This window comes from Colius striatus, chromosome 4 (genome assembly GCF_028858725.1).
Source record: "Colius striatus isolate bColStr4 chromosome 4, bColStr4.1.hap1, whole genome shotgun sequence".
Classification (NCBI taxonomy): domain Eukaryota; kingdom Metazoa; phylum Chordata; class Aves; order Coliiformes; family Coliidae; genus Colius; species Colius striatus.
In genome coordinates, this window is record NC_084762.1 from 34693669 (window position 1) to 34982026 (window position 288358).

Here is a 288358-nt window from a genome sequence, read left to right on the forward strand (position 1 = left end):
TCTGATGCATATTTTCAATGAGGTCATATGCTTTAATACCCAAGGGTAATAATAAAATATGAATTCTGACAAGATTTCTGAAGAGGCTCTATCTCCTTGTGGCTGCAGAATACCTTCTCAGTTCTGAAGGTTCATGTAGAAAATAAAAATGCAATTTTTTTTAAGACTCAAGGACTTCAGAAACAGCAGCTTTTTCACTGCGTCTTCCACAAGTATTTGCTGAAGAAGGGCATATTTGGAATCCATTTTTTTCTAACTATTTGGCAGAGATCTTCTAAAGTTTAGCTACCATGACCATATAGAGAATTTGCAGCAATTGAAGTCTAATGTTGAGATTGATTACACGTAGCTCTCAGTTTGTGATATATCTCAGCACCTGCAAATAACTGTGTCCTGTTTGCCTGTGTACACACTCTGAGATTACTCAAAACAAGAGATGATGCTCTTGGACCTGAGTCTTTGGGAAATAAAAAAAGTGTCAAGAACTTCTCCTAAAGATCTCAACCAGTTTGAGAGTTGGGCAGAGAGGAACCTTATGAGGTTCAACAAGGACAAGAGCAGAGACCTACACCTGGAGAGGAGCAACCTCATGCACCATTACATGCTGGAGACTGAGCTGCTGGGGAGCAGCTCTGCAGAGAGAGAGCTGGGAGTCCTGGTTGATAATAAACTAACCATGAGCCAGCAATGTGCCCTTGTGGCCAAGAAGGCCAATGGCATCCTGGGATGCATCAAGAAGAATGTGACCAGCAGGTCAAAGGAGGTTCTGCTCCCCCTCTCCTCTGCCCTGGTGAGGCCTCATCTGGAGTCCTGTGTCCAGCTCTGGGCTCCCCAGCTCAAGAGGGACATAGAACTTTTGGAGAGAGTCCAGTGCAGGGCCATCAAGATGATCAGGGGATTGGAACATCTCTTATGAAGAAAAGTTGTGGGATCTGGGGCTGTTCAACTTGGAGAAGACTCAGGGGGTGCTTTATCAATGCTTATAAATGCCTAAAGGGTGGGTGTCAAGAGGCCAGGTTTTTTTTTCTGTAATGCCCAGACCAGGTGTAAGGGACACTGGAACTTCCACGTGAACATGAGAAACTTCTTTCCTGTGAGGATGAGGGAGCCCTGGCACAGGCTGCCCATAGAGATTGTGGAATCTGCTTCTCCGGAGTTTTTCAAAACCCACCTGGACACGTTCCTGTGCCACCTGATCAAAGGGAACCTGCTTTAGCAGGGCTTTGGATTAGATGATCTCTAAAGGTCCCTTCCAACCCTTACCATTCTATGGTTATGTGTTTCTGCAACACATAGCAACCTCAAAAGTCTTTATAACTGATTCTAAGACTTAAATAAAAGTGTTATCATCTGGAGTTCACTGAAGGTCCACTCATAAAAAATTTCAAATGAGTTCATAATTGAGTCTAGATTATGTTTCCTCTGTGTGTAGGGTTTGATATCATTAATCTTGCATTGGCAGTCACCACTGTTTCAATGATGGTTCCTCATTACAGCATTTTGCCATTTGCCATCTTCAGTTCTTGAAAGCAAATAGCTGTTCTTTCATCTTAATTCAATACCATAATGTGGATTTTAATTAAATTGTTCTTCGAGTTTATATGACATTGCTCTGGTCACCTATCATGAGGCTTTCATATCCAAACTATAGTTTCCTTAATAATTCTAACCTATTGGCCAACCAGGTCAATTGTTTCTCATTTGAAATACTAAACAGCCAATTCCAGTACAAAAGTACATATGAAATATTGTATTTCTGTATTTCTTCCATTCCCTTTCTCTGATTTGCATAAAGGAACACCTTATGCTTGACTCAAGCAATCTTTATTGAACAGTCCATTAAGAAAAAAAAGATCAAGATTCATTTCCCATGTCACTTGTTTCTTTACTGTCATTTACTCAGGTAGAGCTCTTTACAGCAGCCCAAAGAGCAGGCATGAAATAGTGTGTGTGTGTGTAATATTTTTAAAAGTAGTTGAAATTTTTCTATTCTCCACAAAACAGGAAGCAGACAGAAGAAGAAATTATAACAGTTTTGTAAAGCTGGAAGCATAAGCATTGCTGATGAACATACAGACTTTGCTTCTTCACAAACAGTTTCTAGGAGCTGCCTTTCATTAGTAGCAGAATTATAAGGGACAAATCAGAGTGGCCACATTTCCAGCTACCAATGGCATCTAGTCATTCTAGTGTTTTTACAGGTTTCATTTTTTTAATGAGTATATTTAAATGGGTGTACTGACATCTGCCTACATACAAAAATCCTGGACCAACAAGGGAAGCTACAAACTGAAAAGCAGAGAGATGTTCAACACATCAAGAGAGAGGTGATGCAGCTGTGCCACATAACACAGCTGTACAAGGGCAATAAGTTTTTGTATTTTTGTTTCCACTTATGGTATGACAATTCACATTCAGCAGTTGTGATTCTCCTCACACCTCTACACACCTTTAGGCCCCAACAGGGTAATCATGCAGAATTGTACGTAGACTCACACATAGAGGTATTTTTTATACCTATATTAAAAAGTGTAATTTGTGTATGCACATCTGTATGCAAAGATACATTCACATGTGTAAACACATGACCCACTGCCTGCAGGATAATTATTATAGCTCAAAGCCATATGTAAGATGGAAGTATGCAAGTCTGGGATTCTAGCCTCTCCACTATGATTTATTCATCTGCACTTCTGAGAGTACAGATGAGATTTTAGATCTGTCTTTCCTCTAAGATTTTATGCTAAAAAGGCAGAGATGACCACCTGAAGACTGAAATTGATTGTCATCTTTTAAAGTTGATAAACATTGGTTTTCTTTTGACACTTTTTTTAACAAAGTTACCATTTAAAAATAAAAATAACATGAAGCTTAACTATCGAACTCATTTAAATGTGCTCCTGAAATTTTCAAGAAAAAAATATAGTATCTTTTTTCCCATGAAGGAGTGTGAGGGAAGACAGTGATTCAAAGCAGCATTTTCTTTATTTTCTTAATATAATCTCCCCAGACTTTGAATTTGTCATAACAGTGACATTCTTTTCCTCTGGAATCCTTCCTTCTTTCTGTGATCTCTCTTAAACTCACACTCCAGCATTTTGTTTTCAGATTTTAGCATGCTGTACAGTAGTTTTCATTCTTAGAATAAAGACTAGCATTGCAAACTTCTTGCTTTACACTGTAAGGAATTACTGGTAAGATGTTCCTTTCATACAGTGGAAAAAAATGGAAATGGCCAAGTAACTATTTATCCATATGAACACACAGTTTATAATCTGACTCAAAATATTTTCTAAAACCTCCTCCACCTTCAATGACTAGCAAGCTAAAAAAGTGTTGTGGAATTAGTGGGTAGCTGACTTAATAACTCTCCATCTGTTGAGGTTTAAACACAATTCACTTGACAGGTGCAACAGATAAATACAGTAATTACCACTGATCATTCCAAATAATGTGAAATATTTTTTAAAAATCTATACATTTATATATATATAAAGCTATCTATACATTTACTTCCTATTTTTGCATTTTTATACAGGGTGGAAACATATACTATTTGCCCAAAGTGGGCAAAAAAGCCAGATGGAATTCAAAAGGTAGTTTCTCTTCCCTCTAAAACCTAAATAGTCCCATCTTCACGGCTCATGCTGTGAAACATTTTCCCATGAAGGTGGCTGAAATTTGCACGTGCCTCACGCTGAGGTGACACTGAGTCACGGGGCTGCTGGAAGTGGATCTGATTGTGTGAGGTTCCCATTGAAACAGTGAGTTATGCCATGGGACTCAGGCCAAGAACTGAGCTACCCAGGTATCTGTTGCGGGTGCAGAACGTCGACACTGAATTTGCAGGTGGGTTTTGTTTGCTGGTTTGTTTTTTTCTTTTCCCCAGGAATCAAGTTTTTTAAAATCCCGCTAGTTCCACTAAGTTATGGTGAAGAGCTACCGGCTCACAGCTGTCAGGCCCGAGAGGGCAGCGGGAAGGCTGGCGGCCCCGGCAGACAGGTTGTCACCGCTTGACTCGCCGAAGCCGGTGCCAAATCCAGCCCTTAGTGCCCGCCTCGCGCAGAGCAACGGGCTCCCGTTCCTCCTTCGCTCCCCGAGGTCCCTATCCCGCCCGCGCCGCCGGCCTGGTGCACGGCACAGTGACTGCCCTCGCCCGCTGCTCCTTCCTGGTTACAGGCGGCGCGGCGGCCGAGGGGCGGGCGGCGGGGAGCGGCTGCCGGGCCGCACCTTCCGCCCAGGTACCGGGGCCAGCGCCGCGACGGCACCCGCCGGGCTTCTAGGGGAGGCTCGGGGATAGGAAAAAGAAAAGCAACACATCGAAAGCGCCGGCACCGAGCGGGTGGAAGCTCCTTCCTCGCCGGCGGGCGGAAGAAGCGCGTTTTTGCTTCCCCCCCACCAATCCATCCGTGCCTCGCCGCCGCCGCCTCTCCCGGTGGGTGCTGCCCTCTCGCACCTCAGCTGCCCCCGCTGCATGCAGCCGCCGGAGCGCCGCAGCCCAGGAGGACACGCCGGGTGCGCTGTGATTTACTCCTTTTTAAAAATTATCTGGGGCTGGGTTTGTGCTTTTTTTTCTTCTCTCCGAGCGGCTTCGCAGAGGCGAACCATGTGGGAAATGGAGCGGGGCAAGCTTGGGGGCCTGGCGGGGCCCCCTCCCCGCCACCGGCTCCAGGGCCACGTTCACCCCGCACGCCAAGCTCCGCCGTGTTTGTTGTTGTTGTTGTTGTGCTCCGGGGAAGGAGGCGGTAGAGTGAGCCGTGCACCCGGGGGGCGGGGGGGGTAGCCATTCGGCTTGCTTCTCTTCCTCTTCGCCGCCTGTGCCCGCGTCCTTCCTCCTCGGCGGGGCGGCCGCAGGGGGCTCGGCGTAGGGCGGGCGGCGCTGTGGGACACCTGGAGCAGGTGGCGCCGGCAGGGACGGGCAGCGGTAGGTGGCCCCGGGGCTCCCTCCTCCCTTTGATTCCGCCTCTAGGACAGGTACGTCCGGACTGTGTGAGCACTGCTCGGGGCGGCCCGCCACTGATCGGCGGGAGGGCAGGGCAGGGCAGGGCAGAGCCGCCCGCCGCGGGGGCAGCTGCCTAGCGGGGCGCCGCGGAGCTGTTTCCTCGCCGCCGCCGCGGGCGGGTGAGGGACGCGGTGCCCGCCCTTAGGCGGGCGGCTGGGGGAGACGGCGGCCGCGGCGGAGCCTCTGCTGGCGCGTTACATAACCGGGCGGGGAGCGGGAGCGGGGGAGCACAGCCTGTCGTGCCCCGGCCGCCAGCGAGAAGCCCGAACTCGGTGCTGTGGGCTTCCGGTTTCACATCGTGGCCAATGCCCGGAGTTTTAAACAGAAGCAGCCAACTTCTCTTTTTGTTGATTCTTTTTTTTTTTTTTTTTTTTTTTTTTTTTGGTTGGTTGGTTGATTTTTATTTCTTTCTTATTTTATTTCTCTCATGGGGCAAAGCCACGCGACAGGCGCTGTCACAGAGGCGAGGAGCGGGGCAGGTGCTGCCCCCGCCGCATGCCACCGGCCGCCCCCGCCCCGCCACGCACTGGCACTTGCTAGGGCTTTCCGTGAAGTTCTGTGAGGAAAGCTTTGTGAGGCGGGCCGGGTAGTAGGGACCAGGCTGCGGGGTAGCTCCGTGCCGCTTCCAGCCGCGGCTCCTGCCCATGCCCGCGCCTCTCTGCCGTGGGGCCCGCCGCCGCCTCCGCCCTCACCGCCTCGGCTCAAGCAGCCGTACCTTTGGTGCGTGACAGGGGCTGTCCTCGGACTGCGCGGTTCCTGCGGAGGGTTTGGCAGCCTTCAAGATAACACTGTGTGTGCGTGGCTGCGGCGGTAGCGAAGGCTGCAACCTTACTTTCTTCTTGTGCTCGTGGGTACTTCTGTCTTGGGAAGAACATAGACATGTATTTTTGTAGTTTTAAGTAGGTCAATCATGGTAGTATTTCCCATGAGCATTACATTTTTTTCCCTTCAACACATCAGGTGCTACATTTGAAGTAATGTTGTGAGAATAAAGGTTTTTTGTTTTGGTTTGTTTTTTTGTGGAGAAAGCATTTTCCACCTTTACAATAAGACTGGAATTCAGTCTCAGGTGGTCAGGAGTGACAACATGTATATCACTGTTTTATTTCTGTAATATCTACTGATCATTTTTAAAATGTGGAGATGAATCAGTATAAATTTGTGACCATGACTACTCATAGTTCACAGATACAGATGAGTTAACCTTTAGATTGTGGGGTGATTGCGTATAAAGGCATGAATACTGGGCTGAAAGGATGACATAATGTTCCCTGTCAGTTAAGGTAAATAATAACAGAGTAAGAGAACAGTCTTGGTTTAGGGTAATGATTGAATATTGTTGCCAGTTGAGTAGGAAACACTTCTCTCAAGTCTTTAAATGGTCTATAGAACAGTTAGTGATAACTGATATGAGTCTGTCAAAGCTCTTGTCAGCTGTCATCTGCTTTGCCTGCATGCATTGAGTTATTCTGAAGAGCACCCATGCAAACATAAAAAATGCCATACTGGGATATGCCAAAGTTTCTACTGGTGGTGGCCAGGAGTAGGTGCCTAGCGAGGACTATGATAAGGAAAGCTTGCAGTGATGCTTCCCCAGAATACTCTCCAGGCAGCTTTGGTTCAAGGATTCCCTTGGGTAGAAGCATTTGCTTTGTGCTTGATAGACACAAGTTTGTTGTGTGATTGAGTTTGGTTTTTTTCTTTAGTCTTATACAGTAGTTTTTAAAGCCATATAGACTTTTAGTAAAATAATAAAAAGGTATCTGAGGAACTAGGTAACCAGATGGAGTGGTTTACAGACTGTATTGATCAATAACAAGACAATCAAAGGGCAATTTCTAGCTTGTAAAGGTCTGTGCATAGAAGTTATGTTAATAGATGTATACTTTCCAAGTTAATGCATTAGGCTCTGAGATAATCCATGTAAAATAAAGCTTCATATATGACAAAAAAGAAGGCAGTGTGTTATGCTCTTATAATGTGTAATAATTAAATGGGTCCACATTCATTGACACTGAATTGGGAGAAAGCCATGATTAAAATGCAATGTTTTGTCAGTTTCACTGGATTTATGAGTAGCAAATTAAGAACAGAAAATGAGAATTTATGCCATGGTGAACAACTAAAGAACATACACAGACTTTCAAAACCCCTGTCCTATGGTGATAATTACTATGAATAAGTGGGTGTTGTGGTCATTATTGTAGCCATAAATATTAGCCCACCACAGACCCTTTATGGTAGAAATTGCAGCATACTGCTTAAAAACAGTTTAATATTTTTAGTTGCTTAATTTTGTATGTTCATGAAAATGTTCAGGACAAAATTGTTCTTGCATTTGGCTTTATTTCTTGTAAAGTCAGCTCCCATGTGATACTTAAATTTGTAGTCAGCTGAGGCCTTCCATCCTTTTTAAAGAAAGCTTGTCAGAATTACAAAAATCACTGACTCAAAATATCGTGTGCACATGCAGAGAAGGATTATATCTGTTTTCAAGGCATGGTAACAATCAAAACTTGACACCGATCACCTCCTGAATCGATAGCATATGGGACATGCTTCCAGTTCTTTCCGGTTCTCAGACTTTGAGAGGATGAGTGTTAGTGGTATGTTGGATTACAAATGATGTTAAGTGGAATGATAATGATAGGATCAAGCAAGAGAGCAGCCCATCTTGTTCTTTCAGTGTTGCCTGGAGAAACATGGAATTTTGAAAACTGAGTCTCAGTTCTGCTGAGTATGCACAAATTTCCGGTTTATTCTTTTTGTGATTTCTTTTTTTTTTTACACTCAGATATAAACTCCCCATGTGTTTGAAATAGCCACTTCAGCTATTTATTCCATCAAATAAAACATATCATTATAGTTTGAGCTCTAACTGCTCTTCTACGTGGTTGTTACGACTAAAGAAATACTTTGATTAAAAGCTGTTGGGATAAGGCAGATTAAACTGAAATCCACATCTTACTTGCAGCACAAGTAGCAAAAGTGCTCAAAATTATATGCTACCTGATTTCCATTAACTGAAGTGTTGTGAAAATAGATGAGTGCTCATGTATTAGAAACTGGGCAGTTTGGTTCAATTTTTTTGTAACCAGAACTAAATTGATTTAATTCACATGAGACCATAATTTTTGATAGTCAATACAAAATATGGGCTAATGTGGATAATTTTTTTGGGTAAAGCACCACAAGCATAACCAGTGTTTAATGGAGGAGAAGGCTGGAAAGTCTTCAGTCTAAGACTCTGGTCTTGCATACATAAACTCTGTCATGACTTAAAGGAGGGCACAGTCTTCTGGATCATTGGTGAGGTGCCCAGTCCTGTGGTGTTTAATTACCAGGATAATTTTTCTCTCAGGCAAGATGTCTTATTGAAGCTGTGATCTATGTTTTCTCTGGTGAGACTCGCTCTTAAACAAAGGACACCAGTGATGAACAGCTGTAGTCAGGAACTTTTAGATGCAGTTTTGAATACAGTTAGTTGATAATCTTTTGTAAAACAGGTTTCTTTAAAAGGCTCTGTTGAAGATGGAAAAGGAAAAAGCCATTACACTTTGGGTTTTTTTTTTTTCAGTTTTCCAGAATTGTTGGGTTCTTCCAAGGAAGAAAATCAGGATACAGTCATTTCTGTGGAAGCCTGAATTGTTACTTTTTTTTTTTTTTAAAAAGCTAGCAACCAATGGAAGAAGAGTCAGAAAAAGGATATATGTTTTAAAGTTCAGCTGCTCGAATAACTTACACAACTGGAGTTTCAGGAAGATAACACTGGGCTCCCATACTTCATTTGCATATCACTTGTGTTAATATCCATTTTCTGGGGCACCTGGTCTTCTGAATGAACTGCTTAATTTGGACCTAATTAGGTAATTGGTATAAAATGAACAAATTGTTCTCTGAGAGACCGATCCAGCTGCCAAAAGCAGTGGCTGACTTCAGTGACAATTACATTATAGCTACATTACTGTAGCCTTTAGTTGTAGTTCTGGGTCTTGCTGTGGTAATCATTCTGCGGGCACACCGTTCTCTCCCCAATGACACAACATGTGAGAACTGCATTCAACCTAAAGGAGCAGTCCGGTGACACTGATTAGGTCATAAATTAAAATGACACAATAGAAAGCTACTTCTCTGGGGGTTTTGCCCACCTGACAATTTAAACAAAGTGTTCTTAGTTATGCTAAGCACTGTAGAATTAGCTGTGGTTGGAAAGGGTTGCATGAAAGAAATTCCATTGGCACCTCTTCCTCAGTGAGACAATGATAATGTCTAATCTTAGATATTCGGTGACTTTATTTAAAGGCTATGTCACATTCGGTTTTAGATTTTCTGTGCTTAATCATCAAATTCAAATCACTGTTCTGTATTTCTCTGGTTATTTTCACGTGTTAGCACAGGAAGAACTTTCTTCTACTGTCTAATCACTATACAAATATTGAATGTAGTCCTGGTTGGATCCTTGTGTCACATGGTCTTTCCAGTAGTAAATAATTTTGATGTTAGTTATGTAAATGATTAGCACTTGATTCACTTTTCTGAAGAACAAGTTGTACTCATGTTTTCCTGCTGGCCAGCTGTTTTCCCAGTTTAGCTTTTGTTTGTTTATTTAATTGGGATTTTTTTAAATAAATGTTCTTGGTATCTGGGAGGTATCAATTACTCTCATCTCAGTTTTCTACACCTCATCTTCTTAGTTGAGAGATTGACAGAAACTGACCCTTCTGTAACAGGTTGGTCATCCTGGGTTTAACATTTCTGTACAGATTGACGTCCAACTTTCTACAATCTTCTTTAAAGGATTCAGAGTTTATTATGAAAACTTTTTCAAGTTTTTCATAGAATTCAACTTTTTCAAGAATTTCTAAAGTGTAGATGCTTAAACTGTTACTGACAACTATATCTGAATCTTAATATTCTGCATTTATCATATTTGGAAAAAAGCTTTATGCTTCTTAAAATGCTTAGTTAAAAATAATTAGAGAACTTTGGTTAATATGAAGTGAGATTGTTCCTATGTGGCTTCCTGCAACAGTTGCAGTAACTGTGAAATCCCAGCTCTGTTGCTTGGAATAGCTGTAAATCTTGGACATATCCCAGGAAAGCCCACGCAAAGGGCAAGTGAGAGAAAAACAAGAAATAACATGGAAATTTCCAGCCAGTTTTTATTCATCTCTCCTGAAGTGACTTTGACATATCTCAGGAGGCAAGTTAATTTTCTAAATCTTTACATCAGTATTGCCTTTTTTTTTTTTTTTTTTTTGCCCCCCACCCTGAAGCTTTTGCAGGGCCCTTCAAAGGAGAGAGAATCTGGAAAGATTCTTCAAATATACTGCAACTAAAGGCACAATAGTAATTTTTATATTATTATTTTTAAAAATATCAGCATTTTTTTGTCAATGTATCAGCTGTACTAGCTGTACTAGAAAACTACTGTTTTGCACATTGGAAGGAAGGATAGTTCTAAAATTTTTTTTGTATTTTGTTCTAACACTTACAAAATTCCTTAGTGTATAATTGCAGTTCTTAATATTTAGTTTCTTAAACTTTTGAGAAAGCTTAAACATTTGGGAGTATTTAAATTCTAGCCGTTTCAGATCGGTGAAATGGAGAGCTAAGAATCTAGTGTTTAACTATTAGGATTTGACAATGAGAGAGACAGGAAACTGGAAGCAAATACACAGTACCATATAGTGTTAAAATTAATTCAGGTGTGTAGCATATTTTTATATGTTTAACTGGTACACTGTATTTGAGTTCTGTTAAAGCTGAAATATCTGGATCTCAAGTGAAAATGTTCTTAGCTTACTTATTTACAGGTCACAAAAGTCAGGTAAAACAATGCAGTTGGACAAGCTGTAGCTATCTTTGGAATTCAGACACTTGAAAAAAGAGACTTGTCAGTGTGAGACATCAGTAACTACAGACACATGTGAGGCTGTTCTGCATAAGTTTATGTATGTTTACAACCCTTGTACCTGGCCTTAATGTTTGCTTTAATCCTTGACTTTCTGAAAGAGGTTTTTTCAAGAATACAGGGTAGGGAACATTATTGTCAAAGATACTGGTACGTTGATTGTGCCTGTCTGCATTTCTGAGTCAATTCTGTTGATTGTAGTCTTGTGAATACATGCAGGACCACAAAAAGTAAAGGTTATATATGATGGGTGAGGGTTGATCATGGACTTGTATAGTGCAACATCAACTTGTCTTTCTGGGGATATATTTGTTCTCTAAAGATTCAGAAAGCCCTGAGATACAGCTGTTCCCTAGTTGTCAGTGCCTTGATAATTTTGTTGTTGTTGTTATGAATTGGTCCATGATCATTTCCATGTTAGAAAGCGATTGTGTATTCTGGAAATCCAAGTGTCTTTCAGAGGACAGTGTATTGTTGTTGCTTCTGTTTTGTCTAGGAATCCACTGAGCCCTTTCTGGGCATGGTATTGCCAAAGTGTGGTATGGTAATAAGAAGCCAGCAGGAGGTGGGTTCATCTTTGGACATAAGGTATTTTACTGGTAAAACTGTCACAGTAAAATGATAATTTGCAATGTAACAATAACCTCAGAGCCCTAAGGACAGTTGACTCGTACCTTCAACTTAATATTAACATTCCTAGTTTTCCTTGATACACTTCAGATAGGCGAACTGATACAAGGTACAGGTGCTACAGACTGGTAATGCTGATTGGTTCCATTAAGTAGTAGAGATGATCTTTGCTGTCTCCTCAAATAGTCTTCCTCACCAAGTGAATAATATCACTTTCACCTTGTCCCCTGCAGCTGACCAAATCTCATTTATTGCTTTGGCTTTATATAGACTGGGTTAGAGATGAAAGTACAGACTAGACTTTTGTGGGTTTAGTGCAGCAATTCTGCAGATCCCAGTGACAGCTGTTACTCTCCTCTGGCTTTAAAATATCTGCATAAACCTGAGTGTCATCAACATATCCCTTGCTCACAGCCATTTTCTTCTGACTAGTATATTTAATAATATATATATTTAGAACTCTTATTGGCTTCCTATAGTACTCATTCCTAGCAAGTGTTCCTGGTGTTTGTGACAAATTCCTTGAGTAACCTCTTCTCAGAAGAGACTTGCCAGCTTCTGTGATTTCAGTTAAGGCCACATCATCTCATGAATAATAACAAAACCTTACTTTATGATGTCATGTAATGTATTATAATGCTTTTCACTCATCTTTCTCCATTATTGTTCCTAAGAATCAGTCCCTAGTTAAACTCTTTTGTCAGATCTTGATAATTCTGTGGATGAAAAGTAATGCAGGAATATTATCTGGAAAGATAGTATAAGCAGAGCTTGCAGTCATTAAAATAAAATCATATACTTGTTACTATATTGAGGCACCTCTTACTAAAAAAGTGTGTAGCTTCTACAAACAGAAGCTCCCTGGCTTGTTTTTTGTGATCTGATATCTGTACTATTACTTTGCCCTGACTTGTTTGTGAGGTGAGTCTAAGCATCTACGTAGTTTTTGTAAGCATAGTCTGACTCAGCACTGCTCACCTGGAGGGTAGACAATAATTTGACTTTGTTTTTCAGAAAGATATCGAATTGAAAGAACCCATAATAGTCTCACAGTGAATGTTGTTTTTGTTTTAATGGGAATTTTAGTAAGTGCTTTTCAACTCAATGCAGGACTGCTGGTGTTGAAAAGTTCATCTTAAGTTTTGGATGATTTGTAAAGTGGGTTACAAAATAGTCTGTTATTATTCTCCTGTGGTAAAAACCATTTGTATGTGGTGTAGTTATTTGGTTCGTGTTTTCGTTGTTGAGTTCTCCTCCCTTAATTCTAACCCCTAATTGCTGCAACCTTAATTAATGAAAGAAATATGGTCCAACTAAAGGCAAGAATTGTAGCCACAAGTAATAATTCTTTGTGCCCCTGGAAAGCATGAGAGAGGTTTCAAAACACTTCTTATTACTACTAACTGGCCTTTTATTATAAAAGGTTTGTACATTTCATCTCTATGAGTAATATTTTGTCCAACTGCTAGGCCTTAGTGAAGCCACGAATAGCATATAGCAACAACAAAAGTATACCTTGTGACTTAATGGAGTTATCTGGGAGAACTCTGAGTAGCATCAAATTCAGAATTCTTAACTGCAGTTTATATTCTACCATTAGGAACTGTTGTATCAGCTATCTGATAAGAATATAAGAAGTCTCTTCTTGAATGCAATTAGCTTTTGGTTTTTCTGACTTCTACCCAATAGCTGCAGAGCTACTAGATAAATTAGAATGCATTTTTGTTAAGGTTGTTCAGCCTTCCTAGCTGGATGAGTCAAGTAACTTTCTAGATGCTTTTGAAGAGCGTGTTCTGTGGTGCCTTTGTCAGTCACATGACTAAATAAATACATGCATATACTGTTCTTTTGATCTGCATAAATGCATACAAATCAGATAATGGTGAAGGAACTCAGTTTACCACATATAGGTAGATCATTTATACAGTGTGTTTCAAGTGTACTTGAAGTTTCTCTTGTTTTCCTGGATGCATTGTGCCTAAGTGCACACATTCTGCATTAGTACACAATTCCAACATGGATTCATAGGCTCATTCAGGTTAGAGCAGATTTGAGAGATCTCCAGTGTGCCCTTCTGCCTGAAGTGATGTCACATAAGATCAGACCACACATAATAAATATTTGTAACTTCCCTGGTTTCAGTTGCTGTTGTTCTCTCCTCAGGCACCTTGGTAAAAAGCGAGACTCCACCCTTTTAGTAATTTACTTTTAGATATTGGAAGTTTGCTATTAGATGCTCCAAAGCTTTCTCTAGGCCGAACAGTGCCTACATCTCCAGCCTCTCCTCACACACAGGTCATGTGCTTCAGCTGTCTTTGTGGCCTTTCACTGAACTTGATCTAGTTGACTGATACTTCACAGTGGGGATTGAAAAGTAGACTCATTAGTCCAGGTACCAGAAGAATGGATCTTGCATGAAGCAGAAAAGTTGCTTCCCTCAGTCCGTTGACTGACTCTCTGACCAGAGCCCAGGATGCAGTTCGCTCTCCTGGTAGCAGTGAGAGCTGCTGATTTGTGTCTCACATATTGTTACAGTTCAGGACCCTCCGATCATTTTCAGTGGAGCTGCTCACCAATTAGTCTTCAGACTATGCTCTTATGATGTTTCTGTCAGCCCTAATTCATTCTGAATTGTAACTCTACCCTACAGCATATCAGATGAATCCCTAAGTCTGGTGTTACTTGCAGACTTATTGAGCGTTCTGTACACTCTTCCAGGTTACCGTTAAAGATGCCCCTAATCTATGTGCTTGTAACCAGATTATGGGCAGATTGTGAACCATTAACAGCTACTGTTTGAGCCTGATGACAGAGAGTTTTTTATCATCTAATAGACTCCCCATCTAGACTAGACTGTAACTTAGATGAGGTTAGGTGCAAAGTTGCCGTGGGAGGCGTTGTTGACTCTCACTAAAATCACAGTAGATGAGACCATTTGATCTCCTGTCATCTGTGAATATAGTCACTTAGTGGCAGAGGGCAATCATACTGGTCAGACATGATCTAACCTTGGTCAATCCATGGTGGTGATTCCAAATCACCACCTTTGCCCTCATGTGCCCAGAAATGCCATCCAGTATGTCGGAACATACTGTGTCAGCAGACTAACAAACAACACAAATAGTTTGGACAGTGATGCTTTCTTTCTTAGTGATTCCTCAGACTTTAACCTGTGCATAATCCCTCTTGTACTTTCCTGTTCTGGATGCCCAGTTGTCCATTTGTAGGTGACTGAGTGCATGCTGGTCACAGGACAGAGCATCTGCATCCTGGGAATGTGGTGATGAATGAGTCTAGACTTCATGTGACCTGAGGGAACAAGCTTGGTAGAAACAGGATATTGCTGCTAGAGTGATTCTTGCTCCTTCTGTGTCTTTGAGGAATTTGCAAGAAAGGAACGTGGCAGCAAAAGTGACAGTAAGTTTAATAATTTGGTCATTGTATTGGTGATCTGCTTATAGCCAGTGGGCTTTTTCTTGGATTCTCTTTTGTATTGGTTTAGTTTGATAATCTTGCCACTAGCTTGATAATAACAAGAAAGGCATATACAGGTATCAGTGAGAGAGCATGTGAAATATCTTTATTTGCATCCTAATGTTTATTTAAAGCTTTTGTTTTTGTGTTTGGTTGTTGTTACTGTTGTTAATATGCATTTAAAACTTTTCCAGTCTTGTGATGGATTTTGTTCTTCTGATCACCTTTTTAATACTGCCTTACTACTGACGATTTTTTAGGTGGTCTTTGGAAAGCACTGTCAGCCGTCAAATGCAGTAAGACCCACAGGGAAAGTGAGACTTGCTCGATTTGCACATAGTAAAAAGCAAATAAATTTAACTTGACTGTATGGTGCTGAGCACTAAGTTCAGAATGACCTACTGGGGAATTTAGCATTTCTCAGATCTTGTCATTGACACCACACGCCCACTAGTTCAGATGTTTTATTTTCCCAGTTTCTGTTACTGGTGAACAATGATTACTCTGTAATTCATCATGTATCACAATAGTTTTGTCATGTGGTGACAGTTGTCCTTAGTTTCATGCTGTTTAGAGCTATACATTATATTTTAGGTATTCACTTTTATTCGTTGCATTGTTATTTAGTATCTGAAAAACCTCTTGGGAGTGAGGTTATAAATGTGTTTAATAAAACATTTTTCCAAGACGAGTAGCTGAACTAAGAGTAACCTTTTACAGTTTAGAAATGTTCTAGTAACAAGCCTGTCAGCAGTGAATTAATCAGAAGTACAGCTTTCATAATATGTTTTGAATGGCATGTGTAATTAACTCATTATTTTAATGCTTCAACAGTGTTTAATTACAGTAAGAGACTTTAGTACTGTAGGAAAAAAAAATCGTAATAGTTGGCAAATCTTTGTCAGAATTTTAACTCAAGCTTACTCCAAAATCATATTGGTGAGTTCTAAACAGACTGAAAAATGCATGTAGGGGAAGAAGTCAGATGCCGAAAGGTAAATAGTACCTCCATAGTTTTAAATACTTGTCTCTTATAGTTTATGAATCGGGGTTTGTACTTTATTGTGAAGTGTAAAATCTCACTTTCCTTTAGTCCAGTTTAGTAAATTAATCACTGCAAATAAAAGATTAACGTGTAAATATGACATTAGCAGACTATTGCATTTGAAGATGGCCACTTGATTAAAGGTATTTCACAATCAGCCGGCTCTGTACTTTAACCTGAGAGAAGTAACCAGTGCTTTGGAAAGACAGCAATTAAATAATTTTGTAATCAGTCATGCATTACCACAATACTAGTGGCACATGCAAGCATGAGCATTGATTTTGCAATGTCTTCCTGATGCAAAGTGATACAGTTGTCTACAGTGGACTTGTTTATGTAAGAAATGACCAGCCAAATAAGTAGGATCAAATGAACACAACAAGATTTTGTGTTTGTTGTCATCCTAAGTTTGAACAGATAATCAGTAGAGAAAAAGATTTTTCTGCATATGTATTTTTATGGTATTGAATCATCTTGTGATGATTTTTTAAAAAATTGATTTAGAGAGACATTGACTTAAAGTATGTTGACTCTAAGCTTATAATTACATTCTGTTTGTATAGAAGTTCCTCCTGTATTTTCAGTTAAATAAGTTGCCTATCAGTGGCTGTTTTAAGCATTTTAAGTATTCTCTATTTAAAGGTTGCTGTTATTCTGAAATGCTTGAAATAACTCTTATTTGTATTTATTTTAGACTTAATGAACAGATTTTAATGTTTGTAACTAAAATTCATAAAAGAATATAAATCATTATTATAGAAACATGAACTTATGGTCTGACTTTAAGTAGAATGCCCATTCTGGTGTCACTCAAGATCCTGGGAATTAAGCTATCTTTAGATGAAACTAAAAGATACACTTAAATTATTTCAATCCCTGTCATAAAGAACGAGACTATCTCGTCATAAGAGAGATTCTTGTGATTGCTATCCTAACAGATTTGTAACAAAGAGCCTGAATTAAGTAAGTCACAAAAGCAGAACCAGTTCACAGGAAACAGAAAGTAAATATTATGTTCAGGGGAAGCTGAGGTGAGCTCAGACTGAACAGAATGCTGAGGAGCATTGCTATGGGACATACACAGCATGTTTCTGGCCAAGAGAGAAGCTTTCCTCCTGCTTGCAATACCTTGTTTATACTAGAATGTCAGGCAGGTTGGGGGAGAGGAGTATAAAAAACTACCTCCCTTGTGAAAAACTGCGTGTTCTGGATTGTGTTTGGATACAGACAGGATGCAGTGCAAAGGGTAAACACATGATGAGCAAGATACTGGTACTGCAGGAATGTTATGCTTTGAAATGAGCAAACTAGTAATATGTACCAAAATTATGAGATGTTCTTGTTTCTGCCATGTTGTGATATCATTCTTTTATCAACCTGTGCGTGTCCCAGCCTCACTGGGCCTGGCATCACCGTGTGCCTGATTCTGTTATTATCAGGCTATATCTTTTCGCCTTGTGGCATTTCAGAGAGCATTTGTGGTATGATCTGTAAACCTTCTCCATTATAACAGACAGCCAATGTGTAGTGTAATTTTAAGTGCTTTATGACTGGCAATTCGTATGATATAGTTGGCAAGACAAGAGAAATTTATGTGCATTACTAATTGAATTTAAGAATGAATATAAGTGATCTTTGATGTATCCAAACTGATGAAATATTTACATGCAGCTATGTTAAAAAAACCCAAAAAACAAGTAGTTATGGTGGTAATTGCTTTCTACTTTGCTTAACTTCAAACATGCAAATTCTGCAGTGCTTTAACTTACATTTTTAAACATCCTTACCAGATACTATGAAAGCTGTGGTTTGGAGGTGGAGCTGTGTTTTTGACTGGGTGTTTTTTTTCTGAGTAAATATTGTGTGCTTCAAGACAATGAATGTGGAAAACGTTGGTTTTTGTTGGTTTTTTTTGCTAGTGTTGCTGTATTTTTGGTTTGAACATTTGCATTAACTTTAGCAAATGTTCAAATATCAAAGCAGAAGTGGATTTACTAGCAGATACTTATAAGTGATAATACATTAGACTTACTGGATGCACCAAAATAAGATAGTGATTAGAACTGTAGCATTAGTTTAGTAAGGGCAAGTTTGGTGATTAAGATTTTAAAATGCTGCAGACTAAACATTAGGGACCACAACTGGGCAGTGTTGGCATAAAAAGGGACAGATGTTCTTGTCACCAATGTGTTTGGCAGTTAAGGGCTCCAGCTGCAACATCTCAAACTATTCATAACCACTAACTTAGAATAGTTGGATTTCCACTAAGAAAAAGGAGCTATGAAAAGGTTAAAAGCTGTCAATATAATCTAATTCCTTGTAATCTTGATAAAAGCTGGTTTAAGCAAGATGCTACATTACATGAAAGACCCATTATTTTCCCTCATTGATAACTCATCTAAGTGTTAAGTGATAATTTTTGATTCAGGTTCTGTGTAATTTGTACTTCAAAAAAGAACTTGTCATAATGACTGGACTTGTAGTGTTGCTTGAGAATAAGTGAATTAAGAGTTGACAGTAATAGATTAAGTAGAGGTATTGTTTAAGGTGAGAAAGTAAGGAATTCAGCCAAGCTAGCAGCTCAGTAACTGTTCTTAGAAAGGTTTTAACTCTGTTAAGGAGTGGAATGAGAGGCACCTTTATTGATTGAGTTTATCATATAATGCACACCCAAGTTTGAAATGTCTGTCGTTACATATATGTGAGATAAAGTTTCAGTCATAGACTGCAGAAATACTGTTATTGCTTTCTCAAGTTGGAGCATTTACAGTAGAGTGCTCAAGGAATGGTGGAGGATTTTAAGGACTAGAGTCTGGGAGAAATTACAGAATCTTAAGGATTAGAAAGGACCTTGAAAGATCATCTAGTCCAACCCCCCTACCAGAGCAGGACCACCAAGAGTAGGTCATACAGGAACTCATCCAGGTGGGTTTTCAGTGTTTCCAGAGAAGGAGGCTCAACAACCCATTGAAATGATACAAAAAGACCCATCAGGTTGTAAATTATTTGAGAAACGGAGATTAAATTGACTTGAAGAGCCTTGTATGAAGCACCTACTCTGTCTGCTGTTGAGAATTGGATGTCTCAGATTGTTGTCCGATGTAGTCACCAAGCTGATCAGAAGGCTTCTTAAAGTCAGTATCAGTCCAAACAAAGTGTGTTATGCTGCCAATCTCAATCCCAGAGCTGTGGGGATCAGAAGTGGACTTTGTGTGTGACTTTTCTTGAGGAGAGATGCCCACGAACTTGCAGAAGAGCTTGTTAAGCAACACTCTACCATGCATTGTTTCGGATGAAGGTGAGCTCCATCTCTTCCTCACAGCGTTCAGGCCTGCATTTTGCATTCCAAGGAACAGGCTGCAAAGGTAGATGCTGTCTGGCAGGAATTATATATATATATATATATATATATCTTTGTGCAGAGGTGCAGTTTTCCTGTACTTCATACTGATTGCTTACAGGATAAAATGGATGAACAGGGGTTCATTAATGAACTCAGAGTAGGGAATAAAGTCTGTCTGTCAAGTATTCTATACTCCAGTGAAATCCAGCTGGCTAAAAGCTAGCACATTTCAGTTTTCTGTCCCTTTCCGGGCTATCACTGTTCTTGTGATTTCATTTTGTTTGGGGTTTTGATTATTTTATTTTCTTTTGAAGTCATTTATCAGTATATGAACAGATTCTCCTCTGCCCCTACCCTGCAACGCTTCAGGTACACTATCTGGAAATGTGGATTGGAATATCCTTCAGCAAAAGGAGTCATCTGTGTCACTTGAGGCTGTTCTGTCATGGCAAGAAACATGACATTTATGTAGTCTCTGATATATGATAGTCAGACTCTTGCTTTCTATCTTGAACTTAGCTGCGTTTTTTGTTCCACTCTGGTTTTTCCAGGGCCTTATTTTTCTAATGTTTTAGAAACACTTTGACTTTCAGCTTAGATTTAGACGTGGACAGCATGCATTTTCTTCTAACACTTACTTAGCTTTGCTTTACTTAGGCTTGACCTGTCATGAGCTTTTAGTCTTATCCCTGTATAATAGGCTCCTATCTTCACATCTGTTGTAGTAAAAAATTCATGTGGTTAAGTATGGCTGACCAGAACTGTACCTTGTATTCAGCTGAGGTGATGTTAGTGGCTTCTGTGATGACATTTATTCTTCCTTATCTTGGCTGGAAATATCCCCTCATGATACAACGTAGGTCTATTCGTCTCTTTTTTTTTTTTTTTTTTTTAAATTTTCCCCTGCCGGATCATGTTGGTGACTCACAGTTATCCTGTGATCGAGTCAGACTGATCTTTCCCCTCAGTGTCTTCTGAAACAATCCCTGGTTCCCACATCCTGTGTGAGTATGCTAATCACAAGCTTATTATCTAATAGTATGGGTGGCCTCCTGCTATAGCTGTTTAAAAAGAGACGGGGAGGAGGAGTATTACTGTGGTTTCCATTCTGTCTTGTGATAAGCCTGAGCCTGACAGTTAGCATTTTCTGTCTCTGAGAGAGTCTGCTGACTTAAGACCTAGGATGGCAGCAAAATAATCTCATTGTGTATTGGTGGTGGTCTGATGTAAAATCATGTGAAGCTGCTTGGCCATATCATCATGGCAGGAGTGTTATTTTGTGTGACTGATGACAGAACCTGAAGCCCAGGAAGCACTTGTAAAGTGAGAAAGGAGGTATCTGTTATGATTACAAACCCCAGCATTATTTAGTAGCTGAGAACAGGTTTTCGGAATTAAAACTCTGGATTTGAGCTTCTAACATTTGTCTAAGTTTGTCAAGTGGGCTGTAAGTAATTTTTCACATATTACCCTTACCTCTGCCTTTGTTCTATGTCTGCAATGTGGAAGAAAGGTTTACCTCCTACTCTTGTGTCTTGTGTACTTTCATGTTGCAAGATCTTTAGGGAAACAACTTTCCTGCTGTCTTCACATATTGTCTGTAATGAGACCCCCTCTTCTTTAAAGGCTATGGACTTGTTGTAGCTTAGTGCTGGCATATGAAACATTGTTTTCTTTTAAAAACATCTCAGTAACAATAAAAGTAAAATAGTTTGTCTCCATGTTCGAGAACAAGATATTCTTATGATGGATGCTTACTTAACTTTAATTCACAGAGTGTATTTGAGGTGTATTTTGGCAATCATCACTGAAAGTGAATACACTGCTAGTCTCCTTATTGAAAAACATGTTTTCTTACTCCATTATTTTGACATGTTGCCAGATTTTTGATGTGGGTTTGTTTTTTGGGTTTTTTTTCTGTACACTGAATTTGAGAGACATGGTGAACTGCATTGAAAACTATACTGAAGAAACAAGTGTTTGGCCAGATTCTTTTGTCTTCCTTTTAACATAAAATAAATAGTCTGATTTTAATGAAAGGAAATAGTCTTAATGAAAGGAGATAATTGTCTTGTGCACATTTTGTATATTGTCATGTTCAAATAGAACATTTTCTTGAGGTCTGTCATTGTTTTCTTTAATAGTAATTTAGTAGTGACTGTTTCTGCACTGTCTTTGTACACAGCCTAGACAAAGGTTGTAAAAGCAATGTTAGCCCATAAAATTTAAGATTTAGATAAAATGAGGCAACATTTGAGTACAAGGCATAAGTACTTGAAAGCATATTTGAAGACAGGTGCAATAATTATATCAGGGGAATGTGTAAGACTTAAGTAGTTTCTCATGCAGATTTCAGTGCCAGGATTGCTGCTGTTACTCATTAATTATTAAAAAATTCCAAGTGCAACCACTCACATCTTAGTCACTCTAACCTGCTGGGCCCTGTGACTAAAAGCCCCAAATGCCTGGGCTAAAATACTATTGGAAAAGGAGATAAATATAAATGTATTTCTTTCTCAGATATACAATTATCCTTAGCAAAAAATAGTGTTGCTTCCTCTGGTTTGCCCTCCCTTTGGAACATGGTATTATATTGGCAGAGAAAATCCCAGATTGGTGTCATAGTATCTGTATTTGCAGGTAGGCATTCATGAGCACTGAAAAATTGCTTCTCTACAGCTGCAGGACTGCAGATAATGATAATCTGTTAGGAGGCTGTCATATGAACCTTGAACCTTGTTACATGTTAAGCACACTCGCAAATGAAAATATTGAGGTCTCCATGAAATTACTTAAAAAGATACTTTTGGAACATAATCTTATTTCCCTCAGGAAATCAAGCTGCTAAAAGAGAAGGCAAAAAGAAGTGAGAAAAATAATACACAAAAAGTGAGAAATATAAGCATATATTTAAGGGTGCTGCTTTTCTGTCAGAAAAGAAAGATTGGGTTTTGTGCCTTTTTGGCAGTGTACTTTTGGGAAGGGAGGAACATGATTTTACAGCCAAGAGGGAATCAACTTGGAGTATGCTGAAAGTTGGACCCTTTCGTAACATCAGTATTTATGCCAAGTGTAACAGAGGAGCATTCTCATGAAACCAATCTCTTCGTTGATATGTTTACAATATAGATAGACTATATATTAAGTCAGAATAGAGGGAGAAAAAGGTTGGGCAAAGAAGAAAGCTTTTTCCTCTTTTAGTTTAATAGGATGTAGTGGTTCATTGTTTTCTCACAGCAAAGTTAACGGTGTCTGGAGAGGGTGAATCATCTTCATGTCCCATCTGTCAGTCTGCTGAGTATGAGAAGAGCCAGCATATAGTGCCTTTGCTTCATGTGCATTTAGAACTGCAGCTGTGCATTTTGTCATTAGTCTCCACAGTGTGTTAATCAAGCACTGATCATCAAAGTGACAGTTCACTGGGAAGATTAGGTGACCTACCTCACCTTGAAAGGGAGAATATACCATTGACCATTTGGAGAGGACTTATTTTTCTAAGCAGAGAAGGAAAAAATGTGAGTTTTCAAATGTATCTTGGCTTTATTTTATTTTTTTTAAATGTTTATGCTTTTATTGTAGATTCTCATGTTTTTTTTTCATTTTCGTGTGAAAACAGATGTTAAATCTAGTCTGATTTCAGAGCACTTTAATCTCAGGAAATGGGAGTTTCCAATTAGCAAATAATGATCCTTGGTCAGTATACTTTTGTGATTGCTCTGTGCTTTTCCCCTCTGATATTGGTGAGATTATTGCTTTGACCTGAAATTCTCAGTTATTTTAGCTTAAATTTCATTCTTTTTCTTTTTCCTTGTTAATACCAAATTTATGTTATATATTTTATGTACTGGTTTATCTTTTTAAAAAGTGTTTTAGCATTTAAGACAGCTGTGTAACTTTTAGTTGTTGACTGCTTGAGGACAAGAGGTGAATTCCACAGCTGTGGAGGTGTACTCCTAAAGGAAATAGAGTACCTGGAAGTTGTGATAGAGGAAAGTGGGAGTCTACTGCATATCTGTACAATATACAGAAAGAGGTTATAATGCGTCTCTGTTCTTTGCCATTCTCTCTGTATCTTTCTCCTCTTTTCCCCTTTTCCTTTTCCTTTTTTTTATTCTACTGCATTGTCAAATTATTTTGTCACTGGAGCACACAGGTGCTGAGGAAAAAAATCTCCAACGATTATGTCTGATCCTTTTCAGAGGGCTTGTGACATTTGGTCCTTGCTCTGAGATTTTGTATCCAGACCTAAACAATTGTCCATTATGAAAAAAGACAAAAAAGGAAAAAATTCCAAAAGAGCCCATTTGGTTGTGGGGTTGTGTGTAAAAGACAGTATGTAACAAATTACATGAACCTGTTGTTATTAGTGACCGAGATAAAAATAGACAAATCAGTCTTCCCTTGTTTTTGTAAAGATTCAAGGGATGTATATCTTAGTCATGTATGTGGTCCTCTCTGTTTCCTAGACTGGGAATAGCTATGAGGCACAAGCATCTCAGCAAAAGCATGGAGGACATACAAGAAAATCTGCATTTTAAGCCCCTCAGGTATAGGCACTGTGGTAGAAGTACAGCAGGCAGAAGGAATGGTGTGCTTGGATGTGCTGAGGGCATCTGTTCCTTGACCTGGGTCTTTAGGTTGGTATCTAGTTTCCCCGCGAAATGCCCTGGCTTCTCCTGTAAAGTGGAATTGACTAAGGAAATTTTTTTATGATCCTGCTGATGGAATGAAATAGAGTTCACAGGGCTCCACTAATCTTAGTGTTTTGAAGACAAACAGTGAACATGTGGCAAATGCCATTTGATTCTAATCATTGGTGATTTGTGTTGAAGGAAGTGTAGATATCAGTGTGTCCTAAGTTAAAGGATAATTTTTCTGTTAATGAAGCAAAATAGAAGAGCCATGTTGAGACATTTGTTTAAAAATTCTCTATTTTCTTTTGTTTGATGGGTGGGATGAAGCTGATAGTGTTCCAGCATGGAGAGCAGAGCTATAGAAAATAAATCTGTGTGGTTTAGAAATTTCATTATAACTTTTTACAGACTGTTGTCTGTAATCAAGTTTGGACTATCCTTAGTTATGCTGAGGTGAGATTCCTGAAAGTCTCTTGCTTTTACAGAAAATAATATGCAATATCCTTCTTGTTGGCAATAGATAGAGGAAAATTGTAATCAAAACAGTCAGAAAAGATCTTAAGATCTTAAAGATCTCTGCTGTGCAATTTTAGGAAATGACTTGCAACAGCATTCTTTCCCAGAATATATTCTGTGTCAGCGTTATTGCCTTTCTCCTATCTCATACTGTTTGCACAAAATTGTAGTGAAAATTATTTTTGCTGCTCTTTGCAGTGATTTATGAGGTATATGGAAATTGTCAAGAAGCTATGCTAGCACAGAAGAATACTTTCTCAGATAAACAGAACCTGGCCTGTCTCTCAGATGAGTGGTTTTCTAGGATCCTTGCTAAGGTGCATGCAGTTTTCCATAAACACAGAAATTGCAGTAATGTCTCAATAGGCCAGGAAGGGCAGGACACTTGATCTACAAGGCACTGTACAAGCATGATTAAATACACTTATTTGTGCTAAGTTCGTGGTGACTTCTCTGATTTAAATATAATGGTTGCCACTGGATTTTGATTTTGATCGTTCATGATGGATATGTGCCTGGAATAATAGATTTTTCTTTCATAAAGGGTTTCTCATAGAAGTATTTCACTTTTGACTTCCACAATGATAAGGTTTGATGTAGCAAGCAATGCACACTTTCATGGGTGATGAAAAAATAAATCTGCATTAAATGACAATGACACTTGTAAGACCCTATATTTATGAAATAATTTAACACTAGAATTGAGGTCAGATTTCCTACGATGAAGTTTGCCCATGAGGCCAATTCCTTTTGTTATGTGGTTGCTCGTGCTTGTCTCTGAGGCATCTGACTCTGGCTGCTGATGGAATGAGTTGTGGGACACTTACTTGTGTCCACCAGAGGTTTGCTTTCTTGGTACAATGAAGTACTAGGTTACCACCATGAGATAATTCTGGCGAAACAGAGGAGGCATGCCCAATGTTTTGAAAGAAGGCTGAAGTGAAGAGCTTCCTTCCAACGACGTATATCACACTGAGAGCAAAAAAAACCTCCAAAGATTTCCATCTAGCCAGCACTGGGCAGTGCTACATTTCCATCTAGCCATCCAGCCAGGGCTGGGCAGTGTGTCAACTGGCTTCCTAGGAACCTACATAACCTGGACTTGACACTAGAAAAAAAAAGTCTTTTATGTGTCATTTTGCTGGGTAAGTTTGTAGTTAAGAGCCTACATTAGAGGGCTACTGAAATTAGAGAGAACTTGCACAAGTAGTTACATTATTTATATTGTCTAAGAAGATCTGGATGTAGTAGGAAAATGTATTATTTACTTGGATAAGAGAAGCCATTAATTTAGCAGGAAGTTTTAAGTAAATTCCTCAAATATTTTTAGATACTAAGGTTACCTTTCCCGTTTGTGAGTAAGGCTAGGAGCACTTGCTAAACGTATCTAGCATTGCAGCTCTGCACTATTATCTGTGGTGAATACATATTCCTATACAAGGTAATAATTACATTCTTATACTTGTAAATATGTAAGTAGTTGCATACCTTTATTATGTGTAGTTCTGTTGAGTCATGTTTAAGCGTGTGGGAAGAGGTAAGACTGAAACCTTATTTTATTTAATTAAATTACTCTTCAGGGATCGTATTTATCAATTCATTTGCAGCTTCTAGTGATTTACATTTGGTAGTTTATGTATTTTGATACAAAGTAACCATTAATGTTCAATAGAGATGCTCCAGATGCATCAGCTTATAGCCTTTTGTAACTCTGAATTGCAGTTGATGAGCTGTCACTGTAAACTAGCTCCCGGGCTGAATTCTATCATTTATATTTAGCATATAGAAAAATTATAGTGTTCAATGAGACATTACAGGGGAAGGACACTCTTTAGAAGATTACAAGAGGGAAACTTTTCTTGGGCTCCCATGAGTAAGAAAGAAAACTCTATTTTGCAGTTAAAACAGTGTAACTGGCAGAAAGTAATGTTGTTGCATCTCTTGGTAGGTTCAACAAGTTTAGAGAAGCATTGTTCTGCCTTTCAGTGAAAATTATAAATCATAATTTAAACTTATTTACAGGACACTGTGTATGTATAGGAAGATGATTAGAACCTTTATTTAAAAAAATCAAACAAATATTCATTTCATTTCAACAGGCAGACCAGAATGGGCTAAAAAAATATGATGGAATGATACATGTTTCTAAACCCGTATTTTTAGTGAACTGTTCAGATGAAGTGAAATGTCCAAGCATTCATGTATTTTTATAGGTATATGATGTATAGGACTGAATTTTTCCATCCCTTTTTGTATTTGTTCAGCTTTTATTTTTATTTTGTGTTTGGCAGACAGCGAGGAGAAGTTTCCTCCCTTGGGTAAGGCAGTGGCTTTTTTGTAGTTGTTGCTAGTTGGAGTATGGCTTCCTATTGTGAAGAAAGTGGGAAAGGAGCTTGGTCTGGGCTTCCCTCGGGTTACCTGGTAGACTGACTCTGTAAGAAAGCAAATTGATGGGAGGAAACTATTTTATTTCCCTAAGCAAAATCCCTGGACTGTTTTTGAAATCACTTGAAGCAGGTTGGGTAGCTGGAGTTATTTCTGTATCAGTCATTGATTGGGAAGTGCTTGGGTCTTGGCAGCAAAGATGGTTCAGCTCGGTACGTGGTTGTGGCATAGTGCTGAGGCAGCTGGGCAACTCTGGCAGCGGTTCAGTTCCTCCCGTAATTCCCTCACTTCACCAGAAAGAACTGTTACATTGGCTGAAATGTTTTCAACTTTTAGTCCTGTTAAATCAGTTTGCTTGCATGGCCTGTTATTTCCTGAGCCTCTCAGGTGGTTTTAATGTGCTGGGACCCACACGTTTGGTGGGGAGTTTGATAGGGGAACTGGTTCTCTGATTGCTGTAGACCTGCATAGTGTCCCCTCTCATTTGATGACTCAAGCTCACACGCAAAGTCTTCTGTCTCACAGGATTTATGAAACTTGCTGTGTTTCACTAGGAAAGTTTCAGACAAATGCTGTTGTTGCGGTCATAAGCTTGATTTTGTGCCTGCTTTGGCAGCTTATTGTTAGATGTCATTCACGTTGAATTCAGAGAAGGTTATTGTATTTCTACAGTACTTCTGGTTCTGCATTGTCTTGATGCTTCTTGACTGTTCTTGTGGCTGTTTCAGTGCTAAAACAAGGATTCCTCTGAAAAGAAAAAAGGAATTATGATCTGTTGATATTTGTTAATAAGTGCTAGAAACTGCTTCTTCATTTCATACAGAGCTACTTCATCTGGCAACCTGTATGTTATGAAACTGCCAAAAACCAAAATACAGATCTTTTACCAGCTTAAATTTTTTGAAAAGTTGGCTGCAAGTTCCTACAAAGATTGTACAATGAGTAATGCCATTGAAGTCAGTGATTCAACTTATTGCGTAAAGGTTAGTGCAGATAGAAACTGTACATTGTAGTCTGCTTGTGATAGTATGAACCAAAATCGGTATTGAAGTTGTAACACTTCAGGACGTACTTGCCTCTTGAAGTGAAAATGACCCATGTGTTCATTTTTTAATCAAGTAAGGCATATACTTGCTTGAGGCTAAAGTGAAAAATGAGGTCTGCGAATGATGGTAATGTTTACAGGCTTGTGTGTTTGTGTGTTTTTGCTTCCTAATCAAATACTTACAGAAAAGTTGGTTCTACACATTTCCTTTCCTAATGTGTGTCAGATTTATTGGAAACCTTATTTTTCCCAAAGGATTACTTGCAGTTTCCTTGCATGATTTCTGTAACTTTTAGGATAATCTTACTACCTGTCTGGTTTGTTTTGTCCCTTTGGTTAAAAAGTAACTTTATGTAAGAAATTTATAGCAGGCACCTATAGCTAACTGATCTTGAGTTTAAACGTCTGTGGTCATTTATGCATGAAAAAGGTGAAGTAAAATCTAGTTATGGAAGTTTCTGGGTTTGAAGTGAGAATAAGAAAGGATTGATCACGTGAATTTAGACTACATGCTGTTCCTTTCTGACATTCAAAACAGTGAAGGAAACAGAAGTGCAAATTGACAGGTTTAGTCAATGCTGTTAGTTTTCATCTTTTAAGCGTGTTCCTGTGGAGAAACACAATACTTTGCACAGGTGGAGGTATACTCTGAGACCACACTCCTAAACTTTGAATAGCATTATGCATTTTCATTTTTCCAAGTGTTTTTTTTTTTCTTTTTTATTCCCTTCCATGTGTAATTTTTAGTGTCTTGCCAAAGGAATTATGTGCACAGGAATCAGGAATATGTTGATCAGCCATTGCACTATTTTCTCAGTGTTCATTTTGTTTGCTTGCTCTGTGCAGACTTGTGAGTAGAAAACTGGCCTTACTATTTTCAAGTATCTGTGGTGTGGCAGCGTGGAAGTTTTATTGCTTTTCTTTTCCCTGGCCAACAAATAATTTAAAAATACATATTTGACTTAGTTTCAAAGCATAGCTCCTCTGCATCTGTTACCTTTTCCACCTTGGTACTGCAGATGTGGGACTGTGCTACGGTAGGTGTTTCTTGGGTTCAGACACTTGGGAGACTAAGGGGAGGCAGGAGGTGACTGGTCAGAGTTCTGGTTTGCAAGTGTTACATTGGCTTCATAATCCGATTGCTTAAACAAATGTGTATTACAGATCAAGTTTGATAGTTAGTCTTTTGATAAATGGCTGGAAGAGTAAACTCTGAACATTATGCCTTTGTATTCTACTCTAGACATTTCTTATAGTTCTGTATTCTGCTCTTTTTCTTATCTTGCAAAGCAGGTGATGATAAGTGAACTGCTGCTTGTAATTTGTAGATGAAAGGCCAGTTTGAGATAGTTTGGCTCTGAAACCCAGTATATATTAATTTATTTGTATTTTTCCTTGAAAATGTTCACAGTCTCACAAAAGTCTGGTTGTGCTGATTTCACAATTGGAAAGGGTAGGGGTTTATTTTTTATGCAATAGATAGTACTGTTAAAAATATACTTCAAATTTACCAAAAACTCTACCATGGGTACATGCACTGTTTGGATGTTTTCTTGATACTTTTCCTTTGCGAGACTCTAAAAGTGGGTATTTTTGAAGGATTTTTTAAATTGGATACAGTGATATGTAGCATTTTGTTTTTTAGAGTTAATGGAATTCACTGAACAGTCATGAGCACTGCAGACCCTCACTAATTTGAAAATTTATCATCATGGGAGGGATATGTAACAGTCTGTTCCAAAGTTACGGTAGAGATAGAGGACAAAATTGATTTTGATATAGTACACCTTTCTGTGATGGAAACTTCGAAGTAACCAAAGTTACCACTCCTTTGGTATGCAAATCAATGTGTGTAGCTGGGGTTATAACTATATTTTTACGTTCTACATAACTGTAACTGGTTAATAGGCTGTTATTTCACACGTTTTCTATTCTAACAAAGGTCTGGTTGTCCTTTTCTCCCAAGCCTTTGTGTAAGATTATGCTTTAGTGAAATAACTCAGTTCTCCAACAGTGAGAGTGTTGTGCCAGGATTTCTGATGCCAGGGTTTTATAGTATATACCTCTGTTTATTGCAGAGTAATGTTGTGTTACTATTAGCACCAGAAACCGAACTTTAATACTGAAAGTTCATTTCATAATTCGGAGAGGAAAAAGTCCACTTGAAACTTCTTTGGCAATGTAGCTTTAAGTTTCATGAGTTTAAATGCTACCTTGCACTGCATTCAAATTTGCCAAAGACAGCAGCTGCATGTAAGATCCTATACAAATACATTTTTCTGTGAGAAGAAATATATAGCATAAGCACAAGTGTACTGTAAAAGCTGAAATTTGAGTGTTGTGGTTTAATCTACATAAGTTCTGTTAAAGCTGAAATATTACAGGATGAGATAGAAAATAGCAAGAAAGAGTTGGCATTTCTTTCTTATGTGCTTGTCATGAAACTGTGGACTGTAAAGAACATAGCCATTCTCATCTCCACAGCAAATTGTTGACACTTTAGTATGGTGTTTTTGTTTTTTTTTTTTCTTTCAGTAATTGATGTTCATATAATGGCCAATGTGAATGTGAAAGAACTTACTTGATCTTTTATGGAAGGCTGTAGTTATAGATCATTTTATACATATTACAATGTTTTGGTGTTATAAATGTAATAGTGAAAGATGAGGCTTCCACCTGATTTCTAATATAGTCTTGTTTTATGTGCAAATTTCACAATAAACTCTTTCTTTTACTTCCTTTGTTTATTAAGAAAGGGAGTTGTTGGTTTCATTTGGCTTGTTTGGTTTTTGTTTTTAGAAGAGGAAAGCTTTCTAGTATTGATTAGATCTGCAAAATTTTTTTGTTCCTTAGGATCATTAATAGATCTTACCTCTGATTGTAAAAATGATTCCTGCATAAGAACTATCTGTTTATTCTGTGTCAGATGAAAAATTAATTTGTATTTCAATACAAATGTAGTACCTTTAAAAATGTTGGTTTGGTTTTATCTTTTCAGAATTCGAAGTTCTGGCCATCCATCATGGGGAACCATGTAGGAAAACGAGAACATAACATTGACAAGTCAACCAAGGTAAGTGTAGAAGGAAGACTGAAGAGGCAAGACCACTTCAGTAAGATGTTTATTATGGTATATGTTTTTTAAAGTACCTTAGTGTGTTTACAGGATCACCATTTTTCACCATTACTCTTTTGTAGTTGTCACTATAAAATGACCATCTTTTTTTAAAGAGAGTGTTATGGGATGTGGCCAAATCAAGGTTTTGCTGTGCTGAATTCAGTGAGATGTGGTGTTTCTGTGTCAGATCTATCATTGATAAAAGGCTTCTCAGTCATGGTGGAAATGAATTAAAGGACCCTTAGAGGCATGATATTGCAGAAATATTTAAAGAGCCAGTGAGCCCAATTAGATTTTGCATGTTGACAACTTTTGATTTGAGCAGTCATTGGCTTTATCCATAAGAAAGAAACTATATAGAAACATGTAAAATAAGAGAAATCTGAAAGAGAGGATTTTCAGTCTGATGAGATATAGCTTTAAAAATCTCCCCAGAAAAAAAAGGGATAAGAGTTGTCAAAGTGTTCATAAAAAGTTGGTATTTGCTTTCTAACCCTCTTCTGACAATGTTGTGTGTATTGCACATAATGTGGTGTTCTGTTTGCCTGGTGATAATATCTTGTTTATTTGTTTTTCTACATTGTACCGGAAGAGCATTCACACATATCTTAAAAAAAAAAAAAAGACATCTTTCTCTCTCTCTCAAAAATTGCTTTTTGTTGCCAGCTAACATCCCTACACCCATCCCCACCCAAAAATTACAGTTTACAGTCTGAACCCATCAGTGCCTTTGCATTGCACTGATGATGTAAACAGGTAGTTCTATGCTTTATCTGGACAAATGTGGGTATTTTGCATTGCTGTGGCAGATAAGCAGCTATCTAAAAGGTATACAAACTACAATTCATTCAGTTATTAGCTCTTTAACGTGTCTTTTAGGACAATACATAAACACACTGGAAGGAATAGGGGGAAAACAACAGGAAAAGTAGACAAATAGCTACATCTGATTTTGGTTTGTTTTTGTGCAGTATTTAGCAAAATGTTTTTGTGGCCCAAAGTTTCAGTTTCAGTACTAACAGCATGAGTTCAGAATTGTAGTGGTGTTGTGACAAGTAGACGTGTAGACTTCCCCTAGAGAAAAATCTGCTGTTTAAATCTAGCAAATTCAAATGCACAAAGCAGATGTGTTTAGCCAAATATTTTGATCCTTTCTGACCAAGGAAGTAAGATCCTGCAGGTCTGATACAGCAAGAGCTTGACAGGCTGTTGTGCACCACGTATCCCCTGCTTTGGTCTTCAAGGTAAAAAATTGGTTCAAAAACCACATCATATCTTTTCTTGTGATGCAGAATAACATATGTGTGATGCATCTAGGTGGCAGGTGAGTTAAGTTGTTGGACATATGGGGCCTCAAAAAGGAAAGATTCCTCAAACTGCAGCAGCCTATGCAATAGATGCAAGTTCTGCAGTTGTGAGCAAGAGTCAGCAGCCATGAGTCTTGAACTCAGAGTGTTAGACAGGTCAACAAGGAAATGAATTACTGCAATTTTTTTAATTCCTTCTTTTTCCTGATTAGTTAGTGGAGCGTAATTGATTCTGCAATCAGAATATTAAGTGTTTACCTAAAATACTTTTGAGGAGGGAACTTTTTTCTGTAATGATATCTTTTGGCCCTCACCTATCCTTCTGGAATGACAGAAAATCTAAAACACCAAACCCCTAAACTTTAAAATAGGCAATGCTTGATCAAAATCTCTCTCTGTGCATGTGAGACAGTAATTCTGTCTCAAGAAATAAGGTCACAGATTTAAAATCAGGAAATACATGGTTAAGGTGCTACTATGTATTCCACATAACTAGTCAGTGTTGTTTCAGTTCTTTCCAGGCAGCATTAAAGTTCTTAGTGGTAGTATGTCACACTTTTTTTCTTTTTTAAAGCTGAAGTAGCTTTTGGTTTTTTTATTGTTCAATATAGCTGTAAATTAGAACTGTTTTCCCATAGGCCCTCTAGTGTGATATGAAAGACAGTTGCTGAAGGCTTGCAGAAACTACAGTGAAAGTGCTTAACTGCCTCTCCTTGCTCTTAGCAATAGAAGTGCAATGAAGGAGGCTAGCATCTCATTAAGGGTCTTTCTAAAATTCATTGCTTGTAACTTCAGGCTATTTATTTCCTTTACCAAAAATGTGGTACTAAAGAATAACATCATTTTAAGGTACTTCTTTGAACATGTGATTTTGAATTTACTGCACAAACACTCTACTGTCTCCTGAACTCATAGACCAGTCCTTCAGATAGCTATTTTATGTTTAGTGACATTAGACAAAGAGTTGCCCAACTGTAGCAGTTGTAGTTCCTAATTGTCCAATAAATGTTCTGTAATACAGTGAGTACAATAAGTGGATTTTTTTGAGCTGACATACAGATTTGCGTTACTACAAGTAAATTTGGGTATCTCAATTACAAAATTAGAAATAGAGATCTGCAAAGTAATTATTTAATCAAATGCCTAACATGAGAACAAGATGCTTCCAGTTTGGGAAATTTACAAAAGACAACAAGATGGTTTCCCAGGCTGTGGTACTTCTCAAAATACTCTTCTTCTCTTTATTTATAAGTATGTCAAGCTACAGTGATTATTTAATAAATAAAAAGGAGGTACTGTGACATTAATGGAATGCTTTGAAAAATAGTTGGTCTATTTCATCTAAATAATGCAGAAAATATTTACAAAACCCTCATCTTTTACTCAAAGCAATAACATACTCCTCATTTCTTTCAGATTTTTTTTCTCCTCTATTTAATGGACTGCATTTGGTTTACAGTTTCATAAGATACATTAAAACTATTCAATGAACACAGCCATTAAACTCCTTTCCTTTTGCTTTGGATGATGCTAGACTTTTCAGTCTGCTTAATGCATTAGTAAATCTGTATTTATTTTGTTGAACTTTGTTGTTAAAAACAACAACAGTACCAAAAAGAATGGGCTTCCATGCCCTGTATTTTTTTAAATTCTCAGAGAGCTAAATGTAGAAAGTAGACTGAACAGATGGCTGAAGTTTTATTGGTCTTTGTTCATTTATAGTTGATCTGTGTTAATTTGGCATCATTAAACTACAAAGTGCTGTGCATTCTTTTTTAATGACTAAAGCTACAGTTCTCTGCTACTCTCTGTTTTGATTGTCTCCCTCAGACATTTCTGCACAGCACATATTGCTGTACCAGAATCTTTGAACCTTCTTGGTACCTGTCAAAACTGACCCTTAACTTCATTGATTCTTTGGGGAAGCGAGGTTGCAAGGAATATTTCTGGTGCTGTCCCATTTATTCCACAACAACTCCCAGTTGCACAGAGCCTGGTTTCCATGTGTCACGTAGTACTGTGAGGGGGCTGGAAAAAAACTTATGACCTATAAGAAGAGGTCAAAACCCACTGCACTGCCACTTCAAGGGATTGCTTAAGAAACTTATACAGAGCTAGAACATGTTGGATTATTGGCAATTCTGGGTCATCTAGAACTTTATGTCCTTGACATGCTTGGGAACCAAACTGAGTTGCTGCCTCCAATATCTTACTCTGAAGAGCTTTTGGAAATGTAACTGCCACAGTATGTTGCGTTCTTACAAGCTGTCATGGTTTAAGCCTAGTCAGCAACTAAGCCCCACACAGCCCCTCACTCACTCCCTTCCCCCTCCACTACCTCCCATAGAATGGAGAGGAGAATCGGAGCAGAAATCAAAACTTGTGGGTTGAGAGAAGAACTACTAAACTAAAACATAGTAACAGGAATAAATTATTAAAATAATAGTAAACCCCAAAAAACAAGTGCTGCACAATGCAATTGCTCACCTGCTGACTAATGCCCAAGCAGCGTTCTGCCCCTCCCCACCAACTCTTCCCAGTTTGTAAACTAGGCATGACATCCCATGGTATGGAATAGCGCTTTGGCTAGTTCAGATCGGTTGTCCTGGCCACACTCCCTCCCAGCTTCTTGTGGACACTCCCTGCCCCAGCCTGTTCACTGGCAAGGCAGTGTGAGAAGCAGAAAAGGCCTTGATGCTGTGCAAGCACTGCTCAGCAATAATCAAAACATCCCTCAATTATCAACATTCTCTTCAGCATAAACCCAAAACACAGCCCTGTACCAGCTGCTAGGAAGAAAATTAACGTTATCCCAGCTGAAACCAGGACACAGTCCAAAACTCAAAAGAGACGTAGTGCTCTGTTGACAGTTTAATGTTTTGTTTGAACTAAAAGCTATCTGTTAAGAATGAGCAAGTTTTATTGTGTAGCAAACTTTAGAAAAAAAAATTTGCCTTTTTAATGTCCTGAGTGTGTACCTAGATCTTATAATGCGTTTTGTGGGGTCGATTTGATATATTTAATAACCTTCTGGTTCTCAGTGTTTAAGGAGAATTCAGCATAATTGGTTCAAGCTAAGTTGCTACAGTGAGCATGTATTAATAAATGGGACAGTGCTACTTCTGTGGAGGTTCTGCTTTCTGTCCTGGTTTTTCTCCTAATTGCGTTACTCATCTTCAGAAATTTGCACGTTGCACAGCCTTGCTCCTAATAACGTTGACTGTAAGTTGTCTGTCTCTCCCTATTCAGAGGGAGTTGAAGTTATGAAGTTGGCTGGCACAAGATTATGGATATATGTTGTTCGCCTCATAGACACTCAAATACCTGCAAGCAAAAGGGTTTTCACACTGATCTCATCCCTAACTGTCATGACTGTTTACAGTGTGGTTTTTATCAGGTGCTTCCATTTGATATGCATCATAAAGTATCAAGAAAGGAAAAAACAACAGGTGAAGGATTTTATTTGCTTTATTAATTGCTCTGAAGTGTTGTTTCTGTATGACAGAGGCTTATTAGTTATTACTTAGAGCTTGATATATACATGGCTTACAAGATTATGTGAGTTTTGAAGTTTGGGATATGCTTTTCTGTGAAAAACCACCAACCTCAAACAAAAATAAAATCATATATAGCATTTGATTTTATTATATTTAGATAAATAGTGTTATTAACATACATAAATTAATCAGAGTTCAGCCTTTTCACTTTTTTCCCATAGCAAAGTTTTATAGCACTGTTTTTATTTTCTAAACAATTATGTACTTTCTTGGAGTTTTCTACTTTTTGCTGTAAAGCAATAAAGAACACACAGGCTATAGTGGTGCATTCTTTGTAATTTAAGGTATTGATTCAGACATTCCCTCTCAAGCCAGTATTTTCCTGAAAGCAAAGGCAAAAGAGAGGGGAAAAAAACTTTTAACATGTTGAGAGCACCAACGTTTTCTGTGAGAGATTTGATGAGCATTTTCACCAGCCAGTTTTCCAAGTTACACACTGTATAAATTCTTGTGACCCAACAGTGTCTGATTAAGCTGGTGCCTGGTACAAGGAAGTGCTGCTTTTGGAAGAGGCAAATCCTCTTCCAGGGTGTGAAGAGAAGTCCTGGGCATTCAAGTTAAGCAAGACCAGTTCGGTTTGATAGATGTCTGGGGTTTTTTTCACGTTCTCTCATTGGCATAGATTTAGCCTTGAGCAAACCCATTGTGCTTGCACTGTCCTCCTATTTCATTTATTAACCTTCGTACTGTCCAACTGAATTGTTTGCTGGGACAGATGCAATGCCGTTCTTTATTAATAGCAGTGCTTGGAGACCTTGAGTGGTGCCTTCAGGTACTAATGTGCTTTAGCTAGTGAGATGATACCATAGTGATACAGAGATGACTATACTGTGTGAAGCCTCTGAGAATGCCATGTGTGCAACAGCAATGACATCTGTCCTCAAAAATTAAGACTATTATTCTGTATTGCACTGGAAGTGTATGCCTAATGTTTAAGCAGGCAAGTAGCTCTACTGTAAAGTTTAAGGGGAAAATTTATGTGTCTAAATTCAAATCATGTGTTTGAATACATTCAGTTCATTAAACTCTACAGGTGCTGAATAGGATCAATTTTGGTTATAATATTTAATTTTTCTAGTGTCTAAAATATGTTAAGCTCCTCATCAACATGTGTGGAAGATAAACTGTCCCTGGGTCAGAGCTGGTACTTTCACACTTCTGTGTTTCCCTCTGTTGCATGTATGTGAAGGCCACTGAAGGTACTGTGCTTTGCTGTATAGAGCAACTGATGAAAGAGTCAAAGGTGAGAGGCAAGGGAAGCAAGTTCTGGTCACTGCCACAGCACCTGCTACTAGAGTTTAAGGAGTTGCCTGAATTGTATAACCTTGGCAGTGTGTCATTAGATCTGTATTTCAGTGAAAACATGAAATAAATTGAGAGCTGTTTTTCTGTTGTGCCCACAACTGCTAAATGCTACCATGTCTTGATTTAGGTCTTGAGCTGGTTGAGCTTGCATGGCTGTAAAAGGAAGAGGCGCGGTCATTGTGGTTTTGGCTGGGGAGGAGGTAGGGTCTTAGGCTGAGGGTGGGAGAAGAAAGCCTGCAGAACTGACTAGAAGAGGGAAGTACATTCTGTACTTTTTATGATCTTGTGCTTCAGATGCCATGCTGTTGTGGTGTACTTTCCTATAGTTCCCCTCTTGTTAGCTTTGATACAGAGCTAGATAAATATCCTGTAAAATTAATTTAATGACTATACCATGTAAATTAGAAAGGAAATGGAAGAACAGGGGTCTAATGCACTGCCCATTGTTTCTGAACTCCCTGTGAATTATTCTAGTTGCTGAGTGGCTTTGCTAATGAGAGTCAACTCATACTTCAGCCTGAGAACGTGTTGTTCAGTGCTTTAGCATCTTCACACCAGGAAAATGAAGGCAAAATTGTTTATATTTTTAATCTTGAGGAAGTGGAAAGGGACATGGAAATCCTGAAAGAGAGCAGTATCTTCCTTCCTCACATAACCTTTTTGTACTTTTCTGTTGCGGTGGCCATAGATCAGCACACAACGATATGTTTTGTCACCTGCTCTGAAACTGAGTGAGATAAGTCAAAGTAGCAAAACAGAATTTCCATTAGGTATTTTTGAGAAGAACCTCAAAATCTTTTGTGAGAATATATTACCTTAGAATGCAGTTATATCTGCAGAATCATTGGCGCTGAAGTGCATTCTCCCTGTTAGAAATTGCCAAGCTTTGCCTATAGGTACCTAAGGGCCAAACCACAGCAGAATCTCTAGTATAAGTGACTGGCAAATCTGTGCTGTAGCTTGTGATTATCGAAGTTGGGTAAAAGTATATTTTAAAGTTAATCTGCATCTGTTTTCCACTAATGCTAGTTCTGTTGTCTTTGGTGTTCCTGGGCAGCAGCTGGGAAGAGTACTGGAGACACGTTTAATTTTAATTCTCAGTTCACACTTGTATTTCTGGCAGTACAACTGACTATGCAGCTAGGTGTGTGTAACTAGTTTTAAGACATGACTTGATACGATGCATCAGTACCAAGCCAAAACCTCAGCTCTGCTCAGATATGATACTATATGTTCTGCTGTGAGAAGAGTTCTGTTTGTGTGAAGGGAAGCCAAATCCTGCTCTCATTTTTAAATTCAGCAAGTGTGAAAGGAACATCAGAAGGAAAAATATAAAGTGATTCCCCAGTAGCTTCTTTTTGCACTTCAGAAGCTGAAGGTAAATTTCTTGTGTAATTGCAGCTGTTTGTACACTGAGTACATTTAACTTCTCAACAGCTACAGTTCAAAAACTGGTTTTTTTCCCCATTTTGTTCTAAAATGTCACAAAATGTTTTTCCTTTTTACTTAACTTTTTCATGCCCTCTGCTTTAAGTTGATGGAAATACTTAGGTAGGATTTGCTGGAGGAAAAAAACAAAGTCTTTTAAGCAAAGTAACATTTTTCTTGATTGTTCAAATAAGATTCACACTGATCTTTTGGTGCAGCATCCCATGGATGTCACCATAAAAATACCAAAATTTGCATAAAGCTGAAAGCCACAGCATATATACTGCTCACCCTGGATATCTATGGGGACTTCTCAGCATCAGTTCTAATCAAGAAGAGAAATAATGGAAATCTTGCATTTTTTGTCACAATGCCACAGAATGGCATTCATGTTGGCATGTCTGGACTTAGCTAGAACTGAAAGATGGATTTAGGGAGACACAAGGGCACTTGACCTGCTTATGAACCGTATGCGGTTCAGAAGCCACAGAAAAGACCTAAGAGCCAGAGATCTTGACAAGCCTGTCACCAGTGAGGTCAATCCTTAAACAAGTCACTAGGACAGTAGTGACAGTAGTCACCATTTTTGAGTCCTCAGTTATTCCTTTTCTGTGTAAGAGTTTCGGGATTGGATTCACTGTCTGGTTATGCTGAGGTTTTCGGGTGACTTACAGAAATCCCAATATACTGTAAGCAACTCAGTGAAAAGGTGCTCTCCCAGACAGTTATGATTGGGTTTGTTTTGTGGTCATAACTGACTTATGTCTAGCACATTTTCCCAGCCTTTCTCACACCCAACTAATGGACAGTCTGATAAGGAAGGTAGGAACAGTATAGTAAAAAGAGAGAAGAATTGCATTTTTCAGAAAACACAAATCCACCTGAAAAAGGATTTTTCTCTTCCAGCCAGCTCACTCTCTTTATTTTGATATATGACTTTCAATAGCTATCCTTATCACAGCACATTGCTTTAAAAAGCAATCCAATAGTGCTATTGCCTTTATGAGAAAGCTTAAAATCAAAGCTGTCTCCTGTTGCTTTTATGACCAACTGTCATTGTCATTAACATACTGTTTAGTCGGAAAGTTGCATTGCTTTTTTTCGTTTGTACCTTGTACATATTGATGTGTTTTAAGCAGAAAACAGAAGAATTGCTGTTGAGTCATTTTTGGGAAATGTGACTGAAATTTGTCAATTTGAAGTGGAATTGTATGCAAAAAATTTACATCCTACTTCCCTGTGCACTTGTGTACATATGTATGTATGTGTCCATATATAAAAAAGTGCAACAGTTTATGCAAAAAATACATGTTTATAAATGCAAGTGTATATTCCAGTATAGATACCCTGCTTATATGCCCGTGTGGCTGCAAATGTGCTCACTGTATGAGTTTCAACAGACAGGAAGCAATAGCCTTCTGCCCTGGGGAGTCTTACTATCCATTCTGATCTTCCCTGTGAACTGCAGGCTAAATATTTTCTTAACATTGAGCCAGAGCTTTTTACAGAAGCAGCTTGCCTTATGGTGCATAGTGATAAAGCTGAATAATCACTGTCTTGTCTGTCTCTCTTATTTTTTTTTTTGAAACTCAATGTCTGACATTCCAGACAATCCTGTTTTTCTGAGACTTGGCAGATGAAAGGTTGGCAAATGTGAGACTGAGAATCTTAAGTCAGTGCCTTTAACAGTTAAGGAATGTTTACATTAAACATATTTCAATACCTACTAATATTATGTATTGGTTAAAAGTTAAATATCATTATTATATTTAACAAATACATAGTACTACTGCAGATAAATGTTATCTTAGTGTTAAATGTATCTTCAGAGCTCCCAGTAGCTGAGACCCACTGCTGATGTTAACAACTTGTTCTCTCTCTGGTATGCTGCTACACAGAAAATTCTGTATATTTGGGATGATTGGTGCTAATTTGGGAGCTCAGTCACATGACATGAAATTCTAGGTCAAAAGCTGTACATAACGAAGACTAAACTTTAGATTTTTCCACCAAAAGAAGTGACTTGCCCTGTGCTGCGGGGTACTTGGTGATAAAAACATCCTCTCATGGTGTGATGCTAATCTTCAGTTTCTTTCAGACTCAAATCTCTGTTCAGAGAAAACTTAAATTGTCTATTTTATTTGAGGGGGATCTGAGCCATTGTAATCCTTTACATTCAGATTTACGTAAATTCATCATATTTATATGTAGTTATTGACAATGTATACCTGAACATTCAACCTTAGGACTCTTGCAGATTCATTTCCTTGACAAATTAATTTTAATGGTGTTTTTTGTTTTTTGGGTTTTTTTTTACCGCAATTCAGTATCTGGAAAAAATAGAATTCTTAATAATTTTTTTTTTCTTTATATTTCCTTTAGGTAATTTCTTGCCTTATAAGTGAGACTATTGGTAAATAGAAAAAAAAATAGGTGAAATACCTGTTTTAAATTAGGCTTTGTCACTTTTTCCTCTTGTTTTGACCTTAGCGCTTTGTATGTTAGTTTTCTGCAATCCTCTCAGGAGAGGGACGTAACTTTGTTCTGGTATTTCTTCAGTGTACTACTTCTGCCTATTGCACCCTTTTCCTTTCCTCTGGCATCTTGTCTGTGATTTATTATTTTGGTGGTATTCTAATATGCTACGCTATATAGGCCCTATAAGAACTGATAAAACCATCTGAAAATGAAAGCTTTATGGAACTTGGTGGAAAAGTGGCCAAAAGATCCCTGTCAGTGGATGCATTCAGATGGGATGGGGTGCACTGGGTTCTAATAACCTCTCACCAGATTGTCCAGGTATCTTCGACGTTGATTTTTAACTCCAAGTGTCCAAATAGCCAGAGTTTATTGTGGCTAGGTGAGATGGAGCTAATTTTCCATAGCAGCTATTGTGCTGTGCTTTCTGTTGGTCGCTAGAAAGGCATGGATAACACAGCAGTGTTTTGGCTTCTGTTCACACCATGCTGAGACTATCTCTTCACCACTAGGCTGGGTAAGATCTTGGGAGGGGGCGTAACCAGGACAGCAGACCCAAACTGACCAGAGGGATATTCCATACCATATGACATCTGCTCAGCATATAAAAGTCAGGGAGAAGAGGAGGAAGAGGAGCCATTCGTAATTTATGTTTGTCTTCTGGAGCAACCGCTACACGTACTGATGCTCTGCTTCCAGGGAAGTGGCTGGACATTGCCCACTGATGGGAAGTAGAGAGTAACATCTATTGTCTCCTTTGCTTCCAAGCATGAGTGACCTTTGCTGTTGCTTTATTAAACTGCTTTTTTACTCAGGAGCTTGGGGTTTTTTTTCCATCTTATTTTCTCCCCTCCCTGTCCTGCTGAGCAGAGGAATGATAGAATAGCTTAGTGGGCCCTTGGTATCCAGCCAAGGTCAACCCATCACTCAGGGGAATGAGTACTATGTCTGTCTTTGAAAAGGGGTGATGAGATCTTCCAGGCATCAGAGTCTACTCTGGGATTTTGCAGTAAGAGTTTATAATGCAATAGCATAATGCAGTTAATACTGCAATAACACTGTTTTGCAGCTGTTGAGTCACCTGATTATAGGAGAATAAAATATTTGCAGCATTTCAGAAGCTTGCTGGGCTTGACATGATCTTTGTATCAAGTAAACTGCATGTCTTTGATCACTTCTGATTCATCCTCCTGCTGCTGTAAGGGGTGGGAGACCCTCTGAACGTGTCTTACATAGACCCCACAAGGGAGGTGGCTCCACCAGGAGCAGGAGGTCTTGGCTTCCATCCCAGCTTCTGAGCACTGGTCTCAGCAGTTGACAAGTTGTTCTGGTTTTTGCACTGATCAGCTGCTTTAACCAATTAGTCTATGAACCGTGGGCTGGCAGAGCAGGTGCAGAGCAGCTTTCTTCGTGCAGAGAGCCAGATGGCCAGTTAATTGTCCCAATCACTGAGTAAGACTTGGCCAAGTCTCCTGCTCAGTTCTCCATTCTGCTCATGCACTGCCAGTGGGGTCTTGTGACTTGAATAAAATGAGGACTTCAGGGACATCTCTGAGCATCTGGACTTCCCTTAGGCACAATTTAGTGTGGTTAGTTTCAAATCTTGAAGTGGTTCATAGATGACTTTTTTTCTTAAAACAAAAAAATTCCAGATGCCTAACAACAGTAAAGACTTACTGGTCAGAGTTGGGACATCTTGCTTGTTAACGGCACTGTTAGCAGTGAGGGTGGGGGTAATTCTAAGGGAAAGTGCCTTTTGGCTTGCTACAATTTCTAGAATCTTTTTTTAGGATAATGATTTTTAATTGTTCAGAAGAAATGTGAAATGATTATTTGAATGCTGCACTGAAGGAGATGTGCTAAACTGTAAAGGAGCTGTAAACTTGCTGATAGAATTGCAAGTGAAGTGTGTTCACCTATCTGTATGCTTCGACTTAGTCACTCAGTGTAGTAATTGCAACTATAGTTTACATGTAATCTCTTTTTATGAATATATTTGTTCATAAAATGCTATATACGTAACTCAGTTGCTTTTGTGTTAAGACAATCCAGTTTCGCTACAATAAATAATTCACGGAGATAAAACTCTAGGGTGCTAGAGGCAAAGGGTGGGATAAAGCAGAGTAATGGTAATATGTTTTTTGTAATGACAGGGAATTGAATTAAAAAGATGTCTAGGTATTTTCAGCAGGCCACCTGTTTAGTTCAATGCTAAAAAGGGAGTCTCGTGGTCTAAAGTGGTTCTGAAGTCCCATGTGGATAATTATTCATTCGTCTCAAATAGGTTGTCAGTCAATTCACAAGTAGCATGTATATGGAATCAAATATATAAGTTTTTGCATCCATCATGCTTGACCTGTCTTCTTCAGCCTTGGATCTGTTCTGAACAGACTATGACTCTGGCAGTAATGATTCTACCTGGAAGTGATATAGCCAATGGATTATACTACCTCCAGAGTTTTGCACAGTATGTTATGTGTATGTCTGAAGTTTCCACTGCACAGCATATGAATGACAGCAGAAAGTCTATCCAAGGTCTAACTTCTTTGAAGTTGTACCTGCTTGTTTTTATGATGAAATACCAGAAGGAGAATGGCAATAGAAATACTTTGTTCATGTACAGGTTTTCTCTCTCCAGGTAACATTCTCTGCCTAGAGAAGCAGCTGAGCGTAGCTGGTGCAAGTTTGATTTACAGTTTCCTGCAGAACTGCTTGAATTCCTGTTTGCCTATAGAATTGAGGCATGGATTTTAGCTTTCTCAACACATATGCAGTAACGTTAAATTCTATTTATATGCAGAGGGTTACTAAGTAACAGTTGCTGCGGGAAATGCAGTCTTTAACTGCATGACGTCTGTGCACTTAAAATTGCCAGCCAAGTAATGCATTAACATAGATTTTGCACATTAATGCAATGGGATTTGCTGTAGGCCATGTGTGAGCAAAACCTTGTGAAAAACAGCAGTGTGGTTTGAAGAGTAAGAGTCTCTCTACAGCCTGTCTTGTGGGCAGGAGATGAAACCCAGTTTTCCTCTTCTACCTCATCCTCTCCGTACTGCACCATAATTAAGGATCCTGATATATTTGTATATTTATATCTACATATAGGTTAAAAAGTTTCCATATGTTATAATCAGTGTGTTTTGCATGAGTATCTTTCTTCAAGGGGAGGAAGGCTGAGTGGCAAACAAACAGAAAGACCGTTGTGATTTGGGGATAACTTGGGCATTCATCATAAAAGCAGAAGTTTGCCTTGAGCTATGTCTCCTCTAGTCACTGTGTTTAGTTCTAATTTTGCACTGAGGATGTGCAAATCAAGGATTTGTTTCTTCTAAGGATTTTTTTTCAAGAAGTGTTACTTAGGAGAGGTCATATGTCTAGCCTTGAATCGGAGCTTATGTGTTGAAAAAGATTTTACTTAGATGATCAATGCTTCCTTTAAACCACACCTAGTATAACTTAGGCTAGGACTTGGTGCTGCAGACCTTTATATGCTGATGAAGATGAGCTGTTGAACTGTCACAAAGACCTACAGCTTTTAACTCCTTTCTCTGTTTCAAAGCTACTTTTAGTCTGCAAATACCTGGAAGATGGGAGGGTGTGCTTGTGAATAATTATGTCAGTGGGAAGGTAACATGAGCTGTACCATTTGCTTATCCTGGACTACGTAGAGCTTCATTTCAGTGATATTCTTACAGTAATTATATCGTTATGTTGATGTAAATAAAAGCTGTGCAAAAATAAATTTTGATGAATACTAACACAGACCTTTTATATAAAAGTCGCATAAATATCTATAAAAGTGGCATAAATATCTATCACACATATTTAGTCATTAGTTTATTGGATTTTTATAGCACTGTTTTAGCTGAATCCAAGGATATTATTTGTTAATCACTGAGAAATGCATTATAGCCAGGAGTTTATTTCATAATGTTTACCTGAGCTCTTCAGTAGCCGTCATCTCCATGGTCGTATGAATAGTATAGTAACCTGCCAGTCTTGAAAAATTTGCTTCATCTATTCATTCATGGCAATTGATTTTTACTTTCCTTTTCTTGCTATGGATGATTTACAAAAAAACCCAAACTGATCCTGAAGCTGCTGACTGTTACTGTAAAAGCTGTGTATGTTTGGTTTTGTTCCTAGCATTGTAAAGTCTCTTGACCTTTTTAATGGGATATAATTCTAAAGTACCATATGACTGCATTTTTTTGGCTGTACTTGAGACAGTGTAGCATCTGAGCTTATTTTAATCTCTCATACAGTTCATCCATTTTCATTTTGAGGCCAGAAATCTTTCCCTCTGGGAAGAAATCAGTCCTGAGTTCTTCACTGCTCAGTCAGGCTCCTGTTTTTCTGTAGGTCTCTCTGACCTACTGTGACTGTTCAAGTGTTTTTAAACTGGTGTATTAGCCACAGCTTTTCCCTCAGGAAGCTGTTGCCTCTGGTGACAGTATTGTCTCCAAGTAAAGTATCTTTAAAGTCTGTAGAAGAGGGAGAGAAAAAAAAGTCAGCACAACTCGTCAGTGCATATCATCCAAACCCTTTTCTTGTTGCTCTGTAGCAACTCATATGCTGCTTTTCTCAGAAATGAGAACTGTGTTAAGCCTTTTTTGTAATAGGGCTAGCCTTTGGCATGTACTTCAGGAGCTGTTCGTCATTTCCAAACGCCTGTAATACAATCATTTATACTCAACTAAAATGAATAAACAAAAATAAAATATTTTCTGCAAAACTACTTTCTGGCCTAGTGAACTGATAATTTGCTAAGATCAGTTGGCCCCGAGCTGATCTTAGCGAATGGGAATATCTTGTTTCAGATGCAGGGCTTTGCATTTACCTTTATTGAACTTGCTGAGATTCTTGTTAGTTTATGTAGCCTGTCAAGGTCCTGTTGAACAGCAGCTCTACCTTTCAGTGTAATGACCAATCCCCCAGTTTTTTGTTACCCGAGTCTTTAAAAAAGACAATGATATTTGACTTAGTGTCAATCCCTGTGGGTTGCAGCAGCTGACTGACTGCCATTGGACTTCGTGATGTTGATCACAGTCCTCTGAGCCTGGTGGTCCAACAAATATCCACTCCTTATATTCCACCTACACACCTTATCTTCTCGGTTAGACTGTAAGGGTGGAGTGGCAGACCATGGGAAGCTGTGTCACAGGTCACACTAAAGTCAGGGAATATGATGTCATACTTTTCCCATCCTCCACATAACTCATTATATCATCACAAGAGGCTATCAGGTTGGTCAAAAACACTTGCCCTTAGTAAATCCAAGTAGGCTGTTCCGACACGCCTTCTGTCCGTGAAGAACAATTACTGTTAAAACTGTTATATCATCTGCCTTCAGTAAAAAGATAAAAACAGCTAAGCATTATGTATTAAGTATGTTTCTCACGTCACCAGTGCTTCAATGCTCCTTCACTGTAGACACAGATGTTCCAGTTGGGAAGAGAATATACCCAACCTTTGACAGTCTTTTATACTCAGTAAATTATTGCACTTTGGAGTATTTGACAAAAAAATACTGGATATGAGTCCTTTTTCTTTCAAGACAAACCTGCATAAAAGAAGAGGTATGAAGTGCACTTTCTAGTTGATTGATGATCCTTGCTTACTTGAAACCTTTCTAGGAAGGTGGACACTGGTCACAACTTCACAAAGACTGGACAAATTGGTACCAGCCTGTATATGATAACTCTTAATAGTACAGAGTTAGTGTTGAATTCATAGAATCATAGAATGGTTGGAGTTGTCACAAAAAATACTGTCTGGCTAAGCTGAAATTTTGGGAGTTTAAAATAAGTAGCTAAAAAAAGAAGAAATATCTGAAACTTGGGCATTGTAGGAAAAGGTGGAAGTTGAAGAAGAGAAGAATAAATGTTCCTGCCTGAAGTTTGAGAAGGACCCAGGCAGTGAATGGCAATGCTTGCTAATAGTGCTTGATGCTCCCTCACAGTATTTGGAGCTTGCACAGATGATGACTATAAATGGTGCAAAAGTAGCACTTCTTTAAATCATTGTTTTTAACATATAGATCTTGAATTTCAATGTGATGCAGAGTTCTTCCTGCCTCCCCCTACCATGATTCTTTTCTTTTCCTTAAGGTGTGCAGGGTTTTTACTTAAACCAAGTTAATGAATCAAGCCCTGGTAAACTGAATCATCATTTTTAAATGTCAGTTTCTGTTTGCTTTTTGGGTCACTGGGTGATAAGGTGGCTGCTCACAAGTTGTATTTCTGGTATTACCGTGATTCCCGTCTGTACGTGCCCATGAGTCTTTCATCACTTCTGATACTTCTTTACGTCGATAGTAGAGAAGATGGACATTTATTTTTACAGTCAGATGGAAGTTTCTGTGGCTTGTTTTTCCTTAGGTTTAATTTTGTTTGAAAAAATGTAGCTACAGCTGTTGAAATCAATGCTGTCCCTGTAAACTGTTCCATTTGGAAAAAAACCAACAACAAATCAAAAAAGTGCTCCACAAGAACAGGAGTGTGTATAATGGGGGTGGCGTCTTTCTTATTCAATGATTAGATTATCTGTTCATGCTTTTCAAAAGGTATGAGAACAGCCTTATGAAACATTTATATTATGGATTATGTATCTTACTACATTGGACATCTGAAGACACTTTCGATAAATGCTTTCTGATCACGGTCTTTTTTAAAGGTATGTGTAAATGGCAGCAATTAGCTCTACAGGAAACCCTCCCCTATTTCTAGGTGAGTAATAGTGTGTATTTGCTGATGAATCAGGTGTCACCTGGGACTGAGGAAGCACTAAGCTTGAGGTCTGAGTCATTTCCTTGAGCTCTGAAGGTTTGTCTTACCGCTGTCTCACGGTGCTAAGCTGCAGTAGTTAAATCTGGGTGAGTTTTTCAGAAAGTTAGGAATGTGTTGCATAATTGATATATAGGAAAAAGAAAATGTAACATTTTACAAGTTCTCAGTGCACATGAAGTCACCAAGACATGTTAGAGACTAGCAAAATCACTTTACCAAAGTTGGATAAACATGAATCAGATTGCATATGTATGTATCCACATCTGCATGTTACAGTCTAGACTGCATTAGAGTGGAAGTGTGCTCCAGAGGAGGGCACTGATAGCAGAAGGTGGTAGTGAGACTGGTGTAACAAACCACTCAATGGCCTGGTAGCCAGAACTCGCTGAGGTCAGGCTCTGAGTGACCTCTAGTCACTAATGACCTCTAGCCCTTACAATGTCTAGAATCCTCAGAGGGGTCAGGTGCTCTGATTTGGTTTAAAATATGCACTCATTAAAGTACATTCATCTCACAATGGCATAAACATTCTGACATTATTGCTACTGAATGAAACAATGTATCCCCTGTTTTCTTGTACCTTGTTTTTTGCTTTAGGGTATCTTCATGTACCAGTTGTGGGGCAACTTATGAAATTGGCCTTTGCCATTCACTAAGATTGGTAGTTCTTCAGGGTTTGTTTTTTTAATTGTTTTCCCTCTCAGTGGGAAGTACAATTTAAATGACAATTTAGACATTTTAAACACAGACTGAACATTTGCCTGAAAATAAACAATTAAAATGTTGTCTCTCCAGCCATGTTTGGGTAAGCAATTGGTTTTGTGGGCTTTTTTTCCCCAAAATGTTTTGCCTCTGAGACCTTGTTATTCCCTACAAGAAAGCTGGAGAGGGTCTTTTTACAAGGGTGTGCAGTGACAGGACAAGAGGTAAAGGCTTCGAACTGAAAGAGGGGAGATTCAGATTACAAGAGCCTCTTTACAGGTTGCCCAGAGACATTGTGGATGCCTCACCTCTTTCAAGTGTTCCAGTGTTTGAGCAACCTGGAAGGTGTCCTTGCCCATACCTGGAGGATTAGACTAGATGACCTTTAAGGTCCCTTCCAACCCAAACTGTTCTATGATTCTTACCCAAAGGTAGTTGCCAAAGTTTGCTTTAAAGGTGTTGACCTTTGTGAAAAAACAAGCAGATTTTAATGATGAGTTCAGTAAAGCTCTTCCTTTGAGTCTTTGAAGTTGCAATTTTCACTGCTCACAGCATCACAAAATTATTTGCTTCTGAGGAAGCCATCAAAAAAGAAAATACCAATTTTAATGTAATGTCAGATTTCCTGTTTCCTCGGCGTTCTTGCATGCGTGATCTGTGTGGGTGCAGAAGACTTGGAGAGTCTGTATATGATGTCTGAAGAAGAATTGGCTTCCTAATGGTTTTCAAATCACCTTCTCTCTGAAAATAATAACGAAGAACCATGGTCTTATTTTGTGCATATGAACATTGTGAAAGGGAAATTATCATCTCAGTAAGGTTCTGCTCCTCCATTCCTGATAACAGACACAGAAGTCAAAGAAAGCAGTGAATGGGAGCAGTTCATGTTTGTGTGGAATATTTTTCCTTCTTGTTGGAGTTGTTATTTTTTGTTAGCTTTTTTTGACATTCTGATGACTTGTGTTGGAGTGCTTTAGTGTTAATTAGGTGTGTTGTTTCATGTTATTTATTGTGTATTTTGACAGTCTTTCAAGTTCTGCTTAGACAATTTCTTGAAAAATGTCTAACAGCTAGAATATTTCACAAATCAGTTAATCTTCTCTTTATAGTTTGCATTTTGAGATTGGTAACTAGGGAAAGTGTGAAAGGGGTCCTTGTGCTTCTCTTCAAACACCTCAGACAAGAATCATAAATTAATTATAATAAATGTTCTGAAATGGCTTTCTTAACAATTTGTGGAAAAGTATACATTTCAGTGTTTATTCTTTAGCTCTAGGATGAGGGGGTTTTTTTCTAAACATGGAGAAATACTAGATTTTTTTTATGTTCTAGTAATGAGTATTCATATGAGTATTACCCAAAAGATCTGATATTGCTACTTTTGCCATATAAAAACACAGTGAGGACACCTATTTGCCACCAGAGCTGTTATAAAAATCTGTTTATGCCTGCTGTTATTTTGGAGTACAGTCTTCCTGCATATCTCCTTTTAAGAAATAATTAATGATGAAAGGGTTTAAATCTAAGTTCTTAAATCACCACAATTTGTTGACATAGAAGTGGGAAAGCTCAGTAATTTCTTAATATTTATCTCATTTTGTTTGAGATTTGCCAAGTTGACTAATACTTCTGAGAGTCTGCTTGCAATGTCTTTGGTGAGGTATTAGAAAGGGAGGTAGTTGCTGGGTTTTTAAGCATGTTGAGAAATAAAGACTTGGAGATGCTTTGATATGATTCTGAAAACCCTAAATTGTCCCTCTTTACTGTCTTTTTAAATCAAAGGTATTTACTTTAGGTACAACTAGAGTTTGTGCATGCTTTCTTTTTTTCACATATCTTCTCATTAGGAGAGAGATTTCTATCAATGGTGGTGTGGTGAGGATGTTGGGCTTACTAAATCCTTGGACTCTTACCTGCTTCTGCTGCTTTCCCCATGGGCACCCTTGGTAGCCATAGGGGAGACCTGAAGCCTGCCAAGCATGACTATATGGTTCAGGGACTGAGGAACAACAGCATAGAGACCAAGGGTTTTCTCTTTGCTCCTCCCAGTGAGGGTGTAGGCAAAAGCTTCTTTGCCAACAGGATGGTATCCTGATGGGGAGAACTTTAAACTAGAAACAGCAAGGGAGGAAGGTGACAACCCACAGGCAAATGAGGAAGTGGTGGACGGGGTTGGCAAAGGGCACAGGATGATGTGTGCAAGGGAAACACTGGAAATAACACAATAGGGCTTGAAGACAGAAGTTGATTCTGTAGACTTTTGAGGAGGTACTTAATAATAGTAATTTTTGCCAGGTGTCTAACATTTCTGATGAGTCTCCATTAGAGTTTTGGTAAAACTTAGTATGCACTGTTTGTAGCAATTTCTTAATATAGTCTCATAGTGAGGAACTATTTGTGTCATGTTAGTATCTTGATAAAGTGATCTTTGGTAACTTGATGAATATCTTTCTTTATCTTCACATATTGATAGTAAACGTAACCTAAGCAAAAACTTGTAAAAGCAGCAAAAAAAGCATCTTTATTTTTATGCCCATGCTTTTGCACATGGAGGTTTTCATCACCTATGATGTTTGCTAGATACACTTATTTCTCTGCTATATTGGAAAAAAATGAGCCTGAATGCAGGAAAACATGTCTTTGCTCTTGGTAGTTACCCTTTCCTGATTGCTATTTTGTGCTGATGAGTTAAGCTTCAATTTCAGAGGTTTTCTGTAAGGCTATAATCATTTGAAGTTAGTAAAGGAGTTTGTTTGATGGGAGTTTTTTAATTTACTTAAGTGAGAATTAAAAGGTGTTATACCAATATTTTGCAATTACACGATCTATTTTGTGTCTTTATCAGTTTCATAGAATGGTAGGGGTTGGAAGGAACCTTTAGAGATCATCTAGTCCAGCCCCCCTGCAGAAGCAGGGTCACCTAGGAACATGTCCAGGCGGGTCTTGAAGGCCTCCAAGGAAGGAGACTCCACAACCCTCCTTGACAGCCTGTTCCACTGCTCCCTAACGCTCACAGTGAAATAGTTTTTTCTTATATTTAAGTGGAACTTTTTGTGTTCCAGCTTCATCCCATTACCCCTTGTCCTGTTGCTAGCTACTATAGAAAAAGGGGATGTCCCAACCTCCTGACACCCACCATTTAGATATTTGTGAATGTTTCTTTTAGATAATTCTATGCCGGCTGGATTTCAAAACTCTTATCTGAAATCTTTGTTTATATTTGAAAAAGGGCAGTCGTGTTGATTATATTGTAAATATTGCTCCCATAAATTTGACATTTGAAAATATTTTAAGCAATGTTTGTTTATTTACAGTATGCAGAGGACCCATGTTCATTCCGGAAGCACAGAATAATAAAGCTCAGATTCAAGAACACACATTTAATACTGGCCTATTTAAATCAAAAAGGGAAATGGAAAAGCTCCTGTCATTCTGTTAAAAAGTCCATAGTTTTGTGTCATGGGTGGACAGATGGGACATTCTGTGACAGGTAGCAAGTTGGTGACAGCTTCCCTCTTAACAAAATGTTAGGTAGCAAACTTTGTTTCTCCCATTAAAATGGGGAGGAGGGGTGGACTGTGTAGCATATTAAATTCAAGAGCCGCATCTTCCTCCTCGAGGGCCCACCAAGTGTTGGGAGCAGCCCAACTTGAGGGGATGGTGAAGACACTGAGGCCATGGAGAGGGAGTACATGCTGCAAAGGAGATGAAACATCTGGGTTAAAATACCTTGCCACTTTTGAAAATCCCTTCTAAAATTAACTACTTGGTGTTAAATTTCTCTCCTAATTCTTGGCAAATAAATGTAAACTTTGCTTTTGAAATGCTGAAAATATCTTGGCAGTTTTTAGGGAGTTTAAGGGATCTAATTTTGACTATGAAGTGCTTTTGCACAGCAATTTCTTTGCATTCTTTCCTCATGAGCTAAAAGCTTGGAAATAAAAATTAAATTCAGAAAATTGAAAGTCCATTTGATTGTGTGTAGTGGCAATTGTTTCAGTGTGTGTTTCCTACCCATTAAGCTCAGGGGACTGGGATTAGTCTAATGGATCACTGTGAGTAGAACAGCAAGCAAGTCCTTTAAAGTTGTATACCCTTTTTAGTAACCTCTTAACAGAGCAAACACTAAAGATACTTTCGGTATTCAGTAAAGCCAGTCTTCAACCACATGCGGAAGTGACCCAGATGTATATACTGACATATTTATTTGGCACACTGAAGGACTGGTTTTGCATGTAGCGAAACTAAGAATAAAATACCAGAAGTGAAATTCTGACCTCTCTCCCATCTGGTTTGCTGCTGGGGAACAGAACAGAGATAAATTGTCATGTTGGGTGCCGAAATCCTTCTCTGTGTGTTTAGTTGGCACTGTTGCACTTTTCAGCCCACACAATCATGTGAGTTCCACCTCGCTTCTGCAGGCCTTTGGAGGCAACCATTTGTATTGAAAAGGGAAGCCTCATCTGCTCTTAGCAAAGGTAATGCTGACTGCAGAGTCAGGATGTCAGCTGTGCTGGTTTTTTGTCAAGAATACCTGTCCACTGTCAATTGGAGTGCTGTGAAAGGCAGAAGGTTTTCACAACTGGGGGCCCAGAAATTAAGTTTTTTGCTGATAAGGTGTCAGACTGGTTTATTTCTAATAGTCGTGTATTGTGCTCAGGCTGGATGATTTTACAGTTAATATTTCTGAAATGCTCTGTAATAACTTTCATTTTATAATACATTTCATTCAAAATGTCATCTAGGTAATGGAGGGAAGAAAATAATATTAACGGAATGTTTGATTTTTTTTTTTTACACTCATTTAAGACACCGAGTATCTTCTTGTTCCTGGGTCACTGCAGGCATCCTTTTGTGTGATGAAGCAGATTTGGACATTGCTTCAGGCATGATGGTTTATTTAAACCTCCATAAGCAGCAGGCAAATGCAGCATTGTACAGCCAGTGGTTGGCCCTGTGAAAGGGCTGTAGCCTCTCCTCTGAGTATCATAACATCAGGTAACTACAAGTCATAGTTTGGAAAGGTGAAGTCTCCCAAAGGTGTGGTCAGCTATTTCTAGGTTGCCCACTGGGAAGTTTGAGGAGCTCTCTCAGTGCCTTTGGTTCCTTTGCTGTTCAGTGCTGCTGTGTGGAAGTGCCCATGCATGGCTGTGCAGCCCAGCACCCTGCAGATAGCCTCATGGCATTGCTTTGAGGCGTGTTTGTGGTGCTGTACCAGTGCATTGTGTTCCCCAGAGGCAGCTGCCTCTCTCTCTTACCATTCTTATGTCTTCCTGTGGTTAAAAGGGGTAAATCAACAGGTTTACTGCCACAGACAGTCCTGTATAGGCCACTGAGGAGGATTCAAGGCTGAGCGTCTCTAATAATTTAGTGGCAAGTGTTTTGCTTTTCATTCATTACAAGCTACCAAACTCAAACCTGTAATAAGAGAAGTTAAATGCACAATGTTGAAAGGCATTTTTTGCCTGAAAAAAGCTGAAAATACTTACAACACTCCCTGACTAGTGGATTGTTGGTTTTGGGTTTTTTTAAATGAATGTAGGTTTGGGGTTTTTTTCCCCTCTCTTAACTGTTGGGCATCATCTGTAGCTAGTTGCTAGTTTTTGCATCTTGGTCATGTTTTTGGCATAGCTGAGTGTTCAGATGCGTAATTGACTTTTTTTTTTGTCTTTTTCTGGAGTATGGGATATCTGTATGAATTCTTTTTGGGTTTCTATCAATATGCTATAATATGCAAGTGATTTCATTAGCAGAAGGAAGCAACATTGCTTTGCACACTTTTATTTATTAGCCTTCAAAAAGACTTCAGGTGGTGGCATTTGAAAATTACTACATATGCCAATGTTCAAAGTATTTATAAAGCCCTTAAGAAGATACCGTAGAGTTGAGGCTGCAACATCAACATTGTATTTGATTTAAACCACATCCTTCCCTTGAAAAAAATAGAATATGAAATATTTATACTTGTTCAGTATGTGGCTAAAATGAGTGCTTAAAGGAAAATAAACAAGCAAATACACAGCTGAGGTCGGTAAAGTTGATGAGTGGACTGTGAAAGCATCACTATTGATAGCTGTCTCTTCAGACTATTCTGGAAATCAGCTTATACACCTTTTGTAAAAAAGATTTGCTGTTGTGCTTGATGTCCAAAGTGCCTATTTTTTGTTTTGTTCATTAACCATTGTTATGGTTCCTCTTTGATTCATGAGGTCAAGAGCTGCGTCCATCAATGTGCATGCCAGTTGCTGATTGCAGTGGCTCTGTAGAAAAACTGCCTGGGTTCAAAGCAGGCAGCACATGTGCTTTAATAACATTAGTTTCAGGTCAAGTGTTGTGGAGGCTGAAAAAATTCTGTATGTTGCCACGCGCAGTTTTAGGTCCTTATATTGATCTTCATAGTTTTACATGTGTGTGCCACTGCACTGCTTGTACAGCCGATGTGATAGTGGTTGCTCTGCCCTGGAGGGCCAGGGTGGGATTGGTAGAGAAAATAACAAGTCATAGTTCTGTCTGTACTTGTCTGACATTTATGTGATTCAAGTTCAGTCTCCCTCTGTATGATTTGAGGATTAATGGGCACAGAGTGAAAGATATATAACAGGATTCTTGTTTCACATTGAAAATACTGACCCAGAGCATATTTTTGTGTCTTGTCTTAACTTGTTTTGTGAATTTCTTTCAGTTTCATAAGAATTGCAGATGCTGGCAGTGTCTTCGAGTACCTACAGAGTAACAGGTCACTCACGTAACTTTTCTTCTGCTCCTATGTTTAGGGTACATGAGTTTGGTTTTGTTGGTTTTATTCAGTTCGTAGTATTAATGGGAAAACCTTGATTCTTGCACAGGGTTGTCTGTTCTCTTTTTTGTTTTGTTTCCTAAACTAATCTCTCATTTTAGCACTTTGCTCCCAAATGCAGTTAGCCTCTGTCAGTGGTATAGACACAATAATGCAACTGTCTTCTCCCTGTTGCATGCTTGAACCTCCCTTCTCAGCATTGAGGAAGTATGTTACAGACTAGTAAAAGCTGACTAGTAGCATACTGTTGATCCATTAGTTACCTTTATCTGTTACATTCTGAGAGAAAGGATTTTAGTTTAATTATAAAATATGAGAATCTCAGTGTGGTGGTCAGGAACCTTAAAGCTTTAAAATAGACCGAATGCTTTCTAAGACTAAGGATAATGTGTTTGAGGCATCTCAAACCTTTTCCAAAGGGCTTTTGTCTGCTTTAGGGGTTAGTGTGGGGATCATTTTATTTGAAACTTCATTTCAAATGCTATTCTCCATCACGTAGGACTGTACTGTTGAAACTGAGAGGAACACAAAACCATTCTTGGAAAACTCTAACCCTCTCTCTTTCCATCACTGTGTCATTTTTTTCATTCTTTTACTTTTGATAAGGTTTCTATATGAGCACAGGAACATAAGAATAATTACTGTATATAGAAGTCATCAAGTAGAGAATATTTTGAGTAATGCATTTTAGAAACTGAATGTAAAGATCCATGGGTAAAAATTAAACTGAGAATACAAGGTATACCAGAAAATTGGAGATAATGATTGCAATTAGCGTGCTTTTTAAAAGAGTTATTTATCTGAGAATTACTGGGGAAATTTTAATCCTTTTCGTGACTGGTGGGGACCGAAGAAGGAACTGATGTAGGAGTTCTGGAACATTTTCAAGAGCTTGAAGGTGTAAGAATAATGTGAGCCCAGCTTCAGTCTGCTATAACCCTATTCTGAATGATGGCAGTAGTCTTGCTCCAGGAATACAAATTAGCTGACATGGCGTTGTTAAAATTCACCACTCATGTTCTATGCAAGAAGCCTGGTGTTTGCTGGTGTGAGTTTGTGTTGTTAATGGAAAAGGGGTTGGAAAATCTCTACAGTTAAGAAGAATTTAATGGACAAGTTCAGGAAGGTGGTTGAATGCACTTCCTACCTGAAGAGACCCAACAGCCATTCCATGAATTCTTACTGCTAATAAGGGTTGTCCATGGCATCTCATCTGTTTGATTGTGTTAAGCTGTGCGTATAAAATTCCTCCCAATGGGTGGGAGCTAAAAACTTTAAAAGTGATGGAGGCCTCTGAGAAGGACATAACAGGGAACTTGCTCAGCTTTCACAAAACCAACATTGTTACTAATTAATGTGAGGATGCAGAGTACAAAAGAGACAAAGAAAATGGTCACTCTTAAGAATGACGTACATCCTGTCCTGCATTGCAGCAGTATTTGGAATTTAGAGAGTTGTACATGTGACAGGCTTATTGATACGTGTCTCTCAAGTATGTTACAGTCTCATTTTTGCCGGAGCACATCACGATTTAAAAGAGTTTTTTTTTTTCCCCTGGAACTCTGTGGGAGATCAGTTATCTCTGTTAAGAAGAGGCAACATATATTTTGTCCTGAAGGTATACTGTAATCCAAATGTCATGCATAATGTTTTTGTGAATATTAAATGAAAGGTAGCCTTGCATGATATAATTTAGGTGAATGTCACTGAGGAAATGGAAGGTCAGAACTGTTTTGTAGATTTTTCCAGATGAGTCTGGAGTTGTATGATCTATTGCTGTGGACAGAGTTTAGTTTATCTAGATTGTTACTGCTTGCAACAGTTTACCCTTTTTCTGTGATTCCAAAATGGTGGTTTATTGTCAGTCAAGTCTGGGGTTATGCACTAGAAACTCTTGTCTGGCTTTTGAGGTGATGTCTGTTGTTTATCTTAATTTCGTAAACTTAGCATAGATGTAGAATCAAATGTTTTACTGTGCTCCCAGTTCTGCAAGGTGTTGGGGACTTAAGTGCAGGGAAGGGAATGTGCTATGGACAGGAATGAATGAATGAGAATGAGAGAAGGAGCTGCCAAAACAATAATTTGTGCACTCAAAGTCCATGTTCTCCTGCTGAAATTAGAACTTTTCATGTCATTGTGGCAATTTTATGAAAATAAGGAAAATATCTGTTTTGATTAGTGCCATTGGGATAGACCTAAATATATTAGCTAAGTACACAAGAAGAAAATAGAGTAGATTGTAAAAAGCAGGAATGAGAGCACAGACAATACAAATTTTTCTTCATGTGGGATTTCTTAAATTCTTTAATTGTCTTCTAGATATTCTTGAAAAATTGTTTAGTTACTGATGAGAGGGTTTTTAACTTTTCTGGGTAGTTCCATCATTTGCAAAATGAAGTAATTAGTAATGAAGTTTTATGGTTAAAGGAAAAGAAACAAGCCCTTCATAACTAGTACGTAAAACCAGCAAGATAGTTAAAAAGCTGCCTTTGAATGTTCCAGAGAACAACTTTTCATTTTCAAGTCCTGTGTTTTCTTCAGAGCATAGCTGCTTCAGGAAATATAATATGCTTCACTGCACTTTTTAACCAGACCTGGTACTGTACTGCCTGCAGAACATAGCTCAATTGTAAATCAGCAGTTCTTAATATTTCCCACTTAGGTAAAGATGATCTAAATAGGCACTGGTTGGCAGCAGCAAAATACAAATAGCCTTGCTTCTTGCACTAGTAGGTGTGTATATGTAGCCAAAACATGATTTTTTTATATTACTGTTCATTTGTTAGAAATATTTGTATCACTACCCTTTTTGTATACTATTTTATATACTATCTTTTATATACAAATAGTATATTGAATGCTATACTATTTATATACATGCCTATCAAAGTTTTAAAATGTTATGTGATATGGTGACTGTGGTGTTCATTTAGTGGATAATCACAGAATGTTGGGGGTTGGAAGGGGCCTTTAGACACCATCTATTCCAACCCCTCTGCTAAAGCAGGTCCACCTAGATTGTGTCGCACAGGAACACATCCAGATGGGTTTTTTAAACCTCCAGGGGAGACTTCACAACCTCCCTGGGCAGCCTGTGCCAGGGCTCCCTCACCTGGTCAGTGAAATAGTATTTCCTTAAGTTTAAATGGAACTTTTTGTCTTCCAACTTCTTTCCAGTACCCATTGTCCTGTCACTGGATACAACAGAAAAAAGTGACGCCCCCACCTCCTACATCCACCATTTAGGTATTTGTGAGTACTAATGAGATCCCCCTGCAGTCTCCTCTTATCGAATAACAGCCCCGTTCCCACAGCCTTTCCTCATAAGGAAGATGCTCCAGTCCCCTGATGATCTTGATGGCCCTGTACTGGATGCTCTCCAGAAGTTCCTTGTCCCTCTTGAGCTTGGATAATGGGAAACTAGACTGGGTCATAAAGTATTGGGGAGCAGCTACAATGAGAAACCTGGCCAAAAGGATCCTGTAAAGCTGGTAGATCATAATCCAATTTCTAATTTTTATCAGATCTGAGTCAAGTGCAGCTGTATATGTACATATTCACATATCATCGAATCTTAGAGTAACAGAATGGTAGGGTTGGAAGGGACCTATAGAGATCATCTAGTCCAACCCCCGTGCTGTGGCAGGTCCACCTAGATAAGGTCACATCTATACAGTTGTGGTATATATGCACATCTTTATTTTATAACTGCTCTATGAAATGATAGAAATATTTCTAGTGTGTGACCAGCTGTTACAATGCAGTAAATGCTGTCTTGCTACTTAAGTGTTTTATGGTATCTTGGAACAAGAATGGCCTAGTTCATGTAAGAAATGCAACTCCACTGTGCTTTGGTAGTGATCTTGGTGCTCTGTGGTTTCACTCAAGATGTCAGAACACCTGCAGAGTAGGGCACATCCTCACTTTTTCTGAAGTACAGGTTTGGATGCCTTAGTTCAGAGAAGATTCTAAGCACATTGAGAATGCCTATTTCATCTCAAGAAGTGACTCAAATTCCAGTTTATGCTGGTGGGGGAGATGCATTTTGCGGAGCACTTTATAACTGCAGGTGAATAATCTCTCCTGACAAAGCTCAAGCAATGTAAGGGAATCTGTTTTCACTTTTTCTATTTATTGGAAGGAATGAAGCACTTAAAAATTTTTAGGAAAAAAGAATTAAGCAACAGGCTAAATATTGCCTTTTAAAATGCTGTGTTGTAACAGAACTTGTTGTAGAGCATCTGGACAATTGATTGTTCTTTTGTAGTGATTTTTCTTGTATTAGATATTAGATTGGATATTAGACATGCCAGTAATAATGTCATGTACATTTTTTAGTGCAAATAATAAAGCAAAAGAAATCTTTCTGAAGTTTTGTTTTTTGTAAGAAACCATGCCAAGTGGATTTACGTCCAACCATGCACTGTCATGTTTTAGGCTGATACATCGCACAACTTTCCTGTCAACATCTTGGAGCTGACATCTGTCAACATCAACATTGTGGCTCATCCAGGGAGGATATAGCACAGCTGCTGTGTAGTTCTTTCCAGTGATTTAACTTGAACCAAAATATCTTAGGGCTCAGTTTTTCTATTTTGCCTCAGACTGCCAAAACCGTTTTTAAAGTACGGGATGTGAACATTCCCCTAGTAAGAACTTGGAGTGACAACTTGTTTCACAGAAACAGCTGAGTATCTGTTGGATAGTGTTTTGGTGCCACAATTCTTGATACCTTGCAGCAGGTGACAGACTTTCATCTGTTTCCTAAGCGGAAGGAGAGCACAAGGAACAGCAATCTCTCCTGTACCACCAACTTTACCGTCCAGTAAATATGATGGAATATGTTTGAAAATTGAGCTAATGAGCACTACTTTTACAAAACCTAGAGCAAATAGCTAGAGCAATTTGGGAAAGCCCTGAACTTGGTTTAATCATCTAATTGTATGAATTTTCTCTCATCCATGTTGACAGAAGTTTTAGTGGCTTTTTGCTTTGGGATTGGGTCACTCTGCTGTAGCAGGTGTCCTCTTCTTTTTTCAGCGTTGAAGGCTGTTATCTTAATACAAAGGAGATGTAGTAGAGTTGCCACTCACTGTAGAGCAGCTGAAACAGGATGGAGAACCCAACTACAGTGTGCAGCTTACTGAATCAGTGTCCTCAACACACAGATGATTCTGTAAACCAGTACAGATCCTGTGGACCTTGCCATGTGTCCCTTGAGTGTGAGGGCAGCACCTGATGCATTGCAAACTGTGTGACTTCACAACTTACAAATGGTATCTGTGAGGACAGGACCTAAGTATTTGTGCTGATCACAAAGTTGTTCACCCAAAGCAAGTTGTCTCCCAATATAGCCACTGATGGTTTCCAACTGAGTCCCTCCAAGGGATGCTTGTTAACCCAAACTGGGGTGAGCATCTATTAAGTGACTTGTCTCCTCAGCTTTTAGACATACGTAGCTGATGGGTTTTCTGCATGGGATCCTCAGGCTTGTGCCTTGAGGGAGGGCAGAATCTTTTCTCTTCTGTAAGTGTTTTTTCCTCTGAAGCCCAATTTCTCCTTTCTTTCGTGTTCTTTCTGCTTTCTGTAACTTTCATCTGCTGCTACATGACATTAATAAGCTTCCTTGGTCTTTTTCATTTTTATGGCAAATCTTGCTGTCTTGCTTCAAATTCTCTTGGATTTTTGTGCCTCAAATTTCTACTCTTGTGCTCCATAGAGGGGTTGACAGACTTAATTTACCTGTCTTCTTCTATCTTCTGCTTAGTTATTAATAAGGGGAAATACAAGACCACATAGAGTTTGGAAGTGTGCTATGTTTCCAAAGACAGAATCAGTAATTTTCATGGACAGATTGTAGGGAAGCATTTTCATAAATGTAAGTCAAAATTTATAAATTGTACAAGGGTAATTTGTCCAAAACATCACACAAAGTCTTCTAAATGAGCACGTGCTTGAATAGAGCCAGGCATAGTATATTTCTCCTTTTTTCTTCCTCGACTCTTAGTCAGCTCTATTCAGTAATATTACATCTGTCACTTCATATCCATCATTCAACAATTAACTGCACATGCAGTTTACTGTCTGCATTGCTACAAGCTTGCATATGCATTTCTCTTAAGTACCAAAGGAAAAGATTTTGAAAATGTGAGTTATTTTTTTCTTTAGTAGCAATATAAATATTTAAAACCTCAGTGTTTCACAGGTTATGTTTTTCTTCAGTCTTTTCTAGCTAGGGAGTGAAATACTTTAACTCCTGGCAATTTTTAGTGCTGAAGCTGTGGACTTCTCTCTTGGGCCCAGTCTGACACCAGGTAGCTGATTGCCAGGTGTATTTGAGAAACAGAGAATTATTTCTGCTTTGAGCAGTTAAGTATACGAGTTGGGTAAAGAAGTGAAGGTGACTGCTCCTAAGCTCACTCTAGCTCACTTAACCTTTACTCTGTAAGGAGAGATAGTTCTGCACTCTTCTGATCCCTAGTTTCACTAAGTCAACAATGAAAGGTGTCAATAGAAAGAAAATGAAATAGGCAGTGGAAAGGTGGAACCTTTCAAGTCTGTCATGGTTTTTAAGATCTATCTTATTTAGATGTCTTCCCTAGCTCTCCGTTTTATGTCCTCTAGTCAGATTATAATACTCAAAACAATCTGTGTTTTCTAAGATTTTTTTCCCCTCAATATTTTGTAAAATTACACATATATATATATCTCTCCAGTAAAGTTACCAAAACCCTCTATGTTAATGATTCTGTATTCATTAAGAATGTAATGTGTGTATAATTAAGAAGTTTGAAGAATGTTTCTTGTTGATAACTGTAAAAGAAGACCTAACTTGAAGAAATGTTTATTTTACAGAATGCTGAAGTTAAGGTGGAGGAAGCTGCTAAAGAGAGTCCAAAAGCAGCCAGACTAACACAGCAATCTTCAGAAGATAATGAAGTATTTGGTAAGTTACTCAGACAACTGGAAAATATTAATTGATCTGTTAGTTTTGAAGAGAGTTCATGCTAAGTCCTTGTGATCTACTTGATGTGTAACACCTGAGTATGGGCCGTACTGTTCTGCAGAGACCTGGAAAGGTGGAGGAAAAGACCAAGAAGAAAATAAAAAGAGATCAAGACTCTTAAAAAGAGACGACTTTTGAGGATACTTGGAGGTCTTAATGTCAGATGAGCTCCTCTTGATAGTTGCCTGTTAGTCCCACCCCACTCTCCATATACATTTTTGCTGATAGTTTAATTATTTGCTCTGAAAGCTGTATTTGGCCTTTTCTTCTGCATTAAGATTTGAGAGACAAGCAAACTATATTATTCCAACTTTGTGTTGATTTTATGCTGGTAGAACTCTGATAAAAGACAATCATCTATCATTAATGAAGGGAGGGTGAGGGCAAGGCTGAAAGTTTATCAGTTGGTATACTATTTAGCTCCATTATGTTCTGAGTGGAAACTCAGGATCTGCAGAAGTCATGTGGATTTTATTAAGGCTGACTAGCTTAAAGACTTTAGGATGAGTCAAGTGTTTTTGAATACAGTAAGGAGTTTTTTTCTTTTAAGGTTGAAAAGGAATGTAGAATGAATTAGTATTTTTTACTAGGTATGGAAACAATGCCTGTGACCACTTAAACTGGTTTTGTTTAAAATCAGCTTTCCTCAATGAGATAATGTAGTGTGATTGGCACATGAGTCAGAATTCCTGGTATTAATGTTTCCATCGCTGATCATATAATTCTAGTATCTGAAGAATCCACAAGTGGACTTATTAGGTTTCAACTTTATTAATTCAGTGGTGAGGCTATTGCCTCATTTGCTATACATCTACTCCACCAGTTATTTACACTAGATCCACTGTTGCTGATTATAGAGACCCATGGCACTATGTAATATGCAGCTCAAACTGTGTCCTTTCTCAGTTCAGATCTCTGGTTTCCGATCAGTGAGAAGGATGGAGACAGAAAAGCGCAGAGACCTTTGCTTGCCTCTTTCTACCAGCAAGATCTCAGGCTTTTAAACTTTCTATTTTTTTATCACAAGCCCCACATGCCAGTGAGCTAAACCAGTAGTTAGTCAAACATGTGATCTGTATGGGGATTGTGAACTTAAAAATAAGAATTAAAACCCATGAAATTCATTATTGGTAGGCTTAAAATCACCATCCAGAGATCCATACCCTTTATGAACAAACTCCTTTATGAATTTCAGAAGGTCGATCATGCAGTGCACCACATGTTTAAAGCTAATGATTTACTAAGAAATTGCTAAACATTTCAGTGTTCCAAATCTGTGAACATAACTGCTTATCTAAGGTAAGCCAATGATCAACTTTTAATAACTTGGCACCACAAAGAGGAAAATTTCTTGTCAGCTCTAAAACCAGTCAGACTGTACTGTCTTATATCAACCCTTTTAACTGCGTCACAAGTGAAAGTCTGATTTGTTTGTTCTTCTTAAGATTAGATCAAAATGGGGGTGGGGGGGAAGGGGAAATACGGTGCAAATTGAATCTGTCATCTTTTTCAGCCTACTCAAGTGAGGAAATCAAAGTGAACTGAAGGTGCAAATTAAAACACTTTAGTGTGAGACTCCCTGAGAGGGAGAAAATTTCGACAGACACAAGTTTCATGTCTCTAGGAATGACATTTTTCTATATACTTGCTTTTCCCTGCAGTTCTGGGAAATTTCTTAAGATGTTCATCTCATAGGGGATAAATGATAAGCCTGAAACAGTTTTCCCCAGGTGAGTTATTTGTTGTCTTAGGACTTAAATGATTAGATTACAGGCCTTGCTCAGTTATTATCCCTTAAACTTGCTCTATGTCAAGCTGTCTCATTACTTTCTTTTTCCCCAATGATGCTAATTATAACAGGCATCAAGTACACACTGGGAGGTGGTTAATGTATAACTTCAGCTTTGACTGGATTCTCTCATCTGAAGAACTTTAAGTAACCTCTAGCCTGTTTGAGTGAGGGCACCACAGCCTTCCCTTCAAGTGGATGCCCTATTGTCTGCACCTTGTTTACTTTTGGCAACGACCACTTTCCCCAGCTTTCTCTGGACAATGCTACCTCCTACAGAAGGGTTAGGACAGGCAGCAGAGCAGGCAGTTCCCACCGAGGCAGTCACTGAGCTCCCCCTTTCAGAAAAGGGAGCATCCCCGCTACTCCCACCGTGGCTTCTGCCTGCCTTTTGTGCCGGGAGGAGCCGGGTCCCCCTGACAGCGCCGGCTGTCCCTCTTCCCTGAGCCACCCGGTGGCAGCAGCTCCTAGGCCCTGGGATGCCAGAGTGCCCCGGCTGACAGGTCAAAGGCTCTCTGGCAGCAGAGACAGAAATCTCTTGCTGTACCCATGTCTCCCCCCTCTCCAAGGTTAGTATTGCCTTGCACCAGGTGACTCTGATTTTTCAGGTAAAGGGAACTCTCTGTGCTGTGGACAGTGAATGGATGCAGTTACTAGAGATTGTTCTCTAGAAGAGATCCCAGTGAGCTGTGCACAGCACTTTTGCAATTTCAATATTTCTTTTAAAAATACTTGCTCCCAGAGTGAGTGCAATTTCTACAGTCACTATCAGTTGGGTATAGTTTTGGAGGCAATAACATTGATTGAAATGTTGTGGTGCTAAAGAACCAAGTGTTGATGGGTATCTATCTCATGTCTGCTACACCCAATAGTATTCTTTGTAGATGCAGGTAAGGATTGATCCACTGCTATGAGGGACTGTTGTGTGTGAAGATGGATGTCTTAGTTTTCTTCATATGAATTGGATTTGGGAATTACCATTCCGGAAGGTTGGGGTTTTTTTTTTTCATTTTTCATTAATATTTCTTTTCACACTGGGTTGTAGCTGAAAGTATCCTTACCAACAATGAAGCCACATTGTATCAGCTGCTTTACCAAGCACCCAAAGTCAGGTATGTTTTGTGTTTCAGAGAGCTAATTCTCAAAGGTGATGAGCTTTTTCTAGAAAAGGATAGAGTGAAGAAGTGGAGCAGAAGGGTAACGATATAGGAGATAAAAGAAATCTAGTCTGTACAGTAATGGTACTTGTAACTGTGAAATTCTGAATTAACAAGAGTTAGTTTTGTTGGTCTTTTGAAAGGATTTTCTTGTAACACCCAACAGAGTTCTGTTGTCTGATATATACTGAATATGCGTCTGTGTTGTGGAACTAGAATGTCTTACTCGCTGTGAACTTCTGTTGAACTTGCACGTAGTCAACATGGTCTCTGTTGGAACCAGTATGTAGTCAGAAAGGGATCGTGAATGACCTCAGTCCAAGAGAGAGAAGAATATTGCCTGGTAGAGTGTGTTTAAAGGAATGGATCAGGAGGTGGCTGTTGGCCTTACTTCCCGAGATGATTTTCAGAGATTTATTAGGTCCGTTGCTAAACTACAACTGTAAGGCAAAAGCAAGGGGACAAATTGCCTGTCATTCTAACTACTACGAGGATTGGACCTTCCTTTGGTGCAATCTCATATTGCATTAACATAGAAAAGGACAAATGCAACTTTTTATTCAAGCTTTTTTTTCCCATCAGGTTGAACCATCATAAAATTTCTCTGTGGGGGAACTGTAATATTTTGACAGTATATTCCCCATTCTGATAGCAGTGTAAAGTCAAAGTGTTCTTACTTTACAAAATACAACAAGACTTGATCTTCTTAAACAGGAAAATTCTATTTCTACCTAGTAGATCAGGTCTAAAATTATATCTGCAGATGTGGTCGTGGATTTTTTGTGGCTTTGTGCATTTTGGTGATCCACACTGTGTGGCTGATTGTGTACTGTGAGTGTTGATTTTTTCTTGTTGTCATTTGGGTTTGGTGGTGGTGTTTTGTTTTTATAAAAAGGGGGAAACAAACTCTTCTTTTTTCCTCTAAAGGAAAAGATCAGAATTGTAGGGCCTTTTTTCCTTTCACTAGACAGGAGGTAAACTCTGTTATAAGTGTGGCAAAGCAACGCTGAACACAGCACCACCCATCATTCTGCAGTTTCTAATTGTAGTACTGAGTACATCCTGAGTTACCTTTTTGTAAGAAGAGCTCAGGCATATAGCTAGAAACTGCACATTCAACATGATTACAGGGCGACCCTGGCTGACCCTGGTTCGTTACTTCTGCTGATGCCTGCTGCTGTGTGCTACGTAGAATGTCCTGTGGATAGTTTTATAACCCCATGCAGGGGGAAGAATTTGTGTCTCCGTCGAATTTCCATCTGTAAACCCCTGACAGATGTAGTCATGCTCACTGTCGGCCTCACTCAACAAGGTAGGACGAGAGTTGCTGCAGTTCCACCATCTCCACACCTAGGAGTTTTTAGATGCTGTGTATCGGATAACTATTTTGGGGTGATGGGTTTGTTTTTGGGGATTTAATGATGGTACATAAAGCCCATTCTCCAGGAATAATAGTCAGTTTAAATTGCTTATAAATAAAGTAGTTGTACAGAATATACTTACAAGGTGGGAATGCATATGATTGTGTGTTATATCTGTATGGATTTCTCTCAGTAAGCATGAGTGATGCTTTTGGATCCTTGTTTAAAACGGGGAGGGGACAGAATGCAAAAGGAGGATCTGGAAGGCATTTAGCAGCTCCCGGCTGTAGGATGCCTTTATCAGGAAGTGATGCAGTCCTGTCAGGAGCTTGCTAAAAGCTGAGGGTTACTGTAGTTCATTGACCTTCTTACTGGAAAGCTTCTCTCTTTGTAAACATAATCAATTGTGGGACACAAGCTATGACTTTAATGCAGAATAATGACAGACTTGTATGAAAAAAATCGATGTGGCAAGATAATAACATCTATTTTAAGACAATTTACTGCCATGATGCAGTTATTACCCCTTGCGTGAGGGGTGAATGGGGGAACTTAGTCTCCTGGAGTTTTTCTAAGCTAAGTAATGATTCTGTTTTTTCCAACTGTCCATGTATTTCCACTTTTCTTTACCATTTCTTTCCTAGTTTCTTGCAAGGCTTGGCCTGTGTGCTTCCATCCAGAGACCACTGGTTTGTGAAAATCATTTACAGCAGCAATACTAGGTTAACTTTCTGATATGGAAAGAACAGATTTACATTTTAATAAAAAACCCCACGTGTGGCATTTTTTTGTGCAGTCATTTCATGTCAGAGGGAATGCTCACAGCTTTCTCTATTTGGTCAGTTTTTTATGACAACCTAAAGCTTTTTTTTGTGGTTGGGGAAAGGGATGAAACTCTGTTCTTATAAGATCTTGTGTATCCTAAACAGCTTTTTGCAAATAATGTGTAGTTTACATTTGGACAATATGGACAAGAGAAGCCAAAGATCAGAGAACTGCTGTAGTGGAAAGAGACCCACAGGATTTCCAAGGCAGCAGTTAGCCAGCTGGTGTTTTTGTTGTTATTTTAGGGTTTGAAGCTTTTTCTAAAGTACACATGTTTGCATTTTTTATGTTAGTTCTGTGGTTGGTATGGTTATGGCTCATTTTTGTGGACTTTTTTCTTTTATTACAATAACATTCAAACGTGGTTTTTTTCTGGCAGCCATCTAATGTTTTAAACAGTTACAGTAGCTCTTGGACACCTAACAAGTTAATTTACCATTATAAATAATGTACTATTCTACAGTAGCCTCTAAATACATAAGATACTTCCAGCATGGCACTGATGTTTGACACAAAATTAGGGCACAAGCACTTAGGGATGTTTTAACAGGTCTGATCTGGTATGATTTTTCTTTTTTTTTTTTCTCTTCTATACCACATGAAAGCTACATGCATAACAGAGGTTTGGATTTTTCTTCTTTCGTAGAGGCTGGAGTTACTAGATTTGTTATTGTAGACAAGGACCTGAATCAATGATGCCTGCTGCATTTTCAGCAGCGCAGGGCTGTTGGACTGTGCTTGCTGTAATTAATCAGCACCACAACTGTATAATAAATGACATATTCATTATTTTAATGTTTGCTATACAGTGTACAGGATCTGCTGATTTTTTTTCCCCTTGTTTATTCAGTGAGTCTGTATGTGAGATGGGGGAAGCACAATAGGCATTTTCCATGCTATTGTTATCCAGAGCACACATTGTAGCTGATTGTAAAAGTGAGGATGGCTATGGGTGGTCTAATGCCACGTGTTACTGGGTGTTGGTATAAGGCCTTCAAGTAATTAGCTAGCTATGAAAACAAGTTACTCCTTTCCTAGTGTATTTTGTCATCTTTGCAGGCTGCAGCCCAGGACAGTATTCTGTTTGCGTAGAAGAAACAGAGTCCTTAGTGTTCTCCGTCACTGATGCTTATGTACCATCCAGTTTGGTTAAGGCAGGATTTTATCTGTAAGTGAATTAAAAAGCGCCTCTGAAAGATCTTTATTTTGGGGAAAGTAGCTGGGATGTTGCTGTTGTCCCATTTCCAGTTTTAGTGAGGCTGAATAAATGCTCAGTTCTGGTTTGAGTGAAAGAAGCAGCAAAATAGTCCTCTGTGGGCCAACCGCTCTTCTGTCGTGTTAGCTGAAACAGATGTTCTTAAAGTTTAATTACGATGTGACTGACTTTTTAATGCAATGGCTAGGACAGAACCAGAATGAGCTTTTGTACAATATGTTAGGAGAATACGGAGAGACCAGCTGAGGTTGATAATCTTTTTGTCTTTAAAAAATATGAAAGCCGCCTACTTTGGCTTCCTGCAAATAAGAAACGTGGAATTTCATTGGATAGTTCCTATATCAAATCCATAATAGCTGATTTGAGCCAGAGTAATGTTCTTTTGCAAGAATTGCACAAAAAACAATGAATTTTCTTCAGACTTTCAGTGGTTAGTTATATTGGTTAAAAAGAAGCACACTGCTGATGGTCCAGCTCCCATCGTTACCTCTGATGGTGTGATTGGGCTTCATTAGGCTGCCTATAGCACGTGCTATGAGAGAGAGATGCTGACCTAGATTTTTTTTCTTGTCTGAATGCAAAGGCAGAAATGAGGGCAAAAAGGGGATACAGAGGTACACATCTTGCCCTCATAAACACAGTAGGTCAGTATTAATTTGGTGCTTCCCATCCTGTGTGCTACTCATCAGGTGAAATTTCGGTTCCTTGTCACGAATGTCAGATGGGCCTTGGAAAGTCTGTCTTGGATTTCCCAGTGGTACTTCCCACTCATGTCCCTATTTAAATCTCATGTTGTAATTAGTTCTATGTACTTTGGCAAAAACTGTAGTGAGATAAGCCTAAAAATAAAAAATCCATCAATCTGTTCTTCCAACATTAAAAGAGTGGGCTGGATATTAAAAAGAGCTGTTGATTTTCTTACATTGAAGTTGTTGCCTGAAGAGTGTGGAAAGGCAGCAAGAGAAGCGTTGTAGCAGCATCCTTTCATCCAGCAGCAGTTCTGCAAGAATATCAAGCTTGGCGTGTGATGGGCCTAGCTCTGGAGAGGAAAACTGAGGAAAGCAACAGTAAGCACACCATGAAAGGATTATGAAAGCAGATAACAAAGCATATTGTAAGCATCCCATGAAACCTGTTTTGGTGGTGACTAGCAATTTTTTTTTTTAATGTCTTTGCTCAGCTAATCTAAATTGTGCTTCAGCCTAATGTCTGCCATTTGCAACTGGGTCTGCAAGACTCAGAATGGATCCAATGGTGGTGGAGATTAAAAGCAAGAAGTAATACAGAGCTTTTGAATAAGTGAATGAAAATTTGCAGGACTTGGCATCTGTTGGCTTCCCCTTGGTGCTCCCGTCTCTCTGGAGCTTCATAGCTCCAGGGCTCTGGGATCATGTCGGGCAGTGAATCCAACCCATACTTGAAGCTATGGCTTTCTGTTATGCTTTTGTTCCAGAAGGCTGGCTGTGGTTTGGCTTAACTCCTTTAAAAACATAGCTGGGCAGCACTTGTGCAATAGTTCAGTTTTATGGGTGTGATATGTATCCTTTTTAGTGCTGACAAGGAGGCACAGAGCAGAAATTCACATCTGAGATCTGTTTTTTATGAGGAAAATAAAGTTGAAAAGGACTAGTATTTACTGGTGTGCACACACTGGTACTTGTACCGAAACATCCTGGTGGTGACAAGACTGAAGTTGCTTACAAGCCTTGCAAGGAGCAGAGAACACCCATGATAATACTGTTCTTTATTTTCAATGCTGCTCAGAGCAGGCTCTCTCTCTAGAGCCTTCCCTATGTTTCCCGTTCCTGTTGCCAGTTAAAAGCTTGACTTTCTCTAGGCCTTTTAATATTCCCACTTAATTAGAAGGAATCATTTTTCTATTGGATATAAAGTTTCTCCATGTAAACAGGAACCTTAAATTAGTCTGAGGGATTTCTGGTGACTCATCTATTGTGAATTTCTTTTTTTCCCTTTTTGATCCTTCTTGCTGTAGCATATTAAAATTTCTGCTGTGTGTGATATTAGCCATGGAAAACTAACAATGTCCCTGGCAGGGCTGACAAGGAGGACTGGAGGAGCGAACACTATTTTAAAGACTAAACTCAGTTGTTTAAACAAACACATATATGGATTGTGTTGCAAAAATACTTCTAAATCTTTGTTTATCCCAAGTGACTTCAATAGAAACTGGCTACAGATAAATGAAATTCAAAAGAGTTCTCATTTCTGTTCTGAAAGAGCTGTAATAGGATTTTTTTTTAACCTTAGCTTGTGGAAAAGTGGTTGAATATAGTCTTGAAACAGAAGTGATAGGTTGGAACACCTAACTAAGGCACCACACAACGTTACTATGAATAAACTTGGTTTCACTGAACTCGGTGGAGACAAGATGAAAATATTGATGCTTCTGAAATAGGTACTTAACATTTGACAAACTATTCCTTCCTTGAAATAAGTGGGCTTCCCTGAATGTTTATCAGGATGTGGTGATTCTATCTGCTTTGATTTATCTACACCAGACCTCCTGCTTTTTCAGCACAGTAAATCTACAAATTTCTACACAGACATGCTGTGGTTGTACCTGAGTTCCTACTGGGGGGTATGCATGGATCTTCAGTCTGTGGTATGAGGAGCCCTGGGCTCAACTAGGAGGCTTGAGGAAGTCTTTTTTGCATCAGAGATCCTGCATGCTGCTGAGGCAGCCTCAGGCAGAAAGACACTTCCATTTTCTTGTCTACAGATGTCTGGCAACCCAAAGACAAGTGGGTTGATAACTTTATACGTCAACTGAAGGGCAAAAATTTTAAGTACAATTTTCACACTTACTATGGTGAGTGGCCTGAATTGTTTGCAAAGCCTTTTCGTGTGGAATTACTTTTAGACATGTTATGGTTTGGCTGCCTCCTACTTCATCTATTCATGAGGTCTAAAATGTTCCAGCATGTCATTTTTGTGAGGTAAGGTTGTAGTATGAGCAGGACTTTGCCACACAAGTGGTGTTATTCTGTTACCTTTTATTTTTTTTCAGGCTGTTCTTTGTCACGTTCCATTTTGTATATCAACTGGCCATTACTTAAAATGACCACAAGATCCTGTTGTTTGGTCTCCAGATTTTATTACTGTGGAAACAAATGCATTGTGTCTGCATTTTTCAACACGGGAAATCTCTTACAAAATAGGATTAAGTGGACTCAAGATGTGTAGGTAGCAATTAGACAGCAAGCCTAATTTCAGTCTGAATACTCTATTCAGCATTAAATATAAAATCTGAAAGTTCATTCATTTCAGTTTATTTGCCAAAATTTCTTGAAAGAATTTTACTGCTCTGTTTCAAAATATATAATTGTGGCATGAAGGCCTGAAAGGAAATTTCTTTCAAAATCCGTGCTGAAATAAAATCCTCAACCAAAAACCATCGAGGCCTCCTGAGAAATGAAAGCTTCCCTCCTCTTTTTCCACCAATCACTCTGTCTTTTCTGTGAGGGACCAGTGACTGGCCAACATCGTTGCAAACTGCACAGCCTACAAAGGGACAATAATAAGTGAAACTAAACAGAAGAACTTCCATAGATTTCTGCAGAATTAGGAATATACTTTAACACTTTGAAACACGATCTAAATTTTGACATAGATATTTTGGTGGATCTGGGCTTATATTGATCAAAAATAATTGTTATCCCCTTTTTCCTCTGTAACAGATCCCTCTGGCCTCCAGCAGAAAGATATTACCTCTGTTTCCATACAATCAATATGTCTTCTGTTTCAAAATCTGTTCTCACCTGATGGCAGTAATCTGTATTTACTGCCTTGTTTTCAGGCTGTGGATAGGAGGGTGGGGTTGAACCTAATTAACAGAATTTTCTGAAAGCAAGCAGCCCAGGAGGTGACACTTTTAAATGCATGCATGCTTAGGAGTTCTTTTTCCTTTTTAACCACTCTAATTATTTCCATGGTGCATATGACTTTCTTTCCTCTATTGCTACAGTGTTTTGGACTCATTTCTAGCATTACTTCAGTTATTATTCATACTGCAGAAGCACTTTGTCGAGAACTAGGACCACACTAGAGCTATTGATCTATAAACATAATAGGAAGAATATAAACATAATGAGAGAAAGCTGCTCTGCATCCATTACAGGCAATTCTCGTTTCTCAGAGCATGTACTTCCTCTGCCTTTTGCAGGGTAAAGCCTGTTCTACTTGGGAAAACTCGGTAGCAGAATCACAACAGCACAATTATTCTATTTAGAAGTCTGCTTCATTAGCACCCTCTCTGAATGCCATTTCTGCTCTGGAGAAAGTTACAATTGAGATGTTGTACCTGTACCAATATAGCTCTGCTAGTGAATGCTTCTTGAGGGCAAATGTCTGAAGTATTTCTCTTTCCAGCCCTTCTCCTCATCAATCTTTTATATTGACTTCTAATCATTATTTCAATTCTAAAGAACTCTAAGGGGTGAAAAATGTCTTTCTGGCTCCCGAGTTACGTTTTTCCCACTCATGTTTCGGTTTGGGGTTTTTTGTTTATTTGTTTAGCATATGTGTTCATTACAAATGTCTCCCACAGTGAAAACATGAGGCCGTTTCTAGTCTATTTTCTTAGTTCTAATGTAGAAGGACCCCTTTTAGCTCTGCCTAAAGTTAAGGTACTTATGATGAGATTTATGAGTCTGAATGTTCTTGTAAGTTATTTTCAAGATTCCAGTAAAAAGAAAATGAGAAAAAGAAAGCATGCAGAGCTGCCTCTTCAAGAAAGCAGAAGTCAGTGTTTTGAAATCAGCACGGTACTTAAAATCCCACACTGCTTTGGCTAGTGCTCCTGACTCCCGACCTCCTCTTTGTAACAAATTGCTACTGACATTTACCAATATCTGACTTTTCTGGTCAGCTCCCTGTGTTCTTTAGAGAGTTGTAATCATGTTCTTTATCAGGATTGAAGTGTGAGAAAAGGCTGAATATTATAAGCTCTTTGGACATAGGAAGTTATATAAATTAGAGCATTTTCTCCACCATCTCTATTAGTCTGCTCATGTTGACATAGTTGTAATGCAGCACTGCAACACAGAGACTTCATTTTTAAGAACCGGATTCATAATTCAAATATTCTTATTTAAATAAAAATGTCACCCCTTTGATTTTACAGATTTCTTTTAATTGAGGAAGTATAGAAATATTTGATCCTCGTGATGGTTTTGTTTAGGTGTTTAATTTGCTTTTTTAGCTAGAGAATTAAAAGGGATTTGATTTGGAGATCCTCAGTAAGAATGTTGGAAAGGTGCAAATTTTTTTTGTCCTAGAATATTAAAAGAAAAACTATCTGCAAAATAGTGACATTTTTACCTGAGTGAAATATCCTAATATTTCTTGGTTGTGGAAGTTTTAACGAGGTCACACCTTTCTGAAAATGGCAGTTTATTTGCGTGAAGTGTAGGTTTTTAGAATCCTTCAGACCTCCTTAAAATATCATGGTTACAACAGTACATTTATTTTAAGGATATTATTTCTACACAAAAATTAAGGAATCATGCTAGTTAGCCCTGTTTTCAAGAGAGAGAGGAAAAAAAAAAAAAGACTATATCTCAGGTGGCGGGAGAATTTTCTAAGACATATTTATGTCCTTTCATACACTGTAGATACATCCATTTAATTCCTAGCAAGATCTAGGCTGGTTCATGTGTTAATTCAGAGAACAGTAGAGTGCACACAGTGAAGACAGATAGGCAATTTCCTTGTCTCAGATATAAGTTGGAAAGTGCTTCAGCCTTCTGTAGATTTTTAGCAGGTCATACCAATTCAAGTTCATGCCTATATGCTACCTGTGCTAAAGTGAAATGAATCAGAAGTGGTTTGTGGTCGGTTGTTTTGTTTTGGTTTTGTTTTTTAAATTTTTTTATATATATGGGTAAAAGGCCAAGCATTTCATTTTTTGAGATTACTAATAATTTAATGTTTTCAACAAAACAAGAATGATTGAAGCGAATCACGAGACTATCTTAGTGACCTGAATGGAATGTTGTAAAGCATATTTTAAGAGGTCAGAAATACAAACTCACACATATTCTTAGGAGGTGGTAGGACAAGAGAGTATGGAGTAACGTTATTCTTTGCTAATTACGTTATCTTTGTGCCCAGCTTCAGTTTTGAGTGTAGGGGTTTTCCTTTGATTTTGGAGTGGGGTTTTTTTTGTCTTTTGTCTAACGTGTTAGTGTCAACTTCTACTGAGAGCCTCAGATCAAATGCACTTGCAGATTTCTGCCCGTGGATTGAGGAAGAGACAGATGGATCTGGGATTAGAAACATATCTGTAGCTATTTTGTCATTCTTAAAACTGCTTTGGCATTTAACACGCAAGTTCTCAAACTTGAAATCCTTAAGTAAAGGTTTGCTTGTATACTTACACCTTCTAAATTAGCACAGTGATAAGCAAATTCAACTGTTGCCTGAAAATGCAGCCATGAAAATCCAGGTCTGTAAAAATCCTTCGCTTAAAATGTCCTGCCAGCAGCTCTACCTCAGCCTCTGTATGTGATAGCCGACATATCTCAGATGATCTCAACTCCCAGGGGAACGTAAGAACAGAGGCATTCTCTGTGTGCATGAGTGGTTAGAATAACACTGTGCTTAGTGATCAAATGAACAATCCCTTTGAGCTTTCGAGATAGTACCCCCTCTCACAGGGCATCGGAAAGCATTTCTTTAACAATTATGCAACAACAAAGCACAATAGGATTGCTGCTTGCCACTATTTCTTTTGGAGGAGAAAGTCAGAGTCTTTATGTTACCTTGTTGTTACAACCTCAAATTAAACCACTTCTGCAGTGAAGGGATGCAACCTAACTGTTGCCAAATCCCTGGTATTAGTGGAATAGGGTGCTACATTAAAAAGTGCTCAAGGGGTTTTTTTGTATTAACCCATAGATTTTAGCAAGGATGTCACCTGCACTTGGTTCTTCTTTCAAGTCCCTGTTCTGGCCTGCCTGCTTTGCATTGATAGGTTTAAAAATCCATATGGTGTAAAGAGAACCTGTACTGCTAGCTATGCTTTTCTTATGCTTTGGGTCATTCCTCCAACCTAGTGTTCTTTCTGTTTATTGTGGTTTATTCCCAGTGTGTGACTATGCTATTTTACTGCTGTTGTCCACTTTTGCTTGCCACAAGACTTTTCCTCCTGTTTTTCTTCTTATGTTTTCTTCTCAACTACTGATTTTTTTTTTTCCCCTACCAGACTTTCTTTAGCTGCATTTGAATCCTTCCATCTGTCTTTCACTATTCTCTTCTCTTCATGGTTTTCCTATACTGCCAGGATTCAAATCTACTTCAGCTGCTTGCTAGCAGCTGCTCTACCTTCCCATAAACACACAAGGTTCTCCTTATGGCAAGCTTCTTGATGATTAACCTACATACTGTTACAAGGATGCTACACAGTGTTATCCAGTTCATCTCTCTTTTTGCATCCTTGCACATCAGAAAAAGGATAGCCAACCAAACAAGTCCATATGTTCAGGGTCAGTTTTGAACTGATTTGGATTTATCTGGGTTTGGTTTTTTTTTTAATTTTAAAAAGACTAACAGCCTTCCTTATTTGTGATAAACTGACAGGATATGTGCTGCATGTGAGGTGCTGCACACCACATACCAGTGAGTATTCCAGCCTTGCACAGATGAACCCTGGAGAAGTGGCCTGGGTTAATAGCACTGCTTGGGCCTGTGTGGCCATTCTGTTGTAGTAACAAATTCTAGTCAAGATTTGAGACATCATCTGCAACAGGAACTCCCTGAAAAAGATGATTTCTCTGAAAAGTTTATTCTAAACAATTTATACTCTTCTCAGATAAAAGTCCTGTAGTCAGTGAGTCTTTACCCAGATTTTTGGCCTAAGATACATGAAGTCAGAATCAATAGAAGTAATACTATCTTTCCAAATAGTGAAATAAATTATAAATATGACTCTGGGTCATATTCTACCACAGGTTGATTACACTTTCCAGAAAATAAAATATTGTCATCATTGAATGGTTCATTTGTTTTACAGATAGTAGAAAGCTAAATCTCAGTTAAAATTGGAATCTGACCTACTGTCTTTAATCTGCTTATTAGACCAAAGAAGTTTTTTTGTAGTTGCTTAGATAGCAGCGATGTTTAAGTAAAGTTGTGCCGGGGGAGTTGGGGGGAAAATACTTCTTCATGAAATTTACATCCTGAAGTACATTCATAAACCTTAGGTCACCTGTATGTGGCGATGGACAAGTCTTGTGATAGAGCCACTGCAGCCAAGTTATTTTGGTTTTATGGTTTATTAACAGAAATTTGTTAAATATTTTTAGCAAACACATGGCATCTCTGAAAAGCTGAAGTGTTAAGAAAGCAATACTCTCTTGCCATTAGTCTCCCAGGCATGTAAATGGACCATTTGACCAATGTACAGTGGTTGAATATACGTATTTGAAAGGCAAAGGAATTCGATAACCCACAAAGTTTTGATACTATTTGACTGTACCTCAGGTTTGTCTGTACTTTTTAGGAAAGGGAATGAATTTCAGTTTTAGCCCTAGATTTCAACTGTGACCTATTAGTGTTTCTGGAATCTATCCTCAGTAACTCAAAGTACTGATGCTACAACTTCAAGAGAGTTTTTTGTTCTGATAGCAGTTTTAAAGAGTCTTGTTGGTCACCAGTCTTTTTTCTCTTACTAGTTCAGAAAAATCCAAGACCAGCTTTTACTTGCATGTAATCTGTGTTATGTCCTGCTTGGCTTCAGAGGCCTTCGGTGCTGTTAAATCTAGCCAAACCATGCTGACAGATGCTTGCAGCTTCCTTTGAAATTCATCTCTATGTAGACTGATATTTGTAGTCTGCACTTTAGTGAGACTGCTGATAGAATGAGAACTTCGAAGAAATGTTAAACCTTTATGCAGTTGAACATAGAAAAGTAATTGTGAATTTCCTGTATTGCTTTATTTCCCTTAAAGAGAGTCTTGCAGTGGAAGTTTAGTAGGGGTTTTTTTGTGGGTAAAGGTGAATGCTAAACATATTTTTGTATTAGAAGCACATAATGTCAAGTAGGTAGAAGAGACTTGGAGCTTAAGGTATTTTTAAACTTGTTTTTTCATTTTCCACTGCTTTGCAAACTCTGCTCTGTTTGGGCTGGATTACTCTGCCCAGCTTTAAAGTAAAACTCTGCTTTACTTTAAAGGAGACCATTAGCAAAGGCATTTCTAACAGGGACCATTCACACATGATACAATTGATGTTGTAGGACAGTACAGTAACATTCTCCTTCTTCCAGCTCATCCCAGTAGATGAGGCTCTGGTGGCTGGCTTGGAGCTGCTTATAGTCAGGAAACACGGTTCACTAGATTTTGCATTGCCAATGCCTGGAAATGGAGGCATATGAAATTGATATTTGATTTGATATTCTTTATACATTGTTCTTTTCTTTCCATCAGCTTCATTCAACTTCCAGGCCTATGTGTATGTGCCTTGGACACTGAATTTTCAGGTTTTGACTTGGAGACGTTTTAGTGACAGTAAAGTAAGTTTCACACTGCTGTTACTGAGTTTATTAATGATATGCTGAAGAGCCTACCACAGGCTTTGCTTTAGGATCCCTATTGACTAAAAGCCATGCACATTTCTCCCTTCTCATTCTTATCTTCTCCTGATGGAGCAGAACATGTGTGATGATGAGTCCAAAAGCAAGTGGTTATTTAGGTAGCAACAAAATGCTGCATAAGAATGATCTCAAGGAAGAGTGAGGAGGTGGGAAAGTTGTTCTGGTTTTATCTTGTGTAGGGATTTTAGCCCGGCCAGTTTTTTTAGTGTCCTACTTTTAAACAAGCAGTCATAATATCTGAATTTACCTCTGACCCGTTTTGCTTTCATTATTTTGAATCCTATGGGTTAATATCTTGCATCAGATTTAAAATTTTAAAAACACAGATGAAAATGCATCATACATTGACAGCATGTTATCCTGTCTGTTAGAGTATGAAGCTGGTACGAAATAAAAAGCAGATGGAAAATTGCTAAGCAGGTGATTGCCATATGGTGGGTGGATTTTCTTAAGAGACCTGAAGGGTATTTTTAAATACTTAAAAAATTATCAGAAAGGTAATTTTAACCCTTGTGTCTTGTAAATAACAAAGAACACTAAGCACAGAGGTGATCTCTGCAGAATATCCGAAAGCATTTTCACATTTACAGTTTGGTCTCAGAGGACTAAAAAAATCTGGGCCATGCGAGTGTTAGTAATGAGCACTGTGTCAATACCATGTTCTGAGAACATGGAGATGGGAAATAACTGTTGGCATTTGGGAATTTGTGCAGGGCATTTTTTCGGAAGAGTTGAAGGTCAAAATCACTGATGCCAAACTGCGTATGAGCTGTGACCTGACAGGTGGAGTACTGATATCACCAAACTTTTCCAGTTTTGCTGGTAGTCGTGCCCCTGGCTGTGTATGTTTTGTAAGAACAGTGCTGGGGTCAGCCAAGCGAGATGGTTTAAATGGACTTAAGCCCTTGAACAGCAGCTGTCTGTAACATCCAGGTTCACTTGGCTAAACACTAATTTGATTTTTTGCTACTACTATTTTCTTTAGCACATTGTAATTTCTTTGGAATGGTTGATTAAGTCTGCAATAATAGTCTAAAAGGAGAACTTGACAGCCACTGCTTTATTGACAGCTCCGGCGTACAACCCAATTGAAACAAAGCCTGTTTTCAGGATAGAGTGGTTACACATTTGACTTATTTGCTTTTACTTTCTGTGAGACTTCACTAGCAAAACAACCTGGCCGTAACAGTGACAAGGCTTAAAGTCGTCTTGCTAACAATTATCAATGTTTGCCTTAAAAAGCAATGTGATGAAGAGTCATGCAAAAGCCCTCTACAAAGACAGAGACGTTTGAAGTTGGTAACCACAAAATAAAAGTACTTCGTTATGTTTTTGCTTCATTTTAAATTGGATGCTGAATGAAAAGACGTAGCAGTTTATTTGTTATGCCTGCATGGGCAGGAAGACAAGGGAAGCAAAAGGATTGTAAGGAAATGGAGAGTGCATTGCTGCTGGTAGGAGAACAGGATGTTTGCTCCTTCTGCAGCTTAATCTTGGTCTATATTCATGTGTCTCACACTGGCCATGATTACAGATGGAAAGCTTTGAGCACTTGGCTTGTTGCTCTGCTTTGGACAAGTACAATAACAGAGTGTTCAGATACTAAGTGTCATAGACAAATTGGCTGATCAAGGACATAAATGATCTGGAATTGAAAGATTTATTTCTGTACTTTGAAACTCTCTCAGCTAATATTTTTTTTTTAATATGTTGAGGAGTAACAAAATACGAAGGATCCTTCTAATTTGCAGGACCCCAGGAACGTTTTCCATCTCTCTCTCTTGGGGCTGGTCCCTGTATGCATGTATAAACAGTTGTTGTGGTTTGGTCCAGCTAGCATAGCAGCACCACGACAGTCTCTTGCTCAGTGCCCCCCATCCATCCCCAGCCTCTTTAGGATGGCAGCGGCCCCAGTGAAATGGGAGTAAAAAGATAAGCAAGGCTGTTGTGGATTGAGACAAGGGCAGGGAGGGCTCACTGCCAATTACGGTTCTGGGCAAAACACTCCAGTACTCGACTTAGAAAGTAGGAAAGTTTATTCTACTGCCTACAAGAAACAGAATCTAATAAAAGCAAAAAGGGAGTAGGATTACAAGAAAATTACAACCAGCACTTTAAGATCTCCCTCCCCCATCCCTCCTTTCTTCCCGGGCCCAGCTCACTGCTCCCAATATCTCTACTGCCTCCCCCTCAACGTCTTGCGGGGGGGCAGGGAATGGGGCTGTGGTCAATCTCTCACATATGGGCTTTGCTGCTTCTCTCTTCTCAGATGAGGATGACTTCTGACATTCTTCCCCTGCTCTGATACAGGGTCCCTCCCCCAGGACACAGTCCTTAACAAACTTCTCTGGTGTGGGTTGTTCCCAACAGCTGGGGCTTCTGCCAATACAGGGTCCCTCACACAGGACGCAGTCCTTGGTGAATATCTCTGGCGTGGATTCTTCCCCACTGTTGCAGTTTCTGCAGGTACAGGGTCCCTCCCTCAGGACGTGGCCTCTTCTGAGCATAAGTTTAATGAGCTTCTTTGTCATTGACACTTCCCCACAGTTACAGCTCCTGTGAATATTGGGTCCCTCCGACAGGACACAGCCTCCTCCAGCCATAATCACTGCCCCTGGCTCGAGGTTAGCAAAATGAGTCTCTGCCCCTGATAAGGGATCATTATCAAAATAAGTCTCTGCCGCTGATGCAGCATCTTTAGCAAAATGCAAACTAATCTCAGCTTCACCAGTCCTCTCCATAGAATGCAGGGGAGTCTCTGCTCCAGCACACCTGCTCCTCTCTTTCCTCACTGACCTTGGAGTCCACATGGTTGTTTCTCTCACTGTTCCTACTCCTTACACCACCACCAGCCAGAGAAGAAAAAAGGGCAGAAGGGAGAAACAGGAAGCAGCCACCTCTTCCAGCTTCTTCTTAAAAAGTAAGTCATGGGGGCATCTAATCTGCTCAGCTCCAGAAGTGGGTCTGGCTCAGAGATGGGAAGAGTTTCGAGCAACTACTTACAGGAACCATCTTTACAGCCCCTTCCCCCTTAACAGAAGAGGCTGTCATGTCAAACCATGACAGCAGTCTCTTCACTGACTCCTTCCACACCACTATGTCCATGTTCCCATGTCAAAGAAACCTTGATGTGTAGGCTGAGTGACAGAGGACATCACAGCTCACTTCTTGATGCATAGCACAGGCACAGCTGTAAAACCTGGATGCATCCAGTATGAAGAAACAACTGTTTTTCTAGAGTCAGACCATTGGGAGTATGGCTGTGGCTGCCTCCTAATTCTTTAGAGATTTGCAGTGATTGTTAGTCTTCAGTTTGTTTAAAATAGATCCGGGAAAGACTAAGGAACGCTTGGACAATAGGATGGATGTTTCCCAAACGTGTATCAGCTTAGTTCTGAATCATGATACTGTAATTCCTGTAAGAGGGATGAAACGTGTTGTCCCTGATATGTATGCTTGGTCCGAGGTAAAAAAGTTTCATTTGGCTTTTTTTTTAAGATGTTTTACAGATGGTGTAGGCCAAACAGCCTTTCTGTATAGGGGGAAAAGACATTGCTCTTGCTCTTTCTCTGGTATAACTGACATCTCTCCAGTCAGCATTCAAGTGCAATGGTATTCACTAAGTGCTGTGTTTTTCAGAAGCAGAGCCTCTTGCTCTGTTTCAGTTGGTATTATAAAATATGAAAAGACAGCCTCTTTGAATAACTTTCCTTCTAACTGACCCCTTTAAATGCATTTCTTTCTCTTTTTTTTCATTTTGATTACTTGCTGGCTACCATTCAAGGTATATTTGAACTACTCAGCTAACCCTTCTGCAGACTTAATGCTGCCGGTACCCCTGAGTTTTTAATACTCATGTTTGTGTAGATACTGCTAGAGAAGCTGTGTATGCCCACCGTGAGAAGCTTCACTGACACAAGATAGCGTGGTGCACTCCTCAAGGATATGGTGCCTCTGTGTTGGAGTACACCACCCTTCTGTTTTGCTGACATTTATCCATTTGCTTAGAGTTGATGTTTGTTAAGGGAATTGCCTTTATTTAGGCTGGCTGATTATGTCAAATTTGCGTACATGTATATGCAGAGTAGTGCTGATAATTGGCTTTTGCTTAAAAAACTTAGTTTTGTGGTTTGTCTTTTTGGGTTTTTTTCAGCATGGCTTAAAGAGTTGAGATTGTATTCCAGATACATCTTCAATATACAAGGTTGTATGTCTATCCAATTGTGTTAAAAGTGTCTGTGAACTGGGCTGGATGTCATAAGTCCTGCCAGTCACATGAACACAAGTGTCTCGTAATTACTTGAATACCAGTTGAAATAATCTTAAAGAAAATTAGCAGGTCTGCAGTGCAAGCAGAAGAGAGGCTGAAGGTTAATTCATTTCTCTGCTGATTAGTGGCGATCGTGATGATAGATAGCACTTAGGTAGCCCCATACAGCCTTCAAGGACCACACAAAGTGCACTTTAGTTAGAAGTGAGCTACTCTTTAAGTTCACATCTAACTGTGTTAAGGAAGCTTGAAGCCTTTTATTACATGTGACAAACCTGACAATGAAAAAGGATGTAACCAGCATAACTTCAACTTGCAATCATCTAGTCAAACTGTAACAATAATTTAGATTTGTGTGAAAAAGACTAATTGCCCAGATAATGTCATGATACAGCTCCAGATCAAGTTAATTCTGTATGTTTTTCTAGTTTTCCATATGGTTTGCAACAGAATACTTGTACCACCATTAGAAGTGTAGGATAATTTGACAGTTACTGATTTCAAGCAAGTTATGTCAACCTGCAAATAAAATGGGCCTTAATTATATTCCTTTCAGGTACATGAAAAATATTTTTCTTGTCAGAATAGAAAATTGTGAATTCAGAATTGAGGTGGATGTTATACTATTAAAAATATTAGATGTCTCTCTAGTTTCATTGTTGCTTGATAGACGTGTCTGTCTTAATGTCGCAGAAAGAATTGTTGGGAGGAGATGTGGGTATAGAAGAGGGAATTTGTTTCAATAAATGCCTATTTATGATGCTTTCTGGGAGGCAGTGAGAGCTGGAGGCTTTTGCAAGTGCAGGTTTTTGTTGTAATTATGAACTACATTTTAATAAAATGTGTCTGTTAATCAGGATGTGATTGCTTTCTTTTAATTTTGTTTCTCGGGCAATAGTATCCTCAGTGGACTTTTTTTGCTGGTGGAAGGGATATTTTTGAGGTTCAGCCCCTGTTCTAAAAGAGTCTCATTTTATTTAGGTAGTTAGGCTAATTCAGTGTAGCCTGGATGCAGTTCTGTAGGTTGACATTACAGATAGAAATGAGATGGAAACCTCTGTTTCTCTTACCTGTCAACGGATTGAGCATGGATTAGTTTCTCTTCAGTATTTTTTGAAGGCCAAGGATAATAAATGAGGACTCAAAAATAATCACAGAAGCAGAGAATGGTAGGGGTTGGAAAGGACCTCTTGAGATCATCTAATCTAAAGCAGGTTCTCCTCAATCAGGTTACATGGGAACACATTCAGGTAGGTTTTGCAGACCTCCAAAGAAGGAGACTCTACAACCTCCCTAGGCAACCTGTGCCAGGGCTCCCTCACCCTCCCAGGAAAGAAGTTTTCCCTTGGGTTTTGGTGTTCCAGCTTATGTCTGTTACCTCTAGCACTATCACTGGATGCTACAGAAAAAAAGAGTTGCTCCGTCTTTTTGACGTCCACTCTTCAGGTACTTAGAATGTTGATGACGTCTTCCCTCAGTTATCTCTTTTCTAGGCTAGGCTGTTTGCTTGCTAGGCTAGGCTAGGCTGTTTGCTTCTTGTGTTTTGATGTCTGGGAGCAGCAGGAGTTGCCTGCCCAATGAGCTGGGACCCAGAGTGAGAGCAAGACAAGCACCTCAGGTAACCGCACAAAGGGAGCAGAGAGGGACCAGGGATGACAATCAGTTGTGGACCATCTGGTGACTGCCAGGCAAGTGTGCAGGGACCTGACAGGTCCCACCTCAGTGAGACACAAGGCTGGACACAGGCAGTGTTGCGCAGGCCAGGCCTGGCTGAGAGCTGGAGCTGATGCACAGCTCCATGCCAGCCACCTGAGAGGCTTCTTGCAAGTTTTTCTCTCAACTGAGCTGTTTCTCAGCAGTCTGAGCCCAGGTTACAGGTGCCCCATAGCAGAGATGCCCTTGAACATGGGCAGGTGAACTCCCAGGTGTGGGTGTCTGGGAAGAGGCTGCCAAGCCTGCCTGGTGCACTTTGGACTCTGACAAGCTAGGCTCAAACTGTGGTTTGTTCAAACTGTTCACAGTTACTAAAGATGGAGTTAGCTTTTTCCCTTACTATTTTTATTTTTCCAATTACCTCTTGTTGTACCATTCTTTCTTGATTCCAGTTGTTCAGGTTTTCAATGGGTTTAAAAAAATTACACCCTCAGTAAGCCACGAACACAAATCTGGAGGTACACTGGCAGTTTTTCTGCTGCCTCCTCCAACACATTGGGTTTCTACAGTCTGTGGCACCCCATTGGCAGGCTGCAGCAGTAATCCTGGCTCCTCAGGATAACCAGAGACCATTACGGTGAACTATATCCTAAACTGATAACTAGAACGCAATTGCAAGGGCTTTATAAGTAGATTGCATTATTTACATATTTTGCTAAATAAATTTCTGAGATAGCACACATGGTGAATAGGAAAGACTTCTTATTTTGCTAAACTATCACAATTTGTGGCTACAGAAATGCTCTTGAAGTGTTTACCTGGGAAATAAACGTCCTTTTCTTTTCAGAGATCAGATTAACTCAGCCATTATCTGTCTAAGGAGCATTTTTTTCCTTTTATGAGTTGTCTGCACAGCTTCCTAACATAGAAAATTGAAAACTTCCTGCTGGGAAAATCAAGGTAGAGTTGCTGTCTTTGTTTATTTCAGAAACACATGGTGGCTTGTGTACAGGGCCTCTGCACACAACGGGGGAGCGTGATTTAGAGCTGCTAATTGTTTGCCTTTTGTAGGCAGGCACAAGTCTGCTGCACCTGAGGCAGTGCCAGCTGGAGGCTGCGAATCCCAGGTTGGTGTAGTACTGGTCCTGCTCCAGGCTGCAGCCAGCTTTGATGGCTGGGGTCAGCATGGCTGCGAGGCCTGCACCATGACTTCCATGGGCCTGGGCTACAACTGGAGCAGTGTTTGCCTCCGGCAGGCTGACACACTGGCACCTGGCTTCCTGGGATTACTCCTTCAGGTAGGGTGACCAGGAATGCATAGCATGTGTGGCCTGTGGTATTCCTTCCGCTGAGACCTTCTGGATCACTCTCAGGCTTTTCATCAGCTGTTCTAGAAGTGGTGGTTTTCCTCATTCTCCTACTTGCTGGGTGGGTTGAGAAGAACATACCCAAATCACACTCGGAAAAACGTGTTTCTAGCATTTCTTGCCTGTTGAAATATTTCAGATTGTGTGTATACTATCGTTTTAGTCCTCAGAACTGATAGTTCTTTTCACTGAGTATGCTTTCTTCGTTACATAAAAAGTGACTTTATATGTACTCAAACAGCAAGATAAAGTTTGTGAATTCTTTTCAGTTTCTTTCTTTCTTATTTTAATAGCAGTAACTCCCACGAACTGGTACAAGGCTTGGTACTGTGCAAGCAGTTTTTCACTCTTAGAATGCTGCTACTGAAAAGCAGATATTGTGTAAAGTACCATCGATCACTGCCGCGGTTTTATACAGTTTGGCACCATTGTTCTTCATATAGCATTGAGTCACATTTAGAACTATAGTACAGCTCACAAGTGTTCAGCGGGGGGGGGGGAAGTGCTGGATTTTTTTACTTAAAAAAGGCTCTTATTATTTATAATCTAATAGCAATGATTTGTTATAGAAAATATGTCTAATGCAGCCTAGTTTAGATGAGAACAGGTTTATTAGTATATTTAAAAACTTATAACGTGGTTTGTAATGATGGAGAGTGGGATGCAGTACCTAAGGGCTTAGGATAGCTGAGTTTAGATACTAAAATATTAAAGCAGAAATCTGAAAGGCTGTTCTGACAGATGGTTAGCTCAGAGTCAGAAATGGACCTATGTTGTATACTTTGACTGATTTGGGACTTCCCAATAATTTCCTGGATTTTTACTCTATCTCAGGTAAAATCCAACTGAAATAATAGATGCACAAGTTTTTAATGACAGAGATGAATTGTGTACATTTTGCTATATTTTTATAGAGACTGGTATTCCCACAGTAGCAGAGAGTTTGTTGTGCTCCCTGGAATATGTTGCTAGGACCCATTACCTTGTGCTTTTGCGAACTAAGTATCCTAAGTCTACTACAGGTTTCAGCTTTTTTCCTGAGGTTTGATTTGGTTCTCCTAATACGGTATTGATTTAAACAAACTGCTTCCTTATGAATGTGCTTTAGTGATTCCACCAGGAATTTTGGTTTCATTTGGCACATTTTTCTGTTCATGTTGATGGGAACGTTTATTGATGCTACCATCAGAGAAGTACAATAAACACTAAACTTGCCTTAATCTGGAGGTTGGAGAGATTTAATTTTGCAGAGAGGAAGCAAAGCATTTGTGTGAGTTTTCTAACTATTTTTTATCATAAAAGTAATTACAGATTAACAGCAATTTTCAGTTTGCATGACGAAATCGTAGCAGTTACATTTAATTTGTTAAAGGATGTGTGCATGTTTATACCTGGGAGTTCAGACAGATTATTTTGAACATTTTATTTTACATATTTTAGGCAAAACAATAACAAGATAAGTCAAGGGATGCAAGATAAATTAAATCAACTGCTGTACTGAAGACCACCGAACGCCTAGTAGAAAGGCTGGTGTGATAGCCTCTGCCTTTTGTGTTCAATCATAGTGGTCTGGAGTTTATTGCTGTGAGGAAGAAGAAACCTGAAACTCGTCTCCATATGTAAGGTTATCAGGATAAAGGACTACTGTAAAGTGAAAAGTGGGTACCATTTCTGCAAGTGGACTTGAGAACAGAAAACTACTTTAAAAAGTATCTGCTGTTGAGGCCTTGAAATAAGCAGAAATGAACCTAGGAAGATAAGAGGAGTAGGGAATTGATTTTTTTTTTCTTCTTTTAGTGCATATGTAAAAACTACATAAAATTTGCATAAGAATAGTATATTGGAAGTGTACTGTCCTTTTTGATAGTCAATTTTACTGTGTAAAATACTGTGTGAACTTTACTGTGTAAAATTCAGTCATGCAATAGATTTACAAACGGTTTTGGCAAAGAACAATAGCTGAGCTGCGCTTAAAAGTAGTAAAAGATTTTAAAAAGATTTTTTAAAAAGATTTAAAAGTAGTAAAAATAACCACCTGTGTGCTAAGTTCATCTGATTTTCCTTTGATCTTCTAGCAGAATAATAGCTAGGAGTTAGTAATTGTCTGTGCTGTGTGCTGGAAATAAATCCATGGAAAGAACCCACAGTAAATCTGTGCACCACACTTCTGTCCAATTTAGGCATGCTGTGAAACTTGAGCTTGACTACTTTGTATTTTGCTGCTAAAGGGAGGCCATGTTTGCACCATGCTAAGCTTCAGCTGGTTGTCAGGATCTCTTCCGATTGACATGCTTACATCTTGTCCCTTAGAGAAGATGTACAACTTTCCTTTCGCCTGAGGTGCATGGCATACAAGGTGACTTCAAATTGATTTGTGGGCAGAGCACATTTGCTCTCAGTCTAGCAAACACCACGTAAATGCATCCTTTAGAAACATGAGATTTCACACTGTGCAGATGGTACCAATGGCCCAGGCTACATTAGAAATCCTGTAACTTTGCTCCCTCCTTCAGCCAATATGGAAATGTTCTGTTTTCTTTCCAAGCATACCTGTATAGATGAGCTTGTAAAATGACTTGGGGAGAAACTATTTTGTAAATGGGACATGGAAGAGGCATCTCTCTATGATCTTTGTGTTAACACATCCATTTACATTCCTCTGGGAGGGATGAGAAACAAAGTATTTCTTCTTTCAGTGCAGAAAGGATGAACATCCAAAACTGTATAAATCTGTGGTACCAACCAAGTGACACTTAAGGCCGGGTAAGAGAACTGCGGGCAGATGCCAATCCAGCAGTGCTCCATTAGCAGAGCTGTAGGGGGTTGATGGGATGCTACTGGAAAGACACTTGTGAAATGTATTGTGATATGACTTTGAAAGCTCTTAGTTAATGTATAGACAAATGTCAGCAATCCTGAGCAGCAGAGGGATTCGAGAAAGGACAAAAGCCCATGCAGTATTTATTTTCCAAGTGTGAATTCTTTCAGTTTAGATACTTTATGTTAACTCCCAGTATAATAAGATACACGTGGATTTCAAGCATTTGATGGGGTAAGTTAGGAGAGGGAGCACTTTGTGACTCTTCTAATTAATTTAGAAATTGAGCATGTGCTGTCTGCTTGTATGAGCTTCTGATAGCTCTGACTGGTACTGAATAGGTAGGCTTTTGACCAAGTGAGATTTCAGAGGTGTACTGTTATGTAGAGATAATGTGTCATTTGGTCCATCTGGCAGCAGCATGGTGAGTGATTGCAATGTCTGCAGAGCAGGGAGCTGCTGGGGATGGGATAGGAGTGGTTTGCACAGCAGCTCTGGTCCAGGAACCCAGCAAAGAGGAGGTGGGAGGAAGCACTGATCAGGAGGCAGAGAGGGAGAGAGGGGGCTTGACATGAGAGGAGCAGGATGGTGTGAGAAGTTGAAAGTGCAAATACCATCCTTTCCCTTGAGGTTGGAAGACTTACATATGTGATCTTTCCATGTGACTTCTTGTAACATGTTTCTTTATTCCCTGATAAATGCTGGCTGTTTCTTGCAGGATAGACAGACAAGGTGATTTGTATTCAGCTCTAAATGTCTGAGTTCACATTTCTTTTTAACCTCTTCCTCATGAAAAAAAACACTCACCTCTTCCTTTCTAGTAGCTAGCTCTCTTCCAAACATTTTATTCTCAGCTCTCTGCTGATATTTTATATTCTTTCTGTGGAATAATCTCTGCTGTAAGACCCTTTGCCAATTCAGGCAGTGCAGACTGCTTTACTCCTTTATATTCATTGTTGTATTTGCTGGAACTTCATGCTTCGTTTCAATTATTCTTTATTCTGGTTTTAGGACTGCACTTGAGGCTATTGTGAAGAAGATATTGCCTCTTGTAACCCCTGTGATAAGTCCTGGAGATAAGATTTTCTTCTAGTGTGTCGTCTTTTTTTTTTTTTTGCCAGGCAGACAAACATTTTAATCCAATCTCATATCAATTGTTATTAGAGTTTACTTCTGAAATATACTTCTTTGGATATCAAATTTTCTCACTGAGCAAATCACGTCACTGGGAAGGCCCTGAATAGCTGTCATTGCTATATGGACCAAACTGCCTTGAGATAATTTTTGCTAATAGTTTTACAAACTACCCACTGCTTATTGTGTGTATTGAAATATTTTTATACCCTCTGCTCGTTCTCTCACAGCAACTGCACGGCTCTGCCCTGAGCTCTGCTGACATCCTCCATTACATGGCTTCCAGACAAAGCTGTTGTGACAAGCAAGACTGTAATGCTGCATAGCCAGTTGCACTGAGAGGAATAGGATGTTTTTCAGAAAAACATAACTGATGTGGAAAAAAAATACATAAGGTGTAGTGGAAGCTGTGAGATCTGAAGTAAGCCCAGATCATTCTGTTGCAGTCTTACTTTGGAAGGGGTGGAATATGTACAGGTTTTGCTACCTAACAATTATCCAAGCTCGATGTGACTGCAGTAGAAAAGATGAATAATCAAGCAATCTTTATTTAATACTAATGAGCTGCACATTTTTTCAAGAAGACAAATACTAACGGATCAGACAGGTGATTTAAGTTTTCCCCTTTAAGTACATGGAATTTTTCTTTACAAGTAATGCCTCAGCACACTTGGCTGTGGGAGGACTTTTTGTGAGATGCTCCAGAGTAAAACAAACCTATATATTCTAGTAACACAAAGAAATGTTTTTCTTTGAAGCTGGTGGGTGGATAAAATTCTTCGGTTAAGTTTTTAAAAGACTCTCTGCAGGCTGTGTGGAGAACTGCCACATGCTTCTCATAGATTTCAAATTTCTGCCATAGCAAGTCCCACTGGTTTCAACCACAGGCTTTATTGTTTTCTGTACTCTCCTTTGTAACTCTCAGCAAATGAAGGCTGTGCCAGAAGTTCTGGAAAACAAGAGAGAGGGGCCTACACTGCTGCATTCCTCTGCAGTGGTAGGCCACCACGTGGGCCTCGATTCAGCTCTGCATTGTGAATCTGTGGCACAGATAGCCAAGGGACCAGCTCTGTGAGAACCTGCTGAGCACAAGGCAGTTCCTGCAGTCAGGTGGATTGGTTTTAATTACAGTCTTGAAGTCAAAAAAATGTTTTCCCACAGGGGATATTTTTAACTTATTTGAATTCCTCTTTTTACTCCCATGTTTCTTTACTTAAATATGCTGATGAGCATACAACAAACACCTTCACACATCTGTGAGGCAAATAACAAAGTCTAGAGCCATTTTGTTTGTATTCTTAAGTAGCTGGCTCTCTTTATATGTAGCTGGTCAACACAGTTTAGGTAAAGGCACCAGATGTCTCTGTAGGAAACTTTTCTGCAAGAGCTTGAAAGTTAAGAGTAACTGGTAATTTCTTACAAGGATGCATTACTGAGTTTGCAGAATTAAAATATATGGCCTGTACTATAAAACCCTGTTAGATCAGGTGAAGAGGACAAAATTAAGCTCATTGCAGTGACAGACAATATGTAACCTAGGTCCTCCTAGCTAATTTCTTGCATGTTGAATTTGATGTAGCTTTCAGGGTAGGTCAAAGAAAAAAAAGGTTTGTTGTACATCTAGTTTTAGGCTTCAGGTAAAAGCAGAATGCATAGAGTTAGTGTGCAATTACTGCTACAGTTCCCCTCTCGTTTTAAACACATTGCTCACTGGCTTGCTTTGATCTCTTCCCTTTGAGGTGGCCAGAAGGAGCAAGGCTATTTTGGCTGCTGCCGTTACTCATTTTGCTACTTCAGTTGAGCATTTGTGTGAAGGGCTGAGTTTCTTCAGTAACAATGAGGAGAAAAAGGGATACTTAAAGACATAAATAATACAGGATGTTGAAGTTTGGGAAAGGTGTGACATTTTCCTCCGCTAAATCAAAAAGCTGTCTCCTAGAGAGCAGCCCCTAACGTGTTGCAGCCCCCAGTAATCACACAAGCTTCCTGTTACTCTCCAGGCTTTGGACACAGATTACAGCAGTGGGTTATCACTGCACAAGCTACAACTGTTTCCACATCTCTGACATGCAGACATTGAGTTGTAAAAGCCTGACAATAAGGAAGAGAACCCCTGGTGACAGTATATCAAAAATGCCCGACTCAGATTATTACTTTCTATGCAGTGATACTGTAAAACTTCATTGCTTTTGGTGGAACAATAATGCCGAACACAAGCTGTAATGAATATAAAGAGTGGTTTTATATTTGTTTCATAGACTCAGCCCTCTCAAACCATAGAATTATCAGAAAAACTGAAAATTGTGTGCATTTTTGCTAATTTCACAAGGTAAGACTTAGGCATGTTTGTTAGGATGCCACCATTCCAGCTAGACATCATGTTTGTGTGTTTTTACCTAGCCATTGATCCATGGTTTTACCTGGTAAGTTGAAAAAGTCAGTATAGTTATCCTGCCAAAAGAGATAGCACAGTGCCAGTGCCACCTGTGGCAGGGATCCCTCCTTTGAAGGCTATTAAGTGACAAATACACCTTTGTCAGCTTCACTGCAGAGTGATGCCTAGGGGCTGGCTGCACTTACCATGAAACCGCAACAGACGATGGTTCACCATTCCTTGTTAAAACACTTTGGCTGGGACAGCAAAGTCCATCAGAATTTAGGGGAAAGGAAAAAAAAAAAAACAAGCTGTTGATTACCCTGATTAACTACTTTTATAAATGAAATAAATGTTCATCATCTAGCTTTTAAGCATTGAGTCCCTGAAATGAAAGAGGGAAACTTAGGAAAACTGGTGATATTTGCTGTTAAGCAGATCATTTACTGGTTGTGTTGCATAACATTTATAGTTTTCCTCAGTACAAATATGACCCTGAAAAGTTGTTGCTGTATTGAAAGAAGCATATTTATTTTAACCAGGTTCTGTGGAACCCATACAAAGTAGTGCTGCTTGTACAAACAAGGCATACACTAGGCCCAGTACTTAAAACACTAAAAGTCTTTTCATGTTCCCCAAGCAGTGGGTTGATGATCTTATTATTGTTACACAGATCAACAGTGACTGTATGTAGTAAGAACATTTCTGGCAGATCACCTCTCTGGCAGCCTTCAGGATAAGCTACTTCATGGGTAGATTTTTCCAGCTCTACTTCCTGGGCTCTGAGGATTATTTTTCATGTAGCTGAGGGAGGTCCTGAAAATGGTACATCTGAGGATGGTGACAAGACCTACTGTCTGGGATGCTGAGGGAACCGGCAAGAAGCTGACAAGCTTGGAAGGTTTATTTATGCCAGTGTCAAAAGAACAGCACTAGTGTTACAGACACCCTTGGTAGCCTTTGAATTTTTCAGTGACCAGCCCCTTGGAGGTCGCTCGTGAGATTTCACTGGGTCTTACCTACTAAAACAGCTACTTGTGAATTGATGCCAAGGTAGGTCAAATGTTTGAAATGTGTTTTGTTTTGTTTTGTTTTTTTCCAGCAGATCTGGAAAACGTTAGGTTTGTATCAGAAATGAAGTGAGAGGAGTTGCACTTACTTTGTCACACTGTAGTAGTAATTAGTATCTGAAAGAATTGTTATTCCCTTAATGCAATTTTCTTTTTTTTTCCTACAGCATAGTTTTATGCTAATAAGTACATATTCTTGTTCTACCTGAGGGAATGTAGTATTTATTTATTTCAAAATAAAGGCATACATAGTATAGACCTGGTGTCATTACTTTCTCCTGCAGAACCTGCAAAGACGGGCATTTCTGTAGTAGGATGTGAACTGGCACTTCCCTTCTCTCCACCAAAACCTCTTTGTGCTCTTCTCTTGTAAGCTGTGCTGCGAGGCCAAACTCTGCTTCCTCACTGGCTGTTCTTCATCTGGAGAGGACCGGGGAGGGCTTGGAGACATTAGGTCTTTCACAAGTGTGATAGCAGCTGTGCCAAGGCTTAAGTGTTAGCAAAGGACTAGAGTTAATAGATCCTATTTGCCCCGTTGATTTTTAGACCAGCAGTAGCTCTTGGGGGGCATGATGCTGCCTGCAGAGAACAGCAAAGAACTGGTATTGCACAAGGAGTCAGGGATTTTATGAAAGCAGCATTTGTTGGGCTCGTAAAAATTAAAGTGGAAGTTCCTTTCATCTGGCCTCAACAATGCAGTTTAAATATCAGCTCTAAAAATGTGTTGTGCCTTTACCAACAGCAGTGCAATCCTTTTCAGCATGCTTAGCCAGTGATCTTCATTGACCTAAGATGAGGTTTAACAAGGGCAAGTACAGAATCCTGCACCTGGGCAGGAACAATCTCGTGCACCAGTACAGGCTGGGGATTGACCTGCTGGAGAGCAGCTCTGCAGAGAGAGACCTGGGAGTCCCAGTTGACAATAAACTAACCATGAGCCAGCAATGTGCCCTCATGGCCAAGAAGGCCAATGGCATCCTGGGATGCATCAAGAAGAGTGTGGCCAGCAGGTTGAGGGAGGTTCTGCTCCCCCTCTCGTCTGCCCTGGTGAGGCCTCATCTGCAGTCCTGTGTCCAGTTCTGGGCTCCCCAGCTCAAGAGGGACAGAGAACTTTTGGAGAGAGTCCACTGCAGGGCCACCAAGATGAATGGCTGTGAAACATTGGAACAGGTTGCCCAGGGTGGTGTCACCAACCCTGGAGGGATTGAAAAGACAAGTGGAAGTGGCACTTAGGGACAAGTTTTTGTGGTGGATGTTGGCAGTGCTGGGTTAATGGTTGGACTCAATGATCTTAAAGGTCTTTTCCAAGTAAAATGATTCTATAATAAAGTACTCTGTGATGCAGCACAGAATTTAACTCAGTCATCTGTTCAGCTTAGTTCAACAGAAGTAAATAGAACTTTGTAGTAAGAGGCATATATGAGTCTGTGCTGGGCCAGGTGGAGTTTCCTACTTCTTACTATATTTTTAGTACTAAAGTTTAATGTAAGGAAAATTGTGCCATAACTGGCCAGCCCCTTATTCACTACTTCATTAGATCAGTGTAGAAGTATACTCAACTCATCAGTGGAGTGGGAACACCCACACCACTTTCATTCTTCTCTGTTAAGAGCCTTAGATGCTCTGTAATGTCTAAATGCATGCAGTGAGGGAGGAAAATCAAAGGAGTGCATATTGTGCTTAGCAGGTGGCTTCTTGGTTTTGTGGAGGTTTGTTCTACAGCTTGATTAGCCCATAGGAAAAGCCAAGTTTCTTGTGCAAAAAAAATAATCTTCCTTCAGTTACTCCGAAGCTGTAGAGAAAAATTGCCTTTGGGTGGATTTTTTTTTCCCCCTGAAAGTGATGAGCTTTGGCAGAGACAGAAAGAGAAGTGAGCTGTAAGGGAATCAATCTTTTTGCTAACTGCAGTAGAAGTGTTAAACTCATGGGAAGCTGTATTATGAGATACACTGGCATTTCTGTCTGCGTTCATTCTGCTAGCAAATGGGGAAAATGTTTGTGTAAAGGCTAAATGCACCAGCAGACCAGTTCCAGTTGTGTTCAGAGCTATAGCAGTTTGTTTCACAATTGTGCCGTGTGCCATCTATTCCAAACAGAAACATTTGTTCAAAATTGATTTCCAACCGTTTGACAAGCATCAGAGAAACCCAGTAATTAGATCTATGAAGTGAAATGTCTGATGGCATATTGCCTTCTAACTGCACTAGTGAAGTTAGGCTGAGAGCCATTTCTTGTCTGCCGTCTATTAGCATAACGAGGATAAATCAAACTTTGCAGTTCAGTTTTAACAATGCAGACATAATTCTTTCCTCCCTCACCCCAGATACTTCTGTGGTGAAGCCTAGTGCTGTAGACGAGCCATTCCACTATGTGCCATGCTGCAGTAAAGTCTAAACCAGAAGATGGGTCGTACCTCTCTCCAATGCTCAAGGGAGAGAGCGGAACTGCCTCGAGCATTTTGATCAGGTAACTGCTGTATTCTGAGTGCTAAAGACACTTGGCAAATGGCCAGGATACCCATAGCCTCTGCTGCTGCACTTTTCTCTGTGCCACTTGACTGGTTTGCAACCATACTCTCATCCCCCTTCCTGGTGTTTGTTTAAGTGAGGGCTGGTGGCAGGGCAGGCAGAGCCGCGCCGCACCGCGCCATCTCCAGCCACAGGGCTCGGGCAGGAGGCCAGGGCCGGCCACACTCTTTCTGACAGATGACCTGCACCAGGCTGCAGGCTGAGCTTTGCTACACTTGCCTTTGGTACTTAATCAAGTACAGCTGAGAACCGATTAGCTGGATCCTTTTCCCAAGCAAATGAAGTTGGCCTGGGTTTTATTTGACCCTGGCTCTTGTCACGGCATGTAATTACTGCTGCGTGTTCAGACTCTTCATTTACGTGCACGTCCAAAGCTCCATTGTCCCATCTACTTAAGAACGTGAGGGTCTGAAGAGAGGTGTGTGATGGTGCAGGAAGAATTACAGTGTGTGACTTTGTGCAGGTATCCAAAGATAGACTTGAATTAGGTAGGGCTCCTACCCATGCCTTATGCTAAACTTCCTGCAAAACTTCCTGCTAAAATTCCTGCAAAACAATTTCTTAAGATCATTTTTTCTAGAATGGAAATGCAAAATGCTGGGAAACAGTTGTCTTAATATGCAGTTGAAACCCAGACATCCTCAGCTGCAGCTTATATGTAGTGATGACGGATGTGCTTTCGTGTTCTTTCCATTCTTTCAAATGCCCCTTTCAAATGTTTTTCAAGTGTAATGTTTTACATAATAATTTATTATCAGCATTTCAATAAACATAACTGAAATATAGTTGACTAGGAGCTGAGAACCATGCTGCATTATGGATGTGGTGGATGTCAGGAGGTTGGGACATCCTTTTTTTCTATTGTATCTAGTGACAGGACAAGGAGTAATGGGATGAAGCTGGAACACAAAAAGTTCCATTTAAACATAAGAAAAAACTATTTCACTGTGAGGGTGAGGGAGCAGTGGCACAGGCTGCCCAGAGGGGTTGTGGAGTCTCCTTCCTTGGAGGTCTTCAGGACCCGCCTCGACATGTTCCTGTGTGTCCTGATCTAGGTGAACCTGCTTCTGCAGGGGGATTGGACTAGGTGATCTCTAAAGGTCCCTTCCAACCCTACCATTCTGTGATTCTATGATTATATTTAACTATCCAGTTGTTGTCTTCTAGAAGAGATAATTATGATTAAAAAAGTACAAGAGGACAAATACACATTATATTCCATGTACTGAAGAGTACTGCCTTATACATGACTGCAGCTAAAACTCAGAGTTCATTCAAAAAGTCCCTAAAGTTAAGTGAGATAATTTTCCTCTTCATGCCCTGAGAAAAGAAGGCCAAGAGAATAGAAACTAGTAGTCAGTCACAGCTACCTGTAATGACATTAAAATTTATTAAGTATTCCATGTTATAGATGTCATTAACATACTTTCTGGTGTTTGTTACAAGTTAATTGTTAATATTTTGTACAGATATTTAAGCTGCCCATGTTATTATAATCCATATTTGCAATAGGGTGTAACTGTTGAACTAAGCTTCTCATGAGAAGCCACAGTAGAGGAATATGCTTCAGCTTTTATCAGCTTTATTTTCCTCATTTATCTTACAGCCTTTGTAGAGGGAGCAGCAATAAGAATATGAAAGGAATTACAAGTATTTGCAAGAAAGCAAGACTGCAAAGGAGTAGGAGGAGATGAAAAACTTGTAATCCCCCTTTTTTTTGTGCGTGTGTGAGGGGTTTTTTTTTTAAACTTAGCACATTAGAACTCTTACCAGCCTCTTTCCAAGGTTATCCTCTGTGTGGAGGAAGACTACAGGCTCCTGCATACACAAGGAGGGACTGTCATAGAGTAGCACTACCAAGTGAGATGTGAGGAGGGTATTTCTATCCATGGACTCTCCATTGGAGATTGTACTTCATATAAAACAGGTTTCCATGGTCTTGGCAGGAGCTGTTGTTTGAACTACAGGGCTCAAGAAATAAGATGAGCTATTAATGTCAATTGGAGCATTGAGGCATGGTGGCTTTGAAATATGTGCGTGTGCTCTGACTCCTATTAAAGACAATGAGGTGCTGGATTTAATATTGTTTTGTTGAAAGCACCTGTGGAATTCCTGTTTTGTTTCACTAACAGACAGGTCAGAATTTTTGGCCCAGCTATATTCCTTAATTTTGGGAGTCACTGTGTACACAGAGAACAAATGGCTTTGTTTGCTTTGACCAACATGCCCGGGACAAATCATGCCAGCAGCAGGTTCCAGAGCTGTATGGAGCCAGGGAAATAGGAAAGGTGGTGTTACCTCTGGGAAGCCTTCCTCGGCCATGCCTGGCAGACTCAACCTCTGCCTCACTCTGTCTCCTTCCTCCTGTTCCTGGGCTAATGCTTGAGTGTGCTTTTCTCATGCTCTCACTTGCAGCTTTCAATGATTTTCTTCCCTTAAATAGATGATGCCTTAATAACCCCTACCATTCTGTGATGTGCCTTTAGCGACACATTCTGCTATACTCCCTCTTTAACCCACTTTACGATGGGTTGCCAGAAAAATCCTCAAGCCTCTTCCTCCCTGGGCAGTTTTCTGTTGTAGAAGTGCTACAGTGCAGGAAGGGGACTACAATGAGAGTCACATCTTGCAGGGAGAAACAAAGAAAAGAATATCAGTATCATATGCACAGCATATGTACTTGGGTTTAAGAGAAGTAGTCTAAATATTTGTTTTTAAATGAACAAACAAGCATATGCTTACATGCTCATTAATTCTGGATATCCTTAAGATATTAAGTGATCTGTCTCACCAAATGCACTTGAAGACTTAGATTAGTTGGCTCAAATATTAACAATATCTCTCTGCTATATATTTTTAAATATCAGGGAAAACTTAAACGTGCAGAAACTCTAGAGGAAAACTTAAATGTGCGCTTTCATTACTGAAATAATGCATAGAGAAACACATACTTTATAGCTCGCTGCCTATGCATCGGGAGAAGCTACTTTTGTGGCACAAATACCCTTCTTTGTTGCTTACCAATACTCGTATTCAGCGACACAAAGAACAACTGTTATAAAAAATATTAGTATGCAGATGCTCTGGTGTTTTGTTAATGCATTTAATTAACTACAATAGCTCTTTTGTTTGTTTGTCTTTTTCTGTCCTTGAATGGATTTGTATTATGGTATAGAATCTAGGCTTAGATTTGCTATTGAAAATGTTTTGCCATTTAGAATGTGTCATATATCCACGTTAGCTACTTTCTCTTTCGTTTGATTAAGAAAATCATTCGGGAGCCTTAATAGTTTCTAATAAGCTTGAAAGTATCTTTTCAGCAAAACCCAAATCCCGAAGTTGTCAGCAAATATTTTCCTTTTCCCCACTGCTGAGGTCTTCCGTGACAGTTAGCGTTGATCAAGTAATTGCATTCCCCAGATATCATTTCAGATGTTTTAACTAAAGGAAATTTTCTTGGGAGTTCCCCGGCATCGTCTGAGTAGTTTCCAGGGGAGAAAACAAACAAACAAAATATGTAGCACAGCAAAACTGCTTATTGTGTTTTTATATGAAAAACTGCAGCAGGCTGACCAAGGAATTGTAACTGAAGTACCAGTCTCTTTGCAGAAGCCATCCTCACTGCCTTGTGTCGTTATGCAAAGAATCACTTCAGAGTTCTTCTCACCCTGAGGAAAAGTTTTAGTGTCCCGTGGGTGGGCAAAAGCATACAAAGTGTCTGTGTCAAGTCTAAAATTGCTCCGGTGAATCAGCAAAGTACTTGAGCCCAGAGTTACATTGAAAAAATGTAGCAGCATTTGCCAGATCCTGTCCTTCCCATGGCAACAAGGACCAAATCAAATGGGGCTGTAATGAGGTAATTAGAAGAGCTCTAGGGTAACGTATGACTAACTGTAATGCCAAAAAATGTTTCTGACCCCAGAGTGAGCATATGGGAGGTGTCAGGTCTGAAGGCTGCTTCTCGAGCAATGACCTACAATTGTTCTTTTGGTCTTTAAGACATACTTCAGTGGGTGCAGTTTCCTTTTAGAGGGGAAGGAATAGTACAGACCATAAAACCCTCCATGAATCTTGAATCATTTATCCGAGATAGAAGGAGCTACTATGGATTATGGGTTCAATGTGCTGCAGTGGATTCTTTTTGAGTATTTTACATCAGAACACAATGGTGGAGAAGGAAGCAGGCATTTCAGTTACACCCCAGAGGTCTGTCTCAGCACCTTTCTGGGCTAAAAGCTCATCAGTTTCTGTTAATTGCTCTGGTCATTTCTCAGAAGCACAAATCAGAGAGTTTTGCTGCAGGCCTTCAGCATCAGCCCTACAACAGCATTTGCCGAGCACCAGGATGCCTGGGGACAGACTGTCGAAGGAGGCCGAGCAGAAATTGCAGCTTGGTGCTTTTCTCTTTTTTTTTTCTCCAGTGAGGACAATTTAAATACTGAACAAACCTCCCATCATTGCACTTGTTTCACCAGTATTGAAGTTAAAAGTGAGGGATTCCAACTGGGAACAAAACTCTCTGGTACAAAAACTCTGACGCTGCAGATTGAAAACAAACGCTGGAGAAGTCACAGTGCTGCAATGTTGCTTTTAACTCATTTCTTTCCCCTCTTTGTTTTGGAGAAAACTGACATGTTTTAGAGTTGCAGTCCTCAAGGGAAAGTAGGGGGATTCTGATTGCCAGCTGAAGCCTCCCCCTCAGTAAGCCTGGCCTGTGAATTGAGTTAGTTTCAGTTGTGCTTCAAACGACCCTATTGGCTGATTTACAAACATGTTTAAAAAAAAAACCCAAACACCTAGAAGTACTGCAAATTTTATGTGAGAACATCAGCCTGGTTTCGGTTCCAAGATAGCTCAATGTTCTTAAAGGCTGGTAGAGAACATAGTTTCATTGCAACTGCACATATTACAGGGTTTTGTATGAAACGAGCATCTCAAGGCAAGGAAAAGAAAGCAGCATTGTTCCCAGGCTGTTTTTCACAGGCCTGTATTCATATCTCATCCTTGTTGTTTGCAGGAGAGGCAGATGTGAACCAGAACAATGGGACCTCCACGAAGAGCCCAGCGGTGACAGACCCCAGAGGCACAGCAGAGCCGAAGAATGCCTGGCCCGAGGCCAACCCAGCTGACACGACCAGTCGCCCCCACTTGATCCGCCTCTTTTCCCGAGATGCCCCAGGAAGGGAAGACAACACCTTCAAAGATCGGCCCTCGGAGTCAGACGAGCTACAGACCATCCAAGAGGACAGTGCAGCAGCTTCAGAGAATTTGGATGTGATGGCTTCTCAAAAACGCTCCTCTTTCCGGCACGGATCAAAAATGGCATCTGCAAGCACCACAGACCACGCCAGACATGGATCTCCAAGGCACAGAGACTCGGGTCTACTTGACTCGCTGGGCAGATTCTTTGGAGGTGAAAGACATGTTCCCCGGCGGGGCTCAGGCAAGGTGAGCTCTGAGGAGTAGAGAACTGCACAGCTACAGCAAAATACAGTTAAAAACAGGAAATGGGGGGGTGTGGGGGGGAAATAAAAGAAAGGTGTAACTGCTCTAATGCAAGAGTTGACTTAGCCAGCAAGGTGTGTAATTTAATGCTTGGCTTTAAACTGGAAACAACAAGAAAAAAGCATAGATATGGGAAACTAGAGGAGCTCTTCTGGGTAGTAACAAGGAGTATTGGAAATCCAGATGGGTCTAGAAACATTACTGAGAGTAATTGTTATGAACACTGGATATGGTACATTGTGTGCATTTGTATGCTGTGCCCTTTAGGGAAACTTCCGTCTGCTTTTGGGTGGTGTCCATAAGTATTTGCAAAACAGAGCCAGACGTGAGCACTAAACTGCAAGACAGTCTCTAGCTATCTATGATTCTATTTGGGCACTAACTGAGGCACAGACTTGAAAATAGATGTCAGAAAAAGAAAGGAGAACTGTGCCCAGGTTCTCAGCCTGCTTGCACAAGAGCATGTTTTAAGGTCAGTTGGTAGCACTACTGAGGAGACGGCTTGACAGATCTTATCCTGAATCCCAAGTGTATGAAGCAGTCCAGCTGCTTTATTCTGGCAAGAAGTAAAGACTTATATTCTGAGCATTTCATATTAGAAATTGTGTAACAATCCATTTCTTCATTAAGAATTGAAAAACAAAGGTATTGATTAAAAGAAATTACTTGCATTCTTTCCTTTTCCAGGATTAACCTTTCCCCTCTAGTAAGTTATGCAGATAGCATGTTAGTTCACTGTGTTCAAGTGGCAGAGGCTAATACATTTTCATTCTACCCTTTGCCATATAAAGGGTTGTGTTGATGTGCTCACACACTACATGAGCATTTGAATGGAACTACTGTAGGGCTGTAAACCCCTTGTTTTGGCAGAATGTATTGTTTGATGCAGTTGCTCAAGCTGTGTGCTGCAAAAATCAACAGTCATAGCGGCTGGCTGGGCTCAAACTTTTCAAAATAACCTTTGACAACATTTGCTGTCTGTGAGATGGTTTTAAGCTGTGCTGTTTGCACATGCAGCTTTCCCAAACTGGCTCTCTCATAGTGTTGCACGGGGACACAGTACATCCCACTCTGTGGTTTATAACTGATTTCTGATCACAGGACAGCTGTGGGATGTCAGTGCATGTCACAGCTCTGCACTTGGAAGCACAATGTAGAATAGTCCTTCCCTGTAGAGTTGTTGTAATGTACATAGACCACTGGATGAAAAATACTCTACAAACTTAAAACCAGAAGCTTCTCACATGTGGCAGCCACTACTAAGGCAAGCTGTCTTTTGGTCTTTCTGTTTCCCACATTTATGACCTGGGGCCTGTAACGCTTCTGCCAAAGATTGAGCAATGGTTCACTTGTTCCTGTAGGTACGTAATGCTCACACATGCAACGGGCAGTTGCTGTGAGAATGAGGAAAAAAATACTTTTCTTACTGTTGCTGCAAAGCTCAGAGACTGTTTCCCAACACTGCTATTTTCTAGACCTGTTTGGCTAGCTCAACTCTTGCTGTTTTTACTCATGTCCTTTGTGTTACTCGATGAGAAGTCTATGAAATGCTCGTTGTACACCAAGGAAACAATACCAAAACCTTAGATCCTGCCTGCAGAATAGGGAGTAGTACATACAGTCTTGCTTGTACATATGTTCTTGTTCAGCAATAAAACAAACCAACTCACTTTTTGGTAGTGATGCCTGGAAAAAATGGCTGTAGGCGGTACCCATTCTGTATTTAATCCTTTGGTGTAGGAACACAACAGCTATCATTCTCTCCAGATCTCTCAGTGATTACATACAAGAGGACAGAATATCATCTGTCGTTTCTGTTGCTGTTCAGTAAACTGCTATTGTGAGGCACTTAAATGTCTGCAAAGCAGTACAGACAATTCTTTTTTTTTTAACCTAGCAGAAGTATTTTATTTTGTTTTTTAAAGAACGACATGTAATGTATTTGTAGAGTCCTGACTTAAGAGATCTCAACTGGAAGCACAAGTTTTATTATCTCGGCAAAAGTCAGTTACATTAGGATTTTCGGTGCCAAAGCACCTCCAGCTCTGTTTCACAGAATGACAATACTGATTCATGAAAAGGTGTCCTGGGAAGGTCTTCTGAAGGAAGGTTGCAGTGCAGAAGATACTGAGCAAGTGGCACGGACAGTTGTTACAACTATTATTATTAGGCCTTTGAAACAAAGCCTTCAGGGTTTTCATATCACGGAAGGCTTGTGGTGCCATTTGCTTATACATGTGTAATACAGAAGTCTAGGTGGCCAACAGTCATCTCATTTGTGCTTAAAACCTACAGAGTTGTCACTTGCTGAAGCTTGTCGAGCATCAGAGTACTGAGAGAGGATGATAGTGTTTATGGATGAGCTGAAACAGAACAAAGTCCCTCGGCAGTTTTCCAGACTCCGCTAAGTAAACAGGTCCTTGGTAAATGAGATAACCAGGAAAAGCACCTTAAAGGATGAATTTCAGAGGCTTGAAATTAAAAAGTTCCTAGAGCTGCACTGTTCATTTGCCTGCACTTGTTCCTGATGCATTTTTTAAGCATTTCAAAGCAATTCTGTGGCTGTCTTTCTGGCCACCTTCTTTTCTCAGCCAGCCCGTGCCCCAGTGGGAGCCCGTTATCTCCACTACCCACACCAGCAAGAGCTGGAATGCAGAGACAACACTTGCTCTTTGTACAGATGTAGGGCTGGCATTCAGGCAAAACACATTATAAATTCTTCGTGGAGGCATTTTCATCTTGCAGCCGTAGCTGAAAAGTACATTCATGGGTAATATTCACTATTGTATATGGAAAGGTGGGGCAGGAACAAAGCAAGGGCTGTTTTGTGGCCTCTTTTTCGCTCGTGGAGCAGGTTCTCCCTGACCCTGGAATTCTCAAGTAAAAGTGCATGGGAGTCCCACGGGAGTAAATAAAAATAGAAACACTGGAATGTACAGAAATACTCCTTTTTTATGGGGCAGCAAATGCATTCACCATTGTATCCCCAACCCCTGCCCCATCAACACTTTAGATAAACTCAATCAAAACCAGCTTGAATTCCACACTGTTAAGAAAATGTTTAAGGTAGAATATTCCCAATACAACTATGGTTGTGCACAGACTAAATGTAATTGTATTAAAGAAGAATTTAAAAGGGTGATAGAAACAAAGTGTAGTGCAGACATTTGAAAAAAGCATGCGAGAGGAGCATAACTATAAATTATTTCCTTTCTAATCTTTATAGACTATTTATCTAAACATCTGTTAAGCGTGTAAGCAAGTTTGTTAAATCGATCAAATCTTCCTTGTGCCTCCTAGATAGTAGCCTGTACTCAACTTTCAGTAGGTACAGAGTGCCATTTTGTTTCTTTTATGCAGTTGTTTCTGCTTTTTTAATTCCTTTGTTTATGATTTAATTTTGTTTTTTTCTTTATACTAAAGTTTTGATTGTGAAACAGGAACGTTACTGTCCTGGTTTAACATTATACATTAACGTACTAAACTTTAAACTACATTTGTGACACACATGCAACAAACCAAAATATTCTGAGTGACAGTAAATAATAGGCCAAGGCCAAACCTAGTGGAAGATTGAATCGGTTTTTCTTTTACCTTTTGTATGCAATCCTAACGCCCTCCTGTTGCCTGCATGAAGCCTTGCTCCTGTATTTCTTTCCCAATATCTCTCTGTGTTTGGGTGCAAGGAATACGGAAGGCGGACTTGGGGCTTCCCCTTCCTCCAGCCGAAGAGAGACAAGGTCTGAGGAGCACTGGGGCTGAAGTTCTTCTCAAGTTGAGCAGAACTGGGGTTTGGGGTCAGCATTTCTGAAACAAAAAGCCCTTCCCAACCCACTCCAGAGTTAAGCAGTTGCTGGAATGGGGATCTACAAAAAGAGTTGTGATAAACAGGCCCAGACAAAAAGTTTGGGATCTACAGTTTTCAGTAATGACATGGAAGGACACATTCATCAGACTGTCCAGGCACCTGTTCTTCTTTTTGCACTTGAACTATGTTTGCATTTCTTGTGCCAGCTTTAATGTGTACTGCAGCACCATGCAGACTTTGAAAGGGGTTCATTCAATGCTAGTCTGACTAGTGTATGATGTGATTTAAGTAAATACTGTGAGTTTGATTTCCAAGCCTTAGTTTTCAGGGAGTGGTATTGCTCGTGACACAGCGTCCTGTAAAACCTGCCGTGCAAGCAATACGCTTGTAAAAAGTGGTTTTTTTATATCGTTTATGGTGGTTGTAACAATAATTTTGTTTTTAATCTTTTGCTTTACATGTGCTTTATGTATCCATTAAACTGTTTACATTCCAAAACCGGTGTACTAATGATTTAATTTGTTTTAAATACCTTAATCCATTAACAGAAGCCGCAACAAACTACTTCATGGGGTTTCAGAGCATGGGCAGAGGCCATATGTCCTCCTACAGTATCCAGATAAAAGCAGCTTATGGGGCAGGGATGGTTACAGCTCACCTCCTGTAACGAAGGGACGAGGGTTTAAAGAACTGAAGCTGCTCAGTCTTGTGGTCTTGTTTGATAACAGGGGTTGAGTAGCAGGTGGTAATGATTGATGAATGACTCAAAAATGAAGTTGTGTGTCAGAGCTGCCAGTTTGATTAAAGCTCATTTTGCGAGTATGGGAGGCCTCTCAGCACTTCACACGTGTCTGGGCTAAAAACGAGTACCAACCAAGTACCAAACAGACACGTGCCAGCACGTGAGCACCGTGCAGCACGAGTCAAGCCAGCGGGACACGGGAGTGGTTTGTGACACGTGGGTTCATCTAACACCCGTATGACTGTGTACGTGCTCTATGTGCCTCAGAATTAACACGTTATGTAATGCCCTGCAACTCATTCTCTCTCGCATTTGCAAAGAAATGACTGATTGAAGCAATCACTACAAACTGTAAGAGGAATCTGGATGACAGCCTGGGTTAAATGCTCTGTCAGCGACGCTTAGAAGAGCGAGCACTAACTTTTGGTAATGTGGTAGTGGGGCTCTGTGCTCGGCCCAACAGCAGATGCATGGCAAAGGGGTATTCAGAGATGAGACAGAGCAGTTGAGGCTCAAGAGTTGGTATTGACAAATTGAAGAGGAAAGTGGGTGGCCAGGAAAAACCTATGCGTGTCACTGTCTTTACTGCCTTTTAGAACCGTTTTAGTCGGAAAAGACCTTTAAGATTGAGTACAACCACTCACCCAGTACCTGCCAAGCTCATCACTAAACCACGTCACTCGTAGCACCTCAGCTACATATGATATGGTCTTCTTTTGCCTGTTGAATTCAGAAATGTATTTAGAGTAACATCTTCGGGCTAAATTACTAATTAATTAACCAACAGAAGCATTTGAAGATCACGGTTTCTAATCAGTCTACAGCAAAAGGTTTCCCATCTTCATTAAACTTCAAACAGTAGCTTCCAGTGCAGTATTTGCTAGACTATTTCTAGATGATTCTACCCACCCACCAGCAGGATATATTCACCATTATCATCATCATCTGTTTAAGGGAGAGCTAACAGGATGCTCTGAAGTAGAGCCCCTGGGATTCTTTGAGGTGCTGGGTGAAGGCAGAGGCCTGCAGAGGGCCTTTGCCCAGGCCTGACTCAGCATGGAGGCAGCACAGAGCCAGGGCCACGGGGCAGGCAGAGAGGGCAGCGCTGGGAGGGTTTGCTGGGAAAGGGCCTGGCCTGTTCCACACCAGTTCCTCTGCTTTTCAACTGACTTGTACCATGGCCCAGTTGGGAACAGTTTAACTAAGATATACCTGGGGATGGGGGTGTTTAAACAAGTGGAGGGGCAGGCAGGAACCCCAGAACTGACACACAGGTCAAATGGATGTATTCAAAATTTAGCATGAGCATTTTCCCTACCTAACACTACATTTTTCTCATTGCATTTACAGAAGTAAAACACAGATTTATAACTAAGAAATTGCTTCATATTAAAAATCTGTTACATTATTGGTGTTTTTTCTGCCGCTTCTTGCAAATTAAGAACTGCATTTCCTTTAGACTTTGCATCTTAGGACGCCAAAATTAATGACTTTCTTCCTCAGCTATTTTGAGATCGCAAAGTGGTAAACACTGCCCAACAGAAAAATAAGGCCAAAGTTAAGGCTTTTTTTCCTGACCTTGTTTTGTAAACTCCATCATGGCCTATAGTGAGCAATAACTGCCATCTTTCATTTTGTGTACAAAATGCAAGACATCTCGCCTGGTTCCTGAAATGGTCTCCAGTTGGGCATGTTCTGTTACTCATTTCACTCTAAAGTTACTCGGTTTCATTTCTGAGCTACATACATTAAAAAAATCCTCCACTGCCACTTTCAGACACTTTTACTCAATTCTTTACAATGCAATTTTAAAAATTAATTTCTGCTTTAGCCCCATTTCACCTTTTGCTTATGATGCATCTATTTTTTGATTCTGGTACATTACACAATTAACATGCCTCAAGGTTTAGAGTGGTCTGCATCTCCCCCATTTTACTGCCTACATTATTGGAAATGTTACCTGTGAGTGATAGCATTTGTTAAAAAGCTATTAACTGTGCCATGTCTAATTATTTCCTCATAGTAAACTCTGCTTACTATTATATTGTCCTCATAAGTTATGCTGATACAGGCAATAGTACTTTTAGCATTCTGTACAAGAGTTCAGCTTGTCATCTTCTCACCTAGTGTAGGCAGAAAAGAAAGAAAATTAGGCCAGTCCCTTCAAAGATGACAGCTGATTAAATAGTTTGTAGGTGGGTGAGCATGTGCAACCTGAGAGATGAAATGCAGACTTTGAGAAATTAAGCTTCTAGTAACATTTTTTTTCCCTCTCTATTTCTGGTCAGCAGCTGTAAAGCAATCATAGTATACACCTGGTAGTTACAGGCTTGTTTTCCAAATCACAGAATGGTAGGGGTTGGAAGGGACATTTAGAGATCATCTAGTCCAACTCCCCTGCTAAAGCAGGTCCACCTAGAGTCCAGGAGGATCTTGAAGACCTCCAGAGAAGGAGACTCCATAACCTCCCTGGGAAGCCTGTGCCAGGGCTCTGTTAACATATGAAAATACTAAGCAACAGGCCTTTTGCAAGTTTTTATTAATTTCTGCTGGCTTACTAATAGCCCCTCCCACAATGTTATTTTCTTTTGCTGGAGCAGCACCAAGAAGTGCCTGTCCACCAAATACATAGTCTAGCAGTAGAAACCGATCATTCCAAATGCTAACCTGTGATGCCTCCCCTACCTGCACCATGGACAGTAAAGTCCTTACAGCTCTGAAGTTTGTTGGTAGCAGGAACTACCCTGTAAACTACTTACTAGCTAAAATCTCATTTTTTGCTGAAGTGATCATTGTCAAAAAAACCAAACCACAAACAAAATCACCAACCAAAAAAAAAACCCCATAAAAAACCCCAAAGCCTTGCACTAGGTTTCTAGAGTGGATCATTTCAGCAAGGTTTAATCAACATCATTGCAACAATCTTGATAAAACAACATAGAGGACAGTAATGAATGTGCACCAGAGTCCAAGCAAGTCCAATATACAAGATGTCCAAGCAAATAAGGAACCTCTACCATGAAGAATATTCAAATAAAAATATTAATTCTAGGCAGAAAAATGCTTCAGAAAAACAAATGTAAATTAAAGCATTGGCTTTTGCCCCTGAAACCATTATTCAACTGCCACAACACAATAAATGGAATAACACCCAGGTGCCATGATAGTCCTGATCTGTCACTTGGGACCCACCACAAAGCAGAACCACTATCCTGAACAACTGTCCCGATTCTTCTTTTTTTTTCCTGCAGTAATTCTTTCCTCTCACCTTCTAATTTGTGACCCCCTAATGATAGAAGGCACTAAGGAGTAAGAAGGTTGTCGAGAAATCTGGTTCTGGATTAGCAATTAGCTCTTAGCTCTCTTGATGGTCAGTGTTCTCCATCGTTTCTTTGTTCCTACCATCCGTCTTCTGATCTTCCCTGAGTTTCTTACTTTTCAGTCACCTTTAGTCTTTCTTCCCATCTTTTTTATTCTCATTTTCTGCAAAGAATCCTTCCTCTTCTTGTTCATCACTTAACTCTAGACAAAGATTATATTAAAGGTCTCAGCACAACACTGGAAGGTAGAATCTCCCGGACTCTCCATCTCTCTTCCTACCAATTCTCCTCCATAATGTTAAGCATGTAATTTTGTTTCTGTCTTAATCTCCACATCAGTAAAAATTAACAGTACCATTAAAAAGACATGTACTTCATCTTTTCTAAAGTGATTAGAAAAGCCTGCTGAATTAGCTAATTAATTATGTCACCATCAAACCAGCATGGGGGGAAGATGTCAGCATTCCCATTGCTTTTTGTAACTGATCCAAAGTTGCGAACTGCACAAACACCCTCATAAAGAGGGTATGTGAATGAAAGTGGAAGTGACAACACCAGTGGAACACAGCTCTGGTTCAGCAGCACAAGTTTCCAGTAGATATCTGACTGGAATGAGCATGGAGAGACACATCCTCACATTACACAGATGCTCTGATTCTGTTGCTGATTGATGCGACACCGGGTGGCAACAGGAGAAGGGTCTGATACAAGCCTCAGCTGCGCCCAGGAACAGAGAAGCCCCAGGTACAAAGCACCTCCCCCATCCTGAAAGGCAGCAGTCTCCCTGTGTGAGATCTGGGGCTGTTTAGCCTGGAGAAGAGAAGGCTGAGGGGGGACTATCCAGTGACAGAACTAGGGGTAGCTGACAAACTGGAACACAAAAAGTTTCACTTAAACACAAGGAAAAGCTTCCTTGCTGTTCAGGTGAGGGAGCCCTGGCACAGGCTGTGCAGGAGTGGTGTGGAGGTTTCTCTGGAGGTTTCTGGAGAAAACCCCCTGGACACATTCCTGTGTGACCTAATCAAGGTGAAGCTGCTTTAGCAGGGGGTTGGATTGGATGATCTCTAGAGATTCCTTCCAACTCCAACCATTCTGGGATTCAATGCCCATATATAAGCACCTGCCAGATTTCCCATCATCACTCTAGTCAAGCTGTATGTAATATATTCCCTCTTGCTTAAAAAATGGTGTACATTCTCATTGAAAGGAGCTCCTGTTTGGAATACTGTTTTGAAATGGTACTAACTACAGATATTCAAACCTGGGTAGGAATTTCCTTAGAGTTTTGAATTCAGAGTCCGCTTCAAGGACTAGCGCAAAATTAGCAGGCGAGGGGCTAACAAATTGCCTGTTATTCTTTCACCTTGCTCTCCCCACAAGCCAGCAGGACTTAAAGGCTAATTTTAGTGCTGCCAGAAGGGTTTCAGATTTCTTAGGGAGGGTCAAGCATTACATCCTGCAGGTTGTGGAACAGTTTGGGTTTCTAAGGCAATCTAAATGTACTTTTCGTATCTGTATGAATTTGAAATGTGTAGATTTAGTGCAATTTCTCATAAATTCATTAGGTGTCTTCTGTGAAGACAGCTCATTGAAAACTATGAAACTCACTGAAACCACGACAATGTCTGGGTTTTTTTGATTCATGTTAAGGTCAAAAAAGCTCACTTGGTTTGATTACATTTTCAATTGGCAACTTATGTATTTCAGACCTGTTTGGATTTTGCCACTACAGAAATGACGTGATGTTCCTTAGGTTTTTCATTTCACATCCTAAAAGCAGACAACAAAACTGTGCAATAGCAGTACTGGAAGGAACTGAAAAAAAAAACCTGTAAATCCACTACTCCAACCAAAAATATCTTAATATTGTTATTGTCACTAATGCCTATAATCTACTGATTAGGAATTAGAGCTCTAAGTTTGTATTTACATGCATGTGCACTCTTTAGTTATGAGTAATCCTCTTGTGGAGGATGAGAGCTCTCACTGAGAGCTTATAATAAGCATTTAAAAGTCCTTCTTAATGAGGACAAATTCATGATCCGACACAGCATGTTCCATTGAGCAGAGTCAGTTACATATATTTCATGGGATCTCATAGCTCAAAAGATGTCATTGCTTCAGCACCTTTTTTACACCTTCAGCATCAAATCTGAAAACAAAAATCAAGTCAGATGTGTGTATGATCACAGACCTGGATTATCAAACACAGTGTCCAAACACACAAACTAGAAGGGCCCACTCCAGCTACCAAAACCCACAAGAGCCCTCTACGCTGGTCTCCCACAGAGTTACAGCACTGATGGTAACACCCCATAACCCCTGTTAGGTGTGACAGAAAACACCAAGAGGCTTGGTTGGGCCGGCTGTCTCCGAACACTAAAAAGCACATACTCGGGCACCTTAACCTCACCTGGAAATGTAAGAATCCTGCACAAACCCTCCCATGGAGCACGTACTGAATTCCCTATGGATTTTTGTGGCCATGTTAGAGAAATGGCAAAGGTTTTTTTCAAACCACTCTTTTATTAATACAGGCTGGGTCAGTAAATGTAGTTAGTTTGCTGTGAAAGTACGTGGCCAACACGGGGAATGCAATGCCAATACGTAGCTACTGCTTGGCCTTAAGATGCCCATGTGTTTTCTTTGCACTATATTGAAATTTACTGTCTTTTCTTCTCTTGTCTCAGTGGCCAAAATACAGAAGGTAGGTAGCACAATGAAATCATAGAATGGTATGCAACTTTCCTGTGCGCCACGAAAAAGAGCTGCAAAAGATCCCAGCACTGAATATCATGAATATAATGATCCCCATTACAGCATAACCGTGGGTATTTCCCAGACATTTTAAAGAGTCTTATTTACATTATTAATCCTGAAAGCTATTCATTTCACCCTGAAGTTGCAAACTGCATCTGTGTCATCAGATGTCCCAGATACTGCTTAAAAAAATCCAACAATTTAGGTTATTCAGATTAAGGGATCTTTCCTTTTTGGCTTAACAGAGAGCCTTCATTAAGGTCAAACAAGAAGTTAACTGAGAGCAGCAAAAACCCAAGTGTTCTCCTCTGTCCTATTTTTTTTTTTTTGAGAGAAAGATGGCTCATGGTTGAAAACTCTTCAGTTACTCCTGAAGTAGCAATTTTTCAAATGCTTTTTCTTTTGTAAGGGTACAAACAGAGGCAGCTCTGTTTTCAAATCTCCAAGCAGAACTCAAGGGCTCTGAAGACAAGATAAGACTTTGTGCACTTCATAATACCAAGGTGTGGAAACCAAGCCTAGTTTTTATTGGCAATGTTCCCGGGACTGAAATTCATGACAACGTTGCAAGAGTCACGGGGAGAGCTCCATGGAGACCCTTAACACGAAGGAACAAGTAAATACCACCCCTTCTCAAAACAGAGCTCCTCTGCTGGATTCCTATTAGATGTCAAGGTTAACATTTGGGGTTTTTTTCCTCACGAGCACTTAAAGAATACTTAAAGAATGTATTAGTGAAATGTGCAGTGACTGGATGAGCTCATTCAAAAAAGTCAACAAAACAGCACCTCAGTAGCTCATCCTAGCAGGATAAACCACATCTGTTTTCTCTTTCATCCAGCAAAGCAGCACCTGAATCCATTCAGATTAAACTTTTAACATGACAGTTAGTACTAGTCTTCTGAGGGAAACCATTTTCAGAAATTATGAAGGTGAGAAATCTCCACAAGATTTCACCCCCTGCCTCTAGGGATCCCAAAACTGAAAGAACAAACTACAGCTAGAACAGTAATGCTAACAATAAATTGGAATCATAGAATCACCGAATGGTAGGGGTTGGAAGGGACCTTTAGACATCATCTAGTCTAACTCCCCTGCTAAATCAGGTCCACCTAGATCAGGTTGCACAGGAACATGTCCAGGCGGGTCTTGAAGACCTCCAAGGAAAGAGACTCCACAACCCCCCTGGGCAGCCGGTGCCAGGGCTCCCTCACCTGAACAGTGAAATAGTTTTTTCTTGTGTTTAAATGGAACTTTTTGTCTTCCAGCTTCAACCCATTAGTTCTATTTAAATGCCACATTTAAATACTTCTAGGTGCTTTCCTTAAGAATAATTTCTATCATATAAACTAATAGGAAACAAGTGATTCATTGCTACAAATTAAGAATAATATGGAAGATTTGACCGCAGATGATGCTTGCTATGGTATCAAGAAAGGAAAGCACTTTATTTGTAACACTGGGAAAACCCTGGTACTAAACTCAGAGACCCATCACTTAAAATGGTTTCAGACTTGCTATGGCTCAATAAGCTTTAAAAGGGGACCCAGCCAAAGACTACGCTGACATTTGGAACCACGGACAGAGGTTTGCATGTACTACACAGGAACCTTTTCAACATGCTAAATTATTAGCACCTAATAATTGATCAGAATGCTAAATTCAGGAAATTCAACCTCATCTATGCTGTAAAACCTTCTCATCCCACCTTTTCTGGGATAACTGCCTGTTGGCAAGCTGCAGTCCATGGCAACGTGGCAGGCTGCATGCAGTCAAATGTGATTTTGATGTTCTCTGTTTCACCTACTGCAACAGTTTGGCAGTTAGAAAGAAACCAGCTCCTGTTCTGCTAGACTGACATTCAGATCTGCAACACCACAGTATTTATCATGGTATTTACCCTCGAAGACAAGGCAGTCAGCAGGTCCCAGAGGCAAAGCAGTGCTTCATGTGAACACAGACTAAAGAGGCAAACACATGGCAGAAGTAACTTGTTCTAAACATGACAATGTTTTACCAGCTCCCTTTTCCTAATCAGAGCAGCAGAGGATTCCTGGGTTTTGAACAGTCAATCTCTACATGTCATCTGTACATGGCATGCAAAAAATGATGCTGTTAAATACCAGCTGAACTCCTCTGCATTGGCTCACCTTCTAAACAATAAATCTCAATTTCATTTCTCCTCAGAATTACATAAAAGCCCACTCATGAAGATAGACCCTTAATCTCATTTTGCATGATCCAACATAATATAAATCCATTTTATCCACATGAGATCACAAGATCTGTTGCCATCACTTAAAACTAAAGCCTGTGCACAGTAGCTTTGAGCAGCAACACTAGATGGTTTCCTGGGATCTTTGATTCAAGAGGCTTTGAACATGTAAATTTCTGTACAGCCATTTTCAGAGTAATAGCTTGAGACTGTCAGGGTCATTCTGAAAGCTGCTGATGTTACGAGATTTCACTCCAAGCACAAAAAAAACTCTTCAAACCTTTGAAAATCTGTTCTATAGATATTATTTGTCTAAAATCACCAGACCACTCATGAGTCAGGATTCCTGCTCTGATAATCAGACTAAGCTTTTCCCCTGACAAGTTAATGCCTTTCTATATGTGATGAAAGCAAAGTATATTTTAAATAAGTGTTCATACTGCTCTTCAGTCATACGTTCAGTCGACTTCTGCTACAAGGGAAGTGCATTTATGTCAGCTACTGCCTCACTATGGATTTCTATTTCATCTTTAGAAGGCAACAACATTTTTTTTTCTATGCACATGATGCTTGTAACACCACTGTATTTTCAGGGAATTCATTTCACTACGAGAACCATTGTGGCACTGCTGTTATTTTCATTTTCTCCCATCTTCTCTGTTCTTCACTGAACATACTTCAGTCTAGAAAAGAGGAGGCTGACGGGGGGTCTCATTAACACTTACAAATATCTAATTGGTGGGTGTCAGGAGGTTGGGGCATCCCTTATTTCTATTTTATCTAACAACAGGACAAGGGGTAATGGGATGAAGCTGGAACACAAAAAGTTCCATTTAAACATAAGAAAGAAACTATTTCACTGTTCAGGTGATGGAGCAGTGGCACAGGCTGCCCAGGGAGGGTGTGGAGTCTCCTGCTTTGGAGGTCTTCAAGACCCGCCTGGACATGTTCTTATGCGACCTGATCTAGGTGAACCTGCTTCTGCAGGGGAGCTGGACTCTCTAAAGGTCCCTTCCAACCCCTACCATTCTGTGATTCTACGATACTTCAGGCCTGTTGCAGCACTGAACACAAAGCCTTGTGACTGACACTTGCAGGGACGAGCAGGTGTCTGTAACTGGGTCAGCCACATGTAACATTTCTTTTTTAAACTTTGACATCCTGCATCCAGAGAGCAACAGGAATTACGCTGAATTTTTGACACTATTTTCCCTGCAACAGATGCAGCACGCTCTGAGGACCAGTCCAGGTATTCACTCTTCACAATGTTATTTATTTTACCTTCGTTACCAATCCTCTTTCGGTATAGCCCAGGAGGCCCTACTGAAAACAGAAAGTACTGTCAGTCTCATTTGATTCCCTGATGCTAAAAAAACCCAACCCAATGCGTTACTCTTGCAGTTCCTCAGAGTTACGTAGCCTCTGGGAACTGAGAAATGAGACACAATCCCATTCCCACTCTCACATGGAGAATGATCCAACATCATTTTAGGCTTTTCTCCATTTCAGGTTTCATTTCTAAAATAACATTCTACAACCTTGCTTGTGAAAGAAGAAAAATTACAAGGTTTCTGTTGTCAGAACTGACAGCACTGACAACTTTGGGTTTAATCTCTCTAGATTTCCAAGGTATTTTTCTTTCCATTCCTGGTGAAAACATGACTCTCCTCTTCATAAAGCTGCCAATTCTCTCTCCTTCCTACCTTACTGTCGATATGCCTCTTCTGCCTTTCAGGATATACATGCAGCCAGGGCCAGCCACCACGTAGGGTCCATCCCCCAGAGATCTCAGCATGGCCGGCCTGGGGACGACAACCCTGTAGTCCACTTCTTCAAGAACATTGTAAGTCTCCTCTCTTCTGGTTATGCACTAAAATGAAACATTTTCTTTAGGATCTGTCAGTAACCAAACACTCCCTAAAAGTCAGCCATTATTTCCAGCCTCCTGAATCATACTGTGCCTTTGAGCTCATCAAGCCATTCAAATACAAAAACATCTTTTATGTGTAAACTCAAACAATGCTGAAATGCTACTGAAAGAGAAGTGGCTGAACCCTCCATTAGCATAGTCACATCTCAACAACCACCATTACAATTACACAGCTTCACTCTTTACAGGCTTTGTCCTTGTGTCTTCAGCATTGGCTCTATTAAGGAATCTTTTGTGCTTAAAAATACACAAAAATCCAGTGTGTTGTAGGCAAAGCAGAGGACAGCAGAGGAGCTTCTCAGTGCAGTTACTCAGATAGCACCTAATCCGAATAACTCATAGATAATATACACAAAGCCTGACGATTCCCTGCGTTTATTTTTGCCTCGGTTTGACAACTTCTTTTGTGTTGGTTTTAGGTCTCACCCCGTACACCTCCCCCAATGCAAGCAAAGGTAAGTGTTTTACAGGGCTCAAGCACTGTCCACGACCTTTTGTGGGTCAATTTACACCATTTCAACTGTTAGTCTAATTTGTTTTCCTTAAGGGCACTAAGTAAAAATCTGGAGTTATCACTGGGAATATTTAAATCAAGGGACTGAGACAGACAAGTTGCAATTCCCGACGCTGCATGACAAATTAAAGCCACTTGCAGGGATTTTTATCTTTCATTTATGCTGTGTTTGCTTTATGCAATAAACTAATAAAAGGTAATGCTTTCAAACAAGCCTTGCCCACCGGGAACTGTCCTTATCTTTACTAAGCTCAGCTGGCTTCTAAAGCACATAATGCTGACAGTCAGTTCTGGTAATTATAATAAAGAATTCAGCCTGCTTTTGTTTCATGGAATGAGTGTACAGACTGTTGTTTTCAACCCCTGCCTCGTTATCTGGCCGGTACTTAATTATTTCTAATTTTTCATTTTCATCATCTTCTGTGCATGGTACACCCAGACGTTATGTTCCATAGTGATCATCATGTCATTGTTTCTCTTTCTTGCATGTACAGGGAAGAGGATTATCCCTCACCAGATTTAGCTGGGTAGGTGATGAACGTGCTTTCCATTTTATTCACCAGGCCAAAGCATACCTTGCTTCATTGTCTCAAGCTCCTGCAGCAACGTGATAATTTTGTTTTGTTTCCTTTTTGCCGTTTTGCTTTTCCTGTTCCACTTTCCTCCCTCCTCCCACAGCACTCTAAGATGGTAATTTCGTTGCTTGCTCTTATCCAGCAACTTGACAGCCGTGCAGCAATAATTTCTTTTGCTTTAGCACAAAGGCAGCAAAATCCACTGCATGGCAAAGCTCTCTTCCCTTAAAGACTCCTGGAAGACTCTGCTGCTACATTTTTCTTTTCCTGGAAAGGACAAAGTGGGAGGGAGGGCTGGGACAAGATGGGTGCTTATTCCACAGCTCCAATTGTTCTGACACCGTAAATTCTGCCAAACTAACACTGTCACTAAATCAAGTATTTTGTCCCACCTTTCCTTGCAAACCTTTTCAGTAAGATGTGATCTGCCTGAACAGCTATTAGACAAGTTCTTCCCACAGTTCTCTCACAACTAATTGAATTCTACTTCTCTACCACAGGTTTGATTTTTATATGAGATGGCCATGTAGATTACCTGCATTTTTAAGACAAAATATTTAAGCCTTCAAGCCATTGAGCATTTCTTCCACTATCAGAAGAGCACAAATTAGCTGACGTGTTTGACACCTTAGAACTCCTGAAATGGAAACATTTTCAGTTTTGTCATGCAGGTTAACCACCTGAGTATCCTTTCTTTTATTATTATTATTAATCTGTCTTTTACAGATTGGTGCTTCCCTCAGATTTGAGTATATTCAGATCATTTCCCAACCTTTTCCTTCATCCTTGTTTACCATGTAAAAGATTTCTTTTTTCCAACTCTTCTAAATTTCTCATTTGAGTATTACACTGCAGTGATCACACACAAAGGTCAATGAAAATTTGCAATCTATGTGAAAATCTTTCCTTGCAGGGTGGTGAAGGACACAAGCCAGGATATGGAGGAAGCGGAAGATTCTACGAGCACAAATCTGCTCACAAGGGACATAAGGGATCCTATCATGAGGGCCAGGGCACTCTTTCCAGAATCTTTAAACTGGTAAAGTACAACTGAACTTAACTCAGTACAAAAAAATGAGGCCAGGAAAAAAAGAGATACCAAACCTCTCCAGAACCTGCAGTGTTTGAAACAACCACATTTCCTTAAAGCTTCTGAAGGAACTAGATTTGTATGGATAAAACAGAAGGTTATCTCATGGCCTAGTAATTACTTACATGATAGGAAAGCAAAGCTAAAAACATACAGTCAGTTACCACCAGGAAAGAAGGTAAATCCACAAAGGTCCACAAAGTCCCACACCAGGATCTGTGTTGTCACTGAACTCATGACTGATCTGGAACACAGAAGATGAATTAGGTGACACAGCTTGCTGTTGCTAAATTATTTAGAATAGTAAACTAGCAGTGTTGGACATGTATTTGGTTGTGATACAATACCAAGTTGACAAGTCCCTGCTTGTTTCCAGGCCAGGTGGGAGAACTTCTGTATGTTAGTATAGGGAGCTGCAACATCACATAGATGGACAAATCAGAGTCATATGAAAAATAAACATTTGGTCCGATTATCTTTAATCTGGTTCAATTCACCATTTTGAGTCAAAGCACAGCCCCAACCACACAGCAAATAAATGAAAACACAACAGAATGCAAAAAAACTTCTCACCAACGCATCAGGAAAAAGACAGGAGAGCAGCACATCACATCTACTGGTGGCTACTTTAACCAAGACTCAGTTATTTCCTCAAAGGCAGTGACCATTCACTTGTAACTCACACATGAAGAATGCAATCAGCATAATTTTTACTTCACAGCAGGTAGTCTGAGATCTCATTAGCAGAGTGGATCATCTCAGACTCTTATTACTCTTCTCTGCAATCGGAGATGACAGCATCACCTTCACCTCTAGATAAAACACACTTTTGTCCCCTATGTGGTTTAGGGTGTGTACCTTTCATTGTAAAGCTCTTTTTCAAACACATGCAGCACCAAGCGACCACTTGAAAACTTCAAGGAGGTAGTAAGGATTCTTATATTGCAATTTAAGAATGAGCTCTTATTCAAAAAGCTCAGGTAAAAATCAAACATTTACCTTTTTAGTCTACTTTTCAGGCTTGGCACTTGCAGCTTTTTTGTGGAGTTCACACACATCACCACCGACACAGCTATATGCTGACCTTCTTTGCAAAATGTCTTTTGAACATCTGAAAACACCCAATAATAATCCTTCTCAAAATCTAACAAACTATCTCATGTTTGTGGTCCTAAGTATATCGCTCAAGGTTTGCCTAGGAAGTTGCTAAAGCCTTGGGAAGACACCCCAGTTAGCCTGACTTGAAGTTCCAAAATGAAATGCCAAAATTTCACTTGGATCATCTTTGCTGTAAGGCTTTTGTCAATTGCAGAAGTTGGGGTTTTTTCCCTAGTTGATGAGTTCTTACAATTTGTTAAAATAGTCCTTTATTTTTCCTAGTTTTTTCCTGTACTTGCACCTGAACTTTCCATACAAGACTGCTTTGACATAAACACAGCAACAATTTACCCTATATTACAGAACAAAATTATTGCTTTTCAATTCTTTCAGCTGTGAGACTATTATGCAACTTGCATGCAACGTCTGCAGTTTTTTGTTTTGGTGTTTGTTTGTCTGGGGTTTTGGAGATTTTTCATTTGTTTGTTTTTATCAAGTATGCAAACAGTTCTGGGGTAGCCATATTAACGAAAATTTCCAGAGTGGCAAAGTAAATAAATTGGTCTCATTAGCAATGTCTGAATAAGAACATGCAGTTACAAATAACTGATGAGAAACTGTCTAGCCCTGTATGAGAGATTTAACAAGAGTAAATTAATCCTATGTGAAAATACATGAAGAGCAGTCATCTCTTTGAGGGGACAATTCCAACAATATTCAGTGATATACTAGAAGCTAATGTAAGCGTTTTTCATACAGAATCTTAACCATTGGTAGGGACCTCATAAGATCATCCAGTCCAGCCCCCTTGCCAGAGCAGGGACACCTAGAGTAGGTCACACAGGAACTCGTCCAGGTGGGTTTGGAATCTCTCTAGAGGAGGAGACTCCACAACCCATTTGGGCAGCCTGTGCCAGTGCTCCCTCACCTTCACAGTGAAGAAGTTTTTCCTTATGTTTCTTTGGAACCTCTTATGTTCCAGCTTGTACCCGCTGCCCCTTGTCCTACCACTGGACATCACTGAGAACAGCCTGGCTCCATCCTCCTGACACCTGCCCTTTATGTTAATGTTTAAAATTTTGCCGTACTACAGATTGATGCTTTTCAGTTTATAGTCCCAAACAACAGCTACCTCTTGCCTAATTTCACTCTGTTCTTCCCTCCCCAGGGAGGCTCTGGATCCCGACCTGGATCTCGGTCTGGTTCACCAATTGCTAGGCGCTGAAGCTCTAAGATGCCATCCAAGGATCATGTACTCTGCTTCATAATGTAACTGCCTTAAAATTAATAACAACTGCAACAATTACCTAGGTAGATGCAATCCATTACTTAATGCCAATTAGTTTCTGCATGCAGTAGATTATACAAACTTCTATTGGCAATCCCTGACCAACAGTTGAATGAAAGGAACACGAGAAGTAGCTTTACTAGATGTTTTCCCCATTTTACGTGAAGTAACAAGATCTCTGACTTTACTCATTCTTCTTCAGGATGCCCTAACTGTATGCTGGACTTCATTATTTCTCCCAAGGGCCTAATTTGAGCTCAAGTCTTCTGGTTTCATTTTAGTGAATATCAGAATTACAAATAAAGAGATAATGTCTTGGATACTGAGCACTGCTGTTAATGAATTTCTGAGACACTGCTGTTAAAAAAAATCCACCATGTGCAGAAGTTGTAAGGACTGTTTATCCAAACACTTTTATTTGGTTTTCTGTTTTGTTTTAATCTTCCTTCTCTCACTCACAGAATAATTTATTTTCGTAACAGGATTAGGCAGTCATGGAAAGGTTTATCAAACATTGGGAGTTCAAGGTATGTGAAGTGTGGGAGGGGGCAGATGTTGAAGAATCAATAAGATGCGAAGCATTAGTAAAATAAGGAAATTCTTTCCATACCATGAATTGCTCATCGCATCCAAACCATTAGAATTAAGAGCAGATGAGGGAGAGAAAGAGGATTCAAATTTGAGTTAGACTAATGTCAAGAAACAAGGGATATTCCCAGAGAAGAAACAGCTAAGACCGCACAAGTGACTGCTGGATGTCACTGGTGCTTCACATCAACTCTGCTGCAACAGCATAAACTTTGCAGTACAATAAATAAGTAAATAAATACATAAACAAGTAAGTCTAATTTCTGAAAGAGAGCCCTTCAGACTGGTATCTCAGATAGTCCTGCACATCTCACGTCAGAAGTTCAAATCTTCCTCTTGGTATCACAGCAGTGTTGCAAGGGATCGGCTCATCTTTTGCCCGAGTAACATCTGCTGCCTGTCAAGGGCAGTGCACCAAAGCAAACTCGCAGTAAGCTACTGTGAGCATTTAACTGTTGTACCGTAGTTGCCTTATAGAAATAAATTACAGCAGAGTTAGATATTACTTGTTCACATATTACTAAAACAAATGTGTGGCAATGGTATTTCCAACCACATGTAGGGAAATACAAGGCTTTTCTGAATTGCACTGTTTTTATTACTTAAAACTTACCATTCCTTCAAGCTGTCATCTAAGCGTCTGATTAATTATTTTCTTCTTTTTGTTTTAGTCTAGGCATTGTAGACTAGTTAATGCTTCCCAGGTTGAAACTGCATTCCTAATAAGTGTCCAGAAGTCACCTATAAAGATGTATGTTAATAGTATTTCATATCTAAATCTACTGTAGGTTTAAATCAGTGTCCATTAATATGAAGCAATGAAAGACAAGAGGATAGAAAATACATAGAGACTAAAGAAAAGAAAACCACCAAAATTATTAAGCATACACACACATATTACATCTTCTATTGCCTATTGGTTGCTATGTGTATTTTTCTATTGTAGCTTCATTCAGATGTATACTCTGCAACATAATAGTTGGTATAATTCGAACACGTATTTGTTCTTAGACGAACACAGCCTTTAAAAATATTCATGATAGAAATAAAGTAATCAACTTGAAATGAAACATGGGCCAGTTTTGTCTTTTACAACAGAAGAGATGATATATACAAAGTCCTACGGTTTGGTTTTGGGGTATGTTTTTTCCCCCCACAACTTACAAGGAATGTTCAGATACTAAAAAATGTCACTCTGTGATCCAGCACAGTTGCCAGCACACAGGTTTCCTGTGACATTGCCAGCACCTTAGCACAGTCCACAAGGCTGGCAACGTGACACAGGATTGATAGGAGGCCAACATCTTTGCAGAGTGGCAGCTAAGGTCCAGGAGAATGTTGCAAGGCATGAAACACCTTTGTACAGGCAATGAAATCCCACCCTTCATAAACATGTAGAGCACAAAGTATCTTGTTTGAACAGGGTATGGGAAAAACAGAATTGTTTTTCAAAGCAGACTTCAGAAATAAGAAATGGCATTTAAAGGAAAAAAAACTGAGAAATACAAATTTCGAAATACTGCACTGTGGAGCTACACAACTTATCCAAGGCTGCTGCCTTGCCCTCATCAACCTTCATTCCCCTCAGAGGCTGGAAGCAGCTTTTTTTTTTAACTGGTAGGGTACTTTGCAGCATTATTCTACCAGCACAAGTCTCCTGAAAGGAATTAAAACTTATAATGAAATATCATTCTTTTAACTACTCACTGAAAGTTTTGCTGAAAAACAGCAGTTTAAATGGTGATTTGTGAGCAAAGGATTTTTCCTGAAACAAGAAAGCACCAGCAGCACTAGGAGTGTATCATTTCTTGCACTGAAGGAATGGACATAAACCAAAATAAATATTTGAGCAGACACAAGCCAAAAAGCCTGCGGATATTGTTAGGTCACTACTGTGTCAAACCGGAAAAAAGAGGCATTCCTAGGAACTAGTCACTTACTCACTGCACAATGTGACTCTTCAAACAGGCCTTAGCTCTTTCTGCTTCCAAAAAAGATGCACCCACTTCAACATTGCTTTTGAAAACACCAACATACTGGTTACAGTGTCTGTATTTGTAATGAACACCAAAAACACGCTGCTTTGAATCCCTTGGAGGACTCAATCTTCCCAAGGAATCTGAGCCATGAAAACCTCTAGGTCAGGATACTCAGGAGTGAATACCTGAAGGGGGAGCAAGATGCAGGGAAGCAAATAAAATACCATGTTACAAAAAACTTTTTTAGAAGTCTACTTCCTGTAACTGACAAGACATCAAGTGCTGGAGAAGCAGCAAACCGAATCCAGGAAAAATGTCAGATGATGCTCACACTGCTTATTTAACACGTCAAAGACTTAGAGAACACACTCATTGCCTCTAACCATTTTAAAATAGTGTCTTTTTTCTCAGGAGATCTGCTTTTAACACATGCTCGTCAATTATCAGCCACTACCAGTTTTGAGTTGCTGGCAAAGCAGTCACAGCTAGAGCAGGCTGAACGCTTTCCAGCAATCGTGTTCCCATTATGAAGGATGGATTTGCATCTGGATGTCACCAGCTGTAAATCACCTTCTGTCAAACTGGACTTGGCAGTCTCAGGAAAGCATCATCAACTCCAAACTTCACTGTGCTTGTATACAGTGTTCTCTGAAAGAATAGGGACAAGGCTTTACATGTGGTACATGCAACACAGCACATTTTCCTGTAATTGCAGACAAACGGAGCGCTCTGCAATGGGGCCCACATGCCTTCAGACAACTGGTAAATATCACAGCTTTCTGAAAAGGCTGAAACACTAATAAGGCTGACTGGAAGAACAGGCACCACTGGAAGAACTTCACTTACCTTCTTTACATAAAATACTGAGTCATAGAATCATAGAATGGTAGAGGTTGGAAGGGACCTTTAGAGATCATCTAGTCCAACCAACCGGCAGAAGCAGGGTCACCTAGATCAGGTCGCACAGGAACGTGTCCTGGTGGGTCTTGAAGACCTCCAAGGAAGGAGACTCCACATCCTCCCTGGGCAGACTGTTCCACTGCTCCCTCACCCTCACAGTAAAAGAGGTTTTTTTAATGTTTAAATGGGACTTTCTGTGTTCCAGCTTCATCCCACTACCCCTTGTCCTGTTGCTAGATACCACTGAAAAAGGCAATGTCCCAATCTCCTGACACCCACCATTTAGATATTTGTAAATATTAATAAGATCCCCCCTCAGTCTCCTCCGGACTAAACAGCCCCAGTTCCCACAGCCTTTCCTCATAAGGAAGATGTTCCATTCCCCTGATCATCTTGGTGTCCCTGCGCTGGACTCTCTCCAGAAGTTCTCTGTCCCTCTTGAGCTGGGGAGCCCAGAACTCGACACAGAACTCCAGGACGCCATTGGCCTTCTTAGCCAGAAGGGCACGTTGCTGGCTCATGTTCAGTTTATTATCAACCTGCACTCCCAGGTCTCTCTCTGCAGAGCTGCTCTTCGGCAGGTCAATCCCCAGCCTGTACTGGTGCATGGGTTTGTTCCTTCCCAGGTGCAGGACTCTGCACTTGTCCTTGTTGAACCTCATGAGGTTCCTCTCTGCCCAACTCTCAAGCTGGTTGAGATCCCGCCAAATGGCAGCACAGCCTCTGGGGAATCAGCCAGTCCTCCCAGTTTGGTGTCATCAGCCAACTTGCTGAGGGTACACTCTGTCCCCTCACTTCGAGTAAACAGAGTTTTTTAGAATTTTCTAGAATCCAGAATGAAACATTTAAATAAAAAAACTACACGAAACAGAACTTGGAAAAAAAGTCATATTATTTAACATGTTTTTGAATTAAATATTCCACATAACAAAAGTGTTATTTTCATGTCACCAACTATATTACTTATATACATATGCCAAAGAGTTAACAAAAGAATTAAGAGATGCCCTATCAAAACCAAGAGTGATTTCTTGCTCCGGGAATCTGAAGTAACGAGTTTGTATCATAGACAAAGTATAGACAGTATTTACAAAAAGGGGCTTGTTGGATCTGAGAGCAATTGTCTTCTTTCAGAAAGTAAATTAAAAACCAGCTCTATTATAATACAACAAATCCATAACTGATCTCTAAGTATTTGTGGCAAACCGAAAAGATGAACTTCCTGCAACTGGGATTAGTATTTACAAAATATACTGATCAGCCACACAGAGGCTCATATAACTTTAAATATATATATATATATACACATACAAGCACACATATATATATCTCTCTATATATATGTAACATATAAATAAAATTCAAAAGAACAAGGTAAAAATAAGAAAAGAGCTTCTGTCTTTGGAATGTCTAAAAGATGACCACGTTTTTACTCCAGTGTTTCTTTGTTTTGAATACACTTAAAAAGTGGCACTTTTTGAAGCATTACTTAGTCAACTAGGTAGTTTTGCTGAAAACAATGACTTAAACAACAATAAATGAACGTAACACATTTCCAAAATTCACTAAGAAGATAAAGAGGAATTTACAGATTTGAAATGTTTACAGCACTGAGGAAAACTGTATAATGTAAGTGACCTAGCGTGCATCTAACTTTCCCACTGCTAACGGAAAATCTTATGTTTACCTTACAGATTTAGTATATGGCTGTGTTTTCCACAGATGCTGATATGTACCTGCTGATCCAATGAAGTAAACACAAAACAAGAGGCTTCACTGGAACCTCTTTTAGGTTTGGATTCTCTTTCAATAATTATTGCTGAGTTTAAAACCTCAGACTTGTAATGTAAAAACTGTAAGAATTAATTGCCCCTGTGGTTGGAATGGAATTGAGCATGCTCCCTCTCTCAAGAGTTTAACTGAAGAAAAGCCCGAAGTTCATGGCATTTTATATTTTAGAACAAATTCTCAAAATACTGAAAAAACCTTAAAACAGAAATACGGAGTTTCCCTGTGCATTGTAAAAATCCCAACAAACCCAAATCAAAACTATTTTATACTGCATGCATCTACTCTAACTTTGTTTCCAACCTCAATTATTTCTTCAAACACGTAAAAAAAAAAAGAGCTGACCAACAGTTTAATGATTTTCCCACAAAGTTATTCTTCGTCTCCTTTAAAAATGGGAATCATTCTATTCTGATATAAACTTCCAGTTTATTTCTCAAAAAGATATACTGGCTGTGAATTCGAAGACGAAACTGTATACAGTATTACCTGAGTTCATTGATTCACAGACAACTTTGCACAGATTAAATGATGTTTTCCCAATCTTTGTGTACAAGCTTAAAAAAGAATTTTTATGTATTTTTCGTAAATAATTAAAAAAACTAGAATATATTATTCTATCGTTAACATTTCCAACGCTCGAAGCTTTATCTTTTATCTGTGTATATCTTTTACTTTTCTGAAAACTTGCTTTGAGAAATTCAAGTCCCAGAAACATTTTCTACTTTCAAATTTTAAGGTGTCATCGAAAAACATTGCCTAAACTCTGCCATTCATTTGAAGATTCTTGCACGACTTCTTCTAAATTCAGAGCACGGCTAATATCTTCCCCTTCTTGTTCTTGGCGACTAGCAGGTTCCTGTACGGGATCTACCAAAGTGCAAGAGAAAAAGAGCAGTGAGTATGATGTACACTATATGAAAACAATGCAAATATAACACTTGGGAATGAAGGAAGTATCACAGAATCACAGAATGGTGGGGGTTGGGACATCTAGAGATCATCCAGTCCAATCCCCCTCAATCAGGTCACACAGGAACATGTTCAGGCGGATTTAGAAACCTCCAGAGGAGACTCCACATCCTCCCTAAGCAGTCAGTGCCAGGGCTCCGTCATCCTCACAGGAAAGAAGTTTCTCCTCAAGTGCAGGTGGAACTTCCTGTGTTCCAGCTTGTGCTCATTACCCCTTGTCCTGCTGTTGGACACTACAGAATACAGACTCGCCCAACCTCCCAACATCTACCCCTTAGGTAATGATGAACATCCATAAGATCCTGTTTTCCTTGTTTTCCTGTAATAGTTTTTGAATTTTGTATTTCTGTACTACAGAGCTTCACAAAAAAACCATCCTAAGGAACCATAAACAGTAACAATCTGTTCCTATCTGCTTTTTGGGTTGTTTGTACAACCACTGGTCTTTGGCTACTCGTGCTCCAATTCCTCAGTAACTTCAGGGAAGTGTTTTGTCCTTCCTGTGTGCACAAAGCACACGGCTTTGTGCACTCACCATTACTATCATTATGCTACATACCAGTGTAACCATGAGCCCGTTTCATATGTAGTTTCATATTGCTTTTCTGTGTAAATCCCATTGCACAGTAATCACATTTATAAGGCCTCTCCCCTGTGTGCTTTTTCATGTGGACTTGAAGAGCACTCTTCTGGTTAAAAGCCTTCTCACATAGTGTACACTGAAATGGCCGTTCCCCTTGTAAAAGAGAAAAATGTATTTAATGATTTTGCAGTTCAACATGAAAATACAGCTCAGACTTCAGCAAAAATCATCAAGATGACCTAGAAATTAAGTAGACTTGATCTTTTTCTTTGAAACTTCTCAAAACAGTGCAATGGATCCAGAACATAAGTGAAACATCCCAAACTAATTGTCAAATATTTATGTAAGTCTTAAACTATTGCTATTATTATCTTTCCTATCCTATTTGTTATCAAAGTAAATTATTTAAAGGAAATATAGAAGCCATCCCAATTTACTAGTTTGACTTTTCAGTACTCAAGGGATCCGTACTCTTTTTACGTCACAGAATAATAATGTAGATAAAGCAATATGCTAGAATTATCAAAGACAGTATCTATGAGAAACTAGAAAGATGAATGTGTTAAAAAAGACCTAAACAAGTAACTTCCGGTAATGCTACCTGAGACCTGTGGCCTCCTATGTCACAGTGACTCCTCCAGTGCCATTGGTAATTCCCATATCCTACCAAATATTGTTCCAAATCTGCCAGAACACTACTGATTTCTAAATATAAACTTGAGAACATATTCATCATAAAATTATTTTAAAATATGTACTTTGCCAAACAGAACTTTGCTTCAACACTCAACAGGCCACAACCTCCAACCTCAACACCAGGCACATTGCTGTATGTCATTAAGGACTTCTAAAAGCATTTGCTCCATTTACAAAGACACTTTCTTATTAGTTATCACAATAAAGTACAAGCAGAAGCATAAATAATTTTCCACAACTTTAGTTAAAGGACTAGTTTCTCTCTTCCTACACTACCTGCATCTTAGTTTTCTCCCATGTATTGCAACTTCCATGCTAAATCCAACTTCTCAGGCAATCAATAAAAGGACCATTAAGCCACGGAAGAGTTTGGTCACAATGATGACACTAATCTGAAGTGAAATCTAGTTTTCCTCGGATAACTTTGACTGCAGGTTTTCTATTTTGTTAAGATGAAGAGCTTTTTTGGTGTTGTGTAATGGACTGCCACCTGGCTTTGTGCTAGAACCGGAAGTGTCTGCTTCCCTCTAACTTCAGCAACATTTCTCCAAACTGCTCTTCACTGGTAAATCTGAACGTACAAGACATTTACAGCTATTCAGAGAAATAAAGTGTTTTCCTTCTGGGCACTGATTCAGTAGGTCTTGTCCATTAGAAATCGTTTAAACTGTTTAATCAAGATAGAAATCACACTTTCTCACAGACAAAGATCATACCTTAAGCAAAGCAAATCAGTTTAAACTTTCATTAGCCTTTCCTATCAGAGTTCATGTAAAAGCATCCATCTAAAAACTTCTGTGCTGTACATTTTCACTCTTTTGGTCTTAAGGGATTTTTAAAAGACCATTCTCTTCTAGCAGAATGGCATCACGTGGGTTGACCTGCTGTTTGAACAACGCAAGATAACACTAGTATCATAGAATCATGGAATGGTTGGGGTTGGACAGGACCTCTGGAGATAATCTAGTACAATCCCCCTGCTAAAGCAGGTCCACCTCAACTGGGTCAACATGGGAACGCATCCAGGCAGGTTTGAAAACCTCCAAAGCAAGAGACTCCACCCCCTCCCTGTGCAGGCTGTGCCAGGGCTCCCTCATCCTCACAGCAAAGAAGCTTCTCACATCCAAGTGGAACTTCCTGTGTTCCAGCTTGCTCCTGTTACCCCTTGTCCTGTCACTGGGCACTACAGAAAAAAGACTCATTCCATCCCATTCATAGAAAAACAAATTCGGTGAGGATTTTTACAGTTTCTGAAGGCTCCTCACACACAAGCACCTGAGTACAAAAACCCCATAATATCTGAGGATTAATGAGTAAGTTACAAGAAATTCCAAATTAGAAAGATTTTTCCTGTCATTGTGCAAGACTTTTGAGCAACAGGTGCATAAAGGGACTCTGCTCTGTCTCAGCCTTCCTAAAGTGCTCTTTGTTACCAATAGGCAGCAAGAATCAAAGCAGGGACAAGGGAAACTGGCCTTCTTTCCTTCTTTCAGCTTACTTCGTGAAACTAGAGCATTGCCTTTTTAAAAAGTCTGTATAATTTAAGTCAATTATGCAGAAAGTGAATTAATGGGGAATTCTAAAGGCTTTTAATCTCCTTGGATTGTAACTCCTGCTTCTCTTTTCCTACCCCTAGCATAACCAGAATGTTCCTTTCTACCACAGCAACCACAGAGCAGCTCTTTTCCCATTCTTCATTTCTACTCTCAAGAAGACAAGTCACCATTTTTCTTGGGGCAGGGTGTGGAGGGAAGAGAAGCATAAAAAGTCATCCCACTAGATGGGAACACACAGGGTCAGCAGAGACTCTTAACGCATCAAAAGAGCTCTTGTAGATCAGATAAAAGTTTCCTCCCATATTCAGATGAGAAACAACCTTCAACCAGTTGGTCCGAACACCCCTTATAAGACAACATATGCACTCAGTAGTATGGTAATTGCACCAAGCAGCCCTTGATCAGAGAGGAATGTTGCTGGCAAATGCCTGCAAATCCCCATTACCTTTATCAATAGTTGCTGCTTATCTACAGAAGTTCAAGTTTTGCTGAAAGAGGATATCCCAGACCACTAATATTAAAGTCTACTCTATCACACTGAAAACCTCCCCTTCTGTTACAACACACTTCAGTTGCTGTAACCAATACATGTCATACGCAATACTGTCCTTACACAGGTTTAAACAATGCTTTAAAACATGCTTTTAATAATCTGTTTCTAAGTCTGACAAACTTTTAGATATGAACTCATGCACTCGTATTACCGTTGCTGCGCTGCCAGTCTCAAAATATGGAGAAGCTTAATCACATCACTAAGAATAATGTTCTGGTTTGAAACAAAACATCACTGTTTCTGAGACTGCAAGCCTGCTGTTCCTCATTTTGATTTCTAAACTCTTTGGTTTAAAAATTTACTTGTTGGTTTTTTTCAGCTTAAGCTGGTATACAAATGCAGTTACCGAAAACCATTACTCAAGGACTCCAAATACGACATCTATATAACTACAAGAAAACCACGCCAGAGAGAAATAATTCTGGTGTTACCTGTGTGAATGCGACTGTGTCTCTCCAGCTGACTCGGCTTAGCAAAAGCTTTTTCACAAGTATCACATTTAAACACTCTGGGCTTCTGGGAACTCAGGGAAGGTCCAGCCTGATGGGTTTGCATGTGTTCCTACGCCAGGACAGAAAAAAGTATATTTCAGACCATTTAAAAAAGCTTCAGTATTTAACGCAGAAATATATTCACACTTTGAAGACAAAAGCAGAAGATCTTAGCCACCAGCAGACAATCTGGAAAAAGATGAAGGCTTGCCTGGGGTTTGCTTTTTATTTTAAATGAGGGATTGCTTTTTACATCGACTCCTTGTAAGGCTGATGCATCAGTATATTTATACTTCTGAAAACTCCTGTCAGGAACCATATGCTTTGCTTTTTTCTGTATACATTAGTCCACTAATTATCTGAAGCAAAAATAAAATTAAAAACCACCGAGCTCATGAAATGTGTCGTTCACTTACAAACATAGATTTTGGACAGCTATGCACTTTAAGTTAATATTGGATTTTTTCCCTTCTCTCTACAGTATCTATCTCTTCCCCTTGCCTGTTACAAATGTGTTCCTACTCAGCACCTCAGTAAGCATCACTGCAAAGCTGTACAGGCCTCAAAGTGCAGATGCACAATGCCCAGCATACAAACAAAACCACTTCACAAAGAAGTCCTAAATTAATTAAAATTAATTAAAAAAAATCACTAAGGTCCTTCCAGGTAAGAAAGCAGAATGAGAGTGTTACACATTTTATCTTTATGAAAAAGCATTAATAAGTTTTAACTTCAGTGTTTTTAATTCACTGACGCTGGGTCAAGAAGTTTTGCAAATGTAAAGAGGTATCTTACATTAGCTATTAGCTTTTTAATTTAAATCTCTTTCTTTAATACCAAGATACAAATCAGATTACAAAACATGGCAAATACATTTAATTTAAAAATCTAAACAAGAACTGTATGTGAAACAGTACTGTGAGTACTTGTCCACTTCTAAAATGTGTGCGGATATTCTTTTCTAGTCTATTCATTACACACTAGACTATTATGTAGTCTTTACTACACCTAACAATAAGCCTTTTTGACGTCTATGAAGTCCTATTCCTCACACCATGAACCGAAGCAAATTGCGTCTGCAGAATTTGTTTTCAATGGAAAATCCATTGTGACAGTTACAAGGAAGAATATTATTATTTAAGTAATTACTATAGTATTATAGAGAAATAATAAAAGATCTTCTCAAAAAACTCAAGTGGTTCATAAACCACAGCTTAGTTGGAACATCTTTTGCTTTTATCTTGCTCATTACCTCCTGAAGCATTGAAATCATGGAAGCGTGCTATGAGCTATTCCAGAAAAATTATCTGAAACTGGCTGATTCTTTCTGTCCACCACAAAAAACCAACCCAAAACCCCAACAGACCCCATGCCCCATTTTCTACTTGAAAGGAAACACAACTGTACTACATACTGCAAAACTTTGTCACAGAATCACAGAATCAACCTTTGCTGAAGTACCAGTTTGTGGTACAATTCTGTTCCACCGATCTGCTAACCCCTTATACTTCTGTAAAATACATGTGTTTGAAAATAGTTCACAGGAATAGAATGCTCTGAAATGCAAGCACTTCTTTGTAGACATACTTATTGTTTCTTTGCTTGTTCATATGATGCTTTACAAATGTATTTGTGTAATCCTCTCATTTTTTCAGACGGGAATTATCAGAAGACCTTCGTTGGCAAACACCAGGCCCAGCAGGTTGCCTCCCCTAGCTGGCTTCCCCACTAGCCGTGTCAGGAAGTTGTCTTACACATGCTTCCTAGGCTGTTTCCCCTCTGTTGTATTTGTAGCAGACATTGGGTAAACTGTCTCCCACAAGAACAAGGGCTAGCAACTGTGAGGCTTCTAGCTGCTTATAGAATGCTTCATCTGTCTTTTCATCCTGGTTGGGCAGTCTATAACAGACTATCACCATGACATCTGCCTTGCTGGCCCCTCCCCTGATTCTTATCCATAAACACTTGACCCCTTCATCACAGTCATCAAGCTCTAAACTGTCAAAACACTCCCTAACATAGAGGACTACCCCATCACCTCTCCTCTTTTTCCTATCCCCTTCTGAAGAGTTTATAGTCATCCTTTGCAGCACTCCAGCTATGCAGGTCATCCCACCATATTTTCATGACTGATCTTCCAGATCTTCCTCCCAGCTGCCCATGCATTTGTTGGGTCTACATGCACTTCATCTGCGTTATAATCACATCACTTTCCTGTGAGCCTCAATTCTTCTGTGACTGTTCTGAGGCACTTCCATGGTTGCTAACATACCAACCATCCCTGTGCCTTTGCTGCTGTGTGGATCTCCATCCCCTGTCCCCACTGAGGTGGACAGGGCACTGCACGAATTAGTACAGCAGCATTTCCAATGTGCTCCAGTGTACTCAGCACATCATGGAGGAGATCTATCACAGATTTGTCCCTCCAACAGTGGCACGCCACTCTCAGGCTTATCTCTAGTGAGTCTGGTTTTATTCCTTTCCCCCTTCAAATCTACTTTAAAGTTCTTTCAGTGAGTCCTGGTAACTCCTGCACAAAGACTCTTTCCCCCTTTTGACACAGGTGTACCCCATCTATCACTAGCAGACTTGGCATCATGTAGACTGATCCATGATCAAAAACCCCAAATTTTTGACAGTGACATCAGTTTCAGAGACACTTATTGATCTGCTGACTCTTCCTCTTTCTTCCCTCATCATTCCCTGCAACTGAAAAACAGAGAACACCACTTGTGCTCCTGATCCCTTAACCAGGTGTCCCAAGGCCCTGAAGTCTCTTTTCATTGCCCTTGGACTTCTTATTGCAACTTCATCCCTGCTCACAGGAAAAAACAATAATGGATAACAATCTGAGGGCTGCACCACAGTAGGAGGTTACCTTGTCTTATCTTTAACCTGGGCTCAGTATATAATAGAACTCAAGATTTAATTATGAATAAAATGAAACACTAGCCAATTCTATGCAAATAAATTGCAGAGAGACTGATATTTGCTGTTTGTTGTCATTACTTAAGGAAAACAAGTATCAATACAGTATGTTGAGTTTCTTTCTGGAAAATTTATCCTAAGCCAAAAGTTAAAAGAGTTTCACACCACTACATTTTATGACAATTTCCCCAAGGACCAATAATCTGGTTGACACACATGATCACTCCAATAGGATTAACTTCAGAAACAGGTTGTATTTCCTTAAAATATGATACTAAAAAGAAAGGATATCTATTGAAAAGTTCTACTAAGAGATAATTAATATAAAGACATTGCTCCTGGCTCCAGAAATTTCCTGCTATAAAGTTGGAAAAATTCTGGGCAAGTTTTATTGTATGTTTGCTCTTTTTGTAAAGCACTTTCTATCACTGCGTTTTAGTATCTCTCAGAGATAGTACACTGCTTTGAACACTTGTTGAGTACAGCTCAACAGAAAAATTTTAGAATCTACTTAAAAACTGACCCACACCACTAATTTCTTGGAAAGACCTGGAAGTATCAGGTTGTTCATCATGTAAAGCAAGCCACATAAAAATACCACTAAACAACAGCAATAATATAAGGATGTTTTAAAACAACTGTTTCTTTTGCATATTTAGATGCTTGAGACAGAACATCTAAAAATCAAATGACAGAGTGCAAAGCAGAGAGCTTCCTATGATTTCAAAAGCTTATCTGGAAGTGAGGATTAGCAGTGATGACATACATAAGCAAGCAAAGGAAGCAAATTTTTTTCTGGCACTATTATTTGCATGACAGACATTCACATTTTTAACTCTGTAGTCAATATATGCATTAAAATCCTTTCCATGCTCCAGGAGAGAGTTCTCCAGCTGTGTATACACTATCACTTAGACTACACTCCCTCAGATGCATACCCCTCACACTGTAAAAGTAAAGGGATAACAGGTACCTTTCAGTAGTATTTCAAAAAGTCCAAAACAAAAGGAGGAGTCAACAGAAAATCATCTGTTATTACCAAATACCTTGAGATGTGTTGCCCGCTTAAAGGCCTTATTGCAGACATGGCAAACATGTATTCTTTCCTTGCCATGAACCTCTTTACTATGATGCATCAACATGGTGGCTGAAGAAAAAGTTTGACTACACTCAAAGCACTGGTGCACACGACTTTCTTTTTCTGCTTGACTGCTTTTAGTCACATTTGGAGAAACCTCTGTCACCTATAAAAATTTACAAAAACACTATCAAATAATATCATAGGTACATCCAAAACAGTGCTTTATTTTTCAAAATTTACCTCGATGTGATCCATTTTTGCAAGCGACATAACACAAAGGAAAGAAGCTGGACATAAATACTAACCTGTATTTCATTGCTCTTAAGAATGACACAATACGTATTTTAAGAAAACAGATCATAGTAATTATGACCAAAATAATTCATGCTTTATAAACTGAATGTGTTTGTATTAATATTTTCCTATATTCAGTTTTATATTCCTGAGCATCTCGGTTGATTTTTGTGTTTCTCATTGAACAAAGTTTGAAGCCAAAAACATTTCGGAGAAAAAAAGAAAGTATCTCTGATTTTACAGGCAAGAAGAATATTTTTTATGTGTTTAATTTTTTCACTGGGGACTCCATTTTTCTAAGTAAAGCTCTGAACTACCAATGCAAAGTTCCAGAAGTACTGAAATGCAATGAAAAGTTGATAGAACTTGGATGCAGTTGTGCTATGCTTTTGTTTTGTTTTAATCAATGAGGAGCATTTGGAAAAAAAACCATTTCTCCCAAGAAAATAGCACAGAATTCCTTTAACTTAATAGATACAACGGAATCTTTAATACAATAACTTAGAGAAAGAAACAAATAAAGGTGAAGAAAAGATGAAGGAAGTAACACTCTAAATGAATTATTCAGGATGAACTAAACTTGAAAAGATTCAGAACACAGCAGAATATTACCTTTAGTAGAAAGTGGAAATGTGATATAAAAAAACATTGAAAGAAACAACAAAAAAATCCCCTGTGCGCGCACACACACACACGTGCATTTCTTTTCAACTAGTTGGAAACTCTCAGGAAAAGGGCGAAATGTTGAAAGGTCAATCAGTATAGTCACTGTAATTAAACAAATCACACAACATTACAGGAAGTGATAGAAAACTAATTTAAGTTAGTGTGACATTTTGCGTCTTATTTCCATAGTGTTACTCAGATACCATCACATTTTACTAGTGACAGTATGATAAGCCTTATGAAATGGCACCTTGATTTAAGAAGGCACGTGTTTACAGAACACAAAATACAGTTTTACATTCAGAACAGTAAAAAACCATGTTTGCATTACTTTTTAAAACATCCACCTTCACAGGCCATTTGAGCAGTAAAATTAAGAACTCACACTCATAACCATATGCAAATGTAAAAATCATTTGCACGAGATGTGATGAGGAACATAGAATAGCTCAAGCTGGAAGAGATGGCTTGAGACTGCCTAGTCCAACATCCCTGGAGCACACTCAGGGCCATGCCAACATGTTTTAAGTATTCCTAAGGATATAACCTCTCTGGACAACTTCTTTCAGGGTTCAACCACCCTCAGTGAAACAGCATTTCTCTGTGCTCAGATGGAATTATTTTAATTTGTGCCCACTGCCTCTTGTTCTTTCACTGAGTGTCACTGAGAAGAGCTTGGCTTCATCTGCTTTCATCTCTCGCATCAAGTATTTCTGCACATCAACAAGAACCTTGCAAACCAGAACACGCTCTCTTTTAAGCCAAACAGTCCCAGCTATCAGCCTTTCCCTCAACGTTGGATGCTCCAGTCCCTTCATTATCTTTGTTGTCCTCCCAGTGCACTCACTCCTGCATATCCATGTTTTTCAAAATGAGCGGCCCAGGACTGGACACAACACTCAGATGATGTGTTCTCACTGGTACTGGGGAGAGGATCAACCCTCCTGACCAGGAGCTGGCAACACTCTTAATGCATCCCAGGCTGTTGCTGGCAGTCTTTGCTGCACTGCTGGCTCATGGTGAACTACTTGTCCACTAGTACTCCTTGGTCCTTTGAAAAGCTGCTTTCCTGCTGCCCTCACTGTGTGCTAGCACATGGGGTCCAGGGACAGGACTTTGCACTTCCCTTTGATGATCTTTATGAGGTTCTTGTTGGACTAGTTCTCCAGTCTGTTGAGGTGCCTCTGCAAAGCAGCACATCCATTCAGTCTGATAAGTGCTCCCTTCTAGTTTTCTACTATCTATAAATCTGCTAAACATGCACTCTGTTCTATTGTGCACATTGCTAACAAAGAATATTAATGATCAGTACTAGTCCTAGTATTTGAACCCTGGGGAAAACCATTAATGACTGGCCTTGAGACATACTCTCAAGTCAGCTTAGGCATATTTTCCCCCTCCATAACTCTCTGCTGACTAACTCCTAATCACCTTCTTGCCCTCATCTTTGGAAATGTCTTCCATGATTATTTGCTCTACTGCCTTCCCAGGGACTGAGATGAGGGTGACTGACTTGTACTTCCCCAGAACCTCCACCCTGCCCATCCTGAAGGCAGGTGTCATGGTTTTGTGTGGAGCCCTTTCTTTTAATGGGGAAGGGGCTGTAAAGATGGCTCCTGTAAGAAGCTGCTAGAAACTCTCCCCATCTCTGAGCTGGACCTAGTTCTGGGGCTGAGCCAATTAGGTGCCTCCATGATCACTTTTTAAGAAGAAGAAGTCGGAAGAGGAGGCTTCTTCCTGTTCCTTCTTTTTTTTCTTCCTTCTTTTCCTGCTGGTGGTGGTGCAAGAAGTTGGAAGAGAGAGAGAAGCGACCATGTGGACCCCAAGGACAGTGAGAGAATAGAGGTGTGCTGGAGCAGAGACTCCTCTGAATCCTGTGGAGAGGACTGGTGAAGCAGAGATTTGTTTGCACATGCCAAGGGCAGTGATTATATCCAGAGGAGGCCGAGTCCCATGGCAGAGACCCTGTATTTGCAGAAGCTGTAGCTCTTGGGAAGAACCCACACCAGAGAAGTTCGCTAAGGACTGTGTCCCAGGGGAGGGACCCCATATTTGGAGCAGGGAAGAATGCCAGGAGTCATCCTCATCTGAGAAGACAGAAGCGGCAGAGCCCATCTGTGAGAGACTGACCACATCCCCCACTCCCTGCCCCCTTGAGCCATTGAGGGGGGAGAAGGTAGAGTTATCGGGAGCAGTGAGCTGGGCCCGGGAAGAAAGGAGGGATGGGGGAGGGAGATTTTAAAGTGCTGGTTGTAATTTACTCATCATCCTGCTCTCTTTTTGCTTTTTGTTCTGTTCTTTTTCTTGTAGGCAGTAGAATAAACTTTCCTACTTTCCTCTCTAAGTCAAGTACTGGAGTCTGTTTCGCCCGGAACCGTAATTGGCAGCGAGCCCTCCCTGCCCTTGTCTCAATCCACAACAACCTTGGTTATCTTTTTACTCCCATTTCACTGGGGCCTCCACCATCCTAACAAGGGTGGGGATGGATAGGGGGCAGCAGGCATGAGACTGTCCATGCTGGCTTCCCGTTGCCTCCAACTTCCTACACTTTTGAACTGATGATTCTTAAGCTTGAAGAAGGGTAATATTTGAAAAATCAACCATCAAATCATAGATCTTTTTAGGTTGGAAAAGACCTCTTGAAATGATCATCTAGTCCAATTCCTCTATTCAAGAAGAGTCAAGCTAGTGCAGGTTGCCCAAGACCAAGATTAAAGCCTTGTCTTCTATTTCTGTCTGATCAGGTAAGCTGGAGCAGATAGCTAGTACTCATGACAGCATCACCCATGCTGATCTGCTTGCCAGTCCTTACCCATAGGTCTCAGCTCACCATCCAGGCAGAGCTCTATGCATTCCCATTGCTGTCTTGACAGTGTGTTCTTCCCAAAGATCCTGAATCCAGCCGGGGCAGTGCTTCAGTTGCATGTGAGCTGTAGCATCTTCTCTGATTCCAATGAGATCAAAGCCCTGCAACTGCACGCAGACCTCTAACTCCTCCTGTTTGTTCCCCATCCTGCACACATCAGTGCACAGGCACTTCAGAGAGACACCCAGCTGCGTCCATTTTTCCAAGAAGAGTGTTTCCTCCACTATGTTGTCATCTCAGCACCCTTATTCATACAGATACACCTGAGACGGGGCCCCCTCCCTTCAGTCCTTGAGGTTTCTCATGACCGTATCAAACAACTTGCTTGTCAGTCCAGTCCATCACTTCTTCACTTGATTGTGGGTCACCATCTGTCTCTCCATTTTTCCTATTTTAGAGTTTGCATTACCAAGTTGGATGAAAACATTAATTTTCCCCTCAACAAAAGAAGTCTGAATCACTTTTTCTAATATGAATAATATATTACATATGCAAAAATTCCTATTGATATTCAAATACACAAGAAGTTGAAAATACTTCCTTGCAACACTGTTAAAGTAATTTGGTTACAAAAAGAGAATGGAACAGGTGTAGCAATAGGTAATACTTTTTTCCACAGCTCTCAACTTTGTCTACTTTTATTATCTAATTACAAACCTATTTGGAATGTTTTCAAGTAGTGTGTGTTGAGAGCACAGTTGTGTATATTTTAGGAAAAAAAATATACCGTATTTAATTGCATTTCTGTTTTGTGTATGAAAAAGTGGTTTTTAACTCAAATACAATCCAGGTGACTAGGAAGTCGCAACAATCCCCTTCCCAATACTCTTATTTGGGAATGACATCAGCCCTCCTGCTTCAGGATATAGAGAAATTATTCAAGTATTTTCATTAAGTAATGGCCTTTACCAACAAAAGATACAGAAATATATTTTATCTACCTGATATGTTATTTCATCAGAGTTTGCAGATGCTGAATGGGGTGTATGGCTCACCAGTATAACTTGCTGTGACCCTGACCCGCTTTGGCTAGCAAGACTGGAATCTGTGAGTATAGCAGGGAACTGCTGACCCTGTCAAAAAGGGAGAAAAAAAGGAAGTTGAATAACTATATTTCAGCAGCTAACTGTAGTCACGTAAATTATTGTTACACCACAAATTTATTTATTTTTTTGGAAAAGACCATTCCAAAATCCTATCTGAACACGTGCTACTGTTTTCACTCCTTTTCTCCTTTATTTTTAAGTCTAACAATTTAAGGGTAACAATAGCTGGAAGTCTGTAAGAGCAGAGATTCAGTTCTGATTAATTTTTCTCAGCCCTGAATCAACTGTTTAATGTCTGAACCTTCCCTTCTCTGTCTTCATCTGATACTTTCTTTAACCCATATATTTTGCTTTCCTGCATGGTCTTCTCACATTTTCCTTTTTTAAAAATCTCTTAATTGAACCTACTTCCAAAACACATGAAGTCAAGGCACAAAATTATTACTTAAAATATACAATTACTAGTATCGTACTACTGCTAGTACTACTATTGTAGAAATATTACTGTTGAAGACTTTTCAGTTTCCCCAGGAAATGCAGTACCTTTCCATACTACCTGGCTATCCATCACAATTCCTGCAACATAGACTGTTTGCACAGTGTCCAAAACAGTGTTTAATTTTTATTTACATATGCCTTAACATTAATCATTATTCTTAATAATTATCAACAATATCAAATGTAATCACTTAAATTATTACACAGTGTCACATGAAATCAAATGTTGCTTTGCTATCCTGTGATGCTGGAAATCACAAACATGCCCTAAAAACTATTAAAGTCTCTTCTTCTCCTCCCCAGGGCAAAATTGCAGAGGGAAGCAAATAATCATCCTCATAGATTTTGTCAAGTTTAATCACACCATACACTAGACAAATGGTCCTTCATTTACATACATCTACACATTTTTATTCAGGTCAAAAAGTAAGTGAAAATTAATCTAAACCTAGTTAAGTCACAGAAGTAGAAGCAGTAGTCTAATTTTTCAGATATAAAATCTACACTGAAATGCCAACCATACAATGACCCTAAGTTTTCACTTTATAGTCTTTTAATATTACTTGTTGATTTTTCTTCTCCCACTCCATACATTCTGTATGGTTTATCTTGATTTCATTAAAGCATTTGACACCGTCTACTACGGCATCCTCACAGCAAAACTGAGAAAGCGTGGGTTGGATGATTAGGTGGTAAGGTGGATTGTTAACTGGTTGAGGGAAGAAGGCAGAGAGTGGTGGTCAATGGCGCGGGGCCTAGTTGGAGGGCTGTGTCTGTGGAATCCCTCAGGGGCTGGTGCTGGGACCTTGATGAGGGAACAGAGGGCACTGTCAGCAAGTTGTCAGCTGAAGATACTAAACTGGGGGATGTGGCTGACACACCAGAAGGCTGTGCTGCCGTTCAACAAGACCTGGACAGGCTGGAGAGTTGGGTGGGGAGAAATCTAACAAAATTCAACAAGGGCAAGTGTAGAGTCTTGCATCTGGGAAAGAAGAACCCCATGTACCAGTGCAGGCTGGGGAATGAACTGTTAGAGAGTAGTGGAGGGGAAAGAGAGCTGGGAGTGCTGGTGGGCAGCAGGATGAGCATGAGCCAGCAATGTGCCCTCATGGCCAGGAAGGCCAATGGCATCCTGGGGTGTATTAGAAGGGCTGTAGGGTGAGAGACGTTCTCCTCCCCCTCTACTCTGCCCTCGTGAGATCACATCTGGAATATTGTGTCCAGTTCTGGGCCCCTCAGCTCAAGAAGGACAGGGAGTTGCTGGAGAGAGTTCAGTGCAGGGCCACAAAAATGGTAAAGGGAGTGGAGCATCTCCCTCATGATGAAAAGCTGAGGGAGCTGAGGCTCTTTAGCTTGAAGGACACTGAGGGGTGACTTCATTAATGTTTACAAATATGTAAAGAGTGGGTGTGAGGAGGATGGAGCCAGGCTGTTCTCAGTGATAGAACAAGGGGCAATGGGTACAAGTTGGAACATAAAGAGGTTTCAAAGAAATATAAGGAAGAATTTCTTCACCGTGAAGGTGAGGGAGCCACTGGAACAGGCTGTGCAGATGGGTTGTGGAGTCTCCTTCTCTGGGGACATCCCAAACCCACCTGGACGAGTTCTTGTGTGACCTACTCGAGGTGGTCCTGCTCTGGCAGGGGGGATACGACTAGATGATCATTCAAGATCCCTTCTAACCCTTAAGATTCTGTGATGTCTTTGGCTCTTGATGACACCAGAAGAACCTTACATCATGATAAAAACTAAATGCTACTAGGAAGATCATCGTCTATACACTACTATTCTTATACAATTTCCTATAACACTACCTGTTACTAAAGTAGTCAATTTAATTTAGATTCTGTCCTGTTAGCTGTGAAAAAAATTATTGCAATTGTTCATCATGCTCGTGTTCATATGGAAGAAAAGAGAACTTTACTACATTAAACAATAAAAAGTTTGGAAACGCTAAGCTGTATTACTGAATAGTGATGAAATACACAGTTTGGTTTATTGATAAAAATTGTTCTCAAACAACACTTGAAACAGAACATACCTGTTTGCAAAAAAAAGAAAACCCCTACAAAATTTATCTGCGCTTCTACATAACTCATGCTTCTCTATGCCAGTGTGCAGACACTGCTGGCAGAAAGAAGTTAACTGAATTTTCAAATACTATATATTTACAGGACAAAGTTACTTTCTAAGCAAAATCTGTAGTTCCTGCCCTGTAAGCCAATAACATTTGTTTATCTGTCAGTGCAGAAAAGCATTTCTTACCTGTGAAGTGATATTAAGTGTAACTGCATCAAGACCACCTGACAACATTCCCTGAGTGTCAGCAAGAGTTAGGGTGACACTACCATCTCCTCCAACTCCTGATGAAGACATTACCAAATTCTGGGCAGAAACTGCAGACTGAGATATGGGTGTTGTTGAAGGAAGGTTTGTTCCACCTGTTGCATTAAGTTCTGGAATATATGCAAAATAGTAAAAAAAATTAAATGCATAAACTCTTAGCTGCAGACTTAACTGAACTTAATTTCTATTTCTCATTTGTTAGGCCTTCTTTTCAGGGTTCACTCAAGAGTTAACCAGCTCAATTGTCAGTGTCAGATGATAAAACTAGAAAAATTACATCTAAATGTAGCTTGACAGCCATTACACTGCAAAGCAGTAACTTTGTAACATGGCATGTGGGGGATGACTCCTTGCTGAAAAGACACCTGGAGAAGTTTCAGGTTACACATTTCTGTAGTCTGACCACTTTCAGCATTCTCAATGAAAGACATTTCAACCTAGGGCAGCAAAACCAAAATATAACCCAACACTTCCATGCTTTCACTGCAATGTGGTTGGTAAGTCATACTAGCAAAAAGGCCAATTTATTGTTAACAGGTATTTTGTAACAAAATGATTTGCAACAGCTGTACAAGAGTTTATGATAGATCCTACAATATGTGATTAGACACCTCAGAGGTCTCGGTTTGTGAGAGATGAGATGATACGGTAGGTACAGTACAAATATCTGGTTTTACGGTTTCATTTACTAATTCATTACACAAGAGCATGTCTTTACTTTCAAATCTTACAGGCTTTCCCCGGTATGACATTAAAGCAGATTTGCTTGATTGATGTATATGAGTTCTAAGGAAGGAAGCCATGAAAGAAGATAAATGAAGGAAGACACAGAAAATTCAAGTATCCATAAGAATATAAAAAAATATCTATTAGTAAGTCTGTACAAGTGCAAGCTGCTGCACTAGCTGAAAGTATGAAAACTATACACACACGTTTGTGTGCATATATAAACAGAACTAGGTAGAAATTCATATACATATTTTAAATTCTCAAAATTGAATACTAGAACAAACTTGATACAAAGGCTATTTTAGCACCTGTCTGCAGCAAAAGTATCAGATTTCTCCATCCTGAAACTTATAGAAATAGACCTTCAATATTCTTCTGTCTCAAAGTAGTAACTTTAGCTAATTCTTCTCGTTTTCATTTTCTCCTTACTATGTGGAATAAAGTTCATTTAAATAGGCGTAAATGTAAAGCTAGCAAGAGAACACACAAAGACACGTACTTACTGAATTGTACTGTGCCACATTATACTCTTTAGTTGCCTGGCCTAATACTTATATTTTTTACCTTGTTTTAAAAAAATTGTAATTAGAAAAGTCATTGCATGCATACCTGGAGCATTTAGTGAAGTGCCCTGAGAAAGAAGCTGGTCGTTGCTTATAGTTAAGGTAGCACCTGTAGTCTGACTGCTGATGGTTGGCGCTGTCAGCCTTAAGCCATTATTCAGATCACTGCTTCCAGAATTATGCTGAATAAGATCTTGGCCTGAATAGAAATTAGTCCTATTATAACTGGAAATGTCTTGATGTTATTCTGCTACTGTATGTAGAACTGTAAACAAGTGACCATAAAATAATAAATGTAGAAACTACGACCAAAATATAAAATTCATTTCTACACATGCAGATTTTGATGCAGAGGTTCAATCGGTTTTTCATAAGATATGTGATTATGCATATCTAGACACTATGATGTAGAGAAATACCTGAAATTATTACCATTAGCCAAACGCTGATCTTATCTAGTCTAAAGGCACCAACTTCATTAAACTATAGAAATCTAGCAAACTAAAGGCTAAAGGTTAAAATGTGATTCTTTCAATCTACTGTATGGATCACAAACTGCAACGAGTGTGACCTTTTTTGTAAGATCATTACTTCACACAGTGTTAATTTTGTGGAATGGTCAACAAGCATAGAACACACAGGAACTGAAAGAAGATACTGTCAGTTGTTGGGCCACCTATACTCTATTTTTCTTAGATGAGCCAACACTCATCAACAAGCAGAAAAACATAGGTGTGAGACCCACACCTGAACACAGATCTTGTCATGACACAGAAAAACTAAATATCTTACTGAAAAGAAAGGGAAAAGAGAAAAAAAAGAAAAAAAAAAAAAGAAAAGTCGTAAATATTGCACTGGATCTATGAAAAGAAATTTTATAAACACAAAATACAAACTGTCTGGGAAAATAGAAAGATACTGATAGTGCATATAGGATCAGTCTCTTAGAGGCAGTAAGAAAGTTGGTCTAAATTTATTCAGAGACACCTGAAGTATCAACTACATGTTACAGAAACAGAATAGTACACCTCAAAGAAAATCAGAACATCTATTAGAACATGGTTACACAGACGTTTAAAGAAAACTAGGTTAAACAAATTCATCCCCAGTGCCCATCCTGCTTGTTCTCGTCCCAATACTACTCAAGATCTGCACTACCTAAAGTGAGGCATAGCAAGGAAAGAAGAACAGGTTATATGAGCTTTGCCACTGAGATCTGTTGACTCAAGGCTATGAATCTAACACGTGTCCTCAAAGCAAATGTATTTGGTTTTTGAAAGCAGTTTTGGGGAATATCTTTTAAAGCTAATGAATATATATCTAAAAAAAAAAAATATACACTGTGAAAACATCCTATCTGGTACCATTATAGGTCATTAAAAATACCAACCAGATATTGTAAGAGTGATTTCTTGAGGACTTCCTGATGAGCTTGTAGTAGTAGAACCAGAAGCATGAGCTAGAACTTGACTCAAACTGGAATTATTTATGGTCAACATTATCTCATGCTGTCCATTTGAAGATGATACCATACCCTGTGAAGTCATGACTTGAGAGATGTCCTGTGCACCTAAATATAAGAGGGCAGAACAACAACAAAAAAAAAAAATCCATGAAGGTTCTTTCTTTATAGGCATAACTTTTAAAAGCAGTGAATATGTTATTTTGTGAAGTACTGTAAAAGACATAACCAAGGTAAGATACTAGAACTTGTAATCTAAAGAATAAATTGTTTTCATATCCAATTTCTTCCTCTGCAGGTTAAGATCTTCAGAACAAAGATTTTATATTTTTCTAAAGACTACAAATGTTCTTCATGTTTTCATTATATAGCCCACCTCCTGAAAAAAACTGTTCAAAACTGCTAACACAAAGTTTGCTGAAGATGTTCAAACAACATCTGTATGCTTATTTTATTACAGGAGGTATTTGGTGGAGGTGGTGGTGTGATACTGTAAGTAAACACTGGGTAATGCCATAAGTCAAAGAAAGAAATTGAAAGCACAGGAAATATATCGACACTGCTTACCACTACTGCTGGTTGTCAGCACAGAGTCTTGTTCAGACAGGGATCCTATTGACATGTTAGCAGATGATGTTACTGTGGGCTGCAGAGACAGGCCTGATATAGGCTGAATAACCACATTAGCTGGCACTGCATTTTCTGTTGCCTGAAGGGAGGGATTCTGTGGAGTCATAGTAGGATCTCCAGTGAGCTGCTGAGCAAGTAAATTACCCTGCTGTAATGTCTGTTGTAGAATACTTGGATCAATCTGAAAAGCAAGTTTTCAATCTGAAGTTAATAAATACGGGTTAAGTGAATATTCTTAAAATAAATCCCAAATTCATATTTATTGCATACAAACAACATTTATAATGTTTAAACTTCAAAAAAAAAAAGATTTTTTTTTTTTAAGTGTCTGTATATAGCCAGTCTGCAAAGTCATTATCTAAACAGCCTATTCAGCACTACCTGTGTATTTTTCCTTCCCTCAGCAAAATGTTCGGGAAATCATGATCAAAGATACTTATGAGCACGCCTGGCATCAGGTACCCACACTTTTGGCATTTTGTACTGTCTCACCGCTGCATGTAACACTTATCACTGCCTTCAGGTCTCTGAATGTGAAAAGGCACAAAGTGGGGAGAAGACCTGTATCATAAATTACCTATTTATTCAGCCTCTAGGGCTCAATAAGGTACCAATTCACAGCCAAACAGTTGTTCTCAATAGTTAGATGGACATTTTACTCTTTAGGTATGTTTGGAGACTGGGAGAAACAAAACTACAACACAGTTTTCTTCATTTTATGGAAAAAGTTTCTTGAGTGGACTCTGAGTAACCCAAACCTCCCTTCCCTGACTGTGGGATTGGAGCTGCTGAGCTCCAGAGGCCCGCTCCAACCTCAATGATTCTGTGAAACCAATCAAACACAATCAAGATCATGAAAATATTTTGTTCATATAATTTCAAGTATGAGATTTTAAAAATATAATCATCTCACCTCTTCCTGTCATTCATTTTACAAGCTCATGGAAATTAAAATTGTGACTCCAAAATTAAAAGATTGCTAAATAACACAAGTGTCATATGTTAATGAAAAGAATAAATGTTCTGTGCAATAACTTGGGTTGGTTTGTTTCTGAGGGGATGGGATGTCTTTCGGGGGTTTGCATGGGGAGCCTAAGAGGTTTTTGGAAGAGAAAAGACAAAATGCAGTTTAAAAAAAGAAACCAACCAGATTTTAAAGCAATGTGCCAAAATTCCAGAGAGGTAACAAAACAGAAAAAGAAAGGAAGCAAACCAGAAAAAAAACACTCCACTTTGCAACTATTTTTTCTCTTCTAACTAATACATCAAGGCCTCACTCAGCTCAAGGGAACTCTTTCAGAACTACGTATGCTCCTTCAACTTCCATTGGCCCTCAAAGTGGCTCTATAAAATTAAAAGTAAGAAACTGTAACCAACCTACCTGTAAGGTTATGTTATTAATACCGGTGGCATCTATTCCAGAAATTTGAACATTTTGTCCAACCAGATTAGCAGCAAGTTGTAACTGTATTCCTTCAAGAGTGGCCAAGCTACCATCTGTCAAGGACACAGTTAAGTCACCTCCAGCTACCAAAGAAAACAGTTATATTATAATGTTTTTCTTTACCATTACTGACTGCCTCTTTTAGCTTGTTTTTTTTTAATACATTAAAGCAATACAAAAGCTTTACATACATAGATTTATTTATGCCAAGAAAAATAATTTGAAGTAGTTCATTTCCTATTTTAAAGCTTCATAAATTCTAGGTAATTTAAAGATTGCTATTAGTTAAGCACTAGCTAATGTCTTACAAAACAAGAACGACTCCAGAGCAGCTTTGGAAACCTGGAGAAATTTGGTGTAAGTTTCCTTAGAGAGCATGCCTAAATACAAGCAGCACTCACACAGGATGTGTACATTCTGACTCTGAACATACATGAACATTCATGAAAGCTACTACCACATTTTTGCACAGCACAAATATTATTCAAGAAGGTATCCGAGTTCATCCTATGTACTCACATGCACGGAAATAAAGGTATATTAGCATTCAAGACCCAAAATCTTTAGAACCTACAAAGCTTCTAATTTCAAAAATTGAACAGACCTCTACAAAAGGTCTTGAGAAGCTACAACTAAAACGTCATCCTGTGTCTGACATACCATCTTCTCCAAACACCTTCAGTACGATCCAGGAAATACCTGTTCTGACCAAAATCCACAAGCATACTCTTGATTTAAGAAGGTTCCTGCCTCTTTCTAGGCCATCTGAACATGCTAAAGACTGCTCACTCAAAAATCCAACCAAACAGACAAGGGTTTTTTTTAACCACAAATTCTTCACAAATTGTGCTTGTCAATTAATATTTTCCAGTATCTTTCAAATAAAGCAACAGTTCATTGGTCTTGGACAACAGTTTAGGTCAAATCAAGTAAGTTGGACTGGCTACAGTTAAACATGACACTGGTATGTTACTGTGAATTTGCGGGCATATCTTAAAATCATATAGACACAGTTGGTATTCTGTGCCAAGCTGGCTTCAAAGAACAGTCTGTTGCACATTTAAAGTGCTAATGCAGGTGTAGTCACTGTTAATTGCTAAGACTTCATATCCTAGGCATTTGATTATTTAATATACATGCCTACACTAGTAATTTTTGTTTAATCACTAAAATGTTTTCTTGTTTTTTGGGAGGGATGTGTTTTTTCCTTTTTATGTTGGACTACTAACTACAGCAGAAGATGTGCACTTAAAACACATCATTTGTGTAAATAAATACTGTAGACAAACTTTTCTTTGCTCTTTGAATGAAAAATAAATCTTACGGAATGGAAAGCTTACAAAACAACTGTTTTCCTTCCTTTTTAAGAAAAGGCAATAAAGTATTACCAAAAAGAATGCAAGTACTCCAGCTACTTGTTACCTGCATTTTCTTCCTTTCTGTAGTGTAATACCACAGCAGAACTGAAGAGATCTTTTTAGATGAACTGCATATATTTTTCCCTTCCTTCTTAAACAAATAAATTGCTACTTATGTCACCATCATGCATCACATCATGAATTCAGTATCCCTCTTACCCATTTTGCATAATTTTTTGAACTCTACTAGAAACCAATGTTCACTACTTAATCTCAACACCAGCACCAAAAAGTCATCCATTTTTACCTGACACTGACGCAGGCAGGATAGCCTGGCCCACAAGTCCTTGTTGAAGTAAATTTTGATCAAACTGACTTGTCAAAACGGAGTTATTCATGATGAAAACATTAGGGTCTGTGGAGGATGAATTAAGAAGACTGACTGGTTGTAGCCCCTCAGCTGAAGTACGGGTGACAGGCTTCCGAACTTTCTTTGTCTCTGGTTTGTAATGACACTGTATGTGGGTTTTTCTGCGCCCCGACGTACGAAACCGCAAATCACAGTGTGGACATTTAAAAGGTTTTGCTCCTGTATGCAGACGCATGTGGACTTTTAGGCTCCCTTTTGTAGAAAAAGAATTACTGCATACATGACAACTGAAAAGCTTCTGGCCTGGAAAAGTTCCAAAAACATAAAGGTAAGTGATAAAACCTCTAAAAATCAACAGCACTGCATCAACAATTTTTTAAAAGCACAGATTCTAAATGGATATGAACAGAATAAATTTTAAGTAATTTAGTCTTTTTCTTAATAACTTTGGTTGGTTTTTTCCCCCCTATTTCTAAAACCCAATATGCTGTTAAAACTTTCATGCAGAATCTTGTCACCTTGATGTGTCTGTCCTTCCCATCATCTCACCTTCCTGACTAATCAAGTTCTTTCAACTACACAGCTCATAAAACTGGAGAATTAAAAATACCATCTCACCCTCTTCAGCATCTGGCTTCTCCTTATTTAGCTACTAATTTCCTTTTTAATTTCAGCAGCTTTATTCTTCTGTTTCAGCCTTTACCTCAATACTGACTAGTATTAAGGGATTTTAAGTAGGAAATGAATAAAATTTGTGAGGACATATTCTAAAATAAAACACCAATCACCTCAAAGTAATCTAGAATTACAGAAATCTGTTCTATGTGCATAAAGTCCTCTTTCTCCACTCTCCCTTCAGATTGCATAACATTTCCAACAAAACCTTAGTCTCAAATGGAATTTTTAATATACTACAAATAACAACAGTTAACTACAGATCTCATTTCATTTACCATATGTGCAATTGTACCATTCACAAAAGCATAATGGAAATATCCGTCAGAAAATATGCCACTGCAGCTGAAAACCCACTATAACTCCTGAAATTCCCAGGCCTTCCAGCACAGTAATGCATCCTAGCTAAACAAGGGAAAGAAAGCAATATGTTTTGCATTGCTGACTTATCAGAGAATAAAAAAGAACACTTCTCTATAGCTGTGATGGAGAAATATTTTTTTTTATGACTAAGTTACTGTTTTACCAGACAAACCACTAGATCAACTCTGAAACGAAGCTGACTCAACTTCCACATTAGAATGCACTACTGCATCCCGGTGATGATAATAATTTACGGATGGTAAAGAAGTCACAAAACCAACGTGTGCCTACAATTTCTGCTACTGAGTTCCAGTTTCCAGTTACACAGAATTTCTCATTGAATTCCTGAATTCAATTTACTTTAGATTACAGGTTTAGATTACAAAACCTTAACATCACTGTCACTTTTTGTTCAACAAAGAATGAGACATTCATCTAGTTTTCTCAAACAAAAGAACTAGTGGTCTTAGAAAGTAAATCATTAGATCGCATGCTGAAAATCAAATTTGCATCAAGGAACTTATTATAGCTGGGTACACTGGAGGTCACTTCTTTTCACCCAGATTTTCTGGGTTCAGAAAACAATTGGGTAAAACTGATGTAAGATATTCCATTAAAGGTAGTGAGCAAAAAGACCCAATCTCCAGTTTAGAGTTGCACAACTTGCCAACTGCTTGAATCCAGAGGAACATGATCAAATCACTGCTTTTTTTTTTTTTCATTATCCTTGGCATCTGCTACTATCTGAGACAAGATACTGATCTACACAGAGATACAAGAGGAATACTTCTTACTAAACAACAGTAGAAAGTACAAGTACATTGAATTGGAAAAGGAGCTTCCACGAACAAAATAAGTATATACTACAGAATTTAGTTTTCAATCTTTTTTCTGATTTTTGAAAAAAAAAAGATTCTAATGCACTGTTTTGTGTTTGTGTAGTATGGGATCTTACTGTAGCAAGGGAGCAGCTACAATGGTGGCCTCTGTAAGAAGCTGCTTTAAAGTCCCCTGGCTCCAAGTCAGACCCATCTCTGGCCAAGGTTGAGTCAATCAGGCCCCTCTACAATCATTCTTCAAGAAAGTAAAAAAGAAAGTAAAATCTGCAGCAGAAAGAGGAAGTGTGATGAAAGGAAACAACCATGTGGACACCAAGGTCAGTGAAGAAGGAGGGGAGGAGGTGTGCCAGAGCAGATCTGGCCCCTTCATCCCGTGGTGAGATAGCAGCTGTGCCCCTGCAACCCATGGAGTTTTAACAGTGGAGCTGAGATCTGTCAGCAGCTTGTGCAGGACCCCACATAGGGACAGGTAATGGCACCCAAAGAAGGCCATGACTCTGTGGGAAGCCTGTGCTGGAGCAGTGAGTCTCTGAAGGACTGCAGCCCACAGAAGGGACACAAGGCTGGAGCAGTTTGTGAAGAACTGCAGCCCATGAGAAAGACTGATGTTAGGGATGTTTACGCAGGACTGTCTGCCATGAGAGGGATCCCATGCTGGAGCAGGGGAGCTGTGTGAGGAATTCTGCCCCTGAGAAGGAAGGAGCAGCAGAGACAATCTCTGATGGACTGACCATAACATCATTTGCCACCCCCCTGCATCACTGTAGGGGAGGAGGCAGAGAAACTGGGAGCAAAGCTGAGCCTGGGAAGAGGGGAGAGGTCGGGGGGGAAGATCTGGTTGTATTTCTCATAATCCTACTCTGGTTTTGATTGGTAGCAGATGAAATTCTTTTTCTTTTCTCCCCAAGTCAAGTCTGTTTTGCCCATGACCATATTGATAAGCGATCCCTTCCTGTCCTTGTCTCGACACATGAGGCCTTTGTTAGATTTTCTCCTTCCCATCCTAATGCAAGGTAGGAGGAATAAACAAAGGCTGTGTGGTGCTTTGCTGCCGTTTGGGCTTCAGCTATGACTCGCATCTTAGCAAAACTGTAGCCAGTTGTAGAAATTAATTAGTTAAGGATTGGGTTCATTACTGAAATTCAGTGGTACAAAAAAACCCTACTTATGAAAGATTTCAACAGGGTTGCTTTAATTTGTGTAAAATTGAGGTTGAAAAATTTAAAATCAGACTTCTCTCAGGAATAAAAAAAAATAATGGCAAATATATAAATATTACAGCAATCAGGTTTATATTCAACTTGCACAATTCAAATAGCTGAATGCTCAATTTTTTTGCACTTTTATGTTTCATTCTACTTAGTAGGACAAAAATTGACCTGTACAATTTTTTTTCTTCAACTTAACATTAGAATATCCTCCAACTCCATCCTTTCCTCATGAAAATATTTTAGCATTGCTATAGCAGATTTGAAAACAAAATATTATAGATACATAGAGTTTTTCCATGAGCTAGAACTACAACCGCTTCATAAGCCCGTTAATACCGAAGACTGAAATAATATGGTTTATTCAAAACATTGTGGTTCATTTGATGATACTGTAAGTACCAAATTTCACCTCATGCTGCCACTCATAGTGCCAGTTACCAGAATGCAGCAAAACATATAATTCCTCATAAAATCTTCAGTTAAAACAGCCAGTCAAGAAAGTAAACAGTTTCTTAACAAAGACATTCAAAATCTTACTGACCTGTGTGTGTTTTAACATGACAATCCAGAGTGGATTTTACAGTGAAACTCTTTCCACATTCTTCACACTTATATGGCTTCTCTCCAGTATGGATACGAACATGCCTAATAATTCCAGAATACAGGTATATGTGAATTTCTACTTTAATGTCAGTTTGAATAAATATCTTGTATCTTAGTAATTTTAGACTTAATTGAATACTTATATTAACATTATATTAAGCAGAACCAGTAAAGACGATGATTCAAGCATTTGCCTTCTTTCAAACTGATTCTTACAAGTTTTTATATATAAAATCTAAAACTTCATAGTAATCATTTTAATACTACAGGAAAAGAAATATGAAAAGGCTGGCTTAGTCATGTTCAGAACATATAATATTTTGACACATTATTTAATCATTCTGAAAAACATATGTAAATATGAATTTCTGGCAAATAAATGAAAATACAAAAAACTTTTCCATTCCTTACCTGACTAAATCACTAGGTTTTTTAAAGCTTTTAGGGCAATAACTACAACAGTTGGCATATTTGGGTTCTGCTTCCAGTTCTGCTTGCTTATCTTTGATCTCACTAATTCTGTCTTTCTCTGCAGCAGACTGGACAAGAACTTTTTCTGAGACAGTGGCACTTTCTCGAGGCCTAATCTTTGCCAGTTCTGCTGTTTCTTCTTCTGTAAAAGTTATGACACCAGGACGAGATTTTCTTGAAGTTCTTTCAGAGTTTTCATCATCATCTTCAACACATGCAACTATTAAAAAAACCCAAACAAACACTTGTCTGTTTAACCCGTCAACTGAAATTACAAATTAATCACACTGCCATTACATTATGTGCTTGGACTTAGATTTTGAAGTCTAACATATCTGGACTTCTTTTTAAGCATATCTGCATTTATAATTCTTATTTTTTATAATGATTAAATATATGTACAAGTAATTTAGGATTAAAAAATGTTCTACTTTAGTGACACAGTAAAATGACTATGTGACATACAATACCTTGAATACACTGGACAGACTCCTGGAAAATTGATTTCTTTAGACAACTTAGATAACAGCAATTTCAGTGGCTCTGAACATTAGACATTATCCTTGCTGGATGGCTAATTTATAACACTACTGTTATAGCATTCACGTAATCCACTGAACCATCTGTACTTTTTAGGTAGCAAGGACTGTAAGAGTAAAAATGAAATAATTTACCTCCTCCTCCTGTTTCTGTAGCTGCTGCTACAGCTGAGGAGACTGCCTGATGTTTTTTCATATGTTTTTTGCAGTGAACAGTTGTTCGAAAGCTTTCATCACAGAATGGGCACTTGTAAGGCTTCATGCTCATGTGAGTTGCCATGTGCCTGGTAAGGCTGCCATTAGTTGTGAAGGAGGTATTGCAAATGCTACAGCTGAATGCTTTAACTCCTTAAAGTACAAGAAACAAATAAGTAGCATGCTGTTTGTTTAAGTTTACTTATACAGGACATTTACAAAACCCAATGGGACTTCAGATAATATGGAGCTGGTGTACTGTTACCTGTATGAGTCTTCTCATGTGACTTAAGGACTCCTGAGGAAACAAAGCCACGGCCACAGAGTTGGCATTTGTAAGGTTTCTCACCAGTATGTGATCGTACGTGCTGTTTCAAATGGCTCGATTTCTTAAAACCCTTGTTGCAATATTCACATCTATTAGAAGAAAATTGTTTTTATTAGTTGCATATAGTTAATAGCCATAAAAGACTCAGGAAATTTTGTGATGGAATCTTGAGGTACAACAAACCTATATGAACGTTTGCTTTGATCTTCATTATCCTCAAGAAAGTGAGGCCGTTGCGTATGCAACTCAAGTTCTTCTTGTGATGACTGATCTTGTATCAAGCGAGTCGTCTAGAAATCAAAGTCCCAAGTAAATTTCAATAACACAGTATTGAAATAAAGTCACAGAAGTGGGCATGAAAAAAATTACAGCCTTTAAAGTCAACACAAGTAACCAAATTGGTGTTTTCATAACTTTTTACAAGAAGTTGAGAGTGCGATATGACATCGCTCTATCATAGTGAGAAAGAAAGCAGCAATATATGCAACTGCTGAATCAGAATGAACAGACAACATGGTGCACTTACACCTCCCTGGGAATCTAAGCAAAAAGTCTCAAGTCTTGTGGATTTTTCTGGTGTTTCAGGGGTTAAATTTAACACTAAAGCAGCCCTTTTAAACAGTTGGAACCCCACACTGTGTAACAAAATGCACAGTGGTGCTGAAAGACTTCACTACTTTTCAACAGGTTTTTCCTCAAGGCAAAACCCGCTACAGAATAATCTTTGAGAACAAAAGCATGTTTTAGGACTTGAAGAGAAGAAAACTCCTAAACCTGTAGGCTGAAAGTAGTTAAACTCTTCCAGATCCTAAAAGCACCCTTGGTTCTCTGACTGACATTTGCCCTTTGCAAACAAGTATGAAGGCATCATAATTCACGCAGATCATCAAAGTAAACACATTGCCAGAGATAGTCTTTGCGCTAGATACTGCTATCATCATAGAAAGTTATATCTAAACTATATTTTTAGTACTTTAGCTCTTTTATAAATTCAACCAGATGGGAGTCATGAAAAAACATCATCCAATGCAATATGCAAACTGCATAAACGATTCCTATATATTTGTAAGATTATTTTAATTGCTTGGTTGTATCTACAGAAATCAAAGAATTAGGACAGACTATAAATTGTTTTGTTACAATGAGTTCTTTCCTTAGTTTTACACTTAAAATCCAACTTCATAGCATTATACTCTTTTTTTAAGTCTAGAGCATCGAAACAAATACATCTATTTTTAGAAACATATAGCCACGTCATTTATTGTCCCTTTACTCTTTCATTTTCCAGTTGTTAAAAAAAAACACCATGAAATATTTCTAACTTCTCAGATTACCTAGGCACCAAAGCAATAGCTCAAAGAAACTCATCATGGAACACAGAACAATGAATTCTGCCTTCCAATGGTACTTACTACATTAATAGTGTCTGGATTTGGAACCTGAAGAAGGGCTGGTGGATGGTAACTCGTCGAAAGAGCCTGAGATTCAAGTGTGCTTGAATCCTGCAGCTGCTGTACAGCTGGAAATTGAGTCTGTTGATTGTAGCTATCATTCACTGTAAAACCTGTCAGAAATTAAACAGTCACAAACCTGGAATATACACTGAACTCGACTTTGAATAACACCACACTTTTCCGAAGACCACCTTCAAAAGAGATTAAGCAGTATCACCATACAGTAATACTCATTTTATACTCTTCAGTGTTGAGTGTCAAAATACATAAATGCTTTTGGCATCTATGTAATATGCATAATAGGGTTACTTACCATCAGCTGGAATTCTATTGGAAAATCTCCTCCACAGAAAAACACTGTTTGAAGTTTCTTCAGGGTGCCACAATTACCTTAGAGCCATTGAAATTTTGAATTTCTTGTATGTAAGCATGCATGTGTCAAACAGGTTGACCCATCTCCCTTTATCCACGTTGGTACCACGCTCCCTTAACTACACTGGAAGCCGCTCACAAGGATGCAAAGCTCAGTGGGGAGGATGGCGGGTGAGTGGAGGAGATGACCCAATAGGAGAACTCCAGTTTCTGATAAAGTAACCCCATTTTCTCCTACTTTGGATCTCCTCCACATATTCCCACTCTTTAGATAATAATAAAGTAGAGCCTCTCAAAGGCAAACTGCAAAGTAAAAAAATAAACATATTTTTATTCACATTTCCAGTATAAAGACCTGAAATTCCTGTCTGGTTTTGTTCTTCTGAAATACCAGATCTTAATCATCTCCTTTTCTAAATGAAGGAATGAAATGATAGTATCAATGATTCAGAGCTAGGGAAATATAGCTCAGATAACAGCATTTTATAAATGCTATTAAAGATGCCCTTTTATCTCCCTCTAAGATCTATCATTTCTAACATTAAAAAAAACCAAAACACATTATGTGGAAAAAAATTGAAACCACAAATATCAGTAATTAAGGGCAGCAATTTTACTGTTTCTGTGCAGTTTGCCTTTAGTGGACAAAAAGGGTGAAGAATATGAAAACAGGGTAGTAGAAACAAACCCACATCAGATGAACACAGCACCAAAGGTCAAAAAGCAATGCTTAAAGAATGTTTTGAATTACAGTACATCCAAAATTGGGATGTGTTAAAGTCAAGCGGAAGTTTTCCCAAAAGGCACTTTCCACAGCAGAAGAATATTGTTATCAATATAGGAGAAAACCCTACTTGTATGCTACTGCTGACACCACAGAATGAAAGCTAACAAATCCTGAAAGCACTACTAGTCAGGTTGAAAGTTTAAGACCGACTTGATGCTGCAACTTGGGTATTTTTTTCTCTCCCAGAACTACCAAGATTACAAGAAAAAAAGCTTTAACAAGCTGAATCTTGCACTTCAATTACTCGTAGTGAAATGATAAAATAAAAAAGTAGCCTGAAGAACACTGATGCAAAGCTTTATAGTGCTAACAGAGCTGCTAATTTCTATTTTCAAATACATTTTAAAAGCACCTTTAGAGAACAATGATACTCCCGCTAGACTTGATGACAATACAGAACACTAAGCCTCAAGAAACTGAAGCAAAAGTAATGCCACTTCCATGCCCTACATAAATAAACTAACTACTAAATGTGCAAAGAACAGTTACTTAAACCTGAAACTTTTCTTTAATCATTAAGCAATTTTTTACTAGTTAAGAGGGAAAAAAAGAAGCTACTATATCACAATCTGCTCTACTTCACAGTTTTTTAATAAAAGCAATTATTGATGTCCTGAAAAATTTCCCAGGATCGTGCAACAAAATACTCATGAAGAAAAGTTTTAAATTTAGAGGTACTTTGGGACGAACTGAAGAAAGAAATACTTCTTCTGAAAGTAGTTCTGGAATACATGTAAAACCAGTGCTGTAACAAGAATATACATGATGCATCCTCATTTTGCTCAATATCTGGTATGAAGATCTGGTATCTACTCAAAATTGTAAAAAGACTTGACAATCCTGAGCATACGGAAGGCACTGGCTACCACCACACTTTTTCTACAGAACAGCATTTAAAAAAAAAAAAAACAACAAACCACCAAGAAGTAAACCCCAGACACTTAGTCTGAGACACAGAAATATATTTCTGAACTTTTATTTTTCACTCGTTTACATCATTATCTGTTATTTCCCAGAAATTTTGCTTAATCTTCAAAGAACAGAGAGCATCTTAAACTTTTCTCTATAATAAGGGGAGGGGAGTCTTACTACAAAGTCCTTTGAAGTTGGAACTGGATTTTGTGTTATTTCAGTACAAGTAACTAATTGCATTGCTTGTTTTTTCTTGGCTTTAGGTCTTCACCTGACCTATTCACATCTATGTTAACAAAACATACTGAATAAAATACTCTGGAAACTAGTTTACTAGTGGAAAGATGTGTCTTGCACATGAGAATGCGAAAACAGTATGACAGTTCCCAGCAAATACAGTATTTTAGTAGTTTTAGTTTAGACAAAACTTGAAATCTTTAGTGAGAAATCATTTGAATTGTAATATTACAAAGATATCTACATGCCCATGTGCATCCCAGTCAGTGACTAGCAATCAAATGTTCTGCAGGTTTGCTTCCTAGGCGACTTCTGGAACCAACTGAACAGTATTGACTGGGATTCATGTGTAAATAGTTACTGAAAGAACCAGAATTCCAAAGTCCTGAGATTGCAGATCAACTTCTTAGGAAATCAAAACAGCAGTCTGATGGCAAGGGTCTAATTGTGTGGGCTACAGAATAACAGTATTTGGACTACTTTTAGTTTTTTGACATGACTCTCCTATCAGCACTAATTAAATTATTAACATTCAATCATGCTTACAGGGAGACTTTAACAGAAGAAAAGGTGATGTAACCTATATGAAAACACATTTGGTGACAGATGATATTCAATAATCCAAAGACATTTTTGGATAAAAGATCCATTTGGTTGGTCTAACCTCACTAAAAAGTCTTCAAATGAAGATGCCTGAATATGTAAACCACAAGGAACACCGAAGTCCTTTTTCTTAGTCTTCAAATCTATCTCAAATGAATAATAGATTATGAAACAGCAGCATCCTCAAAAGATCTGCACTTCTTTACAAGACTGAAAATATCAAGAAGAAAATCTATCTGAACAAATCAGGAATTCTGGTAAAGTATTGTAAACAAACCTGAAAGAATAAACAAAGTTCTGACAGATCTGTGCAGACCTAGAGATCAGCCTCACCTGCCTGAAATGCAAATTTTTCTTTTAAAAAAAGGAAAAATCAATATAAAAAAACTATCAAAGGTTTTTTTTAAACTCCTACATTATTGTAGTAATAAACTATGATCCAAAATATTTTATCAAGAACACAGACTATAAATATCAAGGATGAAAAAAAGAGACTGTTTTAAGCTTGAATGTTCTGCCTAGTTGACAGGAAAAAGAAATTAGGAGCATGAAGCACAGATGCAGACATAGGGAGAGGGTCGACCAATTTAACGCATGCATCCGCGCAAATGCTTACCTACCTGAAATTCAAAAATTTTGAAGGGCTCCAGGATCTTCAAGGAAACTTCAAAGAGTAGGGAATCTGTGGATGAGATTCCAAGTAGAATACGAGACATCTTACACAAATGAGTTTAAAACAGCCCACAGCACAAACGTTCTGATTCTCTCTACCCATTTTGTAATGTATCGATGAACAGTCCAGATTTCTGATGACAAAAGAATTGTTTTGTCAGATCTAGAAGAATTTCACTCCCCCTTCCCCCCTAGAAACCACTCAGTATGGAGAAAATATGCAACATAGAAACTAAAGTCTAAGATAACAAAACAAGGTTTACTTATAGGATTTTCAAATTCAAAGGAGCCGTAAAAATCCAAACAAAAACCACCACTATACTTGAGAGTTAGAGAGAAAGGTTGCACTTTTTTTTTCCTGTTGTCTGTTTTCATTCATTTGGAGAACTGTAAAAAGTAAGTGATGAAAATAATCCATAGTTTTTTTAACAGGACCTGGTTCTGTCTTGTTTAATAAAGATGGAGTCTTTAATTTATTTTCTTAGTTACATACAAAGCAACACAATCTAGAGAATTAAAATCAGCAACAAACTGTACTAATTTTTTGCAGTGTCATCCAACTTAGCACAGTCAATTACGCTTTTCAAATTGCACTACACAATTAAGCAGAGAATGAAATTAAGAGCAGAGAAGTTTATGCAAATGGAAACCAATTACTGGTTACCAGTTATATAAACAGAAAGTTATTTGTTGGAGTCAGATACAAGGAAGAAGAAAACCAAGCAATCAGTGAGATATGCTTCCCAACCAAAACAAAGGAAAACACATTAAACATACCTGCTTCCCTGTGCCGCAGCCCCCAAAATTAGTAGCTTCACATCAAGTAACAACTCAAGAAACAAAAGCAGTGAAAAGCGAAGGAACACAGCCATTTCTTTGCTCTCTGCAGGCTATGTAAGCCTTACACATATTTCTCAGTATTTTCTAGGTAAAATTACTATTGTAGATTTTTTTTATAAGTTTCAAAACATTTACAATCTCTTCATTTGTTACTTATGTAGCTTGAGAAAATACAAAAAGAAACTGCTGTGGTTAGGTGAAAGCATGATTTCTATATGGTTATATTTTGCACTGTCGTTTTCCACAATGAATTCCAACCACTACTCAATCCAATATTTGAACAGATTTCTGATCATCTCCGGTTATGAGCACGCACATTTAGAGGGAAAGTTCTGTAAACTGCCTACTGCCACAGCAATTTCAAACACAACCGAGGAAAGAATATGAAATGCTTAACTATAAACCCCATACTGTAATGAGTAAACATCAGCTCAAGAAAGCACAATCTACTTATAATTAAGTATTCACGTTATTCTACCAAATATAGTTTCAAAACAGTAATTTAAGGCAAAGATTTTCCAAGTTCTCTACGTTGCAGTTATTTTGGTTGTGGAAGCCCACTTTTGAAATGCATTGATTGCTCTGCTGTAAAGCCAGATTTATAAAAATCACTCTAAAAACTTTTCTTTATTACTAACCTTGTGATAAACCCTGTTGATCAAATGGCTGCTGTGTGATAGCTTGTTGTTCAAATTGAGTGATGTTTTCCTGTAAAGTATGTTGTGATGTCACAAATCTATCTGAAATGGGGAAATGAAGAGAAGGAAAAGAAAAGGAAAAAAATATCAGGAAAAGATAAAGTAATTAACTGGATAATAAAACCCTACATTTTACAGTCATCTGCATTTTTACTGAATGAAAAATAAAGTTATCTGAATAGGTATTTAAATCTTTGCTTATTGTAGGCTTTATTTATACTCCTCTGTGCTTGCTAAGTCGCTACATCATGAAAAAGAGCAAATAATAAAAGCCAAAATACTTTATTCCATTATTACTAATAAATCCATGAAATATTTCATATTCTCACCTCAAAACACAGGTGTTACTTCCCAAGTAGACTACAGAGCAGTGCTTTTTATTAATAACAGAGGGGATATGGTAAAGTTTTGTGCTCACAGAATTATTTTTCTGTATATTTGTTTAGTAGTTTTGATACAACTAAATGGTGCAAACATTAATCATTTTTTTCATATTTTTAACAGTAAGTCTAAACACCAATGAATGAAAGAGATTGCACAACATACTTCATTTAGTTAGCTTTTACCTGATACACTTTAACTTGCATTGTCTTAGAGTTCAAACCACTGAAATTGGTGAAAAAAGTTACATTAGAATTTGTAAAACTTACCTCATAATAACCATGAGCACACTTCAAAATACTCACCTTCATCTTGCTCTAAAGGCTGATCAGCCAATTGTTGTTCTAGTGCTGTTTCTTCTGTTCCTACCACCGGCTGCTGGTCTAACTCTAAAATAGCCTGCTGATCTGTTGCAACAGCTTCAGACTGCTGTAGCTCATCACTTTCAATCTCCACTTGCATCTGTGTAGAAACATGAATGCTTTGCTGATCTACTGTAGAATCATCTACTGAAGCAGACTGCTGATGCTGCTGAAGCTGCTGTGCAAGTTCGTATCTGAAAAGAAAGGTAAGAAGTTCTTCTCATCACATCAGTTAGTTCTCCCAACTGCTTACAAGACAAAATATTTTCATTATACACCATAAATTACTATACCTTCAGAGCTACCCAAGTGTTTACTGCCCATATATAAACACTCTTATTCAATTATTAGCATCTGTTACAGAGCAAAGCTGCCTTTCCAAGTATCTTTAAGGAAGGACTACTGAAATACATTGAAGGATTCATATAAGAATTGTAAACATACCTATGAGTCTTCATGTGTTTTTTACAGTTCAGTGATGTTTTGAATGTTTTTTGACAATACGGACACATATATGGTCGAAGGTCATTATGGATCCCCATGTGTCTCCTGAGGCTACCACCAGTAGTAAAGGCCCCATTGCATATAAGACACTTAAAAGCTTTCAATCCAGTGTGTGTTCTAATATGTGCTTTCAGAACTCCAGCTGACACAAAACCTCTTCCACACTGAGAGCACTTAAATGGCTTTTCACCAGTATGGGACCTTTTTAAGAGAAAGCAGAAGTTAAAGTAGATTTAAAACTATGACTTAAGAAGTTATTAAAAGACTAAATTTTAAAATAATCAAAAAATAAACGACAGCAACTCCTGTATGGATGAAGAGACTTCAGTTAAGAAAATCCACAAATTAAAACTTTAATAAATTATAAACAACCTGCATGTCATCACTAGCAGGACTTGAAGCAATACTGTCTGACAGTTTTTACTATGTTCGACAGTCCAGCCTTCTTTTCTGACCATATTTTGCTTCAATTAAAACATTTGAGTTAAATTTGTCCATGATAGGTAATATACTATACTTTCAGACTAGTATATTATCATTAGTATGTATTTTCTTCAATTCAGCTAAAATAATATCTACAAGTTTGGATAAAAATATATGGTCCTCCTCATATTATATACTACTAATACATTTAATAATGAAACCTTAGGGGAAAGAACTGTGTTCATTCTGACTACCCCTGAACAAAAGACAGTACAACTAGTCCTTCAGACTGTTACATGAAGTGGGAAAACTCTCTCACCTATACTATCAACACATCCCACTCGCTATATCCTTCCTTTCAGAGGTGCTAGAGGAGTTTCCCTGTATCAAATCCCTGGAAGGAACTCCCCAGAAACCAGCCTTGGGGGATTTAAATGGCCATCAGGGAGCATGGTGTGGCAGTTGGTGTGACAGTTGGTGCAGGGAACAACCTGCTGCCTGCACAGAGAGCCACAACTCCAGCAAGTGTTCCAGTCTCAAGCTGTCAAGATGGTGAGCACTTGCCTGTGAGCTAAGGCCAGGGCTCAGAAAGACAATGTCCTGCAGAATGTTGATGCACCCAGATGGAGTTGAGTGGTAAGGATGCTTCACTACAGGCTGGCTACCGGGAATGTTTAAGCACACATCCTGCTAAGGTAAGTACGTGTGATAGGTGCATTGAAGCCCAAGAGCTGCGGCAGCAGGTGAAAAACTGCAAGAAACCATTAGCAGACTCGATAGTATTAAAGGAGCAGAGATGGAGATTGACAGATGGTTCCACAATCAGGTACAACCCTCCACTGAAAATGAAATGCCTTGGACCCTGTTGAGGAAAAAAAGCAGAGCTCCACTTCATAACCCTTCCTCCAGTGCCCCAGTCAAAAATAAATGGAGTCTCCTCCTCTGGAGGTTTTCAAAACCTGCCTGGATGTGTTCTTGTGTGACCTTGATTGATGTGAAACTGCCTTTGGACTAGATGATCTCTAGAGGTCCCTTCCAACCCCTACTGTTCTGTAATTCTGTGATCAAGACATAAAACAGACTCAAGTCTGTGCTGCAGAGTGCCACAAGAATTTTAAAGGTTACAACTGTAGCATCCCAGGAGTGAGATCTGGGAGGATGGCAATGGGAATGCTAAGAAATGGAAAATAAAGGAAGCAGGATCTCATAAAATTGGGAAAAGTTAGTGATGGCTTATGACTACAGCGCCTTTTTTAGGCTATAACCACCCCATCAATTGCCATAATAAAATAGTTTAAGAAATAGTAAGATTACTGCTTTGCTACCAGTATACATCTATGGAAATCAGCAGTAGGGTATTCCAGTCCTTCCTTGGTGTGCCTATGGGAGAACCAAGGCTACTCAGTGTCTTTCTATTGAAAATATCCCTGCTACAAATTTCCCTCTGTTGCAGAGATGGAAACAAGCTTTCTAATCAATTCTCAGTGTCACTACATGAAGAAAGATTGACCACACAAGAGTCATGTCTAACAGTTTAGGTATAACAATATCAACTTACAAAGAACAAACATGGAAGAATAGAATCGTTTCTAATTTCCCTACAAAACCCTTAACAAAGTCAAGTTAAGCTAAGCTTCACTCAGTACTCTGTTAAAAAGATCAATCAGAAAGAAGCAAAGAATCAGAAAGTGATGTGATTGGTAACCCCATCACATCTTTGGACTTTCAGTATGGGAGTAGGAAACCGAAGACTCATAGAGTAAGCCTTCTAAAAGAAGTTTATCCTGAGCTGAATGACGTGTATACCCAACGGTAGAATGAATTCAACCACAGGCATTTGAATAACATAATTTTAAAGCATCAAATGTATTCCAACACGAAAAAAAGAAAAAACTGTGAGTATTCAGTGCATGTAAACCAACTGCTTAACTAACAGGCTGTTTGTATTTTGTGTAATTAAAACACTTTCGATTTCTATTCAAAGAATCCTGACAAAACTGTGAAGAATCAGCTACATAAATCGGTTAACTACATTCCTCTAACACAAATGAAATATGAACATTTATGAATCTACACAAAACTAAACAAGAGCTTCAGTAAAATATGTATAAATTTAGCTTATATTTAGGCTAATTAAGGCCATCTTTATGAAGATAAGGCCTTCTTTAGTAACAACTAACATTTGAGAGGTAATTATCCACTGATAGTTAAACTCTCTTCAAGAACACAAAGAGGCAAGATTGAAACATAATTAAAATCAACTATTTCAATGAAGAACAATTAAGGTAGTAATGATGTAAACCAGCAACACTTAATAATGTAAAATTATTTTGATTTAAATCAATCCAGTTTGATTGAATCTATAAAAGACAGTGAGAAATCTAGGTTGGATATGACAAAATTAAAAGATGTGATACTGTAAGGCTTCCTCTGTCCCATTAGGGCAGCAAATATAAACCAACAACTGTTTCAATACAGTTTGAGAATGAAATCTACCGATACAGAACTTGATTTGTAAGGAGAACATGAGGAAATCACCGCGATTTGAATTACAGAAAGATGTACAGAGCTTACATTGCAGAAACAAGAAGACCTCTACCTGCTTGTACGGAATCTTTCCTTAGATCCTTGTAATCACCTTTCAGTTTTCCTATTTTCTCCTCCAGTTACTCACAGTTTATAAATCAAGAAGCAATGTTTTTTAACTCAATTAAATGTTAAAGCTCGTTGTCTGTAAAACTGCAACCTGATCTAACTTTGAAGGTACTTTTTTTTGAAAACAAAGAAGAATTTTTTTACCTCCACTGACTCCATGACCTTGTGGTTGCAACCACACACACGATATGAAATTTGAACTTCAAGCAACAAGATGATCCCTAAGGATGCTTACTCAATCACAATACAAGACTTTTAATACATAGAAAACAGTACACAGAATAAAAAACCTAATTTTCTTCTCAAAAAATAGGAGCTACATACAAAGCAGATGTTCTGGGGTAGGCAATTACAACATTACAACAAAAATACACACAAAATGTTTGCTGTTTTCTAGATATGGTTTAGGAAAAAAAAGAATCCAAGTGTTTAAGCTAAACCGCATGCTAAACACAATCACTTGCACTGCTAGCATTCCACGTAGTTATGAATTAGGCCTCTTCCAGCTTTACCAGAAAACTCAATTATCACTGGTTCACTACTTATGAGATAATTTAAAAATTTTCCATAAATTTCTTATTACACCCATTTCATTTCTTCTTTGTGTTTATTTTACCTGATGTGTTGTTTTAGATGGCAAGATTTTTTATAGGCTCGATGACAATAAAAACATTTGTATGGTCTGTCTGCTTCATTGACAAAATTATTGTTAAAATAATTTTGGAAGAACTGGCTATTCCTTGGAATTGGCTGGATAAGACCTGTACACACAAACACACACAAAAAAAGGAAAAAATAATCAGTAAAGTTTTTCCAAAGATGCAGTCGTCTGAAGAGCTACAATTTGGAAAAAAAAAAAGTGACTAAAGTTTTAGTATGCTATAAAGAAAATGAGCATACTTTCAGCACTTACTTAAAATTATGCATGCATGTATTTAGCATTATAAATACATATACATATGATATTGTGTATGCTACCTTCTTTTATTCATGGGTCCACCTCATAACATTAAACCACACACTTGTCCAATAAAGCATAACTTAGGAAAGATGACAATTATGAATTCATTGCAAATCAAATAGTATTTTGCTCTTCCAACATCCTCCTTAACCAAATTACATTTAATCGATGTACTGCAAATATACTTGATGACCTGACAAATACTTAACATGCATTTTGTGAAATGTACAAAACACCATGAAGTATATCTGCCTTTACTTAGAGGATAAAAAAAGGTTCATTAAAAATTATTTTATTTTTACATCATCTACCTTGGCCACTCAGTCTTGCTATTTTTTCTGGGAACCTCCAAAAACATATTGAAAATAATCCCAACCAAAACCTCAAACAAACTTATTTATACACTCAATGGTTAAGTGTTGTTTTAGGATAAAAGTTCCTGCTACTAAATGTTCCAATTGCTAATACAAGCGTATGCTGCCTCAGGAGCAGCCAACAGAAGGATATTATCTCCAAATACTATGACAGAATGGGAACAGTAGCAGACTTCTCAAGTGAACAGATTCATTGTCATTCACACACTGGTGAACTCAGAAGTAGCCTTTTATTTTAGTATGGTGATGGGTAAGGGAGTGATGTAATGTTTCAATAAATATGCAAAAAAACCCCTTTATGGTCCTAAATATTAACCACAAGAGCCTTTCATGCTCTCTTCCTTCTTCAGAGTGCTTCATGTAGCACACCATATTTCACATTCAGAAAGGAATGCCAGAATGACTTTCAAATGTAATTGAAAAGAGCAGAAGATAAGCAGAGGGAATCCTCACAATTTTGAGAAGAGATAGCAACAAGAACACATTTATCTGTCTCAGATAAGTTTATGTGTGTATTTATAAATACGGATATGTCAAAATTTCTTTCACTTTCCCCAATTACCTCAACCCAGTAAAAATGTTTTCTCTCCAAACAAAACCCAAAACTAAACAACATAACAAACCCATAGAAAATCAAAGCAAAATGAAAACTCAAACCAAACTAAACAAAGCCAACCCCAAAACCTCACTAAAACTAAAATCCTGCTTTTCCAAACTCTTTCCAGCACTCTTCTGTGATGATAATTGGTATCAGTGTACAGGAGATAACACAAGTGTTCAAAACTAGGAGACAGGAAACTTCACATGACAAAATATTTAATCTCAGTTGGTTTTGACTACATAAAATGCAGTTCAAGTTAACTCTTAGAATGAATAGTAACTGCCTAACTTGTGAGTATATCCCAGATCACAATGGTTCTGGTCTGGAGAAAACTGCAGAAATTCCTAATAACATACCGAACAGAACAGAAATAACAGAAACTCCTAATAAAACGCTTCCAAAGTATTTACTTGACCTGCTGAACTTGTATAAATGAAACTTTTCTCCAAACTGTCAGAAGAGTTAAAGGTGCTCTATGCTGGATACAGAAGGTCAGCAAAACAGTCCTGAGTGGAAGCATTCTATAAAAAGGTATTTTATTTCCCATTAGTTCCACCTTTGGAACCACAGTACACCCTAGAAAAAATTACAATAATTTTTTGCATTCTCCAGACAATAAATACCATCAACTAACACAATAAAATGAAACAAATATTTTAACAGGTAGAGAACAATCTGTAGACTTTTTTTATAGACTTTCAAAATAATTTACATTTATCTAAAAAGTAAAACATCTCCTTTCAACCACCACTTCCCCTAAACATGTCATTCAAAGATTAACACTAGTACAGAGCAACAACACTAGTCGACACTTCTAGAAGTAGTAAGATTATTTTCTGGAAACAGTGAAAGTATTGTAATAGTGAGTTGGAAAAGTATGACACCTTCTAGACAAACGATGGAACATCTTATTTTTACAATGAACAAAATCAGCACGGTTCAGTCGTTACCAGTATCTGTAGGAAAACAGCTTTTACAGTATTTTTTTATTTATTTTTTATTAGTATTTTTTTTTAAAATCCAAAACCTGGAATTTCACTGCATACATCTTCATTGTATTGGTTTTCTTTAAAACAAAGAAATAGGACTGTACCTGTTTACAGCTTTCACTCAGGAAAAAAATAATATGTGATCTGTGCATCTGAAGCTGTCAGATAAGTTCTGTTGCTACTCTCAAAATTTAACTTACTTACACCTGATACCAAAATAACCACTACTCTTGCATACAGTAATTCTTGAAATCAGGGACAACAAAAGGATTTTCAAACAGTGATAAAGATCTTAAGACTAACAATACTACCAATATAACATTCTACTATATAAAGATGACCAAGGACCAGACACGGCAGGGGTTAGCAGATTTAGTCAAATGACAATGAAGAGTGAACACCTTGTCCATTACATTGACCTCTATGGGACAACACTACATATTGTCTGGACTAAGTTGTACAGCTTACCTTCTTCCAATGAGTGGTTTTACATAATGTTGTAACAACTACTCTACAACAGAATTAAAACAAATGTATGAATTCTTTATAGTATGTTCCAGAATTATTCTGCTCTTTTTTAAATTATTACCGCTATTTCAGTTGAGATCAAAATGATAACAAACACATTAAGATAGTAGAGCACACTGACTTACTAATATATGCAATTTGAATAAACATGATTATCTTAAGAAGAATCTAGGTCATGAACTGTCATCTTTTCTATGGTAACAGTCTAACAATAGTTTAATTAAACTCTTCTCCTAATGTAATGTAATAATGCACTCACTTTTTCCTAGTAATTTCTGTACAATTTCTTTGTAAATAAGAGAGATACTTCTTATTAATCCTAGTGCAAGAAAACTATTAAATAATGGCACTCTTCTGTTTCTGATGGCTTATTTCAAAGTGTATCTTTCTGAGTAAGCTCTGAATGTGTTTGCTTGATTGAAGTGTGACACAGTAAACACTAAATTTCAAGAGAGCACGGATTTACTCGCTCTTTACCTAAATCAGTTATGAGTATGGGCTCTTGCAAAGGAATGTCTGGTACTGGAACACTTGTCTTCCCTACTCGAACTTTTGCAGGTTTGCGTTGATGTCGCAGCTTTCTTAGTTCAGTATGTTTAAAGTGGGAAGCAATATGAGTTTTACGATGGCCTGATGTTCTAAACTTTTTGTCACAGTGAGGACAAGCAAAAGGCCTCACACCTGAAAAAGATTAAAAAAAAAAGTTAGTTTGTGATTTTATTTCCACTACTCTAAAAAAGTAGCTTTGGAATACAGATTCTCTTTTTTGTATTTTCTTCTTTGTTTTCTATCAGGGTGTTTATCGTGAAATAGGTTTTCAAAACAGATCCATAAAAGCCATTCAAAAGTATGAAATTGTTGAACTACTAACTGGTTGCAACACATTACTTCAAGCAAGCTTGTTAGCAGGAAACTGGATGATGCAAAAGTGACAGCAATTTTCAAAGGGTTCCAGAAGCTATCCTAAGAACTGCAGATAGCAGTTCCTGCCAAAAGAAACTGTTAAAAAAACGCAAGAAGAAAGAATCAAATACACAGGATAAAACAGAGGAACGGTGATGTGACAAAGTTTAAAGAAATTCTAGATGGGCCTCTGCAAATGTCAACAGTGTTTGATGGCAAAAAAACATGAAATCAGGAATTATTGAGGAGAGATTTCTGAAATTTAAAGTCCCATAGAAATTTCTCCTTGGAAAGGATACTGGAGAACTTGGTAAGTTACAGACACAGGCAAAACTGATGAACTTTCAGCTTTTGTTCTAGGAGAAATCGTGAACTTAGAAGGCTAGAAGACATAACTGCGTGTTATGAAGAAAGTTCTATAAAATAAAAAATGGAAAAAATGCACAAGAAATAAGAATAAACTATCCTTCAAAATACACTAAGGCATTATATGAAACTACTGAGCACAATATTTAAAGCAACAGAAAGTACTTTGGTCAACATGTAGCTCAACATTTTAATTCATTACATTAGGTTGTTCTAGTAGAAAGTTCATATGGGTTCAAAATCAATTAGCTAAGTTCCATGGAACCAAAAAAAAAAATTATCTAAAAGTGCTGCTTAGTGCAGAGGTATATCCTACTTCATAAAGCCCACAACCTAAAGACTAGCAGAAGCTAGTTATATGCTGCTAAGAATAGCATTACTGTAGGCTTCCATTTTCCCACATGCTGCCATCAGAGACAGTATGCAGAGCTAGAACCTTTAACCTGACCCAGTAAGCTTAACCTGCTAGACAGAAGAAGAAACAAAGACCTCTGATGGGAAAAACAAATGTGCTTAACAATGGAGGTACACATACACTAACGAGACCACCTATTTTTCAAGCCATCAAGTGCTTTAGCCACTTTGAATGAGACTGACTTCTTAAAGTAAGGTTGACTTGAAATTAACAGAAAAAAATATTGGTTTAAAAAATGTATAAAAAACAAAGTGAAACATTTTCTACAGATGAAACCAACACTGATGTTTCATGGATTAAAGGGATCTGACAATGAAACGTATTACACACCAAACGCACAAAGCCAATAAATGATACTTTTGCAGAACATAAATAAACCGGAATGAAAGAAAAGAGCAGAGAAATGGAAAACAGACAGGTAGTTCACTAAAAGCAGAAAATTCATTTTTCTCTATGCAGAAGATGGAAGTCCAGCCACAGAAAAACATATTGAATACATCATGTATGATGGAAACAAGGACAACATGAACCAAGGAGTTTTAATGTATGCAGCACAAAATATTGAAAACAGGTAAGTTGGTGAAAACAAGAAGCAACATCTTATTGTTGAAGACAAAATAGCATGTAACCAAATAGTCCTGAGTGGTAACAGTGAAATTATCAAAAAGCGTGGAGAAGGGGGGCGAAGATGTAAATATCAAGGAGGAATGGGGATAAATAAAATCAAACTCAATTTCTAAGAGTATGACTTGTAAAAGAGGACAATTTAATCCACTTAAAATAGCAATATTAAAAAGGAGCAATTGTTGACTCATTGATAGAAAACTAAGCATCTATATGACTTTTATAAGAGCCCAAATAAAGTTTCAAAGCCATAAAAAACTAGAAAATTACGATAAAAAATTAATTTCATCCTAAAATACACCAAAACCAGTTTATTCTCTGATAAATATCAATGATGTGATAGATAGCTTTACAATTTAAGCACCTCCAATTGCCATTGTTCATTTAAGGTCTCATTCACATCATAAAAGATATAAAAAGTAATTTTGAGACCTTACCTGTATGTAGACGAATGTGAACTTTTAAACTCCCTGAGGTGGAAAAGCATTTCATACAAAACTGGCACTTGAAAGCTTTAATGCCAGTATGTGTTTTTATGTGTGCTGTGAGAGTACTTTTAACGGCAAAGGCGCGGAAACACTGGGGACACTTGAACGGCTTCTCATGGGTATGAATGCGAATGTGGCGCACTAAATCACTGGGTTTTTTGAATTCTTTAGAGCAATATGGACAAACATGCCACTTTATTCCATTTTCTTCACGTATAGAACCTAAAATAAGGAATATTAAAATAAGCATGTTTGAAACATTGAATAGTTCTGAAAAATATCTGCTAGGCTGTCACTATTTCACAAGCAATCAAAACACAAGAACACTTTGCAAAACAGATGCCATTACAACACACTTTGTAGACAATAAACTTCTCTAGTAGATCCATTATATTTCATAAAAATAATGATGGGCTGCAATGATAAAAACAAAACCCAGAAGCATCCTGTTGAAATTAAAACATTTTAATGCTCTGAAAAGGAAAAAGGTTCAAAAAAAAAGGAAGAAGAAAGTTAAAAATGTCTGACTTCACAGAACAGAAAGAGTACAGTTTGCATGCCACTTAGAAATACAGAATGTAGTTGTAATGTAGTACAATAATACTAGTTAACTTCCAAATACCACACCTAACAGAAAATTATCTAGCAATGAATATAACTCCTCAATCATAACCACACCAATTTATTTTAAGTACTACACACTCACCTAACTACCTGGAGAAGATGCATTCTACAGCATTCTCTTTTGCCATTTCAGACTTGAAACTACATTTTATAAATTTTTATAGGAGAAAAAATTCCATAAATACCCATCTGAAAGATCTACTTTTTAAGGCTATATTTCACAAAAGTTGCTTTATGATCCAAGGACTTCAATTTCTGTCCTAAAGCTACAACATACCTTTTCTCAACAAAAATGACATAAGAAGCTTTTAAATGGGGTTCTTTTATTCATATATGCTGTTCAATATGTGATACTCACCTGCTTAAATTGGTTCTCATAGTAGGATTTTTTTCTGTAAACCATGTAAATACACGGAGATCATGTTAATTTATGAAAAAATAAAGGCAGTTGTGTTTTACTGTACACCAGTAACCTTTGCTTTTTATTTGCAGAGTCAGAGAGTTGTTACGGTTACACACAATGAACAAAACAGTTATTTCCAGAGGAATAAGTTAACGTTGATTTTTAGCACACCTATATGCTGGACAAGATGAGGTTTCAACTTTAGATCAATTTCTGTATCTCTTGGAAAGAAAAAGGCGACATCAATATATCTATGAAGTTATTATGGACAGAGCTCAATGACTGCTTATAACAGAGCTGTCTCTATCAAGCCAGCCACACAAATATGATGGCTATACTTAGAATAAATCCCTTCCAGCATCCATAAAGCTTGAGTTACTTCAACACTGAAGTTGTATTTAAGCGCACAGAGACAAAATACAGGCTTGCATACACATAATACAGTAGGGCAGAGAAACATGAACACGTATTTATGGTAACAATATGAAATTAGTACTGCAATTCTAATCACAGGTGATGAGGCATTATTCATAGTGTCAGCCCTTCTCTACATGGCCTAAATCCGTTAATAACTGTATGAGGCAGCAGCACTGCACTTCTCCGAGACTTCATTTCCAAAGAGGAAGAGTAGAACTTGCAAGAACCCTCTGCTCTAGGACATACCATGAAATAACAACCCTTCTCAAAGAAGAATCATGGGAAAATGATTTAGACTCCTTCTTTTATGTCCCTAAAAAAAATCTACTGATCTAAACCCAGAAGATTTAACAGTGTAACTTCCTTTAGTGGTATTCTGAAATATTTTAGTATCAGTATAGTGAAAGTTATAAATGCTGTTATCATAACTTATACACATACTGTGTTGTAGATAAATGCAGATGAAATTTGTAACTGTTTCACAATATATTTTGGGAAATCCCTTTGTAAAGCTATCAACAAACCCACAAATACAGCAAAAAAAGTAGCAAGCAGTAGCAACATTACCAGGTAAAAACGGTGATTTTTTCTTAATAACCTTTTTTTCTTTTTTATCCAGTTTATCTGTAGTCTCTTGCTCCTTATCTTGTTCTGTGTTATTAGAGTCAGGCTGATGATTTGAGAGAGTCTGGACGTCTGGGTTCTGATCCTGGGCCCCAGGAGTCTTAGGCTGGCTGCAATCAGTAGAATGTGCAGAGACAGGAATTGAAGATAACCCACTGTTCTCTAAAGCTTGCTAGAAGAGAACAAAAGACTTCTAGATTAAGAAACATTCCACAGTTGCTCAAACTCTTCTCAAACAACTACTATATATGCAAATATAATTAAAGGAACCACATGTCTCATCCTCTGAGAATTTGAGCTGTTAAAAAACATTACCGCATAACATGGACTGCTGATTGTCTGTGAGTCCGTAAGTCGAATTTCCTGCACTAATATGTGTGCCAACAACTGCCTTCAGAGAAGTGCTAATTCTTTCTACAGAATCAATTATTTGCCAGGAATATACAGCCCTTATGCCTACTACATGAGAAAATAGTTCCCTATTAAAAAAAAAAAACAACCAAAATTTGAAGCCCATCGGCTTCTGGGGGAGTCATAGATCCAAAAGAAAAAGGAAGAATGTTAAACCAAAGAAAGGTATGTAAAAGCTCAAAAGTCTCTCTTAAACGATCGACAACCATCAGACCCAGCCAAGAGCTAGGCACTCATTTTTATGTACACCTGGAATGAATTGGAGTGTAGGCAACTTTATGGATACTAAAGTATCTGAAACGGCTCTGGGTCAAAGACCTTAAATGCACATTGAAGTGTGCAGATATTTCATCACCTGGAAGAAAAAGAAATTTTACTTTTGCTTTTTACAACAGTATGGCTAGTGATGCTCATACAGCAACTTAAAAAAATCAGTCTTTGAGGCTGGTTTTTTTTTTTTATCACTACAATAGTTGTATTTTATGTTATAAATTGATGCAATTACACATGATACTCTCAACTTTAGAGAACTTGGCACAGGTAACATGGTGAACCAGCACGTAGCTGCATGTAACACTCAGGTCTTCAAAATATTTTAAATGGTACTTAAAAGACTAGAGATGGAAAACATAGCTTAAAGTTTAGCAGGCCACCACCAATACTTAAGAACAATATTCACTGTCCTGTTCTGTCATGAGTGGAGGCTGCAAAACACACAGAGATAGTTGAACTAATGCCAGCAATTCTTCTGTTACATAGCATCTCCTACTGCCAGTATCAAGAACAGAATAATGAGTTAAGACAACACATTAGTCTGATCCAGGAAGGAATTTTCTTTGCATTAACAGTGAATACCCAAATAGCCCTAATTATTTAAAAGAGGATTAAGTCCCCGGATAAATTCTACTTTTTTAACCAGACAAAAGTATTTTTCCTCTTTTTAATGTCATTATGTTTTAAGCACAGCATAACCGAAGGATGTTCCACAAGCTGCTTCTGGGAAACAGCAAAAAAATAGTCCAAAGAAATTAAGAAAATGTTCATGTATGGATGTGTATACTAAAAGCCTTCTTCTAGGTCATGTAATCAATATTTATAACCTTGTTTATACAAAATATAAAATCTTGCTGTAAAATATATATCTTGGTGTGTTCCATTCAGCTCTTTCTTGGCAGAAGGATTGCCATAATTGAAAATACTGAGAACAAATTTCATTAAAATGAGAAACCACTGAAACGTAAAGATGTTCTCACACATAACTCTTACCTGCAAAATATCTCTGTTGATTCCCACTGCAATGTTGAGCTGTTGACCAGGCTGTTGAGGCTGGTTATTTTCTACAGGACTTGGTTCTGATAACTCAAGGAGCTGCTGGATGACATCAGTTACAGCCTGTTGACCCTGATGAGCAGTACTTGAAGATACCTGGTCTTCTGTCTGTTGAAGAAGTGGAGACCGAAAATGTGTGGCCTGAAATATACAGCAGTACATTTGTAAAGGAAGATGAAAAGTATATATGAACTGATTTGCCTCCCTTATCTGAAATGTCAACTGTCCACTACATGGATGTCTACTTGTGTAAGACAGAGGGTCATACAGCGCTGTCATTCAAGTTCTGCTCACTCTACTAACGAATTGTTTCTGTATGTCTCTTTTTCTGAGTTCTTCCCAAGCTGCATAACTGTAAGGTTATAGCTTTAATTAAGTTTATCTAATTGCTGAACCTTCAACTAGTTTAAAAAACACAGGGATCAATTACTGAACTACACATGTAGAAGCCTCATTAAAAGTTACTCTACAAGAAATAAAACGGTACTGACATAGTTGTCTTTTTAAAGTCAACATTTAACTAAAGCAAGTCCTTTAGAAAAATAATCTGCTATTAGTTGAGATTTTTTTTGTAGAAAATTGTATTGTTGCAACAAAACCCTTCAGAACAATCGAATTAACTTTTTTCCCCCTTAAACTTTCAATACTCTAAATCTCTTAGCTTCAGAAGAAACTTTTCATACCCTAAAAAATTGAATACACATGTATTCAATCAAGACTAAACCCCTAATTTCTTAGTCTTTGATTTGATAAATGTATCTTAGACTACCTTAGTAACAAATCTGAAGAGAAACACTATAAAAAGCCTTGGTATTTATCTTTAAAATCTAAATAAAAAATTCCTTCTTGTCCTTCACTTACAAATTTCTCTTCATTATAATAAATAGACTCCACAAGTATAACATTACAGAAATGTTTTCAAGCATTTATTTTACTGCAGAAAAGAGAAATATATATTTATATAATGGTTAGTCCGATAACTCTGTTCCCTAGAACACACAAGATATTTGCTTCTAATATTCACTTCTGTTCTCTAAAAATAATCACTTGCAGGCATGCACGCGCACACACACACACACACAGAGATATATATATATATATAACACTCATATCTAATAAGGGAAAGAAGCTCAAATACAAAAAGTTCCATTTAAACATAAGAAAAAAAAATTTCACTATGAGGCTGAGGGTGCACTGGCACAGGTTGCCCAGGAAGGGTGTGGAGTCTCCCTTCTCTGGAGGTCTTCAAAACCTACCTGGGCACATTCCTGTGTGACCTGATCTAGGTGGACCTGCTTCTGCAAGAGGTTGGACTAGACGATCCTTAGAGGTCCTTTCAAACCCTTATCATTCTATGATTCTATGATTTTTAAAAAAGACTATCTTCTTTCAGATCATTTTAAACAAAGAATAATCTTTGGCATCAAATAAATTTCTTCCAATCTGAAAATTCCCCTGAGATTTTCTTTATAGTGACACACTACACTGGACAGTTAAAATGACAGAGATTGTATTTGAGGGTGGTTACAATTAAATATATTAAGAAAAAATTGCTTGACTCAAGTTATATTGTGTGAATTTGATGCATTATTCTTAATGCCTTCTCATGAAATGATATAAAAAAAGAATCCTTATATCATTTTTCTCATATGCAAGCAAGAATAGCACTTGCTATTTTGCTGATTTAACTATTATTTCATCCTCTTCATCCATGTCACTCAACTGGTGTGACATGGAAAGACTCAGTCTTTTCAGATTCCAATTTAACAAGTGATACAAACACTTAAATATATAATTTTTAAAAAATACAACACAGTATATGTGCCATTCTGATTGCAATAGACAGAACTAAGCAAAGCATTTTGCTAAAAAGTCTTAACAGGTTTTTATGGATATCATTAATTTTCTTGCAACAGAACGCAGGGAAGCTCTTGAGTAGAGTAGGAATCCTATATAGAGTCTGTAACATTCTCACAGGCTTTAGGAAGAGAAAAAAAATGTTACGAATAAATGTTATTTTTGACATGAAAATTACAGTACTACATGTATTTAGCCAGTATGTTCACATATTATTCAGCAGTTCATATCCTGTCTCATGGAGGTTATCTTTTCTGAAAAATAATATATGTCTGTGCACACATTTAAAGTTTGTACCATTACTATTAAGACACTCTGTTCATTATAAAAAGTTTCAGAGGTCTCTTTGTACGTCTCACTTCCATAATCAGTTTTAAAAATGGCAGAGAGAATGAAGCATTTTATTACTACTTCATAATTCCTCATTTGTTCAATTGGAATAGTGGATCCTGTGATCACCCTTAGCGTGTCTCATCTGCTGTGTATCACAGACCATGTGACTAATCCTAGTGAAATTATTCTTTCAAGTAACTGTACAGAAACAATAATTCTTTAAATCAAGTCATTTATTGTGGTAATTTTTTCTGTTGCTATGAAACTTCAACAAGTTACTCCAACAGTAAATTATCCACACTAAAATTACATACTTTGTTACAAAATGTGAATTTGCCTAGCTTTAACCCTTAAATCTTTTTAATCTTCTTTATTAAAGAGATAGTAATTTTTCCCTTTTCTTCAAAACAGCAGATCAAGTCATCTTTAAATATTTTACCTGATAAACAGATACTATCTTGTCAATAACAAAACACATCAGATCATAGTGATGGCTCTGATTCCTCTCGTATCTTTGAATACAGTTCAAACATAGCAAACACTATAAACAGACAACTCACAAAGGCAAAAGTCATAGAACCATAGAATCGCTTAGGTCAGAAAAGAACTTTAAAATCATTAATCTAGCACTGCCATTCCACTATTAAACCATGTCCCTAAGTGCCACAACTACATATCTTTTGAGTTTCTCCTGGGATGGTGATTCCAGACTTGTTCTCCAAACCCTTCACCAGCTTTGTTGCCTGTCTTTAGACATGTTCCAGCACCTCAATGTCATTCTCGTAGCAAAGGGCCCAAAATTGAACACAGTATTCAAGGTGTGGCCTCACCAGCACCAAGTACAAAGGGACAATGTCTCCTCTGGTCCAGTTGGCTAATACAAGCCTGGATGCCATTGGCCTTCTTGGCCACCTGAGTAATTTTAATTCTTAAAAATAAGAATTAATACAGCAAATATTAGTAACTACTTAGTTCACATCAGTTCTGTTCAGCTTTAATGTAACTGTTCAAGGAATACTGTAAAATATAAAAAGGAAGAAGATAAACTGGTTATGGCAACTTTAAAGCAACACTGACACATTTCTCAGTCTTTGTTTTGTGAATTCTGGCATACGAGAAGATAATCAACGGCCGAAGTGGAGAAAGAGGGAATGTAAGTCAAAGCAGTCTGTCACTAAGATAACACACCAAAATCTCTAGCTGACAAACAACACACTACATAGCTGCCACAAAACACGCTAACACTCTCACTTTGACTGGCACATTAAGAACTGCCTACCAGTATGTCAAGGCTGCTTGGTATGAGATTCCACAAAGCCAGCCCTGCCCGCATTGTCCTTCCCCAGCTTCACAGGCTCCTCCTCAGCCCCACGTTTTCACTGCTGCCTCAATTCCAACCCACATAACCAGCAAGAATACAGTTCCTTCCTTCTCCACTCAAATTGTAGTATCCCTGTGAAGTTAAGTCAGAGGGGCACGACAATCCAGTATTTTTAAGAGTCCTCACTCTCCTCTGGTCTTTTTATACAGGAGAGCATTTGCCTCCATTTTGAAGAACTAATGAACAGAATTCTATGCAAACTCATGACTGTATAATAAATGAGGGAATAGAATCCATTCAAGACCTGTTCCTTTCCTATATAACCAGCTGCATTCACCAAGAAGCTTGTCTTTACATATTAGTTGATCAGTTTATCACAGAGGACCACTGCATGTCCTTTTTCATCAGCTAAACAAAAGTTTACAAAATTCTGTAAAGTTTCTTCTACTTTTAGTCATGACACAAAAATATGACAAAAATTCTACACTTACGTTCTTCCATTTGTTGTCAACAGGTTGCAAAAGACTAGCAGGGGATGTTGTTAAAGGCTGGGTGACAGAATCCTGCAAGGAAAAGAACGTATTTTAAGTCTTTGTACAAAAAGTAGTAAAAATATGGCCAATATCACATAGAAAAGTAGCACAGTTCATTTTCTCACAGTATGGATCCTTCACGATCTGTCAATAAGCAGCTTGTATTTTAAACAAGTTATAAGAAATAGTCTGAAGAAGAATTCACCATGTGTTTGTATGGACTAGAATGACACAAGCAGTTTATGAAAATGAGCTAAAACTAATTGCAATTAATTTCAGTGTTCCAGCAAAATTTTCCTATTATTTTTATCTAGAAAGTTTTCTTCCTCACACAATCTGTAAGCACTAGAATTATGTTTTACTTAGCTGTAGAATTAAGCTGTTATATTTTCAACCAAACCCTCAAATTTTGCATATAATTGGCCGATTTGCATTCTGCCAATATTTAAACATGCATATCAATTTGAGAAATGACACAAAACTTCAAAGACAAAAGACAGCTACAGGTCTTTTAGTTGTAACCTATCTGAAGAATTACTGGAATTGACATAAAAACCTAATTCAACTCTTAAAGACCTTTTCACAATATACCGAGCAAAGCTTACCGCTGTAACATGAGATACATCTGTTGAAGCACTCGCAGAATTCTGTGGACCACCCATGTGCATCTTGCTGATATGTGTATTTAAACTACCCAAGCTTTTGAAGACACAGCTACATTCTGTACAGTTGTATGTAGGGCCATTTTTCACCTTCAATAAAACACAAAAGAGTAAATTTCCCTACATCTACAAAATATCATGTTTCTTATTATTTATCCATATTGAAAGTATACTATGTATCTATGGGAGTTAATATGATTTATTTTTCCAAGTTACCGATACATAGTTATGGAATCAAGATGGTATCTTTTGGTTATCAAGTGAACTGCAATCTATGAACATGATTATCATCTCCTACTACCACTCCTTTAAGTTGGGAAGCACCAGAGATCAAAACAAATGTAATCTAGCAAATGAGGTCTCAAACTTTTCCCTCTTTACAATTTCCTGCCATTACATGCCTAGAAACAAAACTGAAATGCAACTTTATCAATGCAGATGTGCTAGAATATGTACTATCATACATAATACAAATGGAAGACTGGAATCATGAAGAGAAAAAAATGTAGATAATTTCCCTTTACATTCTGTCTGATTTCTGTCTACCTTTGCAAATGTTATCTTTGATAAACTTCCAAGAAAAAAATAAAATCAATTTTTCAGATCAAAGTAGAAGGAAGGTGAGACAGATTGGGCCAAAGGTCTAGGAACTGCATGAAAAAAAATCCAAGCGAACTCACACAAAAAAAAAGTAACACAGTGAAGCACAAGGTAATTTAGAGTACAGTCTAAACTGAACTTGAACACACAAGATGAGAAAGTGATGAGCAGCAAGTCATTCAGGACTTTCATGTCAAGGGGTTGATGTAACCAACGCAGCTAAATTTGCAGATTAAATGATCCTCACTTCCCCTTCCTTCCTTAGTCTATCACAGAGCAGTAAGATCCAGTGAACTACTTGGAATATGCAGGGAACAACAAAGTCTTCAAAAGAAAACATGCTGCACTGCTTGCAATACAGTATGGAGTCCTATATCTTTTGATACCAGCTTAAACTGGTAGCAAGACTTTCAGGAAGATGTATCAACTAATAAAACACAGAATAAGCGGTGACATAGGAAGAATCAGTCTGTTTCCTTATCATTTGTAACATTATTTTGCGACTGTGTCAGGATAAAATTAAGAATTAACAGAATTCTATGCAGTTTTGAAGTAAACACAATGACAGCAAGAAAAAAAAAAACCCACAACAAATGATATAAGGTAATCACTAAAATGTAGGCTCAGGATCACGAAATAGCATGAGATGTGATCAAAAGGTAGCATTTATTTGAAGTCACTTATTCTCCATTCTTTTTTCCTTACAGAAAAACTAAGTAACAGAGACAAAAAGTGAAAACTATCCTTAGAAGGATATGATATCCTGCATGCACAAAAAAAAAAGAAAGAGAAAAATAAAGCTGCTTCTATCACTTTATACCTTCCAAATCAAAACTAAGTCTCTTTCTAGGGGTATCTCCAACCACAAATCACTGAAGTCAGCAAGGAAATTACTGAACTAAGTTGCATAGTCAATGTTGCTCAGAAGACTACATTATCATTGCAGCACCTTTCCAATCTTAAAAATGGTCTGTCACAAAGAAGAAGAAAAAAAAAAAAAATCAGCATAAAGACGTCTCAGACAACAATGCTTTTTAATCTTACTTTGTAATTTTCCTCTACCTGTAACTGAAAAACATCTGAAACAGGCTGTAAAATATGTACTTCAAAGACAAATTGCAAGTATGCTCTATGATGGAGTTGCTGGGCTGCTGTTTGGCCTTGAAATTTCTCACCATTTTTTGCTTTGCTGCTTTTGGCTTACTTTCATCTGATTCTAGCCCTCTTTCTCCCAAGACAGAAATAGATGCATTTTTATACACATAAAACCACTAATAATTTATTAATCTACCAACGTACTGACAAAAATGCTAAATGAAGGTTCTGCATATTATTCTAAGTATTCATTTATTCAGATTAAGCTATTTTAGGAAAGCTGAATTTGCAAGTAACACCAACGAATGAGAATCTATACTACAGCAGCAAATCTAGATTGAATGCAGAAAGCACCAAGAGAGCATAGGAATAGCAAGCAGTACAATTTAAATTCTGAAAATGAAATAAGCAGTATATTAGCACTAACCACTTTATGAAGAATTGTATTTACCTCTGAATGAACTCTCTGTATGTGTGACTGAAGATTGCCTTTCTGAGAAAAGGCTGCAGGACAAAAGGCACAAGCATGGGGTTTTTCACCAGTGTGCTTGATCATATGGGTCTGCAATGCCCCCTTCTGGTTAAAGGCTTTGCCACATTCACTGCATTTGAAAGGTCTTTCACCTGTAAGGAAGAAGGATGTGAGACAAATTAAAGGGCTTTAGACAAACATTAGCAACTTCCTATATCGAAGTCAAAAATTGTGTCAGCTGAAATAAAACAGTACATATAGATACCTGCACATACACCCACACAAACACACGATCAAACGGTATTAGGCATTTTGACAATGAAATCATTCACCTTGACCACCAATCTCAGCATCTACTCTGATGAAGATGCAGCTTTGTGAAAGAGTTCTATAACCTAGCTGACGATGGTCAGTGGAAAGGGTAAAAACAGTATGAAACAATTATTTAGAATAGCTCAGAAGTTGCTATACAAAACCACTGGAAAAAAAAAGAAAAGGAAGAAAAGAAAAACCAAAACCACATATGTCATTCTTTTACATCAAATCCTGTAAAATTAATCTACCTGCATAGAAACAAATGGGGGAGTAGAGGGTGGAATAGACAGTAACAAGTAACTAAGAGTCAAACATTCAACCTTTCAGTCTAAAATCAAGATGTCTTATAGGAACACTGCAAAAGATGGCCTATGGTTTCTGCTCCCCAGTAATTATGGATAGTCATTCATTCTTTCCAACCACCTATTGAAAGTGTGCAATAAAATAATGTTTTGATTATATGATATATTGCATAGGCCAGCTGAGGAAATAATTTTAAAACCTTGAATGTTCATGTTACTATTGAACACTAAAGAAAAACTAGGCAATATTGTTACATGAATGCTCTGAAACTACTTCCTGATTTTGGCGTTCTTAGTGCTCTATGTACTTACGGTTATTTGTACATTAACAGATTAAGCATGAAAAATTCACCAGAAATTCTAAGTAACAAAACATAAAACAATTGCATAACCATATTAAAAAGCTACATATTTTAAATACATGGATGCTAAGCACAAAGCTTAGTTTCTTACAACCATGTGTCTTAATTGACTACTAGAAATCTAGATTGTGAACTCAATATTATTCTACTTTTTCTTTTGGTGAAATAGTTCGCCTGCGGTAACTCCAGGACCTTGAGAATATTTCACACTTTGCATTTGCATTTTCTGTAGCAAAACACTATGAGCGTGCTGTACATTATGTCTGCTACCCCAGAAGCAGTAACATGTGCTAAATATTATGCTCTCTAAAGCAGTTTTGATGATTTTTTTATATGACTTCTAATTATATAGTCATAATTACATACAGTTTAATATTCTTAACTCTTAATTAAATTTGTACTGAAATAAAAGTGACAGTTTTCTGAAACAGATTACATGCATAGAACTCATAGGATTAACTTTGAAGCAATGTGTATTTTCTGTTCGGCTGCTTTTGCCTTTTGAAGATGCTTTAAGGTCTGTGGGTTTTAACTATATGTTTTTTAATACACATTGAAATACAGAATACTGCTTCAAGTCTTCTTAAAGTGACAAAACTCATATTGGGCTTTCACAGGTCAAAGGCTTGACTTCCACTAACAACTGCTGGTGGACAGAGAGAAGCATTGCTCCAGGTTAAGTTTGTCTATTTCAATAAACTCCATTATAAAAAATGTGGAATTTCAGTATTTCTCAAGTATAACTTCATAAAATACAGATTTGGGAGAGGGAAAGGGGAACGGATCATTACTTAGTTATTAATATGGGAATTGTAACACCTGAGGTTTAATTCTTTTTCCCCTCAAGGTATAAATGCTCAAAATCGATAGCTATGAACAAAAAAAAGTAATGCAAATCAGTCACTAATGTAATGCTGTGCATGTAGTACAGACATGCCCTTTTAATGATTAAAGACTGCAGTATTCTAAATTCTTTAAGGCAGAGTCCTTCTTTCCTATATAAAGTACTTCAAGCAACTGGGTGCCAGACAGTTTGCAGCTTTACAGTAATGTCTCTGCTTCAGCTGAGACAGTTAATTTTCTTCCTAGTAGTTGGTTTCAGATTCAGAGTGAGAATAACATTAGTAGCACACTGATGTGAAGGACTTTTGTGTTTCCCATGCTCTGCTACCTGAAGAAGTGCACAAGAAACTGCGAGGGAGCAAGGCCAGGACAGGAAACCCGAACTACCCAATGGGTTATTCCATACCACAGGATGTCGTGTCTGGTACATAAACTGGGGGAAGTTGACTGGGGTGGGCAGATTGTTGCTCAGGAACAGTCTGGGCATCAGTCAGTGGGTGGTGAGCAACTGCATTATGCACCATTTGTCTCTTCTTGGGTTGGATTTTGTTTCTCTTTTTGTTATATCCCTATTCATTACTATTATTACTACTATTATTATTATATTACTGTTGTTACTTTAGCTTAGTTGTTATACTGTTCTTAACTCACGAATTCTACTACTTTCCCCCATTACCCCGAACTCTCCTCCCTTCCCACTGGGGCAGGAAAAGTGAGCAAACAGCTGCATGATGCTTTGTTGTTGGCTGGGGTTAAACCACAACAAGTAATTAATAACATACTTCACAAATTAGATTACTTTTTGCTAGCTATTTGGAATTTAAAATGACCTACCACCCTGTGTACATTGGGATCACATTTTCTCTCTTTGGTTTTCCAATAGAATATTTGAAAGAACTATAAATGCTCTTCAACTTCTTGAAGCTTTAGGAAAGCATCTTCAATGAACTATAATCTTGTTTCCTTAATTCTGACTAGACTAAACTAAAACAATGTACCAAATAGGTACAAAACTCTATAAAAAGAGAGTTAATTTTCTATGAGTTTTTTTAGATACTACTTTGAGTCAACTTTTAAAGCAAGTACAAGGGTGACCTCTTGTGTCACTGTTTTACAATTAAATTACAAAGCTTAAAAAGAACGCTAAGAAAAGAGTCATTGTCTGAAAAGACTGCTAATACTAAAAACATTGCACACCTAGATAATCTACTACTTCAAGTAGCTTAAAAACTAGACAAACAGCACTTTATTTGCAAGATATAGGAGACTGAGAGGAGATCTTATTAACATTTACAAATATCTAAAGGATGGGTGTCAGGAGGTTGGGACATCCCTTTTTTCTATTGTAGCTAGCAACAGGACAACGGGTAATGGGATGAAGCTGGAACACAAAAAGTTCCATTTAAACATAAGAAAAAAGTCTGTTTTAATAACAGTAGCAGAAGCTGCTTCTGCAGGGGGTTGGACTAGATGATCTCTACAGGTCCCTTCCAACCTCTACCATTCTATGATTCTATGACTCTAAGACGTAAAATACATATACATTTCACATCGCTGAAGCACCTACAAATTAAGGTTTTGTTTAAAGTCAAATTTATGTTGTATTATGTACGTCTGGTAAAACTTGAAAACTATTCTTACAGTCTTCAGTACACTTCAAAAATGTTTGGTTTTTTACACTTCATATTTTCCAGTTATTTCAATTGCATAAGGGTTACATAAATGCACATATTTATTACAGTCATTTTCCAAAAACCATCTGCTACTCATTCTGCAAAACTAAGCAGTCATCTGCTCTTCTTCAAGTATTAAAATTACAGTCTAGGTTTATCACCTCCCAGGTTCACCTTGGACACTCTGAAAACAGAAGTGATAGTAAGAACAGAAAATATATGGCAGAAACTTTAAATAATCTAAAATCAAAAGCAACACCACGTTAGTCGTATTATTCCTCCTCATGTATTTCTAATATTTTTGTGACTGTGCATTTTAGAACATGTCCTCTGGAGTATCTATGAACTTTATTTAGACTACCTGACTGGCCCTTATGTACATATTCCAGTTTCAGGGTCCATTGAAACTTTAAGTACCAAAACTGTACAAAATGGAACCTGTGAACTACTTAAAATGTCCAGGTGTATACCATTAGGAATAGGTACAAATCTTTTCAAAAGTATATACATATCCACAGCAAAGGAATTACATAAAGGGTGTTTATAAACCAAGAGGTAACAAAACAGTTAACATTTTACAACAGCAAACTAAAATAATTACTTCCATGGTCTTACCTGTGTGTATCCTAACATGTCGTGTTAACTGACTCGGCTTCTGGAACGTCTTTCCACAGTGAGGACAGGAATAGGTAAACCCACTTCTGTCGATATTTCTGTTATAAGATCTGGTATTTGATACTCTGCTTAAAATAAAAAAATAAAACACAAAACAAAATCTGTTTAATTCTAACAGTTTGTTGATGAAGCTGATTTTAACCTATCATTTTTTAACATACTATGTAAATTTGATGACAACATCTACTATCAGCTACAACAGTTAAAAATAAACTCTTCAATGATACTAAAAGAGCAATGTAAATGGAGAACTTTTCTAAGTGTCTGCAAACACCAGGAAATTTACACTTACATCTCTAATACAATTTATACTTCTTAGAGGCAATTTAGAGACATTTTCACTATAAATTCTACTATAAGGAGAATTTTTTCTATTTTTTACTATTTTGGTGGGAACTTTCAAGTCTGTGCAACTATTTCTTTTGCCTGAACACATTCTAGTTCTTAACTAGAACACGAAGATCTCATGAACTACAGCAAAAATGCTGTTGCTGAAATCCAACAAACAGAGGTTAAGAACTTAAATCAAATATTCACCACCGCTCCTCAAATACAAATCAAAATATTCACATTGACGTGGTAACCAATGATACAAACTCATAATTCATTTCTCTACAAATAAAACTAGTTTATTTGACTGCTGAAAAAAACCCAAAACAACAATATGGATAAAACAATAAATGTTTTTTGCTGGGAAAAAAAAAAAAAAAAGAAAAAATGAAAACCTAGGAGATATTAAAAGAACACTATAACAACTCAGCTAAAAAGGGTGAAACCAGAAGGCCATGTGGTATGAAGAACACTTGACATTTTCCATTGTGCCCTATACAGCAATCCAGCTTGTTAGTATCGTTTAAAGCTAACTGAAATTGCACAAGTTGAAATACCTGGTCTTTTCTGAACAACTGAGGAATAAGAATTACCTAATGAGGAGCAGATATGCAAAATATACCACCATCTTGAAACACAGGCTGGTGTAAGAATATAAAAAGTAGCAGGGAAGTAACAGTCCCTGTATAACATAGGAATCATTGAATTTCTACTCAAATGATGCATCCTTCTACTCCAGGAAAATATAGATATTTAATGTATTTTTTAAAAAAAGCATATTTAATTTTTCAGTTACTTAAAAAAAATACTACATGGGTTTTAAAATCTTTCTATATTCTTGCAAAGAGAACCGAGTTTGGAAAATATATTTTATGTTAATGTATTAACTATATCTACCAAAATTTACTGAAGTATCTAGAATAAATTAACTGATGATTGAAGAGTAGGAGAGAGAACAGTAAGGATGTTAGAATCTCTTTTTTCCATCTCACGACAGATCTAGACCAGCTTAATTGTCAGAATATGCTCTCTGATGAGCAACATCTGTTACACCTATAGTTGTGGCATTTTCATAGAATCATAGAATGGTAGGGGTTGGAAGGGATCTTTAGAGATCATCTAGAGATCAACCCCCATGCAGAAGCAGGGTCACCTAGATCAGGTCACATAGGAACTTGTCCAGGCGGGTCTTGAAGACCTCCAAGGAAGGAGACTCCACAATCCCCCTGGGCAGCCTGTGCCACTGCTCCATCACCCTCATAGTGAAATAGTTTTTTCTTATATTTAAGTGGAACGTTTCGTGTTCCAGCTTCAACCCATTACCCCTTGTCCTGTTGCTAGCTACTATAGAAAAAAGGGACATCCCAACCTCCTGACACCCATTCTTTAGATACTCATAAATGTTAATAAGATCTCCCCTCAATCTCCTCTTCTCCAGACTAAACAGCCCCAGTTCCCACAGCCTTTCCTCGTATGAGAGACGTTCCATTCCCTTGATCATCTTAGTGGCCCCATGCTGGACTCTCTCCAGCACTTCCCTGTCCCTCTTGAGCTGACGAGCCCAGAACTGGACACAGGACTCCAGATGAGGCCTCATCAGGGCAGACTAGAGAGGGAGAAGAACCTCCCTTGACCTGCTGGCCACACTCTTCTTGATGCATCCCAGGATGCCATTGGCCTTCTTGGCCACGAAGGCATATTGCTGGCTCATGGTTAGCTTATTATCAATCAGGATTCCCAGGTCTCTCCCTGTAGAGCTGCTCTTCAGCATTTCAACCCCCAGCCTGTAGTGGTGCTTTGATTTTACTGAAGGAAACAATACCCAATTTGAAGACAGGGACAGTCCTTCAAGATCACATCACCTTCTAAAATATTTAATCATTTAGAGTTATAATGACCATTTTCTTATTAGAAAAAGGTAAATAATAAGTTTAAATTATAACTTCGTAATAGCTCTCCACAAAATAAACACCTTTTGGAGAAGAAAAGATGCAACCACTTAATGAAAAAAAATTACGGAACAAGGCTCTTTGAGTCCTAAAAAAGTTTTTAAGCTTATTTATACATTGAAAAATAAGAATAAATCGTAAGATTTTTAACTACTGATGTATTTGAACTTTATATACAGTTAAAGAGGTTAGATCAAATATTAACTTTTCATAATTCCTCTGAACAATATGAGAGGATTTGGTAAACTGATAAGAGATCAGAATGTCCACATTTTTCAAAACAATTTCTTCCAAAACACAGAAGGTGGAGCAGTATCACTTATGCAATTCGTTAACCTGCCTCACCTACATGGGTTATATTGATACTGCTGGTGAAAGAACAGTAAAGCACCATTATGGACAGTAGTATCTGGAATACAAATGCAAGATGTTTCTACACTTGAACTGATAAACAAGGAGAATCTCATATAAGGAAGCTTTGAATCCAGAAATTATTCTTGTTTATGAAAATAAAGATAAATTATTGTGGAGTGCATTTACATCAGAATGTAGCACGTATAATAATATTTCAAAATTACAGCCATCACATTAGCTTCACTCATCCAGTCTTTATTTATTCATTCTAACTTACACAGGAGAAGTCCACAACAAGAATATTTTTTGTGTGTCTAATATAACTTGATAGAAATCAGTTTGCAAATGGAAATCCACAACAATACTCTTTCAAACCTTCTGGAACATGACTATTAGGATTTACAAATCACAACCTGCTTCACCTGCTAATAAAAGCAATTGGAAATACCCAATATTTTTCATTTTAAAATGTCTTTTCCACCATGTTTTTTTGTAGGAACAAACTGCAGGCTAAGAGAAAACACATCCCAAGTCTTAGACTTTCTTAATGCATAAATTATAAACCTTCAGAAGTAAATTTTTCATTCTTCTAACTTGAAGTAATTTCCACATTCCTAGAAGTAGTTAAACTACAGAGCTGAAAGAAGGGACAGAAGAAATTTTCACTGTAAGAACAGCATTTATTAGGTCTCCTTTTTCCCTTCATTTTGTGCTTTTTCAGATCTACAAGAAAATCACAACAGGTTGGGACAAGCACTCTGTGCAAAAGACAATTAAGCTGCAAAAGAATAACTTATTTCTCTGCAGAAGGTAACCATTAGGATTTTTGCAATTACAATAACTGCTGTGTGAAATTAATATACATTTGATTCAATGTACTGCCATTAGCCTTTAAAATCATACAGAAACACACTTCAAAAAGCACTCTATCAGAAAACCTTAACCTGTGCTTACAAATAACTAGCAGATGGAACTATGCTTACTATGGATGCCTAAATATGAAAACGGGGGAAAAAAACAAACCAAGAGCCTCCAAAAATAACCATCTACTTCAGCATGGTTTTAAAAAACAAATGCCATTTCACAACAGTATACCAATGAAAAGAAATTATCTGCATATATCATGGTACTTCACTGACTGGAAATGTTAATCCTGCTTTCCCCAGCTATCACCATAAAAGTAACATCTGCTCATTTTGTTACAATCCCATGATTGTCACCTTATTTTATAGTGAGTTTTCATATGCTCCTTAAGCTGTGAGGAAGTTTCAAATTCCTTTTTGCAAGACTTGCAGCTGTGGATCCTATTGCCTGCCAATTCTTGACGATGTTCTTCCATGTGTATGGACAGCTGACTCTGTAAAGTAAATTCATCTCCACACTCTGAACAGATAAGATTCTGAAAGAGATAATAAGAGATTGATTTTCCAAAACACTCCCAAACACTGGTACACATGCATAAGCTTTGCTCAAGTAGATGAATGTATCCTTCTATGGACATCACCAGCTGTAAGCAAGCAACAATAAAAGTACACAAGCAAAGAAAGCTTATGAGCCCCATAATCTAAATCATGAACATTAATCACTGCAAGCTTATGGTATAATTCTGAAAAAGTTGATATGGTAGAAAGAAACAAGCAGTTCAGTAACATCATCACCACTTTTTATTTCCTTAGCAGGCTAGTTCAAGATAAATAGAAACTTATCTCAATGCCATTTTATTCTATGTTTTACATAAAAATTTGTAAAAAAACCACTTTCTAACCAAAAGCATCTTAACTGTAGATTAAGAGATTTTACATTTGTAGTGGTTAAAAGCATACAGATTGTCACTTGTTAACAATAATCCACCACAGTTACTACTGACTTCTCTTAAGCTATCTTCACAGAAAAGATGACAAAACTAAACAGGAACACACAATGTTTTTGACGGATATCATTTCAACCCATTAATTTTACAGCAGCGTGGAACATACTGCTTATGGTCGTATTTAGTACTACATGTAATTTAGAATGGAAATTATGCTTGTAAAGTTTAATGCAAAAGCATTCAGAGGAAGAATCAAAGTCAAATATCATTTCAACGAAAACTAAACGCTAGGCATTTATTTGACTTCCTTTTGCTATTCAAAGCCACTATTTTTCAGTGTACCTTTATAAAATCTAAGCAGAGTGTTAAGATGAAATGTCTAGAAATACTTGCGATCTCTTTCACAATACATCTATTTAATACTCCTTACTGATGTGTGTAAGGAACTCCACATAGTCTTTATCTTGTTCATTTTTCAGTAATTGTGACTATTACCGTAAACGCAAATGTTTTTTAATTTCTCCCTTTTATTTTCCTCCTCGAACGATCAACAAGGCGGGGGGGAATGGAGTTCATTTAAATAATGATAATGACAAGAATGTTTTAATCAAGATGAATAAAGATATGTAGTGCCATTTTTAAAGTGCTTTGATAAATTTTTTGTTTCCCAATTCTGGAAAAAGTAAAAATTTTGTGATATTCTTAGGCAATATTTCCACACAAAAGCTTAAAAATCTTAAGTCTCTTAAAGAAATGAAAGGCTAGCTCAAAAATGATTTGTTTAATCTAACCTAGAGATCATTATTACTGGACTTAGTTTACAGTGGGGTGCAATAAATAAATAAACAAACAAACATTACCTTATTTTCCAGTACCTATATCCAAATCTGAACACTTCCTATTGAGAAAGACTGTTCTTATACAAAAAAAACCCCTGCTTTATGATAACTCTTTCATATAAGCAAGGAAAAATTACCTGAAGAGAAGCTTACAATGTATACTGGATCAAGCTCATGGAAGTTTGGCAATCAACATTAAGTTGCTATTAACACATATTCTACTAACCAACTTCCACAAACAAAAGAATAGCCTAAAAAGTATTTGAGACAATGGAAGACTATGTATTTTATTCATCACTGTAGAATTTCCTGTAGGAAAAAAAGGACATGATAAAAATCAAGAGAAAACCATCTATATATCAAACCCAGTAGCTTCTCTCTGCAATAGGTAATAACAGATTTAATTTTTTTGCCCCTCAAGCAAACAGAAAATCCTCCACCAGTCACAGAACAAGTAACTGCACATTGTTAACCTCCCTATGGTTAAACCCACCCTCTAACATTAAACAAAAGAGACTGTTCATACACTTCTAGATAATACTTAAAATTCCCGAACTCAGAAGAATTTTATAAAACTGTACCTAGCTAATTCCACCTGCATGAACTATCTTTATCTTATCAGACACAATATCTGAACAAACACTTTGGAAGTTTTAACTTAATCAACATATTACAGTTTTTGTAAAGCCTTGTACTCACAGAGAAGCCTTACCAGTAGATTTAGTGCAATAAATTAAATTATTTCCATTTGTATTTAACATTCCTATCTCATCAGATCAAAAAGTAGCAGTAGATACCATGGTTCACTTCCACTGAGGAAATGGTGAAAATGTAAGAATCCTCTAAAAGGCTGGCCATATTTGTCCTCTATGACTTCTTTAAAAAAAGCTACCTAAAAGTGAGGAATGTCAAACTTGGGTTTTCTCCCTTATTACACCAGTTTATCACACTCACATCATTAAAGACCATGAGGAGAAAAGTATATCCCTTGCAAACTCAATTTCAAAAGCCTAGAAAATCCCTTCTGGAATCACTCACAGGAGCAATCATGAGAATCTGCATTACATCACAGACAGACATGGTCTCTCAAACCTAACTGGAGAGCTCAAGAAGATAATCAATTCTAGTTCCTCGTTATTGCCCTTCTGCACATATCTGTAGATAAAGCTGGCTAATGCAGCACAAACCAAGGTTAAAGTTACCCAAAACTCAACTTTGTGCAGCAAGCTCCTCAACTGCTATGTACATTCCCTAGGTATCTTTGTTCGGATTTTCAATCCTTCTAACAGCAGAAGAGCAGCAAACAGAAGTGAGAATGTATTCCACTGATTACTTCTTATCCTCCATGCTATGAAAAACTGAATGACAGCGCCAACATAACACACTCTGCTTCAGCTTCAAATTCTAGCTCTCCTATAGGCCCTGTGTGAAATTACTGGGAAAGACATTCTTGCAATTCTCTATTAATTAATTGTTACGTTCATCTCTGTTTTACCAAGGAATTATAGGGCGTTATGAGAATATATTCATTAGCTATTGAAAGGTGTTCCTATTTTTTAAAATTTAATTTTCCAGCTGCAGATTGAATTTTAAATTGGAAGGCATCACACCACCTATTCTTCTGACATCTGCACCAAGTATCAAAGTCAGAGCTGATGAAGTAGATGAAAAAAAAAATCACTTAGTGATAGAAATTACTGCTAAAAATCACTTAGGCATCTTAATGCTTGGTTTCATTACTCTGATGTTTTCAGCAATTCACAAAGTTTCCTCAATATTTCCTATTCAGCTTTGTACCATTATAGATACACTAACATGAAACAACACTGTACTCAAGTTATAACTTAGTGGTGTACAGGACAAAACATGAAATGATAAACTGATAAGAAGACTAAAGAAGGAATACATTCCCTACAGATGACATTGCCTGTCTAGTTTAGGGAAAAATGCAAACAGGTCTTTCATCCCAAATCTACTGGTCAAAACTGCTGTAAAGCTGTCTGCGGTTGGTATGGAGAAACATGAAATCGATGTGTTCATGATTAGAAGTCCAGCAATAAAAGTGTATACTTTATCATCTCCAATTCTCCAATACAAAGTGCAATTTTAAAAAAGTCTTAACAGAAGGAAGAAGCAATTACATGACTGAAAATTTCTTATTTTGGTCAATACAATCATGTCCGAAAACTATAGTAATGACTAGAAAACATCATGGTGGGAATTCTAGACGAGGGAATAGCTTCATGATTCAAGAGACAGATGGCAAGAGCACCTCACTGTGATATATCTCCCCAAAAATGACCACCCAGACTATCGCTTGAGGCCTTATCAATGTACACAAAAATAACAGAAATTGCTTCAAAATAACAGTATTTGTAAACAATAATCAGTTAGTAAAGACAGGATGGGAATACTTCCTTACATAGAATCATAGAATCAGAGAATGGTAGGGGTTGGAAGAGATCTTTAGAGATCATCTAGTCCAACCCCCTGCAGAAGTAGCTTCTGTTACTATTATTAAAACAGACTCCCCGCTAAAAGTTTTATATTTATTCTGAATTAGACCATTAATTCAATTCTCCATTCTACATAATATTAGTAAGAGACTAAGTACAACTCTTATGACATGTGTTATCAAAATTTTGATTATGAAGTTTAATGCCTTACCTCTTCTTTCTCATGTAGCATTATATGAGCTTTCAGACTAGCTACTCTGGAGAATTTCTTGTTGCACACAGGACAAGTGGGATCATCACCATTGTGAGTACATTTATGAAGTGTCAAGTTGAATTCAACATTAAATGACATCGGGCACTGGTCACATCTGTGAGGCTGTTTGTTAAAACCACAAAAATAAAGGCAAAACTCAATCTTCCCGTAAGTTATGTATCGTCTAGGTTACACATATAACCATACAAATCAAAACATTTCATTTTTTTTTAAAACAATCAAAGCACATATACATTGTAACGATCCTTAAAAACAGCAGTCAATTATTTCGTCTTCCCTGAAAATGCAAGTACAGCGTTTCAAAAGCATTTGCAGAAAGGCAGCAGAGACTCAACACTGAGACTGTCTGAGGAAAATTAAGTTAGTAGGAGAAGAGAATGCACAAAAGATGGAAACAGATTTCCCTACTTGAACTAAGACCATGAACTCTCCTTAAAGCAAAATTAATAATTGAACCAGCAAAGCAAAGAACTTGGTTTGTGCTACGATTGACTGCTCTTCAGCTGTTATCTGCATAATCACTTTTCACTCTTTAAGAGCACCCTCACTTTGCACGTGTGCAATAGCATGCTTTTAACAATATCAACTTCCTTTTTCTATATAAGAATTTTACAATGTTGAAACTTGTGGATGAAGTTCTTGGTATACATGAATTATCATCTGAAACTCTTAAAAAGTTTCTAAAAATTAATCTGTACCCACAGTTGCCTTAAAGAGTAATAAAATTATTTTTCATCACATGTAGTTTTGGCTTTGTGAAACAGAAAAGAAAGAACAGGAATTAGGTGTTTCAGATTGCAGATGAAATCTGTAGCAAAAGCATCGTTTAAACTGTCAGTCCAGTTTTAATCACTTACCTGTATTTTTCTCATTTTTTCCCAAATTTGATTTGTAAGCAGCTAAAGGAATAACAATCAACTAATACATACATACTAGATTAAGTTTCTTGACATTACTGAAAAGACCTCTAAGAGACTAGTGAGGTCCACATAATCAATATCAGTATTACTTACTTTTTATTGCTAAAAGGTAGAAACAGTTTGCAAATTCAAATAAAAGTATATACATTTTCTTGTCCTGAGTATTTTACAATTTTCTTTTTTAAATGGCTAAAATTAAAAATTACTGAACTGGAACCAACAATCTAACTAAATGACATCAAAATAAGATCCTGTCTCAAAGGAAACATATGAAAACATAGGTGAGAAACTTCATAAAACTGGAGGTCCCCAAGTGATGTTATTAAAAAACCCCGAAAATTATTTATTGTGTTAGCTTTGTCAGTATACAAAATATCAATCTATACTGGTATTTGTTCAGTTTGTATATCCACTAAAATTCATACCTTGTCATTTTGCTCATGATCCCTCATGTGGCGCTGGAACTGGGTCTCTTTTGGAAAAGACAGCAAACAGATCTCACACTTACGGAAGTTAGGTACTTGGTATGGAAAACTGTTCTCTGTATTTGGTGTCAGAACATCATCTAGAAAATAAGCATCAAAACATTCATTTGAAGTCATATTTCACTTACTTATAACTAATTGTAAAAACCAGAATGCTTTGAAACAGAAACTACTTAAACTCCTGGAAGATGTTTTTACAAGATTCTAACTTCACTGGACCTTGAAGATCTTAGGCATAAACATTACTCCTTCCACTGATACAGGATCAAAGGAATACATCCATGCCTCTAACTGTCAACCACTAAGCAGATACATAATCTGCCTTTTCCTAGTAATTTGAAATAAATCCTTTCTCTGCTTCATAATCATCCATCAAGTATGCAACAAATAAAAATGCTGCCAAATATTTTAAGTATGAGTAAGACACTGTCAGGGGTTACTTTTCATAATATCATATCATATCATATCCCATGTTTAAAAAAAAAAAAACACAGCAATTCTGAATACACAGGTTTTCTGCCCATTCCTACTCCTTTCTCTCTCTTTAAGAAAAAAATAAGCATATTTTCCTTCTTTTGCTTCTGGCAATGCAGAAGATTTATTAGTTACTTTTACAGTAGCAAAACCAACATCAAAGTTTCAAATATCTGAGAGATGCACTAAACTCAAACTATGTACATATGCATTCAATGGAGAATTTTATTTTTTATAGACACAGTCTAGACTACTGCAGTTTTCTTGTTTTGAATTCCATCACACAACTTTTGGTATACAAGTTGTGAACTTCTATATCCTCTTGTGCAAATGGCTGAAGTCAGTCTTATAAATATTTTCCTTATTATTTTATACATTTATCCAAGACAAACACATTTCACACCTGAGAAGATAATGTATTACTGATTAAAAAAACACCACCAAACAAATCAAAACACTGGAAGAAAAGCAATTGGCAGGAGGGGTTCAAATATGTAATTTCACTCACAGTAGTACTAATCAAATGAAAATAAAAATCAATTTACTCATCCTACAGTTAAGAACATAAAAGAGAAAAATAAGCCACAGAATTCAGTTTGAAACACTGCCACAACTCAAAGTGCATCAACAACAGAAAGCAAAAAAAAGAGAACGTTGATTTTGTTATCTAGACAGGCAAAGCCTGACACTTCCCTTTAAGAAAGTCTGTACTTCTCATCGTCTATGTAAAGTCTTAAACATAGGAAGTAACAACACAACTAGGAGTTTACAGTATTCTGTAAACATTTCCTCAGAGGAAACCAAATATTACAATTCATATAGTATTTCTGCTCAGTACTGCACCTCCCTTAAAGTTCTGTCTCATTCAATACACCATCTTCCGAAAGGTTGACAAAAAAAAATCAGTATCTTACAACCTGATCACATTTTTTTCCTACTAAAATTATCATAAACTCAAAAAGCTTGTAGTCAAGGAAGCTCTAGGAAACATTTCAGCACAAGATATTTTGGGTGAGAAATCACAACTAAAAACAATGTCCTGAAACTAACTTACACTTCCCATTTCTGGATTAAGTTGCCCAATTAACTTTTGCTTTACAAAGCTTGGTTATGCACCCTTCTGTTAGAAACAATATCACAATATTTAACATGTATAAACTTAAACCTACTGCATCCTTTATAAAGAACTTTCAACTTTTGTAGTGCATGCAAATCCTATCAATAACAGGTGTCCTTTCCATCCTTGAAATGGTCACAAATCTTCAAGAGTTGAAAAGCACAGCTTTAATTACAAGACACTGTCCTTTAAGTGTCCTTGTGATAAATATACCTAAGTAGAATCAGTTCCTGTAAACACTGGTGCGACAAGAAAAAGATGAAAGAAGAATTGACTCCAATAATTGGACTATATGAAAACTTAATGCGAGAAGCTTTCTTTTCCCCTAGAAAAATGAGAACTTGTTCAACCCCATGAAGGCCTGACCTCTCACTTAATTGACAACTGAAACATGACCCAATTGATGACTTTAGAAAGGCTTTAAAACCTTCTCCCTGAACCAAAGAGATTATTATCTTTAAACATTCATTTGAGATCAAAGACACCAGACAACATACAAAAACAAGGTCTAAGGAATTGAAATAGCAACAAGTAATTTTGAAATAATCAAAGGTGCTAACTTCTCTACATTTTTAAACAAAGAAAAAGCAACATGCTCACTCCTGTCTTAGTAATGCTACCAAACAATTTACCTCTTAGGTCAATAACATTTCTAGATATCATCTTTATTAAAATGTGTGTCATAACTGTATCAAACAGAAAACTAATTAATATACATGGCATGAATTTTCTTCTGGAAACAAAAGAGGAGTATAAATTAAATACAAGGTAATGAAAAATCAAATATCCTTCTGATGTTTCTACAGAATTCGATAATTTTAAGTGTATGAAATCATACCACTTGATGTAGAGATACACAGGAAGATATTTCTGCTTTTCTTTAAAAGAAAGGAAATTATCATCACTAAAATAAATTAAAAGGGGCAACAAAAGCATAATCTTAAAATGTTCCATAGGAAAGTGAGAACTTTGGTAATTGAGCTGCACACATCGCATCCTGTACCAGAGCATAAGGACTTTCTCAAGGCTAGCTCATGGGTGATTATAAACTCTGAGCTGCCCACAAGCCTTTCCACCTTTCTAAAAGCCCTCAGATCCAAGGAAGAAGAACTAGTAGGCATACATTTAGAATATCCGTTGCTTATGTCTGCAAGATCTTAAGCATTACTCTTTTCTAAGAAAAATCTTTGTATCTCCATGCAAAGCCAAATTTTATGCTATAATACAGAATGAAAACGACTGCTTGGCAATATTGAGAAAACAGAAAATATATTACCAAATATAGTAACAAGCAAGTGAGCTTTATTTTAACTTTTTAGGCAGGTGCCACAGATTCATAAAGTATTAGTTGGGTCTGTTTTCCTTTCCAAGTCAAAATGAAATAACAGTTTGACAAAGCTTTTTGTTTAGAAGAACAGACAAAGACATTATTTACACTGATACCTCTATACCATAGCAAGTCAAAGTAGTAACTTACATTACCATATGTAAAGAAAATCAGTTATAAAACTCAGCTGTGCCAAAACCTTTCCATGTATCAGAGAAAATACCACTTCCTGATGCATCAGCTTGGACAGTGAAACAAGACAAACACTGCAAAAAATAAACCTATCTTAAAAGCCAGCATTTTTGAATACCCAAAACCATGCAATGATGCCAATTCAAGAAGTTGGCAGTGAGATACAGATCACATACTTTCAAGTGCACTGAGAAATTTGGGGGTTTTGGTGTTTGGGATTTTTTTTTTAATTTAAAAAAGAACAAGTCTAAATATTCACCATGTACCAAAGGAAAGCAAAATAATACTACTGACACAAGTGACAATGTTTGATGGTCACAAGTTCTCATTTATCAGGCAACCAACTCTATCATAAATAGCTAATACAGTTGCTATGCTCTCAGAAAAAAAATATATTAGGTACACAGACTAAGCAATCAGATATGCTCTGTTTAGATGAAAAGACAAGTCTGGTAATGAACTAACAGACTGCCGTTCAAGTCAACAGCAAAGAACTATAAGTTTGAGGCTCCAGTTGGGAGAAGACATTAACTGATTAAGCATGTGACAACAAAATCCCATGAAAAATTGGCATGCTTTTGCTGGAAAGCAGCTACTTATTGACATCCATAAACAAATACACACGCAGAGAAAACGTAAAATGAGTATCACAGTAAGAAATCCTCTGAAAAAATAAGTGATTCATTCACATCTACACACTACAAAAAATTATAAACCCCACTGAACAAGCTGCAAAGTTTAAAATACTACGGTTTATTAATATTAGCCACAGGGAAACAGTACAACAACTACAGTCTTTTTTCCTTCTTTTTTTTGTAATTTGCATGTTCATGTAGCTGCAACATAAATCAACTCCATTCCATCACAGCTTGAGACAGCCAAGTATCAATACAATCAAACTACACAGGGAGCACTTATTATGCACTGTCAAACACACATTTTATCTGTATTATTAACAGTTTGTCCAAAGTGCTCAAAACCACCAGAATCAAATTTGCAAAGAACCTATTAATGATAATAAACTTTGAGTTTTAAAATGGACTTATTTAAATATTCTTAATGTTAAAATCTTTTATTTCTTTTCAAAGTAATTGTCCCTCACAAAGCAGCAGCAGTGAAGCTTCAGGTCAACTCAGCTACAGATTTCTGTGATACAGTCTTCGTGAAAACCTGACCTCAGGAGTTGAGTCAGCAAGCAGGTGCTCTCTGCTATAAGCCACTGAGGGGGACTCAACGTGGAGAAGACAGAATTAGAGCACTACCATTCCTTCCTTATGTAAGCAGCACTGTGCCTCATGGCAGCCTGCAATCCTCTCTACAAAGAGCAGATGGACTCATTCAACTGGAAATGCAGCACAGCCTTATTAGATCTCTAATAGCCTACTCGCATCCAGCTGAGAGAGGACACTGCAAATACAACACTCAAGCTGGCGGAACTCCTGGCTGAAAACTTGCCACTTGAAGTTGAATGGCAGCTGGCAAGTCTAGGGTCTGACCTTATCAAAAACAATTTAAGTGGAAAGTGGCACGACAAGAGAACAAAATAGAGATGGCAATACTGATGTTTCTTCATACAGCATTTGAAGTCATAGAACCCAAATGGTAATGAGTCACTAAAATATTTTGCTTAGTTCTGCAATCGTGAAAGAATCACGTTAGTTTAAACCTAGCTCAGCACTCTTAAATAGAAACAGCAAACAGTCATTCCTTGGGGCTTCTAATGGGAGGAGCAGAGGATTCAACTTTGAATCCATGTATTGGATCAAAATCCAGGAACCAGTCAAGATTTGCTCACGTAAGACAAGACAGTTTTATTACATTTTGGTCAATACTCAAAAAAGTAATACCAGTCCAGACACTTAGCTTCTAGGATCACACTGATGGGATGCAAGTCCATGAGCCAATTGCTCGGCATTTACCCACACAAAGCAGCTGCACTCCTTTCAAGGGGCACAGGTGACTCGGGAAGTTGCACAGCCACACAGATGCACTGCAGGCAGCAGAGAAGCCTTACTGGACACATAAGTAATAGCTCCATCATAGTCAGTTAGATATTAAATAGATTGTACTGGGATCTGGCTGGGAGGGAGCTAATTTTCTTCATAGCAGCCCGTATGGTGCTCTGCTTTAAATTCATGACTAAACCAATGCTGATAACACACCAGCATTTTAGCTGTTGCTGAACAGTGTGCTTATACAGTGTGAAGACCTTCTCTGTATCTCACTCTGCCCCCACAATGAGTAGGCTGAAGGTACATGAGAGGCTGGAGAGGACAGCTGATACAAATTAACCCAAGGGATAGTCCATGCCACACAACACCACAATTGGCAACACCAATTCAGTGATTGTCTTTGCTCAGAGGCTGACTGAGCATCAGTCTGCTTTTGAGAGGTGGTGAATGTTTGCCTTCACACTACTTGGTAGATTGGTTTCTGGGGTTTTTTATGTTTTTCCTTCACGTATTTCCTTTCTTGCTTTTGTTATTCCAGTTCTTTTTCTTACCTTGCTGCAGAAGGAAGGGAGCAAGCACCTGGGGGGTGTTTGGTTGCTGCCCAGGGCCAATCCACCACATAGATATACCATCCATATCATCCTAATCTACAGAGATAATTGAAAACTGGCATATATCGCTGTATTTCTTGATAAATATTCCAAAACAGGAGTTAAACTTTTCTGACAGCTGTGTATAATATACCCAGTGAGCTATTTTCAGCTGTTTGTTTTTACATGATTTGGATGTCTCATGCTTGAGACCTTGAGCTTTACCTATGCCTAGCCATTACACTGTTAACAGAAACTTCAGAATTATCTAAATGATTTTGCTAAATGATCTTCTCTGAGATTAAACACAATGCAACTATGGCAGAAAAACTCAAAAGAAAGATAGATGAGCGGTCTCAAATACAAATTTAATTATATTTGTACGCATTTAATACATAGAATGAGGTATGAGGTCTGAATGCAACTACAATAGGGAATAAAATAACAATGACCTGTAATTGGAACAAAGTGGTAGAGAAGGGGCAGAACAAGAGCTGCAGTTATCACACAGCCAGAACTTAAACACAAGTTAGATAACTGCATAGATTACTGGGGAAAAACTATTGACATATTTCAAGTATAGTGAGAAATTAATGTGGAATTTAAACACACTGTGTAATCTACTTATCACTGAGATCCAACATACCCCTCATACATAAATTGCAGAACAGTGAGATGACCAGACAAAAGTATCACTTAAGATTATATTTTCCAAGGCAAAAGTCTGAGCAGTTGTCCCTCCTGTATGTTTTTCAAAATGAATTCCCTACGCTTGCCATATTTAAAAGACTGAGGCCATATCACAGAAGCAGTACCATCACCTCCTTATTCTTGCCTACACAACACCACTCGTATTATTCTGTCAGAGGTCACCAGATAAAATCCTAATGCACAACTACTAAAAGAATCTACAGTATATATATTCATGGAAGACAAAACCAGTGAGTTCAAGTTGCATTTTTCTTCAATAATACGAAATTGGAATGTAAAGCCTCAGGACTGACTTTCCCCTAATTCACTCTGATGCTACACCACAGCAGCATCAAAATGCACTCAGCCCTGCAGATGCAGACCTCAAGCTACATTGCCTTCTCGATGTTTTTTATCTTTGTGCAGTAAATATTTACCACACTTCATATGTTGTGCTGGTTTGGGCTGGGGTATAGTTTAATTTTCTTCACTGTAGTTGGCATGGGGGCTATGTGCTGGATCTGTGCTGAAAACAGTGTTGATAGAACAGGGATGGTTCAGTTATTGCTGAGCAGTGCCTGCATAGTGTTGAGAAGTTTTCTGCTTCTCAACCCACTCCACCAGTGAGTGGGCTAGGGGTGCACAAGAAGCTGGGAGGGAACACAGCCAGGACAGCTGGCCTAGACTGACCAAAGGGATATCCCAGACCATATGCCACCATGCGCAGCATAGAAAGTCGAGTGAAGAGGAAGAGGGGGATATTTGGAGTGATAGCGTTTCTCTTCCCAAATCATCATTACCTGTGCTGGAATCCTGCCTTCCTGGGGATGGCTGAACATCTGTCTGCCCATGGGAAGTGCTGAACACATTCCTTGGTTTTGCTTTGCCTATAAAACCATCTTTATCTCAAGCCATGAGTTTTCTTCCGTGTACACTTAAGATTCTCTTTCCCATCCCACCTGGGGGGAGAAGAATGAGTGACTGTGTAGTTACCAGTTTACCAGCTGGATTTAAACCTCAACATATGTTAATTCTGTTAAAATTCAGGCCCTCTGAAGGCACAAAATACTCAGGTTGAAGTGTACTCATAAAGGAAATCAGTTTACTCTTGTGTAAAAGTAGCCTTTGAGTTTAAATATAGGACATACACTTTAGGCTTAACATCTGCTTCAGTATATCCTGCAAATATTTCACTTTGCTGTTCAAGGAATTCCCCTATTGCTATTTGAAATTGATCAGACTGTTGAGAGAATCAGAATGGCTCATTTCATGTTGTTACTATTCAAACAGTGATGACCTTTGCTGTGCTGAAGGAAAATTTAGGAGTGAAAAGAAGGCTGCGGGTGCAAGAACAGTATTAAGAGTTCTCAAAATCTTTCTCATATACCTGAAGTAACAAGAGAAATAATGATGCAGTAACTACCAACTTGTGGCAACACCTACACCTTTATTGGGACAAAATGTAAACTCTTACAAATAAGCAGAAAGAACCAGTGACACATTCTCAAATATTCAACTAAGTTATCATATGACCTAGAGAAAACCCCGGTCCACTACAGTAGCTAATAAAATAGCCATAACCACACAAAATATCACTCTGCATCTGTAACAAACGTCTATAAACATTGCATTTTCATTAGCTATCTAACCAAACAGTAAAAGTCTGGTACTTATCTCAATTGCAGCTTAACAGCAGCTCTTCATTGCTACATTCTAATGAAACTAAAGATTTGGATAAGATTTTTCCAAAAAACATCTGTACAATATGAGGCCTACTGTATTTCTTTAAACTTTTCTCAAAGCAACCTTCCAAAACTCGTGTGTTTCAAAGCTGATGTATTTTAAGGCTTTTTCTTTTCCATTTTCAAGCACTTGTCCCAAGTACAAAAAATACTTAAAATTAGCATCTTCTATTACATAGCTATCTTAAAGAAAGCATACAAAGAATATTCTATGCAAAGCCAGTCAGTAAAACTGAAAATAAAGGTAATAGTTTGTGGGATTATTACAAAGCAAGTCTGCTAAGATATCCAAGCTTAAATCAGAGAAATACTCAGAAAAGGGCACAAGAAAACATACCAATATAAATAGAACACAATAAATCTTCCCCCGCATGTTTTCTATGTGCAATCTTAGCTGCACAGTAGCAGTGGGAATTGCTTTCTAGTGTCTTACAGAGACTCCTAAGGGAACTGAGTAAACAGAACTGTCCCTCAGACCTTAGTTCTGGAACGTTGGCAACAATGCACAACAGACTACAGAAAAATGCCTAAAACTCTGGCAGTTTGAACACAGTAATGCAACCACACTCAAAACTCTGAGGCCACACACATGAATAAGTCTTTAACTTCCTTCTCAAGTCAGAGGCTATGTCACAAGAACCCCCCCATATACGTGTGGTTTTAGTCCATTAATACCAACTATGCCTTAAGAGCTGCTTCTCCTTACTTTAAAACCAGCTGCATGGAGTATCATTTTTTTCTATTGCATTCTTCTTGCTTTATATAAAATCAGGGTCTCATCCTGAAACGTTCAGGAAGGCAAGAGCCAAGGACCTGCCACACCTCTGTAAACGGATTTGCTACACAATCCCTGCTAAGCAGCCAGAGCAAGAATCACGGAGCAAGAATCACAGGTGATTAGCTCTTTTAAGCTTCTTGAAAATCACACCCTATACTACATATCCACCTCAAAGGAGAATCACAGAATGGGTAAGATTGGAAGGAACTTCTGGAGGTCATCTAGTCCAATCCCTCTGCTCAATCAAGGTCATCTAGAGACAGCTACCCAGGATTGCATATAGATGGGTTTTTAATATCTCTGGAAGGAGACTCCACAACTGCCTGGGTAACCAATGACAGTGCTCTGTCAACCTCACAGGAAAAAAGTGCTTCCTTATGCTGAGACAGAACTCCCCCTGTGCTTCAGTTTGTGCCTATCAGAAAGGTTAATTGGAAACATTACTTAAGTAGCAAAAAAAACCACCAAAACCCTGCAAAACAGTTTTGGGAAAACATTACCAATGCAAAAAAGAAAGCTCTCTGAGAATAACAGCCAGGGAGGTCATGATACTGTTTTGACTATGGCTGCCTAGAAGTTAGATTTTTATCTAATATTTAATTTTCCTAGATCAAAGAATATGTTCTAGTATTTGATATGCATGGTGGTTAAAGAAGTCTAAGAAATCTGCACAACAAAGCAGTACTGATTCACCTTTATTTTCTTCCAAAGCTATACTACCACAAGCACACAGACTATAGAAGTACAGAGAGCAGCACTTCTCTTCCATGACAGACATGAGAATATCAGGGCTGTAGAAATTCTGATGGTCACACAATGAAGGAACATCACCTAAAAACATACCATTTCCTAAGCAAAAGAAACAATGGTTATTTTTGTTAACACTACTTTAAAAATAAAATTCCTCCTGCTAAAAGCACAGTCTATGGAATTTACAACCAATTTTCAAAGTTGGTAGGCTTGTCTCTGAAAGGGCCAAACAGCCAAACGTCCTGAGAATACAAACTTCCCAGATTCAAGCTCTCCTGCTCAGCCAGGGCATCTTCATTCATGATGTGCTTCTAACCACATTGTAAGCGTAGAAAAAAAAGTGCCACACTTGCTAGCATTGACTTTGTTGTTTTCCCCAAACTTCAAAGACTCTAGAACCTAGAACATCAGGCTATCCAGGACAGCGTCCTTGCAATTGCAGACTGCAGAAGTTAAATGACTAGTCCTTGTAATTCTAAACCATTGCTGCAATCAGACTATCTCTACAAAACAATTTCCTTAATTAGCAAATTTCTTTAAAAAAAAAAAACAAAACAAACCAAAACCAAAACATGAAAACCACAAGATTTAACTCACAGTAAGTCCAGTCAGCCATATCTCTTACCCTAAGAAGGGTCTGAGATCAAGGACCAAACTACAAGGAAAAGGAATAGAGCTACTAGGCACTTTTCATGGACAGCTTGACTCAATCTTATCTTTTCCTCATTCGTGTATCATGTCATTATTACAGGAACTTACACAGCTATGGTACATGTGTACCCTTGCAAGAACTACTAGGGAAACAGGCAGATATTTATGTTAAAATGAACTTTAAAAAAAACCAAACAAACCCCTCAGCTTCTAAAATGAGTAACAGCCAAAGCTCTTTGGGTCCTTCATTATATACTTATCAGTGTTCAAAAGCTGAGATCAACAGCCCTAAAAAAAACCCCAAAAACAAAAAAAAACTCCCACCAAAACTAAACCAAATACAAAGAAACCCACAAAAACTTCTGGTAGGAACCTGTGGCCCATTTAGCTTTCCATACTGGAGAAAATATTTCACCCAGCTTCCCAGCAGTCATTTACAGCATCATTTTTTTTTTGCCTGCCAGGACATTTCAATTCTACAAAACGTATTCTACAGAAAGCTCACCTACACATTCCTCTTTAAGAGCCAGAGCTCATCAGCAAGCATTCAAAAAACCAGACATTCTAAATATATACTAAAGATAATAACTAGTTGACTTTTCATGACAAAAATAACTATGATGTTTGAATGTGTTATGAAATCTGTCCACATTCTATCTGTTAAAAAATTAAATCACATCTTACTGCCACATGCTTGTGCTGAAAGTCACTGCAGAGGGCTTCAGGTCTACCCAAAGCACAGTATTTTTGCAGTTGGTGGCTTTATTCAGATACTACTCATGGACCCCACGTAACATCAGGAATTAATTACACAAGACAGCCATAAAACACATCTACAAATTGCTGTCAAAAAAACCCAAGCCCATCAAACCAATCCCACCCTGAAATATTCTCGAGTTATAAGAGACACTAAAATACAAGCAAGAAGTTAAAAATTAAAGCCTGAGACAAGACTAATACACACTTGTTAAAGAAAACTGGTGCTTTTCTAAACATGTACTCACAAAGAAAATTACTACAAAGGCTTTTTTTAAAGCCTAAAAAAAAAAAGTCCTCCTTGTAACTAGAGAGATGGAAGAGCTGAATTGTTATTTTTCACTCGTTTGTCATCCTTTATTCGAAGCTCTCATGAATTTGGCAGCGGGGAGTGGAGGCAGAGTGAGGGGAAGGGAAAGAGCGACGGAAGAACTCGAGAGCCTTCCTGTCCTGCCTGCCGCAAGCCTGCCCGGCCTCTTCCTCCAGCCCTAACCAGCCAGCCCAGCACCGGGACCTGCGCTCGCAGCACCCGCACCGCGGCCGCAGGCTGGCCGGGAGGAGGAGGAAGGGGAAGAAGGCAAGGCCTCTGGTCTAGGCCAAGAAAGCGTTCTTCGGCGTTAGCCTGACCGCCGCCCCACGACGGTGCAGCAAGCGAAGGCAATGGCCGCGCCGCGCCCTTTCCCCCTGCCCGGTCTGCGGGTGAGGACCTGCAACAGCCGCCACCGCTTCCCGAAAGGGAGGCGAGAGGCTTGGAGCGGGCCGCAGGGACTGACGGGACAACCGGGCTCCCCTCCGCCGGGCCGTGTGGGGCGGCAGTAGCTGCCCGCTCGGTATCATTCCGCAGGGCCGGGCCAGGCTCCCTCCCCTCCGCCCTCCCGCCTATACAGTCGCACAATAGACCCGGCCTTCCTCCCCCATATCCGGGGACTATATGCGAAGCCCGCGGAGGCTTTTCGCCTTCTCGCGGCGCTGGCGCTGCCACCCCCGGGCGCGCCTCGCGCCCGCCCGGCCGCGCTGTTTACCTGACTCGGTGCCGGCCTTGCTAGTCTCCCTGCTGGGTTTGGGAGGCCGCCCCCTCGGCATGGCTGCCCCCTCCCTCCCCCCACCCCACCCCCCCCACCGCGCACACACACATACACACACACACACACACTTGGCAACGGCGGAGGAAGCGGCGGTTGGTGAAGGGGAACGAGGGGGCGGGGACGAGAGAGCGAACCCGGCCCTACACACGGGCTGCCGGGCCCTCGGCGCTGTGGGTGCAGGCCGGGCAAGGGGCTGGCGCAGGCGCACATAGGCTCGCGGGGGCTGGGTGGGAGGGAGAGGGCGAGCGGGATAGAGGCGAACTCACGGCAAGGCAAGGGCAGGCGGCGCAGGCGCACTGAGCGCGCCGCGCCGCGGAGGGGGGGGCGCACGGCGGCGTGAAGGAGGTGGCGGAGGGGCGCTGGTAGGGAGGCTGCGGCGCGCATGCGCTCGCTGCCGGGGGGGGGGGGGTGGGGGGAAAACAGGCTCGTGTGCCCGGGGCAGCTGCTACATCCGGGTGCGGTGGCGCGTGCGCGGGGGCCGGTGGGTGGGGTCGGGGGAGTGTCAGCCAGGCCCCGCCGCAGCAGGTAGATGCTTGAGGCGGAGGGGAGCTCCGGTGGCGCTGCTTGTAGAAGCCGATAGCGCGGGTCGGCATAGCTGTTAGTCTGAGTTTCCCCTTCAGCTCGTAAGAAACAGGCGGGGCGATCTTAAGCCGCGGTCGGCCGAAGTTGTGGCCGCACTGTTCCGAACTGAGGGCGGTCGTTCCTGGCCTTCCCTTCATGCCCCCCTCTGCGACTTCAGAGTTAGGTTGGAGAGGCGGACATGGGGCTTATCCTGGCCTGGGAAAAGTGTTTATTTCCACTGCGCATCCCTGTCAGGGCAGGCGAGGATTGCTGCTAATTAAAGGCCCATCAGTCTGTGGCCTTTTCTGAGCTCTGTGGCCTGAAGCACATACTACCTGAAGAGATCTTCGGGGTATCTTGAGAGATGATGGATCATTTAATAGTTCTTTGGGGTATCATAAGCCATAATGCTTTCTTTTGTCACCTGTAGCTTGTATGCGGTGGAAGTCTGCCCTCTGGATCAAGATGGAGGTGTTTTTGTTGACAGGTTGTTCCAGGGCTTCATGGCCTTTCCTTGACTCCAAAGATACTGCTGTATGTCATCTTTGAATTCACAGGGATGCAGCTTCTAAAATAAGATTTTCATAATAGCTTTCTTGCTAAATAAAACTTTTAACACAAAGCCTTTGCTTTTGATGAGTGACTTGATTAATCTTTTTTCATTATCTCAGTAGCTTGGTATGAAAGCTTTCTCTTGAGTTACATTTTCTCTCTGCACCTTTCAATTTTTAAATACCCTTTTAAAAAGGGTATATTTCTCTATAAAGGGAACTGCTATGAGAATACTGCCTACAGTGATAAAACTACTTTTTTTTTTTTTTTTTTTTGCCTAGTCAAGTCTTTCCAACAAAGATGGATCCAAAACCCACGTCCCACTAAACCGGGTTGCAGGTGCTGCTTAGTTGCTCAAGTTCTCATTGCTTTACGGGATATATTTTTTTTTTCCTCTTCCTATCTTGCAGGGCCAGCACCTGGCAGGTTTCTTTATTTCAAGTCTTACATTGTTTCAGTAGCATGTATTAAAGCACACTTCATGTGATGTAGGCTTAATTAAGCAAATTGGATGACCTTGTCCTCATTTATTACTTTTATTACTTTCGTGTAGTCTTTGCAAGTAGTATTAAGTAGATAGTTCAGATGCCTGATCAAAAAAATGGGGTAGGCTGCATATGGATACATGGAAACTATAGTAGCAAAACATTACTTAACAGTTTTTTCATCATTGAATGTTAATTATTGCTTTGTTAATTCATTTATCGTGTTCTATTGCAAAGGTATGGAACTAGGTTTTTCATAATTTCTAAGTTAAATGCTTTTCTGAAACCTCCTTAAATTACATCTAAAAACTTGCCTTTAGCTACTAAATTTAATCAAAGAATGACATCAGGTTTTTGGAATGCAAGGTTTCATTTCTTCCTGAAGGCTAAGTTTAGGTAAGCAATATTTAGATAATTTCATATTCTATCTGCCAGTGAAAAAGTGTACCGTATTTAATTTTCTCGGCAGAAATTCATTATTGGAGCATAAATACGGAAAGGAGGACTGGGACTGCTGTGACCCTTGCCCGGGGCCCCAGCGAGCTCACTACTCACTACAGCCCAGCTACAGGCAGGGAAAACGCAAAGAACAGCAGTGGCCTCTGGTGGTTATAGGCTAGTTCTGTCATGAAAATCAAGGTTGCTGGTCGTTTCAGTGGTGAATTACAACTTAGAAGTACATGACACAGGATGACAGCTGTTCACGTGATTTCGGTTAAACACTAGGGACAGGATGAAAAAGAACAAAAAGTGAATCAGTGTTTAAAAAAACTTTGCACAAACCCAGAATTTTAACTGCTTTTCCTGATTTTATTCTAACTTTATCAGGATTATGTGTATTTTTGCTGGAGGTCTTCTAAATTAGGATTAAGAACTTTGAATCTTGAGTTTCAGTTTTTAAAAGAACTAATGTACACTTCACAAGAAAGTAAGTGGGATTTTATGTGCAGGCATCTTCTGTCTGTACTGATAGTAATCAACATTTTACCTCATTTTTCAAGTTTAATGCAAAAGGTAACTTTAATTTCTCTTAGCTTTTCAGAATTATTGTTCCCTTCATTTCTTTCAGTGCTCAGCAGCAGTGCATACAATCGTGGTTAATTTTGAGCTGCAAAACTCTCTGCATCATCTGTTCCGGATTTATGTAGAATCATAGTATCAGTTGGAAGAAAACTTGAAAATCATGAAGTCCAGCCACTAACCTCACACTGTCAATCCCACCACTAAACTGTGTCTTTCAGCACCTCACCTACGCATTTTTTAAATATCAGCAGGACTGGGGACTCCACCACCTCCATGGGCAGCCTGTGCCAGTGCTCAACAACCCTCACAGTGAAAAAGTTCTGTCTAATCTCCAACATAAGTGTGTGTTTGTCAATGCCTATCGGTCTTCTAACACTTCTGCATCACTCATTTTGTACAAAGCTAGCTCTGCATAAAAGTAGAAAAATCATCGGGTTTTACCTCAGATCCTCAAGGAGCCTGTGGTACAGGGAGACAAGTAACAGGTTATGGACAGTATGTGGAAGAGGTGTTGAAAAGCATGTGAAAATAAGTTTTTATTAATGAGGAAATCCAGTGGTAATTCAGATGCCTAAAATACTGTCTGTATAGCTATTTTCAATTTATGGAAACTGTTTAATCTCTCTAATTTCCCTTTTTTGTGTATGTGATAGAGATATTTTCCACTTGCACTTTGCGACTCCTGGAAGAAAGGCACTGTATGCGTAGCTAAAACTGTTGGTCCACTTGTTAGTGAACCAGTTCATTGTCTACATTTACAGAGATGCTGGTACTTCAGAATCTTTTTAATGAGTTTTATTTTATAACTAATAAAATAACCTATCATAGGCTTTCTCCAAAGTCTCTGGCATTACTCTAGAGGTGCTGCAAAGGAAGCTTCTAAGTTTTGGGATGTGCCCCAGCGTTTCAGCCCAGTGCCTTCTTAGATGAGAGCCTAGCACACTATTACTCATGCTGTGTCGTCCATGCAAAGAAAACATGGGTCTGTTCTGCAGACTGAATTTGTAACGTAATCCAGAGTGTGCTAGATGGTGGTGTTTAACTCTTTCTCTCTTGAATTGTATCACTAATTTCTAGGAAGAAACAAGCTATACTGTCAGCCCTTAAAATACACAACCTTCAAATTTACACTTGTTTTCTGTCTATAGAAGAGTATAGCAACAGAGGGAGTAAGGTTAACAGAAGGACACAGAACAAATGGAATTCTAGGTTTTACTGCCAACTAGTACTACTAGATATGCTGCTAAGTTTTAAGGCAAACTAATGAAATCCAGTGAACCATTTCAGTAAAGCTACTTTTTAAGTAGGGTACTATTTGCTGTTAGAATTGTCAGACTTTTACTGTTGTAAGAAACTAGTTTCAGTTGCTTACGGCTTTGTCACACTTGAACTGATTGGACTAAAATTTTTCATACCAGCTGTCTAATTTCAGTTTGAGTTTGGTTGATTTGAACAGATTGCTTCTATCTGTCAGATAATGTTTCAAACTTTTTTCTTTTTTTTTTTTTTTTGAGAGGACATATAAAATTATTTGCTGCACTCACCCATGAAACCAGGGACTGAAAATTAGTGGCAATTTTAAGTCAGAATGAAACCATTACTGTCTCCAATAAAACTTCAAATATGTTTCTAAAAAAAAAATTAGACTCTGTTCTCCCCCTCCCCCCCAGTTTTAAGGAACTGGGTTATGTAACAGCTCTCTGTCCATGTTTTCCAAGCTGGGAGAGCACAGTACTTTCCCTGAGTTGAAGCTGTAGATGTGTAGTACTCGAGGTTGTCAGATCCATCCACAATTTGCTTAAATTAATGACTTTCAAATAAGTATAACACCATTTGAATTCTCATGGTTTAGCTTTTGCATGTCTGACTGCTTGTGAACTAGAAACGAGCATATTTCTGATGACTGCGTTTTTGTATCTTGGTTTGACTTTAGGCAATGGCATTTTAAGGAAAAGCATCACCGTTTTCCCAGCACGATGGAAATACCAATATGTGAAAGAAATTTGTGTTCAGACAGAGCTGAGAGATATGAAGGCCGTCGCAGTAGCCTACGCACATGGTATAGCCAGGTCCCCTTACAAAGGTGTTTAGATTGCTGTATCAGCACATTTGCCTACTGTAGGCATAGAACAGTAAATACACTCAGGGCTGACTTACACTTGTTGCCAAAATGAAATAAGCAGTACCAGGAAGAACAACTTCATGGTTATAGGACAAAACCAAAACTAAAAGCCACAGTAATGTAGAAATGTTAGGAAAAGCAGCAGTCTTCTCTCGTATTGCTATAATAGCAAAAGCTAGAGTAGACCTGGGGTTTATTTAGCATATATGTAATTGTTAACATTATACGCTGTGAGAACTGCAATATGCATTTTGCATGAAGGATTTCACTAAAGAATTAGTTTTTCAATGTTAACATTAATTTCTGAGGAAAAAGAATAGGTTTTTGCTTTGCTGGTTTGGTTTATCAAAGAGAGGGTGCCTACTGCTCGCCTTTGTTTGGTTTTGTGTGGCTAAAGGACTTCCGCTGTCACTGTCTTGCTTCTGAAAGTGCTATTCCAGTGGAAAATAGTATCTTGAGTGAAAGCTAACGCTCTGCAAAAATCTAATGTTTACACTCATTACAAAAAATATTTAAATGTGTTTGAAAAGGTAAGTGAAAATTTTGTCAGACACTTGAATAACATCCGTGAAATTCTCATTGGCAGCCATAAGACGGTATGTACAGTTCAATACTTTAAGAGAAAATTCAGAGAGAGTGTACTGTTGTGCTATAGTATATTGAGACAGTACAGCTGTATTAAAGGTGAAACCTTAGTGTGTTTTTAAGACTGGAATCGCTAATCAAATAAGAACAGCACTGAGTCTGGCAGCTTCTTTTAACATATTCCACTGAACTTTGATACCTCACATCTGTATGTCTTTCACCTGCTTCCAGCTGAGCACTAACTCAAACTGAACGTCTAAAGGATAAACATTACATTCATTATCAGTGTTGGAGTTCTAATTGGATTGCAATGAATTCGTACAAAACCCTGTTATCTGGATTGACTCCTGCACTGTGATTTAAAGGCTCATTCCACATTTTAAACTGAACACAGGTGATGCAGTTTTCTTACTATTACATTGATTAGTCTGAGGGTCTAAGACTGGATCTGTGTATTTTCTATTGCATTTGATTCTCCCATTTTTCTGAACGATATTTTCTGTTGGTGAGTGTAACACACCTGGAAAACATTCTAGTCCTTCAAATACAACTCACTAATCTCCTAGCAGCTTTGCTGCAGGGATGCCATAGTATATTATCTGTTCTGGACAGTATGGGGTGTTGATTCTGCTTTGCTTTTGAATCTGTTTTAAATAATTTGTCAGAAATTTACTCTAATGTGTTTCACGATCTCTTTTAGTGTGATTAGTTTCTGTGCTATCTGTATTCCCTGAAATGCAGCCTCTAAGCTTTCTCTGTATTTCCTTGTGTGTCCTTTTTTTGGAAGTAATTACATGATCCTTGTGATTTTATGATCATGACTTGTATAATTTTAATCTTTTTGTGGTTGCAATTTAGCTCTCTATTTTCAAATAATAGAGGAGTCTTCATAATTTACTATGTTCGCTGATGCCTTACCATGTACTTGGCATTTAATTTCCTGTTTGTATGCTGTCTCATCTTGATGTCTTATGACAGGCTGAGGTTTATGGTTTCTGGTTTATATTCCCTTTTGTTTTCCTTTCCTCATCTCTCCTTTCCTATTTCCTCTTCCTTCTCCTTTTTCCTTTTCCCTTGTCTACAAGTTTTGGCATGATAATTTCTTCTGCTACAAGTGTGTGACCCCAAAGAGAACATCCATCCATTGTCCCAATTTTCTCCATAGTAGACCATGAGCAATTTTCTGTGATCTTGCGATTTGCTTGTCTTCTCTGCTCTGTATGGCTTTTTGATGTTTTTTAGTGTTGGGAGTGGGTTCTTGAGCAAGCTTTTTGTAGTGTTTATGTTCCTTTGTTACATGCCAAATGATCTGAGATTGCTCTGTTTGAGAATTGTTGTCCATATTGCACTTTTCTGTATCTCTTCATAATGCTAACATGGAGCTTTTGCATATTTTCATTCAATCTGCTGCAGCTTGATTCCTATTACTAATTTATGAGGATTTTAGTCTGCCAGTTATAGAATTCAACTGTCTTATGTAATTCAGAAATATACTGGTCTGTTGCTTCACCAGATTCTTGACTCCAGTTCTTTTTTAAAAAAAAACCCAAAGCACAGCACCCTTCCATTAGTTCTTGAGAGAACGTAAAATCCTAGAAGGCCCCTGAAAACATGAATTTTCCTCATCTTCTCTTGGAATATGTAGTAGTCTTTGAACTACGGGTTGAGATATGCCTTTTCAAATGCATTTCTATGATCACTTTGTTGTAAAGAATGCATAATTTCTAAACATATTATCTTTGTGTCTAGAATGAGTTCATGATTTCAGGCATATGCAAGAGTGAACTTGTTTCTAACATGTGCATGTTCCAAATGTTGAAAGAAAGAATACAGGCTCAAAACTTCATTCTGGCCTCCACATATAAAGACCTCTCCTGCAAAGCAGTTTCTGAAATGAGGCTTTCCATTCATAGAAATTATACTTTATATATTCTGTAATTCACTATGAAGACTATGTTTGGAAAATTAGTCATACTGTATTGGCTTATATTTCAACACACTATTGAGCCCTGGTATCTAAATGCTGCATAGACCTTAGAAGCCTGACAACTCAGTGTACGGGAATTGTTTTTCCCAAAAAATTTTCAATGGAAACAAAATTACAAACTTTAGAGCTAGTGTATGCATAGGAGTTATTTTGAAATAGGAGTTTAGACTAAATACTTTGATCTTGAGGGGAAAAAAAATACAAACTTTTCAGCTTAATTCAGGAAGTGGGGAGATCTTAGCTGCTGTAACCAATGCTAATCCTTACTTCATTTAGATCAGCAGCTAAGGGATTTTCATAATTTCAAAAGCATGTATTTTACCTACTTGTTGATGAGAGCCTGTCATGCTGTATCACACACACTGATATTTTTAATGTAGATGAGCACACAGTGAGAAACCAAAAAAGCACTTGTTATGTGCTTGCAGGGAAGGTGAGAGTAAGAAAGTACGCATTTTTTCTTTCTTGAGCAACAGAAATACATTGCATCTGTTAGAAAAGTCTGATAACAGTATTTCTGTTTTAAACTTAAGCTGACATTTTCTAAATTAATATATGTATCTGAATGTTCATGTCTAGTAATTTTGGCAAGTCATGTGATAGCAAACAATGCAGTCTAATTAGTTGTTTTCTGGTTTTATAGTGTTAATTCATAGAAAGGAGCCATACTGTATACAAAACACATCTGGGGATGTGGCTGCACATTGTGAAATATTTGGTGGCTGTTCTCACTTAGGAATTCTCTCCCTACCACTCTGTCATTGATTTTTCCTCTCTCCACAGCTTGTCTGTCACCCTGGGCTGTGCTGGCATGATTGTTAGGGCACACCACCCCAATATTTGAAACAGATTATGGGACCAGTCTCATTTTAAAGCATGTTTATTGTTGCACTTTGGTCAAGCACAATAATGCTGGTGCCAAACACAAACACTGTCTCCTCAGTCAGGTATTAGAGCTACACAAATCAAGGTGTCAGTTACCAGCAATTGAGAACATTGCCTCAATACAGTGAGATCACATGAGAGGGTTCATAACAGAACCGAACTTCTGGCACTTAAAATCAGGAATGTCTTAACTGAGCTTGTAAACGAAGTGGTGAGAGAGCCAGTAGGTGCAGAAGAACAAGTGACTTGGAATGGAACTGGCAGCACAGATAACATTATAGAAATTAGCTCCATCAGTCACAGGCTGCCAGTTAAGGAAGAAAATATGGCAGAAACAAGTGCCTGAAATCTGAGATCCAGGACGAGGAAAGTGAGTTTAGCCCTAAGTGAAAGAAGTGGCACAGTGCACAGAAGCTTGTTGCAAGAAAGGTAGCACACACAAAAAAATGATGTGATGGTAGTGAAAGATTAAGTAAGCCTCCTTGGTGATGAGGTATTGTTATATACATTTTAAAAATTAGAATCTAATGAAGAAAGTCTCCACTTCATCCAGAAACCTCACGAACCCACATGAACTGAGATTTGGAGCCTAAATTAAAAAAAAAAAATGTATCACTACCTTTGTATAACTGTCTGGCAAAAATGATAATACTGATTTCAGTATCCTAAGGCCATGAAAGATTCAGCCAAAGCAGAAAATAGAAAAACTGTGGGCCTCATCAGTTACCTACAGCGACTGGGCAAGTGCTATGTTAGACCATAACACAGACATCACTGTCAGTAGCTGTGTTGTGGGGTGAGTGGGTAGGGAGAGCCCCTGAGAAGCTGCAGCCTGTGAGCTGATGGAGAGCAGGACTCAGGGGCTGCCTCAGAGCTGCACAGCTGGAGGGTTGTGCTGCAGCAGCTGCCATAGCACACTCAGCTTCAGTATTTTCTGGCAACAACTGCAGCTGGGCACTCAAAAAGGGTAACTGTGCAAAAAAAGCGCCTTGTTAAAAGAAGGTCAGCTAAGAGAATTAAATCCTCTTAGTTCACCTGGAATTTATTTAGGTCACCACCATGTTGGAAGCAAGGGGCAAACATACTCTGCTTATGAAGAAGTTTTTGGGAAAAGACGAAAGAAAACCCACATAACTAAGGAGCAAGTGACAGGCATCATGGAAACAAGGAGACAGTCTTCAAAAACTGATGTCCATAATAAAAAAATGGATGGGGTTGTAAACTCTGTGTAAGCCTAAGACAAAAGATGTTTGAGGAGCATCTAGCAGAAGGAGTCACAAATAACAATAAATATTTCTTCCACTATATCAAAAGCAGAAACTAAACCAGAGTTTGAAGGACCAGTATGATAATTGTGGGATAGAAAGAGCACTCAGGAGGGTTAGACTATTGCAGAGGAAGCAAATTAATTGTTTGCATCAGTGCTCACCACACAAGAAATAAGGCAAGTTCTGATCTAAAGTCTTTTTTGTGATGGATGCCTCACAGGACTTATATGGAGAGGAAGAGACTACAGAAGACAACTCATGGAGCAAATAGAGCACACAAAGAGCAGCACATCACCAGGATATGGTGGTGTTCAGAAGAGAGTTCAGAAGGGGAATGGCTCTTCAAACATGACAGTGGTAACTTCCTGTGCTGAGCTGCTTTGGCTCCAAAGGACCAAGGACAGCTGAGAATCTGAAGATAGTTTTAGAAAAAGTTTTCAGAAGAGACCTAGGAAACTACAAAGCTTTTAATCTGTACCATGGAGATTAACTAGCAGAAACAGAGTTAATGAGTATCTTGGTAAAATTATCTTTTTGATAAAAACCACGTTGGCTTTTCTGAACTCTTGTCAGCAGTTATGTGGATAACTGCAATGTGGTTGACATAGCTTCCTTGTTTTTTTTCCAGAAGTGAGAAGCATCTTATTAGAGACTTATTAGAGGCTTTTAGGGAAACTTAGCACCACATCATAAGAAGGAAGATCCTTATCTGGTTAAATGGTTAGAAGACAGGAAAAAATGGTCAGTTTTCACAGTGGAAAGTGATGACAGGTGACGTTCCATAAGATCTATGCTAGGGCCTTTGATGACCGCTGTACTCGTAAATGGCTTTAAACAACACGTTAACGGTGAGGTAATCAAGTTTGATGGTATTAATTTATTCAAGATAGTAAAACTTAGTGTCTGAGCAATAAAATGACAGCTGAAATTCAGTGTAGATAAATGTACATTGATGTACATAAGAGGAGGAAACCCTTATTTCACTTACATGAGCTCTACTGACTGGAGTGTGCGCTGAGAGTTACGGTAGGCAGTCACACAGAAATGACACTCAGTGCTCAGATCAAAAGAGTAAATCAAATGTTAGGAGCCATTAGGAGAAGAATGAAGAACAAAAGAGAGAATGTCACTGCCATTATGTAAATCTATGGATTTACCATATCTGTGATAATGTTGTGCAATGCCTTATCCTTCCCTGCCACCTCAAAAAAATACTACAAACTGGAGAAGATTTAGTCAAGATCAACAGGGATGATCAGAGATGTAGACTAACTTCCATATCAGAAATTACTTAAGCTATATTTGTTCAGACTGAAAGGAGATGTTTTCAATAACAAGGGACAAGCTACAGAAAAAGAAACCAGGAAGAAATGAAATTACCATTAGGGGCAACAAATAATAATCATAATAATGATACATTAAAAAAAGAGTTGAAGGCAAAGTCAAAGGGTAAACCCCATAATAATAGGGAAATAGAGATACTGGGATACTAAACAGAACCCCTCTTAATTGCACCCTTTAGTCCCTGAGTGCATCCAAAGACTTGGTGAATGCTGTCCAGCAGTTCTGTGCATAAAGACATTGAAAAATGTATGACCACAACCAAGTGCAAAGTACTGGACTATTTATTTTAATCAAGTACAATTTCAATACTCTTTTACATTTGCAGTTTTTCAGCTGTTTTGTGCTTTTTTTCCTCTCCTTTAACTATTTTGTTGAAATGCAAATTATAAACACGTAATTCTTAAAAAATATTTCAGAGTCCAACTCCACATGAAACTTTTGGATGAGCTTCTGGGACACTGAATTAAACAAAACACATAGTAAGTTCCAGTTGACATCAGACGGACAGCTATTTAGATGATCATTTTTTCTATATTTTTAATCAATACTTGAAGAATACGCCAGCTCAAAAATACATCACTCAGCATCATAACAACATCTTTATTTTTTATGTTCTTCCTTATTTAATAAAGAATGGAAACGAATTGTTCCTCTATTTTCTATCTTAAAGCCTCATAGGACTGAGACAACCAGATAGTTTCCAACCAGTTTATGACTGCTGGTCTAATATAGTCTGTTGGTGGCTAAATTACCATAGGCTGTGGTTAAAATCCCTGCAGGTGTTCTCCTCAGCAAGGTATTAGTTAGGTGGCAGATGACTGTAAAACATTGGGCTTATGTGAGTTCTCAGTACAGAAGAAGCAAAGCTTAAATGCCAAGCTGTATTGCATCAAAGAAGACATTGAGGATTGCCCTTTGCTGATGTTATTGTAGTGTTTGCTACATTCAGCATCTGCCAACCTGGGCCAAGGTGTTGTGGCCAATGCATATGTTGAAACCTCTAAGTTGCTGGTAGATCATGTACACTCACCTCTACTTTATAGACATTTTAGACTGCAAAGGCAGATGGATTTACTGATTTTTCAAAAGTCATACAGAAAACTAGGGGCAAACTCAGGGTTAAACCCCCAAGTTTCCTTATTCCAAATTCTCTGAGAGGTGATAAGGAGAAGGTTAAGGTGTAAAATTATCCTAATTAAAAACAAACTAAAATTTCATGTGTAGGTCTTAACCAATGAGCACTCAGCACTGACAATTTTAGGGATGTCAGTAATTTAAAACATTTATTTAAACAGTTTTCCCTTCCTAAAAAGGTAATTTAAAAGCTGTACTGCCTCTACAGCCTAACAACAACTGGGTTGGACAGGATATCGTTCTTGCTTTAGTTCCTGTGCATTTTTCTACACAGCAGAGCTATACTTATTACAAAGCAACATTTTCCTGAGTACACCTAATTTTAAAAAATGCATTTAAGAAAGTACCAGGTTTTCTCAGTTTGCAAGAAACTACAGAAAGGCATATTAAAAAAAATTCTATTTCAACTAATCTTTTGCACACATAAATGTGTATAACAGATAACTTCCATAGCATATTGTCATTTAAAAATATTCTTCCAAAGAATTTCTTCACTGTGAGGGTGAGGGAGCACTGACACAGGCTGCCCAGATGGGTTGTGGAGTCTCTTTCTCTGGGGACATTCAAAACTCACCTGGATGAGTTCCTGTGGTGGTCCTGCTCTGGCAGGGGGGCTGGACTAGATGATCTTTCAAGGTCCCTTCCAACCCTTAAGATTCTGTGATTCTATGTATTTTTGTGAAAACATCATTTCTTTTTCAAAGAGTGTTTTGGAATTGTTGCCTTTAATTTATCCCCACATAACATTAATCTGACGATGTCACTTTTATGAGAAAAACAAATGATTTTGTAATAGCACATGTCTGGACTTAGTGTCCTAGTATGTAGTCAACTGCACATAAACTTGATGCTGATTTTCCTTGGGGGAGATTAGAACAACTGTATGCTTATTGTCCATGTGAGTTATCTGCCTGAGCTGTATAGGTTGTTGCCACAGAACTTTTATCATTATTTTATTATCAAAGAAGTAACAAAAATGGGTTCTCATTTTTGTGGGCACATAAAAGAAGAGATGGAAAATTATGGCAGTTTGCCTTGTAAGTGTTTACTAAAGAGTGTAGAAATGTCAAGACTTTGGAGTCCTAATTAAAATACTTCATCATTTAAACATCTTTTGCCTCTCCTCCACCTCCCCAGTATTTCCTTTTTTTTTTTCTTGTCAATGTTTGTTCTTTTTACAGTGCTCACTGTCATCTCTTACCAAGCTTGTCCATTCTTCTGTTTCATGCACCCTGTTGCTACACCTCTGTCCACATCACCCTACCTACACTGTTGGTATTGCATTACCCAGCTGTCTTTTTTCACTCCTTGTGAGTTTTCAGAGGTAAAAGCAAGTGGAATCTTCAAAGATGATGGACAAAATATTGCAGTACCCTTTCACATATGCCTTTCTAGGGACTTCATCAAGTGAAATTCTGCTATTCAAGTTCTGATTTCAAAGGATGTTCACAGCTCATTGTTTCAAATGATGTAACCGAGAGTCCCTATGAGGTAAGCTAGCTGTTATCCCCCATATAATTCTTGAGAATCACAAAAACGTTTCATATGAAACACTTTCTCTTTTTCTTTGATTTAAATCTGCAGATAACACTTATGCCAGAAAAGATCAGCCCACACAGTTAAATTTGTAATGAAATTGAAAATGGTCTTATAATGGGAAAACTTAGGCAATCTTAACAGCAGGTGTCAGTGTGAACTCTTGTATGCGTAATTAAGGGTGAAAACAATGTTGATTAAGAAGTGTCAGTGCTATCACATGTTATCCTCAGTGGTGGATCTTAAAAATTCTCTTATTATTCAGAAGTACCTTCCAAATATTATTATTTCATGTCCGATACATATCAAGTAGCTACAATATCATAATTAGGCTATTTTTCTGTCTTGTCAGCATGTTTCACTAGCAGTAGAACCATAATTAAAACCTCGAAATCACACCTCTGAAAGCAACAACCATATATGCAAATATTTTATGTTAAGTAATATCTGTTGTCTTTACTTTCTAGAAAACTGTGCTAAGTAAGTGATAAGGTTAATTGAAAAGACAAGGTAAACCCTGGAAAGACAGAAACAAAATATCATTTTGAAGAGACCTGAAGAACTGTATATTCAGTGGGAAAAAAAACCCCTCATGTAGAAAGTCATTCAGGCATGTAGTAATAAAAAAACAAGTGTCTGCAGAGCTGGCTGAACAAGTTGTAAGAAGTTAACAAAAGGAATTAAATTAGAAACACCTGGTAACTAGTAAAGTTGTAGTTTGGAAGAAATGAACACTTAATTTTTTCTTGAAATCCATTTAGTTATTCCTTCTTCCCTTCTGCTTTTAGCCAGTATCTTCCCTGACATATTTCTGTGCTAGGCGTAAAAATTTTTTTTCTGTTATTGCAGATCTTTGAAATGCCTTCCTATATTTCTTCTCCAGTACAAATATTCTAGCCATTACACTATTGGGATATTTATTCTTCATTTTTCTGAGAAGAGAGGCCTAGAAATTTTTGTCAACATGATTGCTCAACAATCTGGTTTATGTGAAAACTGAGGGTAATCACAGATCAGGCAGCTGCAGGTTTATTCTATATGAGACTAGATATGAGACAGAAATCTTAGTCAAACTAGTAGACATATGGGAGATAATTATTCCTTTAAAAGTTCTCTCATATATATATATATATGCATATATATATGCAGAGGAGCAAGGCTGGAAGGCAGCCAGGTTCTCCCAGCTGAGAATTCCCCTGGCACCGGGGTACTTAGCTGGCATCCATCCTGCTTTGCTGGCTCCTGCCTGGCTCCACTCCTGTGCCACAGAGTTGGGAGTACCTTGCCCTTCAGCAATACTCAGCTAGTGTACATAAACAAACTCTCACCAGGATTTAGGACAGTGTGAGTCTGTGAGAATCAGTGATCTAGTGATCAGTTCAGCCCTCTCTGCACCACCAAAGACGTTTCATCTTTTTGACTGCGTGTTTCATATGGCTCTCATGGTATGTTCCCTGAATGATTCCAAAATGGGAATGTATTATCTTCCCGACCCCTGTAAGGTAGAAAACTTTTGCTACTCTCCATGTGTAGCATGGGAAATTAAAGCAGTGCTTTGTTTCTACCAACTTTGAAATCTATGTTTGAATTCAAAGAGCCAAATGGCTTGAGCTATGTCTGTATGGCCTGGAGGAGCAGAAGCTCATGTACCAGCCAGTCCTGCTTTCTGCTTCAGATTTCTTCTTTGAAGAGACACCTTGATTTTCCAGATGGGAATCAAAGTGATAGTCAACATGCAGGCAATCCCCAGGGTACTTTGACTCTGGGCCCAAGTAACAAGACAGTGTAAATACATAGAGATCTGGAAATGAGGTATGACAGCAATTAAGTGTCTATAATTTCATCACAGCACAGACACATTTTAAGACATTGGGACTCAAGAGTGAAATCTAAAGCCCAAAATTTGGGGACTAAACAAAGTTAGAATAACCCAAAAATGTGATGTTCTCAGGAGCCACTTAAAAGTATCCTGTAGGTATTGGTAATATGTAAATTTGTCTGAAAACTCATTCTGTTTGGGACTTGCATATCTATATCAACACTGCAAGGTAAGAATCTAGATTTCCTCTGAGAGTAAGTATTTATGATGAGTAGGAAGGGAGCAAGTAAACTTTGGTTGTACTGTACCTTTTGTCCTAATCCCTACTGGCCCTTCCATTTTGTCTGTCTTAAGCTGGTGGAATTTAAAATTAGCACCTCTTCAGGGCTGTCTTAACAGTTAGGGTAGCTGGTAATATGCTTTGGACTGTCATCATCTTACTGCCAACTTAAATGGATTGTATTGAAGACAGAGAGGAAGTGTAATCCTGCAGCCTAACAGTTTAGGTATTAGGGACTGGGCTGTAAATTATTTGCCCAAAACAAGATTGGAAGTCTGTGCAGGAGCAAAAATTAACACTCTGTTCTCTAGACTTCCAGCACAGTACTTGAGGTGGTGGGCACTCATATCTGATTACTTAGAATATTGAATATTGACATATTCTGCATTTAACTGTAACTCCAGATTGACATTCTGGATGGGATTAATTGAGATATAGAAAAAAAACAAGCTACTATTTCTGACTTTAGCTGACTGCTGTGCTGCCTTTGTTGCAATGGGATTAAAATAACAGTAGCTTGTTAAAAAATGGGAAACCCACCCAATTCGTATGGATTTGTCTATCCAGGCTGATTGCAGCTAAATTGAACTTTACTGATTTGGTCTCTGCTTTCCTGAAGGCTTCTACTTGTCGTCATCACTAGTGGGAAAATGATAGGAGTATGTCTGTACTAACAAATAAAACCAATCCCGAGAATATTCCCAGGCACGGAAGCCAACTGGCATAGACTGGCTCAGCAAACTCAGCCACCCTCCAGAATGGGGTGGCTGGATGGAAATCCTTGGGTGGTAATGGTCTGTGGGATATTCTAACTCCCGGAGTGTGCCTGGGAATTGCTTATGAGACTGCTAGTTGGTACAGGCCAAAAGCATGCCAGGGACTGCTCTAATAATTTCAGAGCAGTCATATTGCAGTGTCTGGGAATGCTCAGAAGCACTGTTTAATTCACTGCCATAGACATAGCCTTAGGTTCACTGGTGTATTCCACAAAGTCTTTTCAACAGCACAAAGATGATAAAGACTGGTGATTATTGGTGAGGAAACATTTAAAATTAAATCCTCTCTCAAATACCTGTTTTGTTGTCACTCCCGAGAGAGACAAATTTATAGTTTGGTTCTGGAATTCTGGTCTTGTAGTATTTATCTTCTTAGAGCAGCCAGCCTTTGAATGACTCATAGTAACATAAAATATCTTGAAGATGGCTACAAGTTTTAGAATTAATTCTGTGACCTTTAAGGCAAATTTAGGAGTAGATGACTAAATTTGAAGTGCTTCGTGTCATTCTTAATATACAGAAGCAGTCTTCTTTCTTCAACACGTGCTGCTGCCTTTGATACTATTTTCTTATTTAGAAGATGATACAATTTTAAAATTATCATTAGTGTGGCAGAATTTTGGGTAGCATAGTATGTATAACTGTCATTAATACCTGTAGCTAAAAAGCATAATTTGCTTATATAACAGTACTAGGCTGGCAGTGAATCTCAGAAAATATAGCTTTGAAAGATTTCAGGGGTTTGCAAAACATTCCTTAGTTTTCTTGTGCAATCAACTGTGCTTATCATATAGGAATAGAGTGAAATTAAAACCGTGTTCCATATTAACTTGATATGAAAAACTGAGGCACTGATTAGGTGTGAGTAGAGGTTGCCTATGTGAATTATCTTAATTTGTTAATTATCACAGTTTTAAATCCTATAATTCCTACTTCCTACTGCTTACTAAATTGTTTGCTGTGCTCTATATCAAATTAGCTAAAAAGGAACAGATAATGCCCCATCAATTTAAAAATCTATTTGTAAGCACCTAACACATGAAAAATAACTGATTAGCTTTTACATTTAATTTAACTTCCTGATTCTTCTAGTCTTTTGATCACAAATCTTGTATGAGAGAGCTTTTACCCCATCAAATATTCTTTTCTTTTGGTAAAAGAAAATAACTTGGCATAAAGTATTCAGCTTTAACCCAAATAAAATAGTTCCTTTTTTTTCTCCAAGTTATGCATTCATTCAAGTATCTTGATCTGAATTGCTCTTTACTTACAGAACTAATTTAAATCCCGTGAGCCCACAAAAGGTCAGACAAAAGCTTCTGTCACATTCCCAATGCCCTTCATGAGTCACTTTCTATTTTTATGGAAGTTTTTTCAAATCATGATGGTAAAGGAGCAAAGCCCTAAGAGGATCATTCTGAGGATCCCATGGTTGTTATTTTAAGATATTATCTTTTTGTGATGAAACTATGTTTGCACATTTCAAAGACTAAGATTTGCAGAAAATTAGCACATAAAACTACAGTAAGGCGTAAAGTCAGAACAGAAAGAAAATAGCAGCTTTTATTACAGCATATTCTTAAAAGGCCTTTTGGTAGCCAACTATTGGAACAGATCTGCAGCATGAGATCAAATGGTGTCATTGTTTGTGCAGGGTTGCATTTACTAACATACAAAAAGGATTAAGTAAATATGAATTCATACAAGCGTTTATTATAAAATGAAAGTGAACTTAAACAAGCAAGAAATAAAACCCCACTATTCTGCAGTTATGCTATAGCCTACCATCGGCTAAAAAAATGTATTCTTACAACTCTTCCTTCTACTCTGTTTCAGTGTCACTAATTCAGTTAAATCCTTCCCCCTTCTACAAATAACATAGTCTCCATGTTGTGACATGGTATTCTAGTGGTATTCCAAAACATTGTAGTAGATAAAGGTAGTGAAAAGAGATGTAAAAATTTGTGGCAAACAAAACTAGCAATGATGGTTAGGACATTCTAGTTTGTTGTGCTTTATCTACATCTGAATTATCATTGAACTACCTGTTCAAAAATATAAATCTGTAAATATGCATTGAGACAATGTAATGCATGAACTTTTTGTATTTTCTTTTATTGTGGCAAATAAATCAAGTATTATGATTCCCAGTTTTCATGAGCAAAGCAGTTCAATAGATCTTTGGGACTGGAAATGACCCAAGGTAAATAGATTTGTTTAAATTATAACACAAGCAGAAGACTGGAGTCAGTGCCCTCTATGTGTAGAAGCCATGAAATTTGGCGTTTTCTGGTAGGCTTATGACTTTAGAAACTGATATATTACACAGAATCACAGAATGGTAGGGGTTGATCTAGAGATCATCTAGTCCAACCCCGCTGCTTAAGCAGGTCTGCCTAGATCAGGTCACACAGGAACATGTCCAGGCGGGTTTTGAAAACCTCAAGAGTAGGAGTTTCCACAGTCTCCCTGGGCAGCCCGTGGCATGGCTCCTTCACCCTTAGAGTAAAATAGCTTTTCCTTAAGTTTAAGTGGAACTTTTTGTGTTCCAGCTTTTGTCCATTACCCCTAGTCCTATCACTGGACACTACAGAAAGAAAGTACTGCCCCATCCCCTTAACATCCACCTTTTAAATTCTTGTAAGTATTAATGAGGTCCCCCCTCAGTCTCCTCCAGGCTGAATATTCCCAGATCCTGCAACCTTTCCTCATATGAAAGATGTTCCAGTCCCCTGATCATCTTGGTGGCCCTGCGCTGGACTCACTCCAGAAGTTCTCTGTCCCTCTTGAGCTGGGGAGCCCAGAACTGGACACAGTAATCACCAAGTACCATGAAAATCATCCTTAGGGGTGATGTCCTATTCACAGCACTAGAAATTTGTGCCACTTATTCATGCCGTCACATCTCAAATCAGCTATGTATCCATCCTAGTTATCTAGTTATCTGGGCACATTACAGCTCCTCAATTTAAGGAAGTTCAACTAATACCAAAAGTTGTGGCATATTCCAAATCAAAGATGAGGTTGCAATGATTGGTGGAAGTTGGCTTGGCTAGAGTTTGCCGCAGTTTGTAGTTTACAGTCTTCTCCAGGGGAGCCAAGTGACACGGACAGAATGCAACTAAAGCTTTCTGCTTTTAATCACAGCTGATGGACAGTTAACTGCTGAAATTTAACAATGGAAGTAGCCAATATTGAGGAAAGTCGAGAGACTATAAAAGCAAAGAAATAAAGAGCATTAAAAAATATTTTTATTGAGTGAGATGAAGGAAGTATAATCTTCTCTTTAAATTTAGGGAAATTTGATCTGAATTGATCTCTTACAGAACTAATTTAAACACCACATGTCTTTAAAAGGTCAGGCAAAATCATCTGTCATAAACTTGATAGTCTTCATAAGTTACTATATATTTTCATGTCTGCACAGGTTGTTGTTGCCTACATCCAAAAAATTCTCCACAGTCTATTAAAAACAGGCAAGAGACAGGGAAATACTGTTTCTTTAATGCAAAAAATCTGACAAAAAATGGAATAGGCATGAAAAGGCCTTGATGCAGAAGCTGTAGGATATTTTCTAATCTTGAATAGATACCTGATGGAAATTACCTACTGATGAAGTGTTTCCAGACAGAAGAAAAGATCTGAGGATTAGTGCTGCAGTTGGAGGATTGTTGATATGAAAACAGAGGGCAAAGGAAGGGAGAGAGGAGACTCTGCAGGCACTTGGAATTTATAGACACCCATTAAATGAGATGACATAGAGAAGAAATGCTTAAATGGATTGGATGACCCAAAAAACATATGTCAAGAGGTCAAAATAGAGGAAGAGATTACTAGTAGAGGAGTAGCAGAGACGAAAACCAGGTTTAAATCACTGAAAACTGTGGACAAAGAACAGACAAAATTAGAAGACTTGTTTTCTGGAAAGAAAGGAGTTACCTCTCTCGAGAAAAGGGAGGAAACAGACATAGCCAGGGAACACAGCAGGAGAGATAACAATGAAATCCAGGAGAATTTGAATTAAAGAAATATAAACACATTGATTGGAGGGACCTCTGAAAATCACCCAGTTCACCTGCCTAATTGAAGGAGGACATTTCAACAGCTGAGCAGGTCAGCAATGGCTTTGTCTAGATGAGTCTTGAAAACCTCTAAGGATGAAATCAGTCTCTCTGTCCCTGTGGTGCACTGCGCTCTTAGCAAAGGTGTTTTTTGTAATGTCCAGTTGGAATTTATCACACTGCACACACTGCTATTTCTCCTTACAGAACTATCTGCAACTACCATGAAAACCTTGTGCCATCTCTATATTTCCCCTTCAAACAGTTGCTGGCCACTATTAGCTCACAATGTATTTTCTTATTAACCAAAGAAGAGCAATTTCTCCCACATATGTGAGGAGCTATGCCCATAGCTCCTTTCCATCTTCATAGCACTTTGCTGGACTCTCAAATTTCTGAACATCCCTTTAGAGCCAAGGAGTGAGCAAAGCAGGGCACTTTGTTCCTGGTACGGCCTCACTAGCACCAACTAAACGGAAGTACGAACTTGCCTTTATCTTCTAGCCACTCACCTGCTAATGCAGCCCAATATGTTGTTTGTTTTATTTTTGTAATGAGAGCATGCTGTTGTCTCTTCTGTGGAGGCAACTTGGCATCCTCTGTCAACCTCAGCATCTTACAGAGTGACCTAGAATCTGGAAGGAAAGGGCTGAAGAGTAATACCAACACCAGAGACAGGCAAGTTGACATGAACAATGTTTCCTTTTTGACACACAAGAGTAGACCTGGAAAAAAAAGGAACCATTCCCCAAGAAAATAGGGGTAAGATGCTGAGAGGAAAGAATCTCTTAACCATCTTTTAGAACAAATAACACCAGTAGACTCTTATATACATTTCAAAAGGATTACAAAAGCAAGGTAAAATTGCAAACTCAGGGTATGTTAGAACCACTGTCTAATTTAGATTGGAAGTGACCTCTGGAGGTCAGCTGCTCCATACTCTCCTCAAAGCAAAGCCAACTTTTAAGTTAGATCTAACTTGGAAGTTAGATCAAGACCTTGTCCGGTTAAGTTTTGAATAGCTTCAGAGATGGATATTCTGCAACTCGCATGAGCAACCTGTTACAGTGTTTGACCACTCTCACAGTGAAAGCATTTTTTCTAAGATTAAATAAAAATATCTGTTGTTGCCACTTGGGACCATTGCCTTTTACTTTTTCACTGTGTACCAAGAAGAAACCATCCCCATCATCTTATAATAGCAGAAGAGCCCCTATTAGACTTCCTTTGTACAGGCTGAACAAACAGGGCTCTGTCAAAGAGTGGTAGGGATTGGAAGGGACCTTTAGAGACCACCTAGTCCAACCCCACAGCCAAAGCAGATCCACCTAGATCAGGTCACACAGGAACCTCGTATGTGATGGGTACTAGCCTCCTAGTGATCTTGGTGTCCTTCCAAAGGGTTCATTCTAATATATCCATGTCCTTATTTTACTGGGAAGCACTAAACTGATCAATACATCAGATATGGTCTCATAAGTACAAAATAAAGGAGGAAACCCACTTCCTTTTGTCTTGCTAGCTACACTTTTCCTCAATATAGTATATGTCAGGATTAGCCTTCATCACCACAAGGACAGTCACTGAAAATTTTTTACGAGAAGAGAAATCTCTAAGAATGAACTCCACTGAACTGTTGGGGTGCTGTTCTGCTCAACTAAGAGGAGTTTTAAAATAAAAGATTTAAACTCTTCTCATATTTACAGTGCTGTTTAAAATGTAGTTTAGCTGTGCATAAATTACTTCACATCTTGGAAAGAGCCTGGCTGCAGCAGTATGGAGCACAAGATAGGTTTGCTTATGCAATTCAACCTGATGTTTAGAGATTGCTTACACAGCAAGGGAAGAATGACATGGAGATTCATGTTAATTTCCACACTTGGCAAAAACGACAGAGTAAGAAGAACATTAGTGAAATAAAAGCACTATAGTGGTTAGAAGAACTAAAATCACATCTTCATTCAATATCCTTCTATTTGATTTTCAGTAGATTTGAAGTATTTAATACTTTACTGTAATACTGTAATTGCATGGAAAATTACAAAGTAAAACACAGATTGAGGTTAAATAAATAAATGTCTCAGGAAATGCATTCTTCATTACTTTATCTCTCAGTCCTTCTCTGCAGTCTTTTCAGATTTGAGGCATTTGAGTGCTGCTGTGGGATGGAAGACATACAGAGTATCTCTGCAGTGCCCTTTCCAATGTGTTCTAAGTTCCTTTTGCCTATTGGCTCATGTGTGATCAACGTGCAAAACCGTATTTCCAACCATAAGTACAAAGAGCAAAAGTTCTCAGAACACAAGTTTCTGCTGTTAGTTTTTAATTACAGCATTTTGGATTTTGAGCTATCAGATTTCATTTGATCAATATTTTTCCACTGCTTAAAATTATATGTCTGCATGATACTCCAGTTCTTGTTTTATTTCTAATGCTTCCCAAAGCACCAACAACTTTCATGCTGCTTGTGTCATGGCCCCTGGAGAACAATAATAACTACTAATAATCAGAAGTGCAGGCACTGATGGGTTCTACATTAGTACTGGTGTTTTATCTACCTTACTAACCACTGTGACATACATATGTAAGACAGGGAAAAAAACATGAGAGGGAGAAAAGAGTTGTTCAGCTAAGGGACAATTTTGTCAGAATAACGAATACCTGTGAAGTGACCATAATTTAATTTAAGCTGCCAGTTTACATTCAGGATTCTTACTGTTGGAGGAGTGTTATTTTGGAACTACATCTTGGTAGAAGTAATGGAAAGGAAAAAAAAAAAGGCAACATTTTTTTTTCTTTTCAAATGATACTGTTCTGTTCAGGTAGTAGAACTCTGAAGTTAGTGTAACACAAAAGGCACTTCAAACTAAAGCTTTTTGGCATCTCCACATCTGATATGTTGACATAAATAACATAAATATGACACTACTTCTTGAAACTGTTGTTTCCTGTCTTAGAGCAACAAGGGCAGAACAAATCAAGATTCCTATTTACTCTTAGTCTTGAAATAGAATAGGCAAGGTGGGATTACAACTGTCCCTGTTTTCTCTGGAAAGATGAGTACTTTTCCATGTCTGTCTCAGATGCAGCATGATTGGTACTTTCAAATAAAATTGTTTGGGAGAAAAGTTAATCAGATTAACAATCATTTTTCAGACAGAATAAAGCATTTTGGGTGAAATGCTCAAAGGTATCCAGACTGGGACCATTTCCTGAAAGTAGTTACTATGACACTTTTTAATAAAACATACAATTAAATTATTACAAAAGGAAGTTGTTATATCATAGTTGAAACTGTTAATATAATAGTCATATTATCAGGATCTTTTCTCAATTTACAGGTGTAGTTGTGTCATTGATTTTTAAACGGTGTCCTGGAAAGAGCAAATAATCGTCATTCCAAACAGCAAACCTTCAGGGTTTAACATCTCCATATAAATTTCACGTCACATCACATTTTGGACCCTCATGACAAAAACAGCTATTTTATTGTGCTGTAAGATATGCAAATTGCACTGTGATCAGAGTTCTATAAAACCCTGGAATGTAAATTTCTTAATTTTGCACATCAAGTAGAAATTCATTGCCTTCGGTAGGAATGGTTGGCCAATATTTGGACCTTCTCTGCATTAGGAAGAGAAATGGAGAATAGTGCAATAATGACAGTCTTGGCATCCTGTTTTCTAGGAAACAGACAAAGTAATCACTAAGCAACAGCTTCTTTGTTCAAAAATCAAAATCTGACTGGCTTTTCAGAAATATTGCTCCAAATAACCCTGCATGTCTTGCTCACGTAGGTATGCCCTTGACATCTCTTGCTCTCCTCTGAGTTTCTACTCCTCTCATATGTATGCATCAGTAATCAGTCTCCCAGCACCCTGGGGACTTTCTCCATCTCTCTCATCTTCTTGAATTGCAACCTATTTAGTTAGTTACTTAGTTACCACTCCCCAAAGGGCCTCTTACTTGCTCCTTCCAGTTATTCTGTTGAAAAGCTAGTTTCTATTGCCTGTTTGATTTTGCTTGTCTATAAATTACAGAAAACATCTATTCTCATTATCCAAAGTACTAAAATTCTGCATTTGTAAATACTGATCTGTGATCTATTGTTTATTGTTCTCATATTTGCACTGGAGTAACTGTTAGCCCAGTCCTATGCTGGAGCAGAATGCAGATAGAGCACCCATTCATTCCCCGTCTGTATGAGTGCTATCCAACTAACTTAGTGGGTTGCATGGTAAACACACCATCTCTACAGCTGCTGCAGCTATAACAATGATTGAGTATTTGACAAGGAGGATGAGGGAGTTAAGTAAAAGGGACTGGGCAAACTCAAGAATAGATCCATTGCGATTTTAAATACAGTAGCCCCAAAGAAGACTCTTATGCAGGATCTACCTGGAAAGGCAGAGAATCTTCCCGTGAAAGAGTGCTCAACATTTCATCTATTTCTTATGCCGTCTCCCTAAGCAACCATTTTGACCTTCTGTGACAGGGCTAGATGGATTTTTGATCCGCCTGATTATGGCAATTCCAGTAATTACATAGAAGCAGGAAAAGAGAATGGATTGTACCTGGAAGATAATACCAGAAGCACTCAAAGTAGAAATTAAATGAACTAACCTTTGAAATCGTTCATGAGGAAATGTTATTCTTCTTCATCCCCTGTAGTTTTGAGGTCCAATTTAGCAAAATACATAAGTTTGTATTAGACAATTAATGACATATTAGGAGGAGTCTCAGATTGTCTTTAAGTGGTGTGGTTTATGGTATGGTCTTTCTAGATATGTAATCTTGTAAAAAATCTTTTGAGATCACTAGAAATTACTGAGAGGAATTTTCTGGCTAGTGCTCTGCAGGGTGAGATGAGATGAATCTAACACCACCTTTGCATTTGAACTGTTACAGATATGAAAGAAATATCATCAAGTTATTGGGAGATCGTAAATTGCCATGTTGAATTCTCTCTGTGTATTCGCTTACCTTAAGTAAAAGTGAAGTAGTCTGTCCTTCTTGAATTAAGAGGAAAAACTACCTATAATTATATTGCATTTGCAGGACAGTAAGAATGTGTATATGGATGGTTACCTCACAGGAGCTGACACACGGCAATTCATTACCTGGTGGTGCCTTCTTGGTCTGTCAAAACCTTATGACTTCAAACTGATATTTTGTTGCATTTTACTCATGAATTCTTTGTATTGAACAGACCATATATTAATTCTCAAAGTCACTGAGAGAGACAAATATTAAATAACGACCTTTGAGATTTTGACTGCTGGAAGCATGATGAGTGTTCATAATTATTTAGTTTATGATGAAAGTTGCAGCAAAACTGACCTATACGTACTCTGACAGGACATTTTTTCTGTAAAGGTTGTGTCCACCAATGCTAGTATGCATTTAGCTCTGTTTTAGCTGTTACATTTTTGTTCAGGAATTCTTTTTACCTAAAACTTTTTAATTTTTATCAACACACTGCTAATATGATGCACAAAGTTAGTCACGGTCACCGTAAGTCCAGGCTTTGAAATCTTGAAATAAAACTTCACATTGCTGAGCAGAAATACTTGTAATAAAAGCTTCCAGGAAGAAAATACTGTAGCAAAGCTATCATGCCAAAGCAATGATTGTTTTAAAGCTGATCAAAGTACTGCTCATATCTAAGAAGTTCCTGATTAAACAGAAAGTTGACACACTCTGACCCCCTGTATTGATATCTACCATATTGTCAAGTTAGTATTGGCTTAAATAACACTCTTGGCAAACAATTTCATATTAATATTACTTTATGCTTAGATCAAGTAAGAGAATAAAGGCAATGAATTAAGGATACCTATATTCATGAATGTCAGGAGTAATGACTGAGCACATAGTGGTGAAGTATATCACCGAACCACAGAATGGTAGGGGTTGGAAGGGACCTGTAGAAATAATGTGGTCCAACTCCCCTGCTAAAGCAGGTTAACCTGCATGACATTGAATGGTAAACTTTTGTCTTTTACTGTAGTTCATGTTTCTAACAAAATAGTCAAAAGAGAAGAAAAAAATAGTCTACAAACTAAGCCTCAAGCTGAAAAAGATACCTCAGCAGGAGAAAACAGGCAGCAAACACAGAATGATTTATACAGATGGATCAGCAAGTGGTAGGCCAGAAAAAAGACTGCTCAACAGGCTTGACACAAGGATTGATTGACCTGATGCCAAATCATTCGCAGTAATCTTGGAAAGGTTCTGACAGTTGGAGAAGGTTCCTGAGGACTGAATCAAGTGAAGACTCTTCCCACCTCAGCTGTTCTAAGATTCAGTGACTCAGCAACATCATGTGATTTCTGAAGATCTCCATCAGTGAATGAATACAGTGGGCAATTTCCCCAACACTAAAACTGAGATCCTGACTAGATAAATAAACCAAAACACTTAAAGCAAAGAACTAATGAGCAATATTGTGGATGAAGGCATAAGAGGTGCTTTAGAGAAATAGTCTGGAAGATGGTATGAGTTTTAAAAGGACTCTGAGGCTATGCTGAAGATACCAAATAACTTGTAGCCCTAATCACAAAGTTTTAAAAGGGTTTTGATGAACATAAATTTGCTAAACTGATAGATTTAAGTAATGCAGCATTGACTGTATTCTCCTACTAAAAGATTCTGACATGTTGAATAATTACAGGAACCACCATGTATCCTGTTCTGTGAAATGTGACTCATTTTACGTATGTTGTTTTTTGTTGTGGTTTTGGTCTAGCCAGCACCATGACAATCTCTTGCCCACTGCCTCCCATCCACCGACACCCTCATTAGGATGGTGGAGGCCCCAGCAAAATGGAATGAAAAAAGATAAACAAGGATGTTGTGGATTAAGACAAGGGCAGGGAGGGCTGGCTGCCAATTATGGTTCTGGACAAAACAGATTCCAGTACTTGACTTAGAGAGGAAAGTAGGAAAGTTTATCCTACTACCTACAAGAAACAGAACAGAACAAAAAGCAAAAAGAGAACAGGATGATGAGAAAAACACAACCAGCACTTTAAGATCTCTCTCTCCAATAGAAACAGTTGAGAACACATATTTTATAAAAGAAATGTAAACTGAATATGAAAAAATGTAATTACTATTGACATGTTTGATGCAATGACATCAATCACAAACATGATTAATAGTGATGGTTTGATTAAAATTAAAATATAACACTTAGAGAGGGACCATAGATGAAACTAAATACATTAATAGGAAAGTAGATATATAAAAGTAACAACCTGTAGCAGTGGAGAGCCCAAACATAGTTTATTTTAATTGCAGAGGGATAAATAATACCTCAAAAGTTGTGGGAAAAGAGAATCTTCTTTAAAAGAGAAAGCATATTTGTTGAATGCACAAAAAGACAAATTGCTTTTAGAAATTAGTTTGTTTCACTACTGACTTAAAGAGTATCAATCTTAGCATACACAGAAGAAGCATTTCAAGCAAATTGAGAGCCAGACATTGAGCACGGACTCAAGGCGAATTTCACAAGACTTGGCACTGTGTACCTCATATCACCATCCAACAATTGGCCACTACAACAGACTGTCTAGAGACCTTGAATTGATGGAGCCAGAAGACCATGGTACCGCAGACTTTCCTGCTTCTTAAAGAGTGGAATTGTCATTTTCTTTTTTGTGCACCAAAGGACCTTGTCTTTAGACACCAGAGGAAGGTGAGCATGAGATGTCCAGCATTTGCAAATTAGGTGCATTTGCTTACAGAAATTCTGGGAACTCTTTACACTATTCAGGAGAGAAAGGGTATGAAGTATATACTTAAGGTGCATAATGAAACACATAAGGGTCCTTCTCGAGCAACCTGTGAACCTGAAGTGCGTGAGACATATATGATAGAGATAGTGAATAAATGTGTATTGAATATAGGCAATAGACTAGAATAATGCTCTTGAATGCTGTGTCCATTCTAGTATGCCATAAATGTAGATACACAACATCCGAAACTTATCAAAATGAATAAAATAAAGGCAAATCAGACATGTAGCCTGAGGCAAGCTGCCTTATTTCATCTGCATCTCCACTAAAGGAGACTGAAGAAAGAGGCCTAAAGCAACCAGGCACCTTAGAACTTTGCCTTATTTACATCTGTTAAAATTCTGTCTTCTTGCTACAATTTAAAATAAATAGTAATTCTTGATTTTGCTACTGCTCTTGACAAATATTGTTTTTCCCTAAACCTAAATGATATCAAGGATAAAATTAAGCACTACATAGACATTGCTGTAACGAAGGAAACCCTAAAGGGCAACGCAGAAAATGCAAAGAAGTTCAGGAGAATATCTCACATTCAGACCTCTTATAGCAGATGTAACTCTTTTGAAAAGATCAGAATTGTATCAGAGCTGAGTTGAGTCCTCCGAGGTTACTTAAAGACAAACATCTTGGGAGACTGTTTGTGGGATGGACAAAATATTATTTCTCCTGTTCAGGAAGCTTGTAGTAAATACACAAGCAGATGGGAATCCACAAATACTTAATTTATAACCACAATTCCAGCTTGTACAAATGAATACTTAATTACTTGTTTATATATTTTGAATATCATCACTCAATAATGTTTTCTGTTCTTCTTCCAAATCAAATACCCAAGGAGAATGTAAATAAGGGGAGTTTTGTTGTTCAGATAGATAATACATGTGTCATATGGACATCTAAACCCCATCACATTGTAATGAAACTTTGAAGGAAAGCAAGAGATGCTCTTTTTTTCTTCTTGTTTGTTCTTTTCAGTTTCCTTCATTGCAGCCTTGTTAATGCTTAGTCAAAACCTTCCTGTACAGCATCTTTGGTACTTCCCTACACAAGCATTTCAGTAAATGTTATGGGCTTCAGTCCAAATTTTGATTCCTTTCCTTTTGTTCTTCAAAACAATTGACATCAAACTGAAACATGAAAGAGGTTGCAGAAAATGTTGTTTTGCCTACATGAAAAACTACAGCGGTGTTTTACATTTTCCATATGAATACAATTATTGATTGTCGCTTACTCGTTTCATCCTTCATTTGGATCTTGGCAGGTAAAGTGATGCTACCTGAGCTGGTTAATGCTTTGTTTAACACCAAGCAGCACTGTAATTCATGTTATTGTCCCCTAGACACTTTCCCTCCCCTATACGCTACCTAAATCCTTTTTAATATAATTTTCTAGTTTTCTGGAGTCCATCTGGCATTTTCCAATCCTTGTTATGACTGTATTTTGCCACTTCACTGCTAGGGTGTGGTGCGTCCTGAGAGGTTGCCGTGTTTTCTTACACACGCACAGCAACAGAAGTGGTTTGTGTTTATATTCCTCCACATGTTATCTATAATCTAATTTCAAACATGTTAATGCTAAAATAAGACTTCCAACTACTACTTCTATTTATACACTTAAAACTTTCTCAATCCTAGCTTTATTGTCTAAATAAGCTTATAAATAGCACACCACAGGCAAAGTTCTCTAATGATTCATTTAAGAAACATTAGTAACTGTGATCTGTGGAAATCAACTGAGATAAATTTTTGCTTTTTAATATAAACATTTTATAACCAATTTAGATATCAAAGACTGAAACACTGGTAATATGTCTGAAGCATCTGAAGATGAAATAGGAAACAAGTGTTAAAAATAAGGTTGAGTTTACATCGTTTTAAGCCTGATCAGCAAGGACAGGGGAGCCAGTGCCATTGGTCCCTTAATCTTACTTAGTTCTCCTTTGTATAAACAGCCAAACGTTCCCTGGACTCGATCTTCTGATTCTTGCATGGTCCCGCTCAGCATCACTCCTGAGGCTTCTTGAGCATGAGACTTCCTACACCACCTTGTCTTCTCTGCTTCATTTTGTATAACCTACTTGAATGCTCACTCAAAAGAGTTCTCAGATGGTTTGAAGCACACAGCATCAAACTCACTCTCACATTCTGGATGAGGGCCCTGAACTCCTAGTTAAAAGTGGACAGTTACTGCTCCAATGGTTTAATGAACCTGGTCACTTACTTTGATGGCGAACTCAAAAATCATTTCTCAGCAAATCCTATTAACAGTCAAAATGTATCATGGAATCACAATCACTATCACTGTCTTTAATGAAGGATAGGAGTTAATTATAGTGTCTGTAGCATCCAAATAAAGATAAAGTGTTAGATTTAGTGAATCCATCTTGGAAACCACTTTTGTAAATCTGGTGGCATTTTTCATATACAGTTTGAAATTAATCATCAGCATCTTCTCTGGACCAGGGAAGACAGCATTAAGGGCAGTTTGTTCATCATCAGTTTACAAGTTTTCCATGAGACCTAGGAGAAAATAAATAGTTCAACCTAATCCCTAGTTCTCTATTAATGAAAAAGAACAGCGTTTGAAGGCAGTTGTTTTCAGTGATGATATATCGTTCCGATTCTGTGGTAACTTGTCTGAGATTGAGTAGTCTCATTTTGCTAAATAGAATAAAAAGTCAGAGCTTTGCAGTTAAGTTTTTTGTATGAGACAGCAATTAGTGACAAGTAAGTTATTTAACTGAAGTATTGAAACACTGAAGTGCACTGAAACAGAAGTTCTTTTTCTTTAAATAGAAGTAGGAATAAAGAGCAGAAGGGTATTTTTATTAGACACTTCTCTCCTGCAACCAACTATCACTCAAATAACATCAAATTTTCCACAGCCTCTTTCTCTGTTCTTGAGAGAAAGATGAGTGATGTCATGCCAAATCAGAAATATCTATCATGATCAGAAATGTTTCTGCTTCACCATTTTTCTGCTCATGATTGCTTCCTCCTCAACTAGACAGATGAGTCAGGTCTGGTAAATCACCACATTGAAGATTTCAGGATAAAACCAGTTGGACTGCCCTAAATCCTAGATAACAGCTCATGGCATTCAGGTGACTTGGCACTGAACGGAATGAGAGGTGTGCACAAATTATTTCACTAAATCATCTGTATGGCAAATAGTTTCCTATTGAAGAGCCGTTAAACTATCTGGGCGTAGAGGAAGAGGAGAAGGTGCTGTAGTTATTTCTACAATTGCTTTTTTCAGAGTTCCTAGCCAAAGGCTGTATATTGCTCATTTTAAAAATAAGCAAATGAGACTGAGCATCCATCTTCCTTTCCGTGTTTCCTTTCTTGTCGTTCTTTCTGCTGGGCTGAGGAATAGCAAGGCTTCAGATGCAAACCAGAAAGGAGACCAAAATTTTTTGGTCATAGCTAATTATTATTAAATATAATACTTATGAAGGGTTATCACGATTGTTTACACATCTTTAACCTTCTGTGTAGCTTAAATTCTTTTGTAGTAGCTTTAACTTGAAATGCATTGCACCAGTTAACATTACAGATTTTCTAGTTTGGAATAATTCTTTTCATGTAATATTTTTAACAGCTAGGCCAATATAGTGCACTTCGTAGTTAGGAAAAAAAATTAATTATACAATACACAGCATCATTTTGCTACATGAGTTCTCTAGCAGAATCAAATTACTGATCTTTTTCTTGTTTAAACCTATTTTCAGTGCCCTCTTAAGTATTTGACAGTGAAACTTAGGAACTTTCTGAGAGACAGATTAGTCATTTTCTTGATCTTTTTCACCTTAAGCTCTTACCTTCTGGAAACAAAATCCAATGAAATCAAAGTGACCTGAAACAAAAATCAGAAGTGACCGGGTTTATAGGCCCATTTTCCCACATTACTTCAGATGTTATCTGTTATATTCATACCGCAAATAATCAGGAGGAAAACACTTGGAGGGTCACATAGGTCAATAAACATCTGGCTTATGAAGTGTTGCTCTGCTGCCTGTATTATGTTGATAAAATTACTTTAGTCAGGAGAAAGAAATATAAAGTACAAAATATACGTGGTAAATTTTCCCATCCTGACATATGGAAGATTTGCATGAGTAATTTACATCGGCATAAATCTTAGTTCATCAAAATGAAATTCTATTCAAAAATCTGAAAGAAAAAGAAACTTGGTGTGTGTGTTTCAGAGGTGTATCTCCATATCAGTGAGGGGACAGAGTCCTACGTGCATTGAGATGAGATCGCTCAAGAGCATTTTATACTTCTTCAAGAAAAATGTATGAAGGCACTGTTTTTTCCTGTCACGGAAATGATTTTAAGATTCTCTAAATGCAGATCAGCAGTGGAACCCCACAGTTAGAAGTATTCTCATAGTCATGCTCTTACCCAAATTCCTTGTGTTTATCTCTCAAGCTTTTGCAAATATTTGAAATTCCTGGAGAAAGCCGTCTTCACCCGCAACTGCTAGCAGATCCACTGAAAGAATATTTAATGAGAAAGTCCTGTGTCATCTCTGTTATCGGGAACAGCATGCTCAGTTTCCTTTAATTCATGTAGCAGATAACTGCCTTTGCGATAAGTTGGTTTTATTATTTTTACAGTTGTTCTTTGCATGGCTTTTATCTTCTCTTGTGATGTTACTAAACATTTTGTTAGAATAAAGGCTGGGTTGCTTGTTGGATTTTTGGAAACTTTCTGTATTAAAAAAAAAATTGCTTTTGGCTAGATTTTTTTCTTTTTTTTTTTAAGGAAAATTCCTATGGACTTCAAACAAGGGCTTCAGGGTTTAACTGTCCAAGAAAAATGAATGTATGATCACAGGAAGAGATTTCTGACACTCCTTGGCTAGGGGCATTCATCTCATATTTGAATGGAGTGCTGCCTATAATGGATCCAGGAAAACAGGTATTAGTTTATGAGCTCCAGTTATTGTGCCACCAAAGTGCAATAATGTCGTCCAATATGTTTAGGTGGCACTCTTTTGTCCATAGGAGAGAAAACAAAAAATAGTAGACGAGAAACAAAAAGGGTGGTCCTGCATTATCTGAAGTAATTTTGCTGCAGTCACAAAATTAACCACAAAGCATCTGCCATAGACATAGAATTCTAGTTTGCTCCAAGTATATTTTTTTTTCTTTTATATATCATGAAGGTTAGATCATTTTTCAAATTTTAATGGTCAATCTGAAATGAATATTTCTAAAGACTTGCTACGCACAGGATAGATAAGGAAATCTCTCCAGCAAGGCAATATGGTCTGTGATCATACCATCTATCCTTTCAAACAGAAAAAAAACCCCAAACCACTGATCTTTTAGTGTAGAACTTGAGTAATTACACAGTAGATATTTACCATAAGAGGCAATATTTGTTAGATATATTAGCTTCCAGTGTAGCCAGTTGCTGTCTGACCTGACCACTTCTTATCCTACATTCCAAATAAGTCACCTCATCCGTACTTATCTGGCCACTTTCTCAGTTTTCACACAGTCAGACATGCTCATAAAACTGTCCTAAACACCTCTTTCACATCCTTCAACTATTCCAAACAGGTGTGGTGATATATCAGACTTTCATCACTGTTGCCTATGGTGGATTTGCTCTGTCCTTCCTAAAGTACTTTTTGGTTTTTACCATTCCCTGAAATGCTGCAGGTGTGTGCTACATGCCAGCAGCCAGCAATGACTCTCTCTGTGGAGAAGAAAGGCCAAAATAGCCTTCTGGTCTGAAGTACTTTGACCTGTCAGAACATCAGGGAGTCAGGTGGGTGCTCATCTCAGCTCCACATGAAGGAGTGTCACACAGCTTTAGCAGGCTTGGTGTTTTTTAAGCTACCATTCAGGACGAGTACGTGGCTATGTGCAGTGGCAGAAGCATTTGAGTTAATACCTCCAAATGGTTCTCAGTGCCACTATTTGCATTCTGCATGTCACTGGCCCACGTGGTATATTTTATAATTTTAAGTTGTCCTATTTGCTATCCTCTGCTCCTACGTTAATGTTCACAGCAACAAATACTCAGCTTTATCATTTTTCCTTTTGCTTCACATACATTAGATGCTGTGATCAGACTTTAAAAGAGGGAAGCTTTGAGGCTCAAGTAGAGAGACAGTCATCTCCTATGTCTTTGGAGGCCTCTTCCCATTTACAGTTGTTGCAGCTACGTTTGCATGTCATTGCAGATTTAGCAAGCCCTGTGAATCCCAATGATTGTGCACACTGTGCCAATTGTCCACACACGTACATCAACAACCCCAGCATTTCTGCCCCGCACCTGCCTTAATGCTTTAAAAAAGGTATTTTGTGAAGAATGGATGACATGGACAGAGTTACTGTTGGATATCTGAAGACACACTGTTGTCTTGGCTGATGTTATTACACATAATCCAGTTAGACTAATGTGTTTATAATTTCTATGAAAATCAGAAGGCCTTGTGTTTATTTCTAAGCTTAGATTTGCACAATGTGTGAATTTTGTACTATATAAATTTAAAATTAAAACATTTTTTATATATATATATATATATTACTATTCCAATTTAGATTCTGAAATCTACCTTCAGGCACTAAAATAAATGGCCAAGTTTTTAGATAAAAAAGCATTTGCAGCTCCCAGCAAGTTCAATAGAAGAGATGTAGCAAGGAAGACACAGCAACCTCAAGACAGAAAATACAAAGAAAAGAAAATTTTAACCAGCATGGCATATACAGAAAGAAAACATACTCTTTAACATGGATTCTGCTAATTAAGGGGCTCACTGTTCATCTGTCCACTAGTTGGCAGGCATAGCAACGCCATCAGCTATCCTGTGAATGCATCGCTGGCTGCTACTGAATCTCTGCTCAGCCGTCCTAGCAACTGTGAGCCAGCACTGCACCGTGCAAATGCAGAAGCATTAATAGGATCAATCAAACCTACAGGGGAGTTTTCCAATGAATGGTGCATAAAACATTTCCCTGGAAGACGGTGAAACACCTGGCAAACTGGGATACCAAGGTTAAGTGCAAAGGTATTTTCAGAACTCAGGGGGAGTAGATTCTTTTTAAAAGAACTAGTAATCACATTCCTGAATAAAGGATCCCTTCAAGATCCTATTCCTGAGGATAATGCAACTGTTCAAGTGCCTGCAGCAGATGCTCAGAATATTCTCACTCTCCTGATGGATTAAATGGGTCACTTCAAATTTAGGGACAGGACCTTTACAGTTCAGGTTGACAGTGTATCTACTATTCCTGTTTTGTTGGTGGCAGGTCCAAAATGTCAACAGTGAACTAGGCGTAACGTAGAAGTATACACTTTTCAGATACTGTGTTTTCAGAAAAATGCCATTGCATATCAGCACTTTCAGTAGACTTAAAAGACAAAGAGCATTTTTTTGGGGGGGTGGGGGCACCATTTTGCTTTCTACCTTTGCACTCACCATATAACAATCATGAAACATTTATTTTGGAGCAAACTCATTGTTCAGTCAGCAAACCAAAAAATTAGTCACTCAGCTCTCATTTCACACAAACCTTTAATTCTGTGTAGATACAGATTCACAATTTCATTTTCTGTCTTGTGTGCATTACCTGATATATTAACATGCTTTCCTAGTCTTCTACTCTCTTGCTTTTCTGTAACTCACTTTTCTGTAGCTGCTGGAGAGACTTTTGTTGGAGCTTTTTTTGTACCGAAGCAAAACCCTGTCAACAGAGCGCAAAAGCATGTTTAATGGCCTCTAGCTGGCTGCAGATGCCCACATTTCTGAATAGTACTCAACATCAGAAAACTGAACGTACTATTAATTAAAGCTTTCTTTTCAAATGATGCCAAAATAGAATATTTTCTAGAAAGACTGCACTTTTCCTCCAACATGAAGTAAGATGAAAGACATTTACTCTGTGATTTCATTTGCATTCTCTGAAGTGACTCTGTGAAATGTCCTTTGGTAATAAAGAAAGTACTTGTTGCTGAAACCTCAAACAAAGTATTACTTGTCAGTCTCTTTACAGTGTATCTGTAAATGTGAGTCTCGCATGCGAAAAATTAGTGGTGGTGTAAAATAGGACATGTAAGGTCACTCACTTACTGGTTAGAAGATCCTGTAAGCAGATTTTTTTCCAACCATTAAATCATCCACACCAAATATCTATTTTAAGGATATTATACAATAACACATTAAGATTTATATTTGGCATGTGAAAGAGGTGTAGACGGTAATGAATAGAGCTAAAGTGACTGAACTTTTTTTTCAGAGTTAAAAATGCCTTTTTTGAGTTCTACAATGTAGCACTGAGTTTTACAGTAATTTATTTTGTACCTCTGCACCCCTGCAATGCTGCATGAAGATTCTTTTAACCTTTTTATTCCCTTTTATACTTATATATGTGTATTTCAATGAGAAAAGGAAAATAGTGTTTAAATAAAGTGGAAATGATGGATGAAATGTATAGGCATTGCTCATTGTCAGGGCGAGCAAGTATATGCTTAGGGTTACACCAATGACATCTAAATTATATGGAAGATGCCCTTGTCCCAGTTCAGCAGATTGGGAAGCAAGCTACTGAGTGCCTTTCTGCCCCCCCGCCTCCAGGCCACATACCATGCTTTCATTTCCACAAACACAAAGCTGAAAGGAAAATAGGGAATGTGATCTCAGCCTACACAGAGTTAGGATGTGACTGCAACATAAGCTTGGACCTGCCAGATGAGGAGACCACACAGTATACGCAAAGCACTTAGGGCTCCAGAAGCAGTTCAGGGCAAGAAGAAACATACTGTTGTGTTCCACTTGGAAAACCCCTTCCAGCTCCCGTGCAGTTCAGAAAAAAGGGCAAACACCTCAATGCAAAAACCCATATACGCTGTCTGGCATTCTGGCAAAGCTTTCTCCAGCCTCAGTCTCTATCTGCCTGCTCTTGCCTGCCTGCATGAGGAGAATACGTAATGAGTCAGTGAGATCTGTGCCTCCTCTTGTACTGTGCTGTGGAGAGTGCTGAGGAACATATGATATCTGGTATCCCTCTGTCCTCATTAAGTTATGATGCATTAGCACTTCCAGGGTACTCGGGGAATACTTTTCTGCCCAGTGTTCTGCCATACATCTCATATTATTAATTCGTGTTGTTCTTGCTCAAGGACTTTTGTAAGCTGTAGGAGAATACTGCTGCTAAACTTTAAAATCCTTAAAAACTCCATGTTTTTCTGGGAGCAGTCAATTTTTTAATGAAGTTTGATTTGTGAAGACTTGTGCAATTGCATCTCCAGGGATCTAACAGACTCCATGGTAGGGTTGTTCATAGTAGAACAATCTCATCTCTACTGTAGATTTTTTAATGCTTAAAAAAGTCATAATCGTCCTTTGCCTTACTGAAAAATATTTCCACAAGGATGATGGTGAAACATTGCAACAGGTTGCCCAGAGAAGCTGTCGAGTGTCAGTCCACAGAGGTGATGTGCTCTTGACTGGACAAGTTCCTCAGTAAGCTTAGCTGGTCCATTTTGAAAGGAGTTTGACCAGATGATCTCCAGGGATCTTTTCCAACCTAAATTACTGCACATTTCTACATAAAAGTGTATGTATTCCCATAATTTCTGTGGCACTACCATGCTGCACCTCTATGCAACTGAATTAGGTTGACATTGTCAAAAAGAAATCAAAGATTGTAAGAAGACATTATACATCGTATTCATATAACTCTTGTTTCCTTGCAAAGCTAGACTGCACGTGTAAAGAAAGAAAAGCAGTATTGTTTGAATATAGGCCCATAAAATGCTGAGGTACAAAATGCTGTAACTTACAGATATGTTTGTTTTTTCAATGTATTTCTTGAAATCAGACTTTGAATGAAATTTGATTTCTAGAGTGATTCTGAAATACTACATTAATTAATCTTAATTAATTAGTTAAATATAAATATTAATATATTAGTCTATATTTAATTTTTAGTGACAAAAAAATAAATTCTCAGGCAAATTCTAACAACACTGAATTAAACTGCTGAATTAGTACCAAACTAAACAAGCATAGAATTTATCCCACTGATTCAGAGAAGTTATTCTGAATGTTACTGTCCTTGATGATTTCTCGACAAATTAATAAGAAAATTTAATCATAAGAAATAAGCTATATCTATGCAGTGAAGAGAGCTGTGTCTAAGAAACCAGAATAGAAACTATAGCAGTTTTTTTCATGTAGTTAAATAATTATTTGTGTTATTTTGTAGACACTACAACTGTGTTCCGTTACTTTCTAGGTTTTATCATTTCATTCATGAGATAGAGGATGCGCAAGATTGGAGAAGACACTGGGGTGCATGAAGACCTATTCATTTGGTGAACATCATTGATGTCTGCACTGTCTTCCTGCACCGGACAAAAAGATCTTCTATGAAAGAATATGTTACTTGTTTATAAATCTAAAAACCCTATGAAAATTGCATGAGAGTTTAGCAAGTCTAAATTGGTGAGATTGGTGATCATGCAGAAAAGTGAGAATATGTATCTTTAACTCCAGAAATTAATTTAGTTGTAAACCAACTCTTCTTTTGGAAAGATCTCAATTATTTCTGGAACAGAAATAGCAGAACTAACTGGTCTCTGTTAGCATGGTGAATGCTGCATTGGTGTCATCTGATGGATGCTTGACACAATATCCATGATAAATAAAACAGAAACCAGCCAAAAATCGTATTTAGAGAAAAGCAATGATTTTGGACAGGTTCTTCACTAGTGTAAACTGATTTGCATCCTTTGATTTCTGAATTTAAACCCAGCAAACTTGTAAATGGATTTAGTGCTAATAAATAGTCCCATTGGAAACAGTGGGATTACTAAAAAATATAGCACTGTGGTGCACTCTGAAGCTGGCAGTATCTGGCCTAAGGATCCAAAAAAGTAGCATAATCTACAGTTACGACAGAATAAGCATATCTTCTGGGCCTGAAGCAGCAACCAACCTATCTTGTCTATTCTTACCGCATCTCCCTATGAATGGAAGTAGATTGCTTTCTTTTAAAGAAATTCAACTTTGGGGAAAGTCAGTACACTTGGTGCTCATGATTACTCTACCTTGAGCTGGTAACAGCACTCAGTAAGGTGCTGCCTTCCTCCTTGCCAGGAATTGCAAGGTGGATGGTGAGGGTTCAGAGAAACTGTCATTTGGCTAGTTAAGCACCTTTAACGTTGCTTTTGCTCCACTTCTGTCACAGAGATTCTGAACTGCTGGCTAGGCTCCAAATCCTTCTCATATTTCTTGCCCATAAGAAGTATACTGTAAACAGAAAAATTTATCTATTCCAGCATTGCTCAAGGTAACTCAGATTACCATAAGAAGGAAGATATTGTTGTTCATTTTCACAATGTTTCTATACCTGTGCTAGATAACAGCCTTTCCCCTATTTTGACAGTTGGCATGATTTTCATGCTCAGACACATGCCTTGATACATAATACATAATATTCTGCTTCCACTGAAACAAGCAATATTTATCCAGCGTTTATGGTGGTAGGTGGGTCTTGGGTTGTGTATCTATCTCTGCCTCTGTGTTTGAAAAATCAAATCATCACTATACAGACGGATGTGTTAAGCTCTTAAATACGTCTGAATTTCTGTCCTGAGTGTCTTCTGAGTATCACAAGGTAGGGAGGAAGGATGGAAATGAAAAGTACTCAGTCACAGTTGACTAAGTTGGTTGGGAAAAAATGGTCATGTTTTAAAGAAGAGAGATTCTTTGGCATAAGACTATGGCTGAAAGACTTGCCTTTTAAAAGGGTTCCTTGCTACACCAAAATTGCTAGGAAACTTGTTCCTTGGTCACTATGCAACACACTACCACAGAGTCCTTTAGCTCCAGGTGCAGCTGGTTAGAGTCACTGACTAGCTGCCTTCAACGAATCAAGTCCCAGAGTAGATGTGTGGGAGGCAAAAGGCTATAGTGAACGAGTGTCATACTCAAAGCACGTCTTCCTATTTCTAAAGGCAATACAGTAGTGTTGTGTAGAAATTCCCTTAAATAACTGTAGAGGTTCCACCCATATAGATGAGGAATGCAACTCTGTCTTCTGTCTGTAGTCAGAGAGGGAGTTTTATAGCTCTGTCAAAATGCCTGTTGCTGCAGCTAAACTGACTGCCTGCAGTTGCTTTGGGTGGTAAGAAAAAACAATTTGTAACTCTACTTTGTGCTTCACAGAGCAGGCTACCCTAAGTCTTACCTTTTGTAAAGAGTAAATGATAACTTTCTCATTTCTTTACAGCAAGTTTAAAATATATACAAACAAATGATAAGAATTACTACTTTGGTGCTTGTATGACTAGTTGGTCTGTGATTAAGGCACTCTATCATGACACGAATCATTACGGCAATTCTGTTTTCTTCTTCACATAGGATTCACTCAGATGTTAGGATTCACCAAAATATATGATGGGCAATAAAGGAAATGTGTTGCCTACCAACTTTAGGATAAAGTCTCTAGCAAATAAATATGCTAGAAGAAAACATGTAACCTGCAAAGGAAAATTTATCTCCACTTTCAGGCTTAAAGACCTTATCCTTGATCTACTGCTATTTGCTGAATCCCAAAAAACCCTCAGAAACCAAGTAAAAAAACAGTGTCACAGAACAAAAAGCCTATTAGTTAAAGAAGTTTAAAATGGAAGTCCAAAGTAGGTCAACTTTAGCCAACTGACTCAACTTCTAAGGTCAGGGAAAGCGTCAGTCATACTTTTTGTTCTTTTCTTAGGGAAATTATTACACATTAGTGTCTTGGGCCTGTGTATTTGTCGGTGCTGCCAAGTCATTTCTCTGTGTGCTGTGAGCAGCATTCCTTCTCTATCATATGACTACGAGATGGACATAACACATCGCAATTAACAGCACTGACTCACCCTGTAGTTTAAGCCAACACTTAAAGTCATTCATACTTAATAAAACTGTAGTGTTCTTCTTTTCCACCCACTTTTTGTTACTTGTCTTCAAACCTTCCACAGCACAAGAGAAGTTATGTCAGCTTCATGTAAAATGCTTGTTTTATATCCTCCATTCAAACTTTTTTTTGATGCATTGACAGTATATCTGAGAAAAAGTTCTCCGAATAGCCACATGTAGATGGCCAGCATGTAGCTGAATGATTATGGCATGCTTTCCAGAGAAATGTGTATCATCTGATTACCCCGAGTGTCTAATTTTTTGGTTTGATGCAAGGTTCATTTGAGAGTCACAGATTCGTACAAGCCCCCACAAAAGTGCTCCAGCTCAGGTCAGCAAACTGACCCACTTTTGATCTCCTCAACTGAGACCCACCTTTAGATTTTATGCACTAGATGGTGTGCTCCCTTTGAATGGCTGATATGAAGAGAATCTGTTAAATATTGCAGCTACAAACCTTATTAAAAAAAATATTAAATCTAACATATTTTCCACCAGCATTGTACATGTTCCTTCTCCAAGCACAACAACAGTATTATGGTAGTGAATACAGAACAGTAAAAGTTGATAATAAGAAATGCTCAAAGTTGATGCTCTGAGATAAATTGAAACAAGGCAAATGCCACCTCTAAATGCCACATTATGCCTTGCCCTACACACATGTCCAGTAGGATTCACTTGGTTGCCATTTTGGACAACGAGATGCTGTAGTTCCAGCTCTCTCCCTTCTAAGTAAAAGCAATGAGGAAATCAAAAGGGCCTGAGGATGGCACAGCTCACAAAATAGTGAGGTTGGGAGGAGTTGTGATGACCTTCTTCATGTAAGGTCCTTTCCAACCTAAGCCATTCTATGATTCCATGATTCTATGGTTCAGTGCTGTGCTGCCAACACACCCGAACATCCACCAGAATTCCAGTGGTAAAATGCTGAAAACTGTAGCAGAGTATGCAACACTCATGAACTGCGCTAGCCAAATGAGAAATATAATATCTAGTTAAATTAGAGGTGGTGTTCTGCATTTGGGCTTTGCTACAGAAAAAGAGAGTGGAGTAAAAAAACAGAGTTTTGTCCCTGTGTTAAGTTCCTGAAGTCTCCTGCCACAGCAATGGGTGTTGGAAATACCTGAAATTTGGTGCTCTCTGCTTTCTCGCAGATGGAACAAAATGATCATTCAGCAGGATCTGTAGCAGTTCCAGGAATAAATCATCTCTCATTGATTTAGCAATACCAAGGTGGTACAAAATTCTCAGTTATATATAGAGGGAAATGTCCCAGTTTTCATAGTAGTAACAGAATAACTGAAATAGGCAGTTCCAGTAAAGTGTTAATCTACTAAAAACACTTCAATTGCCCTTTAACTGTATCTGTATTCTATTCTTTCTCCTTTTTCCAGCCAAAAAAAGGTCATATTTTTCAGTAATACTGTTATTCCAGTAAAACTGGTAAACTGGCTTCTCAGTTTGATAAGCAGCTACCATACTCAAATGCATGACCTTCTCCTTGCTCATGTAGACGTTTAGGGGCAATGGGGAGTGTGAATACAGATGAGACAGTACATGGGTAAGCCACAGATTTGTGGCTTGTTTAACCTCAATTTTCCCTTTTTTCTTTTTTCAAAAAAAAATCTGGAAAGCTTTAAACAACTAAGGATTTTTCATTACTGGCTTTTCAGATATACAGAGGATTCTGCCAGTATATATGATTGTTACAGAATATTCCCACAAGAAATAGGACAATGTTGCTGTAAAGCTTTCTTGTTGAATATATTTGTTTGGGCTCTCCTGTGAAATCTATCAGAAGAAAAAGAAAAGACTGAATGTGTTTAACATATAGGTTGATCAGTCAAACACAGTGAAAAATTACATCTACCCTCTATGGATAGAAGCACATTTTTAGTTAAAACAAAGCTGTCTTCTGCTTTTTGTTTGATGCAGAGAGAAGGAGTGCTGTTCTGATTAGGATAGAGTACTAGAAATCAGGAAAGATACTCCTCATGGCTCTGACAGACACTTCTCTGCCTGTATAGGTCATAAAACCTTTATGTGCTCCAGTTTTACTATTTGTAAAACAATTCGTACTTATTCTTGATAGGTATATTGAGACTAAATGAACCAGTTTTTGGAAAAGCATATTTAGATCTCCTGTAAAAATATTGTAGATGTAGTACATGTCTATTTATAAAAATAAGTTCAAATAAAAAGACAGGAGGAAAATTTTTTAAAGGGGCCATTTAAGTGCTTGTAAGATCTACTTATTCCTGGCTTGATTTTAGCAGTAAAATCTGGTAATAAAAAAACAAAGTATGACAATAGGAAGGAATGACACATGCCATTTCCTTTCTCCCCTATCCTTGGAGTTGGCATTCCTGACAGATACTTCACAGGTTTTGGGGTAGAAAATATCCGAAACACCCAATATTGCACCAGGATCATACTTGGCACTTGCTATTCAGCTAGTCCCATGCAACAGGACCATTTTCCAATGCCATTTGAAGACCCACTGTCAACAGCAGGATGTACAGTACATGTTTGGGCTAGGTCCTGTGGTTGCTCTTTGCTAACAAGGACAGAGAGAAGAGCAGAAAGGAGGAGTCCTAGAGTCCTAGACTCAGTTGCCTCGGGCAGTAAATGCTCTTGTGTATCTGAGACATGAACTGTCTAGGAGAGATTTGGGCCCTCTGGTTTCAATTCAGATGGTTTACAGTATAGGTTGTTTGGCTTCCCCCAACTAAATGGAATCTAAAGTAAATAATTTAGCTCTTTGCCTTGGGCTTCGTGTCCTGACTATTACCATGAGTATATTTAAAGCCTCCCCATCCCCTTTCCAGCTATCACACAAGGCAGCATACATACATATCTGCTGTATATATATATGGATTTATTGTCAAGTTTCCCATTTCAAGGCTTTGTTTTTAATCAGACTTCTTCAATTTGATTGGTGCTTCATGTCTGATTTCTCTGATTCTCTAGATATATTAGTAGAAGAGAAAAAATAAAACCTTGTCCTATCTCAGCCTTGTGGGGATCAGATTAAGATTACTCAGATGAGCGACTACTTCCACATCTGAGCAAAAGTGTCACATCTTGCTAAAATACTAGGAATTTTTTTAACTTTGATTTTGTCTCATAGAAACAAATACATTCTAACTGCTATCTTAAAGCAGAAAAAAAACCACCACAAATATTTTTGTGTTGGCTTTAGATATTGTTTGGTTTATTTATTAGTATTTTGAGGAAAAAACTACATTGTGGCTACTGACAACACCTGAAATAGCTATACTATGAATGGTGAGAAACTCCCAATTATCTGATCCAACTTTTGTAACTGTGTCTGAGATCATCTATGGGACTGACAGCTAGATGAACCTGCCAACAGCTGAAGCTCTTCTCAGCTAGTTAGTGGCTGCAACTGCTGCCTGAGAATCCTCTTTGATTCTTTACTTGTATGTTAATCCTAGTCTGTATTCTTAAAAAGTCATCTTGATTTCTTACAATGTTGGGATCTCACACAGATGACCTAATAAAGAAAGGGGCAAAGAAATAGGCAAAGCTAAAAACCATAGCAAGCTCTCTCCTGTCACATCCAATCAACTGATATTATCGTAGATTTAATAAAGATCTAGCTAATTCCTGTTTGCCACCATATGACTTGCAGAATATAGAGTTGCAAAATGAGCAACATTAGTTTACTTGCAGATAATCTGAGCCACTTCAATATCTCCTACATATTTATATGCTGTCTAAAATGACAAACATCACTACTTACATTATTCGATATATCTGCATACCAATAATTACACAGATTTGCATACAATGTCTATCTACTGCAAAGTGGAAAGGAGCAGTTCAGAATTCCTTCTGGGATCTGCTCATCAAGGAACAGGTTATAGTATCATATTCTGCCTAACAGTAACTCATCCAATAATTTATAGTCTGAGCACCTAATGACTGTATGACTTGGCATGGATTTTCAAGGAAGACCCAGTTCTGACATTATCCCTCCCTAAAGAACTCATTTGGGCAAAGAACCTCATGAGGTTCAACAAGGGCAAGTGCAGAGTCCTGCATCTGGGAAGGAACAACCCCATGAACCAATATAGGCTGGGGATTGACCTGCTGGGGAGCAGCTCTGCAGAGAGGGACGTGGGAGTCCTGGTTGACAATAAACTGAACTTGAGCCAGCAATGTGCCCTTCTGGCTAAGAAGGCCAATGGCATCCTGGGATGCATCAAGAAGAGTGTGGCCAGCAGGGTGAGGGACGTTCTGCTCCCCCTCTGCTCTGCCCTGGGAGGCTTCATCTGCTGTCCTGTGTCCAGTTCTGGGCTCCCCGGCTTAAGAGGGACAGAGAATTTCTGAAGAGAGTCCAGTGCTGGGCTGCCAAGATGATCAGGGGCCTGGAGCATCTTCCTTATGACAAAAAGCTGTGGGAGCTGGAGCTGTTTAGACTAGAGAAGAGGAGACTGCGGTGGGATAGAAATGGTGGGTGTCAGGATGTTGGGCCATCACTTTTTTCTTTTGTATCTAGTGACAGGATAAGGGGTAATAGGATGAAGCTGGAACACAAAAAGTTCCATTTAGACATAAGAAAAAGGTATTTTGCCATAAGGGATGCCTGGCACAGGCTGCCCAGGAAGGTCGTGGAGTCTCCTTCTCTGGAAGTCTTTAAAACCTGCCTGGATGTGTTCCTGTGTGACCTGATCTAGGTGGACCTGTTTCTTCAGAGGGAGTGGATTAGATGATCTCTAAAGGTCCCTTCCAACCCCACCATTTGGTTATTTTAGCAATTAATCTACCTCAGCAGTCATCATTTAGGTTGTGTTTCTAGTGAGCATTTGTTTAATGTCTGTTCACATGCACTGGAATTCATGCCCTTTGGTCTTTTTTTTAATATATATAAATTGGAAACTAACCGCAACCAAAAAATCCTTTACAGGACAGGAGCTGTTAAACTGTGTGCAATTTACTTCACACCCTTCTTAATAGCATTTACTACAAAAACATTAAGAACTATGGGTTGCTGTACTTGTACAAACCTAAAGGAAAGCAGACAGAGATATGGTGTGCAGGGTTGCTCTTAGCTGAAGCAGTGAGGACCTGAGTCAGGAAAGACCTTAGAGATGTCACTAACCAAACATCTGCGTCTCCCTCTGTCCCAGAAACATGAGTTTTGTACCAAAAAACAAGACAGAAGGGTCTGAGGCACATGTGTGTCTCACCACAGTATGGGATATATACTTTGTCAAGAGTCATATCTGGGCCTAGAACCTCAGAAACACCATAGCTATTTAGACATACTCTTGGCTATTCATTTTTGGGAGGAAAGAGATATTGCTCCACATTGTACTGGCTTAACTTCAGTAGTGCTCAGGGGAGCACAAGCAGCCATACTACTCTACTGTCCTCCTCCACCAGTCCTGCAGTAGGACTAGGAGTTTTTTTCACTTTTTGCCAAATATGAGCAAAAGCATGGAAGTTATCACTTTTCACATATTCTTAGTGTTGTTAAATACTTTCTCACCTGCTATATATGTGTTCTGTTTGTCTATAAATAGAATAGTTGTGGTAGCAGTGTATAACCCAAGTTTTATTTGAAGGCAAGGTTTAGGAAAGCATGCCTCTTTCAGGAAAGTACTCTTCTTTTTCCTCAGGGTAAGGAGGAGTGCTGTAATTGTCAAAAATTACCAGAGATAAAGCATCTTATCTTATTTATCTAGAGCCTAATTAGTCTGTTATTTCAAGGTCTAGAACACAAAGCACGCTATATTGTGGGCAAATTTCATAGCTTGGCGTTTCCTACATTTTATGTAGCTCAAATGTATTTTTCAAAGGAAATATGCCTTCTAAAAATGCCTTTCTATATCTCTAGGTGAGTTGCACGGAATTATTTAAGCTAAACTGTCCTCTAGATAATTTGGACAATGATAAAGGATATACCCGCACTATTTACAGAAGTTGACTCTGTGATTCCAGAATAAAAAGTACAGTATAATTACAGAGATATTAAGCCACACCATGCAATAGATGAAGAGTTCTGACAATAAGACAGAAGTATCCCTAGCCTTATTTTTATTCACTAACAGATATTGTGTAGGCTTGGAAATCAGATATATATATCAGAAAACTATTAACCAAGTCTTGGTATCAGTTGTACCATCATAATTTATTGGTTGAAAGATTTAGGTTGTTTTGCTTGTGTTTCTCCTCAACTAATTCTTCACTATACGCCTCTGAGCAGTATTAATGATCTATTTTCAAGTCAAGTGAAACATTCTTCAGCTCACAAAACCTTTTCCTTCTTGAGAAAATAATAATAATGAAGAAAAAATCACAATCTTCTGAGGTTTAGTATCAGAAGATTGTTAACTTTCTTAGTCTAGAAAAGCCAATTAAATAGAAAAAGAGACGTAGGAACTTAAGGATGTTATAAAAAAAATATAGTACTTTATTATATATTTGGAGTTGCAAATGATCACTGATGAGTCATCCATGTGTTATTATTGTGGCAAGTTTGATTTAATCTTTCTGAATCTCTCCCTGATAAGAAGACATCTACATTTCTTCACTGCTCCAACATTTTGTCCTGAACATACCCATTTATGGTACACATTTACAGTTTCATATTACTGTAATCATCACTGGGAATTCAAATGAATGGTTTTGCTTGCCCAAAATACAGGGTTTAGTAAAGATATATGAGATGGATCAGATTTAACCATTCTTTTTATCCCTTTGTCTTCACTGGACTGAGTTAGAAGCAATGGATATACAGATTGATCTTTCTTAACTCCTTCCTATTTAAGGCTATATCAATATCAATTTTTGGTTTTAACCATACAGAAACAAAAGCAGAGGACTTTGTACAAACTTTGAACAAAAAGATGCAGACATAAAGGAAAAAACTGAGACTATGATGAAAGAGCAACAACCATCAGAAAGGTGTACATCAAGGAGGGTATCTCTTTTCTCATCAGGGAGGTGACATTTCCTGAGAAAACACGTGTATAGGAGATAATGAGCCTTAAGAAAGACTTCTACCTTAGCATTAGTAGCAAAATAAGTTGTCAAAAAATGTACTGGAATTTACAGGAATCTGCATCTACCCCAGATAATTAAAATGGATGAGATAAATCTTTAAAAAATAAATGGGGAGAAAAGGCTTTGTAGGATAAAAAGATAGCCATTGCAGCATTACATGAAATATTCAGGGCATTGATATACTGACCTTTTTACTGGATTGAGATAGAAAAAGGACTCTTCCCTGTACCCTGATTTTGTCATCATCTTATTCACAGAATAATGTGAAGAATAACTCAGTAACTTGAATGGCCCTCCCTTGAATGATAGTTTTGTGTACAGTGAACTTAAAATGATAATTTTTCTTCCAATTAAAAATTAATATGTGATCAATCAGTGGTCCTCCACCACATTCCTTATTTTGTGTAATATTCAGTAGCAGCGATCCCCTATTGCTGTTTTTTTTCAATGGCAAAAGCCTGGTATAGGAAATCACCACCGAAATTTAAAAATAGATTGCACTGGGCTACTGTCAGCAGAGTTCCGAGTAGTAGCACCATCTGTCACTGCGTTTTACTTTTCTGGCATCTAAATCTCCACTTGAAGCTCACTGAAAGGCCTTAAAGGAAGGAGATATAAAACTTTAAAAACCCCTCAACCTGACTGAAAGTATCATTAAATTGCATTTTGGTTTCGGGGCTCAAGGTGAGAGGGAGATCATTTAATTTCCTTAAATGAATGCAGGTAGAGTCCAATCTTGCTTCCAGTGAAGTCACCAACTTCATGGTACAAAACAGGGAGAGAGAAATTCACTTTATTTAATAGTTGTCCTTTCAGTTCCTTTATGTTTCTGTTTCCTTAGGAGCTTGTGTGTATATTTGTAGACTGGCACACAGTAGTGTAAGGTAAAAGCAAGAGAACTCTGACTTTAGATGTCCCTCACTAATTACCCTGACTATGATTACAGTAGATCAAAACAAAAATATCTGGAAACAAAATAAATAGTATACACTCAACCTGTTCCAAATATTGATCTTATTGTCAGAAGTATTATCATGCCATGTTCTTTTCCTGCATTTCCATGTCCATAACAGTTAATACCCAAAACAAACATGGTGCCTCTACTATGTCTTTTATGCTATGGTAAGATAATAAGGTTGATATCCTTGATCTGGCAGGTTGTGTTGAAAACCTGCAAGATTTATCTTTCTAGCAAGTATATACGAGCCTATTATCAGATCATCTTGAAATGTTCAATGAATTTAACCTCACAGAACTGTTAACTGTGAAACAGGAAACTGTCATAGTTACCGCTTTACACATTTAAGAAGTGAGCATTGCAAAGAATAAGACCAAGATTACTAAACCTCTTATAATGTCCCTGCACTCAAGACCACATAAGATGTCACTGGTTTAGATGCTTAAGTCTTCCTCAGGTCATAGATAAATGACAATAAACTACAGCAGCTGTCCAGTTCAAAGCAGAAGCTGGGCTGCCAGCAAACCCAGAAATTATTCACAGTTGACAAACTATTGAATCTCAAGTCCATCCTTCTGTGTCTGGTTTTCACTGGAAAACATAGACCTGAAGGGTCTGTTCCTATAAAAATTTTCCAAAGAAGAAAATGTTGCCACCCTTCTGGGAAATACTGTGGATCTGATGAATCTGTCTCTTTTTTTCTTTGCTGAAACTAGTTTTGTCTAATAATTCCCAATGAGCTCTTACTCTGCAGTATGTCAGCTACATTACTGCAGGAAAGTAGAAACTGGCACCTGCTCAGAAAGTAAAATTTTTCTGAAGCAGATCTTTCCGTAGGTCTTACTTTCACTAATGAACCTTACAAGATCTTGTTGTGAAAGTTCACTCTGACGTCCTGTTTATATTCAGTAGCAACCTCACACTAAAGTGATGGTTAAAAAGGGTGCAGAATAGGAAAATAAATCAGCATTGGTGTCAGTTTGTTTTATTTCAATAATGGTCACCATGGAAACAAAGTCACTGACCTATTTCTTTTCATACACGTAAGTAAACACCAGGGTTTCCAATTTTCATCTGTACCATTTTTGTACCAACAGTTTACTTTACAGAATGTCCATAATGTACTATTTTATTGGAACTTACTTTTTTTTTTCTTAAAAGTCTATATTTATTCATTTATTTGCCAATTTCCTTCACCAGCGAGACAATGAAAACTCAGTACTGTCATTATGATACCAGACTGCTTCTATTTTCACTACACCTACCCTTGCACATGGGTTCAGCGACTGTAAACCAGCAATCTAATAATAGCATGATTAGATGTGCTTCAACAGCCACTTCTGACTCATCAGATTAATTTCAGATTACTTCATTCTGACTCTTTTTAAAATATTGGTCAGTGCTGCTACGCAAGAACATCTTCCTAACGACAAGCTATCTGCCATTGAATGAACACTTCTGCTTCCAGCAGAGGAGGACTTTACTCTTACCTCCCCAACATGGTGCTCTCTAAAACACTTATTGCCACCAGCCTCGCTTGGTCTCCTACTATTCCGATCCTATGGATTCATTCTTTGCTGCTTGTATTTGCATTATTCATGTTTATTCCTATGCACTTAGATAAGCTGTATGTGTCATGAAACCACAGATAGTTTTAAACAGATGACACCCAAAATGAATGTGAACATGTAAGCACAACATGTGCATACTTGCACAAAGAAAAGGATAATGGAGTTTGCAAGGAATACTGCAAAACCATCTGGTTGGAATGCAGTTCTCCTTTTAATATTGAGCGCACAGTAACACCTTCTTAACTTTCTTAAGCATTGTCTGTGTATGTTGTGTGTATGCAGTGTACAATGGCTTCAAAGACACCATCCACTTGTGTAGTGAGACAAATCATATATGTAAATGTTAAAAAATAAAATAATATTTGCCATATTATGGCCCCTGAGACTATGTCCTGTGCTTGCCTCATCTCAGTAACAGTTAAATAATCTAGCAATTTAGATACATGTTCTAGGCAAAATGCACTGCTAGAGTAACGCCAGTGATGTAATACACATATTTTCCTCTCCTTTAAGCAATATAAATCCATATAATATCATTGAATCTGATGGCATTACTCCAAGACTAAATAGATATAACTATAAACAGAATTATCTGACTGAACCAAGCTGTTCAGGAAGAAATCAAAGACATGCCAGAGAAAGTGCCTTTATTTTATTGCTCTGTGACAAGCCTGACTGCTCTATCTTTCACAGGCATTTTAGGTTTAAGATAAAGGCATATGAAAAGAGTTGTTTTAAGTCAAGTTTACCTACATCACGGTTGATAGTAGTCAATATATGCATTTAACTGACCCGTGAATTGAGTGTTGCCAAGGTAATTTCATACAGACATTTGTTGGATTTTTTTTTTTCCAGAAAGAATTATGCCTAAAATTTGGCTGCTATTATTCCTGCAATCTACTAGACAAATGTGGTTACAATTTTCTAACTCCCATTGCCCAAATTTACTTAAACTGCTTCATAAACAGAATTTAAACATGCTTTAGCCAGTGTTTGTGATAGATTAAACTTTTACTCTAACACATTTCCAAAACCTCTGTTCCAGCTGAGGGCACTGACCTTCCAAATAAATAAAACATGTTTTGTTTCTATGCTCTGTATCTATCTCAATGGCCTGCAATCTTTCAAACTTTCCTTCCCCCTCCTCCTCCTCGTGAGTTCTGCTCCTGTTTTCCAGTGGTCATAGCAATATGCAAGCTTCCTGATTGGGTAACGTCAGACAAGTTTAACTGCTGCTGTCCACTGAAGGAAGATTTCTGTAATGCCGTCCACCAGTTTTTCACAACAGCAGCTTGGGGAGCCTGAACTCAGCAATCAACAGCTTGTGGGAGTAAACAGGAAGTGTAAAAAAAAATATAATACCTTCCCCCCCCCCGCAACTGCTTCAGTCTTAATACACTCTAATTACTTTTGTCATCTTGAGCCACTGGGATATAAAGTCAGAGGGCTTTCTCCTCATAGTCTACCTTTTAATAGTTCAGTGTTCAGTCCAGAACTCCTGTCACTGTGATTTTACTTTTCAATGTTAAAACAGTTTTTTTAAGCTTATTTGATATTTGCATTTTTCAGCTGGTCAGGGATACAGTACAGGAGAAATCGTGTGGGGATGTAAATGATGATTCTTCAGTGCCAACCAGAGCTCACCTGTAATATGCTATCTGCATGGTGTCCCTGCATAGAGGAAAAATCCATTGAGAATACAGACTGCAAAACAGTTCTCTTTTACTTCATATCATCCCTTCTCCAAAGACTCAGGGTTATCTTTGTTTAATTCAATAACAAAAAATCTGCATTAGAAATTCATAGTCCGCTAATAGTCCCAGATTGATGGGATCAGTGATGATCCCTGTGTTTTTCTAAAGTAAAATCACACTAAAAAAGTGCATTGTGTTCCAGGTGGCTGCCTGAGGAATCTGCAGTGTTCTACAGCCTGCCTTGGAGCAAAAAAGATTGGCCAGATTTCAACTATAGCTGTTAGTTAGCTTCAGAAGGAGCTTTTATTTCCTCGTCAAGCTGAGTTTGCAAATGGGAAGTTAAACTAAATTTAAAAAGGATAAAATAAAACTGCTTTTCTTTAATCATTAATTCCAGATTTAATACATTAACCATCCATATAAACAGAGAATCTTAATTTTAAAGATTTAGAATTCTAAATAAGTGTTGTTGAGAGAAGCAATTTCACAGAGTGGAAGAACGTTCAGGTCAGAGATAGAGTATCTTGTTAGAAATATACTCTACCTCTGGTTTTGGCCACCCTCCAAAATTCTACTTCTGAGACATCTCAAACAATGCAAACGTTATTACAAGAACCCATGGAGCAGTGTCCTGCATCACACTGATATTTTATAAAAGAGTGGTTTGTCTCAGCTAACTCTTCCACGTTTACAAAATTAATGGTCTCGGAAGACAAGTAAATGCTTACTGCACATAGCAAACACATTGCAGAAAGCCACTTAGATAGTACTAACTTTCCATTAATTTTTCTCTGCACCTTGCCAGAATAAGCAGGCAGCTGGCAGGGCACTCCCATGTGTAAGCCCAGACCTTGAAAATGTTTATTCCTACAGGCAGATTCCTCACACCGTACTTAAGGTGCTTAAATGAAAATTATTAGCTTTTCAAAACTCTGAGAAATGCACAGTTGCCATGGACATCGAGGACATCTGCAGCTTCTGGGCAAACCAGCTGTGTCCTCTTTGGGCACCTAACTATGCTGAAACTTTAAAATCTTGGGCTAAGTCTGGATCTACTGCTTTAAGTTTCTTTAAATGCTAAAAAAGTAATTAAAAATCACAGAATCGCAGAATCATAGAATGGTAGGGGTTGGAAGGGACCTCTAGAGATCATCTACTTCAACCCTCCTGCTAAGGCAGGTTCACCTATACCAGGTCACACAGGAATGTGTCCAGGTGGGTTTTGAAAACCTCCAGAGAAGGAGACCCCACAACCTCCCTGGGCAGCCTGTGCCAGGACTCCCTCACCTGAACAGTAAAATAGTTTTTTCTTTTTCTCGAAATGGAACTTTTTCTGTTCCATCTTATGTCCATTACCCCTATTCCTATCACTGGACACTGCAGAAAGTGTTGACTCATTCTCTTGACATCTACCTTTTAAGTATTAATGAGATCCCCCCTCAGTCTTCTCCAGGCTGAACAGCCTCAGCTCCCGCAGTCTTTCCTCATAAGGAAGTTCTTCCAGTACCCTGATCATCTTGGTGGCCCTGTGCTGGACTCCCTCGAGAATTTCCCTGTCCCTCTTAAGCTGGGGAGCCCAGAACTGGACATATGACTCCAGATGAGGCCTCACCAGGGCAGAGTAGAGAGGGAGAAGAACCTCCCTCACCCTGCTGGCCGCACTCTTCTTGATGCATCCCAGGGTGCCATTGGCCTTCTTGGCCACGACGACACGTTCAGTTTATTGTCAACCAGGACTCCCAGGTCTCTCTCTGCAGAGCTGCTCCCTGCAGGTCAATCCCAAGCCTGTACTGGTACATGGTGTGAGAAATGTTGATGTTGCTTTTGCAGAATTAGAAGGAAATTAAGACAAGGAATTCCGACTGGTATCTGCCTCTGTGTAATGTAAATCAGTGGACTGACCATGACTGCTGTCTGCCTCTGTGTAATGTAAATCAGTGGTCTGACCATGAGACTGTTATCTGTTTGTTTGTAATGTTAACTAGAGTTTTAAATCTCAGGACTGTGGAGAATGGGTGATAATATACAAAAATCAGACATCCCCTGAGGGGACTGTAGGCGCCTCCAGAAGTTGTAAACCCTGGAGTACCTAATCAATGGGGAAAGGGAGGGACCTTGCGGCTGGGGTAGGGAATAAAAAGCTGAATATTGTACCTGTCAGGTGTGCCTACTAGCTAGGACACCCGCTCTTGCAAGAACGCTTAATAAAAGTGCTTCACTGCAGAGTCTGACCTGAATCTTTCACGAGAAACCTTGTTTTGTTTCTCACAATGGGGTTGTTCCTTCCCAGATGCAGGACTCTGCACTTGCCCTCGTTGAACCTCATGAGGTTCCTCTCTGCACAACTCTCAAGCTGGTTAAGATCCCACTGAATGGCAGCACAGCCTTCTAGGGAATCAGCCAGTCCTCCCAGTTCGGTGTCATCAGGGAACTTGCTGAGGGTACACTCTGTCCCCTCATCCAGGTTTCTATTACAATTATGAAGATGATGCATTTCCAAATTTAGCGAGTTTCCAGTTCATGCAAAGCCATCTTACCCTCTTGCTCCTTGAAAATTTAAGCCATACTGTTGTGACTAATTGTCTTGTTTTGGCCCATCAGGGAACAAAAGACCACGATTAGCCTCAAGTACCAAGACCTGAGGATTGCCAAAGGGCAGGGAGAGCTTAATTGCTGCTTAAGGTCCAGGACAAAACAGACCAGGCTACTCGGCTTGGGGAAGAAAACAGAAAACAATTTAATGCAACACTAACTAAAGCATAACCATAAAACACCAAAACAGAACCAACATAACACAACACAGAGTGGTACAACGATGAAGAGTCCGACCAGCACTTTAAGAACACCTTCTCCCCACTCCTCCCCTCTTCCCGGGCTCAGAGTCCTGATCCCCGTCTTTTTACCTTCTCCCCCCCTTAAAGGCCCAGGGAGGCAGGGAGTTGGGGTTTCCGGCAGTCTATTCCTGATAGCTTCTGCCATTGTCTCCCCTCAGGGCAGGTGGGCTCCACACCAATCCTCCCTGCAAGTCCATGGAGTACCTCACACACAAGGCAGCCCAAAAGCTGCAGCTCCTTTCTGCCTCTCATGTGGGGCTGCTCTGCGGCGTGCAGGCTCTCCAGCAGGGCCTGCGCCATGGCCGTCTCCTCACACAGTCTCTCACCTGTCTGGGTGCACTCACACAGCTGCTGCTGGCTCTCAGCCCTGCCATGGCCCTGCATGGGTTGCAGGGGTACAGCCTGCATTCTCACCACAGCTTGCAGAGGGATCTCTGGTCTGGTGCTGCTCCTCCTTCCTTCCTCCTTCTCTGACTGTAGGGTCCGCATGGTCGCCTCCATCTTGTACCACTCTTACACCTCCTGCCAGCACTTCAAATTGCCATCCCTAGATGGCAGAGGCGCCAGATTGGCCCAGCCGGGCCAGAGGTGGGTCTGAACCCAGGAGCAAAGGGAAAGTCCAAAAACTCTTTACTAGGTCTTCACTGCAACCCACTCCTCCTGTTACCAAGCAAAAGCTGCTCCTTGCTAAACCATGACACTACTTTATACCTCAATACACCTGAAAAGTGCCAAAGGGATTTCACTGGGCCATGGGTTAAGTGGTAGAACTTTGTATTGGTGTTTGGGGGGTGGCATGGGGATCTGACCAGACCTAGCTCAGGCTGTTGTCACTAGATGGTGATCTGGTGAATTTCTGCCTCCACTTCCTGGGGTGGCAGCTTTCATGGAGGCTGAAAAAGAAATGTATTTTATTTGTGTTTTGGAGCTTTAGAAGTAATTTTATTAATCAATCAGTTGTACATAAATTAAAGAGTCTGGTTTCTTAAAACCTCGGTGTAAGTGGATGGTGATCCACCCTAAGGAAAAGCGTGCTTCCTTTTAGCAAGGGTTCTCCAGCACCCTGGCTGTGATGGAGCTCCTCCCACATACTCTCTTTGCCCTCCCATGCTGGTGAGGACAGCTCAAATAGCAGCCAAAGGCATTCGGCAGATCTCAGGAGTGGGGAGATGAAGACAAACCTATGAAGCAAAATTCCTATTAAGCTGGGAATTTGGAAGCTGACAAGATGAACAATGACATTAATTTATAAATTACATCATGCTAAATTTTGTTCAAAGAGTATAGACATTTTTTGTATAAAGTTGCTGGTATTGTCAGCTGATGTGTTTTGGAAAAAATGGTCTAATTCCTGTTCTTCTCCAAAGTCCCTCAGGTCTCCAGAAGAAATAGAAACTGACGAAAAAAAAAAATTAAGATAATTAAGTGATATAAGAATGATTAAAAAATTAAGATGACTAAATCTAGTGTTTACCAGATAAAAGAAAATTGAGCGTGCATAGAGTGTGTCATCCATAATTATTTAAAGGTAGGTTTTGTTCTACCTTTATGAAACCAAAGTTATTATTTTTGCAGGGATATTTAAGACACACAACTCAGAAAATCATTTTATGTGTGAAACCATACTTAAACATATGTTTTTAAGGACTTGTCCACTTGAAATAACTAGCTTCTTTTAAGGGACAGTTCAAAGACAAAAAATTCATCCTTTGTCAACCTATACATCTATTAATTCAAAATGCAAAAATATAGTATCCATGGATTTTATTCCCCTTAGTGTCTTCTTGACAGAGGAAAGCTTAGTGATATGTTAGTGTCAAACAAAAAGCCTAAGGGTTATGGAGGAACGAGTCTTTTGTTTGGCACGTGCAAGTTGCCGTTTATCGGTTAAGAGAAACATAGCTTCTCTTGTATGCTAAAGAATCATGTCAGAGAAGTAAATCTTTGATGGTTTTATTCTGCCTCTTGACATTGTCTTCTGGGACAAAATAATGGCACCAGAGCAATGCCATGGGCTCTGTTTCAGCACTCATACCTTTGCACTGGAACATCGCATCAGTGTTCGCCAAGCTCCACCACAACTTTGTAACCGATTAGCACCATGTGTCACGGAATCTCACCTTGTCATGCTATTTGGCATAAATCCAAATCTTCTGATGCACAAAGTAAATTACGATTTTTTCAGTGTAATTTGAGTCTTTCTGGTGTAAATTGTAGTCAGTTCTACAGATTTAGTAGAGGTTAGTCCTAGCTATGTGGTCCTTATTCCGGTGGTTATATAATGCCCGCCGAGAGACAGCAAATGTAAACTACAAGGGATTTCCAGGGAAGGGGCCTGCAGTTTCTACTGTTCCCAGGAGATGGCATACATCTTTTGAAAAAAAAAAAAAAATGTCTGCTCGCTTCCTAAAGGAGCAGTGAGGTGTAGGAGGAAATACTTCAATGCATCATTCAGTCCTGCGATTTCCACTTGAAAAATTGAAAGTCAGTTGGCAAACCCCTTGGCATTTAGGAGAGATGGAATGGCGATTGCCATCCACAGACAAGAGTTTGTATGAATAGCTCAGCAGGAGGAGGGTGAAGAATCCCCACCCAGCAACCACATTTTCTTTGTGGCATAATATATGTAAGACTATAATACAATGCCCTCCTACTTTCATCTTTCTATATTGCCACTCATCAGCATTACAAAGAATGTAGCTATTAAAAGAACTGCCTCTTGGCACCCAAAAGCCATAGCACTGTATTTTCTACAACAACAACAAAAAACCCTCAAGCCTCTATTATTTGTTTGCTACATTTACAGCAGTCTCCCCATTAAGCTTGCTTCTCACAGCTCCCTGATCTCATTCCCTGTTGGATCTAGATCAGACACACAAGAGGTCAGACTGACTTTCAAACCTTCTTGCAGGCTGGCAGGAATAGAAAAGTGTAACAGTAATGAGGATTAAAAAGTTCTCAGATGGGCCTACCAATGTGGAAAGCCCCTCCCTTCCCCAGACTTGCCACCCTTTGAAAGCCTTGGCATAAATGCCATAGCCAGATTTATCAAAAGAGTGTCAATTAACCCCTAGTTATTGAGGCCAGCCCTCACATGCATGGGGACCTGTCCTGAAGATCCTACAAATACACTCAAACCCTTCAGTGAGGTTTTCCAAAGTCCAGCAACTCCTGCTAATGGAGGACAATCCACACCCATTTCTTGCAGTAATCCCAAACCTTGGAAGTGCAACCTGAGGCAGAGAAAGGTCATTGGACATTGCTCTCATACTAGCACACCAGTGTGCAGGTGTTTGTGCTAAATGGGAACCGGTGCATCATGGTTCATGACACATTGCCTGTGTCTTCAAAATTATGTGGTGGATTTTTGTTGTTTGTTTGTTTGGGGTTTTTTGTAATGTTAAAATCCTCTTGATGAAAGGGAAGCAGGGTGACCATCAGCAATGGCTACAAGAACCAAAATCTAATCTATCAGCAGTCACCTCCCTACCTGCTGACAGTCAAGACTAAGGTAGCTGCAGTGGAGAAAGCAGTGTGTCAGACACTGAAGGAAGCTGCAGCCAAAAGGAAAAGCAGAAATATTTAAGAACTGGTTGCCCAGATACTGCAGCAACCAGCATCTTCACCACACATCACAGTTGAGGGATTAGCTTGAATGCAAGCAGGATCAGGTCTAAATTTCATCACAGGAGATGTGTGAGGTTCCAAATCTGCATGTTTCAGAACAACACGATGGCCACAGGATTTCTGATTCATCAGACCCAGACTGTTACATTGCAGTCAACGTAGGCACTGAACTGTGGGAGTATAGAGAGAGGGATGCAAATTAAAGAAGGCTATAATCCTCAACTGTCACTGCTAGGGATTGTACGTGCTCTTCATTTTGTGACAAATTATATGGTTGCACCTCCCCTCCTCTCAGGAGCACCAAAGCTCCATCCATCTCCACAGCCACTATGTAAAAGTGCCTATTAAAAAATGAGATGCCTGGCTGTAGATCTACCTAGTTTGTCACTGCTGCCATTTATGGGGACCAACTTTTAGGTAAGGGCCTGCTGTTCAGAACAAGGCTCACTTGTGTCATTGCCTGGATTGCCTGGCCCTTGCAGGATGTCAGCTGCAAGCAGTGACTCTGGAGCCTGAATTTAAATGCACTATGACTGCAACCAGCAGCCTGTCTTAACTCACTGAGGCAGCCAGCCCTTTAATTGGACCCCCTCGCCCAGTGTCTGTGCCAGTGTGCCCTTGGGACATTCCCTTTGTATACCTAATTTACCAGGAGAATTGCCCTTACAGGGCGTCATGGTCTCCCACCAGGTGGGCATTCTGATAATCCTTGTTGTCTCAGGTGCCTGGCCACCAGTTGCCAGAGGTAAAGTGGCCCCTTTAAGACACTCTGGGAAATCTCATAACAACTTGAATCCAGATTCCTCTCAGCCTGGCTTTTCCCATGCTGTTCTATACAGCAGAGGTGGGACTGGTTTCAAAAGTTTTGGGGGTCACAAAGGTTTGAGATGAGCCCATGACAACTCCAGTAAAGTACAAGCAAGTGAAACAGCTGGTAAGCAGTGAATTTTTTAAGTTCCTGGGGGATTTTTGAAATGCACTTATCTTGATGTTAGTGGATAGTTTTAAAAGAACTGCTTGGATTTGCTGTAGTCAGCTGTATGCTTATTCTACCAAATAAATATAAGACACTACTCTTCAAGAAATGAAATGTTAAATTTGGGTGCCATCCACAGGAAATGGGAACGTAAGGGTGAGCATGTGTTTTGAAATACGGATGTTACAATTCCCATTCTAGCTTGCAAAACAAACTCCAAGCCCATACCCTGTCACTTTAATGATTTATAAGTACATCTTTAAAAAACTCCACTTGTTCAGTTCCTCACGATGGCTCTCTGGTACACTTGAGGCTCAAGCAGCCTGCCTGTTTCTTGTGCTGCAGAGATTATTGCTTTTACTAGTGGCCAGACTGTGACTGACCAGGAGCAGGTGTGTGAGTTACAGGAGGTGGGGAAACTCAAAACCTTTGTCTCCTTGGGTAGGTATTCCACAAAGAGCAACTGCAGCCTTGCCTCTTGTTGTCACCAGTTCAAGAAAAGCAGGTGAGCCACACCACCAAATGCATTTCCCTCTGACATTGCCTGCTGGTTTGTTTTGGAGATGTTTCTGCTGCATCTTGAGACGTGTCACTAGCTGCTCCAAGCACTGGAGTAGCATTCGGCAAAGAAAATCAGAGGACTCCTCGGAATTTCTGATTTTCCTCCTTTATTTACAGAAAGCAAAACTCTGCATTTCTCTTAATCTGAAAGGGATGGGTCTTTCAGGAATACCTATATAGTCTGTCCCATTGCTGAGGCCCTTTGACACTTGGAGTTTAATTTCAGAAGGACTGGACATCCAGAGCTGCCAGGTCTTTGCTGCTCATAAAACCAGGAAAATGCAACTGTAAGAATTTTGCCGTCTAGTTAGTGAGAACAGGAGCAGATTTAAAGAGAGACATGCACATGCAGAAATAAGCACAACTGGAAGAAAAAGTTCGAATTACGTCAAGGACATACAGACATGGAATTCTTAGACCATTGATTAACCATTTAAGATTTACTCTGAACCATACCTAAATGGAATAAATCAAAGGAAGGTGTTTCTCAATTTTGTTTGACTAATGCAAAATCCAAACCATACTTAATATATCATCAGGTTTTAAAAATAAACTTATCTGGCAGCATGCTATTTTCTCAGTGAGATTTACTATTCTCTAGAGCTGAAATATGCAAAAGGAGACCTTTAGCTGGTTATGATAAATGGCTTATTGCCTGTTGTCTTCACTGAAGCTTCAGTATATTGGTCTGGTTTTTTGAATATCTGGCCCAAAGGTCTAGAAAACCTTTGAGGAGGCAACAGTTTTTCTAAGGACTAAGAAATACTCAAATCTGTAAGAATGAAGCTTGCAAATTGCTGAAGATTTTTCTGAAGACAGAATACAATTTTTTCCCCTGCCAAACTGAAACTATTCTCATACAAGTGCACTTATGAAATTCATGACATATTCTGATTCCTTTTTTTTAAGGAAGAAGTTGCTCAGCTTAGATGCTAAATGCTGGTCTTTCACAGAATCACCGAATTTATTCACGTTAACATTCTATGCAAAATCAAGTTACAGAGAATTAGAAACTTTCAGTGTCTTTGGAACTGGCCTTAGCCCTCTCAGGATTGAATTGATAATGATTAACATAATTTCAATGATTGCCACTTTACCCATCTCATAGATACCCTAAAGGTTTTCTTCCATCGTGTAACCACAGCTGAACGCTAAAAATGCTTTCCACTGTAGGAACAGCTATCTGAAGATCATTTTCATTTCTCCTTTTCACGTGCAACTGTGTATTCCATTCTGAGAGTGATGCTGAAAAATGGTGGTAAAAGCAGAAATGAAAGCAGTTGCAGGAAAAAAAAGAGAAAGACAATAATAGAAACTGTTTTAATTTGGTTAAAATTGAGACTTTTAGGGTTAACTCTGGCTACAGAAAGCAGCAACAGCCAATCTCAGGGGCAGAAGAGTGAGAAAGAAGACACACTAAACAGAAGATGTGCTGCACTTGTCATCAGGACAGTCACTGGTTTCTACTCAGAGGGAACATCTGCCAAAATCTGATCCAATCAGGATACAGTTAACTCGATATAAAAAACAATTCAATTCATCAATTGTTAAGGACCAGGAAGGGAAAAGTTGCAATTTGGTCTCGGAGCAGTCGCTGCACCATAAAACTTCCTTGAGAATTGTTTTATATTTCTTTTGCAGTCTAAATGTTTTGATTACCAAGGCAGTGTTTTCCCATGAGGCATATCTTAAAGAGATGTGGTGCCAGGACCAAGTGGGATGAGATTATAAAATATAAGAAGCTGGAACATGAGAAGTTTGAAACTCAGCTGTGAAAATGTTTATTGGATAAATGTTTGCTCTGCTGCGTACTTGTATTTATTTTTCTTTTGAACCTTTGAGTCTCTTTATTGCTTCACTGAGACAATTAATTCTCCTCGGAAAACATGACATGGTTAATTAAACAGGTGAGAGAAACTAGTTTCTCAACTGTCTGGAGATTCAAAGATCCAATTGCAATTTACAAAGAATATATTACTGTTGTCAACATCATGTGAATCCTGGATTGTCTGAGAATGATAAATACGTTAAATATGCTCTAGAAAACCTGTGCTCTTATTTGTCAAGGCCAGCCCTCTGCTGTTCCAGGTGGTCACAGCACGCTGTGCTTTTCATGAATGGATTGTGCTTCAATCTTATAAATACCTGAAGATTTTGCCCCATTTTTCTTTCTAAAAGCTGGCTGCTCCAAAACCTAACTATGCTGATCATTGAGAAATAGATTCTAAATCTACTGTGTATTTCATAGCCATGTCTTCTGCCAAAATTGTTCTTAGCTGTAGTAGCCTGTCTTTATCCTTGGTGTTAAGTCATCGTGATATATTTATGAAGATATGTCCTCTCAAGTCTTTGCAGGCTTGAGAGGCGCATCTTTGTGTGGAGGGCTGCACAACGGCTTTGCACATGCAAGCAGGCCCTGCTTGGCTTACTTGGCGTGGCCACCACGTCTTCTCTCTGCAGCCCACCCCGGCTCTGGTCCTACTCACTTGCACTTCTCACCCACCAGCAGGCACCAGCTGAGGAGCTGATGAAGAAGGTGACTAAACCCAAGCCCTCATAAAACTGGCTTGCAAAAACAGCACTTTGACAATGAACTTGGGCCTGCATTATGTAGAAGACAAGGCTGGGAAATGTGATAGAAGTTGCCTGATGGGGCTGTATAAATGAGTCTAAATTCTTTGAGGCAGAAGCTGTTACTTCCTCTATTTTTTTCCTTAAAACTACAACGATGTGGCCTCAATCAGCAGCCTCTTGGTGCTAATGCGATCTAAATGTGAAGTATTAATAACTTCAAACAGCGGGGAGTTTTTAACCACACTATACTATGTGTTGTACTAAGGAAGACCTATGCAGTTACCTTTATTCATATACTAACATGACAGAACAAAACACCGATAAGAGTGGAGAATGAGATGAGGATACTCTGGCAGTGAACTTTCTTTACTAGACCTAAGCAGTAAGATGTGTTCCTCTTTGCCTCTCATTAGTGACTGCAGACTTTCTTTCATGGTTTTCTACACAGAGAGATCAGGCAACTATGTGTTACATTTTTTACATTTGACTACTGTTTAATGCATGTTTTATTTTACTGTTTTCATTGTATTATCTGTAAACAAGCACTACTGTTTGGCCAACTAATATGTTTTGTTTAAGGTTACTTAAGTCTCAGTTATTTGTGGAATGCTTCTATGTTCCTTTGGGAGGTCAGTGCATAAATCACAATTATCAATTTTTTAGGGGGGAAAAATATCTCAGATCACTTTTATGCATCTTCTACATAGCTGTTAAATAATATCAGACATACACATTCCCTTCAACTCCAGCACATCTGCAATTGTTGAAAGGAAGAGGTTCTCTCTATAGCAACCAGAGCATGCTCAGGATTTTTTTGTTTTGTTTTGTTTTAAAATACCAAGAGCCAGATTTTGCTCTCAGATTCTCAGTAATCGGGATTTTCTGGTTTGGGGTTTTTTGAGAGTGAATAAAGTCATGATACTTTCCTGCTACACGTGTCTCAAGATCAATCTTCTTTTGGCAACTTTCCAAACAAATATTTTGCTGATTTCCCTCACAATCCAAAATGTATTAATGGATCTTCTAAAACTGATATGCTTCCAATAGATCTGAACAGAATTAGTGACGATGAAATGTTTACTGCAGTAGATTCTTTCTGCAGAGCCTTTAGAACTAATTCCAAATGCACACACGACTGCAGACTTTTAATTGGATAATTCTTGCCTGCTGACTTTCTTCCAGCTTTATCCAGTAAGGCAATGTGTGTTAAGATTTCAGAGTTACTTGCATATCTGTGTATCCCTATTTTTCATCCAGACGTGTAAACAACTATTTGCCCATGCAAATGGATCCTTAGATGTGCAAATACTTGATCTTCTTCCATAATTTTTTTTTTACAAGCAGATCTGTTTACAAGACTGTCTACATGACACACATATATGTTTGAAATGAAAAGAAATACAATTAAATACAGATCTGTTTACATGAATGACTACATACACAAAAAAGAGAACCTTTAACTCTGGGACTGGGGACTTCTTTCTTATATCATCTCTCAAATTTATTGTATTTCTTTGTGTCTGTGAAACTACCTCAATAATAAAGTCATTTCAACAGTGAACCTTGCAGATAAAACAACATCTAAGCATGTGCTTAACTTCAGTGGAACTAAAGATCCAAGCAAAGTTAAGCACATCCTTCAGTGCTTTTCTGAATTGGACCCACATTTACATCTAGTGCTCTATATTTTTCCAGGATTCCCAGTTTCCTATGCTTCAAGAGAACCAAATTTTAATGGGAAGAGTTTATAGAAGATGCAGCATTAGAAGCTTTATAGCCAGATTCCATTTGTAGTCAAAGTTGATCTGAGTAATGACTGAGAAATTCAAACACGTGCTGTGCACTGGATCTAGCATTTCTCTAGCTGTTAAGGAAATGGTGATCCTATTGATCTGCACATTACCTTGCAGTTCTCTAAAAATGAAATCTGTGACATTTACTCCTCCAGAAAAAAAAATGTGTTGGCCTTTGAATGTTATTTGACAGCACAAATATTTATGTTTAATTTAGCTGACCAACCTATTAAGTGAGAATCACATTATTCACAAATAATCAATGTTCAGCTGGTGAACCGGGGTGCCGAGAGCTATTTTTGAAGAGCATTACATTTGTCCTCATCTCAAACAGGGATAGATAGTTATTGTAGAGCAATATCACAGGCGATTAGTTATGCAGTACTGTTTTGTTAAAGGCCTAGCCCCAAGCAGGAGGCTATAAGAAACTACATTTCTCTGGTGTTGACATGTCAAAAGGTAACCTGCACTCCTTGGCAAATGGTCATTCCCATGGGTTATTAGTGCACAAGACAGCGGCACTCTTCCAAGAGTCTTTTGGGAAACAGGGAATGCCTGAAGTATATGAGGGTGGGAGAGTCCTCGAGTGCCTGTGGCTGCTTCAGTTGGCTTTCAGGTATGGTATACAGAGGGGTAAAGCAAACCTCTCTTTTCTGTCACCCTCACTATGGTCTGCTACCAAGCTTTTTGCTGCTGTGTCTGTGCTTCTCATTCCTCACTCTCCGTCTTATTATCATTAGAAGATGAATGTGGAAATCCAATACTTTGGCCGCAACTTGGAATTTCTTGGCTCTGCTGGACCATGCAGGGCTGAAGATATTTTGTAGACTTTGAGAGAACCAAGAACACCTGATCTACTAAATATTTTGTGATGATGATTTCAATGGCCCTTACAATGAGAAGAAAATTCTCATAACACTATTTCATAAGAAAACCAAAATACTTCTGGTAAGAAATACTTCTATTTTCCATTTACATTACAAGTTTGTAGCTATTTTTATGCCAAGTAGTGCTTCAACTTTGCTCTCTGCACCCCCTCATCTTTTTGCTGATTCATATGTAATTACTGCTAACTTAATACTAGGAGATTACTTATTTGTACTGCAGATACAGTTTTCATCTACATGTTACAAATATGGACTGTAGTCTCAGCTTTTGAAAGTACGAACTTTTTATAAGACTTCCATTAGATTTGGTCTTTTGAAAAATATTTTATTTCTGTTTTCTTTGAGTTCTAACTTAGCAAAACATTTATGATTTGGCCCACTTTTTAAAATTGTCCGAAGTTTTCTGTGTGAAATGGTTTAATTCTCTGTACATTTAAAAAATGCCACTTAGTGAAAACTAACCACAAATGCAAACCCTGTTATTTAGCAATCACATTTAAGGTAGCGAAGATCAATTTCCATGTGGTAAGGGCCTTTAGATCGAACAGGAGGAATGGGCTGAGATTGTAGGATTGTGAACAGATGAAATCATGTGACAGGCTTTATTGCTGGTGAAATCTGTTTCCACTTGCTGCCACCCACTAATTTGACAATAGATTGCATCATGTGGTTGCAGCAACTGAGATGACTGGCAACCATTTTAAGCTGTTTTCCTTAAAGGAGAAAACACTCTATAAAGGCAGAGGAACAGAGAAATAGTGTTGTGAACATATTTGAAATTTTAGATAAATGAAGTAATGTATGCTACAGCTTATCAAATTTAACATAATCCAAGTATTTGGTGAGGAGCTGAAGTCTTAGCCAAAATTTGTTTATTGAGAGATTATTCTCAAAGGACAAAGATAGCTAGGAGGTTTGTTAAGAGTAACTTAGTTCACATTAGAATTGCAATTACCACCTAAGTGCTGTATGGGAAATGCACAACAGTTTTCAAAGCGGAAAAATAAATAATAATGAACCCCTAGCTTATAAATGAAATTCTCTCCGTGTTCTTTTCTTGTAAAGAAAAATCTACATTTCAAAGGAATATTTTCTTACATATGGAAATGCTTATTTTCTAGTTACTGAAGATCTGCCAGGAAATATTAGAGAATATCATGTTCGGAGTTTTAGAAGGCAAATTGCTTCTGCATACACTGTATCTAGCAGGCAGCTTTATGGTGCTCTTTACCTGTCTGTCATAGCATCATCTGTTTTTCCAAAGTATCTGCAGCCTTTGAAAGTTAAGGATTGTAGTATACCTGCACGACACATGTGTTTAGCAATGCTAAGCTGATTAGCAAGTAAATATAAACAACAGATTTATTTGCTTTAAACCCAATTATTAAGTGTTCCTTGATGGAGTAAGAAAACAATTTTGAAAGTAAATACTTTTGTCAGCATAAGAAGATGGATTTTAAGGAGCACTTATCAAAGTATATAACATGGCTGTGCACCTTTAAGAATTAGTTTCAGATGTACTTTATTATATTAATTTATTTCCTAGGAAAGCAGGGAAGGCCACCTTAGCTGTGAAAGATTTGGCTTTTTAGATATAAACACTGACTTTAAAACATCTCAGCAGCGTTTTCAGATTGTCACATTGAGCAGAAACATCCATGTTGTTAGCCAGATGGGAAATTTCATATGCATTCCTTAAACCAGTTAATTTTCTTCTCCAGTGCAGAGAAGCCAAGAACTAATGCTGAGGTCTGGGACATAGTTTCAAGTGCTTTTTGTGTCAAATTCCATGCACTCAGAAAGCTTTACTCTTTTATTTATTTGGTTGGTTTTATTCTATAGAGAAAACAGTGCACTTCTTGTCGTTTATTCTCAGTCTAGTTTAAGTCATCCTGGTATTTTGACAGAAAAAAAAAAGTATCTTTGAAACTGCCAGGATAATTTGAAAAACTATTTCAGAGATAAAAAAATGTGCTCTCCTAAAAATCCAAACCAAGATAATTTTTATCTGATTGAGTAAGAGCTGTAGAAATGTCCCATGGCCATACCTTTAAGGAAGTTTTCATTACCACTGCATTTACAAGTTATTTGGTCTCCCCCTTATGTTGTTTTATTTTTAAGTCACAAAACAAAATAGCTCCCAAACCTCTATCTGTGTGCCCTTTGGTTTATTTCGTTCCCAGTATATTTTTTCTACTTGCTTCTGATTGACTCCAAATTATAGTCAAGACTGCTTTTATTTATCAGGTCAGCATAATGCAAATAAATGCTGCTCCTGTTGGTTATCTCTTAATGCCTGCAAGGAAAGGAGCCCAGCCCCCTGCTAATCAGCAAGCCATCCTGGGAAGGAGAGCTCCTGAGGGCAGCAATGGCCCAAGGCTGCTTTTCAGGGAAGGAGGAAAATGAGTTCAAACCCAAAGCTTTTGCACGAGACGATTTGTGGGGGCAGACAAACCAGGGTAAGGAGTTAAGAGAAGCACCAAGTGAGAATTTAAAATGAAGCACAACAAAACTGTGTTCCTTGGGAGAGGAACCACTGTAATGCACTTGGTGTCTTGCTTAAGTTTCAAAAGCAGGTTTCAGCACGGTCCAGAACACTGAAATCTCCTGATACTTAATAGTTGTGAAGGCACATCTTTGGAAAATGATAGCTGAGGAAGATCATCAGTGGTTTGGAAACCAGAATTTTGAGAAATCTTTTTAAACTCCTAAGATTTATTTTTGAATCAATAAAACCGGAAATCCTGCTTGGATAAAGTCCAAACCCCTTTCCCAACTGCTGTTTCTACCTGAATCCATAAGGTTTTGAGCAGGTGAAATGCAATTGGAAGGGGGCAGAAAAGATAGGGTTTCATACTCCACGTGAAATTACTTGTGTTCACAAACAGGAATTGTGAACATCTGCCACCAGATCAAACGCCTTTAAGCAACGACTGACAGCTTGGTGATATCTTTACCTGCAATGTACCACTTGGTGTGCTTCCTCAATGCTACCAGTTTCGATGGTAATAATCAGTATGCATGTGTAATTCAAAGTAACACCAGCATTAACTATGCTCAGCTTGGCATTCAGACAATGGAGGAAAATAAGGTGTAATTTTCAGTCTGGTAAAAGACTCATGAAAAACCAAAGAACAAAATGACGTGCTGACTTCCCTTTAACAAATATAGCATTCAAATGACTGTTTAAGAAAAAACGATTTTGCATATCCTATCATGAGATCACTGTGCACCAAATTAAATGGCAGAGCTGATCAAAAAATGACTACGACCCAGTCCTATTACCGGTAGGCTAACCTCAAAAGATTCAGGAGATCTTTCAGTTCACAGAAGGATAAAATTACCTATATGCTTACACAAACTTTAGTGAAACCTGCAAGACAACAGAACTACTACTTATGCTTATAAAGCTAGCTATGTGTAGAAGGATTTTTTGGACCAGATACTAACATTTGCCGCGATTCCAAGCTGGAAATAATATGAATGTCCTCCCAGGTAACTTCAAGACTGATGTGGTTTGGAATAAAGAAAGAGAAATTATTATGTTACTAAAAAAATTCTTGCAAGAGAAAATTTAAAGATTCTTTTTCAGTGTAATAATTTGTTATGTTTATTCAACTTGTCTTTGGTGGTGAAATCAGCCACAAGGACCTCATGTCTGCTTTTTTCATCCTTTGCAGGTCTTTTTATTCATCACTCCTGTGAGATTCAGCATCTTGCTACAGTAGTTCATGGATGTATCTAGAGCCTGAAAATGTCAGCTTAGATCATTTTGTATATAGCCTTGTTGACTATGTCTCTTCTCGAATGTTTCTTCAGTTGCTAACTATGCAGTTGTGTTTGCTTGGGTTTTGTCTTTTTGGGGTGCATATGATCCTTCTGACATATCAGAAAGGTGCTCTGGCCTTCTCTCTCCTGCTGTCTGTGGGTGGAGCTCTCACAGGACTATCTCCGGGAAGTGTTGCTTTGCACCACAAGGAAACTTTGTTCCTTCCAGGAATTACAGGACCTTTGGGTCAGATCCTCCAATTCCATTCATTCAGATTCATGATTCAACCAGATCTCAAAACGCACACACGATCAACTATACCATTTCTCAACATCTTGGATGGGAAAAGATTGGTGGAACCTTTTCAGTTTTGGAGATAGGAACCCAAATCCCTTTGCTCTTGTGGCACTGACAAAAAAGAGGATGTTACAGGCAGGGCCCAGCAGTGAGCAACTGCTGAAAGTATCCAGACACCAGCTGCATGTCACTGAGTGGCCCTCTGGGCTGCTAAAAAAAGCCATGAGCAGTCCACGGCACAGATATGGGACCATCACTCAAGGTGGGATTTTGAACTGTGGAAAGCAGCACGCTCAGAGCTGGACCCAGCCCACTCTCCCCATGTAAAGGCAGTAGGATGAGGCTCAGACTGCAGTGCAGAGACAGTGGAGGTGGGGAGGGAGAGAAGGAGTGAGGGAAGGAAGAAGATTGCAATTCCTCTCAAAGATGCTTTGTCAATCTGTTTAATCTGAGGAAATCTACAGAGAAAGTTGACATCACTGAGGTACTCAAAACCTTTAATCAGTTTGGCTTTAGGGAACTGAAAGAACTGAAAGTCACTGACTGATTTGTTGAACCGTCCTGGGGTAAGAATTTAAGAGATATTGTTTTTTCCAATTTTGTTTTCTTTTCTTTTCTTTTCACCTTCTGACCACCTGCACAAAAAATGATGAATCATTAGGCTATGACTGGCACTTCAATAATGATTGTTGAAAAGACACAAAAAGACATTTTATTCCAATCAGTGTACGCAGATGTTTAGATGTTGTTGTGATACTACCTGTGGTTCTGAAGGACAGAGCTTACCCTTTCAGTCCTCTGACTTATAACCTGGAGAGTAATGAAGAATATTTCAGCATTTTTTATATGCCAGAGGGAGGTAATAGGAGAAAGTATGGTGGTCAGACAAAAAAAAAAAAGATGGTGGAAATGACGTACAATTAGGTCAGATGTTAGTGGGCTCAAAACCTTCATCTTATGACTGCTTGTGCTGGTTTTGGTTGTTTGTTTTTTTTTTTCATTGTAGCTGGTATGGGCTATGGTTTGAATTTGCTCTGCAGACATTGTTGATAATACAGAGATGTTTGCACAGGGTCAAGGACTTCTCTGCTTCTCACCCCACCTCACCAGCGAGTGAGCTGGAGTGACACAAGAAGCTGGGAGGATACACAGCCGGGACATCTGACCCCAAATGACCAAAGGAATATCCCACATCATATGAGGTCATGCTCAGCATTCAAAGCTGGGGGGAGAAAAAGGAAGGGGAAGGACATTCAGAGTGATGGCATTTGCTTTCCCGAGTCACCATTACTCATACTAGAGCCCTGCTTTCCTGGGGATGGTTGAACACCTGCCTGCCCATGGGAAGTGTTGAACTAATTCCTTGCTTTCTTTTGCTTGTGCACATGACTTTTGGTTTACCTAGTAAATTGTCTTTATCTCAACCCACAAGTTTTCTCACTTTTACTCGTCCTCTTTTGTCCTCGAGTGTCTTAGTTGTTGTCTGTGTTTAAACCATGACCGCTGCCGATTGTTGTTTAACATAATGATTATGAGCGTTTATAAAGCAGAGAAATTCTGTCAGGTGGAAGAAGAAGGATTTAGGAAATGTAAGCACAAAGGCAGTTGCCAAAACCTCTCCAAGTCCGGTGTGGCAGATGGCAATGAGAAGAGCTGGACAGCAGGAGATGCTTTCCTAATGTGCAGTATGTGGCCAATAATAACTGTTAAGAACTTTTATTAATCTGACTAAGGAGTTACATATTCATAGGACTGCTGTTAATTCACTGCTTCTTGTTTATTTTGTCTCTTATTATATCTCAATTTTAAGAGCAAAAAATATTTTCTACATAGCAAAATGAGACTCCATTGTTCAACAGAGAAAATTTTTTTAAAAGGCAAAATTCTGTCTATTTTTATCTACCTCAGAGATCATCACAAGTACTTATGGTAATCCTTATCATTCACCACTGATGCATGGAAAGGAAAGTTTTACAGTTCATTCTCAGTAGAAAGTGCAAGATGCTCAAACCTGGAAGATACTGAGAACAAGGAATTGTCTGCACAGGATGACTGATGCTGATCAATCATCTTTTGCAAATTTTTGTATTTTGAAGTTTTACTTGCTAGTGGTGGAGCTAGATGACATCTTACTTTACTTACTGATGTTTCAACTCACTTTATTTGATTTTCTTCCCTTAAAATCTGATGAATTTTCTTGAAAACCCTGAGTCCTATGTGGCTTGAAAAGCACCATCAAATACATTTGCAGTGGTGGTGCCGTTGTCTGTTCCTCTTTTCTTTCCATGTTTACTTTGACATTTTCCACTGTATTTTTTAAAGTGTCTGGGATATTGGTTTATTATTTTTATATTTTACTGGTTCAATCAAATACATAAATTGCTTTGTATGGATGATTACTCTGAACTCAGAAAGATGGAAAAAAACCACACTGGGGCTTTTGAAGGCCAAACTGATCATGACTGTAGTCCCAAACCTCCAAGCTAAGTACAACCAGTGAAATCCTGCAGAAGCAGTAGTGTATTTCTGCAATTGTTAATGAAAACCTTTTTGTAGAGAGACAGATAGTGACTACACAGGAGTGTCTACACAAACGTGACAGCAGCGGACCTGTACTATGCAGACCTTGTGTTGCTGGAAGAACTAGTCTAACCTGACTAACAGCAGTTCAGGGTTTTATCTGGCTTCAAAATTCAGTGTTGATGCAGGCACGATCTATAAAATTTTGTAGTAAAACCAAAAGAAAATCTCAGTTCTTTGTCTGCAAGATCATGTGTCTGTAAAATAACATTGCTTACCTGTCTTAAGATTATCACACTGAAAGCTATAATTTGTTCAGAGAGCACTGTAATGGGGCTAAATAAGTACCACCCGTAAACAGAGACTTACTTTTAAAAACACTTTTCTACTGAGAAATAATGGCTGCTCAGTTTAGAGTTTCCAGCAGCTCTGAACATCTGACATTGCTTCAATTACAGTTACTGGGACTTCTTATGAGGCAAAGGAGCCATCATATTGTTCTGTGAATAAAAAGAGGATGGACAGGCTACTATTATTATTACTGTTTGCAAGATAAGATGGAAGATGTTACAAACTTTGCTATGCTACAAACCTTACGCTTACCGTTTACAAGACTGCCTGAACAATGGGCTTGAAAAAGGGGTAAAATCACTGTAAATCTGGTCACATTTGGTCTGATAATCAAATGGTATGTTACAGCCTCAAAGCTCAGGAAAACCACTAAGTCATCTTCCAACTTGTAGTTCCTGGGCTGCTTTGAACCCATGCATGCCCTGTTTACATGAATTACAGTTGCTAGGAATGACTGACCCAATTTATGAGGAATATGCAACCCATAATAATTCTCTCCTCTATCAACATGCCCCTATTCCTACCAATGCTGTGGGCTGTTGAAACAAGATCCTCTTCATCAGGCGTAAATCTGGACAAAAAAATGTAAGCATTTAAATACTTCTGTGAAAAAGATATGCATGTGAACTGTTTCTTGGGGTATTTTTCTGACTGGGAGAATTGTCCTGGCCGGGATCTTCCTTTATTGGCAGCATGCAGGAGTCTTGTCTGAACATATTACATTGTCTATGAAATGGCATGCCTAGCTATAAATAAGGACAATAGTATGTCTGGATGTCATGGTAGCTATTGACCTGCCAAAAGTAAAATTTCTTAATGTTATATTAAAACCAAAGCCATCAACAGGAATCAAGCTGCTGGTTTATTATGTTAACTTGAACTTCCCTTAATGTTTCAACTCACCAGAGAGTTTGTTTGATGAATGATAAATTAATCACCTGGTTACAAAGATAATATCATGTGTATAGTGCAGAAAGCATAAAACTTTCCTTGCAGAATATTTTTCTCTGATTCGTTATAGGTGGTTTTCCTAACAAACACCTGAAAGAACACCTCTCATTGCACACCTTAGAAGTGTATAACTCCTAAAAAAGGTTGTCTCATTATTTACAGATTAAGTGTGTATTAATTAAAAGCAGTGTCTGAGACTAGAAATAGCGTATGCACTGACAATTTGCAAGAGGATATCTCAACATCTATTTTTCTGTCAATAATAAAAAAGTCTTGTTGTTACCATAGAAACTGTCATATCTCTACCTACACTTCTCAAAGAAACACACCAATATATTCATTTTTTGTGTGTGTGTCCCACCTTGGTGCTTGAAGGTAATCCTGGATCATGTTAACAAATGGTGAAGGAAATAAAGCAGCATTAATTGACAGTTTATTGTCATCAAGCCTAAAAATCAGTAGTCAAACTATTAAACATCAGCAGGCAAAGTTGTTCTGAAGTTCAAACAGAGGTCCCTATCCTCACAGTGACTTTGTGGTTCTCGAATCTCCCTGTACCCATGAAGTTGTTTTACCTTGGGATCAATATATCCTTGCAACAAACATTTCAACAAGATCAGTGGAAAGAAATGAAGATATTCTGTTTTTTTCCAGAAATGCTGTTTTGGAAGAAATTTATAGTTTCTGTTAACAATTGAGATCAATAATTCACATCACTGCTTTTAAATATTGTGCTCAAATGTCACAGTAGTCAATTCTTCTTTATTTCCTTTCTGATATTGTTTCCAACTTCATTAGAGCAAAGCTCTCCCATCACAACCACTCTCTGCAGTGGAAGGAAATTATTTTAGCTGACACAAGTTAGACACTTAAATCAGATCCCTGTTATATTTTTATTAATTCTCTCATTTCTCTTGTCACTTGGATACCATCTTGAAGGAAGGGAGAATGCTCAGGTTGTTGCTATGTAGAGTGTAAGGAAGACATTTACAGCACAAACATCAAGTAAATAGATAGTTACAGCTTTAAACAGAAGGGTTCTTTTTCTTTCTCTAACTCTTACTTTTTAAACACATAGCCTCAATCTTCTGTGGCTATCCATCAACTATTTTTTATGATCCCTGGATTCTGTCTTATAAAAGTGCTGGGTTGCTTATGTCAATTCAAATATTTTTGAAGTTAGAAAAGGTAGGCAATTTTTATTTGGAGGACCTGCTTCTTCATAAATTGAATCAGTGAGGCACTGTTATGGGTGGAATGGGATTATAGTCAGGACTCAGTAAACTTTAAGAGTTTTAACAAGCTCTAACATTCGAGCCTAACTCAAAATTGCATTACAGCATGAAAACCACTCAGTAACAAATCTAGCTGGGCATTACAAATGGATTTTATTTATTAATTTATTAAGCATGTGAAATTCATACATTTCTCTTCCTCGTTAGTACAGAAGGATTGCATGTTTGGTTTGCTAAGAAATGCAGTATTGGCTGTATATAAACTAGACTGCCAAAGGAGGAAAAAAAATCATGATTTTTCTGTTATAGGGTTTTGCAATTGGAGTTTTGAGGAAACTCTTAGAGTAAAGACCTGAAAAGAACCTTTTTCATTTTTCCTCACAATGACAGAGGAAAAAAAATTGCTCTCAAATCCTGCCTGCAGGAGTTTGGCCTGTCTGTACAAAAATTCTTCAGAGTTATAGAAGCAGGTAAATATCCCAAAACTTTGCAACTAGGAAAACGGATTTATGTGAAGTTACCAAGGAAATATGGATGATACAGCTTCAATTTTTTTTTTTCTGTTGCATACTTCTTGAGAATTGTGAAAGGAGGGAAGGATGCAAAGCAGGTAAGAGTAAAGCTGCACAACACTTACTATCCTCCAAATGAGGTCTCTAAAAGACTTTTTTTCTTGGGAAAAAGCTGACATCAACCCAAGAGACAAGGCTTAAACTAACAAAAGTTCTTGGTTATTACTACGGTAAGTGTGGCAGCACCTCACAGTGAGTACTTCCCTAGGATATTCCTAGGATTGACAGCTGTGAATGAACACCAGCTAGGTAGTAGAAAGGCTTTTATAATCCAAAACTCTCTGAAATCTCAAATTCTTCCTCTTTATTGGATTTAGGATGCAGTCCACAGCCTGCAGCTTCACACTTCTGTACAAGTAGCAGTCAAAACTTGAAACTCTTAAAGGTTTAGGCACTTGAAATCCAGGAGAGCGTAGTAGCCTTCAGTGTAAGGAGACTTAGTGAGAGAACAAGAAACTGGCTTTTTGGTCAGAAAGTGCTTGAACACAAAACTCTCCCTATATCCCCTAACTGTCAAATTGTAGATAACAAGAAGATTGAGCTAGTTTCCTTGTCCTTATAATGCAAAGAATACAGGACTCCACCATCCAGAAAGAGTAAGCTTGACTTCTGTGTCTAGGACTTCTGGAATTTCTTTAGGAGGAACGATCCTGACTTCTGAACCTGGCTCAAGATAACTACAAAACAAACAAGTTTAGGCCTTGTGAACTGTTTTGCTTGATTTGAAGTGTAAAAAGGCATTTTATTTCAATTCTCTCAGAAAGAAATGATGTTTTGAGAAAGAAAATGCAAAACATTCTGTTAAGAAACTGGTGAGACAAAATATCTTTGCTTCTTTGGAATGACCAATTAAATAAAAGTGGTGTGAGTCTGTAAGTATTTTTATGCCACTGAGTTTGTAGTATTTTCAGAAAAACATTAATTAGAATTTATTTGCGAAATCCTTATGGAAGAATCTGCTTCACAATTCAGCACAGTTTAGCACACATTGGCTGTAATCTTGGACTCTAAAACTCTCACAAACTCAAACCTATGCTAGGTGGAAACACTCAGATTCCACCTTATTTCATGCTTCAACCATGCAAAACCATTAAGTTTGCTATAGCATTTCAGCATAGATCCATAAATCACCCTGGGAGTAGTTGAAAGGCTGCAGAATTAGTGACCCTGATCTAGGTTTTGAATTCATGGCAAAACAGCAAACTAAGTAACTTTCATCTTATACATTTTGTGTAGGTCTCCTTAAACATTACCCATGGCTCTTTTACTGTGTCACTTCATCTTCCAATATTTAAAAGAAAAAAAGCTTTGGGAAAACAAGTGCCACAAATAGAAATTGATGAAAAGGGCTGTTTGTGATCTGTCAGAAGGTGATTAACTTAAAAGTACTCTCATATAGTAATCCCAAATTTGTACTATAATTTCTGACATCTCAGCATGAGAAAACAGAATAGTTTAAAAAGAAAAAAATATTTTTCAGAGAGTGTCTTGAATGACTGAATTCAGGAGAAATAGGAACTTTCTGGAAACACCCCAGTCTGTTTCCACCAGCAATGTCATACGGCAGTCAGGACAAAGAAGAGCTCACTTGGATGTGGAGGAACAGACTTGTAGTCCAAGCAGCTGAAGATCTATATCAGTATATTTGTCTGTAGCGATTGCATTTTTAGTACATTCAAATACATTACTCTGGGTGTGCACGCAAGTTAAATATGAGTCATGTTTGTTTCAATATATGTGTGCCATCTTCATGTAACAGGAACATCAGCAGACAGGCAAAAAAAGAGCATTTTTGAATATGTGTGGTTTTGAACATTTTGTAGATATTCTCAGAAATCAAGAATAAAAGTCTCCAAAATAGCTTCTTCTGCCTCATGAGGAAAAGATTAGAGTTGTTAATGGAATCTGTTCACAGTAAACACACACGGTGTGGATGTCCAGTTGTAAAGACAGACAGCCTGATTCATTCCTATTAAACAGAACTATCTACGATTCTGTCCATGTGTGGGCAGCAACCATTCACATATCCTAGCCATCTTGCACTTTGACTGGTAAGGATGATATATTTCATATACACATTGTAATGCCAGATTGTTGTGGTATAGTCAAGCCTCTGAACTTAGACGCAAATGTCCTAAGCCACAGGCAGAAGACCCTGGTTTTGCAGTGTCCCAGTCAAATCAGGTAGGGAGAGATTTTTCCAGGTAAGTAGAATTTGATGGAAGTAGGAAAAATTACAGCTTGCTTTTTTTTTTTTTTTTATTTTGTTTATCCAAAGGCAAATTGTTGTTAACAGATGCTGGCTGGCTGTAGAATGGTGGCTCGAGAATGTGTTAGTAAATATTCTTGACAACAAACTTTTTAACACAGTCAAGAGAAGCCTTTAGTGAAGTCAAAATATCTACCGAATTCACTCAGATGAAAATCATCCTCTGTTTCTTCAAAAGCAAAGAAACTGCACGATAGAAAAGCTAAGCAAACAAAACCGTGAGCATCTTTCACAGTGTGCATTTGACTAAAGAATGTACTTCTCGTGATAAGGTTTAACAGCGGAAAACTCTTGCATAAGGTTTCATCATTGCTATGTATTTCACACATTCAATTTAGTTGCATAAGATGAAACAAACATGCCAGCAACTCCTGTTAAACTATAGTAAACAAAAGTAAACAATCTTGCGGTACTTTGGGCAGAATACACCTGCTTTTTTTGTTGCACTGGTACACCATTTGTTTATCTGTAGAAAGAAATTGTTTGCAATTGGCCAAATAATAAGAGTATCTGACCCATGTTCTGCAACCAGTATAAAGACGTGATGACCCTGATTTTGGGTCTGCATATGTGCTTGGGAAGAGTCCCATAAAAACTGAGGAAAACATGAGAAAAGATAGGCAAGTCCATACGGTGCCAATGTAAATTACATGCATTTTTGCAGACTTGTGAGAAACTCTGATTTTCATAGCAATTAACTTAAGCATTGCCAACAGTGTGCTTATGCATTTAGATAAGCATTTAAAAGACTTTCTGGTAGCAGAATATTGTATGTCTGCAATATATGTTCACTGATGTCTTAGCTGGAGATTTTAACAAAAGCCCCTGACTCTCCTTGAGACTTGCCCAAATCCTTTCTGGTTTCAGGGTACAGACAAAGTGAAAATCATCACTGTACCTTTTAACTGAAGACAGAATTTTAGATAACTAGCTTACCTACTTCAACCTAAGATAACTAGGTTACCTACTTCAACCTAAACACATCATGGAAGGTGCAAGCAGCTTTTCTACATTCAGTTGTGTAGTATAAAGTTTGTGGTACAGAACACTAAAAAAGCCCCACCTGTATTGCTAATGCTTTCAGGACATGAAAACATTGTACTATTGTACAGAAGGCTATTTGATCAGTGGAGAGTTGAGAATATGTGCATAACACCAAATTTCTCTAGAAGCTGATCCAAGGTAAAGGGAACAAATAGCACAGTGTGATGAGTCATTAACAAATGTTTTAGCAGAGGTGAAACTGCATTATGCCAGCACTTTGTTAGCAAGAGTGGTGCATCTTCATTTTGTGCTTATTCTGCAATGTTAGTGGAAAAATATTTCCACTACAGGGGCAGTGAGCATATGTAATGCAAACATTTTGACAGTGAATGTAAACAGCTCTCCTGCATTTTAAGCCATTAAATCAAGGACACAAATTTCCATGGTTTTGCAGATTGCAATCTTCGCTGACTATAGAGATGGTGTTGCATCTGTTTTGTGTTTATAATTGCATGCTATGTTGTGCCACTGTAACTGAATTTTAATAAACATGAGTTTTTTAATTGTCATGGATGCTACGGTCTTATATATCACTATGGTGTGAGATACAATGATACATGCCAGAAAAATGTTTTTAAAGAAATAAACAGTAATTGGGATGACTTGAAGATTACTCTAACTTACTCATCTGATAGGAGAGTACAGCAGCCTGCCTCCCGTTTGAGCTGTAGCTTCTTTCATTTTGATTTAAACTGTATATTTTTGGTTTGGTTTGTGAATGGGAGCCTCGGGGGAGTCCTCTCTGTCAGAGTTCTCTACCTAGGTGTCCGTCGTTATTTCTGCTGTTGGAGAACACATAGGGTCTGTCTAAAAACGCATCCCCCAGCTCTCTTCTCCATCCTGTCCCAAAATAGCTTTTCAGGGAAAATGAAAGTCTTCTTGAGCAGGAACAGAATGCGCATGTCAGGATGGGCCCCATATGCCAAGGAATGGTGCCCCAGGGAAAGAAGTAGCCGCAGACTTGTGGGGAAGGTAGATTTTTGTGGAGCAGGAAAAGCTAGAAAGTGAGTTACCAACAACAGACCAAATGATTTGTGAAAGAAGTAATATGACTCTCTCAGCTTAAATTAAAAGTTTTCTTTTCTAATAAATTATTTCTCCCCCTGGTTAGTAAACCATTTCCCCTTCCTAATACACTTAATTTGCTATTCCCTTTAATTATTGCTTGTCCAGGTGGATCTTAAAGGCTGCAACTTAAAAGGAGCCTAACTTAAACCTGGCAAAAAGCCACCCCCTGCCACATCATTAACTGAAAGACAAACTTGCCCTATAATAATACAGACAGGGTTCAAAATGCTGCAGTAAGTGTTTTTCTGGAAAAAGGCAAGATCTTGCATCATTAGGAAGGACTATGGTGGGGGTTGTATAAGGCCCATCAGACACTTCTTGAATGATGGTATATTAGTATAATAGTTTGTGTCCTTTGGATAATGTAGTTTCACGGAGGTGTTCTGAATGCTATTTTCTTAGAGGAAGATTGCCTTTGCATTGTCATTACCTGCCCGTATCTCTAAACTGTTACAATACAGTTGAGCTTACCCTTCATTCCCTTGAGAAGGAATAAATTTGGAACATGGCTTTTATGGATGGAAAGAAGGAGATTTTTCTATCCTCTACCTAAAGGTGCTGAGCTACATTTACCTTATAGCCCTGCTTCTGTCTTAATATGTGGCTGGCTTATTTGTTATCGTGGTTTAACCCCAGCCAGCAACTGAGTACCATGCAGCTGCTCACTTTCTCATCACTCTCCCTGTGGGATGGGGGGAGGGAATTGAAACAAAAATAAGTAAAACATGTGAGTTCAGATAAGAAAATTTTGATAATTAAAATGAAATACAATATAATAACAATAATAATAAAATACAGTATTATATTAATAATTGTAATTGAAAGGAAGACAGCAAAAAGAGAAAGAAAGAAAATCTCAGATAACACAGGGGATGCACAGTACAACTGCTCACCATTGCTGACTGATACCCAAGCAGTGATCCACCCCTCTTGTCAAACAGTTTATGTACCGGCTATTATGTTCTATGGTATGGAATAGCCCTTTTGGCTCATTTGGGGC

At 38.5% G+C, this 288358-nt stretch overlaps 2 protein-coding genes across 13 annotated transcripts; one reads left to right on the plus strand and one right to left on the minus strand.

Annotated features, from left to right (window-relative positions):
- The first annotated feature begins 3723 nt into the window (after positions 1-3723).
- MBP (myelin basic protein) lies at positions 3724-122121 on the plus strand. 5 transcript variants are annotated; one of them, XM_061995564.1, is made up of 9 exons: positions 3724-3849; positions 30987-31061; positions 62326-62416; positions 100669-101099; positions 115737-115844; positions 116351-116386; positions 116940-116972; positions 117934-118059; positions 120377-122121. In XM_061995564.1, the coding sequence occupies exons 1-9, from the start codon at positions 3772-3774 to the stop codon at positions 120431-120433; spliced, it is 1035 nt and encodes a 344-aa protein (XP_061851548.1). In that variant the 5' UTR covers positions 3724-3771; the 3' UTR covers positions 120434-122121. The 5 variants fall into 5 exon arrangements, with proteins under 5 accessions (XP_061851548.1, XP_061851549.1, XP_061851550.1 ...); XM_061995566.1 differs by lacking the exon at positions 3724-3849 and adding an exon at positions 4084-4515; XM_061995568.1 differs by lacking the exon at positions 3724-3849 and adding an exon at positions 4084-4435.
- A 2765-nt stretch (positions 122122-124886) lies between these two features.
- On the minus strand, positions 124887-207628 carry ZNF236 (zinc finger protein 236). Of its 8 annotated transcripts, none has more exons than XM_061994827.1 (33): positions 207566-207628; positions 195465-195604; positions 194057-194221; positions 189961-190139; positions 186048-186172; positions 181917-182089; positions 179714-179860; positions 179067-179138; positions 175002-175205; positions 173268-173496; positions 171206-171478; positions 168938-169141; positions 165624-165768; positions 161870-162130; positions 161369-161619; positions 160623-160724; positions 155520-155671; positions 154291-154397; positions 154045-154196; positions 153720-153932; positions 152986-153265; positions 152513-152616; positions 148821-149186; positions 147093-147238; positions 145649-145892; positions 145010-145189; positions 143666-143818; positions 142247-142437; positions 139379-139510; positions 134577-134774; positions 130543-130672; positions 127283-127459; positions 124887-126621 (listed from the first exon to the last, which is right to left on the minus strand). In XM_061994827.1, exons 1-33 carry the CDS (start codon positions 207624-207626, stop codon positions 126494-126496), a joined length of 5784 nt encoding a protein of 1927 aa, XP_061850811.1. In that variant the 5' UTR covers positions 207627-207628; the 3' UTR covers positions 124887-126493. The 8 variants fall into 8 exon arrangements, 7 of the variants coding, with proteins under 7 accessions (XP_061850811.1, XP_061850812.1, XP_061850809.1 ...); XM_061994828.1 differs by having other exon boundaries at positions 147093-147208; positions 186048-186175; XM_061994825.1 differs by having other exon boundaries at positions 186048-186175.
- Between the last annotated feature and the right edge of the window lie 80730 nt (positions 207629-288358).

Excerpts from the sequence above, each read along its gene's own strand:
- MBP (XM_061995564.1), top strand. The coding sequence starts at position 3,772 with ATGCCATGGGACTCAGGCCAAGAACTGAGCTACCCAGGTATCTGTTGC. Across the intron at positions 31,062-62,325 it reads ACATTGACAAGTCAACCAAG|AATGCTGAAGTTAAGGTGGA; the intron begins GTAAGTGTAGAA and ends TTTATTTTACAG. Across the intron at positions 116,973-117,933 it reads CCCTCACCAGATTTAGCTGG|GGTGGTGAAGGACACAAGCC; the intron begins GTAGGTGATGAA and ends CTTTCCTTGCAG.
- ZNF236 (XM_061994825.1), bottom strand. The coding sequence starts at position 207,626 with ATGCCGAGGGGGCGGCCTCCCAAACCCAGCAGGGAGACTAGCAAGGCC. Across the intron at positions 169,142-171,205 it reads TCACATTCGTCTACATACAG|GTGTGAGGCCTTTTGCTTGT; the intron begins GTAAGGTCTCAA and ends AATCTTTTTCAG. Across the intron at positions 153,266-153,719 it reads TACAGAAACAGGAGGAGGAG|TTGCATGTGTTGAAGATGAT; the intron begins GTAAATTATTTC and ends TTTTTTTAATAG.